This window comes from Acomys minous, assembly GCF_964271855.1.
Source record: "Acomys minous genome assembly, chromosome: 12".
In the NCBI taxonomy this organism is placed as follows: Eukaryota; Metazoa; Chordata; class Mammalia; order Rodentia; family Muridae; genus Acomys; species Acomys minous.
The window spans coordinates 70,909,874-71,183,499 of NC_140493.1; the positions used below are offsets into that span (position 1 = coordinate 70,909,874).

The following is a 273,626-nucleotide window of genomic DNA, read 5'->3' on the forward strand; positions in this document are numbered from 1 at the left end:
TCGTGAGGCCGAGGCAGGGGGATTGATGTGATTTTGAGTACAGCCTGGTCTACAGAGCCAGTCCAGGACAGGTAAAGCTACACAGAGAAACCCTGTCTTGTTAAAAAATAAAAATAAAGGGCTGGAGAGATAGCTCAGAGGTTAAGAGCACTAACTGCTCTTTCAGAGGACCCGAGTTCAATTCCCAGCAACCACATGGTGGCTCACAACCACCTATAATGAAATCTGGTGCCCTTTTCTAGTTGTACATGCAGACACAACATTGTATACATAATAAATAAATCTTTTTTAAAAAACCTAATAGACAAAGAAGGTGTCCCTGTCGCAGGAACACTTAGAGACCCCAAAAGAAAATAGTGCCAAGCAGCTGAGGGAAGGCCATGCAGAGCAGAGGTAGTGCCCATGCCTGTTCACGCTGGCTCACGCCGGTTCCTCAGCAGGAGACAGAGGCCTCTAGAGAACCAGAAGGTTAGATGTCTCCAGGAGGGGCCCCCGGGCGCCCCCTCCCCCCCCCCCCCCCCGCCCTCTCCCCCTATACTAGTGTAGTTTGCACCTGCAAAGGAGGAAACAGACCCGGTTGTCTAGGATAAGAGAGGGGCGGAACATCCCCCTAGGACGAGGGTCTAAATAGCAGAGGCTCAGCCGCAGGGAGTGTCTTGCCAGAAGTCTCCCCCGTAGGGAGAGACCCAAACTGCCAGGCTGTCACTGTAAGCGTCCTAAGCTCTGAAGCAATGACTCCCTAAGCCCTTACACAGCTCTCACAGGGGCTGGGGCCTCAGGTGCTCCTCCGTCTCCCAGCGGAGTTCCAGGCACCCAGGGGGCCTTGCCAGAATTGCAGGCAGGCAAGCTTTGACTCTGCCCATCTGGTTCTAGCTTCTTGGGCTCGACACAAATATAGTCAAAGGCGGCTAGGAGTGGAAATCAGGTGGACGGCTCCAATGAGCTTGCTCCCAGGTAGATTCAATACAGATCCAGCTGCCAGGACCCTTCCTGTCCTACGCAGGTTCAGCTAACATTTCTAACCATCAGCCACAACCAAACAAGTGGGGCTCCAACAACTAAGGCTTGAATGATGGGGTGAGGGCCTTTCCCAGGCCAGTGGGGTAGTAACCTGCTTCATGGGGTGGGAGTGAAAGGTCAATCTCGCCATAACAAATCACCCATTTAAAAGACAGGAGGCATAGTTGCAGTGATAGGGTGCTTGGCCAGCACGCATTAGGCCCTAAGTTTCAAGCCCAGCACAAAAAAACTAAATAGAAAACAAACGAAAAAGGAGCCAGTGACTTGTTTTATGAAGCCAGCAGGGGAAGAGTTAACAAGCAGGGACTTCTAGAACCCGGGAAAAGTACTCCACCCAGGGGAGGGGCCAGAGGGTTAAAAGCCAAGCGGTCTGAGTGTGAAGAGGCAAGGCTGGCTCTCCCTGCCTAAAGGCTTCCCAGGACTGCAGCTCCAGGTCCAGGTAAGCACTCCGTGGAGTGGCTGTCAGCCTGCTGAGAGGTATGGCCAGAGGGAAGCTCTAAGTCTGGGTCCCTAAGAGAGCTGAACAGACCTTAGCTTCCTCCTCCGCACCACCGGGGTTACCCCTAGCACAGAATCTGGGCGGGAGTGGAAGAGCAGGGAGGAAGGGAGGTGGGTGTCCAGCCTTGACTGACCCTGCCCCATCCCCGATCCCCTGGCTCCCCAGGCCTGCGGCTCTCCGGGCCTTGGCTGGGATATCATCATATACTGTAAGTTTGTGATGAGACACTACAGTATAGATGATGTACTAGTCTGGGTGCCCCAGCTCTAGAGCCTGCCTGGGATGGCAACAGAGATGCGGAAACCCTATCACGCCTACTGACTGCTGTGGCACTTGGGAATGGCGAGGAAACCGTTACCATTACTGAGTTTAGTAATGGTAACGGTTCTCTTGCTGCTCCCAGAGACTGTGCCAAGAAGAGCACGAGACACGGCAGCGGACTCCCGGAAGAAAGAGACCCCAGGCTAACAAGAGAATGGGGGTGGGGGGTGGGGGGTGGGGGGTGGGAGGGCCCTTGGGTGCATTTTTCTCATCCCTGTTCCAAAGAAATAAAGACAAAATCAAGAACACTTGTCTTCCAACTTTATTAGCATCCACGGCTGGGTAGCAGGATGGGGTGGGGAGATCAGGACTTGGGAGAACAGGTGGCTGGCACTGTTGTTTAAGAAACAGGTTGAGCTGGATGGGTGGTGCACACCTTGAATCCCAGCACTCAAAGAGACAGACAGGCAGATCTCTGTGAGTTCAAAGCTAGCCTGCTCTATCTAGGGATAGCCAGCCAGAGTTGCATGGTGTGAACTCTGTCTCAAAAAAATAAAAAATAAAAAAAATAAAAAAGCCAGGTGTGGTGGCACATGCCTTTAATTCCAGCACTTGGTTTCTTTTCTTTTCTTTTCTTTTCTTTTTTTCTTTCTTCTTCTTCTATTATTTTCCTTCGAGACACGGTTTCTCTGTATAGCCTTGGCTGTCTTGGACTCACCTTATAGACCAGGCTGGCCTTGAATAATTCCAGCACTTGGGAGGCAGAGGCAAGCAGATCACTGTGAGTTCGAGGCCAGCCTGGTCTATAAGCGAGTCCAGGACAGCCATAGTTACAGAGAAACCTTGTCTCAAAAAAACCAACCAAACAAACAAAAAGACCAAACAAAAGAAAAAGGAAAGAAAGAAAGAAAAAAGGAAAACACAGGTCCTTATGCAACTTCAAGGTACAAGGTGAGGAACTTGGGGTAGAGGAGAAAAAAATTTCTTCCTACCAATAGCTGGAAACTCAGGCTGGAGTCTGGGTCCAACACCAGCAGCAGTGGATGACAAGATTCACACCACAGGGACAGACTTCTCACATTTTTGCTTGTTAGCTTAGCCTTTAATGGCTGAGCCATCTCTCCAGCCTGGAGACAGACTTCTAAGACCTATATAGCTGACACCCTAGGTAGAAGAACTGAGCTAAGGCCTGTGTGGAAAACACGGCAGGGCAGGCACTGTGCACTCAGCAGGGCCAGGCCAGCTAGCAGCCAGTCAGTGTCCTGCAGGCCCCTGGGACAGGGGTCATTCTAGTCACTGGCTCTGTCAGCAGCTCCCGCAGGGAGTAGCGGCAGTGAGCGGTCATTTGAGAAGTTTCACAGAGAGGTGGATGTGAACGTCACAGAGGAAGATGTCCATAAGGTCTCGGCTCACCTCCTGTGCAATCTGGGAGATCAAGAGGCCCTTCTGACCAATCAGGATCCGCTGCAGGTGGGGAAAAGAGAGGCACAAGGTTCTGCTCTCTGACCTCACAGACAGGAAGCAAGCCCTGGTTAACCCTGCTGCCCCTCTTCTGAGCCTGCCCTCACTTACCACGTGAGATTCTTTGGGCACCAGAAGGTTCTGATGGATCACTAGCTCCCCACTTGGTCCTTCCTCCCAGATCACTGTCTTCTGCAGAAGGAGACATCATGACTAGTCAGGCAGGCTCATCTCTGGGTCTCTTGGTACCCACCTGTTCCAAGTGTGTACTGGAATACAGGCCCTGGGTCCTTTCGCTCTGGCCACACCTGCTGTACATAGTAGGGCACCTCTTCAGGCAGGTGCTCTAGGAGCTTCTCTCGGATTGTATTAGCACAGATCTCTTCAGGGGTCTGGCTCGTGAGGACCCCACTGTGGAACTCCCAGGGTCCTGGCCGAGCCTGTGCCAGAAGGTACTGCTGCGGGTACAAAGGAAGAGTGGGCACATTTATGCACGCATGCTTCTAGGAGAAAACACGGACTGTCCTGTTAGCTGACCTTAAAATTGCTAAGGCTGGCAAACTCTTGATCCTACTTTAGCCTGACAAGCCCTGGCCTGTGTCAGTGAGCTACTACAGCATACTGTAATGCCCCCTGCCCCCTTTTTTTCTGTTTTTTCCAGACAGGGTTTCTCTGTGTAGCCTTGGTTGGTCTGGACTCTGTAGACCAGGCTGGCCTTGAACTCACAGGGATCCACCTGCCTCTGCCTCCCTGAGTGCTGGGATCAAAGGTGTGCGCCACCACACCTGGCCCCTCGAACTTCCAATTTTAAATGCTAGAAATACACGTGTGCACCCCCATGTCCAGTTTATGTTACACACTACTCAAGCATTCTACCAACTGAGATACAGCCCTAACTTTAGTTTTGGTCTCTCTATGCAGGTTGGCTGGCCTAGAACTCACAATGGAGATCAGGATGGCCTCATACTGAGTACTGCTTCTGCCTCTGCCTCCTGAGTGCTAGGATAACAGGGGTGTTGTGCCACCACACCTGGCTGTTTTAGGTTTCATGACAGGGTCTACTGTAACTGACGCTCCTCTTGGATTCACTCTGTAGTTGAAGATGACCTTGAACTCCTGACCCTCCTGCCTTGACCTTCTGAGTGCTGGGGTTACAAACACAAATTTCCATAACCACATTTTTGTTTGTCTTTTAAAAGACAGAATCTTAGTCTATAGTCAGGCTGGTGTGGGTGAGGCCTGTCTTAACATGGCAGAAGTGATGGAGTACAGGGTAGGCTAACTGACCTTTAATGTGTTCACATCCTTGGTGTTTAGTGCGGATAACATGAAGATCTCCTGGAAGTGGGGCCATCCAATTCTCTGAGGGTTTCTCACTGTGTGTGTATTCGGGTCCTGAGTGGCAGGGCTGGGGGAGTGGGTGCCAGGGCGTGAGTGCAAGGCTGGCTGGATATTGAGCTTCTTGCCATTGACTACGCCTTCTGTGAGGGCTGCTGTCAGCTCTAGAAGAACTGACTTCTGCTTCAAGCAATCCACCTGGATTGTGGAATGAACAAAGCACACGGCGAGGTGAGAGACGGAACCCTGGAAGGAAAACTTCCTCAGGTGGGCAGGACTTACCTTGTTTAAGACAAGGATGCTCGGGACCTGGGAGAACTGGGTCAAGCAGCGCAGCACCTGGGGGTTTAGCTGGCTCCTGGTCCACTTGTCTGACACGTCCACAAGAACCACAACTAGAAGGTGTCAGGGCAGACAAAAGAGGAGACTGTGACCTTCTTCCTGACCCACAGCAAATTCCTGACTTTCGGTCTTGGCCAGACCCCAGTTCCCAAACTCCCAGGAATGAAAGGTTCTGTGAACAGGGCTTCAGGACTTTAGTCTGAGTCTAACCAAAGTCAGCAGATTCCATGCTCTTCCATGGATCTTCCAACAAAGAGAGTTCCAGGTGGTGCCTAAAGGACAAACGTGTCAGTCAGGAAGGGTCCAGGGACTGATCTTTTTTTGTTTTGTTTTGTTTTTCAAGACAGGGTTTCTCTGTGTAGCCTTGGCTGTCCTGGACTAACTTTGTAGACCAGGCTGGCCTCGAACTCACAGAGATCCAGTTGTCCCTGCCTCACAAGTACTGGGATTATAAGCGTACGCCACCACACCCGGCTCCCCTTTCCTTTTTTTAATCACCGCACCCAACATCTGTTCCCACAGGCAATACCTCTTCTGTTTAACAGGACTGATGATGCCAGGTGTGTCAAGCAGAATCTAGAATTGGGAAAATACCAAAAGAAAAGACTTAGTGGGTACAAAGGCCACACACACACACTCACTTTAGACTCTAGGATTCAACCTGGGGCTCTATTCATATTAGGTAAGTTTTTTTGTTTTGTTTTTGGTTTTTCGAGACAGACTTTCTCTGTGTAACCTTGGCTGTCCTGGACTCACTTTGTAGCCCAGGCTGGCCTCGAACTCACAGTGATCCACCTGCCTCTGCCTCTCGAGTGCTGGGGTCACAGGCGTGCGCCACCATGCTCGGCTTAGGTAAGTATTTTAACATTAAATTTGCAGAGTCACAAGAAGCCTCCCCGCCCCTCTCCATTTTATCAGGTCTCACTTGTAGTCCTGCCTATACTGGAATTCACTATGTGGAACATACCAGCCTTGAACTCAGAGATTCACCTGCTTCTGCCTCCCATGTGCTGGGGTTAAAGATGTGTGCCACCACACATAGCTAGGAAAAGGCCATCTTTGATATTACTATCCTGCCTGTCCTTCACGGACAAGCTGTTACCAACATAAGATTTCTTACCCTTTAGCACTGTTTTAATGAGACCCCAAAGGAAGAGGATGACTATGGGTAGATGAAGGATTAATGCTGGAGATGTGGCTAAATGCTCGGGTAGCTCTCAAGAGCCCCTGGGTTAGCTGGGAGTTGTGGCGCACACCTTTAATCCCAGCACTTGGGAGGCAGAGGCTGGTGGATCGCTGTAAGTTCGAGGCCAGCCTGGTCTACAAAGCGAGTCTAGGACAGCCAAGGCTACACAGAGAAACCTCGTCTCAAAAAACCAAAAGAGGCCCTGGGTTAGATCCTCAGCACTGCACAAAATAACAATCAGAAAACCAGCTAGCCGTGGTGGCGCACGCCTTTAATCCCAGCACTCGGGAGGCAGAGGCAGGCAGATCTCTGTGAGTTCGAGGCCAGCCTGGTCTACAAAGTGACTCCAGAACAGCCAGAATTACAAGAGAAACCCTGTCTTAAAAAAAAAAAAAAAAAAAAAAAAAAACCACAAACAAACAAAAAAAGAAACAGAAAATGATAGCAAGCACAGAGTACAATGTTGAATTCAATTCAGCTTTATTTATATGACAGATGTGTCATATCTGGTGTCACATACCTATAATCCCAGCATTTACAAGGCAGAGACAAGAGGATCATTTCAAGTTCAAGGAAAGATTGACCCTACAAATTGAGTTCAGTGTTAGGCAGGGCTACATGGTAAAACTGTCTCTAAATGGGAAAATACAAAAAAAATTCAGAGCTGGGCATGTGGTAGCTCTTCTATCCACCACTGGAGAAACTCAAGCCATCTCTGGTTATATAGGGAGACCCGCCTGGGTTACATGAGACTGTCTCAAATCAAAGGATGGGATGGCTCAGGGGTAAACATGTGTGCTGTCAAGCCTGACAAACTGATTTTGGTGCCCAGGACCCACAGGGTGACAAAAGAGAAGTGAATCCTAAAAGTTGCCCTCTGACCGCCACAAAGCACATGGCACAAGAGCACCCACACACATAACCTCAGAACAGAGGGCAAAGGTAGAGAAAGAACTCCATGGAGCCTTACGCCCTCATCCACTAACCTACAAAATTCTTTTCTTTGTCATGTGTATAGGTTTGAGGGGAGGTGGTTTGTTTGATTTTTGTTTTGTTGGTTTTTCCTTTTTTGTTTTTTTTTTGAGACAAGGTTTTTCTGTGTAGCCCTGGCTGTCCTGGACTCCCTTTATAGACCAGGCTGACTTCAAACTCACAGAGATCCGCCTGCCTCTGCCTCCCAAGTGCTGGGATTAAAAGCATGCACCATCATGCCCAGCCTTGTTGGTTTTTCAAGACAGTTTCTCAGTATAGCTCCCCTGGAACTTGGTGTAGACCAGGCTGTCCTCAAACTCAGAGATTCTGCTGCCTCTGCCTCCCAATGCTGGGATTAAAGGTGTGTGCCACTATACTGCCCAGCAGGGTCTTGTTTTTTGTTGTTGTCATTGCGACAGGGTGTCTCCGTGTAGCCCTTGGCTGTTCTGGAACTCACTCTGTAGACCAAGTCAGCTTGGAACTCACAGCTCCGCCTGCCTCTGTCTCCCAATGCTGGGATTAAAGGTGTGCATCACCACACCTGGCAGCAGGGTTTTTTTCCCCTTTAAGGCTAGGTAAGAGGGAAATGCTTAGCTTCACATTCTGTCTTGTTTGCAAACCTTCTGCAGGTACCTACCAGCTGGGTCTCCTTCTCTGTGACGACCCCCAGAGCTTGACATCGAGTGGTGTGAACCTTCTTCGAGACAGGAAACACCTTCCAGGAAGAAAGAAGTCCCAGTGAGATCTCATCTCTCTCCCAGGCCATCCATGAAAAAAAAACAAGTGACAGAAAAACAAACATGTTCTTCCAGAGGACCTAGATTCCTAGTACCCAAGTGGTGGCTCACAGCTGTCTCTTTTTTTTTTTTCTTTCTTCCTTTACTTTTTTTTTAAGGTTTATTTATTATTATGTATATAGTGCTCTGCTTGCATGCAGGCAAGAAGAGGGTATCAGATCACACTATCGGTGGTTGTGAGCTATCATGTGGTTGCTTAGGACCTCTGGAAGAGCAGACAGTGCTATTAACCACTGAGCCGTCTCTCTAGCCCCCTCTAACTACAGTTTCCAACATCTTTTTCTGGCCTCTGTAGGCACCAGGCACATAAGCAGTACACAGACATACATGTAGGCAAAACAGCCACACACACAAAAATAATGTTTAGAAATGGAGGTGTAGGGTTGGGATGAAGTGTGGCATACTTTACGGCCCAGCAGCTGATTGGAGAGTGTTGACTTCCCTGCATTTGGGGCTCCCAGGAGGACCACTCGGAGGACCCGTGGATTCTCAGGCATGTCGGGAGTATGGACCAAGAGCACATTCTGCTCATCTGTGTTAAGATGGAAACAGGAGTGATATATTGGAACCTAGACTGCACTAGACCCTCAGCTCCGACACCCAAGGAAGAAATGACAATGAAAGATTAGTAGCCGGGCAGTGGTGGCATACACCTTTAATCCCAGCACTTGGGAGGCAGAGGCAGGCAGATCTCTGTGAGTTCGAGGCCAGCCTGGTCTACAAAGTGAGTCCAGGACAGCCAAGTACTACACAGAGAAACCCAGTTTAGAAAAACCACAAAAGAAGAAAAAGAAGAAGAAGAAGAAGAAGAAGAAAAAGAAAAAGAAGAAGAGGAGAAAGATAGATAGATAGATAGATAGATAGATAGATAGATTATTACACCATGCTGAAGCCACCCATTCCCAACTCTGAGACTAGCTTGGCATTTAATTTTGTATTTTTAATTCATCAGGTTACCTAACCTATCTTTAAGCCCTTTGGTTTTCTCATCTGTAATGTGGAATCCCATTAGCATTATCGACAAATAACTTTTTTTTCACAATGACAACTGTGTGGGAAAAAAAAATTGCTCAACATAGGCTGGGCATTGTGATATACTTGTAAACATAGCTCTTTAGAGGCTTAAGCAAGAGTGGATTGCTTTTGAGTCCCAGGCCAGCCTGGGCTGTATAACTAGACCCTGTCTCAAAAAGCAAAATCACCACACTAAATTATACCAGAAAAACACCGCTTTAGAAAATGGATGTAGTGGCTTGAACTTGAACTCCCAGCGTGCAGGAGGCTGGGGATAGTGCGCACCCTGAGACAGAGTGAAACTCTGTCTCAACATCACATCCTGAGGAAAACAGCATGGACTAGAGTCTGGCAGGTCACTAGACAATGTTAGCTGCAATACAGCATCATCAGGAGAGACTGAGAATGTTTGCAGGACCTTCATAGCAGCATTAGCAGGGTACCACAGTCAGAGTTGAAGAGAGATTTCTGGAGCTGGAGATCCTGCTGCCTCCACCTCCCCAGTGGGGGGGACTACAGGCATGCACCATGAGGTCGGGCTTAATTTAGACTCTTGACAAGTAGATGGGGCTCAGTGTTTCACCGACACTGCTTGGTATGTGAGGACAGAGGGAGACAACTTTGCCTTGCCTAATGATCTTCTGTTAATTTCTTCCAAGGCAGGGTTTTTATGTGGATAGTCCTGGCTGTCTTGGACTCACTTTGTAGACCAGGCTCCAAAACTCACAAAGATCCACCCGCCTCTGCCTCCAGACTGCTGGGATTAAAGGTGTGTGCTACCACAGCCCAGCTTGCCTAAAGATTTTTGATGAGCATTACTGATTGTGAGCAACATAGGTTTCGTCACTTTTTTTTTTTTTTGTTTTTCGAGACAGGGTTTCTCTGTGTAACCTTGGCTGTCCTGGACTCACTTTGTAGACCAGGCTGGCCTCGAACTCACAGAGATCCAGTTGTCCCTGCCTCACGAGTACTGGGATTAAGGGCCTGAGCCACCATGCTCGGCTTTCTTCACATTCTTAAACTCTTTGCTTATTTATATATTTGAGGTGTTTGTTTGTTTTTTTTGAGAAAGGGTTTCTCAGTGTAGCCTTGGCTGTCCTGGACTCACTTTGTAGACCAAGCTGGCCTTGAACTCACAGCAATCCACCTGTCTCTGCCTCCCAAGTGCTGAGATTAAAGGCGTGCACCACCACGCCCAGCTATTATTTGGTTTTTTCAATACATGGTTTCTTTGGCCATCCTGGACTCACTTTGTAGACCAGGCTGGCCTTGAACTCACTGTGATTCGCCTGCCTCTGCCTCACAGAGTGCTAGGATTACAGGCGTGCACCATCGCGCCTGGCTCCAACTCTTTATGTTGTTGTTTTTATATTTGTGTGTGTCGGGGCGACCTTATGGAAGCCATAGTAAAACTTTCTGGAGTTGCTTCTCTCTTTCCACCATATGGGCCCCCAGGATTGAACTCAGGCTGCCAAGCAACAAGCGCCTTTATCTGCTAGGCTATTTCACAGACCCTCGGTCTCAAACTCTTTAACAGCCTTCACTACTTGTCTCACGTTGGGCTCAGATTAATTTTCTATTAAATGAGAGATGCTAAACTGATACGCCCCGAGACAGGGGGATTTCACCACAGATACATGATTTCCACTGTTAAAACCATCAGAGGCCGGCCATGGCGAACACCTGGTAATCCCAACACTCCAGAGGCTGCCGCTGGTAAGATCCAAACCCCAAGCCAAGTTTGGGCTACACAGGAAGCCCTGTCATAAAACAGAACACCTGCAACTCACACAGCTGGGCCCTTTACCTCTGTGCACCGACACCGCGGGGATGCTCGGAGCCAACGACCTGTCAGGCTGAGGGAATCCAAGGATACGGTCCAAGGCGGAGTCTTGACCGTAACGACTTGATGCCGAGGCCAGGAGGGGACCAGAGGAAGCGGCGCCCACGACACGGGACACGCACCTCACCTGGCTACCGAGGAGCGAGCCGGGCGGAGCAACCCACCCCGTCCCTGCACGCGGGGCCACCTGCCAGGCCCCCAACAAAACCCGAACGAGCCCAGCGCACTGCCGCCTGGGGGTAGCCATTTTGCCGCAATGCACTCTGGTACCGACCAGAAGCGCGCTACGATTGGACGGAGAGGCTCGCAGACCAACGAGTAGAAACCTAGATGGGCCCAAACAGAAGCGAGGCACACGGGATTTCCTGGGAGGCGTAGGTAGACACTCTCTCCAGAGGCTAGGGAAAGGCAAAGTGGTGTTGTCTTTACTGTCTCTGTGAGTATAACGAGCGTCTTGGACTCCCCTATATATAATTTTTCCCTCTGAAACTTTTGTAAAACAGCCTTTTAGCCTTGTCTTCTGGATGACAACATTTCTTGTCGACATTCCAAGTGGCGGACACCTCCTGGTGCCTGAAGAGGAGAAGAAACTCTCATGATTCTGGGAGTGGACGTGGGAAAGAGCACTAGGGCACATTTCACAGGGAAGATTTTTTTTTTTTAAGTGCAACCCTGCAGGATTCTTTCTTATTTCCTCTTTGGCTGTGTTTTAGTTCTATGTGGCAGCCTTAGTTAGGCTTACTATAGCTGTGAATGAAACACCAAAACCAAAAGTGACTTGGGGTGGAAAGGATTTATTTGGCTTACATATCTTGAATCAGAATCCACTGAGGGAACCCAAGGAAAGAACTCAAACCTGGCAGGAGCCTGGAGGCAGGAGCAGATGCAGAGGCCGTGGATAGCTACTACTTACTGGCTTGCTCAACCTGCTTTTTTTTTATTTTTTAACTTTTAGTTTTCGAGAAGGGCTTCTCTGTGTAACAGCCCTGGCTGTCCTGAAACTCTCTTTGTAGACCAGGCTAGCCTTGAACTCACAGAGATCCACCTGCCTCTGCCTCAAGGCATGTGCCACCACACCCAGCTTCAGCTCGCTTGCTTTTTTTTTTTTTTTTTAATTTAATATGTATAGTGTTCTGCCTGCAAGCACACCTGCAGGCCAGAAGCAGACATCAGATCCCAGTATAGATGGTTGTGAGCCACTATGTGGTTGCTGGGAATTGAACTCAGGACCTCTGGAAGAGCAGTCAGTGCTCTTAACCTCTAAGCCCTGACTCTCCAACCCCTAGCCTGCTTTCTTTTCTTTCTTTCTTTCTTTTTTTTTTCCAGCCTGCTTTCTTAAAACACCCAGGACCACCAGGCCAGGGATGGCAGCACACACAATGGTCATGAGCCTACTGTCCGAGGTGAAGACAGTTGGCTCCTGAAAGTTGTCCTCACATTTCATACACATGGCAGAGAGAGAGAGAGACCCGGAGCTTTCAAATTAGGGGACTGGTGATGTAACTCAGTTGGTAGAGTCCTTTCCAGCATACAGGAAGCCCTGGGAAGGAAGGAGAGAAGAGAGAAATGGTGAAGCCATTCAGCCACCCAGGACCTCCCAGGGTGCCATAGCAGCCAGGGGAACTTGGCTTTCCTTGGGTTTTGTGGCTTTAAGCGTTCCTTGTCCTTTCAAGCCCCTGAAACTCCCCCACCCCCTCCACCCCTCTGCACCTTTTGTGGAGATTAGTCAAAGTCTTGAAACATGTAGAGGTGCTGAGTCCCTCCCCGCTGCTTCCCTCCCTCCCTCCCTCTGTGTATGTGTGGCACATTAGTAATCTGACAGGAAGTTGCAGTAAAGTGCCTTGGTGAAAGCATAAATGAAGTGAGTTTAAGAGACAATGCAGAGGTTGGTTGTGGTGGCGCACGCCTTTTATCCCAGCACTCGGGAGGCAGAGGCAGAAGGATCTCTGAGTTCGAGGCCAGCCTGGTCTACAGAGTGAGTCCAGGACAGCCAGGGCTACACAGAGAGACCCTGTCTGGAAAAACAAAAAACAGGGAGAGAGAGAGAGAGAGAGACAGAGACAGAGAGAGAGAGAGAGAGAGAGGGAGGGAGAGAGAATGCAATTGGAGCTGGGGTAGAGTTAGTTAAGGTAGCTGGTTCATACATGTAATTCCAGCACTTGGGAATCTGACACAGGAGGATTTCTCTGAGTTCAAGGGCACCTTGGGCTACATAGTGAGTGGAACCTATGTAACAAAAAGAGAGCAAAACAGCCCCTCCCTGAACACCCATAAAACGACAGACTGGGGATGTGGCTCAGCTGCTAGAGTATTTACCTAAAAAGCACAAAACTCTCAGCTAGATCCTGCCACCACAAAAGGGTGCGGTGGAACAAACCTCTAACCCAGCACCCAAGAGGTGCAGGTGGGCTGGGTGTGGTGGCGTACGATTTTAGTCCCAGCACTCGGGAGGCAGAGACAGTCAGATTGCTGTGAGTTCGAGGCCAGCTTGGTCTACAAAGTCAGTCCAGGACAGCCAAGGCTACACAGAAAAACTCCGTCTCAGAAAAGTAAAAAAATAAAAATAAAAAGAGAGAAGCTGGGCGTGGTGGCGCACACCTTTAATCCCAGCACTTGGGAGGCAGAGACAGATGGATCGCTGTGAGTTCGAGTCCAGCCTAGTTTACAAAGCGAGTCCAGGACAGCCAAGGCTACGCAGAGAGACCCTGACTTGAAGAGAGAGAGAGAGAGGGAGAGAAAGAGAGAGCGTGCTATGGAGGTGGGAGATTCAGAATGTCAAGGTCATGTTTAACTACAAAACAAGTTCAAGGCAGGCCTGGGATACCTGAGACTTATCTTTTATTTTATTTATTCATTCATTCATTCATTCATTTGGTCTTTTGAGACAGGTCATCTCTGTGTAACCCTGGCTGCCCTGGAATTCACTCTTTCTAAGTCAGGCTGGCCAGAGGCAGAGGCAGGCAAATTTCTGTGAGTTCGAGGACAGCCTGGTCTACAAAGCAAGTCCAGGACAGGACAGCCCAGTTTACACAGAGAGACCCTGTAATGAAAACCCAAAACCAAACCAAAAATATTTTTTTTATTTGCTAATGGTAGTGACTCAGTATATAGGGGGAAAAACTGAATTTTTAAAAAACTATTTATTTATTATGTATATAGTATGCATCAGGTCACATTATAGATGGTTGTGAGCCACCATGTGGTTGCTGGGAATTGAACTCAGGACCTCTGGAAGAGCAGTCAGTGCTCTTAACCTCTGAGCCATCTCTCCAGCCCCCCAAAACTTGAATTTTTATCCAGGACAGAACTTGACAAGTAGAGAACGAACTGCCCGCCTGTTGTTAAAGGAATGGTGTCCAGAGACTTCTGACTGACACAGAGTTAACAGAGCTGGAAAAGCCAGCGTAACTGACAGTTTGCAAAGGGAACAGAGTTCCAGCTTTTTTCTGTTCATGGAAGAAACAGGCTTCTTTGGAACATTCGATTCTGCGTGTTCTCTGGGCATATGGGTGCCCAGACAACAAGATGGTACTAAACACAGGAGACAACCAGCAATTAGAAAAACTAGCCTGGCACAGTAACAGGCACCTTTAATCTCAATACTTGGAGGCAGAGGTAGTTGGATCCCTGAGTTTGAGACTAGCCTGGTCTACAAAGTAAGTTCCAGAACAGTCTGGGCTATACTGAGAAACCCTGTCTCAAAAAAAAAAAAAAAAGAAAAGAAAAGAAAAGAAAAGAAAAAAAGAAAGTGAGTCTGGTGGTGTATTCCTTCTATACCAGAAATCTGTTTTCTGTTTTGTTTTGTTTGTTTGTTTGTTTGTTTGCTTTTTCGAGATAGTGTTTCTTTGTGTAAGCATTGGCTGTCCTGGACTTACTTTGTAGATGAGGCTGGCCTCGAATTCATAGTGATCCACCTGCCTCTGCCTCCGAGTGCTGGGATTAAAGGCGTGTGCCACCATGCCTGTCTTATATTTTTTAAGATATATAGGTGTGTGTGTGTATATATATATATTTACAGATATATGGTTTATTATTTTTTCCCAGACATGTTCTCACCATGTAGTCCTAGCTGGCCTGGAACTAACTTTGCCTCCTGGATGCTGGGACTAAAGGCATGGCCCAGTATGCCCAGCTGGGATTTATTCTAGTTTTAAACATGTGTACATATGCCACAAGCGTGTGGGTACCTGGAGGCCAGAGGTGTCCAATTTCCTGACGCTGAGGTTACAGGCAGTTGTCAGCTAACTGATGTAGGTACTGGGATTTGAACTCTGTTCCTTCTGAAAGAGTAATGCATGCTCATAAACGCCGGGCCACATCCTTCTAATCTGTGATGTGTTATTGTTTGCACTTTTGGGCACTCAACACAGGGTTTCTCAATACATTATGAAAATATTCTCCCACTGAGTTACAACTCCAAACATTTCCTTTCTTTCCTAAGGTTCTGTTATATAGTCCAGGCTGAGCTGGAACTGAATGTGTAGCCCAGGCTGACCTCAAATTTGCATAGATTCTTCTGTCTCTGTCCCCCAAGTGTTGGAATTATAGACAGATGCCACTGTTAGCCAGGGCCAGACCATTTTGTACAGCTCCTCCATTTTGGTTGTGCTGAGTCAACCCCAGTAACTACAGTAAGTTGGTTCCTAGAAGTAAATTAACTTCTTGCTAGTTTCTTGACTGCCCTGCCCATGGATACCAAGTAATGGCCAGGCAGGAGATTTGTTTGTTTGTTTATTTATTTATTTATCTGGTTGGTTGGTTGTGGTTTTTCTTTTTTCTTTTTCTTTCTTTTGGTTTTTCCAGACAGGGTCTCTCTGTATGTAGCCTTGACTGTCCTGGATTCACTTTGTAGACCAGGCTGGCCTTGAACTCACAGCAATCCACCTGCCTCTGCCTCCTGAGTGCTGGGATTAAAGACATGCTTCACCACCACTTTTGGCTAGGAAAGATATTTACTGATGACCTAATACTCTTTAAGTGACTACCCCGCCCCCCCCACCAGGCATTGTGCTACATGCCTTGCATATAAGACAGGGGGTTCAAGGCCAGCCTGGTCTACATAGCTAGTTCTAGGCCAGCCAAGGCTTCATGGTGAGACCCTCCTCATTGGTTACCCCTAGCAATGGACAATTGAACCCACCCCCTCTTTCCCACCCGCCCGCTTCCTTTCTGCTGCAGAGAACACCCCAGCTTGTAAGTGGGAGGCAGGCTCAGGCTCTGGTTCCTTCAGAGATGGCCCTCTGCCTATTTGTTTCCCCCAGTAAAGGCCTGCAGTGTCTTTAGTTCCTCAGTTCCTCGTCTGTTTTTCCTTCTCTCTGCCCTTTCGGCCACCACACCAGCTTATGTATTTGAGATGTTGTCTTGCGGCCTGTGCTGGCTTATAATTTCATGTGTAGCCAAACAGGCAGAGACTCACTTCAATTCTTCTTCCTTCTGATTTTACTGAGTGGGATTTATTGAGCACAAATAGTTTTTGCTGTTTTTCAATTACATCGATGGATGAGATTGCACCTAGGGGCTCCTGGATCCTAGCCAAATGCCTGATTGCCGAGCTACATCCCCAGCTCTCACCACCACCACCACACACACACACACACACACACACACACACACATACACACACACACACACACACACACACACACACACACACTGTAGTTAAAGGCGTAATCCACCAACTCCAGCTATTGCTTTTGAGCCAGCATCTTTGGTACCTACAGATGTCCTTACTGTCACTGTCCTGCTAAAGCTGACTTTGAACTGCTGACTCTTGCTTCTGCTTACAAGTACTGGATTTACAGTCATACACTACTGTATCTGTTCTATCTGCTGTTCAGAACTGAACCCAGGACTTTATGCAGGCTAGGCAAATGGTTTACCAGCAGAGTTATACTCTTAGGGACTAAGTCTTTTGTTGTTGTCATTATTATTATTATTATTGTTATTGTTATTATTTAATTATTATTGAAAATATTTGCTTTCAAGCTGAGGCGTAGTGGCACATGCCTTTAATCCCAGTACTTGGGAGGCAGAGGCAGGCAGGCGGATCTCTGTGAGTTTGAGGCCAGCCTGGTCTATGAAATGAGTTCCAGGACTGCCAGGGCAACACAGAGAAACCTTGTCTCAAAAAAATCCAATTAAAAAAAATAGATATATATATATCCCTTATATTTTAGTTGACCTGTATACTGTGTATAAAACCAGAAATCCTAGGTTTAATTTTTAGCTTGTTTATTGCATATTTATTTATAGATGGGTCAAAAATAGCTTGTAGTGGCCTTGACCTTGATATGTATTTATGGATGACCTTGAAATGTGGCTATTCCAGCTTCCACCTCAGGCTCTATTTTTTACTGTATGACCTTGAGCAAGAAATATCACCTACCTTTAGTTTCCGCCTCTCTAAGATGAAGGTAATGATAGCACTGTAGTGGGGTCATTATGATTATGAGAACTGGCACATAGCCTGAGTGCTCCTGCATCCCTGTAATTCCAGCATCCAGGAGGCAGAGGGGGTGGACCTCTCATACCATGCAGGCTGTTGCCGGTGTGTGTTCCCTATTAGCCTGTGAGTTCTGTTTTTGTTTTTGTTTGGTTTGGTTTTTCTGTTTTTTTGTTTGTTTTGTTTTTTCGAGACAGTGTTTCTCTGTGTAGCACTTGACTGTCCTGGACTCTGTAGACCAGGCTGGCCTCGAACTCACAAAGATCCACCTGCCTCTGTCTCCCAAGTGCTGGGATTAAAGGTGTGCGCCGCCATCACCCAGTTTAGACTTTTCTTATAAAGAAAGACAATCTCAAAGCTTGAGCCGGGCATGGTGGTGTATGCCTTTAATCCAGGACTCAGGAGGCAGAGGCAGGGGGATCTCTGTGAGTTCAAGACCAAAACAACAACAGCAAAAAAAGAGAAAAGTCTAGACCACCCAGGGATACCCCATCTTGAAAAAGAAAAGGAAGGGGGGAATAAGGATGTAGTTCACTTGGCGCTGTTTGCCTAGCATACATGAAGCTTCGTGTTCAAACCCAGCACCAATCAGCCGTGTATGGTGGTCCGAGGCTTAGTCTCAGCGCTGAGGAAGTGAAAGTGGGAGGATTAGAAGTTCAAGATCGTCCTGGCATGCACATAGAAGCCAGCTGGGTCTACACGCAGCCCTAGCATAGAAAACACTAATTCAAGTGTAACATTGTCTTGGGAGGGTACGGTCCTCATGTAGCATCTGACAGTCCTCCCAGGAAGCCACGTGTGGCCAGGGTCCAGCAGATGGAGACACTGATGATGTAGCACAGAGAGGCAGCCGAGAAGCAAGGCACTGTTCCCAGAAGCTGCAAGGTCAGGTCAGGCCTTCCTTTCAGCCATCCATTCATCCGGAAGTAATGTCAATATTAATTCTCGGTCACCCTTGGCTGTGTAATTCTCTTTTGGTGCCAAGCGTGCAATAATTTTGCGATTGAAACAAGCTCTTTTGTTTCGTTTGCTTGTTGTTGAGACAGGGTTATGCTATGTGGCCCTGGGTGGCCTGGTTCTTGGTGGTCTCACTTTGATGCCACCCTCCTGTCAGTCCCGTAAGTGCAGAGATGACACACTGTCACCTTGAATAAACAGTGCCACCTCCTTCAAGCTAGGAGCCAGCTCACAGCATGTCCTGGTTACTGGCCACTACCTGGCTCTGCCAGCTGTTACCTTGTACTCTACACACACTAAGATGACCTTATGCTGGGAACTCTGGTGTATGGCTATAACTCCAGCAGTTGGAAGGTAGAGGCAGGAGGAGCAGGAAGACGTTCAAGGCCAGACTGGGGCTATATGGGATCTTGTATCAAAAACAATAACAAAAAAGGGTATGGTGCCTCATGTCTTTTATTTTTTTTAAGATTTCATGTATGAGTGCTCTATCTGCATGTACACCTGCATACCAGAAGAGGGCACCAAAGCCGGGCGTGGTGGTGCACGCCTTTAATCCCAGCACTTGGGAGGCATAGGCAAGTGGATCTCTTTGAGTTCGAGGCCAGCCTGGTCTACAAAGCAAGTCTAGAACAGTCATGGCTACACAGAGAAACCCTATCTCGAAAAACAAACCAAACCAACCAACCAACAACAACAACAACAACAACAACAACAACAACAAAACACATGCTGCCTGTTCTTCCAAAGTGAGTTCAATTCCCAGCAACCACATGGTGGCTCACAACAATCTATACTGAGATCTGGTGCCCTCTCTGGCCTGCAGGTGTACATGCAGATTGAGCACTATACATAATAAATAGCATGGTGGCGCACGCCTTTAATCCCAGCACTCGGGAGGCAGAGGCAGGCGGATCGCTGTGAGTTCGAGGCCAGCCTGGACTACAAAGTGAGTCCAGGACAGTCAAGGCTACACAGAGAAACCTTGTCTTGAAAAAAAAAAACAACCCAAATAAATAAATAAATACATCTTTAAAAAAATAAAGGAAAGGAAAGGAAAACAGAAGGAGGTGGCGGCAGGCTGAGAGGGCAGCACTCCACTATGGCCTCTGTATCAGCTCCCGCCTCCAGGTTCCTGATTGAGTTCCTGCCTTGACTTCCTTTGATAATGGACTGTGATGTGAAAGTGTACACAAAACAACCCTTTTTCTCTCCTGCTTGCATTTGGCCATGGTGTTTCATCACAGCCATATAAGCCCTCAGACAGCTGCTCTTGCGGAGGACATAGGCTTGATTCCCAGCACACACATAGTGGCTCACAACTGCATATAACCCCAGTTCAAGGGGTGAGACACAGTCTTCTGGCTTTCAAGGACATCAGGCATTCATGTGGTGCGCGCGGGCACACACACGCACACACACACGCACACACGCACACACGCACACACGCACACTCACCCAAAATGTTAATGCATAGTGAATGAAAAAAAAGAAAGAGAGAAAGGAAGGAAAAGATGGCCGCTCCCGGGTATGGTGGAGAAGGATTATTGTAGATAAGAGGAGAGCATGGTCAGTGGAGGGACATCTGGGAGAGCCCAGAGTGGACATGACCAGACTGAGCTGGGCCATGTGGGGAAAGGGGGAGGGGAGAGGGGAGGGATACCTGGTGCAGTAGCCAGGAAGCTCAAAGGTATGAGGAGAGCAGATAGAGCTTGAGAGGTGGCTCAGAGGTTAAGAGCACTGTCTGCTCTTCCAGAGGTCCTGAGTTCAATTCCCAGCAACCACATGGTGGCTCACAACCATCTATAATGAGATCTGGTGCCCCCTTCTGGCCTGCAGCATACATGCAGGCAGAGCACTGTATACAAAATAAACAAACAAACAAAACATTTCATTGTTTAGGAAAGGGCAGCCCAGCTCCATGGGCTGGAGAGTTCCCGATAGGGGGCATGGTATGCCAAGAGGGCCCTGTGACATGTAGGGACTGAGGGATGAAAATAAGAACCTGGCAGCCACTGTCTGCTTTGATATGTTAAATAGGCACCTCATCCACTTGTCCAGGGTTTAAAACCTACCACATATAAAACATTTATTTATTCGTTTGTTTATTTATTTATTTATTATTTATACAGAATCCTGCCATCATATGTACCTGCATGCCAGATATCATGATAAATGGTTGTGAGCAACCGTGAGGGTCCTGGGAATTGAACTCAGGACCTTTGGAAGAAACAGTGTTCTTAACCTCAGAGCCATCTCTATAGCCCTATTTATTTATTTATTTTGGTTTTTCGAGACAGGGTTTCTCTGTGTAGGCTTGACTGTCCTGGACTCTTGTAGATCAGGCTGGTCTTGAACTCACAGCGATCTGCCTGCCTCTGCCTCCTAAGTGCTGGGCTTACATTTTTTATTTTTATTTATTTATTTTGCTTTGTTTTTGTTTTTTGAGACAGGGTCTCTTTGTGTAGCCTTGGCTGTCCAGGACTCACTTTGTAAACCAGGCTGGCCTCGAACTCACAGTGATCCGCCTGCCTCTGCCTTCTGAGTGCTGGGATTAAAGGCGTGCGCCACCATGCCCAGCCCATTTTTTAACTTTTCAAAAATATTTATTATGTATACAGTGTTCTGCTTGCATGTATACCTGCACACCAGAAGCGGGCACCAGATCTCACTATAGATGGTTGTGAGCTACCAGGTGGTTGCTGAGAACTGAACTCAGGACCTTAGGAAGAGCAGCCAGTGCTCTTAACCTTTGAGCCATCTCTCTAACCCAAGTTTGTTTTTTTTTTTTAAGTATCATGCAGAAAATAGTTGAGAAATGTTCATACTTAATGTGGAAGATACTTTCAGACTCATTTATTTTATTCTATATGCATGAGTGTTTTGCCTGCGTGTCTGTATGTGTTCCATGTGTGTGCCTGGTGCTTGAGAAGGCCGGAAGTGGACATCTGGAGCTGGAGTTATGGACAGTTGTGTCCCACCGTGCAGGTGCGAGGAGTAGAATTCAGGTTCTCTGCAAGAGCAACAAGCACTCTAAAGCACTGAGCCAGTTCTCCAGGCCTTAGAAGGCTTAAAAATCAACAATAACAACAACAACAACAAGGGCTGGAGAGATGGCTCAGCGGTTAAGGGCACTGACTGCTCTTCCAGAGGCCCTGAGTTCAATTCCCAGCAACCACATGGTGGCTCACAGCCATCTATAATGTGATCTGATGATGTCCTTTTCTGGCCTGCAAGTGTATATGCAGCCAGAGCACTGTATACATAATAATAAATAAACAAATCTTAAAAAAAAAAAAAACAGGGGCTGGAGAGATGGCTCAGCGGTTAAGAGCACTGCCTGCTCTTCCAAAGGACCCAGGTTCAATTCCCAGCACCCACATGGCAGCTCACAACTGTCTGTAACTCCAAGATCTAACACCCTCAAACCAACACACATAAATTAAATAAAAAAAAATATATAAAAAGAGTGTGGATATGACAGCTCTAAAAATAAAAAACCAACAACAAAAGAAAGAAAGAAAAGAAAAAACGAGAGTGAGAGAGAGAGAGAGAGAGAGAGAGAGAGAGGAGAGATCTTGTCCAGTGCTGTAGCCACTGGTTAAGTAAACAGCAAGTCACCCATGCTTATGTAAGCCTAGTTAAATTTGGTTCCCTCCATCCCAGACCAGGTAGAAGGCAGCTTGTTCATTAAGTCTGTACCTGTGTATACTATATTAGACACCTATTAGGATTTATCAACTTGTAGCAACATAGAGTTAATATTTGTAAGTCATAAGCATGTGACAGGCATGGTAGTGCATGATTATAATGTTATTTAGGAGGCTGAGGCAGGATCACAAATGTGAGGCCACCATGGACTAGATAGGCAGGTCAGGACCAGCTTGGGCTACATACTGAGTGAGACCCTGTCTTACATAGCCAAAGTTATCGTCATCATCACAATAATGATACAGCTATAAGCAGCTGATGAAAATCCTCCGGTTCTTAGCTACGTCTTTGACAAGAAGGCAGAAGGAAGTAACACCTGATTTTTTTTTTTTTCCTCTTCTGGTTTTTCAAGACAGGTATTAGCTTTTGGCTGTCCTGGATTTGCTTTGTAGATCAGGCTGGCCTCGAACTCACATTGATCCGCCTGCCTCTTCCTCCCGAGTGCTGGGATTAAAGGCGTGCTCCTGGCTTCTGATATCTTTCTTTTTTCTTTTTAATTATTTATTTTTATTTTATGTGCATTGTATGTGTATGGGTGTCAGATTTTGGAGTTACATACAGTTGTGAGCTGCCATGTGGGTGCTGGGAATTGAACCCGGGTCCTCTGGAAGAACAGTCAGTGCTCCCAACCGCTGAGCCATCTCTCCAGTCCCTGATATCTTTCTTTTTTAAATATTTATTCTTATTTTTTATGTGCTTTGGTATTTTGCCTGCACATATGTCTATGTGAGGGTGTCAGATCTTGGAGTTACAGTTGTGAGCTGCCATGTGGGTGCTGGGAATTGAATCTGGGTCCTCTGGAAGAGCAGTTAGTACTCTAACCGCTGAGGCATCTATCCAGCCTCTGATTTCTCTCTTGAAAACAGTTTCTCAGTGTATTTCTGACTGTCCTAGAACTCGCCCTGTAGACTAGGCTAGACTCAAATTTACAGAGATCCTCCTGCCTCTGCAAAGATTCATGGAATGCTCCACCTGGCTCGGCTGTTAGTTTATTAAATACTTCATTAAAAAGATAGGGGCAAGCCGGGCGTGATGGCGCACGCCTTTAATCCCAGCACTCGGGAGGCAGAGGTGGGCGGATCGCTGTGAGTTTGAGGCCAGCCTGGTCTACACAGTGAGCCCAGGACAGCCAAGGCTAACACAGAGAGACCCTGTCTCGAAAAACCAAAAAAAAAAAAAAAAGATAGGGGCTGGAGAGATGCTCAGGGATTAAGAGAGCACATACTACTCACGCGGAGGACTGGAGTTTGGTTTTTAGGACCAATGTCCAGCCGCTCATAATTGTCTATATTAATCTTCCAAGTGCTGTTAGTTCAACAAGCTTGTGCTACTACCACACAGGGCTAAAGGTCTTCTTTCTCAGTTTGTAAAAAGATCTGACTCCACAGTCGGAAATGAACAGTAGGGAACTATTCTCCAATTTCCTCGATGCCTAAAAGATTTCATCTTCAGAGTGCAGGCAGGATCCAGAATTCTGGTGGAGTCCCTAAATGTATGACCTCTTAGATAAATCGTAATTCAAGACTTTAGCGATCTAGTACAGATATTCTAGAAGCCTAAAAGTAAGGCTCAGCGGCCACATTCGCTAAGACCTTGAGCACCCAAGGATAACCAGCTACCATGGCCACTTGGGAGCCAGAGAAGCGGGGCTATCAGGCACTGAGAAAGACGCCCCCGTTACGAGATGCGCAGGCGCTGGGTGCCCGAGAGGGCCCCGGGCGCTCCGGGTTGCGCAGGCGCAGGAGTGCCTCCCGGCCAGTCCGGACGGCGGCTGTGATTGAGAGGCTGGGGCGTGGAGCAGTAGTGGCGGCGACAGGCGACAACGGAGCAGCCATGAGGGCCGGACCCAGTCACAGACAGTGAGTGGTGGTTTAAGGGTAATGGACACCGAGGAGTGCCGCTGTGGCGTGGTGGAAGGAGACCCCGGCTAGCGGGGCGGCTTCTGCTGGTCGGGCACCGAGGTCGTGGGGGGAGGGATAGTTGGATGTGATGGTGGGAGAATTTGGAGCGTGGATGATTAGGTCTTAAGACTCAGAGCTGGACAGGTTGGCGGAGGGAAGGGCTTGCGTTTCGTGGAGTGAAGGAGCTCCCGGCAGGACCAGTGTCTCTCGCGCTGCCTGGTTTGTCATCATCCCTTCCCCCAGGAGCTTTGGGTCGCCTCTCCCTTTCCGCTTCTTTCAGAGAGTGATTGCTGGGGGAAGGGTGGCGGAAAATAAAATCCGCGCTGGAGCTTCAGAAGCCAACTCTGAACCAGGCGGAGAAGGGCCGGTCACCGGAGTTACGGTGTGCCCTGGGAGTCGGAAGCTGTGTTTAAATTGAGGAGAAATCTAGGTTAAAGAGCTAACTAAGCGCCTCAAGTCAGGTTTGGAACCAGGTCCATCACAGATAAACCTGACTGATAACCTTGGATAGGACCCACTTAACCTCTCTCAGTCACTGGAAGATGCAGTGCTAAATTCGAGGCTTTTGTAAGCTTCATGTATGTGGTCGAGAGTGCTTATGAAACCTATAGATTTTAAGTACTGTATGGATGTTAGTGATGCTATTAGATTTTAGACTCAATGATTATCAATAGAGTGACTGATTTCTACATCAAAGCGAAGCATATTTGTAACACCTCAGTAGACAAAAATAACGCGTTTTCTGCGTAAGCACAGCACATCATCTGTAGAAGCTGTCATGTTGTATAGGAAAAGTATCTTATTCCTGCACTTTTACAAACGGGTCTGCAGCTTCCCACAAATACAGACGGAAGCCCTGAGCTACATCCTCAGCCTTCCTTTCGCTTTTACCTTTGAGACGGGCTTTCACTGACTTGCTCGTGCTGGTCTTGATTCAAGCACAAGTTGGGTTAGAATTAACAATCTTGCCTCTGTTTCCCCAGTAGCTGGGGCCACAGGGGTACCTGGCTGAGGTTCTGAAGAGGTCATTAATGCTTGTGTGCCAAGTGATGTATTACTTACCCATCTCCCTAGCCTCTACTTAACGGGAACCTGAATCTGGGTTTTGAGTGTGCCAAAGAAGTGCCTTACCACCCGCCCCTTTTGTATGTATGTTTGTTTGTTTTTAAAAACTGAGACAGTCTCACTAAGTTACCTCGGCTGGCAGTCCCTACCCCCCCCACCCCCCAGCCTCCCAAATAGCTGGGATTACAGTTTCTCATCATTAAGCCCAGAACAGGCTCCTCTTGTTTTTATTTTTTTAAAGGTGTGTTTCTTTAGAGATGGCTCGATGGTTTAGAGCACTTGCTGCTCTTAAAGAGGGCCCAGGTTCCGTTTCTCGCACTTAACCTGGTGCCTCACAACCATCCATACATAACTCCAGTTCTAGGGGACCCACCTTCTTTATTTTGTAGGAAAAAGAACAAGTTTATTTAGCATGATGCAAAGAAAGCAAAAGGGTATGACAATAATGGAAGCCTGGCCTACCAGCCTCTGACATTTTTTAACTGTAAAAGCTTTCTTTGTAAGAGTCTGCTTGCCCCAGGGCGTTCTCTGTCTTGGAGCTCAGATTGGTGTACAGAGGCTTTTCAACTCATTTCGTAGTTGTTAATCTGCTATGTGGAGTCTCTTCTGTAGAGCCAAAGAGACAAGTAAGCAGTTGTGCAAGGGTCTAAGAGATGGCTGCTTTCTGTGGGCCTGGAGGAGCACTCTTGAGTCTTTGTTGTTGAGGTAGATAAAGCAAAGGACAGAGTTAAGCCGCTCTTCTGTAGAAAGTGCCTTTCTAGGCACGGCTTTCGGAAGATAAGTGCGGGTGCCTTTCAAGTGGACAGAAAGGCAGAGATTTCAGCTCTCCTGGCCCTGGGGACTGAGAGCTTGAAATGGTGAGGCCTTTTGAAAATGGGGCAGTGATTTCTTTTAGCTGAATAAAGGTGGGGAGTGGCTGTACCAGATCCATGGAGATCCACAGATAAGAGGGATGCGTTATTTTAGAGGAAATGGGGGGGGGGTGAATCCAACCTGTCTTTAAGTTGTCTGGTAACATGTTGTTTTTATCTTTCTCTCCTGGAACTATACGGTGACATATAGTTTAACCTTTCTGTTCTAGCTACTTACTTGACTCTGTCTGATTATTCTGTAGCAGGTGGGAGGGGATGGTTTTAAAGGAGATTTGACGGATGGGCACGGGTGAGGCAGAAGCAGAGGCAGGCAAATCCCTTGAGTTTGAGGCCAGTCTAGTCTACATAGTCCAAGCCAGCCAGGACTACCTGGTGGAATTCTGTCTCAAAAACACCAGAGAGCTGAGTTCGAGGCCAGCCTGGTCTACGAAGCGAGTCCAGGACTGCCAGGGTGTTACACAGAAACCTTGTCTTGGAAAAACAAAACAAAACAAACAGACAAACATAAGAGGGCATTGCGCGCTTGGAGCTAGACCTGGTGCTGGCCCAGGTCTGTAACTGGGTGCTAGGGAATGTGAAAGTGAGAGGTAGCATTTCTAGTTCAAGACTTGCTTGGATTACAGAATGACTTCAAGGCTAGTGGGCCAGCATGGGTCTAGTGAGACCCGCCCCTTCCAACACACACACACACACACACACACACACACACACACACACACACACACTATAGCTCAGTGAAGAATGTTAACTTAGCGTATCCAAAGCCTTGGTTTTGATCGCCAGTATTTCAAAATTAAAGACAGAAAAGAAAGGAGGGGGTGGTGAGGGAGGAGCGGGCTGGGATGCAGTTCACCGTAGGGCACTTACTTACTTAGCATGCGTGGGTCCCTGGCCTCCATCTCCAGCACCTCAGATGAAAGCATTTGTTGCTGTTACAGGTTTTTCCAGAAGCCAGCTTTATTCTGTTTTTATACATGGTAAATGAAATAGAGGGTAGAAAATGTTCAAACTTGCCCAGCCATCTTATTTTTAATAATTGGACATCTATTTTTAATGTTGATGATGCATTTCCCCCTATTGGAGATTTCCATCAGTTCAAACAAGTCCATAAATGCCATCCATTTTATGCTAAAGTAAATTTGCTGAGCTCCTATGAAAACTATCCTTCTCTTTTTCAATTCTTTAACTATTTGTAGTTACTTTTATGTAGCAAGTGATAGTTGCCAGGTAAAGATTAACCTTTGCTGGGGAGAAAATAGGGGGTGGCCAGGCCCCTGTTGTCCCTATGTGAGCGGTCTGACTAAAGAGAGTTGTGAAGATAAAAAGGTTTGCCCTTACTGCTCACCCCCTTTCTCACCTCTAACCTCTTTCTTCCTCTGCTGCTGTCTCTGGGGTACCCCTTCCCCTTCCTTCTCTCCCCATGTTCATTTAATAAAAAAAAAACAATTGGCCAGTTCATGACACTGCAAGGACTAAGTTCTTTTTTTTTTTTTTTTTTTGACTAAGGTTTAATGATTTATTTTGTATTCTGATAGGGAATCTTTTTTACTTAAAAAAAAAGAAAAAAGAAAACATCATGTGCCTCAGGGGGAACTTAAAAACATTCTATTTAAAAACAAGATTATGGTGTTTACAATTGTGAAAATAATTGCTCCAAAACACAGTCTTTGTTTCCTAAGAATCCTTTTGATCTTTGATCTTTTGATCTCCAAGCCATTTCGCAACAGCGATGGCTTATCAGGTAAAGGCTGGCCACCTACCAAGCCCAACTGCCTAAGTTTGATCTTTGGAATCTGCATGCAGAAGGAAGGAACCAACTCCTGACAGTTATCTTCCGACCTTCACACTGACCTCCAGCTGGGGCACCCCCCCATAAACACAAATGTAATAATAAACACAAATAAAAAGAAACAATCTCTTGTGATATTTTGCAGCAATTAGCTAATAATGGAAGTAAGGCATAAACAATTGCTTTTTTTTTTTAAATACTGCTCAATATGAGAAGATGTAAGGGAAACAAAACAAAGACAGCAGCAAAGAACAACAGCAAGTAAGTAAAGGGTGGATTCAGCTTACTACAGCTGTAAGTCCAGATGGTACTGTACTTGAGTTGGTAGGATGCTTGCATGCATCAGGCCTGGGTTCCATCTCCAGCACTGATAAAACCAGGCGTGGATGTATGTGCCTGAAATCTAAGCCCATGGGAGATGGGAGGATCAGAAGGCCAAGGCTGTCAGCCTGGACTATGGAGTGAGAGGTTCAGTCTGTGTTATAGAACTAGAATGGGGAGGAAGGGGCAGGAAAGGGTTAAAAAGGGGGGAGGGGCAGAAGGAGCTAGAGAGATGGCTCAGAGGTTAAGGGCACTGTCTGCTCTTCCAAAGGTCCTGAGTTCAATTCCCAGCAACCACACGATGGCTCACAACCTGCATGTATACCTGTGCGCCATCTTCTGGTGTGCAGGTGTACATGCAGACAGAGCATTATATATATAATAAATTAAATTTTTTAAAAAAAGAACTAAAAATGATGAAGCCGGGTGTGGTGGCTCATGACTTTAATCCCAGCTGTGAGTTCGAGGCCAGCCTAGTCTATAAAGCGAGTCTAGGACAGTCAAGGCAGTACAGAGAAACCCTGTCTCCAAAAACTAAAATGGGCTGATGGCGCAGAACAGTGTCCTTGAATGCCAGAGTTTGCTTTTAGTGTTTATACATTTGGCATAGAATTTGGCTCAATATTTACTGAATCAAAAAGATAACCAAGCCGGGCACAACACCCGGGAGGCAGAGGCAGGCAGAGCTCTGTGAGTTCGAGGCCAGCCTGATCTGCAGAGCGAGTTCCAGGACAGCCAAGGCTACACAGAGAAACCCTGTCTCAAAAAAGAAAATGATAACCAAGTATGGATCATAATCAGCAAACCTGGGTTCAGAGATCTACAGCTTCTTACTCTTTTTTTTTGGGTTTTCGAGACAGGGTTTCTTTGTTACACAGAGTCCTGGATGTCCTGGACTCACTTTGTAGACCAGGCTGGCCTCGAACTCACAGCGATCCGTCTGCCTCTGCCTCCCAAGTGCTGGGAGGCATAGGCCACCACCACCTGGCCAGATACGCAGTTTTATTGTGTGCTTTAAACAAGTTGACATGATGCACTATTGCCTTAGATTCCTCATGAAATAAATGAGGCCTAATGAGGTCTTGTCCAGCAACTGGGAGCTTGAAACGTCTGTAGGTTCTCCCTGAGCTTGAGGATAAGCTGGGCTACACAAGACCTGTCTCAAAAACAAGTTCAGAAACAAACAAATAGCAAAGCAAAGCAAAACAAACAAACAAAAAACCCAACTATGAGTCTGGAGTGGTGGGTCAATCAGTAAAGTGCTTGCTCTGCAGCCCTGAGGAGGATTGAGTTTGAGCCAGATCTCCAGAAAACGTGCTGAAAAGCCTGGACTCCTGGTGGACACTCTCAAGTCCAGCTTTAGAGAGACAGGTCTTTGCCAGCCTGCTTAGCCTGCATGGCGAGTTCCAGACAATGAAAAACCCTTAAAAAAAAGTGGCAAGGAAGAATCTTAGCACTGGGAAGATGGAGGAAGGAAGCCCAGGAGTAGTTGGACAGGCCTCCTTCGCAGGCCTCAGGCATGCCCATGTGCAGAGATGTACCTGCCCACACACATGTACAGTCCACACATGAACAGTCGCTGAAGTATTTGTAATAGAATATAATACCATATAATCAAATTTGTGGTGCCAGGGATCATAAAAATCACTTTTACAAAAAGCAGTAGTAGCCAAGCAGGGGTGTAACGCGCCTTTAATCCCAGCGCTTGGGGGGCAGAGGCAGGCGATCTCTGTGAGTTCAAGGCCAGCCTGGTCCCTATCTTGAAAAATCCAGAAGAAGTATAGATTACAGAGGAATACACTAGCAGGATTGAGAGGACTCAGAGGGCTGTGGTGGCGCACACCAGTAGCATTCGCTCAGGCAGGAGGAGCACGAGACTGTGTGTGTGTGTGTGTGTGTGTGTGTGTCTGTCTGTCTGTCTGTCTGTCTGCCTGCCTGCCTGCCTGCCTGCCTGTCTGCCTGTCTCTCCCTGGGTAGACTAAGCTTGTCACTGCCTCCCAAATGCTGGCAATAAAGGTGTGCTCTACCACACCTGGCCCTCAGGTTACTCTGCTGCTGAAGACCGCCCTCAGGGCTTTTCACGAGTTAATAATGCCAAATACTGTGCTGTCCCACAGAACTGCACCCACAGTCTTGGTCACAGTTACCCACCACCGAGAAAGGGTACTGCTTATCAGACCAGCGTGCTATCGATTGTTAAGATGCATCCTGTTTCCAGTGCCGAATGTTGGGGGGAAATTGAGAAAGGACTGTTAACGCAGAGTAAATGACGTCTTAGGAGAATCAGTGCACGGCCGAGCACAGGCACTGTCAGCAGACGTCCTACGTTGAACCTGCAGGACAGGTCCTTAAGTGGAGCAAGGCAAGCATTCCAAATTACAGTAAGTTCTGAAGATGAAGTACTTGACTTGACCGTGCAGAGGTTACAGGTTCAAAGCTCGGCCACTGCACTGTCCCTACCTTTGGGACACTCAGCCGCTTACTTTGTGGTAGTGGTGGGGGGTGGCGGGTCTGTGTGCATAGGCTCCCCCACAGAAAGAGTGAAGGTTAAGGATAAAGAGAAGCGTGGAAAGCCAGGAGGCCCCACTGCTGCGGCGCACGGCTCTGACAGGACAGGAAGGGGAGGAAGTGAGCTCAGACTCTGGCAGAGTGACATTGAATAATGCGGCAGAGCGGGGCAGGAAGTGTGGAAGGCTTTCAGAAGAGACGTGTGCCCAATACTTAATTTTAAACTCTAGAATCACGTAGCAACATTTGGACGATGATTGAGGATAATAAATTCTGAAGTCAGAGTCACTGTGCGAAGCGGAGTGAGTGGCGGGGGCAGGGCGGGCGCTCCAGCTGAGCAGAGCGAGCAGCGAGGAGTGTGAAGTCACTGGACTCCGTGAGAGGCGAGTGTTTCCTTAGAGAAGTGTTTAGTGTCTATTCCTGGTCCTTCACCACCTGCAAAGATTTGTTTGCGCAGCCGGGCCTTTAAGCCCACCAGTCCTTGCAAAGATAGATAGGAAAGGTAATATTAAAGAGTCCTTGGCCGGGCGTGGTGGCGCACGCCTTTAGTTCCAGTGCTTGGGAGGCAGAGGCAGGTGGATCTCTGTGAGTTCGAGGCCAGCCTGGTCTACAAAGCAAGTCCAGGACAGCCAAGGCTACACAGAGAGACCCTGTCTCGAAACAACAACAACAAAACAAACAAACAAAAGAAAAAAGAAAAAGATTTCTTTGCCCTCTGTTCAGCTCTGATATAGGGTGAAGGGAATACAGCATAAAATGAAAATTACTACTGCGCCCCCCACCCCGCCTTTTAAAAAATGTTTGTTTTATGCGCATGTGGCTAAGTGTATGCATTTTTTGATTTTTCTGAAAGCTTTATGCATGTTTTGCCTGCATTTATGCCTATACTACATACGTGCCTGAAACCTGTAGAGGCCAAACGAGGGCATCAGGTTCCCTGAAACCAAAGTTACAGACAGCTGTGAGCTGAAGTGTGTGTGTTGGGAATCGAGCCCAGGTGCTCTGGAAGAGCAAAGTGCTTTTAACTGCTGTGCCATCCCTCCAGCCCCATGTGTGAGCGTTTGTGTGCATCCATGTGGGTCTCAGGGATTGGATTTAGGTCACCACGCTGATGAAGCAAGCATTTTACCTATTGAACCATCCTGCTGGTCCCTATTTTATGTGGTTTTTAAATTTTTAATTATTATTTTTAAACAAAGCTTTATGTGTTCCAGGCAGGCATTAAACTTGGGATAGTTTTGAATGACCTGAGACTTTGCATTCTCTTGCCTCCATTTACCAAGTGCTGGGACTGCAGGTACACACCAACACACCCAGTTTTATTGGGTGCCGAGAATTGAACTAAAGACCTGGAGCATGCTGGGTAACCAACCCTATCAGCTGAGCTTCATCTCCAGCCCTTTAAGATCCAGTTAATGAAAGAAAGTAAAAAAAAAAAAAAAATCAGATTTTGATAGCTCATTATACAATGGTGATTTGTTCTGGTCGCACATGCAGGAAACCTTGGTTTCATTTTCTTTTTCTTTTTCTCTTCTTTTTTTTTTTTTTTTTCCAACTTGGTTTCATTTTCAAGCACCGTACAACTGACCGTGACGGTTCCCACCTTTAATCCCAGTACTTGGGAGGAGGCAGAGGCGGGCAGATCTCTTTGAGTTCGAAGCTAGTCTGGTCTACAGAGAGACCCTGTCTCGAAAAACATTGAGGAATTATGCTCAAGGTTTTAGCACTTAGGAGGTAAGGCAGGAAGATGAGAAGTTCTAGGCTAGGGGCTGGAGAGATGGCTCAGTGGTTAAGAGCACTGCCTGCTCTTCCAAAGGACCTGGGTTCAATTCCCAGCAACCACATGGCAGCTCACAACTGTCTGTAACTGCAAGATCTGACACCCTCACACCAGTGCACATAAATTAAAATTAAATAAAATATTAAAAAAAAAGAAGTTCCAGGCTAGCCTTGGCAACATCATGAGATTGTCTCTCAAAACAAGAAGGAAACAAGTGGTGATGGAAGACCTTAAAGTGCATGAAAACTGTTAACTAACCCTTAACCCACACTGAGCACGTCAAGAAAGATGGGGACTGTCCAGGGAAAATCGCTGGCGGCAAAAGCACCATTGTTTCAAATGACATAAAGATTAATGTATTTTCACAAAGTGTAGTATGCGGTTTAGAAGAATTGGTGTTTTGTTTCTTTGTTTGTTTGTTTGTTTGTTTGTTTTTTCCCCAGATAGGGTCTCTCTGTGTAGCCTTGGCTGTCCTGGACTCACTTTGTAGACCAGGCTGGCCTCGAATTCACAGCGATCCACCTGCCTCTGCCTCCCGAGTGCTGGGATTAAAGGCGTGCGCCACCATGCCCGGCTGTTTCTTTGTATTTTTGAGATAGGGTCTTTCTGTGTAGCTCTGGCTGTCCTAGAACTTGCTCTGTAGATAAGGCTGGCTTTGAACTCAGAGATCAGCCTGCCTCTGGTTCTGAGTGCTGGGTGGTGGTGCACACCTTTAATCCTAGCACTTGGGAGGCAGAGGCAGGCAGATCTCTGAGTTCAAGACCAGCCAGCCAGGGCTATACAGAAAAACCCTGTCTCGAAAAACAACAGGCTGGAGCAATGGCTCAGAGGTTAAGAGTACTGGCTGTTCTTCCAAAGGTCCTGAGTTTAATTCCCAGCACCCACCCAGCACCCAGATGGTGGCTCACAGCCATCTGTAATGAGATCTGGTGTGTAGGCAGAATACTGTGTAAATAATAAATAAATAGGGACTGGAGAGATGGCTCAGTGGTTAAGAGCACTGTCTGCTCTTCCAGAGGTCCTAAGTTCAATTCCCAGCAACAACATGGTGGCTCACAACCATCTATAAAGTGATCTGATGCCCTCTTCTGGTGTGCAGGTATACATGTAGATAGAGCACTCATATTACATAAATAAATAAATGTAAAAAAAATCTTAAAAAAAGAAAAACAAACAAAAAAAAGGCACCACCCACAACCACAAAACTGCATATTTTTATTTTTAAGGTTTTTGTTGTTGTTCTGTTTTGAAACAAGGTCTCACTATGTAGACTTAATCTTGCCTGTAACTCACTGTCACTGTATAGACCAGGCTGGCTTTCAACTCACAGAGATCCATCCACCTGCCTCTGCTTCCCAGAAACCAGGGGCTAAAGAAGTTGCACACTTGGCTAGCAATAATGCTTATTTTTGTGGGAACACTTTCCCCTTCTGCACCACTGCAAAACCCACCCGAGCATCTGTACAGGTGAAATATCAACCTTGCAAAGAGTTGTAAGATTTCCAACCATCCCACTGTCTCTTTGTCCTTCTCCCCACCCTATTATTTTTAGTTTTTACTTAAAAACCTTTTTTTTTCCCGAGACAGGGTGTGTCTGTGTAGCCTTGGCTGTCCTAGACTCACTTAGTAGACCAAGCTGGCCTCGAACTCACAGCAATCCACCTTCCTCTGCCTCCCGAATGCTGGGATTAAAGGTGTGTGCCACCACGCCCATCTCTAGTTTTTGGTTTTTCTGAAATAGGATTTCTCTGTGTAGCAGAGTCTACCTGTCTCCAGAGTGCTGGAACTAACATCATGCAACAGCACTATTTGGCTTAAAAAATTTTTTTTTAAACTATATTTTACCAAAAAAAAAAAAAGTATGCTTTACTAGAGCCAGGTGTGATAGACACCGGTAATCCCAGCACTTGGCAGCTGAAGCGGGATGGTGAGTTGAAGGCCAGCGATACACAGTAAGACTCTATTTCAAAACTTTGGCCGGCCAGTGGTGGCTGCGGTGACTTTAATCCCAGCGCCTGGGAGGCAGAGGCAGGCCGATCTCTGGGTCTGAGGCCAGCCTGCTCTCCATAGTGAGTTCCATCCAGGATAGCTAGGGCCACACAGTGAGACACTGTCTTGAAAAACAGATAACAAAAAAACAAAAACAAGCAAAACAAACAAAAACCGTCCACAGTTCTTTTCTGCTTGTTAGATTCACTTATTAACTGCTGTTTATTTATTTTGAGTCAGAGTCTCGTGTAACCCACCCACATTGGTCTTGCTGTAATTGCAAAGGCTGACCTTGAACTCCCAATCTTCCTGTCACCTTCAACGCGCTGGGATCACAGGCTTGTGCCAAACGTGATTCAATTAGCTTCCTTTATTCCAGTCTCCCCTTCCTGTCTGTCCTAGGACACTGTGTCACTTAAAAACATGTTTTCTGCTGAGCACATGAGAAGTTTCCAGCCGTGTGACATTTATCAAGTTAATTGCTGATCACTACGTGAATCTCATGCGAGGTCCTTATCCTCTCCAGCATTGCCCTATAGATTGACGCTTAGGTGCTTAGCACACTGCGGCAGGAGCCAGGGTCTCAGGGGTGGCCTGGCTTTGTGGCTGTTTTCTCTCCTGAGGACGGGGCTACAGGCTTGCCCCAGCACTTCTGATTTGTGTGGCTTGTGGGTGGAACTCAGGGCTTCCTGAGTGTAGGGAAGCACTCAGTTAACACTGCTACATTCTAGGCCCCTTACTTTTTATTTTGAGTCCAGGATATTCTTAAAAAAAAAACAAAAAAACAAACAAACAGGGTTTCTCTGTGTAGCCTTGGCTGTCCTGGACTCCCTTTGTAGACCAGGCTGGCCTCCAACTCACAGTGGAGCACCTTACTCTGCCTCCTGAGTGCTGGGATTAAAGGTGTGCACCACCACGCCCAGTAACATTTTCTTTTTAATTAAAAAGTGTTTTTCTGCCTGTATGTTCGTGCATCATGAGAGTGCAGTGCCCTCAGAGGCCAGAAGAGGGTCTCTGATACCCTGGGACTGGAGTTATTGATGGTGGTGAGCCACCATACGGATGCTGGGAATTGAACCTTGGTTCACTGGAAGATCAGCCTGTGGGGTTCTTAATTGCTGAGTCACCTCTGAGGCCCACCAGATGGCACTTTTCATTCATTAGTTTCATTACCAATCTACTATGTTTTTCTTCTTCTTGAGACAGGGTTTCTCTGTGTATCCTTAGTTGTCCTGGACTCACTTTATAGACCATGCTGGCCTTGAACTCACAGTGATCTGCCTGCCTCTGCCTTCCAAGTGCAGCCTGCTTTTTTTTTATTTTTTTATTTTTTTATTTTTTTAATTTTTATTTTATGTGCATTGGTGTTTTGCCTGCGTGACTATCTGTGTGAGGGTGTCAGATCTTGGAGTTACAGACAGTTGTGAGCTGCCATGTGGGTGCTGGGAATTGAACCTGGGTCCTTTGGAAGAGCAGCCAATGCTCTCAAAGGCTGAGCCATCTCTCCAGCCTCGCAGCCTGCTTCTTTAAACTGACATTGTCCATTCTTTTTCATTTTGAGACATTGTCTCTCTGTATAGTCCCCGCTGGCCTGAACTCAAAGAGACTGTCCTTTCTCTGCCTTCAAGTGCTGGAAATAAAGGCCTGCACCAAGTCCAGTCCAAGATTGATTTATTGATTTATGTATGTGTGCATCAGAGTGTGTATATATTCACTACCTTTATGTAGGTGGCTGATGAGGCCAAAAGAGAGCATCGTATCCCTTGGAACTGGAGTTAGAAACAGCTGTGAGGGTGTCGGGACCTGAGCCTGGATCATTGCAAGAGTAGTAAGTGCTTTTAATGTATTAGTCATCTTCCCAGCTCTCCACTTGAATATGCGATAGGAAGTCTTAGACATGATTAGCTAAGTCTTTTAGCCAGGCATAGTGGTGCTCATCTGTAATCTTCACACTGGAGAGGTAAAGACAGGAGGAGTTCAAGGCCAGCCTCATCTAGTTTGAGGCTAGCCTGGGCTATATTCGTCTCTGTCTCAAAAATGGGTTGGGGGATGCCGACAGAAATTATTTTAGAGGATTTTGAAGTCATATTATTATTTTCCAAGAAAATCAGTGAGAACAAACTGAAAAGCTATTAAAACTAGTAGGTGTTATAACCATTGAGATGTAATAAGAATAAATTAATAAAAAATTTAAAAAAAAAGTAAAAAAAACCTAGTAGGTGTCTACTCCTGTGACAGCATACAAGAGTCACTGGGCCTTGAGTCTTCAGAAACCTATGCCGTTTCCCAATTTAGCTCTCTCTCTCTGCTTCCTGCTGTGGATCAGATGTGAGCTCCTGCTCCAGCACCGTGCTGGCAGCCATGATGGTCACAGATGCACCCTCTCAAACTGTGAGCCCCCAAACCCTTTTCTTCTGTAAGTTGCCTTGGTTATGGTGTCTCATCACAACATAGACAGCTAGGGCATGTGTTTCTTTGGAGGTAGGAAGTGATGTGAATTGACTTATGGTTAGAAAGAATATTGCTGATGTATGAAAATGAATTGTAGAGGCGCTCAAGACTAGTGGCTGGGAGAAGGTACAAGCCTCCTGTGCTAATTGAGATTAGAGTTGAGTTGATGGTGAAGTGGGCGGAGTGCTGGTGGAAACGCTGTGGGGATGCAGACAGACTCTGTGTGTCTTTGGGAATGAAGCTGACAAAGCCTGATTGGGTGGGCATTATCATAGCTGAGGCAAAAGAGGAGCAGCGGGTAGCATCTAAATTATTACCGGAACTAGGTGAGTAAGTGGTGCTGCTCTTCATTGACAAGGAGAAGAAGAGCAGAACATATTTTGTTAAGGATTTGGCTTTAGGCATGCCAGATTTAAGATGCTTGAAATAGTTGAATGGAAAAACCTGGCATTTCCAGGGAGGAATAGGAGCTGGGATTTCAGACTTGGAAGTTCTCAGCATGCGCATGAATTTGAAGTTACAGAATTAAATCAGGAGGGCACCTAAGGGTGGCCTGTGGCCAGAGCAGAGACGCTTGAGAAGGTAAAAGCTAGCGAGGGAGGTAGAAACCCAGGGAAGTTATGAATACAAGTCAGGCAAAGATGAGCTGCGGAGTTAAGCACCTGACTGCTCTTCAAGAGGACCCGGGTTCAATTCCCAGCACGCACATGGCAGGTCATAATAACTGTTCTGTTCCAGGGGATCTGACACCCTCACACAGATATACGTGCAGTCAAAACACCAATGTACATAACATAAAAAAATTTTATTTATTTATTTATTTATTTAGGGTTTTTGAGACAAGGTTTCTCTGTGTAGCCTTGGCTGTCCTGGACTCGCTTTGTACACCAGGCTGGCCTCGAACTCAGAGATCTGCCTGCCTCTGCCTCCCAAATGCTGGGATTAAAGGCATGCACCACCACACCCAGCAAAAATAAATATATTTTTAAAAAAAAAGAAAGGAAAAAAAGATGAGCTTCAAAGCTGTGTGGCCACATCTAGGATCCCAGCGCAGAGCGGCTGAGGCAGGACAGTCGTGAATTGAGGCCAGCCTGAAACATGGCTGACAGGGAAGGCATAGCCAGCCGTGGGGGATGCTGTTGAGGGTCAGGTAAGAACTCGAGGGATTTGGTAGCCTGGAGATTACTGTGACTTTGTCTAAAGCTGTTCACTGGAGGAATGAAAATAGAAATTTGAGTGCAGTGGATTTAGGTGGAAAGTGAAACATGCGTTTAACTTTCTTCTCCCCATTTTTCATTTAAAAAACAAAACAAAACAAATTTGCTTATCAGTGCTTGGGATTAAAAGCTGAACCCGTGCCATCCGAGGCAGCACTCTTAGCACTGAGTTAGCTCTGCTGTCCCCGCCCTACCTCTTTTACATGTGTTTACTGTTTACTGTTTGCATGTTCATTCTTGTGTGTGGGCACCCCTATGTATGGGTGTACATACTTTGGGGTGTGTGTGTGTGTGTGTGTGTGTGTGTGTGTGTGTAGGCCTGAGGTTGATGTTGGGTATGTTTCCTGTTCTCCATCGACCTCCACACAGCCGCCCAGCAGGGTCTGGCTGACATCAGGAAGTCACCATGTAGACCAGGCTGGCCTTAGATGTACAGAGATCTGCCTGCCTTTGCTTCCCGAGTGCTGGGATCAAAGACATATCACTCTCCACTTTAATTTGAGGAAAAGTCTCCTGCTGAACCCGGCGTCTCTGCCTCCTGGGTGCTGGCACTGTAGCTGTCCACTGTGCTTGCCCACATTTTACATGGGCTTCTGCCGGTCTGGACTCTGGCCATCACACTTGCTGGACAAGTGTGTTATCTACGGAGCCAGCTCCCGGATCCTCACCCTGCCCCATTCTTTGCTTTGTTTTTGGACAGGGTCTTATGTAGGCCAGGTTCAGCCGTGTAGCTGAGGGAGGCCTTAACTACTGTCCCGCTGCCTGCAGCTCCCGAGGGCCAGTGCCCCCTGTCTTCTTTTTAAAAACCCTGGCTGTGTGCACCAACTAGCCAGAGCTGGCGCTCCTCCTGCCCTCACCTCCTAATGCTAGGACTCCAGTTATGTGACACCAGGTCTAGGTCGACGTCGTTCCCCCCCCCCCTTTGACACAGGGTCTTATTGTGTAGCTCAAGCAAGCTCAGTGTACAACAATCCTCCTGCCTCAGCCTCTTGGGTGTGCTGGGATTACCAGCATGAACAGCCATGCCTGGCTCAGTGTTTTGGGTTTTTTTGTGTTTTTTAAACTCTGTGTCATTGTTACTAAATCCTTACCTGTTTGTATTTCAGATGGTTCTGTTTTTACTGAAGTATTATTATTTCACAATATTTCATGCTAGTGTTTTAAAAAATAATCTGCTTTCTAAAAGCCTGCTGTCACTGGGGCTGTGGACAATACAAATAATGGGAAAGTGACTCAGACCTTAAGGGTTAGATCCCTGGCCTTGGGGAAGTAGACAGGTTTGACCTTGGCCTTAGGATGCATCGGTTTTCTCAGCTGTCAAATAAGGATAACAAGACCAGTTTAGCTCACGGTGGGTGGTTGTGAGGTATGACTATTAATGAAAATAATTGTAAAACACTTTTGCAAGTTCAAGTGTGATATAAATGTTAAATAATAGTTCTTTATTGGGATGTTGTGAAAATTAGCAACATGATGTCTGCTAGAGGCTTAAGTTCCTTTTGAGAAAGGTGATATGTTTTTTTAAAATACTATTTGAGGAAAAAATAGTTCAGAATTTGTGAAACGATATCGTTACCCTAATTTCTAGAATGTATCAATTATGACACCATAATGAAGCAACTTCTTATTAAAGACATATTTCCCTAGAGATTTATTACAGTATTACTTTATTGGGTTCTTATTACAGATTTTTTCCCCCTGCAACATGGCTTCTCTGTGTGATAGCCCTGGCTGTCCTGGACTTGCTTTGTAGACCAGTCTGGTCTCGAACTCCCAGAGATCTGTTTGCCTCTGCCTCCCGAGTGCTAGGATTAAAGGCATGCGCCACCACACTGGTTGTTAGAATTTTTATTTTATTTTTTTGGTTTTTCGAGACAGGGTTTCCCTGTGTAGCCTTGGCTGTCCTGGACTCACTTTGTAGACCAGGCTGGCCTCGAACTCACAGTGATCCACCCACCTCTGCCTCCCGAGTTCTGGGATTAAAAGCGTGCACCACCATGCCCGACTCTGAATTTTTTTTTTTTAAATTTAGGGGAAAAAACTAAGCATCATTATTGTGTGTGTAATTGAGTGTGTGCATGTGGAGATCAGAGAACAACTCTGTAGGCTCACTTCTCTCCATCTGTATGTGGGTTCTGGGGATTGGACTCCAGGTGGCCACGTCTGCGGGGCAAGCACCTTTAACCACTGAGTCATTCTGCCAGCGCTGTTTATATGATTTTCATCCTTTTGGTGTTTGGTTTAAGTAGAGGGGTGGATACCACTCAGGTACTTACAATGTGCAGTGTGTCCTAGTCTTTTTTTTGGTGTCTTCCTATGTATATTTAAAGCTTCACAGCCAGTGGATAGAAACACTAAAAAGCACCGAGAAAAGATTTGATTAGTAGCAAACACAGACACGTTAGTGCAGTTAGGTCCATGGTTCTCAACCTGTGGGTCGCAGCCCCTTTGTCAAACCTGTCTCAAAATACTCACATTATGATTCGTAACATCATAATTCGTAACAACAGCAAAATTACAGTTATGAAGCAGCAATGAAATAATTTTATGGTTGGGGTCACCACAACATGAGGAACTGTATTAGAGTCACAGCAATAGGAAGGTTGAAACCACTGAGTTAGGTGGTGGCTTCAGTTAGGATTTGAAGAAGGGCACGGTACCATTTCAGGCAAAATTAGCACTGTGTTCTACACCTGAGCCTAAATATAGACCCAGTTCCATCATTATCTATCATGTACTTGAGACATGCTTGAAATTTGAATCCGTTAGATTTTTTCTTACCCTCTAAAGTGACATTAACAATAGGGAAAAATGCTGTTTGTAGCCTTGGCTGCCTTTGATTTACTTTGTAGACCAGGCTGCCCTCGAACTCAGAGATCTGCCTGCCTCTGCCTCCCTGAGCGCTGGGATCACAGGTGTGCGCCACAGTGCCCCGCTCCCTTCCTCTTAAGTGGAGCCTCTTCCCTCTTCCCAAGTGTAAGGATTACACCTGGTGTCTGTTAACTCCCCCCCCCCCCCCCCAGACAGGGTTTCACTGTGCAGCCTTGGCTGTCCTGGACTCGCTTTATAAACCAGGCTGGCCTCGAACTCAGAGCGATTCGCCTGCCTCTGCCTCCCGAGTGCTGGGATTATAGGCGTGTGCCACCACTGCCCGGCTGACAAGTAAAATCTTAAGGTTCTTTTCATTTTTGATGGGAAGATCGCTTGCTTTTAGTGTACACACACGTGTGTGTGTGTGTGTGTGTGTGTGTGTGTGTGTGCGCGTGCGCACGCGTACATGCGCGGTTGGTGAGTAAACAACAAGACCACCTGGCCTGGTGGCACGAAACAAACCCATAAACTGCTTGGGAAGCTAAGGCAGGAGCATCCCAACTCTAAGGCCTGACTTGGCACAGCCAGCTTGGGTGTCTCAAAATAAAAGGTGAGCAGCGCTGGGCATGAGGCTCCGTGTAGAGCGTGTCTAGCATGCACAGAAGCCCACGGCAGTCAGGCACGCTCACTGGCTTGCTTGCCTCTTTAGATTCAGTGTATTTTACTTCATGTGTATGAGTGTTTTGCTGGCTTGTCAGACACTGGATTTTCAGATTGTTTGTTTTTGCTTTTTCGAGACAGGGTTTCTCTGTGTAGCTTTAGCTGTCCTGGACTTGCATTGTAGACCAGGCTGTCCTCGAACTCACAGTGATCCACCTGCCTCTGCCTCCTGAGTGCTGGGATTAAAGGCGTGCGCCACTACTGACCGGCAGCTCAGCCCCTTTTAAAAAGAGTCTCTGGCCTAGGCTGGCTTCGGACCCCCTTTGTAGTTCAAGATGACCTTGAAGTTCAGATCTTCCTGTTTCATCAAGTGCTAGGAATCTAGGCCTGTGGCTCTGTACTCAGCCTTTGGCCTGTATAAAAAATGTGTGCATTTCTTACATGACTTAATAGTTCATGCTCAGGTTGGGCATGGTGGCGCACACTTTTAATTCCAGGGAGGCAGAGGCAGGTGGATCGCTGTGAGTTCGAGGCCAGCCTGGTCTACAAAGTGAGTCCAGGACAGCCAAGGCTACACAGAGAAACCCTCTCTCAAAAAAACCAAACAAAAACAAAAAACAGTTCATGCTCGCTCTTTGAATACTTTCTCCTTTGCTTTTATTCTTTTTCTTACTGGCATGTAAAACTCCTTGTATATTGTTGGCATCAATTCTTCTTAATAAGCATTGCAAATACCCTTTTCAGCTATGAATAGGAAGTGAGAAGGCAGCCTCTTGCAGCAAATGCTAATTCATTCAACATGGTGTTTGGTTAAATCAGTCGCTTGCCCTTGGTTATTGGAGCAGTGGTGAGCTCCTTTTGTTTCCCCTCCCTCAGAGACACATGGAACAGCTCCTTCCGTCTGAAATAAAGTCTGGCTCCGTGTTGGTTATAATTTGCTTTTTCTGGCTGGCACAGGCCTCTTTTTGTTTTCTGTCTTCTGACAGATTATAGGATTGTGGGGAAACAGCGTCCAGGGCTTTTTCAGGAACTGTGCCATTTTATCTACAGGAGAAGCCATTGGCTTTGGCACTAAAGAAAATTGGCTCTGTATTTAAAGATGCCAAATCATGCTTGATTCGCAAGTTTGCTGTCTCATTTTGTGTATGTGTGTGAAACTTTTTCAAGATGTTGGCTTTTTTTTTTTCCTACCATGTGCTACCCCAGCAGCATCCTAAGCCACAAATGCAGGCGCCCCCTGAGGATTAGGGAGTGGGAGCCACAGTGCTCCTCTGAATACCTTGTGGACTTCAAGCTTTTATTCTGGATTATCAGCTAATGACTGTTCTGTGGAGTCTTGAGTTACTTAGTTGTAGAAATGATTTGCCAGCTAAGGTGTCCTTTTTATTCTGTTTTTGAGCTAAGGTTTCACTTTGTTGCCCATGCTGGCCTGGAACTCTCAGTTAACCCAGGCTTTCCTTGAACTGAAATACCTCCTCAGTTGACGAATTAGAGACTTAAGCCACCATGCTCAGCTCAAAGATCTCTCTGACATAGGTCTGTCTCTCTGTCTGTCTTTCTTTTTTACTTTTTATTTTTTTATTTTTGAGACAGGGTTTCTCTGTGTAGCCCTGACTGTCCTGGACTCCCTTTTCTAGACCAGGCTGGCCTTGAACTCATGGAGATCTGCTTGCCTCTGCCTCCCAAGTGCTGGGATTAAAGGTGTGCACCACCACCGCCCGGCCCAGAGCTGTTTTTTAAAGGGTCTTTAGGTTTGAAGGTAATTTCACTTCCGTGTGGGGAGATGTCTCAGCTGGTAAGTTGCCTACCCAGCAGGCATGAGGATTTGAGTTAGAATTCCTAGACTCCACCTAAAAAGTGGTGTCTGCAACCGTAGAGCCTGGGGAATGGGGCATAGGCAGGTAGGTTCTAAAGCTTGTTGGCTAGCAAGAGTTAGCTGATCAGTGAGCTTCAGGCTCAGTGAGAAACCCTGTTTCAAAAAATAAAGGAACGGCCGGAGAGATGGGTCAGCAGTTAAGACCACTTACTGCTCCTGCAGAGATCCCAGGTCACACTTGCAGAGGAACACTTGGGTGGCTCCAGGGGATCTGATGCCTTTTTGTGGCCTCCAAGGGCACTTGTGTTTAGGTGGTGTTCATACATACAGGCAGACACAGACACAAAATAAAGGCACCAGAGGGGCGTACTTCTTGTTTTGTTACCTTGTAACTAACTTGTAGTGTCTACTGAACACAGTGTGTATAAGGCTATATATGTGTAAATATAGGTTTGCATACTAGGCAGATTCTCTACCACCAAGCAGCATTCCTAGACATCGCTATTTATATATTTATTTATTTAACTTTGAGACATAGAGTCTGTTTTGTAGCTCAGGCTGGCCTCGAACTCAGAGATCCACCTGCTTCTGCCTCCCGAGTGCTGAGATTATAGGTGTGCACCACTGCAGACATTGAAAAATTGTTTTACCTTTTCTGTATATATGTATTTTGCCTGTATATATGTATGTCTCTGCATCATGTGTATGCCTGGAGCCCTTGTAGGCCAAAGGAGGGCTTTGGGTCCCTTGGAACTGCATTACAGATACTTGTGAGCCAACATGTAGGTTTGGGAATTGAACCTTACTAGTCTTGAAGAGCAGTCAGTGCTCTTAGCAACTGAGCCAACTGCTCAGCCCTTTTCTTCTCCTTTTGAGAAAGATTTCTCTATGTGAAGTCCTGCCTCACCTGGAATTGGCTATCTAGACCAGACCAGAGTGCACTCTGCCTGCATGTACACCTGCAGGCCAGAAGAGGGCGTCAGATCACATTACAGATGGTTGTAAGCCACCATGTGGGTGCTGGGAATTGAACTCAGGACCTCTGGAAGAGCAGTCAGTGCTCTTAACCTCTGAGCCATCTCTCCAGCCCTCCCTGGCTCCCTTTCTTTTGTTATTATTTACTTAATTTGTGGTGAAGGTGCTAAGCTTAGTGCTCTATCACTGAGCTACGCCTCTAGCTCTTGCTTTGTTTTACATTGTATCTGTGCATAGAGAAGTAAAGGGGTTATAGAATGTGATGCAGTTAACAGTTTGCAATTAATTACAAGAACTTTGGTCAAAAATGACAGCATACATACTTATTTTCTTCACTTTCCAGCCTTTCCCACCTCTCCACTCTCCTCTCCTCTTTTCTTACCTCTCCTTGTGTTGGCGATGGAACCCAGGGCCTTAAATTAGCTAATATCACAGCTCTCTCACTGGCCCATGCACACCCCTTCCCAGGTCTCAGCCTGTGCTTGCCTCCAACTTCTGATGTTACCTCGTCTATTCTTCCTGGTTTTGTTTTTTAATGGAATTCTAGGGACTGAACCTAGGTCTTAATGCATACTAGGCAAACAGCTACATCCGCAGGACACCCCCTCTTTGTTTTTGTTAAATGAAGCCCATATGTTGCTCTACCACTACACCCTGAGGAACTATACATCACACCACTTTTTCCGCATAGTCCATCCCAGCCACAGTTAGGTTTGGGTATAGACATCCAAGCATGCAGCATCAGTGTTGCTGTTTTTAACAAATATTTGGATATGTCGTTTTATTTATTTATTTACTTATTTATTGTTTTTCGAGACAAGGTTTCTCTGTGTAGCACTGGCTGTCCTGGACTTGCATTGTAGACCAGGTTGGCCTCCCTGAGTGCTGGGATCACAGGTGAGTGCCATAGCGCCTGGCTTTGGAAATGTAAGGAGACCTATTTTTTCTGCATCTGAATTATACTGAAATCTGATAAGTGGTAGATTGTACTTGGATGGTACAGGTTGAGGCCAACTTTGTGATCTTCGTTTGTTTTTATTTATTTTTGCAGGAGATTTGATGTGTTCCCCTCCTCCCTAACTCCACCAACTTCCAGATATGTACTTTCTCACTTTTCTCCTTCCCCCCAGTTTCCCTCAGGGGGAAAGCAAGGATTTCCAAGAGGTAAAACTGGTGCAGTTGATTAATACCTAAATCCACCGTTTTGACAGAATGCAGTTAAGATTATCTGAGAAAAAAAGGAAGGTAACGCAGAAAGGCCTGGGGAGCATCCTTTTTGTGGTTGGGTGTCTTCCGGTGGTTAATTGGTTTGGAAGTCTGAAGCGTTCTGGCAGGAAACACCGGAGGGCTGGTCACTCTTAGGACCAGGACGAGAGTGGGTGGAGGAGCTGGAGAGGCGACGGGCGCGGCACCACTTGGTCCGGCGGCTGGATGCTAAGCTCCCAGCTTCCGGGTGGGCACCAGGAGAGATGGGGGCAGCGCTAACAAAGAGGAGCCGTGCAGGGGCCGGGGCCGTGGGTAGCTGGCCTATCCCCGGCGGCTGACCTCCCAATGGGCCTCCTCAGTTGGCTGTGTGGCAAGTCGCTCTGCTGGTTCCTTGGCTCACGATTGGCTGTATAGACAGGAGGGAGCTTGCAAAGAGCAGGGATGGAGTTGAGGGGGCGGGGCTGGCTTCCGGCGGCGGAGGGGAGCGAGCTGGAGCAGGCTGGGGGAGGGGGTGTCGGCGCACCACGGAGTGCAGCGCTCTTGGTGAGCCTGGCACCCGGAGTAGCCGTCTCCCCCTCCCCCTGGCAGAGCCGCTAGAAGCCCCCTCTCTTCTGTCCTTCCGGGACTGGGGTGAGCAGGGCTGCACTGTCCCAGGCCGGCGGGGCGGAGCCCGGAGCCCCACTGAGCGCTGCAGAGCCAACCTCACCTCCTGCCCAGGGCGCAAGGTGTGTGTGTTTTTTCTAACGCCTCCCGGACTTTAGCCGACTTAACCTTGTAAGAAAGGGGAAATGGAATGGGAAATAACGATCTTTGCGTCTCATCACCTTATTTTTATTTTCCAGTTCTACCTTTCAGCCTTCTTTCTGTCTCTTCATCTCACCCCTGCAGCTGGTTAAGGAGATTCAGGACACTTATCTCTTTTTACCGACGTATAGATGTCGGCCGCGTAGTAAATTGCACAGATGGAAAAAAGAGGAGCCCTGTTCATGTGGCATCTGATGCGGTAAACCGGAGGGGGAAAGACAGGACCCAGGATAAGGGGTTTTGACCTGCAGCATCTGCGTTCATTAAGGCTGCCCTTATTCTCGTTCGGTCTGTCTTAATCAGCAGCGGTAATCTTAAAGAGGCGGAGGTTTGGGTGGAAAGAAGGAGCAGCCCTCAGGCCGTGGTAGTTAAAAGCAATCCTGATAATTGTTAGCGATTAACTCTGGTGAAGTCCCTTCCCAGAGAACCCTGTCACAGGCTTTGTGTATTGGCTCAGCCCTATAGGAGAAAGAGCTGGCGCGGGGAAACTTGCCTTCTTACAGAACTTGAAGGCTTTATCAGCGTCTCCATTGCTGTGTGTCTTGTATTCATAGTTAGTGATGTTCACGGGTTCGTGAAGGGATTCGGTTCTGTCACGGAACAGCAAAGCTGCATCTTTAAAAAATACAGATAACTTTAATTTGTCTTTTAAGAGTTCTCATCCTCAGTCTTTATTGATTTGGGTGGGCGAAGCATTATTATTTAGACGATGTTTTATTTGGAGTTCTTTGCCTTTGTAACTTACAATTAAAAAAAAAAAAGAGGAACTCTATAGTTGAGGTTCAGGCTGGAATGGAATTCCTATCCTGCTTTAGTGCCCCTAAACTGTGGGGAACTAACAGGTGTGCACCACTGCACTCGATTTGGATCCTTTCTGAAGCACACAGAGTCTCTACAGCTCAGATTAATGAATTTCTTTTACGTATTTTAAATAGAAGGAAAGTTACCAGTTGAAGGTAAAATGCCCAGAAATTACAATGTCAGGAACAAAGGGTGTGCGTACTGGGTAGCAACGTTCATGTTGGTTTAGTTTTTTGTTTTGTTTTGTTATTATTTTTCTACAGGGTCTCCTTGTGTAGTCTTGCTTGGCCTGGTAGCCAGGACTGGCTAGGATTTACAGCAATCTAACCTGCTTCCGTCTCCTCAGTGCTGGGCTAACAGCCACCATCTCTGGCTTGGTCTTTGCTTTAATTGTGCCTTTTCAATCAAAGGTGTTTGGGACTAGTTTTATCTTTATGTTGATTAGCAAAGACCTATGTCAGAAGAGAGGAATACCAATTTCATGACAATATTTTATATAAATATTAACTAAAGTGATTCATTAATTTTCGTAATCCAGGCTGTTTCATAATTTCCAGTGGTTGTTGTAACTGGAGTTCAATTTTGAAGATGTAATTGATGTTATGCAGCTGTGTTACAGTTTTAGCTGGATGAGTAATTTTTCTTGATTTATTTTATCCCTAGGCAGCCAGGAACAATTGGGATGAGAGTCAAGTATTACGGAAGATAGGGCTCGGGATGTAGCTTAGTCAGAGTAGGGTGCATGTCTAGCATCTAAGAGGCTCTAGGGAGACGGAGGAAGAAAGATTGGAACTTTAAAGCCAACCTGGGCTACACTGTCTCAAGACAAAACAATACACAGGAGGAAAATAGAAATGATGGGAAATGATGGGACACGAAATCACCTCAGTTTATGGAAAAATAGATGAGGAAATGAACTTTCTGTTTCCACATATGTATATGTACATACAAACACAAATATTTTATGCATGTGACATTTCAAGTAGGCTTAGTATATATAGAATTATTTACAAAAAGGAAGTTCACAGTAATCCCCTGTTGGCTTTAGAGCTTTCATTTCGTATGCTTTTATTCCTAAAGGCTCTGAATTATGTTTAAATTGGGAAGAGGATCGAGCCTTCAGATGTGTCTTACCTAACTCATTACTTAATGAGAACAGAGTGTTAAAAATTACTGATTCAAGCTTTGGACAACTAGGGTATGGAATAAAATGTAATGTATTTATTTTTCTTCTTTGTTTGAGACAGGGTCTCTTATAGTTCTGGCTAGCCTGGAATTCAATACATTGATTAGGCTGTAGATCCGCCTGTGTGCCTTCTCGGTGCTGGGGTAGAGGTGTGACCCATAACACCTATGAAGTTTGCTCTGCTCTCCAGCAAGGTGGGGAAGCCACAGGAAATGCCCTTGGATGCTGTGGTGCTGTAGATTGGTTGCCCTCCTGTTTGCTACCCTAGAGTTTTCTTTTTTCCTTTCCAGTTGTGAACACTTAATAGGGCTTTTATAAAGTTATGCTATACTTTGCTCCCTGTTTTTGTTTTTGAGATAGGGTCTTACTCTGCAGCTCAGCCTGGTCTTAAGGTGTATGTGTCTTGTGTGCACATTAGTGTGCAGGTTATGTGTCTGTGTGTATGTGCAGGTGTATGTGTGAGCATGTGTCTATGTGCAGGTATGTGTGTGCATGTGCAGTGTCTGTGTGCACGTGCATGTGCAGGTTATGTGCGAGCATGTGTCTATGTGCATGTGCGGGCATATGTGTGTGCAGCACAGGTGTTTGTATCTGTGTGTACGTGCATGTACAGGTGTCTGTGCCTGTGCAGGTGTATGTGTATGTGGGCATGTGTAGGTGTATGTGTGTGCATGTGCAGGTATATGTGTCTGTGTACATATGTCGGTGTGCATGTGCAGGTGTATGTGTCTGTGTGTACATGCATGTACAGGTGTCTATGCATGTGTCTGCGTGTGCGTGGTTACGTTTACTGGTCCTGGTGGCCTCATGTGGAGGCCAGAGGGTGACATGAAGAAGCTTTCTTCACCTGGGCACAGTGGCACACACCTGGGCACGGTGGCACATGCCTAGGCTCGCCTGTAGTCACATCTAGGATAGCCAAGGCTACACAGAGAAACCCTGTTTTGAAAAACAAAGACTTTTTAAAAGTTTTCTTCAAATGGCTGCTTTACTTTAAAAATAAAAGGTTTAAAACTTCTCATTTTATGCGTATAGGTGTTTGGCCTATATATATGCCTGTGGACCATGTGTGTGTCTCATGTCCTTGAAGACCAGAAGAGAGCTTGGCATCCTCTGGAATTTGTGTTATAGGCAAATAGTTGTAAGCTTCTGTAAGGGTGCTTGGAAGTGAAACCAGGAAGAGCAGCCAGCGCTTTTTGTTAGTCTCGTGGCTCCAGCCTTTGTAAACCTTATTTTTTAGGTCAGGATTTCTTATTGGCCACAGCCCTTGTTGACTTGAACAGAGCAAGCTCCCTCCTCCCCCTAGATCTGTCACCTAGCACTGTAGTTACAGACATGGCCTGCTCCACCTAGCTTTATGTAGATGTTGGGGACCCAAATTTGGGATTTTTTTTGTTTTGTTTTTTTTGTCTGGTTGGTTGGTTGGTTTTGGTTTTAGTTTAGTTTAGTTTTGTTTTTTTAAACAGGGTCTCTTATGTGGTTCTGACTGGCCTGGAACTCACAGAGATCCTTCTGCCTCTGCCTCCCAAGTGCTGGGATCAAAGATATGTGTCACCACGCCTGGCCCCCACATTCAGGTCTTTATAAAGCTTGTGCAGTAAGGAACTCACCCAGGGAGCCATTTCCTCACTGTGAACTCTTGATCCTCCAGCCTCAGACTTCCAAGGGCTGGAATTACAATTTTCTCTTACTGTATTAATTTTTGCAGTGTAGAGGGCTTTGTGCATGTAGGCAAAGCACTCTACCACCTGAGTTATCTACCTCCAGGTCTAACATATCTATTTTCTTGTCTGGTTGTGCAGTCAATAATTTGCATGGTGCTGTAGTTGGGGTTCCCCAAAGAATTTTTCCCACGAGGCAAAAGGCTATGTATAGAACTGTTGATGGGTGTGTCTGCATTCGTCTCCAGGAATCATTTAAAGGGCTTGGAAACTCAGATTTATCTACTGCAAGGAAACAATTATACAAAGCTCTGACTTGCAGTTTATTAGATTATGGAGACAGTGCTGCTGAAGTTAAAGTAACTCACTGAATTTCCTTTAGTAATGTGTTGTATCCATTATCTTAGCTCTGTGAGCTGCACTTTTTATTTATTTATTTTTGTGAGCTGCACTTTATTCATTTATTTATTTTTTGTTTGTTTGTTTGTTTTTTGAGACAGAGTCTCTCTGTGTAGCCTTGGCTGTCCTGGACTCGCTTTGTAGACCAGGCTGGCCTCGAACTCCACCTGCCTCTGCCTCCCAAGTGCTGGGATTAAAGGCGTGCGCCACCACGCCCGGCTGAGTTGCACTTTAGAATGTAAGAAAATGGCCCTAAGTTCTCTTTAAGAGGGACTCTCGTCTCATCATGTCTGAAGTATTGGATCCTTGGCTTTGCTTAATTCCTGTAATAATCTGCTCAGGTGTGGTAAGGTTTGTAACCAGGAAAAACTTACTCAAGGTGAGAAAATACTGGAGGTAAAAAAAGATCTGAAAACACTGAGCGGTAAATAGTGCATTCATATGGAGATGTGTCTGATGACAGAGTTTAGTGTTATCAGCCATATGCCACAGCCAGTGTCCCCCCCCCACCCCGCAGGGGTTCCCGTGAACTGGCATTGTAGACCAGGCTGGCCTCCAACCCAGAGATCTGCTTGCCTCTGCCTCCCAAGTTCACAACCAGTATCTTGTGCTTGTTCTAGCTTCCTTCCTTTATTATTTATTTTTTAAAAATATTTTTTAAAAGATTTATTATTTATTTATTATGTATACAGTATCTTGCCTGCATATATACCTGTACTCCACACCAGATCTCATTATAGATGGTGTGAGCCACCTTGTGGTTGCTGGGAATTGAACTCAGGACCTTTGGAAGAGCAGCCAGTGCTCTTAACCACTGAGCCATCTCTCCAGCCCCTCTTTATTTTTTTATTGTGTGTACACACATGCACAGGGCTCACCAGGAGTATATGGAGGTCAGAGGGCACCTTGTGGGAGTTGGTTCTCTGTTTGTGTGGTCCCTGGAGATTGAACTCAGGTAGTCAGAGTAGCCAACAAACTTCTCTACCTGCCGAGCCACCCAGGAGCTCCGGGGCTGGACTCTTGAGTCAAGCTCAGTCTTTTGAGGGAGTTCTTTGCTATGAGTTTGATCCTGAGGGCTGTGGACTGTTTACCACGCCTTTAATCCCAGTACTCAGGAGGCAGAGGCAGGCAGATCACTGTGAGTTCAAGGCCAGCCTGGTCTACAAAGTGGGTACAGGACAGCCAGGGCTGTTACAGAGAAACTCTTTCTCAAAAAACCTAAGAAAAATTCTTGTGTTGAGTCACCAGCCGTTCATCCAAAGGATCTGGGTTCAACTCCCAACACTCATGAGGCAGTTCACAACTATGTGTCATTGTAGCTAGCTCCAGGGGATCTGACACCTTCACACAGACACACATGCAGGCAAAGTACCTATTCATATAAAATTCAATAAATTATTGAGGGGGAGCTTGTTGAATGTGTAGATATGTAGTTCAGTGCCTCAAAATAAAGGCTGAGGTAGGATTTTAAATTTGAGACTAGCCTGTGCTATATAGGGAGACCATAAGGCAACAAATAAATTAGTCAAATAAACAGCTGACTGATAAATAGATTTAATTTTACACAGTAAATTTTGCTTTTGGATCAGGCGGTGGATGAGGTTGCTCTGTGGATCACTCTGTTTGAATCTCTGATTTTATAACTAGTGGGACAGTGAGCTAACATGTCCATTTTGGAAGCAGGCCAGTGATAACACTGCCCCTGGGCCTGGACGGATTGAAAATAGGGCAGAGTAAACAATCGAGGGCATAAATAATGAATCTTCCTGCTGAGTCTTGGGGGAGTGAGAGAGATTATCAGCAAAGCTGTTCAGTCCCTCAGTGAAAGAGGAAGAGCCCGCTGAATTAATTACCTGGGCTGTGCTTGTTACCTGAGTGCATTATGGGATTGCTGGAGCCATTCAAACAAAGCTACCTTTCAATTAAAAAATTTTGTATTATTTTGTATGTATGGGTGTTTGGCTGTGTGTGTCTGTGTACCGTGTCATGACTAGTGTCCTCAGAAGCTGGAAGAGAGTGTTGGCTCTCCCAGAACTGAACTTACCGAGGGTTGTGAGTTGCCACCTGGGTGCTGTGAATCAAACCCCAGGTCCTCTGAGAGAGCAGCCTGTACTCGCACTACTGAGCTGTCTCTCCAGCCTCCAAAGCTACCTTTGCATTACAGACTTACCTTTTTTTTCAACCTAATAAATCAAGTTTTTTTTGTTTTTGTTTTTAATCTACTCTTTAGAATGCAGCAGGCCTTTTCATCCTTCCCAGATTTGGTTCTCTGTGAACAATGAGCGGTTTTTTTGTATGGCAAAATCTTAGACCTCTGCTTAATGAGAAGTTTCATTATTTGTGAATTTATGAGGCAAATGAAAAGTCTGGCCTGCTTTAAAGGAGCTCTTTGGTGACTTGAGTGCGTGTCATACTTCAAAATTAACAATTCAAAGTAGGTTAAGCCAGGAATTTCTTTCTTTCTTTCTTTCTTTCTTTCTTTCTTTCTTTTTTTTTTTTTTTGGTTTTTTGAGACAGGGTTTCTCTGTGTAGTCTTGGCTGTCCTGCACTCACTTTGTAGACCAGGCTGGCTTCGAACTCAGCGATCTGCCTGCCTCTGCCTCCCGAGTGCTGGGATTAAAGGCGTGCGCCACCACCGCCCGGCTTAAGCCAGGAGTTTCTTTAGCTCAAAAACTGTTTCTGGTTTGTTTGTTTGTTTTTAAACGTTTTCAAGAGAGGAATTCTCTGGGCAACAGCCCTGACAGTCTTAGACTCGCTTTGTAGAACAGGCCGCTTGGGACTCACGGAGATCCACTTACCTCTGCCTCCCGAGTGCTGGGATTAAAGGCATGCACCACCATGCCTGGCCCATTTCTAGTATTACGGTAAATATTTTTACTTTGAGATGTCTTTTCGTCTGATGGTTCAATAATTATTTTCTCAGTATTTTTCCAGAGGAGAATTAAAGCTTAAAAAAAAAAAAATCCAGATTATGTAGTGATTTGGTGGTAAGGTCAGGCCCAGAACCATGATTTCTGAGTTAGAATCTTCCCTTCTCTGAGTTTCAGGGAGGTGTGGAGTTCGCAGTCCTGCCTGGGTCTCAGCCGCTGAGCTTACAGAGCTGTAACAGGAGCCCTTGAACTCTGCACCTTCCTCCTTCTGTTGCTAGAATTACAAGCATTGTCCTATTTTGATTTCTTTTTCTGGATTTCTAACTGTATTTAGTAGTTTTCTCCTCTAATGTACAAGCTCCTTCTTTTAAATTATTTAAAGATAGGGATAGAACTCAGTGGAAGAGCATATGCTTAGCATTCCCCAAAGCTCTGGGCTCCATCCCCAGCGCTGAAAAAATAATCTCCTGTCTTCCCCTTGAGATGCTGTTTTTGTTTCTCTGGTTGCCAAGGGAATGCAAAGATCAGGACACTATTAGCAATCAAAAGAAGAAAGGAAAAAAGGTTCACTGTAAGGTGTTATATTTAGTTCTCTTTTATTTCTTAATAAAGAGAAGAAAAGCCATGAATTTTAGGAAGGGAACATTGGGCTGATTAAAACACTCCACAACAGACCAAGTTTGTTACACTTCAGCCTATCCATAGGGGGCAGAGGCTGTCCTTACCAACAGGCGGCCAGGGCTAAAGGTAAAGCTGCCTTTCTGATCAGTGAAACAATCAATTCTTGATTATTCATTTATTTGTACAGAAAATCAAACAAGCAAAACATAGGCAAAAGTATCCCAAGATGTTTCCAGAGCCATATTTTTATTTTATTACTTTACATGTTTGGATGTTTTGCCTATGAATGTCTATACACTTTGTGTGTACCAGGACCGACAGAGCCAGAAGAGTTGCAGGTGGTTGCAAGGCACCTTTTTGGGATGAGGGTCTCGGTATGTAGCCCTGGCTGGCCTGGAACTAGTGTAAATCAGGCTGAGTTCAAAATCACAGAGATCTACCAACATCTGACTCCAAACACCAGGATTAAAGGATCCAGCCCCTGCTGTTTTTGAGACAGAGGCACTGTACCAGGCACTTACAGATAAGGTCTGACTTAGCCCTTTCAGTTAAGGTGCTAGGTCTACTTTACATTAACTTTCTCTCTCTCTCTCTCTCTGTGTGTGTGTGTGTGTGTGTGTGTGTGTGTGTGTGTGTGTGTGTGTGTGTGTGTCTCGGGGGCAGTATTGAGACAGGGGCCATGTAGGTCATTATGATGTCTTGCCGGGGTGGTCTGTGACCATGGCCAGCAAGAGACAATAAAGCATAAGACATAGCTGGTGTGCTGATGCACTCAGGAGGTGGAGGCAGGTGGATCTCTGCAGCCAGCCTGGTCTACAGAGCAGAGGTCTGTGACTGCCAGGGCTACAAGGAGAAACCCTGTCTCAACAAACAAAAAGCAACAACAAAAAGGGGAGGTGGGTGGGGAGGGTTAGGGTTAGGGTTAGGGTTAGGCTTAAGACATGACTACATGAAAACTCTTTGTAAAGCACATGAAACATCTTCCACAATGACAGGTTCTTTTTTTTTTTTTTTTTTTTTTAAGATTTTATTTATTATTTATACAGTATTCTGCTCCCGTGTGTGCCTGCAGGCCAGAAGAGGGCACCAGATCTTACTGTAGATGGTTGTGAGCCACCATGTGGTTGCTGGGACTTGAACTCAGGGTCTTTGGAAGAGCAGGCAGTGCTCTTAACCTCTGAGCCATCTCTCCAGCCCCACCCCGACCCCCTCATTCTTTTACTTCTTTCTACCTTCCACCTTCCATGTGTGGGGATAACCATGCTTAGCTGTCTGTGATTTTTGTATGTATGTGTGTGTGTGTTTTGTTGTTTTGAGTCTGTCTTTGTAGCCCTGGCTGTCCTGTGACTTCTAGGTAGACCAGGCTGGCTTCTAACTCAGATCTGTCTGCCCCTTTAACAACCTTATTCACATTTTCACCAGGGATTTTGTTCTTCTTTTTGTATTCTCAATATACAGTCTTGCACAGAGTCTGATGCATGATAGATGCTTAGTGAGTGAGTGTGAGTGAACATTTACTAAATGTGTTGGTTTCAGGCTGTTTGTCTTCTGTCTATATTACAATGTCTAGGTCTCTCACTTGTAATAATTTTTTTTAATATTGCAGATGCAATTACACTTTTTCATATCTGACAATCTCCCCTCCTTTAATGGGGAATTGTGTGTGAATGCGCTATAGCTGATGAATGTTACAAATTATATATATATATATATATTTTTTTTTTTTTCTTTTTCCTAGACAAGGTCTCTCTGTGTAGCCTTGGCTGTCCTGGACTCACTTTGTAGACCAGGCTGGCCTCAAACTCACAGCCATCCACCTGCCTCTGCCTCCTGAGTGCTGGAATTAAAGACGTGCACCACCACGCCTGGCTTATATATTTAAAATTTAAAAGTAGAAAAGGGGTGTTTATTCAATGCTGCTAACACACTGGGAAAAGACACAAAAAAGATCCAGTGGGGGGCTGGAGGGATGCCTCAGAGGTTAAGAGTACTGCCTGTTTTTCCAAAGGTCCTGAGTTCAATCCCGAGCAACCACATGGTGACTCACCACCATCTATAATGAGATCTGGTACCCTCTTCTGTCTTTTGGTATGCATGCAGGCAAAACACTGTATACTTAATAAATAAATAAGTCTTAAAAAAAAAAAAAAGATCCAGTGACCCCACCCCCCACCCCCTAGTCTTGGGCCCTGAAATGAGATTCAGGTTTGTTTTACTTACTTACTTACTATTTATTTTTGAGATTCAAGTTTAAGTAGAAGACCAGGTGAGTAGGTCCGTTGGCTCATCATTGGCTCTCTGATCTGCAACCTCACTCCTGGAGAGAGGTCTCTGCCCGTTGTTTTAGGGTCTTTGCTTTAGTAGTCTGAGACCAGAAGTATGTTTGGAATATATTCATCTCTACCAGATGGTTAAATCTACCTTTCTTCCTCTCTTTCTCCCTTCCTTCCTTCCTTTCTTTCTCTTTTGTAAAGAGCAGTTTTATTGCTAGGAAAATAAAGATGACACAGGACTCCAAATAATCAAAATTGCAGGAGAATCAGCTCTTTGCTGGGTGTCCCATTCACACACACACCTCATGCTCTCCTCAGATCCGGAAAAAACATGAACCACCTTACGTGTTCTCATCAAGGGGCAGTCCTTCCTTTCTTGTGTACAAGAAGGGTTTAAACCTCAGTTTTGAGATGGACCATGCTTGTGTCTGACACAAATACAGTTAACTGCATATAAGCAGGAGCTAAGGCTAGACCACAGTAGCTGTGTGTAACATCATTTTCCCCGCAACCTCTTGGCTTTAGTTTCTTTTGAAGGGCCGGCACAGTCAACTCCATCTTGAGACGGGGCCTTGCCCTGGAGCCTAGGCTGGTCTTGAACTCAGGATCCCCCTGTTCGAGCTTCCTGAGTGCGAGAGAATTCCAGGCAAGGGCTGCCATGCAGAGCATGGCTTCGTTTAAATTCCACCAGCTCCCTGTCTCCTCTGTGAACAGTGAGTGATCTCTAAAGACATTGCTGATTAACCATCTGCCAGGGTGTTCTCCATTTCCCCATGGCGCCAGGATAAGATCTGTCCCGGTTGGTTTCCAGCTCATTCTGTCTGTCCTGTGGGCAGCGTCCTAGCTTCTCACAAGGCGTTTGTTCAAGATGCCTTTCCAGAAGCTGTACTTGCATTAATTTTTAGAAGGCTTATGTAGCACAAGAGGCGTGTCTAGCTTTCTCAGCGCTCTCATGCTTCTGAACTGTTATGGAGTTAATGGAGGACTAGAAAAGAAAAACCAAATTTTAAATGTATTTTGGGAATCTGTTATCTAATTTTAACTTGGGAGTATTTTTATTTTATCTTATTTTTAAACAAAGACAAAAAGCTTTAAAAAAAAATGGCCAGCCCTAGTGGCACATGCCTTTAAATCTCAGAATTAATATGGGGGGCAGAAGCAGGCAGATCACTGTGTCCAGGCCAGGCCAGGCCAGCTAGAACTATACACCCAGTCTCAGGAAAAAAAAAAAATCCTATTTTTATAACAATGACAAGTTGGTGTTCTGTTTATAAATATCTTTTATCTATTCCTTGACAGTTTCTTACATATGAATAAAGTATTTTGATCATATCTACCCTCAAATCCTGCCTTTTAAAAAAATATATTTTATTTAGTTTTAACCTATGTGCATTGGTGTGAAAGTGTCAGATCTTGGAGTTACGGACAGTTGTGAGCTGCCATGTGGGTGCTGGGAATTGAACCCGGGTCCTTTGGAAGAACAGGTAGTACTCTTAACCACTGAGCCATCTCTCCAGCCCCCCCAACTCTGCTTTTTACGCCACCATCTTACTCCTCTCAGGTATCCCCAACAGGTCGCTCTCCGCTCTTCATGTTTTCTTCTTTTTAAAGCCCCCTGAGTCTATTTAGTGCCGCCTGTTGGAATGTTTCCTGATCTTGTTGGCTTGGTCTTCGGCAGTCACCGTAGCTGCAGTGAACTCCTGAGTGCAGGGAACCTGAGTGTCCAGAACCACACCACACCTCCCTATCTTCTGGCTCTTACATCTTTATAGGACCTTCCTCTGTCACGGTCCTTAAGCCTTCAGGCCTGGGGGTAGGCTGGGGGCGATGATATAGATGTGCCTGAGACTCAGCACACCTGCTCTAAGCATTTTGACTCATTGTGAATCCCTCAGTACCGGCTGCCCACTGCAGAAGAGCAGCCTTTCCTGACCGAGGTTGAAGGCCAGTAAGCATAAACGTACACAGAAGGCAGTGTGACCTGTCAGTTTAGCAAACTACTGTTATTGTTAGGAGGTCACCTGCTAGGGCCCATGACTTCCTCAAGCCTGAGATCAGGGTTACGATTCCGTCTTACTCCCCCCCCCCCCCCCCCCCCCGTGGAACAAGCCCCAAATCCAGTCCAGAAGCACTGACCCGTAGCCTTCGTGCCTCCGTTGAGCAGCGAGCACATGCTGTTTGGCTGGTGGGTATTGTAGAACGTATGGCCACCATAGATGGCTTTTCTCCCTTGGGGACATGCACAGCACCTTCCAGCAGAGTGCAGCAAGCCCTAGCCAGCAGGGAGGACGTTTTCAGGTAGTTCCAGTTTGATTTTTCTGTGCTGTATTCAAAATGTGTTTGAGAGTAATACAGTCTTGCTATCTAGCCCGGACACACTACAGAGAACAACAGCAGCCTGTGTCTCAGCCCTGCACAGGAGCGCAGCGGGAGGCATCTCACACCTGGCACTGGGATCTTCAGCTTTTGAGACAGGGTTTCTCTGTGTAGCCCTGGCTGTCCTGGAACTTGCTGTGTACACCAGAGTGGCCTCGAACTCACAGAATTTATGAAGGGGGAGAAAAGTAATAGTGAGCATTTGGGACATGTCTAATCCCAGTACTCAAAAGACAAACCTGGGAGAGTTGCTTTGACTTTGAGGCCAGCCTGGACCGGGAAACAAGATCCTGTCTCAGTAAACAACCACAACACGGTCAGGTGAGATGCTCAGTGAGTAGAGGGCACTGCTGCCAAGCCTGAGGATTGGATGGTTTTAGTTCAGTCTCTGGGACCCACAGGGTGGAAGGAAAAACTATCTCTTGAGTTGTTCTCTGACTCCAGCATTCATGTGTACATACACACACAGAGATCGTTCTGTGTGTAACCAAAACATGTTTTGTCAGCAATAAATATAAAAATACAAAATTAATTAAAAGGGGAAAAAAGAGGTAGCACCACCAAGGGCCAGTTGTGATGGCCACACCTTTAATTCTAGCTCTCAGAAAGTAGAGACAACAGGCAGATCTTTGAGTTTTAGGCCAGCCTGGTCTGCAGAGCAAGTTTCAGGATAGTCAGAGCAACATAGCAAGACCATGTCTCCTTTTTTTAAAAAAAAAAAAAAAAAAAAAAAAAAAGTAAAAAATAATCTGAGGGGCTGGAGGCTCAGAGGTTAAGGGCACTGACTGCTTCTCCAGAGGTCCTGAGTTCAATCCCCTGCAACCACATGGCAGCTCACAGCCATCTGTAATGTGATCTGCTGCCCTCTTCCGGCCACAGGTGTACATTCAAACAGAGCATTGTATACATAATAATGAATAAATAAATCTTTAAAAAAAACAAACAAACTGAGCCGGGTGTGGTAGCACATGCCTTTGATCATAGCGCTCAGGGAGGCAGAGGCAGGTGGATCTCTCTGAGTTCGAGGCCAGCCTAGTTTACAAAGTGAGTCCAGGACAGCCAAGGCTACACAGCAGAACCCTGTTTGTGTGTGTTGGGGGGGTGGGGTATCTGTACCTGAATAGGGTCAGCCTAATGGGCCACATGCTCACTGAAAGTTCAAGGCCAGCTTGGGCTACATAGTGCATTTGATGCCAGCAGAGCTTTATAGTAAGACTATTTTAAAAAGAGAGCCAGGCATGGTGGTACTTTAATCTCAGTACTCAGAGGTAGACCCCTGGTTCCTATGGAAAAAACCCAAGTTGTCCTCTGTGTATACAGTGGCACATACATACTCACAAACAAATAAATAAAATATAAAAATAGGAATGAGTTTATGTTGGGTTCTCTCTTTTTTAAATTTATTTTTTATTTATGTGTATGTGTGAGAGCCTGCATAAGTGTGTGTGCACTGTGTGCATGCTGGAGCCCAAGGAGACAAGACGAAAACATTAGTTCCCCTGGAACTGAGAGTCCTGTGTAGTTGTGAGCTGCCGTGTGGGTGCTGGGAATTGACCTCAGGTCCTCTGCAGGAGCAGTGAGCACTTTGAAGTGCTGAGCCATCTCTCCAGCCCCCCCCCCCCCAGTGTAATCTCTTAGTAGAACATACTGGTGGCAGAGAATGCACACAGCCCAGAGCTTCAGAGCACAGAGGGGAGGCCGAGTGCTTTGCTCAGGTTGTGCAGAGGAAACTTACCGCTTCTTAGCAATCGGCAGCTGTACTGGCCTTGGCTATGGTTAAAATTCATCTTTATCAGAAGCACTGGTTAATGATTTTTCTCCTGGCTCAACACGCCAGGCGTTAGCTGGGATTGCTGAGTGATTTGCAGTGGGGGAACCATGAGAGCAATTTCGTGTTTGTCCACAAATTACCATTACTGTTTCATTTGCTATCAGATAGAAGGCGCGGGAGAAATGGGCTTTTTGCCAATTGCATCTTTCCTCCGATTAGGGTGTTAGTTCAATTATGTCCAATTAACTTTTATTGCAGATAGCGGTGATAATTACCATCGAGTCAGTTTTGGCTGCAGTTATCCCAAGGCCGAGGTATGAACTTGACGGATTGTAATGACCACCATGACACGGTTCATCCCCGCCTGCGCGGCTGTTTCTTTTTCCAGACCTCTTTTAGAGGAGAGGTCAGAATGTTCGAGAAACCGGGCTTACAATTAAAACATTGTCCTTCTTTTGAAGAGCATGTAGGATTATATTTCAAAAGAACCTGTTAGGAGCAGGCCTTATATTTTTTTAATATCCTAAGATCACACCCTTGAGTTCACTTGTGCTTGTCATAGGAGACTAGGCCAAGATAGAGCTGTCATTCCCAGCAGTGTGTGCTAATTGTGACATTATAGTAATTTGCAAGAGCAGGCTGGTCTCTAGCTGTGTTAAGTGCTGTCCTAAGTGCAAAGGAAAACCTTGTGATTTTAAGTCAGTAGGATGCTGAGGATATGCTTTCTCAGCTTCATCGGAATATTATCTGCTTATTGACAGTCTCACGTGCCCAGGCTGGCCTCCCACTTGCGAAGTAGCTGAGAATGATCTTCTTGTCTTCACTTCCTAAGTGCTGATACTAGATGTCCAAAACACCATGCTGAGTTTCTGGTGCTGGTCCCCTTGCATGCTAGCCAAGCACCCAACCAAGCGAGCCATACCCCCAGCTCACTTTGTTTTTTGTTGTTTGGTTTGGTTTGATGGTTTTGGTTTTTTTGTTTGTTTGTTTGCTTTTTTTTTTTTTTTTTTTTTTTTTTTTTGGTTTTGTTTTGGGTTTTCGAAGCAGTGTTTCTCTGTGTAGCTTTGTCTGTCCTGGACTCGCTTTGTAGACCAGGCTGGCCTCGAACTCACAGAGATCCGCCTGCCTCCCAGCTTGCTTTGTAATGTTCATTCAGCAGTTATCTGTGCATGAGCATTTGTGTTCTCCTGAAAGTGTAGACATATCAGCCACACCAGTGTGAGTCATGGTCAAGGACAACTCAGCTCTCTGCTTTTTTTGTTTTTGTTTTTTGTTTTTTTCAAGACAAGGTTTCTCTATGTTGCCTTGGCTGTCTTGGGCTCACTTTATAACCCAGGCTAGCCTCTGCCTCTTGAGTGCTGGGATTAAAGGCGTGTGCCACCACGCCTGGCTCAGTTCTCTTCTCTACCAAGTGAGCTCCAGGGATCAAACTCATGCTGTCAAATTTGGTAGCTACTTTTACCCTCCCAGTCATCTTGCCCATCCCTAGAATATTCTTTTGTTTTTGTTTTTGTTTTTTTTTTGAGACAGGATTTCTCTATGTAGCCTTGGCTGTCCTAGACTTGATTTGTAGACCGTGGTGGCCTCGAATTTACAGTGATCTGCCTGCTCTGCCTCCTGAGTGCTGGGATTACAGGTGTGCACCACCACGCCTGGGTGAGGATCAGCCTCTTAAGTTATTTCCAGCTACCCATTCATTTCAAAGCCTTCTTGGGCTGCGTGAGGCACTGTCACAAACAAGAACGAGAATCCTCACTAACAGACCAGTCTTTCCTGGTCCTCTGATTTCAGCCCCACCTTTTCTACACTTCAACGTTGCTATTTTGTTTTGTTGGGGTGGGTAGCCCAGGCTGTCGTCAAACTCACAGACACTCTCCTGCCTGTGCCTCCCTGAGTGCTGGAATTGAAGGTGAGCACCACCACGCCTGGCTTGTCCTAGGAATTTTAGAGTTCTGGGATCACAGATGGGCCGCCACACCTACATGGTCTTATGTGTGGGCTGGGGATCCAAACTCCAGTCCTCCTGGCATGGAGCAGGTACTTATGGTAATCCACAGAGCTGTTTCTCCGGCCTGTATATGAATATTTATGCAGTATAATTAGTTAATATGTAAAGTAGAAGTTTGGTTTTGTTGGCAAGAATGAAGTGATCTGGGCTGGAGAGATGGCTCAGTGGGTAAGAGCACTGCTCTTCCTGAAGACTCCTGTTTGAGCCGGCACCCACATAGTAGCTCAGAGCCAGGGCATGCAAAGCTCTCTCTTCTGTCCCTTAGGGGGAACCAGGCACACACTTTACTGTAATATCACTGTGATGGTCACTGTTTCCTTGACTCAATGAGGTTTGGGATTTTGTTTTTTGGGGCTTTTTTGTTTTGTTTTGTTTTTAGACAGGGTCTCTGTGTATTTCTGACTATCCTAGAATTCTCTGTGTAGACTAGGCTGGCCTCAAACTCACAGAGATCCACCTGCCTCTGCCTCTGCCTCCCAGGTATTTAAAGGAATGTGCCACCATGCCTAGCTATTTGTCAGTTTTTTAATAATAATAATAATAATAATAGTAGTAGTAGTAGTAGTAGTAGTAGTAGTAATAATAACAACAACAACAACAACTCCATCCTGTTCTACTTAATTTACTTCTTTATTTTGGGAGGAGAGGTGGTAGAGTCTCGTTCTGTGTTCGGTCCTCCTGCCTCACAGTCTCCCACATGCTGGAATCCAGGCATGTGTCACCATACCTGGTTCACTCTTACCCTTCGCCTTAGTTAGGGTTTCTGTTGCTGTGATGCTGCACCACCACCAGAACAACTGGGAGAGGAAGAGGTTTATTTCATCTTAGTAGTTCTCAGGTCACGGCCCATCACTGAGGGCAGTCAGGGCAGGGGCCTGGAGGCAGGAGCTGACGCAGAGGCTGTAGAGACATGTGGCTTCCTTGCCATGGCTTGCTAGGCCTGCATTCTTTTGCAATCCAGGACCACCTGCCCAGGGTGATAGCATACTCCAGCCATTAATCAAGAACATGCCCATAGACTCGCCTACAGGCCAGTCTTGTGGAAACCCTTTTCTCGGCTAAGATTCCCTCTTCCAGATAAGTCTGGGTTTGTATCAAGTGGACAAAACCCAGTAAATCAAGCCCCCCTCCCCCCTCCCGTCCATCCCCCTTTCCCCTCCTCTCTCCCCTCCCCCTCCCCCCTGTTCTTCCCTGGTTGCTGACCTTTAACTCAGTATGTAGCTGAAGCAGGCATGAATTCCTTATCTTCCTGCCTCCACGTCCTAAGCCTCGGGTCTACAGGACTGTGTCACTAAAGTTGGTAGTTTTTTTTTTTTTTTTAATTACTAGATGATGATACTATTTCTTTATACATTTCGTAACTGCTTGTATTTCTCTGACAGTGTCTCTAGTAGGAGTCGTGTCCTTACCCTCTGGCATGCCCTCAGTGTTTTGATGGATTCCTTCTCTTGCTTCTAGTCATAAATCTTCTGCTTCCGTTTAATTTAAGTCATTCACTGCAATTTGATAAACAGTGAGAATCGGCGTTACTAAGTAGCAAAAATAAGTTTATAAATGCCTCTGGAAAAATTCATAAACCCAGCAGTATGCTTTGAGGAAACACTTTCAGCACAATAAGGAAGCTGCCCGTGCACTGGAACTTATCAAAGTGTATGATGAGGCAGTGTGCTCAGATACATGGCTGAGCACAACCCCAAACTGCCATCTAGACTTGTTTCTGAGTAGCACCTTGTGATCTGGGTACTTAGAATAGAACAAGCTTTCTGGGTGGCCTTAACTTTCTGTCACCCTTCACACTTGAAAGTCACGTTCTAGACTGATTAGAAGCTGTCCTTTCTGGTGAAGTGACTCTGCCGCAAGAGGCTGTCCTAGGGAATTCTGGGCTTTTGTACTTTTATGCCATTGTGAGGAGGAGGAAGTGATAGAGTTGTGCAGTGTGTGTAGTAGCTGCTTTCCAACAGCTTTGCCAGAGCCTGCTGCTGCTAAGGGCGGAAAGCTCCTTTACCTGCTAGGACTACAGTCTGTAAGGTTGCCTTCACTACCTGGACGGAGTAACTTTTTTTTCTTTTTTAAAGATAGTGTCTTGGGGGCTGGAGAGGCGGCCCCTATATCTTTTTTGATGTTAATTTGTTTTAACTTATTCAGATTACATCCAGATTGTTATCCCCTCGCTTGTATCTTTCTGTTCCCACCTTCCAATACTAGATTTTTGTTTTCGTGTTTTTGTTTTTCGAGACAAGGTTTCTCTGTGTAACAACAGCTCTGGCTGTCTTAGAACTCATTCTGTAGACCAGGCTGGCCTCGAACTCACGGAGATCTGCCTGCCTCTGCTACTCAAGTGCTGAGATTAAAGGCGTGCGCCACCACCGCCTGGCCAATACTAGATATCTTTTTTTCCCCCCAGTACTAAATATCTTAAAGCCTAGAAATCTTTTTTCCTTCCTCTTGAGACAGGGTTCCTCTGTATAACAGCCCTGGCTATCCTAGACTTGTTTTGTAGACCAGGAAAGCCTTGAACTCACAGAGTGCTGGGATTAAAGGCATGTGCCACCACAACCAGCCTTTAGAAATCTTTTACTTGGTATCATTTCTACAGGCCAGTGGAAGTTAGTACAGTCAGGTAAGGGGTAGGAGCTTGTAGGTGAGCTCTCCAGCATTACAAAACTGAAGAGACAGGCAAGCTGTCCAACCTCAGTTTCCCCAGAAGATAATTTTTCTGTCATCTGGCAGTTTTTTTTTGCAGCGTCCTGTGACACAGGAGTCTTGGGGGTGGGGTGGGGAAAGTGCTTCGTAATTGTACCCTTAGTTACATTTCATCTGAATAATTTGACATTTGTGAGTCTCTGCACCACAGTTCTGAAGGAGACTGTGAAAGATGGTAAGAATCCAGCCTCTGTCTTGTCTTTAGGAAGTACTTTCTCCTAGTGTCTGCTTCCCACTTTCTCTGGGAAAAACCAACAGATTTTAAATTCAATCATAAATAAACCTTGTTTTTGCCTTTACTAGCTAGAAGACTGGTCTGCAGTCTTTCTCAACTGTCTGCAGACCCTTTTTTGTTGTTCGTCTCTCTGTGTAGCCTTGGCTGTCCTGGACTCACTTTGTAGACCAGGCTGGCCTCGAACTCAGCGATCCACCTGCCTCTGCCTCCCAAGTGCTAGGACTAAAGGCGTGCGCCACCACGGCCGGGCCGAGGACTCTTTAATATTATCTTGATGTACTCCTCTTCATAGCGTACATAAGACCCTGGGGTAGCCGCCTCCAACCAGTGTAGCTTGCTCATTTAAGTTCTTTAGGGACACTCATTTTTATCCAATGAGATGGCAGTCCGTTCTAGCCTGATTCAAAACCCTTCTTCTGCCTTTACCCCTGTAGTGCTGGGCTCATAGGCATGTGCTGCCATGTGCAGCTGTATAGATGGCCTTTTAAAAATGTGAGGTATGTTTCCCCTATACCTGAACTGTGTTCTTTTGAGACAAGGTCACATTCATGATTTCCTGTGTCAGGCTCTTTATGGTGTGTGCCACCATCTATGGGGAGGTTTGTTGGTTGGTTGGTTGGTTGGTTTTACAAGACAGGGTTTCTCTGTGTAGTCTTGGCTGTTCTAGACTCACTTTGTAGACCAAGTTGCTCTTGAACTTAAAGAGATTCACCTGCCTCTGTCTCCAAGTGCTGGCATTAAAGGCGTGCGCCACCACCGCCCAGTGGACCTTTTTTTTTTTTTTTAAATCATAGAAGGATGTTGAGATTTGTGAAATAATAATTTGCTTTTCTTTTTATTAATGTGGCTCATCATATCTCCAGGTTTACATATGTTAAATCACTTTTGTATCCTTGATATACATCCCACTTGGTTATGGGGGGTTTTTTCAATGTTTTTTTCCCCTTTTTTTTCCTTTTGAGACAGGGTTTCTCTGTGTAGCCTTAGCTGACCTGGATTTGCAGACCAGGCTGGCCTCGAACGCACAGAGATCTGCCAGCTTCTGCCTCCCAGAGTGCTGGGATTATAGGCGTGTGCCGCTGTGCCCGGCTCTCTTTGTTTTTAAAGATTTATTTATTTATTATTTATTGTATATAAGTGTTTTATCTGCAGAAGAGGGCATCAGATCACATTACAGATGGTTGTGAGCCACCATGTGGTTGCCGGGAATCTCAGGATCTCTGGAAGAGCAGGTGGTGCTCTAAACCACTGAGCCATCTCTCCGGCCCCCTCTTTGTTTGTAAAGCATTTATTTGTGTGATGTGTATAGGTTGGGTGCTTGGCATGCCACAGTGTCAGTTGTCTTCTTCCAGCATGTGGGGTGTGGGACTGAGCTCGGGTTGTCAGGCTTGGCAGGGCGTGCCTTTACCTGCCGAGCCGGCCATCGTCCTGGCCCCACCTGAGATTTTCTTACAGTGTTATTGTCTTGCTGCGTGCCAGGGCAGTGCTGGCCTTGTGGAATGACTTTTGTTTGTTTGATTTTCGAGACAGGGTTTCTCTTGTTGTCCTGTAGTCCTGCCTGCCCTGGACTCCTTTTAGACCATGCTTGCCTCAATCCACCATGCCCAGCTGTGGCATGAGCTCTCTCTTCCGGCTTGGAGAAGAGTTTGAAAAGATTGGCTCCAGTCGTTCCGTTGTTTAGTAGGGTTCTCCTGGACTCTTGTTCTCACTGTCCTGCTCTAGGCACAGACTTGTGAGCAGAGTCCTGCCCAGTCTGGCAGCTCAGCCTTTGATGAATGTGATTGAATCCAGAGGTCACTCTGCTCCTCTTATGTAGCTGAGCTCAAGTTGCACTGACCATTCCTGACAGGATTTCAGAACGTCCATAACACAAGTCATAATGGACACAAACAAAGTCTGGGTTATCTGCTTGCAACTGTAGCTTGCTTATGATGTTACGGCACTCGTTTTATCCAGTGGAGATTAAAATATAGAAGCAAATGATACTACCAACATAGTGTGTAAAACCAGCGCATATATACACCATGGCAGAGTGCCCTCTCTCATAGCCCATCCAAGTCATAGTAATGATGCAGACAGTCAAACCGGGGAAGTGCCTGCCTGGCAAAACTGATGCCCAGAGTTGAGTAATCAGAGTGGAAGGAGAGAACACCACCCTTCAGATCTGTTCCCTGATTTCCACAGTGCACTTTATAGTGGGTGTGCAGCCTCACATCACACACACATACATGCACATGCGCGTGCGCCTTTTTCTTTTGGGGGACACCCATGTACATGTACACTACACAATTGTGGTTTTGAAGTAAGTTCCAGGGCTAGAGACTTAGCTGAGTTTTTTTTTAATGTCCCCCTCCTTTTTTTTTTTTTTTTTTTTTGAGACTTCCATGCATAGCACAGTGATTTATTTTTTGTTTTATTTATATGGGTATCTAGCCTGCATGTATGTCTGTGCATCACATGCTTACAGTGCTGTGGGGGCTAGAAAGGGGCATCAAATCCTCTAAGTTGACGTTAGAAACGGTTGTGAGCTGCCATGTGAGTGCTGGGAACCAAACTTAGGTCCTCAGTACCAGCAGCCAGTGCTGTCGACAGCTGAGCCACCTCCCACTTAGGACATCATTAAACCATGTGATCCTCTGCAATACCAGTATCGCCCCCAGGATGCCCTAAGCCCCGAGGTTAAAGAATTGCTGTCATTCAGAAAGGAGCCATCAATCTTTATTAGCCATCTTTTGTGTGACTAGTCTTGTCCCTGACTCTGTAATTTGAAAGGATAATTAAGTGTTTTCTTAGGAACCTCACCCCAGATTAAAATTTTGGCCTAGAGAGAGAGCTCCATACTTAAAAGCATTTATTGCTCTTGCAGAAGACCCAAATTGAGTTCCTAGCATCCAAATCAGGGCTCACAACAGCCTATAGCTCCAGTTCAAGAGGACCTAACAGCCCTGTCTCGCCCCCTCAGGCGCAGGCGCACACAAATAAATTTAAAACAATGACTACAATGTCTAGACATAGAGAATGGACTTTCTTGGTACCTGAATGATAAATAAATCAGTTCATAGTACTGGACAAAGAAAAGTAGAAACCATTGATCTGGGACAAGGCGTTGTCCTTGCCAGAGATACCAGTGATGATAGAGTTGAGCAGAGGGCGATAGTGAAAGGCTGACCGGAGGATCTGTTGTGAGGGGTCTGAGAGTGTCTCTGAGGAGTGGGTTTCCAGGGCAGGATGGTCATTGCCTGTCATCCCCACAGGAAGCTGAGACAGGAGACCCTTAAATTCTAGCCTGTCCCCCACCCCCACTCCCACGCACGTGTGCTCATGGCTTCCAAGCCTCTCATGCTTCATGTGTTTAGCCCCAGCATGCGCATGGTTTGTAGCAGTCTACACTCTCAACGAAAGCATTCAGTGTGAACATTGCTAAAAGAAAATATAGCTCTTCCACAGGCAACAAGATGATTTGTTCTGATTCCAGCAAGGGAGAATGTGGACAGGGGCCTCGATGGTTCTGAACGCACGCTCCGCAGTAGGAGTGATCACATAAACTTTATAGTCACTCAACAAAAGACAGCCACAGCGAGTGCCTTCATGGAGCGCATCGGTGAGGGGAGCAGGTTGATAATGTTTACTAGCGGGACTAAAGGTCGCCCAGCATTGTTGGGGCCCTGGAGCTGCAGCGTTCCGACTCCACAGTGAGGAAGTCAGTCAGTCTGTCATATGCAGAATCTTCGGTGTAGATGCACAGTGTAGGTGATGTCTCTTTTTCAGAGGCAATACTATAATCACAGCCCTTGGAGAAAGCCTGAGGCAGGAGGACCAGGAATTCCGAGGCAACTTTGGCTGCATGAAAAGCCTCAGCAACAACAATAACAATAAGCAGAGGCCGGGGTGGGGAGGCTGCGATGTCACAGTTAAAATCTAAGCTGAAGAAAGCTGGTGCTGAGTCCATGCTCCTGCACCAGCCTGTCTGTGTTCAGCCTCGTGTGCTTAGGTCTACGCTCGACTCTACCTAATGATTAATTCTGCTAAACCAACAACAACAACAGTCAAAAAACCACATAGAAACACCAAAACTAGTGCACTGGGGAAGCAAGTAGCTCTAGAGATGGCACTATTTATATTTAAACTTAGTCAACAGGTACAATTGTGAGTGCCCTACAAATTGCACTTATTATCTTCCAAACATGAGTAATATTCTGCCTCATGTTGCTAACAGCCCCTTACTTCTCTATCCTGAACCCAAAAGGAAATCTAAAAGTCACCTTCTGACTCCAGGCTGCACGGAAATGAATGTTGTGAACGGAAGTGCCTCATTGTGGAGAGTCAGAATGTTGCAGGACCAGGGCCGCAATGAAGCTGGGCTGTCTTTTAGTTCTTTGATAACCACTTTGGCCCAACATCTTTTGTGACTAAAAGAGCAAAACGGATGGAAGGCGTTCTTAGTGGACCACTAGTTTGCACAAGCTAGAAGCTAAGGATATTATCTGGCAAGCCTCCAGCAGAGACCCCGAGTTTCTGTGAACTTGCCCACCTGCTTTCCCCACCAAAGGCTCCCCCAAATTAAATTCTTTGTTAATACTTCCTTTCCATCATAAAACATGAGATGGGGTGGCGGTGGTTCGTGACTTTAACCCAGCACTCAGGATCTCTGAGTTCCAGGACAGCCAGGGCTATACCAAGAAACCCTGTCTTAAAAGGGGGAAAAAGTGTCACCAGGCGTGGTGGCGCACGCCTTTAATCCCTTCACTTGGGAGGCAGAGGCAGGTGGATTACTGTGAGTTCGAGCCCAGCCTGGTCTGCAAAGCAAGTCTAGGACAGCCAAGACTACACAGAAAGGCCTGTCTCGAAAAACAAACAAACAAAAAAAGGGGGGAGGGGCGTAAGATGTTCCCTTTTACCTACATCAGTGGAAGCACTGCACATTAACAGAAGCTTCCCTGAGCGGCCCAGACCTCCCTGTAGCGGACATCTGCCTGCAATAATAGCACCTAAGAGCCAGAGGCAAGAGAATTCCCACAAGTTCGAGGCCAGCCAGAGCAGTCAGAGCTACAGTGCAAGACCCGGCTCAAGGCACCACAGGAGGAGGGTGGGGGAAAGCAGTTTCCTTTACACGCTCGTGGGGCTCACTGCTTGTTGGTCAGATGCCGTGTGCATACGACTCTTCCTCTCCTTGGCATTTCTGCCATAGGGAAAGGTTCTTAAACAAGAGCCCAGCATTCAGCAGGGAAAGGGATATAAACAGCACCTCAGTCCTTTGACTCCAGCAGGAGACTTAGAGTTCTCGAAGCGCTACAGTCAGCAACCTTTCGTCGTTCTTTTGTGCCCCGCCCCCCCACCATGGGGAGGGAGTCCTGAGCCCGTGCCTGAACTCCGGGACAGCTTTTACTTCACTGAACTATTCTGACTCAGCTCTTTCCGCAGCTGCTGTCTCAGACACAGGTTAAGCAGCCTCTTCCAGGTCAGCCTGGGAACCCTCGGCAGTGCAGAGGGGTGTGGTCTGTCTCTGTTGGCGTTTGAGCTGGCCCTCTTGTCGCCCGAAGCTGTAGTGTGCTATCATGGCTAAGGATGCTCATGTGTCTTGTCATAGTCTGCTTACTTGAGAAAACTTCACTCCTGGTGCACAGTTGGCAGGACTCCTTGACCACAGCAGGCCTGTTGGGCTGTCAGATGCGTCATGTTGATGAGCATCACTGAGTAAATCCATGCCATCCTGACGCTGTGCAGATCATCTGGTCTGCTGCTTCCTCGCTTCACTGTAGCAGCAGTGCTCCCCCGACTAGGATCAGTAAGTTTAACTGTAGATAGGAGGAAAGGAGGCTTCTTCAGAAATCAAATAGGATTTGCTGCCAAGCATGATAGAGAGCACACATCTTTAATTCTGGCCCTCAGAGTCAGGCAAGTCTCTGAGTCCGAGGCCAGTCTGGTCTACAGAATGAGTTCCAGGACAGCCAGGGTTACACAGGGAAACTGGGAGAGAGATGGGGTTTGCTTTAGAGGTTGTCAGTTGTGTTTCCTAGAATGCTTTGCATATGACACGGGTCTTGACTGCCCTGGCCCCCATAAGGACTGCACACTGAGCTAAGCCCTGCACATCCTTGAGGGCTGAGGAGCACAAGTATGACTGTGTTGTCTAATTATTGATGTGAGTCGCTGTTTTCCACTTTTTATTTCTCCCACGCACACATGTACTAGCTGCAGTATCATTTTTGCTATATTAATAGTTGAGACTGCAGTGCCACCACAGACAGAAATTTAGATAAGTTTTTAACCTGCATGGTGCTATGAAGTTGCTTGTCTGTCCATACTTGGCCCTGTGCCACTCATATGGAAGGATTTTTCCCATGTTCCATGACCTTGTTTTGTTCTGTTGTTCATTACAGTGTGAGCCGCTGCCCCGTGTTGTGTTGATGCTGGTCTGCCATGCTAGCCTGTCTACCAGGACCAGCTGACCTGTCCTTTCAGCTTCTCTCTCACACGCAGATGAACACTGGACTTCAGAAATGTAAGTAATCTGGGTTCCCAGGGACGGGTGTGTGATCCTCTGTTCTGTCACATCTGTGTGCATGGCCCAGGACTCGGGGACATCCAAGGTATTCATGAGCTGAGGTGCGGGGCAGCAGCTCCAAAGGCCTTGTCTGTCAGCATTGCAATCAGAGAAATCCTCTCAGGTGCTGTGGGCCCCAGCTCCTGTGAACCGACCTTGTTGCTGGCAGCCTTGTGTTGCACAGCAAAGCAACAAGGAGCTTCAGAGATGTATAGCTTAGACCCTTAAAAGAGGTGTTGCTCTTTGAGCCCTGTGAAGGGATGAGTGAAACCCATTGTCCCGCTCACTTCTGTGTCCTTGAAATAACTATTTACACTGTTGGCCATGTTTTGATCTCTGAATACACTCTGCCATGGAAACACAGTCCTGGGCTTTGCCGTCTGCTCTCAGGGCAGCATGACTTTTGCTCCCTCGCGTCAGGAGCCTGCTTGCTCAGGCTCTCTGGGTGTTTGTTCATCGGTGTACTTCCCACCCGCGTGAGCCTCCGAGAACTGCCTGTTAGATTTCTGTCCTAATTTTTACATTAAACTCAAGCATGAGAGTTCATACTTTGATCAGGTTCCTATTTCTGTCCCTGCCACTACATGACATGCAAGGAAAATACTCTATTTCTGACTTAGCATGTCGGGTATAGAGTCTAAGTGTAGAAACAGTCCTGAATTTGGAATCAACCTTTTTAGATCAAAAAGAGGCACTGGGGCTTCCCTTTAACAGTGAGCACCTCACTGGAGCCCTTTAACAGTGAGCACCTCACTGGAGCCCTTTAACAGTGAGCACCTCACTGAGCCCTTTAACAGTGAACACCTCACTGCAGCCCTTTAACAGTGAGCACCTCACTGAGCCTGTGTGGTAGCCGTTAAGGACCAGACAGCCATTGGTTTTAGTTTAGTGGGCAGCAGCCTCGTGCATCGCTCAGCTCTTCCGTTGTTGATCAATGGCAACCCAGACAACTTGGGAACTAACTAGTGTGGTTTCATTTCAGTGGAATTTTCTACAGTAGCATACTGCAGCTAAACTTAGTCAGGAGTATACATACAGATCAGGAGTAGTTTGCTTGAGAGTATCAACAGTTAAAAATAATCTAGTCAGCCGGGTGTGGTAGTGTACTCCTTTATTCCCAGCACTCAGGAGGCAGAGGCCAGCCGGTTCCACAGAGTGAGTTCCAGGACAGCCAGAGGTACACAGAAACTCTGTCTCAAAATATAAACAAGCAAACAACAACAACAGTGGGCCTGAAGAGATGGTGCGTGGCTAAGAACATGGCTGTTCCTGAGAGGACCCAGGTTGGATTCTCGGCACTCTCGTGGGAGCTCACATTCTTTATAAAATTATGTATATAAAGAATCAACAAGAACAAACAGCCACCTGACTGCACTTCTTTGAAGGAGCACAAAACTCACCTCTGGTATCTAATGAAAGTGACAAACTTTGACTGTAAGCAGACTCTGTTGTGTGAGCTTTCTTTCTTTTTTAAAATTAATTAATTTATTTGTTTATGTGTATGAGAGCTCTATCCGTATGTACACCTGCAGGCCAAAAGAGGTCATCAGATCATATGGTGGTTGTGAGCCACCATGTGGTTGCTGGGAATTGAACTCAGGACCTTTAGAAGAGTAGACAGTGCTCTTAACCAGTGAGCCATCTCTCCAGCCCCTGTGCCAGCTTCCTTAAAGCTGCTTCTGTCTCTCCCATTCTCCCTGTCTCTTTGTGTTGGAAGTCCAACCTAAGGCCACAACTATACCCCAGCCCTAGCCTTTGTCAAAGTGAGGATTGGGCGGTTGTAATCATGCAAGCAAGCACACTGGGCTGTGCCCTAGTCCTGGCTTCTCAGAACACAGCTGAGAGGAAATACACTTGGAGGGGAGCTCAGTGATGGGAAAAGAAGTGTTGCCCAGTGCTTGGCAGGCTTGAGCAGGACAATTTCCAGCTCAAGACCATCCTGGACAACATAACAAGACCCTGTCTCAAAACCCAAACAAACTCAGGACATCTTAGCTTTGAGAAGGTCTGTAGCTGCATCAGGTGAGTGTCCTTTTAGTACCCTGCCATGGTGGCCATTGCTGTGAGAGTTCCCAGCTATTTAGGAAATATATATATAAATTTTAAAAAAGATTTATTATTTAATATTATGTATACAGAGCTCTGCCTGCATGTATATCCTGCAGGCCAGAGGAGGGTATCAGATCACATTATAGATGGTTGTGAGCCACCATGTGGTTGCTGGGAATTGAACTCATGACCTCTGGAAGAACAGTCAGTGCTCTTAACTGCTGAGCCATCTTTCCAGCCCCAGCCCCCCGCTTTTTTTATTTTTATTTAATATTATTATTATTATTATTATTTTTTTTTTTTGGTTTTTTTGTTTTTGTTTTTGTTTTTGTTTTTTTTTGGTTTTTCAAGACAGGGTTTCTCTGTGTGGCTGGCTGTCCTGGACTCTCTCTGTAGACCAGGCTGGCCTCGAACTCACAGCAATCCACCTGCCTCTGCCTCCTGAGTGCTGGGATTAAAGGCATGCGCCTCCATGCCCAGCTTACATTTTTTTTTTAAAGATTTATTTATTTATCACATATACAGTGTTCTGCTTGCATGTACACCAGCACACCAGAAGAGGGCACTAGATCACATTATAGATGTTGTGAGCCACCATGTGGTTGCTGGAAACTGAACTCAGGACCTCTGGAAGAGCAGCCAGTGCTGTTAACTTCTAAGCCAACTCTCCAGCCCCCTCCTTATAAACTTGATCTTCTCCTAGCCCATCTTTTACCAGAAAATGTAATTTGGAATTTTCTTCTTTCTTTCTTAACCCCAAGGCCCTGCTAACTTTCCTAGCTCAGCATCAGGGGTGAGGTAGTGACTCTCAAAGTACTCACTGTGCAGTGCCTGAAATAATCAGGTCTTGGAGGCCAGGTGCTGGTGGAGGCGTTGCACGCCTTTAATCCTAGCACTTGGGAGGCCGAGGCAGGTGGAGCTCTGTGAGTGCCAGTACAGCCAAGAATACACAGAGAAACCCTGATCGGAAAAAAAAAACAGCTATGTTGCAGCTTTGTTTTCTGTGTTGGGGGTGGGGTAGGGCAAAGGCTGGTTTGTTTGAGATAGTCTTTTGGTTTTTCAAGACAGAGTTTCTCTGTGTAGCCTTGACTGTTCTGGACTCGATTTTGTAGACCAGGCTGGCCTCGAACTCACAGCGACCTACCTCCCTCTGCCTCCCGAGTGCTGGGATTAAAGGCGTGCGCCACTATCGCCCGGCCTGAGATAGTCTTATGTGCCCCAAACTGTCCGTGAACCCCAGATTCTCCTGCTTCTGCCTCCCCAGCTGTTGCCAGCTGTTGATAATATACAAGTGCACATTACCACACCAGCTAACATACTGGGGTGTTTTTGTTTGTTTATTTTTTTGTTTTTTCCAGATAGGGTTTCTCTGTGTAACAGCCCTGGCTGTCCTGGACTCCCTCTGTAGACCAGGCTCTCCTCAAACTCAGAGATCCGCCTGCCTCTGCCTCCCGAGTGCTGGGATTAAAGGTGTGCGCCACCACGCCCCGTTGCGCACTGTATTTTTTTAAAGCTGATGTGAGGGTGTTTTGTCTATGTGCTGCTTGCATGCCTGATGCCCACAGAGGCCAGATTCCTGGGAACAAGAGTAACACAGTTGTGAGCTGCCATGTGGGTGCTGGGAATCAAACCAAAGTCCTCTGCAAGAAAGTTGGTCCTCTTAACCCCTGAGCCAGCCATCTTTCCTAACATATCTTTTTATTTTTAAGTTTTGTTTATTATGTGCACATCCTGCCTGCGTGTCTACCTGCCCTCCAGAAGAGGGCACAGGATCTCACTGTAGATGGCTGTGAGCCATCACGTGGTTGCTGGGAATTGAACTCAGGACCTCTGGAAGAGCAGCCCTAACCTCTGAGCCGTCTCTCCAGCCCCCTAATATATCACCTTTTAGTTGACAGTTTTTACCTCCCTCATGCAGAGCGTAGGGAGAGCCTGGAACAACTATTGGTTACTTTTCGTGTTTTGAGATATTGGCAGGCCCCCTAGTGGAAAGGTTTGGCAATTGCGAATTGACCCAGAGACTTGGATAAATTCAGTAACTGCTCAGGCGTTGGGTATTTACAGTGTTAGGTACTAATTACAATTTTTATATGCATTATATTTGTTTGTTTTGTTGAGTTCCAGTATAATTATATTACCTAGGATGGTCTTAAACCCCTGGGCCCAAGTGATCTTTCTTCATGTGTGTGCGTGCGCACGTGCATGCTTTCCCTTAATTGGGTATGTGCACAGGCACTTACATGCTGCAATATTCATTTATGAAGTTTGCAGGCGTTGATGCTTTCCTTCCACCCTGGGTTCCCAGAATCAAAATTAGGTCTCAGGCTTAGACACAGTAAGAGCTTTACCTGCCGGTCCTCACTGTCCCTACTCAGTAATTCTACATGGGAGACTCTTACTTTGTTGTCTTTTTTTTCTTTAGTTTTCATAGACAGGACATCATCTTACGTATTAGTATACGTAACCCTCCCTCAGCTGCTGGAGTGCAGAGTGAGTGCAGTGTGGGTCACAGTACCCCACTCCTTGCTTTCTTTTCCACACGAAGCTTGCATATGTCACATGACTGTCCATTGCTGGGCCAGAACTCAACTCCGGTCAGACTTCCAAGCTGTCTGCCTCTAGAGTCCAAGTTTCCACCACAACTTAACAAAAGGATAACCAAGGAGCCCTTTGGAGAGAGCTGGATTTCGGAACGGCACCCCACCCCAGTCCCCAGCTAGACAACAGTGCTTTCTGTCACATTCAGGTCTCAGGCTTGAGGGCAAGGGTCCTAAGTTTGCTGCTTCCGCGATCAGTGTCTTTGATCTGATTGGGCAGGCTCTGTTAAACCTGCTTTTCTTGAAAAACTATAAACAGCTGTGATTCATGGGCATCCCACGTGTTGCTGTTCCTGTCTCTGTGTCTCTGTGTCTCTGTCTGTGTGTACACCCCAGTCCCCAAATAGGGTTTCTCTGTCTAACAACCCTTTTTTAGTAGAGGCTAACCTGGAACTCACAGAGATCCACCTGCCTCTGCCTTTACCTCCTGAGTGCTGGGATCAAAGGAACGTGCCACCATTCCTGGCTTCAAGTTTCTTTATATAATTTTGTAACATTAAAGTAAGTTTCATTTCTGGGGCTAGAGATTTAGCTCAGAGGTAGAGCGCTTGCCTAGCAAGTACAAGGCCCTGGGTTCAGTCCTCAACTCTGAAAAAAATAAGTAGGTTTCCTTTCTATTGACAAATTAGGAATTCCACTGAGTCTTCAGTTGTTGAGTGATGGAGCCATAGTGTGACTCTAGATAGAAACTTTCTTTTCTAGCCACAGATTCCCAATTCTTTTTTTTTTTTTTTAAAGATTTATTTATTTATTATTATGTATACAGTGCTCTGCCTACACATAGGCCTGCAGGCCAGAAAAGGGCATCAGATCACATTAGAGATGGTTATGAGTCACCATGTGGTTGCTGGGAATTGAACTCAGGACCTCTGGAAGAGCAGTCAGTGCTCTTAACCTCTGAGCCATCTCTCTAGCCCGATTCCCAATTCTTTACACTGCCTGTGTCCATATTAAGTATTTAATTAAACGTTTTCTTCTTAGACAAAACTGAAAGATCTGTTGTCTGTGGTTAGAGGAACTTGTTACGAATGTAAGGCTCCAGTAAGCCTGTATATATATGGGAGAGCACACTAGCCGGTGCTGGTGCTGCACGCCTTTAATCCCAGTACTCAGGAGGCCGAAGCAGGTGGATCTCTGTGATTTGGAGGCTAACCTGGTCTACACAGAGAAACTCTGTCTTGAAAAACCTTTTTTTAAAAAAATTAACAAAAAGCTGAGCATGATGACACTCGGCCCTGAACTAGGAAGGTCATGTAGGAGTTTCAGGCCATCCAGAACTCCAGGGTGAGACCCCCTCTCCACAAACCAAACAGGAAGCTGAGCGTGGTAGCAGGCCTCTGAAACCTAAGCCCTTGGAAGGCCGTGGCAAGAGAAGCAGATGTTCAAAACCAACCTCATCTGTATTGTAGGACCCTGTTTCAAAACTTCAGATAAGTGTGATCATGTTGGCGTAGGAGGTAAAAGCAGAGGATTAGGTACATCAGACTCAGAAAAAGAGGGAAGGAGAAGGTTTTAGTTGGGGCTTGCTGGTTTTTTTTTTTTTTGGTTTTAGGGTGTGTCCGTCCCCCCCCCAGGACAGGGTTTCTCTGTGTAGCCCTGGCTGTCCTGGACTCACTTTGTAGACCAGGCTGGCCTCGAACTCACAGCAGTCAAAGGCGTGCACCACCACACCGTGCTGGAATTTTTTTGTTTTGTTTATTTAAGGGCTAAGCTTAATCTAGCATGGGGAGCGAGAGGTGGTGCATTCCAGAGTGAGAGGGCGCTCTTGCTCTGTGTGCTCATCACTCTGAGGCCCTTCCCCAGCAGCAGCTCCCAGGCTGCAGCGCACTCTCTAGTTCATCTTTCTTCTAACCGGCTGTTCTCTTAACTGTCAGCATCAGCAGACACATCCTTCAGCCTGTCTCTGCCGTGCCAGGAAACCCTGAGAGCGGACACTCAGCTTCGAACAGAGCACTTCTGTTCAACACGCCACTTCCCACACCAGCTCTTCCACGTGGGTCTCGGCAGAGACTTGGCCTGGGGATGGGTCTGGATGGAGAAGAACTCAGGCACACATCTGCATTTTCCGTCTGAACTAAGGAGAGCCCAGCCGAGCCCTAGCTGTCCGTTTGGGCAGGGCCGCACTAAGCTCTCCAGATGTGGGTGTCTTGTAAGTAAAGCAGTGTGCCTCTGCTGCAGCAGCCTGGTGACTAGGCAGGCCAAGCCAGGGTTGTTTTGTTTGCCTTGGGCTTTTTGTTTTTAAGACAAGATCTCACTCTCGGCCGGGCTGGCCTGGAAATCAAGGCTATCCTTTGCCCCCCAACTGGTAGCACAGATAGGAACTACCACAACCCAGCAGTTTGAACCTAGGACTCTTTTTCTTTTTTTCTTTTTTCTTTTTCTTTTTCTTTTTTATTTTATTTTATTTTATTTATTTATTTTTTTTAGTTTTTCGAGACAGGGTCTCTCTGTGTCGCCTTGGCTGTCCTGGACTCGCTTTGTAGACCAGGCTGGCCTCGAATTCACAGCGATCCGCCTGCCTCTGCCTCCTGAGTGCTGGGATTAAAGGTGTGCGCCACCATGCCCGGCTTCTTTTTCTTTTTCAAGACAGGGTTTTTCTGTGTAGACTTGGCTGTCCTGGAACTCGCTCTGTAGACCAGGCTGGCCTCGAATTCAGAGATCCACCGGCCGCTGCCTCCCAAGTGAGGGATTAAAGGCGTGCGCCCGGCTGCCCTTAGCTTTTGTAGTTTAGGATGAGCTTGAACTGCCGATCCTTGTACTTCCTGTGTGCTGGGATTACGGCTGCATACAGTCATGCCCAGTTAACTAACGCACCGCTGGGGGTCCTAACCAGAAGCCTGTTAACTAAGCCTAGCCTAGACCAATAAAGGCTTAAATTAGATATGAGTGAACATTAAGAGAGGAGAGAGACGGTATCTACGCTAGCGTGAGTGTGGACTTGTCTAGAGAGTTGGGGTAGGTTGGGAGTTGAGCACAGCTGGCTTACACCTGTAAGGCTACGGCAAGAACAGCCGTGCTACAGAGCGAAGACTTGACTCCAAAATACTAAGGGGGCGCCACGCCCTGCTGAGATGGCTGAGTAGGTAAGGTGCTTGCCTTGCAAGCCTGACTACCTAAGTTCAATCCCCAGAACCGACATAAAGGTAGAAGGAGCGCTGATTGCACACGGTCACACCACTGACACCCCACACCATTCACATGCAAGGACGCAAAAGCATGGAGGAAAAGTCTCTGTAAGTTGTTGGGATTTTTGTTTTTTTGAGACAGGCTTTCTCTGTGTAGCTTTGGCTGCCCTGGACTCACTTTGTGGACCAGGCCGGCCTTGAACTCACAGAGATCCACCCGCCTCTGCCTCCTGAGTGCTGGATTACAAGCGTGTGCCACTGCGCTTGGCTCCTCTATAAGTTTTTGTTTGTTTTTTAGAATATGAAGTTTATTAAGTGAGGAGAGAAGGAAAGGGGGAACGGGTACGAGGACAGAGACAGAGGAAGCTCCTCTGTAAGTTTTAATGAGGCAGAATGGAATGTGGCTAGAGGCAGGAAGAGAAAGAAGCCTTTCACCTAGGATCCTGGTCTGTCTTTTCCACTGTCTCCACTGCTAAAACTTAAGACTGCCTAGTAAGGCAACAAACGTTTTCCTAAAGACATCTCATTTGGAGCTGGAGAGATGGCTCAGCAGTTAAGAGCGCCACCTGCTCTTCAGAGGTCCTGAGTTCAATTCCCAGCAACCACATGGTGGCTCACAACCATCTATAATGTGATCTGATGCCCTCTTCTGGCCTGCAGGTGTACATGCAGATGAACCACTCATACATTAAATAAATAAAACTTGTGCTGGAGAGATGGCTCAGTGGTTAACAGCACTGGCTGCTCTTCCAAAGGACCTGGGTTCAATTCCCAGTACCCTACATGGGAGCTCACAATTGTCTATAATTCAAGTTCCAAGGAATCTGATACCCTCACACCAATGCACATAAAGCAAAATTAAATAAATTATTAAATAAATAAATCTTTTATTTAAAAAAGACACCTCATTTAAAGGTAATAAATAATTTGTGTATTATCATAAGACCAAAATATGCTATGCAACATTAAGTTTTTTGGTTTGGTTATTTTTTATTTTTTTAAGATGTTTTTATTTATTATGTACACAGTGCTCTGCTTACATGTACACCTTTAGGCCAGAAGAGGACATTATATCACATTATAGATGGTTGTGAGTCACCATGTGGTTGCTGGGAATTGCACTCAGGACCTTTGGAAGAGAAGACAGTGTCCTTAACCTCTGAGCCATCTCTCCAGCCCTGGTTTGGATTTTCAAGACAGAGTTTCTTTGTGTAGCCTTGGCTGTCCTGGACTCACGGTGATCCACCTGCCTCTGCCTCCTGAGTGCTGGGATTACAGGCATGCACCACCAAGCCTGGCTACAGTATTAAGTTTTTTTATACTCTTCCAGGTGTTAAAAAAAAAAAAAAAACTCAAAAACCTATCTTATATCTTTATTTGCAAAAGAAAATTCTTCAAAAACAAGCACATACACAACCCAACAACTTACCTATATTCATAGAGCTAGAGAGAAGGATCATCAGGTAGGAGCACTGGGTCCCAACACACACACACACACACACACACACACACACACACACACACACACTGGCAAAGCACTTATACACAAAATACAATTTTTTAGTTTTTTGGCTTTTTTCAGACCAGTATGTAGTTTGTATGTTTGTTTCTGAGACAGGGTTTCTCTGTATCCTTGGCTGTCCTGGACTCGCTTTGTAGACCAGGCTGGCCTCGAACTCACAGAGATCCACCTGCCTCTGCCTCCCGAGTGCTGGGATTAAAGGTGTACACTACCACCACCTGGCCAGAGCAGTATGTAGTATTGCTTGTCTTAAAATTTACTCTGTAGAGCAGGCAGGCCTTGAACTCACAGAGATCTGCCTTCTGAGTGCTGGGATTAAAAGCATGTCCCACCACTGGTCAAAGTGATAGATATTTTTTAAATCTACATTTAGAGATAAGACAAAATTCTTTAACTTTTAAGCCTTGTAGTAAGTTAGCCACTTTAAATAATGTGACTTAGGATGGTGTGTGTATATGCCCATTGTAAGTAGATCTTGGGGTAATTTGCCCATTCTTTGAAAAACCTGTTCTTATGCTCAGCTATTTCTTACCTTTCCTGGGTGCCCTTTTCCCGCTCTGGCCCTTATGCTTAAATTTTATATTGTAATCTTTTAATAAACCTGGTAACTCTGCTTCATACTCACTTGTCCTGAAATTCTTTTCTGTGGTGAAGCCAGGAATTCTGGCTTTGCCTTAGTAAAGATCTGTAAGGAGAAGGGAAATTCTCTAGCCCACGGCCAGTGATGTCGTAGAACTGGGCCTCCGCCCCTGCTGCTGTTAACGTGGCATTTCAGGTTGTGTTGTTCAAGGGTTTCTGGGAGTCTTGTTTTCTAAATGAGTTGATGTTTGGTGTTGAGGTACGCTGGACAGTTTTATCGCTGATAAAATGAGAGTATAGTTGGGGCTGCTCCATCTCTAGCTCCGGTCTGCTTTTTGGGACATGGGGCCACATACTCGTTTCTTCTAGACTTGAACTTTTTTTTTTCCCTGCTTCAGAGAACAGCCATTTCTACCCAGCTCTTCTAACGTGCTCCCCAAGTCTGCTTCTGCTCCAGTTGATGCCCTCTTACATGACTTTGAATGGAGTCTCCTTTGGGCCAGGGCCAGCCAGAGCTACCAGCTGGGCACTCAACAAACCAGCCTTTGGTCCTTCCTGGCTTCTTTCTGCCAAGGGAGGAAGCAGGGAGGAGCCGGCCAGCTGAGCCCAGGCTCTGAGCCAAAGCCGTTTTCCTCTGCTCTGGGCAGTGTGTATACTTACTCATTCAGTACTCATTAAGAACTTTTTGTGTGCGCTCAGGGTAGACCCCCTTCTCTGAGAGAAGAAAGCAGAGATCCCTCGTAGGAGGGAGCCTGGCATCCTTAAAGAGCTCTTGTTATGGGAAGTTTTTCTTTGCATTGGAAACCCAGCATCCGCTGGAGTCCCAATGGGAGGCCCCCCCCAACACCCCCCCCCCCAGAGATGAGAACAAGGCGTCTGTTGGCATTCTGAGCAGGCGGCCTGAGTGGGCACTCCTGCGCTTTCCAAGGGATGGCAAGTTCCCTCCTCCTTTTTGGAAGTGGCAGCTGACATGGACCAAATGCAGACTGTTTTTGGCACCTAGGATGTAAGAGATGGGCCCCTCCCTGCTGCTCTGTCATTTGGTATCATCCTCCCTCCACAGGCAAATAAATAAAGCCTTTTGATCTTCAGCCAGTCAGGGACCCAGAAAACTGTAAACAAAAGTGAACTTGTGAGTGGGAGATGGTGTTAGCTTCCTCCTCCTCCTCTCCTGAAAAAGCGTCTTGTTCTCTGTGCCAGATGGGCCTGTCCACCCATGGGCATGGCACCCCAGCTGCCTCGCTGGCCGCTGTAGGCCAAAGCATAGGGACTAAGAATGGCCCCCTTTACCAGTGTCCCGATGACTGAGGAGGGTGCTGCTGACAGGCAGCTCTGCCTGAAGCTTCTAGCCCCGAGCCACCACGGCGGGTAGGAGCTTGGAGCCTCGTGTTCTGAAGAGCTTTTGGTGGTGCCCGTGAAAACTGGCTCTGGATTTCCAACCTGGAGACTTGCAAAGTTGCTTTTCCATCCTGATCTTTAGAAACGTCTAACACAGGCCCCCAGTGCACCTGCCCCCTGTAGTAGCCGGGGCCGTGAGGATCGCTGAGGAAGCCTGCCCCTCACTCCCAGGCCTGGCCTGCTGTACGTACCCAGCGAGTGTCAGCCATGCTGCGCTTGTGGGAACTGCGGCTGCATCTAAAGGCCACAGCCTCCCCTCCCTGTGGCTTCAGCAGGGCTTCTAGAAAGGCTGGTTGGCTTGCCACTGATGAGCTCCCTCCTCTCTGCTCTCCTTCCCTCTCTCTCTCTCTCTCTCTTTCTCTCTCTCTCTTTCTCTCTCTCTCTCTAGGGGACACTCCACAGAAAATGAGAACTGCTCACTACCCTACCCCAGCCGAATTGGACGCGTATGCTAAGAAGGTCGCAAACAACCCACTGACTATAAAAATCTTCCCCAACAGTGTGAAGGTCCCCCAGCGGAAACACGTTCGTCGTACTGTGAACGGCCTCGACACATCAGCCCAGCGCTACAGCCCCTACCCGACTCAGGCTGCCACCAAGGCAGGCCTGCTTGCCATTGTCAAAGTGCCAGCCAAAAGCATACTCAAGGACTTTGACGGCACCCGAGCCCGGTTCCTCCCTGAGGCCATCATGAACCCCCCAGTGGCACCCTATGCTACTGTGGCACCCAGCACTTTAGCCCACCCCCAGGCCCAGGCTCTGGCCCGCCAGCAGGCCCTGCAGCATGCACAGACCCTGGCCCATGCCCCTCCGCAGACACTGCAACACCCTCAGGGTATACCACCACCACAGGCACTGTCTCACCCTCAGAGCCTCCAGCAGCCTCAGGGCCTGGGCCACCCTCAGCCGATGGCCCAAACCCAGGGCTTGGTCCACCCACAGGCCCTGACTCACCAGGGTCTCCAGCACCCCCCTAATCCCTTGCTGCACGGAGGCCGGAAGATGCCAGACTCAGATGCCCCCCCGAATGTGACCGTGTCTACCTCAACTATCCCCCTCTCAATGGCTGCCACCCTGCAACACAGCCAGCCCCCGGACCTGAGCAGCATCGTTCACCAGATAAACCAGTTTTGCCAGACGAGGGCAGGCATCAGCACTACCTCAGTGTGTGAGGGCCAGATCGCCAACCCCAGCCCTATTAGTCGCAGTCTGCTCATCAATGCAAGCACCCGGGTGTCGACCCACAGCGTCCCCACACCAATGCCTTCATGTGTGGTCAATCCCATGGAGCACACCCATGCGGTCACAGCCGCACTGCCTGCTGCAGGTCCTGTCAACCTGCCCACAGGCATCTCTCGAGCCCCCACTGGCTACCCTAGCGACCTCAAGCCAGTTACCTGGAACCAGCACCAGCTGGCCCACCTACAACAGATGTGCAGCGAGGCTGGTGGGACACCAGCCCCTGGCCTGACGGGCAAACATACAGCAGGACGCGAGTTGGCAGGGCCTGGTTTTGTGGGCAAGGCCCCTGTCTACCCGCAGGAACTCTGCCTGGCACAGTCCTTCCATCTGAAGCCACCCTTGGAGAAGCCAACTCCATCCCCACCAGTCAACGGCCTACCAGCCCCACTGGCCTACCCCAACGGTCACTACTTCCAACCCCTGTGGAACAACATTCTACCAACTCCCAATAGCGACAGCTCGGGGTCTCAGGACCTCGCCATGCCGTTCCATGCTGGGCAGCCCACAGGTACACCCCTCGACTGTGCGGCAGCTCCCGGGGCTCACTACCGAGCAGGGACTGGGGGTGGTCCGGTGGCAAGTCAGAACAGCCTGGTGCAGACGGTGGATTACCTGAGTGGAGATTTCCAGCAGGCCTGCTTCCGGGAACAGAGCCTGGCCATGTTGAGCAAGGCCCACCGAGCCCCGGGCACCCGAGCCCCCGAGCCCACAGATAGCCGAAGTCTTCATATTCAGCACCCAGGGTATAGATAGGGAGCCGTGACGCCCGCCTCAGGCAGCACGCCATACATTGCCCTTCTAGGTTTAGTCTTTCTTTTAAGTAACTGGATAGTCTCACGGTTTCACTGCTCCAGTGTGATCGTCCTTAGATGGCTAAGGAAGGGAACTTGGCAGGGTGGGTTTGGGGGCAGAAGGCCCTTTATCCTTCACTCGAGCAACTCATGGCTTTCTGTTAGCACCTACCCCTGTCCCCTCAGCCAGCTGCCCACCAGGCAGTCTCCACCCTGACCACTTTTGACTCTCACCATCTTTTGTTGAGCTTCTGTTTGTTTTGGGACTGGGGTACGGCTGAGGGGAGTGGCCTAGGCCTTTAAGTTAGGCTTCTCTGTCTGGGACTAAGAAACCAGACTTCGTCAGTGCTCGGGAAGCTAATTCTGTATTCCCCCAAAGATGTCCACCAAGATAAACACAACCGCCAGCTTCCCCCAGCTGCTCCCATCCTGCAAGGCTTGGATTGGCATTTCTGTTGCTCCCAAGCCACTGCACTTGTCCTTGCCAAAGCCTTGAGACTCAGAACCTTTGCATTGGCGTCTTGGTTTTTGACTCCCCTTCCAGAGAAATGCAGTGGCCATCTGGCATCTCTGCCGGCCTCCCGTCACTGTTGCCTCTGTCCAAACTCAACACTGTTCTCATCCCTGCCTCCCTCCCTCTTAAGAGAAAAAGAAAAAAAAAGAAAAAAAGAAAAAAAAAGAAAAACTACCGTACTTGAATTAGTTATAGGTAAAGGATGATCACATTAGAGTTTGGAATTTAAAACACCAAAAAAGTTTAAGATAAAGAAAAGTTAACTACATTTGGTTCTCTACACTGGCTAAGAATTCTTGGTCCACACTGTAAGTTTTAATGTCATGTTTCTGTATGAATGAGTGGGTTTGAGGAGCATTGTGTATGAGTGGCCCCACAGGTACATCCACCCTCACATTTTGCCGCCCTTCAGTTTAATGAAGAACAAAAGGAGAAACACAAAGCCTTAAGCTCTTTGAATTCCTCCCTTACCAAATGAGCGTGGTTCTGACCAATGCAGAGGGGCGTCCGTTGGGAACAGCCCCTTTGCCCCTCGCCCATTCTTAGAGCACCTTCCACCTGTTCCAGGACCAGCGTGACTCATTCCCAAGTGACAATTAGTTGTCTAGAAATTCAACACTTCTCTGTAACTTTAGATTGTTTTGTTGTAAAATTTTGCACCTGTCTTCTGTTGCACAGTTGGGCTTTAAAAGTACTAAGCTCTTGCCTTCCCTCTTCGTTGGGGAATGTGAGCTGATAACTGAAGGGTTTGGGTTTATTCTCACTGTTCCTTAGCCAGAAATTCGGTAGTGATCTGAAGCAATGTGGCTGAAGACCAGTTTTGAAATTATGTGTTGGCAAGTTGCCTTATATTTAAAAGAAGGAAAAAAAAAGAAAAGAAAAAAATTGCCTGAGTGTGTTATGCCAAATGATGCCAACATGGAGTCCTGATTCACCGTCTCTCTGCCACCTGGGAACACAGCTACTGTCCTGTCTGCAAGCCCCTCGACTTCCGGTGCAGTGCCTCCTCCAGGGTGTTAGCCCCTCCACTAGCCCCTTACCTGAGTCAGACTTAAAGAGCCCCCTCCCTCCTGTGACCTCCCACCTGATATTGTAGGAGATTGTAACCCCCTCCCCAAGCTCTTCCTGAGAGGGGGCTACCACAGTAGGAAACTGGACCAAACAGCAGTTTGGGGGCTTTCACACCTCACTCCCACCTCTTGTCTGCATGGAAAATGTACCGATCCCTCACCCTACAAATGACTGCCCTCAACTTTGGTGTCAAATGTTTCCTAGTTCAGCCTGATGGTCCCCCCCACCCCACCCCAGTCAGTCCCCAGCCAGCAATAAGGGTCCCAGCCAGGGCCTCATCTCCACACCTTGCCTCCAAGACCCCATGCCACCCCAAGGGAAAGCCTGGATGCTCCACTCTTATCCACACACTGTAGCATTCCTTCTCCAGCTCACCTTGCCTGTGGGTATGGGCGTGGTGGGCTTTTTTTTTTTTTTAAAGATTATTATAAAGCAGTAAACAAAAACCTCACCTTCTGACCTTGTCCTATTCGTTGACCGTGAACGCCTGAGGTGTTTGAGCTTTTCTTGTTTTTGACAGTGTTTGCCATGTCACTCAGTAGAGGGGGAATAGTTTGTCTTTGGTGGCAGCAGCATCCTAGTCGTCCAACACCCTCCCCCTCCCCCCACCCGCCCCAACTTACCATCCCAGTCGGATTGATACATACAATTTAGCCAAGCCCCAGGTGGGGCCCAGTTGGGGATTGCTGCCTCAGTGGAGGCCCAGAGGCCTTACTTCACTCCAAAGGCCAACAGTCCTAAGTGGCGCGTGTTTTGCCAATAAGCCCTCCAACAAATATAAACCCTCTCTTGCTAGCATCAGTGGAGTTAATTAGGAGCGATAGGTGCTGCCCTTGCCTCACAGTGGCACACATTGCTTCTAAGTGCGATGTTAGAGTTCTTTCATGGGGGTGGGGAGCGGAGCTTTCAGTTAGGGGATTGGCTCTTACCTACAGTCTGGTGGGGGGGGTCACCAGGAAAAGCCCTTTAAAAGTGCTTTGCCTGCCTCCCTCATGTCTAGGCAAGCACTCTGCATGTGGAGCCTGCAGTGTCCACCCACTGTCAGCGGCAATGTGGTAGGCAGGTGAGCCCAGCTGTCTGCAGTATTCCTGGACAGAAGTCCACTTCGTGGCCTGGCCTGAACTCCACAAGGCCTGTGTGGATGTGTCAATTACAAGATATTAAGCCAAAGTTTTCTCTGCTACTTTCCAGGTTGTGTCTACCATGCTGCTCTGTAGAAGGGACCATTTTGGCCTTCTTAGCTAAGGTTCCAACCAAGATAGCTTTAACCCCAGCACTGAGGAGGCAGGCAGACCACTGTGGGTTCAAGGCCAGCCTGGTCTACAAAGTGAGTCTAGGACAGCCAAGGCTACACAGAGAAACCCTGTCTCAAAAAAACAAAGCCTTGGGTTAGTGAAGAGCTAAGCCGGTTAGTCTCTCTTCACAATGGCCCCGTTCCCTCTTCAGGAGGGGACTCAAAGGCTTTCCAGACACAGGTCTTAGTGCTAAGCCATAAGAGAAAGGCACTTCATGTTAATTAGGGCTTGTCGTGATCACATTCCAAGACAGTGGTTGAGCAAGATTCATTTTACCGTTAAGTGTAGTTAACCCCACGTAGCTAAGTAACTTGCGAAAAGCAAGCCCAAATTTATTGCCAAAATTAGAGGGGGCTCCCAGGGGTTGAACATGTGGTCGAGTAGCTCATGGCATGCACTGGGGGCCACAGAATTCCAGGCCCTGCCCCAAAACTAGCTGAAGGAGTCAGTTTGTTTCTGTTCTTAGTTGCAATGTGTGTAGTCAGAGGCAAACAAGCAGAACAGTATTAGAAGTAAATGAAATTAACGGGTGAGAAAATCCAAGGCCCCTCTTATTCCTGGAGTACAGACTACTATTAAGTCCTCAATCTGGCAGGCACATGCAGCCTCATTAACTCTTCATGAAGGCCCATTTATCCTAATGGTAAAAAAAACTACTTCACTTTACTCTCAGCCACAAGGCCTCAGGTTGGAAAGGTGGCCTCCACCTAAAAAACTGGACCCTGCAGCGTGCGTCTGTTCTAACACCCATGCTGTTGGATCAGTCCAGAGAAGATGTTTGGAGCTCAGTGGAATCAGTAAGCTCCAGGATTTTTAATCCTGTCTCAAGGAGGCAGAGTAACCGAAGAAGACAGGACATTGACCTTTGGCCTGCAGAGACCTGCCTAAGCAGCACACTAGACTTCGGTGAGCCGTGGACTAGAAACGCCAGCTTCCCAAGCAGCAGCCCTGCACTTACTCACTGAACCACCAGAGGGCAGCTGCACGTGGCGCTCCCAAAGTTCGCTGCAACCCCCACTGTGTCCGCCAGAGGTGCAGCTGCAAAGCACAGTAGCAGTGTCGTCCCCCGCCCCCCTTTTTTTTCTGTTGGGCTCAGCCTCCCAGAGCCCTAACCAACCGGGAGAAGACAGGCTGGAATCAAGTTAATAAATACAATTCAAGATTTATTAAAAATTAAGAGTTCCCCTGCTGTGCCCTCCTAGCACTAAAGAAATAAATAACCAGAGAGGGCATCACTGGGTCAATGAAAAGAGAGGTTCTCTCAAGGCAGATTCTTGTAACTACCCCTCCCTTTTCCTGTATCTCCCACCCCTACTATGGCTCTTGGGACACAGCACCTGAGCAGGCACCTCAGTCCAGGTAGAATGTGGCTGGCACCAAGGCATGTCTGCCCTGCCCAGGAGGGGAGACAGGCCCTGGGATCACTTGTTTCCAGCCCTTGATAACCCCAGACCTGCTCCCCCCAGGGGCCAGGGCTGCAGCACCAATTGGAGGCACCTAAGGGTTAGGGGTGGTGGTGGTGGCTGTGGTAGGGAGCGAGTGGGATAGCAATTAGGCAAAAGAAGCCGGAAGGGGGTCCGGCCCCCAAAACAGTTTCAGCCAGTGTCTTAGATCCTGTCCTGCCTCCCCCCCTTCCCACGTGAGCCCAAAAGGCTCTACTCTCAGCTGAGGATCTTCCGGGGCAGTTCCACAGAGGCACGGATGAAGACTGCGTCATCCCGCACGTAATTCCGCTTCCGGATGTCCTGGTGGGAGATGAATTTGGGGTAGCCAAAGCCCAGAGAGCTCTCATCCAGGGAGCCTCGCCAAGTGCCGGGCTTCTGGAAGTTCTTCCAGTTTGGATCGGGGTGGAAGGTCTCAGTGACATGCTGCGGCTTAGCTAGGCCTGGGTCGCTCTGATCCAGCAGGGAGAAGGTGACCCGACGGGCAAAGGGCCACTCGAGGAGATTGTCAAAGGCGCCCGGCAACACACGGATGTAAATGGAGAGATGGGTGCCCTCACCGCTGCCGTTGCCGTTGAGGAACGCGGACACCTGCAGCTTGTAGCCGTACTTGTGTGTGTAGAAGGCCGGGCTGAAGCACTCCAGGTTAGGCTTGGCCTTGGCCTCCTGCAGACGCCGCCCATAGCTGCCAATCTTCCAGATGAGCACGCCATCACTGCCTATGGACAGCTCCTCCAGCTCCCTGCGCAGCTCCTGAAGCTCTTGCCGTTGCCGGCTCACCAGGGCACACATCATAGCCAGGTGTGGCTTGACACTCTCCTCCACGTGACGCGCCATCGCCAGTTTAGGGCACTGTGTTGGCAAAACCCAAGGCAACGGGGGAAGGAAAAAGTTACCAAAGGAGGAAGGGTCTAAGGGAGAAGCGAGGGAGGCAGGGGAAGCAGGTGCCCAATTCCACTGGACGGCGGCAGAGAGAGTGCTGGGAAGAAGCGGAAGTTGGCTAGTGGGACCCACCGAGGCCTCGGCTGTGGCAGCAAACTGATCTAGGACCTCAAGGGCTAAAGAGAAGGGGCATCTCACCCTATGCTTGCAGCCAGACTCTTTAAAGGGGCAGAGCACCAAGGCAGTGCTGCAGCTGTCCTTCAGGTGGCTGGGCAGGTCCTCCCGAGCCACAGTGCCCACACCACACTGGTTGGGGCAGGGAACGGGCAGCCGTGGGCACTGGTACTGGTGGCTCTAGGACCAGAGACAGAAGAGGAGTGGTCAGTAACCTGACTCCCTGCAAGCCAGTCCCACAGCCTTCTGGTCAACAAGGGCCTCACCTGGATGGTGTCAAAAACAAACTCCTTGGTGCAGTAGGCACAAGGCTGGGTGCGCTTGGGACACTCAGAAGTGGCGTGCTGGGCCAACAGGCGCCTCATCATGCGGGCGCCACACTTGTTCTCACAGTACACACTCTCTTGGGGGCACATGCCCTCGTGACTCTGAAAACACCATAGGGGGGAAAAAATGAAGAGATGCCCGGGCTCCCAGGTCACTCATCCTCCCTTCACTGTCAGCCTGGACCCACCTACCTCATAGGCCTCCCCACTGAAGTCACAGCCACAGAATTCACACTTGAGGCGGCGCTTAGGGCAGTCGTGCTGCAAGTGGGCAGGCAGATCGCGCCGGCTCAGCTTGGCTGGGCAGCGATTCGGGCAGGGGACTACATTGAAGCTGCAAGTGTTCAAGTGGCCCTGGTGGGAGACACCGCAAATCAGCACCCGCCAAGTGGGGCTAGTCCCAGCTCGCCAGCCCAGAGTCTCTCACCTGCAGATGGCGAAGCGGCCCGCTCCAGCGGCAGCCCTCCTCACTGTGGATGCAGCGTATAGGCAACCCTAACACCTGGACCTCCAGCTCTGGGTCTGGGTAGATCTGTGGGCAGGGAATGGGAGAATCAGCAAGGGCCACAGCCTGCCGTACTCACCATTCACCCCCGCTTTCACCGGAGCTGGCCGTGCCTATAAGCCAGTAAGCAGCATAGCTTCTAGAGCCAAGACCTCCCCCTCAGACGACGTCTCTGGGCCCTAGGATGAAGGACACAGTAGGTGGCATCTACTTTGACTTGGAACCAGCGCCGCCGACATGTCTGCACAGAACATGCTCCCCTCAGGGAGGCGGTCCATCAGCCTTCTCAGTCTGTCCCCCGTGCCTTGCTTCCTTCCTTAGTGGAGGGGTCCTGGCCCCTAGCCACAGATCTAACTTGCTACAGGAAGAGGAGGGAGCACTTTCTGCAGGCACAGAGCAGCTCTGTGCACCCCTACAGGCTGGGCATTATGCGTGTCCCCCAGGGCAAACACAGCCTTCGTTTGCAAACTGGCCTGGTGGACAAAGAACAGGCTACCTTTGTGGGGGCACCATGGGTTCCTGAGGCTTGGGGGTTGACACTGGCCCTGTGCCTGCTGGCTGCCAAGAGCTCCAGCTTCCAAAGGCAACAGTCCATATACTATGGATCTGGCCTTCCAACCTAGCAGTGTGGACTCACCTTGGCATAGTCCAGAGGAAGCTGGTCCTCGGGGCATTTGAAGACTCCTTCACTGAAAGGGAAAAGGGCAAGGGTCAAGGCTTCTCAAGCCCTGGGCCTCACCCCCTCAACCAGGACAGCCCCTTCCTAACCTGCCATTGCGGAGACAACGGGATGAGCGGAGGTCAGAGGCATCCCACTTTTCAAGGGTGCTAGACTACCCACAAAGGGTATTCTAGGTCCAGTGCAGACAGGCACAGCTGCCTTAGGAAACACTTTGCCCAACAGGTGGCAGCTGGCATCCCCTCCCCCCAGGACAGCAGCTGGACTTGAAAGAAACAGGCAGCCTGCCACCCGTTTTCATTGGCTATGCTGAAAGCTGATGGGAGGGTATACAGGGACGGGCTAAGAATAAGTGCCAGGGCTACCCAGCCTCCATGACAGTGCCAGGCTGAGAAGGGAGGCTGAGGTCATCTTGAGGCCACTTTATGCTATTCCTTCTCTTCCTTGAGGGTGTGTCTCCTAAGGAGTGGAAAGGAAACACAAGGCCACTCAGCCTTCACATTCCCACCTGGCCCTCACCACTTGCCTCTGAGAAGGGGTTGGAATCTCCCTACTCAGAGATTGGGGCGGGGGGGGGGGGGGGACGGGGACGACGACAAAACACAGGCTCCCCAGTGAGGCAGCACCTGGGCATGTCTGTCTGGGGTAATTCCACAGCCCAGGCTTTAACCACAGACAAAACTTCTGAAACTTGGTGACCCTAACCCCTGCTGCTGTCCTGGTGGCATGCTTTTTCCTGCCAGTATGCCCTAGCTGACCCCAACAAGACCTGTCACACACGACTGCCATGGCCCAGGCAAGGCAAGGGCTCACCCAGCGGGACTGAAGGCCCCTAGGCACGACATTCCTGGCAGGTCTGAGTCAGGTGGGCGGGAGGCAGGCAGGCCTCAAGGCGGAAGCAGAGGCTAGGCAGCAGACCTGTTGTGAACGCACTTTCAAGAGGCTGGGCAGTCCATACCCCAGGTGCCCAGTCCACTCCCTAGCACCTCCTCTTGGCCCCACTACTGCTGGCCAAGTCCCCAATGCCAAGAACAGTACATGGTCGGGCACTGAAGAGGCATGCCTGCACCCACGGGGCAAGCAGCCTTCCTGGCTCAACCTGAGTAACAGCCACAGCGAGTGGGGAAAGAGGGGTGGGCCATGGGGGAGGGGGGTCCACTTAGCTGCTTCAGGAATGTGCTGACCCAGTGGTTTTGAAGACAGCAAGGGGACTAAGGCATGTCCCTAGGCTTCAGGCATGGGAGGCTAACTCTGCAGCTTGGGGCCCAGCCAGGACAAAGGTTTGGCCAAGGCTATGGACAGCCTAACTTGTAGGGTAGGGGTGATAGTGGGGGGCAGAGCCTGCTCAACCACCTCTCCCCTCCAGAGGCCACTAAACACCACTCGGCCGATGGGGGAGGGGAGAAGACAGAGGCAACCCCAGGCTGAGCTGTGGAGGCCCAAGCCCAGGGGAGAAGACAGGATGGGGGGAGGGGGCAGAAGGAAAGGAAGAGGGGCATTTCCGGGCGGAGGATGGGTTGGGCAGAAGCAGCCTCGAGGGGGCTGAGGAGGTGAGGGAGGAGGGAAACGGCCTCCTTCCCCGCGGCAGTTAAGGGTGGGTCAGCTGGAGGAGGGGGCTGGCTCAGCTGGCCTCATCTGGAAAGCAGAGGGCCGGGGAAGGGAGCTGAGGAAGACAATGGGCCCGTGTGTCAGCAGAGGAGTTAAGTGTGTACATTGCAGGGAGGAGGAGGGAGGAGGGGGGGGGGACAGCCGGAGCATATGTGAGAGCAGGAGCCCGCGGCTGCTAGGAACAAAAAAAAAAAAAAAACAAAAAACAAAGGGCCTGCTGAGATTTCCGCCAGGCAGGAGCTTCGGAAGGCAGTGGGGACGGAGCACTGAGAGAGAAGTCCCACATCGCTCTCCCTGCCTGTTCCCCTCGAGGGACCGCGGCTGATCTGGCCTTTCCTTGTGCTCTTAGGGCACAACCCTCCACAGGCCGTCGGGGCTCCCCTATCTTCCCTCCTTACACGGCAGCCCTCAGTAGCTGGACACTCGAGACCGCACAGGGTGCCCAAAAATGTGACGGATGCCCGAAGCGGCAAGGCAGGACCTGGGTCTTGGCAGGGCACGGTACATTAGTACCAGCCCAGGGCACGGGTGTACTCGAGACCCCAGGGAGAGTTCCCACTTAGGAGGCGGGGAGGGCTGCAGGTCACAGTCCAACCTCTGCTGCATGACTGCACGCAGCCCCGGCTGGACTCCCAGCTACCACTTGAATCCTGTGACCCTGGGCAAATCGCAGCCTTTCTTTGAATCTCTGTAAAATGCGAGAACAATAACGGCCGATCTCTCAACGTCAGAGAGATGAAGAGGTTGGACGAGTGAAAACTCCAGAGAGGCTTGGAGTGCCGCGCGGGAGAGGCTTTGTCCTTCCCTCCCCTGAAGGATTCAAAGTTCAAGGCTGCGGCCGCCCGGGCTCCCAGGTAGCGGGAGGGGGAAGGGCCGGCCACGGGTTGGGAAGGGCGTCTTTCCCTTCGCCGCCGGGCGCGGAGGCAGTTTCTGTCACCTGGAACTGGGCAGGTAGGACCCGAGACCTTACGCCTGGGTGCGTGGGGTCCTCCCCAGAGCCCTGACGTCACTGCCGCCCCTTGACATCATGGTGGGCGCTCCTGAGGTCACCGGGCGGCCGCGCAGACAAAGGCCCGACGTGTGTGTGTGTGTGTCTCCGACCCGAGCCCTTTCCCCATGCAGTGCCCTCGCCCCCTGCACCCCAGGCCGAGGCCCACCCCCCGCGCCCCCCACCCGGGGTCGCACCTGAGGAACTCCTGCAGGCAGGTGTCGCAGAAGCGGTGGCCGCAAGTAGACACCTGCACAGGCTCGCGCATGGGCTTCCCGCACAGCGGGCACAGCAGCCGCCGCTTGGGCTTCTCCAGGAACTTGTAGTCGAAGCCGGGCATGGCGGGCTGGCGGCCGGCACGGGCAGGCGGGGCCGGGCACGCGGCGGCCCCCCACAGCCCGCGCCTCACTCCGGCCGCGTTCCCCGGCTGCGGGCGGCGCCGACTGGCGGCCGCGACCGGCCCGGGTCCGCAACCCCGCCCGCCGGAAGAGGGGGCGGAGCCGCGTCCCCGTGGTCCTAGAGTCCGCCCGCGTGCCCCGCCCACTCTACAACCTCTGAAAGGCGCTTAGGACTCTTCTCTGCCCAGCCTTCGAAAGTTTTAAGTCAGGCTCACCCCCACCCCTACTACCCCCCCCCAAAAAAAAAAAACTCCGGAAGCCAGGGCTTCTCTTTCCCGCTGGAACTGAGAACGTGGCTGAGATTCTTCCAGAAGTGGGGGGCCCCCTTGCGCTATGATGGTGCCTTTGGGTCGCACCCAAAGACTTGACTCTTCAGAGGCCAACTTAAGGTCTCCTGCGACACGCGCCGCCCAGGGACCCGTGGCCCTAGCTTCCAGGTGCTAGGCAGCAGAGCCAGGCAACAGGATCCGAGAAAGCCCGGCTGGTGCAAGGAAACTGGGCTGGGCTCTGGGCCAGTGGAACTTCGGTCCCAGCCTTGGGCCTCTGGCTGCGCCTACATTCCTCCAGGCCACTGCCCTGCAACCACAGTCGGGCCCAGCCCAGTCTTGGGGTGTCTAGCTGCCACCTCCACCCCTGAAGAGACATATGCCAAGCAGGCATTTGATATTTTTATTGGCGCTACTTTTCAAACCGTTGAGAAACTGGTCGGGTCTGGCCTGATACCTTTCCCCCCCACTCTGCCCCCCCCCCCCCCCCCAGTCTCTAGGTCTGGGGAATGGCGAGGGCTGAGGGCAGCTTTCAGCAGGATCTCCTCAGTAACCATTCGACAGCTCCAGCATTCCTCTCCTCAGAGGTTGTGCAAACCCTACCTCAGGATAAGCCAGAAAAAAGGGACTGCCTCCGACCTATCAGCCACAAGCTAAGCAGAGATTAGGCCGGCCCACTGGCCAGTCCAAACAAGCCCTGGCTTGCCCTACTCAAAAGCATGGCACCTGTCTCTACCAGGACACCAGCGGGGACTTGCTTTCCAATTGCCCTGCAGGGGGGGAAAAAGGTGCTTTCTTAGCAAAGGCTTTGAAGGCCACCCTTCGTTGATTCCTGCCAGACTGGAGCCTGGGGACACTAAGATAAGGCGTATGGGGGCGGGGGGAGGGCGCTTGGGGGGAACAGAGTAGCCTTCACCGGCCTTTCCACCCCAGTGATGACACTAGCCAGGACGCGGCAAACTGTAGTTCCTCAGGCACTTGTGCGTTTGCTCCCCCAGAACCCTCAGAGGTGGCCTCTTGGATAATCCTGTTGTCTCAGGGGGGAACTGGTTCATCTGTGACTGCTGAGGAGGATCAGAGAAAAGCTTTCTGGAGGCACTGCCTACAGCGAGCACCGCCCACCTTTGATCTCATTGGGCCCCCGGAGCCAGGACCCTCCTGCCAGCCCAGAAATGGAGTTTTAATATAATATCAACTGGATCCAGGAATTATTAGAAGAATTCAAGTGAGGCCTGGAGAGCGGTAGGGGCAGCTGTTGCTCAGGCAGGCAGGAGGCACGGTACTTTACACATCGCCCCCCTCGCTCTCCCCCCTCTTTCCCCCTCCCCCACAGGTTCTACTTTCACTTGTCTGGGGGACGGAGATTGTTTTGGGTAATCTGCGTTGTAACTACTGAGGACAGAATAAAAGAGTAAATGTGGGCTGGAGAGATGGCTCAGAGGTTAGGAGCACTGACTGCTCTTCCAAAGGTCCTGAGTTCAATTCCCAGCGACCACATGATGGCTCACAACCATCTATAATGACTTTCTGGCATGCAGGTGTACATGCAGGCAGAAGATCGTATAAATAATAAATAAATCTCTTTTTTTAAAAAAAAAAGTCAATGGGAATGGAGGAGAAGTCGGGTTAGCCCCAGTGGTGTGGGTGAGACAGGAAAAGAAAACTCACATCGGACAGCCAGGAGAGTGTTCCCATGGCAACAGGACACTGAAGTCACCATGTAAGGATGAGTTTCCTCGAGCTGCACTGGCCTAGGGAGCCCAGCATCCTCATCCCTTCTTCCCAGTCGGCCTCGGGCTCCTTTACCCCAAGAATACACTTCCCCCTCTGCCAAGAATTCGAAAGAGTAGGGCACAACCTAAGCATGTGGCCAAACACCAGACAGCAAGCAAGACTCCAAAAGGACGGGACTGAGCATAACCCACCACATGCTTGCCCTGGCCCCCCCCCCCCTCACCTGCCCCAATGGCTACCGTGAAGGCATCCCCACAGGCCACCATCACCATCCTGATGCCCTCTAGGCCTTGGACCCGACAGGGTGCTCTGCTGACCCGGCGGGAACTGGTGCCCAGCTGCCCATGTTGATTGCTGCCAAAAGTATAGCAGTCACCAGAGGCTGTAGGGATGGGAAGGCGAGAAAGGAAAGGGCAGCACTTGAACCGAAGTGTGGAGGAAGCCTGGTAAATCCCCCTCAGGCCTCCCGTCCTGTGTCCCGCTCACCAGTCACTGCAGCCGAGTGAGCAGTGCCCAGGTCCACACACAGGAGGGGCTCCTGGTCCAGGGGTGCAGAGGCCAGTGGGGTGAAGCTCAAGGCCTCCTCCACTTGCTGGTGGGGAGCAGGCTCCTCCTCTAAGGATAAGCGGTCCAAGCCTAGCTTGTTGAACCTAAGGATGGAGCCCGAAGCTTGTATAGCCCACCTTTTCTCCCCCTCCCCACTAGTCTCTGCGGGGATCCCGCCCTGAGCTGAACCAAATAGTAGTTCCATCGCTTTAGTTCTGAACCACGGAAGGAGGGAGGCGCTAAGGTTTGAAAGCCTTTGCATCCCAGCACAGCAGGGAGCCAGGCCCATCACTTTGATTCACCTGTTACTTCCACAGGCCAGGGCCTTGCCAGGCAAGGTGAGAATCATGGAAGTGTCAATGCCACAGGTTACTCTTTGAGCTTCCTGTCCTGGGGGCACAGGCACCTGCTGGGGGCAGTTATGAGACTCCCTGGTGCCTAGGCCCAGCCTACCTACAAGAAAAACAAAACAAAGAACAGGGTTAGTTGGAGCCTTAGGGATGGTAATACCAGAATAAAAAGTGGATGGATCACTCGGGGAGGCAGAGGCAGGTGGATCTCTGGGAGTTCGAGGCCAGCATGGTCTACAAAGCGAGTCCAGGACAGCCAAGGCTACACAGAGAAACCCTGTCTTGGAAAAACAAACACAAACAAAGAAAAGAAAAGTGGCCAGGTCTCAGCCAGCATGCTTCTCCTGGGCCTCACTGCTGGTCAGTCATTTAGACACGCCTCATCCCAGCTGCAGCTGGGTGTGTGATGAAGCGCGCCTCTAGTCAGTTAACCACAGCACCCGGTGCTGACACGCGAGGATGCCATGAATAGGAGGCAAGCCTGGGCTACAGAGTGAATCCCAGGCTAGCAGAAGCCATAAAGCAGGGTTGTGTCTCACAAAAACAAAAAAAAAAAAAACAAAACAAAGCTGGGTATGGTGGCACACACCTTTAATCCCAGCACTCAGGAGGCTGAGGCAGGTGGATCGCTGTGAGTTTGACGCCAGCCTGATCTACAAAGCGAGTTCAGGATAGCCAAGGCTACACAGAGAAACCCTGCCTCGAAAAACCAAAACCAACCAACCTGGACTACAAAGTGAGTCCAGGACAGCCAAGGCTACACAGAGAAACCCTGTCTCAAAAAACCAAAAAAAGAAAGAAAGAAAGAAAGAAAAACCACCAGTTTCCCCAGGTGGACAGTGTCCCCTTTAATTGCAGTGTTAACCTTTGCTCTACCCCCGGCGTCCTCTAGCGTCCCTCCTATAACACACATGCTTAACACTTGAGTCCTCCAGGACAGGAACCCATCTATGACATCGCCTGTGTCAACACCTAGCCGGGTGGGCTGAGGGTATAGGTCACAGCTCACTGGCAGAGCCCATCCTTAGTACTGTGTGCAATGTCTTGGTTCCTAGGATTGCAATAAACAGTAAGTACTGTTAGAACAAAATCTCCCTGGTGCCACAAGCCTGAGTGAATCTACCTTTTGCCCGTTTGTTTTTGCTTTGCTTTGCTTTGCTTTGCTTTTGAAGCAGGGTTTCACTAGGTCCCCCTGGCTACCCTGAAACTTACTCTGTAGACCAGGCTAGGCCTTGAGTGCTGGGTTTAAAAGCTCTATTTCCATCTAAGCACCTAACCAAGGATGAGCACATGGTTAAGTATGAAATAATGGTTTGTCCAATGAGTGGACAGAATTCGAGAAAAAAAGAGGAAGGAGACAACGGGCTGCGGAGAGGCGGGTGGGCATGACAAGGAACAGAGCATGACGGACACAGCTGGGAGAGGGACCCTAAAGGCTGGAGCTGGGTGGTGGCCTTACCACCGTCTCCCCGGCCCCAGGCAAACAGTTCTCCATCTGTAGACAGGGCCAGCACATGAGAGGCCCCACAGGCCACCTGTACCATCTCGTAGCCTAGCAGGGCTTCTACAATGGTGGGCTAGAGACAGGGAGAAAAGCAAAGCATAAGTGAAGGTCCCGACCATGGTCCCAGCCCCCTCTCTTGCAAGACAAGCTGAAATTTCTCAGAAGGTAACTGTCTCTTTAACTCCAACCACACCCATGCACAGCACGAAGACACAGCAACAGGTGGGACGCCATTGGGGGGGGACGCTTCCTGGACTTCCCCCTATCTGACCCAGAGCAGGTGCAGCCTGGGAACGAATGGGACTTGTGGCTTCTGGGAAGTCCCCTACCCCCAATCTGCTCTCAGCTCTCAGAAGAGGGCTCCCTGCCATCCTCTCACTTCCTCTCCCCGGGGCACATGTAACACCCACCTGGCTGATGTCAGTGAAGTTGCCATGGCCTAAACAGCCGTTGCTGCCACTGCCAAAGGTCATGATGATGCCTCGGTCTGGGAAGGAGGGCGGTGAAAGGCAGGAGAGGTAAGCAGGCGTGAGGCTGCATTTCAGGCAGGTGGCTCGCTTAGAGGTTGGAGGAAGAAGATCGACCCGGAGCTAATGCTGATCTGGCAGCAAGCACCAGGGCTGCTGAAGCCACTCAAGTTGAGGGAGGACTTGGGAGCCTGGCTGGTCAAACTTAGTGAGATGCCGCCTCAAAACAAACGGACCTCAAAAAAGTCAAACGCCTGTGTGGGGGGGCATGCTTTTAATCCCAGCACTCAGGAGCAGGGGGATCTCTAAGAGTTCCAGGCCAGCTAAGACTACATGGCACGGCCTTGCCTCAAAAATAAATGAATGAATGAATGAATGAATAAATAAATAAATAAATAAATAGGGGAGCTGGAGCGGTAGCTCAGAGGTTAAGAACACTGGCTGCTCTTCCAAAGGTCCTGAGTTCAATTCCCAGCAACCACATGGTGGCTCACAACCATCTATAACGAGATCTGGTGCCCTCTTGTGGTGTGCAGGTGTACATGCAGGCAGAATACTGTATATGTGATAAATAAATAGGACTTTTAAAAAATGCCCTGGGTTGTAACTCAGTAGACTGCTTGTCCATCGTGTACAAGGCCCTAGGTTCAAGCACTAGTCCTGAGGGAAGGGGGGGGGGGTGGAGGGGGGTATTGAAGTATTGAAAAGGGCCTGGAAGGGCAGGCAGGATGGGGGGCAGTCATAGGTGGTCTCCTTACAGTCCGTGATTCTGAAGTAGTCAGAGCCTTGCTTTCTCTGTCTACCAAATGAGGATAACACATTCACTGCTAGGCCTACTGTGCCAGGGAAAGGCGTTCAGCCTCTACTAAACAGAAACCAGTAACCCTTTAGGCATTGACCGATTTGGGATGTCTGTCTTCCTCCCGTCCCCCCATAGCACTCCCCTGACAAGCTCACCAGTCAGGCAAGCCGTGAACAGGTCCCCGCAGGCCACATGCTTGATGGTCACACCCGACTGGCCCTCCAGGAAACGTGAGACAAACTGGGGCTGAGGCAGCTCTACTGCCCCCGGGAGGAGTGTGCCTCCTCCAGCGCCCAGGGGTGGAGCCTGCAGAGGAGTGGGTGACGCCTGAGGGTCTGAACTCCACTTCTGGGGTCGCACCCTGACCCGGCCAAGCCCACTGCCAACATGCTCACCTCCCACAGGATGAGGCGGCCAGAGCGTGTGACGCCAGCCTTCTGCGTGCGCCCTGCAGCCACCTGGACCACCTCAGTGTTGAGCATCGGCAGCCTCAGCGGAACGCTAAGGCCACCACCCCACGTGTACACGGAAGACAGTGGAGGTGGGATGGCCGGTCTCACAGGTCCCCGGGGGATGCCTGCGAGAACAGAGTTGGAGGCTAGTTAGACTAGTGAAAAAGGTAGGGTGTCCCCAGAGCTCCAGCCGCAGGTCCCAACCAACTCACCCCTGCACCGAGCACTGGTGGCCCTGCTCCCTGTTCCGCCAGGGGCCATGGGTGGTCCTGCGGTCAGGGACTTCTCTGCCCTGTGGGATAGAGAGAGAGGCCTTAGCACAATCCTGTGTCAGAACTATACACAAGGAAGGCTTAGCCCTAGATCTCTCGTGCTCCCACTGGGTGCCCACCCCTGCTGCCCAAGGCCCAGCTCCCTTCACAAGCCTCCTCATGCAGACGCTGCCCACATCGGTGTGGAGGTTGAGGAGGGCCCGGATGCAGAGGGGTTGCGCCATGATGTGGCTGAGGGGTGGCCTCTGCGCAGGCTCCAGGCTGAGCAGACTCAGGACGAGCTGGCGCAGCTCAGGGCTGTACCGGTCAGAGATGGGTGCAAACGTACCACTCATGATCTTCAGCACCAGGGCCGGCAAGTTCTGTGGAACACATGTGGGGATGGCCAGGTGCTGGCTCTTAGTGTAAGGTAGCTCCCCCACTGACGTCTACCCTCAGGACAGGATGCTGCAGGTTCATTAGAGATGGTAGGAGAGCCTAACACTGCTTTCAGAACTTCCTAGTCTGAAACAGAAGTTTCTGCTTCGTCCTTGAACCTCCCCACCCCCACCCCACGCCAACTGGGGGAGGAGAGGGAGGGGTTGGCTTTGGGAGACTCCAGGCTTGCTCCTGGGAATGTCTCTAATCTGATGGGAGAATCCAGGATCCCATTTATACCTTCAGGAATTCTCAAACTAAAACAGGACTCCAGCCCTCCCCAGGCTGAGCTGAGCAAGGGAGAGAGGCCCAGTCCTGCCCTGGGTAACCCACCAGCAGGTGTAGCGACTGATGATGACTCAGCCAGCCACAAGAGAAGAAACACAGAAGTGGCCAGAGCTAACTGGAGCTCTGGGTCCCTTTGTGGTGTCTGTACTCACCTAGCGGTGTCTGTACTCACCGCAGCCTCAAAGGCTCTCTTGAGGCTGGCTAGCTCATATAAGACACAACCCAGAGCCCAGATGTCACTCTTCTGGTTGTAGGGCTTGCCCTCACACAGCTCAGGGGAGATGTAGCATGGGGTACCCACCACCTGCAGGAGGGGAACCCATGTCACAGCCCTGGGAAGAAACAGGCTCTAGCTGGAGACTCTCATCTGTGGACAGCTTCTGAAAGCAGGCCGAGCAGCCAGGGACTAAGGGAAGGGAAGAGGCAGGGATGTAGAATAGGGCGCAGCTATGAAGACCCGCGGGTGTCCCGAGCCCTCCGCTCCCCCCCCACCCCCCCACCCCCCCCCACCCCGCCCATCCAGGCACCGTGTAGGCCTTGCTCTTGCTGCTGAGGATCTTAGAGATGCCAAAGTCACCGATCTTGACAACCATACGGTGCTTGTCGAGAAGGATGTTCTGCGTCTTGAGGTCCCGATGCAGAATGAGGTGCGTGTGCACGTGGTGCAGCGCCAGCAGGATCTGCACGAAGAAGTGGAGGATGGTCTCCTCCTCCAGCAGAGAATTGCAGCGCTTCTGGATGAACTCAGCCAGGGTGCCACCTGCAGCCCAGAGAACAAAGCAAGACCTGGACCTTTCCCACACTGCGGGTGGTGGGGGGGGGGAGCGACAACCCATCGCTTTTATGGAACAGGACACTGGGACCAGAGAGGGCAAGTAATGGCATCCAGCTACCCTGGAGGGGAAAGGGCCCTCTCGGCTGAGGAAAAGACATCTGGTCTACCTGGGGCGTATTCCATGGCAATCATGAGTGCCTTGTCCTCCAGAAAGTTCTCGTAATACTCGATGACGTTGGGGTGGTTGAGCAGTTTGAGCACCTGGCACTCGTTCTGGGCCGCCTGCCGCTCTTCTTTGGTCATCTGTTCCACCGGGATCTGCTTGATGATCACCAGCTTCTGGTCAGCCTTTCGAAGGCACAAGTGCACGATTCTAGGGACACAGAGCACACACCCAGAGCAGGCACCAGCTAAGCTTCCGGCCACACGCTAGGGCAGCCCAGAGCCCACATAGTCTTCAGATGATTCACAAACAGAAGGAGCTCTGGGGGCTGGAGAGGTGGCTCAGAGGTTAAGAGCCCTGTCTGCTCTTCCAGAGGTCCTGAGTTCAATTCCCAGCAACCACATGATGGCTCACAACCATCTACAAGGAGATCTAGTGCCCTCTTCTGGCCTGTAGATGTTACATTCAGCCTGAACACTGTATACATAATAAATAAATATATCTTTTTTTAAAAAAAAAGGGCTGGAGAGATGGCTCAGTGGTTAACAGAGCCACCTGCTCTTCCAAAGGTCCTGAGTTCAATTCCCAGCAACCACATGGTGGCTCATAACCATCTGTAATGTCATATGGCGCCCTCTTCTGGCTTGCAGGAGTACATGCAAGCAGAGCACTGTATACATAATAATAAATAAATTAAAAGAAAGAAAGAAAGAAAGTGCTCTGGAGAGATGGCTTAGCACCCACTTCAATAAGCTCAAAGCCACCTAGAACTGCAGCTTCCAAGGACCTGATGGCCTCTTCTGGCCGCCACAGGGGGCACTCGCTCACACACAAAAGTAAAATAATAAAAAGTAAATCATGGGCTGGAGAGATGGCTCGGTAGTTAAGAGCACTGACCGGCTGCTCTTCCAGAGGGTCCAGGTTTGGTTCCCAGAACCCACATGGCAGCTCACAACTATCTGTAATTCCAGCTCCATCTTCCGGCCTCCACCGACACCGCATAAACATGGTACATATGCATATATTCTATGCAAAAGACCCAGACATATGATAGAAAGTACAGGGCCGGGCGTGGTGGCGCACGCCTTTAATCCCAGCACTCGGGAGGCAGAGGCAGGTGGATCACTGTGAGTTCGAGGCCAGCCTGGTCTACAGAGCGAGTCCAGGACAGCCAAGGCTACAGAGAAACCCTGTCTCAAAAACAAAACAAAAACAAAAACAAAAACAAAAAAAAAAAGAAAGTACACACACACACACATACACACACACACACACAATGTAAATAACAGTGGTGGTGCATGTCTGTAATCCTAGCACTCTGGGAGGCAGAGACAAGAAGAAATGTATTTCAGGATTTCAAGATCATTCTTAGCTACACGGTGAGCCTGAGGCAGTCTAAGGTCCAAGAGACCCTGTTTCAAAAACAGCAAGCAGGGTGCTGGAGAGATGGCTCAGAGGTTAAGGGCACAGCCTGCTCTCCCAAAGGTCCTGAGTTCAGTTCCCAGCAACCACATGGTGGCTCACAGCCATCTGTAACGTGATCTGATGCCCTCTTCTGGCCTACAGGTGTACATACAGGCAGAATACTGCATACATTAAATAAATATATAAATCTTTAAAAAAAAAATAACAAAAACATCAAGCAGGTCAGCAAGATGGCTCAGTGGGTGAAAAGATGCTTACTGACAAGCCTGGGAACGCAGACCTGCCCATGGGTAAGAAGGAGGGTCTTCTGACCTTTACAAGTCTATGAAAGACCACACCAGCCAAGTGGTGGTACCACACACCTTTAATCCCAGCACTTGGGAGGCAGAGGCAGGCAGATCTCCATGAAGGAGCCGAGGCCTCACAAAGTAAACACTCCCTTGAATGCCCCCCCCAAAAGGAAAGAAAAACTGTTTTTAACCTACGTAAAGCTAGGAATTTTACTTTTTTTTTTTACTTTATTTTATGTGCATTGATATTTTGACTACATGTATGTCTGTGTGAGGGTATTGGATCCCCTGAAACTGAAGTGACAGTTGTGAGCTGCCATGTGGTTGCTGAGAATTGAACCCAAGTTCTCTGGAAGAGCAGCCAGTGCTCTTAACTGCTGAGCCATCTCCCCAGCCCTGAATTTTACTTTTTAAATGCCTTCCTCATATGTAAATCTGTAAAATGCATTCATAAGCAGTTTGTAATCTCATTTACAATAGAAATTCCTTGTTTTTGTTTTGTTTAAGGTTTGGCATTTAAAAATACATATTTTTGCCGGGTGGTGGTGGCGCACGCCTTTAATCCCAGCACTCGGGAGGCAGAGGCAGGCGAATCACTGTAAGTTCGAGGCCAGCCTGGTCTACAAAGCGAGTCCAGGACAGCCAAGGCTACACAGAGAAACCCTGTCTCGAAAAAGCAAAAAAAAAAAAAAATAAAAAAAAAAAAAATAAAAATACATATTTTCAGCCAGGAGGCATGGTGTCACATGTCTTTTTGTGTGTGTGTGTGTGTGTGTGTGTGTGTGTGTGTGTGTGTGTGTCACATGTCTTTAACCCCAGCACTCAGGAGGCAGAGGCAGGTGGATCACTGTGAGTTCAAGGCCAGCCTGGTCTACAAAGTGTGTCTAGGACAGGCAAAGATACACAGAGAAACTCTGTCTTGAAATCCCAAAAAATTATTAAGCCGGGCATGGTGGTGCACACCTTTAAATCCCAGCACTCGGGAGGCAGAGGCAGGTGGATTGCAGTGAGTTCTAGGCCAGCCAGGTCTACAAAGCGAGTCCAGGACAGCCAAGGCTAACACAGAGAGACCTTGTATCGAAAAACCAAAAATAGCCGGGCGTGGTGGCGCACGCCTTTAATCCCAGCACTCGGGAGGCAGAGGCAGGCGGATCGCTGTGAGTTCAAGGCCAGCCTGGTCTACAAAGTGAGTCCAGGACAGTTAAGGCTTCACAGAGAAACCCTGTCTCGAAAAACCAAAAAAAAAAAAAAAAAAAAAAAAAAAAAAAAAAAAAAAAAAAAAAAAAAGAAAAACCAAAAATAAATAAATAAATAAATGAAATTGAAAATTAAATAAAAGCACATATTTTATATGCATAAATGTTTTGCTTGCGTATATTTTTGTGCCCATAAAGGTCAGAACAGGGTGTTGGATCCTCTGGACCTGCAGCTTCATATGGTTGGGCCACCATGTGGATACTTGGAATAGAGCCCTGTCATCTGCAAAAATAAGTGCTCTAACCACTGAACCATCTTCCCAGCTCCTGGTTTCAGGATTCTGAAAACACAGGATGGGAGGCAGAGGCAGGCGGATCGCTGTGAGTTCGAGGCCAGCCTAGTCTACAAAGAGAGTCCAGGACAGCCGAGGCTATACAGAGAGACCCTGTCTGGAAAAACAAAACAAAACCACAACAAAAACATAAACCAACCAAACAAACAAACAAACAGCCTGTCCCTTGGCCTTCTGAAGCCATCCCTGTCGCTCCCGTCACTCTGAGATCTAAACTCCACATAGCAGCCATAATGACACTTAGCTGTGTTTCCTTTTCAGTACTGCAGATCAAATCTCTCTACCACTGAGCTACAGCCCCAACCGAAAATGTCCTTGAAAACCCCACATGGGTCAGATTAGCTCACTCCTTTGCTTTGTTTTGTTTTCAGAGACACACTCCCACAGAGCCCGGGCTGACCTTGAACTTGCTATGAAGTCCGTCTGTCTATTCAGCGGAAGACCCCGGGCTTCCTATCCTCACGCACTTCTCTCTACCTCCACTACCAGTGCTGAGAGTCCTGGCATGGGCCACCACACCCCATCCCAGAGTTTTAAAACTCTTCCCTGGGGTGTAGCTCTGTGATACTGTGAATTCAACCTCTGTTACAAACACAAACAAAACCCTCCTAGCCTTCATACCTTAAATCAGCTTAACCTCTTACTTCATTTTTTCAAGATCATAATCTGGTCCCCACCCTCCAGGACAGGCACATTCTCCAGCCTCTTGAATGCTGTACAACTCTGCCCAAGGGAGGCTCTTCGCAAATGTGACTTTACCTGCCAGAAGGACTCTGCCTGACCCTCGTTTCTTCAAGTCTTTTGTTTCTGTTGTTGTTTTTTTCTTTCTTTCTTTTTTTCTGTTGTTTTTCTTTTTTTAAAAAAATATATACTTATTTATTATTTATACAGTATTGTGCACAACAGAAGAGGGCACTAGGCCGGGTGGTGGTGGCGCACGCCTTTAGTCCCAGCACTCCGGAGGCAGAGGCAGGTGGATCGCTTTGAGTTCGAGGCCAGCCTGGTCTACAAAGTGAGTCCAGGACAGCCAAGGCTACACAGAGAAACCCTGTCTCAAAAAAAAAAAAAAAGAAGAAGAAGAAGAAGAAGAAGAAGAAGAAGAAGAAGAAGAAGAAGAAGAAGGCGGCGGCACTGGATCTCATTACAAATGGTTATGAGTCACCATGTGGTTGCTGGGAATTGAACTCAGGACCTTTGGAAGAGCAGCCAGTGCTCTTAACCTCTGAGCCATCTCTCCAGCCCTTTCTTTCTTTCTTTCTTTCTTTTTTTTCAAGACAAGGTTTCTCTATGTAGCCCTGGCTATCCTGGAACTGGCTCTGTAGACCAGGATGGCCTCGAACTCACAGCGATCTGCCTACCTCTGCCTCCCAAGTGCTGGGATTAAAGGTGTGGGCCACCCCCACCCAGCTTGCCTATGCTTTTTTAAGATTTATTTATTATTATGTATACAGTCTTCTGCCTGCTTGAACATCTGCACACCAGAAGAGGACACATGTCATTATCTGCCTATGCTTTTAATGTTAGTTATATTTAAAAATTTTTTAGATGTATTTATTTTATGTGTATCAGTGTTTTGCTGGCTTATATGCCTGTGGACTAGGTAGATACCTGGTGCCTGCTGAGGGCAGGAGGGGCCCAGCCTCTTGGTGGACTCCTTAAGTTGCCTTTTGGTACTAAGAAATGAAACCTCAAGCATGTTAGGCAGGAGCTCTACCACTAACCTACATCCTCAGTCCCTCGTTTTCTTTCTTTTTCTAAAATGTGAGATGGGTAGCACTAAGTTGCTCAGGCTGGCCCTGAGCTAGTTACATTGTTCAGGCCTGCCAGGCATGTACCATAAAAATTGGCTTCCTGGCTTTTCTTTTGGAGACATTTCTGTGTAGGCCAGGTTGGCCTCGAATTCACAATAATCCTACTCCATCTGTTCCCAAGTACTGGAACTACAGGTTTGTACCACCCACCCCACGTGGTGCAAGGACTCTTAATAACCGTCCATACCTGCTCAAACTAAAGTAACTGCTTTACAATATTGTTTATTTGCACCAGTTTCCTATGGGCTAAGTTCGTAAAGGGGATGGTACCTCGCCTGTTTTGGTCATAACTGTACACTCCAGGCGTCTGACCGGTGCCACCGACGCTCATTATCAGCTGTAGCAAAGAAAAAGTAATCTCAGAAAACTATCTTCCAAGGGCACAGGCTGGCCTGGTGGGCGTGGTCTCTCCGGGGGCGGAGCCTCCCGCCTAGACCTAAGGACCGGATGCCTAGGCGGGGCATCCCATAGTGGTGCTCTGGCTTCCAGGCGGGGCCAGCAGGACCATGATTTCTCGCTCGGAATTGGGACCTATTTTGTTTCTCCCTTAGCATTTCCTCCCCAGCGCCCTGGCTCACCCGAAGGCACCTCTTCCCACCACTCGGATCCGCTCGTACTTCTCCATCTCTTTTTCTCAGTTACGCTTCTGGAATTCCCCATGGTGCGCGTGCGCGGACCCTCCCACCCGGGGAGCTCCTCCTCCTAGCTGTAAGACTTTTTTTTTTGCAGGGCGGAGCTGACGGAACAGGGGCGCCAGTTCAGCCCCCCCCCCCGCCCCCGCGCCTTTTCTCTGACTGTAAACCCAACCCGGACGCTAAATCGCGTTCCTCTAACGGTCTTGCCCCGAAAGAGGGATCGAAAGATAGCCATTCACGGTTTCTTGACGAGCCCCTTAGTGCTCAGCACGGTACCGGGGACTTTGCACAGGGTCTAGGTAGTTTAACTGGAGGAATGAGGCGCCCACTATTCTGCCCCGCGCAAACAAGATTGTCTCCCAAAGATCAAATACGAGTGGGAAGCGCCGAGTCCCCGCTGCGCAGGAGTGACACTTCAGAAAGATAAAGGGATTCCCTAGTGACACCTGCCACGTAAAGGATAAACCACCAAAACGGAAGCCAGAGCGCGCTCTGTGCAGGGTTAGTTAGGTGTTTGCCTAGGGAGGGACGGGGAAAACCCCAGTTGGACAAACTGATTCACGCGGAGAGTAGGTGACGTGGTCCCCAGGTTGTCACAACTACTGAACCAGCGCTCTCGGCCTTTCAGACATCCCCACCCCCACCCCGCACAAAAATGCTGCTTTAGGGGGACTCAATCCCTGATGTTCATCTCGAACCTCCTTGGGGGTGAGATGGAAGTGGAAGTAAACCTCTACCCGAAAGAAAGCATCAGGTTGTGGGAAAACCTGAGAAGGTTCTACGCGTCTGTCCAGAAATAGTGGGCTGTTCAGTATCACTGTGAGGGTTTCGACCAGGGTGAACGTAATCCTGATCTCTTCATGAAGCCTGCTGTTCTAAGTGAGTTATAAAACTTCAGTATCCGGTCGTTAGCTAAGGGTTAAGGTTCCTATTTTTGAATGGGTGAGGGAGGCGAGGGAAGAGATGTTTATCTTTTGTCCCTGCCTCACCCCAAACTAGCCTACGTGGTGGAATGACCAGAGAAAACCTGTGGTCACTGGCTCAGGCCGGAAGCGCCCAGTGGACAACGAGGTAAGAGGGAATGCAGGAGGTAAACTGCTCACTCAACAGATCACACCGTGCTGTCACTTAGTAACCCACTGGGGCTTTGAGTGACCCTGGAGCCCCAAGGGGGTTAATGTGTAACCCTAGAACCATCAGGGAAAACAGCAAACACCCCACCCCACCCCAAAAAAGGCATTGGTCCCTGGGTCTCTACACATGGGTTTCGAGTCTGTTTGTTTTCTTTTTCCTATTGAAGAAACACCGTTCTCCTAGTCTCCACTTTGTGGTCGCGTCCCTAAATACACACGCCCCTTCATTTTCCCTCCTCGGCTCCCGGCTGCTCCTTTTCCTCCGGAACCCTTGTGGACCCCGTACCACAGTGAGGACAGGCTGACACCTAGTGGCCAGAGGCCGCAATTACTCTAGGCCATTGCCCTGGAGAGGGTCACCCCAGCTGTCTGGGCAAATCCGCAGCCTTCCCCGCCCCAGCCTCCAAGGAGCCAGAAGAGAGTTGGGACTGTCTGAGGGAGGATTGTGACAGCCGCTGTGCTCCAGGAGCCCAAGAGTGGTGGGGGCGAGAGGTGATGGTGAGTGACTCAACAGTTCCCAAGCACCACTCTTACGGGGCGCGGTAGACACAGGTAAACACGTCGGTCTCCTTCCCCGCAGAAGAATCGAGTCTGGGAGGAGCCGTGGTCCAAGGCGGCGCTCCGGATCTCAGGACCAGGGTTTGGCCGCCCCGTTTGTGTGATGGTTCCGCCCAGCTCTGTCCTGAAGAAAGTTGAGAGCGGAGGGTTCTCGCGGTACCCACTCAGAGTGTGGGAGCCGGTGGCGGCGGAGAAAGTGGGGACGTGAGCTAGTGGGGCAGTAGGCATGTGGGCACCCCAGGGCGCCTTCGGCTGTCGGGAGGCGCCAGACAGGGGTGCTCCGGCGGCGATGGCGGGGACAGCCCCTTCGCGCTCGAAGTCGGCGGGATCCGGGCGGGGCCCCGGGGGACACAGGGCTCGCGCCCTACTCGCGGCAGAGGCGCCCGAGGGGGCGGGGGCAGGCGGCGGGGCGGGGCGGGGGCGCAGGCGGCAGGGGCGGGCAGAGGCCTCGCCGGGAGCGCGGGGAGGAGCGAAGGGGCCTTGAGGGCTCCGCGAAACTGTGGGGCTGGCGGCCCGAGGCAGAGACGGTCGTGGTTCGCTGGCCGGAGACGGAGCGGTGTTCCCAGAACTGCCGGAGGAGACGGCTTAAAGGGCGGACAGACGGACGGCAAAGAGGGCCAGCATGCCCCTACTGTTGCACCCCGCCTGGCCGCTGCTCCTGGGCGCCACTCTGACCTTCCGAGCACTCCGGCGCGTGCTCTGTCGCCTGCCCCTGCCTGCACACGTGCACACCGACCCCCTGCGCACCTGGCGTTGGCACAACCTACTTGTCTCCTTCACCCACTCCATTGTATCAGGGATCTGGGCACTGCTGTGGTGAGTGAACAACCAAGGGTAGTGAGGTGGCCGTGGGATCTTTCGCGGGGTGCTCGGGCTGGTCTCCCTGTTGCTATTCCCATCACTCACGAGTGAGCAGACGCCAAGGAGCTCACCTGATTGCGTTTGGAAAACTACCCAACCAAGAGCGGCTGTGGGAAACCCGAGGTACCTGGGCTTAGGCCAAGCCCCTCCTCACCCTCCAGCCAGCCAATAGCAGGCACCTAAAAGCCCTGGGACTAGCTAGAGAGTTGGGGGAGGCAAGGGTCCTCGGGGAGGCTGCAGGCACAAGGTCCCTTTTCTGTTCCAGCATATGGCAAACCCCTGAAATGCTGGTGGAGATTGAGACGGCGTGGTCGCTTTCTGGCTACTTGCTTGTTTGCTTCTCTACAGGTAGGCTATGCGCAAAAAGGCGGGGATTAGGAGATTGTTAGACCACTGAGCCTGTTCAGTGATTTCCTCTTTTCCTGCCCCTCCACTAGGATACTTCATCCACGACACTGTAGACATCATTGTTAGCAGACAGACTGGAGCCTCTTGGGAATACCTTGTCCATCATGTCATGGTAAGTGAGAAACTGGTGAAGTGAATACAGGCAACATGGTCACAACTCTGAGGTTACCTAAGATTCTGTTTTCGCTCCCTCTGGAGCCAGCAGACTGCCTGGGCTCACCTACTACCTAGGTAAACAGACTAGGAATGTCACTCAGAGCTAGACCTTACTGGACAAAATCCACCTTTAATTCCAGCATTTGGGGAGGTAGAGGCAGGTGGATCTCTGTGACTTTGAGGCCAGCCTGGTTTACAAACAAGTCCAGGACAGCGAGAGACAGAGAACCCGTCTTGAAGGAGGGGAGAAAAAGTGCCTAGGAGTGCATGGCACCTGTTTTCAAACGCCCTTCTCCTGTCACTTTGCCCCTTAGGCTTTGGGCGCCTTCTTCTCTGGCATCTTTTGGAAAAGGTTCGTTGGTGGTGGCGTCTTAACACTACTGGTGGAGGTCAGCAACATCTTCCTCACCTTAAGGATGATGATGAAGATAAACAACGCCCAGGATCTCCTCCTCTACAGGGTCAACAAGTATGTGAACCTGGTCATGTACTTCCTCTTCCGCCTGGCCCCCCAGGCCTACCTCACCAAGCTCTTCCTCCAGTATGCTGACCAGAGGACCCTGGGGACCTTCTTGCTGGCCATCCTGCTCATGCTGGACTTGATGATCCTCATCTACTTTTCTCGCCTCCTCCGCTCTGATTTCTGCCCTGAACGAGCTCCCAGGCGCCAGAAAGACAAATTCTTGACTGAGTGAGAAACAACCCAGGATGTGTGGCAGGGACAGCAAGCACAGCCAACAACTTTGCAACATAAACCAGGGCTTTGCCCGCCCCAAGCCTGGGTGTACTCTGGAGCCAGCCTTTCCACCTTTAGCCTACACCCACACTGTTGAAACACTAATGAAAGCTCTCCTCTGAAGTCCTCTTCTTGGGCAAGGGGTGAGGGAAGCAGACCAACCGGTTGGGCACGGTTAGGGCGAGGACAAGACACTGTCAAGGGCCAGCCAACCCACACCACCCTGAAATGGATGCTGACTACTCTAAAATAACCCCTCTGGTCTTCCAGACTCTGGCATTTGGTTTCACAACCGCCTCTTCCAGGGATAAAGGAAGGAAGTCTTGTAAAGCTTGTCCTCTGAACTTGTGATGGAGGCATGTCCCAGGACAACTAACACCTGCCTGAGTAATAAACACCTGTCTTGAGCTCTAGCACGGCGCAGTAACAGTGGCATCTTAGTAGATGACGTCTTTTCTGCTCAGAGCTGGGAAAGCACTGGGACCCAGCACCCACCTTACTTTAGTATGGCCTTGTCCCCAGCCCAATCAGAAAGCGACAAAAAGACAAGCAGCCTTATTTATGGTGAAAAAAGTGTGTATTTAGAATTAGCCAGCTGGACTCAGTTTAGATGATCCCAATCTGAAAAACAAGAAAGGGAGTGAAGTTAATGGAGTTAATGTTTAAAGTGAGCTGGGAGGGCAGCAAGGGGGAAAGTAGTCAGACGCTGATGTGAAGTGCTGACTGTGCAGGGCCCTTACCTTGTTGGCAACATCCAGAGCATCATAATCAGGAGCCAGTCGAACATATGCCTTCTTCTCTCCATCAGGCCTGAGTGGAGAAGGAAGGCTCAGAGCGGGATGCTCTCATAGCTCCAGTCCTCCCACATGCCTCCCCTAGGTCTCTGCTACATCAGTGGTTCCTTTGTTGGTGTCATTCTTTTCCAAACAGCAAGTTTTCCATCATTTGCACAGAGGGGCTAAGAGTCACTTTGAAGCCGTGCGATATTTAAATAAACCCACCCGAGCCCTTTGGTTCCTGCCTGGTCCCACTCACCTTATCAGGGTATTGACTTTGGCCACATCAATGTCGTAGAGTTTCTTCACGGCCTGTTTGATCTGGTGCTTGTTAGCCTTGACGTCCACAATGAACACGAGTGTGTTGTTGTCCTCTATCTTCTTCATGGCTGACTCGGTGGTCAGGGGGAATTTGATGATGGCATAGTGGTCAAGCCTAGAGGGGATGGGAGATGGAGTCAACTGCCCTGGGCCAGTATTCAATAAGGCGGGCTTTACTTTGGAACCCAAGGCTAGGAAAGAGTAGGTGCATCAGACAATAGGATAGCAATCACCATTGTCAGACTTTGGTCGCTACATGGTGTCATCACATGCACCTGAACCCCAGGAAGCAGAAATCTCCATTTAGAAACAAAACTTGTATAGTGGCCCACAGCTTAAATCCCAGCACTCAGGAGGCAGAGGCAGGGGGATCGCTGTGAGTTCAAGGCCAGCCTGGTCTACAAAGCGAGTCCAGAACAGCCAAGGCTACACATAGAGACCCTGTTTTGGGCGGGGGAGATATGGCCTTACAATACAGCACAAGCTGGCCTAACACCCAACAGCTACCAATTTCATATACACCCCCTTCTTGTCTGAGGAAGGGCCCCATATATCCAAGACCAGCCCACCAAAGATGACCTTGGACTTCAGATTTTCTTGCCCTGACCTTCTAGCGTTACAGGTTAACCACCACACATAATTTATACAGTGCTGGAGACTGAACCCAGGCCTCCAAGAGCTTTAGTGAGTAAATACATTCCGAGCCCCAGGGCCTACTGCAACTCTGTTGGCTTGAGCGGTCAGTAAACAACTTTTCTTTAAATTCTGAAAAGCTAACCGTATCCAACTATTTTCCCCAGTGAACACTTCTTACCCAAACGTCACTGGTAGTTTAAAAAGTTTTGTTTCATTACACCATTAGCAAGGCATCACGCCCAATGCAGATAACCCACACCACTCAACTTTCACGTGTTGCTTCCAGTAAGTGCCATGACGTTTGGAGCCAAGCAGCTTCCCTTTGAAGTCAACTTTCCAACAGAGATGGGACAATTAACTTACGAAGACCTCACATCTTCACCAGAGCAGCACACTGGACCATTAGGACAAGCTACGGGTGATAAAGGACAGACGCTAACGCCTTACTTGTTCCTCCTGGGTGCGCTCTTTCGAGGGTATTTGGGCTGCCTCCGGAGCCGCAGGGTCTTGGGCCGCCGGAAGGTGGGTGACGTGCGGATCTTCTTCTTCTTGTGGCTGTGGACGCCTTTCAGCACTGCCTTCTTAGCCTTCAAGGCCTTCGCTTTGGCTTCGGCTTTGGGAGGGGCAGGAGCTGAGAGAGAAGGAAATAAACCTAGCGCGCAAGACACATAAATCGATCCCTTCCGGCGGCCCGGCCAGCACGCGCGCATCAGTGGTTCCTTTGAAGACATCATAGGTCTCAGGAGACGTTAGCTTTTTTTTCCATCATATGCACGACATTGCAGGCGAAGATAAAACGGTGTAACGTAAACCCCATTAAACGTGGATAAAGGGCGAAGGGTAAGGATTACCCTTATTCTCTTCTAAGTGGGGAGACACGGGGCGCCACCCTGTGGATGTTAAGTAGCTTCCCAACGCCACCGGGCTGGCTATCGGTGGTGGGCGATGCCAGGCGGGTTGCCTCTTCAACCCCGTTCACCGTCACCGGCTCATGAGGCTTGGCCCACGCGGTCCTCCTACACCGCAGTGTGTGCCTAACTGCAATACGGAGCGACACAGTAAGTAGCCTACGGCTTAGCCCGGCAGCCGTCTTCCCCGTGAGTTCGCTCTGCGAATATCCCCAAGCCAACCCCGCCACAGCCCCATGCCGCAACACACCTTCCTTCTTCGCTTTCGGCGCCATCTTGGCGAAAAGGATTACCCATCCTCGTTCCCATGAGCTTATAGAATGAAGTCTCATCCAAGTCTCGCGATAGTTTGTACGTAGCGCTGATTGGATGATTCATAGTTCTTGGGCTTCCTGGGAACTGCAGTTCCATTTCATTTCCTAGTGAGTGTGATCAAGCCTGCGCCGCTCCTCCCTTCGTAACGCCCTACGGCTTCTTGGGAGTTGTAGTTATTTTGCTTTGGTTTGTTTTGCTTTGGTTTTTCAAGAAAAGGTTTTTCTTTCCTTTCTTTATTCTTCGTTTCTTTGTTTCTTTCCTTCCTTCCTTCTCCCCCTCCCTCTCTCTGTCTTTCTCTGTCTCTCTCTCTTGTTAATTTGTTTGTTTGGTTGGTTTTTCGAGATCCACTTGCCTCTGCCTCCCGAGTACTGGTATCAAAGGCGTTCGCCACCACGCCCTTACTGTTAAAGTTTTCCTATGGAGTTGTAGTTTTTAAAGATACATGTTTAAAAAATAAAAATAAAAAAAATTTAAAGATACACGTTTAAACTGGGCGTGATAGCCGGGCGTGGTGGCGCACGCCTTTAATCCTAGCACTCGGGAGGCAGAGGCAGGCGGATCACTGTGAGTTCGAGGCCAGCCTGGTCTACAAAGTGAGTCCAGGACAGCCAGGGATACACAGAGAAACCCTGTCTCAAAAAACCAAAAAAAATAATAAATAAATAAATAAATAAATAAACTGGGCGTGATGGTATACACCTATAGTCCCAGTATTCGGGGAGGCTGGCAGATCTCTGTGAGTTCGAGGCCAGACTGGTCTACAAATGACAGGACAGCCAGGGCTATTATTACACAAAGAAACTGCCTCAGTCAGGCACATTGGAGCACACCTTTAATCCCAGCACTCAGGGCGGCAGAGGCAGGCAGATGGCTGCAAATTCAAGGCCAGCCTGATCCTCAAATTGAGTCTAGGACAGCCAAGGATACACAAAGACATCCTGCCTCGAAAAGAAACAAGCTGAGCGTGGTGGTGCATGCCTTTAATCCTATCACTCGGGAGGCAGAGGCAGGTGGATCGCTGTGAGTTTGAGGCCAACCTGGTCTACAAAGCGAGTCCTGGAAACCCAGCTAGGACTACAAGAGAAACCCTATCTCGATAAACTAATAAATAAATAAATAAATAAATATTAAAAAAAATAAAAGTAAGAAACCATGTTTCCAAGAAAAAAATAGATAGATAGATAGATAGATAGATAGATAGATAGATATGTAGGTAGATACACTGCCTGGTATAAATAGAGAGACAGTCTGAAGTACTTTTTAGTCCAAATCTGTTATCCCAGCACACAGAAGATAGGAAGATTGAAACAAAGAAAAGGCCAGCCTGCTTTACACAGTAAATTCCAGACCAGCCAGCACTACATAGTGAGAATGTCACAAACAAATAAATTAAAAGCAGAATGCAGGGGCTGAAGAGATGGCTCAGAGGTTAAGAGCGCCATCTGTTCTTCCGAAGGTCCCGCGTTCAATTCCCAGCAACCACATGTGGCTCACAACCACTTGTAATGAGATCTGGTGCCTTCTTGTGGTGGGCAGGCACAGGTGTGGGCAGAATCCTGTATACATAATAAATAAATCTTTAAAAAACAAACAAACAAACAGAATGCAGTTTGGCTAGTAGAGGTGAAGCAAAGATTTGCAATGGTAGAACAGGATTTCCCATCACTTCTTCATATAACATCTGTGGAAAATTAAGGTGCCAGAGCTGAACATGACTGCCGCAGTGATTTGGTGGCAGGGAGAAAAAAAAAATCAAAGGGAGCGCACACCTGTTATCTCAGCACTCAGGAAGGCAGAGGCAGGTGTATCTCTATGACTTTGAGGCCAGCCTGATCTCCAAATAGAGTCTAGGACAGAGAAATACTGTCTCAAGAACAAAAACAAAAAATAAGGGCTGGAGGCATGGCTCAGCCGTTAAGAGCACAGTCTGCGGCCAAGCGTGGTGGAACATGCTTTTAATCCCATCACTTTGGAGGCAGAGGTAGGCAAATCACTGTGAGTTCGAGGCCAGCCTGGTCTACAAAGCAAGTCCAGGGCAGCCAAGGCTATACAGAGAGACCCTGTCTCAAAAAATAAATAAATAAAAATAAAAGCTGGAAAGTCTGGTAGGGACTGAGGGATTCTAGCAAAATCTGGAGGCCAGGTCCGCTTTGGTATGGTATAAGTAGGTGCCACTGCCTGGCCTATATAATAAGTAATAAAATTTAAAAATTTTAATTTAGCCAGGTATGGTGACCCATGCCTGTAATCCCAGCACTTGTGAGGCAGAGGCAGGTGGATCTCTCTGAGTTCCAGACCAGCCTGGTCTACAGACTGAGTCCAGGACAGCCAGGGCTACACAGAGAAAAATCCTGTTTCAGAAAAACAACTACAAAAAGATTTTATTTTATTTTATTTACTTATTTTTTATTTGTTTTTTTTTTTTTTTTTTTTTTTTGAGACAGAGTTTCTTTGTATAGACTTGACTTGCTTTGTAGACCAGGCTGGTCTCGAACTCACAGTGATCCACTTGCCTCTGCCTCCCGAGCGCTGGAATTAAAGGCCTGCGCCATCACGCCCGCCTTTATTATCACTTTGTGTGTGTGTAGTTAGTTGTGGTCCACTAGATGTGAATGCTGTGAGCTAAACTCAGGTCCTCGGCAAGAACAGCACACACTGTATTATCTGTTGAACCAGCCCCTAATATTTAAAACAATTTCATGTGTATCAGTGTTTCACCTACATGTAAGTTTGTGCACCACATCCATGCCTGGTGCTGGTGCCAGTCTGTGGAGCCCAGAGGAGGGTGTTGGATCCCCTGGAACTGCAGTTGCAGACTCAATTGTGAGTTCCCAGCCGGAAGCAGAACCCCTGGCCTCTCCAAGAGCAGCAAGTCGTGGTCTTTTTTTTTTTTTTCTGGGACAGGGTTTCACTATGTAGCCTTGGCTGTCCTGGACTTACTTTGTGGATCAGGCTGGCCTTAATCTCAGAGCGATCCGACTGCCTCTGCCTCCGGAATGCTGGGATTTAATGAGAGCCCACCATGCCCGGCATGTTTTTAATTCTTGATCTTTCTCCTGACATAATCTGGAGACAGGACCTTGCTATACAACTCTGGATTGCCTGGAGCTCTCTATATCTCTTTGTAAACAAGGCAAGGTCATGCCTATGCCTCCAAGTGTGTAGACGATCACCATACCCATTTGTTTGTTTTGTGTTTTCAAGGCAGGGTTTCTCTGTGTAGCCTTGGCTGTCCGAGACTCACTTTGTAGGCCAGGCTGGCCTAGAATTCACAGCGATCCACTTGCAAGAGCCACCACACCCAGCTGGATTTTTTTTCTTTTTTTTTTTAAGGCAAAGTCTCACTCTGTAGCCCAGGCTGGCTTTAAACGAGTCCTACCTTGGCCTCATGAGCGCTGGAATCACAGATGTGAGCCAACAGGCGAGACTTCAGTAATATTCCTTCCTTTAAGTGGTTCTAACCACAGCTGAAACAACTTATGGTTTATCTAGGATAACCTGGTTTTTGCTGTAAGTCCTCAACCCTGAACTAGCCCTCCTCTCCTAGTACTGTGTTCTACTCGTTTTCACTTTTGTGTTTTTTGGGACAGGTTTTCTCTGTTTAGCCCTGGCTGTCCTGGACTCGCTTTATAGACCAGGCTGGCCTCGAACTCACAGAGATCCACCTGCCTCTGCCTCCCAAGTGCTGGGATTAAAGGCCTTTCGAATATCTTTTTTTTTTTAAGATTTATTTATTATTTACACAGTAGTCTGCCCACAGGTGTGCCTGCCCACCACAAGAAGGCACCAGGTCTCATTACAGGTGGTTGTGAGCCACCATGTGGTTGCTGGGAATTGAACTCGGGACCTTCAGAAGAGCAGACGGTGCTCTTAACCTCTAAGCCATCTCTCCAGCCCCCAGGCCTTTTGAATCTTTAACTTTAGCTCCAGACACAGTTTTTTCCTCCTCTTTCTCCTCCTCCTCTTGTGTGTGTGTGTGTGTGTGTGTGTGTGTGTGTGTGTGTGTCTGTCTGTGAATGTGTGCACACACAAAATGGAAAAAGTGTTCTGGTTTAAACTTCTATTTGGGGAAGAAAAATGAACACCCATATTAGAAGGGAGTTCTAGAGTTCCAAAGTGGTGACCACACGAAAAGATGAAGTTTCAGTGTACGTAACCTTATTTTTTTTTTTTCTTTCTGAGACAGGGTTTTTCTGTGTAGCGCTTTGACTGTCCTGAACTCGTTTTGTAAACCAAGCTGGCCTCGGACTCATGGAGATCCACCTGCCTCTGCCTCCCAAGTGCTGGGATAAAAGGCCTGAACCGCCGCCGCCACCACCGCCACCAGGCTACCTAAAACTTCTCTATACTCCACGGGAGGAGGCTGGACCGGGAAAACTACAGATCTGGGACGTCTGGTCCTTGGTGGATACTTCGTTCCGATCTTGGCACCCCCTTTAGGAGCTTCCTTCCACCTCTCGGGGCAGAAGGGCGAGCAGGGGCAGACTCTATGAGTCATGTGCCAGGCCTGAAGTCTTGGAGGGAAGCACCGCCTCTCCTTGGTCCCCTTCTCTCCCCCCCTTTCCCCTTCGGCGTCACCGGGTCTTGCCAGATGCTGCGCTACAGTCATCGGTTCCCCATCACCAGTTCCGTTGGGTAAGGGGTCCCGGGGAAAATGCAGCCCCGACAGGGAGATGAAAGGGAGAGAGACTTAGGGCATCTCAATCTGGAAATGCTCCAGCCTGGGTTGAGGCGGTGCTGGAGTAGGGTAAGGCAGCTGGCGGGCGAGCTGGAGCCCGGGAAGCGCGCGGGGAGGAGAGGAGGGGGTTGGCGAGGGCCCCGGCGAGGGCGGCTGCAAACCCGGGAGCGACGGGGTGCGGGGCAGGGGGCGGCCCTTTTCCAGGAATTTCCGGGGATCGTGTTACAGCGTTCGCAGAGTGGGAACGGAGTGGGACCGCAGGCCTCGCCGCGCGTCCAGGGTCCTCGCCCCCTCCTCCCAGCGCTCGCTGGCGTCGGCAGTGCCGCCCCTGCGCGCACTGACCCCGTGTAGCGGGGCGGCCCAGCGCCCCAAGGCCTCTCTGTTATGGTAGGGCCATCCCAGCCCCGAGTTGTCGTCGGGTCTCCGCGGCCCCGGGTTATCGTAGGAGCTATCCGACCCCGTGTCATTGTAGGGTCCGCGAGGGCCCGGGCTCCCCGGGACGGGACTGCCTGCCCACAGCTAGCGGCCGGGGCATCTCCCCGCCCCCGGGTGGTCTTCGGGACGCCCCGAGCTCGGGTGATCGTGGGCTCTCCTAGACCCGGGGTGATCGTCCCATCCCCTTGGCCGGCGGTGGTCGTAGCGTCTCCGAGGCCGAGGGCTCCCGCAGGCTCCCCGTGGCCTCGGGTGATTGTAGGTACCCCACGGCCGCGAGTAATCGTCGGGTCCCCACGGGCCCGGGCCGCCGGGGCGGATCAGGCCTCCGCGCCTTCCCGGGGAGCCCCGCAAAGTCGCAGACAAGATGAACATTCTGGCGCCCGTGCGGAGGGACCGCGTCCTGGCGGAGTTGCCCCAGGTAGGCACTAAGCGCCACGTCGGGCCTCTGGCTGTAGTGGAATGTGGGCGGGGAGAAGGTGGCACCGGAGCAGCAGGATTGGGCGCTGCCCTGCCGCCCTGCAAGACCCGCTGCTCCTGGGTGGTCCGCTTCCCACCCCAACCCCCACCCGGAGCTGCTTGGCTGCGGGACAAAAGCTCCATTCTCACAATGTCCCTCTCAGTGCCTGAGGAAGGAGGCCGCTTTGCACGTGCGCAAAGACTTCCACCCCCGCGTCACTTGCGCCTGCCAGGAGCACCGGACAGGCACCGTGGGGTGAGTTAGGGACACCCCTAAGTAAAAACAAAAAAACAAACAACAACTCAAGAAACTTTGTGAAGTCATGACCTCTTTGAGGCTACACGGTTATGCCTCAGTTCTGACGGCTCTTCGCCCCTTTCCTCCCTGCGAGGTTGTTGTAAGCCTATAGAGAAGAAATCCAACATGAGGGGGGTCAAGGTCATACACACACCATCCATAGCTGGGGCCGGGGGTGTGCGGCTGGAGAGAGAAAGAGAGAGGGCCCTCGGGCCATCCCCAGCACTACAGGACCTCCCGAGCTCCCCCCTCTCAACACACACACCCCAGAGAAGGTGAGAGAAGTCTGAAAGTCCCTCCTGTTGAACACTGCCCCGCATCCCCGCCCCCGGCTTCCCCACTTCCCCCCTCGCCCCCCTCCCCCAGCGCATCTGTGCAGGACCTTCCAGGCTCCAGGGAAGCCTGCCTGTACATCTCTACCTCTCTGCTTAGGTGCAGCGAAGACTAGGCAAGGGTATCAACACCGCCTTAGAATGAAAAGTTGACACCTTCTGTCCATCTGTTCTTCTGCCCAGCAGATTTAAGATATCCAAGGTCATCGTTGTGGGGGACCTGTCTGTGGGGAAGACCTGTCTCATTAATAGGTAAACTGGGTGCCGGACCTTGGCTGGGCAAGGGCTCGGCCCGATCCGTCTTTACAAGGTGGGCTGTGCTGCAGGTTCTGCAAAGACACCTTTGATAAGAATTACAAGGCCACCATCGGAGTGGATTTTGAGATGGAACGATTTGAAGTCTTAGGTGTCCCCTTCAGTCTCCAGCTGTGAGTGTCTCTTCCAGCCCTCCCAGCTAGCCTTGTCACCCGTTCTGCACACCTTCTTAGCTCAGCTTCTCCTCTCCTTTCTTTCAGTTGGGACACCGCTGGGCAGGAGCGGTTCAAATGCATCGCCTCCACCTACTACCGAGGAGCTCAAGGTAGCGATGCAGGCAGCCTGAGAGCCCACCAAGCTTCCAAGTAGAGCTAGTGGGGGTGGGGGCGGGGGTGGGGGGGGTGGGGGGGAGACTAGCCAAAGGCATCTTTCTATGAACCTGCTGCTGTTTCACTCTTTCAGCCATCATCATTGTCTTCAACCTGAATGATGTGGCATCCCTGGAGCATACCAAGTATGTGGGGATGTCAGGACACAGTGGGGAAGGTTCAGAAAAAGAGGGTTTAATCTAAGGGCGGCTGCCTCTGGAGCTCAGTGGTGGAGACTTGTCAGCAGCAACGCATAAGGAACTCCGGTTGGGCTGGAGAGATGGTTCAAGAGGTTAAAGCCCATTGGCTGCTCTTCCCAGAGGTCATGAGTTCAATTCCCAGCCACCGCATGGAGGCTCACAATCATCTATATTGAGATCTGGTGCCCTCTTCTGGCCTTCGGGTGTACATGCAGTCAGAATGCTGTATGCAAAATGAATAAAATCAGTATTTTAAGAAAAAAGAAAACAAACAACAACAACAAACTGGGATCAATCCTCTGGAGTAACGTAGGTGGGTGGGGGTGGGGGTGGGGACCAGGAAAACAAACCAGAGCTAGTAACTGGATATGGGAAAGCTGGTGGCTGGGGCCTGTCCGGCTCACTCAGTCCTTATGTCTGTCCACCATCCGTGGCAGGCAGTGGCTCGCTGATGCACTCAAGGAGAATGACCCGTCCAACGTGCTTCTCTTCCTTGTGGGTTCCAAGAAGGACCTGAGTGTGAGTGTGCCAGTGGAGGGATTCCCCAGCTCGATGAGGGGACCCACCCCCAGCCTGACTCTGGTTTTCCTCACAGACTCCTGCTCAGTACTCCCTGATGGAGAAGGATGCCCTCAAGGTGGCCCAAGACATTAAGGCTGAATATTGGGCCGTGTCCTCCCTTACTGGTGAGTCGGGGACCCTAGATGCCTGCGGTGTGCACCTGCCCATCTCTCCGACGTCATAGCTGGTTGGTCCAGTGTTCTCGGCATACTGCTCCCCCTTCCCCTGAGCACCCATTTCTGCTCCTCATGTCAGGTGAGAACGTCCGAGAATTCTTCTTCCGTGTGGCGGCATTGACCTTTGAGGCCAATGTCCTGGCTGAGCTGGAGAAATCTGGGGCTCGGCGCATTGGGGATGTTGTCCGTAAGTGCTCACCTGGTTGGAGGTGGCAGAGAGCAAGGGTAGTGAATACACCCTTAATCCTAGGTTCATATGTTTCCCCACCCTTTTTCAGGCATCAACAGTGATGACAAAAACCTGTACCTAACTGCCAGCAAGAAAAAGCCCACATGCTGTCCGTGAAGAGTGAGGACTATCCAGAGACTTCCCATTCCTGGGGTACATGCCACCCCAACTGCTCCGGAACTCAACCCCTGGACATTTGCGCTGACGATTTCCTGACCAAAGAGCTGCCCCTTGGTGTCAGTGCCCCCAGAGGGTAACTAAGTCCATGCTAGTCACGTCCTGCCCCTAGGCACCATGCCAAAGACTGGGTGACGCTCTGCTCCTCTGGGGGCTCTCCAGGGTGCCTGGTGGGGGTCAGTGCTATCGCTGCTTTTGTTCAGCCTGCTGGGCCCTTTATACATGAGGATGCTTGGTGAGTCTAGCCCTATACTGTGCCTTATGCATTAAAATCTGTTATTAGAATTTTCTGGGCTGGAGTTCTTGACTGCGGATAGAGACATGTAGTGATTTGGGGACAGGAGCCCGTTTGGGGGTCTCTCCATTTCTGGCCCTGTGACAGGGCTCATACTGGCTGATATCTCAGAGAGCAAGTTTTAGAAGACTAAATGTATCCTCTTTGGGCTGAAATCTGAATTAACTACCTTTTTATTCCTTACTGTTGTTTTTCCTCTCTGTCTTCGTCTCCCTCTGAGGCAGGGTCTCTTGTAGGCCAGCTTGGCCTCAAAATGACTATATGAGTATTGTGTGACAGTGTCCCTAGAGAGACAAGAACAAACATCTGTTTGCCCCAGATAGGGAGTTGATGACAGACCAAAGTTAAGTCCAACTTAGTGAACCAATGGGTTTAATCAGGTTACTTACAGGTGTATGGGTAAGGAGCTGCTTACAGAAGCAAAAATGACTCAGATACAGCTGCATCACCACAAGCCACCCTAGTCTGAGTGACAGCTTTTGAAAACAGGAAACACCTGTTTGCTTGATGCACGGCCTACAGACAGATGGACAGGTCGGAGGAACCTTTCTCCAGCCAGCTCCATTTGAGGATGTCTCTCAGGTAGTCCTGGCTGTGTAAATATGCTTGGGTAAGGAAGAGCCTAGTATACCTGCCCGGTGTCAGGGGCATCCTGAGGCTTCTGAATTGTTTACATCCTGAGCTTAAGGAGCTTTCCTGAAGGATGGAATGTTTGTTCTCTCTGTAAAACATCTTTTGTCTTTGAAGGGGCTTCCCTCTAAGATGGAAAGTTTTTGGTTTGGTTTGGTTTTTGATTTTTAGAGACAGGGTTTCTCTGTGTAGCCCTGACTGTTCTGGAACTCACTCTGTAGACCAGGCTGGCCTCAAACTCAGAGATTCCCCTGCCTCTGTCTCCCAAGTGCTGGGCATGATTAAAGGCATGTGCCACCATGCCTGACTTAAGATGGAAAGTTTTTTTTGTTTTGTTCTTTTGTTTTAGTTTTTATTTATTTATTATGTATACAATGCTCTATGTATACACCTGCATGCCAGAAGAGGGCACCAGATCCATTATAGATGGTTGTGAGCCACCATGTGGTTGCTGGGAATTGAACTCAGGACCTCTGGAAGAGCAGCCGGCTCTACCCATTGAGCAATCTCTCCAGCCCAAGATGGAAGGCTTTATATCAGAGGAGATTGCTACATGACACTCCTCCCCTTCCTCCTAAAGCTTTCCAGCCCTGCCTTGCTCTCTTTTGTAATGGCCACTGATCCTTGGAGGAGGTTACATAGAAGTCTGACTATGAGCCAGGCACGGTGGCTCACGCCTTTAATCCCAGCACTTGGGAGGCAGAGGCAGGTGGACTCGCTGTGAGTTTGAGACCAGCCTAGTCTACAAAGGGAGTCCAGGACAGCCAAGGCTACATAGTGAAAGCTTGTCTCAAAATAAATAAACAAATAAATAAATTAAAAAAAAAAAAGGCTGGAGAGATGGCTCAGAGGTTAAGAACACTGGAACACTGGCTGTTCTTCGAAAGGTCCTGAGTTTAATTCCCAGCAACCATATGGTGGCTCACAGCCATCTATAATGTGATCTAGTGCCCTCTTCTGGCCTGCAGGCAAAACACTGTATACTTAATAAACAAATCTTTGTTTAAACAAACAAACAAATAAACAAAGAGGGCTGGGCGTGGTGGCACAGGCCTTTAATCCCAGCACTCAGGAGGCAGAGGCAGGTGGATCGCTGTGAGTTCGAGGCCAGCCTGGTCTACAAAGTGAGTTCAAGACAGCCAAGGCTACACAGAGAAACCCTGTCTCGAAAAACCAAAAATATAAAAAATAAAAAAATAAACAAAGAAGTCTGACTATGGTCATCTCACTCTGGTGGAATATTGATGTCTTTATTTATCGCCATTTTTTCAGAGCATAGCTGTGGTGAGTCTTGGCAGTATTTCTTTTGCTATAAAACACAACTGAGGAAAAGGCAGAAAATGACCTATGGTCGTAAGTGGGATGCTGGGAAAAAGCTGGTGCATCATATTTGTTTACCAAACCAATAGCTGTTGTCTTTCCACCAGGTCCTATGACTTCTCTGGCCACAGGGTTTTTTTCTAAAGCTCATATTAGATGTGAATTTTCCTTTTTGGAGGAGGCTATATGTACCATCAGAAAGTCTGTTTTATTCCTAACGGCGTGTTTTATTCCTACTGCACCAGCTGGCACACCTTGTCCAGCCCTTCCATCGTGAAGCATGCAGATTCCCCAGCTGAATAGCAGCACACTAAGCCATGAGTCTCGCCAGAAGCCTGCATTTTTCTGGTGCTACAAAAGCCAGGCCACTGATGGGGACACTTTTGACTCAGTCCTGTGACCCACACGCATGACATCATTAACAACAGGGTCTTACCATTCAGTTTTGGAATGTCCCTGACAGCGATGGTGAATAGCCTTTGCTGTTCTAGAAGCTGCTCTGGCCAGCAGCTCCTAAGGAGCTGATCCACCCCAGCACTAGGCTTATATTAATTTAAAAAAAAAAAGATTTATGTATATGAGTACACTGTCTTCATGCACACCAAAAGAGGGCAGCAGATCGTATTACAGATGGTTGTGAGCCACCATGTGGTTGCTGGGAATTGAACTCAGGACCTCTGGAAGAGCAGCAAGTGCTCTTAACTGCTGAGCCATCTCTCCAGCCCCATATTGGTTTAACTTTTGAGACAGTGTTTCATGGTCCGCCCCAGGATTTGCCTGCCTCTGCCTCCTGACTAAAGGCATGTGCCATCACACCTGGATTTCTCCCAGCCTTTTGTTTTTTTGTTTTTCTTTTTTTTTTTCCTTTTATTTTACATATCCCTGGCTGTCATGGAGCTCATAATGAAGAACAGGCTGGCCTTGAGTTTGAGTGCCTGCAAATGCTTGGATTAAAGGCGAGCACCACCATGTCTGGGCTGGCCTCTGCTTTTTTTTTTTTTTTTTTTCCTTGACAGGGTCTCTCTGTGTAGCCTTGGCTGTCCTGGACTCACTTTGTAGACCAGGCTGGCCTCGAACTCACAGCGGTCCACCTGTCTCTGACTCCAGAGTGCTGGGATTACAGGTGTGCGCCATCACCACCTGGCTTTAGCCTCTGCTTTTTGAGGCACACATATTCTGGCTTTGGAAGCTGCTTGGAGGGAAACTGAGAGGTGCGCTGTGTGGAATATCTGCAAAGCAGTTTTCATTCACACTGTTCTGTAACTGTTTTCCATCTCTGTTCCCATAGCTCCGGATTCCGGCTTGTACAGAGCTGGCTAATTCAGTGTGCATGTGACCTCAGTCCTGAGGTGCTCCCAGGGAGCTGCATGTGTAGAGGGGCACAGGTCCATGTGTACTTATATTAGGTCTGCGTGCTGTCTGGAGACTTTTGGCATCACCGTGTGTGATATACAAGTGACGTGTGGCCGGGCGGTGGTGGCGCACGCCTGTAATCCCAGCACTTGGGAGGCAGAGGAAGGCGCATCTCTGTGAGTTTGAGGCCAGCCTGATCTACAAAGTGAGTCCAGGACAGCCAAGGCTACACAGGAAAACAGTGTCTTGAAAAACCAACCAACCAAAAAACAAACAAACAAACAAACAAACAAAAAACCAAGTGAAGTGTGGACGCCATGTTTGAGGATGTGAAGGGTTTGTGCTGGGACGAAATTACCACGAGTATAGGCCACCTTACTCTCTGGACAGGAAAGCTAACAGTGTGGGATCTAGGACCAAGTGGCCTATGAGACCGGGAGGAAATCTGAAGGGTGGAGCTAGGAAAAGATGGGTCTAGGGGTCCAGGGTTGGGGGTTGGAGGGGTGTACCATACATAGTGGAGGAAAGCCATCTTATCATCAAGGCCAGGATCAGAAGCCAGGATACCGGCAGTGCCACGTTCATGGAGAGTGCTCAGGGAACTGTCAGGGACGGACCTCTGAAGGCAGAGGGGCGGGGCCAGTACCTGCCGGGATCAGGGCTTAGTCTGGGGTTTTCCTAGAAGGACCAGCTAAGTGCGGGACTGAGTACCGGGGTCCGTAAAGTAAAGGCAAAAGTAGGTACTGGCGTTAAGGGTGTGACGAAGGAGCCCCGGAGCTCCCGGATGAAGAACACGACTGACGTTTAGACCCTGGCTGGAAGACCGGAAAGGGGGGGGAGGAGGGCGGGGGGGTTGGGCAAGCATGAGGCGGCTCTAGGGGCTGGACTGGAGTCTACAGCTGGGCGGAGGGCTCCACCTAGCTGAGGTTCAACGTTGAACTCTGCGAGGTAGAGTCCTGTGGAAGAACTGGACTGACGGCGATGTGGGTCAGGACGACACTAACGATTAAAAGATGGACTGAGGAAAAGAACGGCTACAAAACTGAAATTTGGGACGAGAGCGAGATCACAGGTAAAGGGGCGGGGCAGAGGCCCGGGGGCGTGGCCGGGCGTGGCTCTGGAAGATTGCCTGCCTTGACTTAGAGCAGGCTGCCCCAGAGGCACTAGACTCGCCTAGAATCCCTGGCCCGCCGGGGGCTGGGCGGTCAGTTCCATTGACCCTGAGCGTGGGAAACAGTCTGAGGATTCCACAAGTGACATCATAATCACCTCCAAGATGGGGCTGTGCCGGGAGACACCTCCCAGGAGAGGACTCACTGCCCCTCTCTTGCACCTTCTTCTCTGTTTCCTTTTTCTCCCTCACACTTTCTCCTTCTTGCTGCTCCTGTGCCCATGCTCGGAGGGCCTCAGAGGAGGGGAGGGGCTTCGCAGGACAAGGAGGCTCTTCTACAAATGAGCATGACCAGTGCGAAGTGAGTTTTGAGTTAGGTCCCTGCTACCTGTCCCAAGGAAGAGACCACAAGCTTTTCTCTTCCTTTCAAGCCATTGCGCGTAGTCATTCTGCTGCAGGGGCCTCTGGATGCACTTCTCTGTCCTCTGTGCCTTTTATTTTTATTTATTTATATTTATTTTTAAATATTTACTTATTATGTATACATTGTTTTGCCTGCATGTACCCCTGCATGCCAGAAGAGGGCAGCAGATCTCATTATAGATGGTTGTGGTTGCTGGGAATTGAACTCAGGACCTTGGGAAAGAGCAGGTGGCGCCCTTAACCTCTGAGCCATCTCTCCAGCTCCCTCTGTGCCTCTTAAATCCCACTCCTCTTTGATCCTTCCTGCTTTCCCTCCTAAACAGCTGCTGCTGTCAATATCTATTAAGGGTATTGGTGGAAAAGGGACAGGTTTCAACACACAGCAACAGGAGGAACCATAACCAGCGCAGTTTGATCCTGACCTAGGCATTGGCCCTTACTGGAATAACTTTAGGATTCAAGCTGAATTGGGGAGGCTATGGATCGGGGCTAAAGAAAATCAGATGTGAGGGATTAGCACCATTGGGGATTAAAAGCAAGTGTTTTGGGGGATGACAACTGGTTAGGGAGCCGAATCTAGTTTCAAAACCTGGCTTTGGAGCGTATGGCATAGGGTGACCCTTAGCTTCTGTGTGTCTCCTTAACCAGCAAAGCACACAGGTTCCCGGCTTTTAGCTCTGCCTCTGCTACTGCCTCTCATCTTGAGTTACTGAGTCTCTCTGGGGCTGGGTCCCTCCATATACAATTTAGAATCAAAGGCTTACTTTATTTATTTATTTTATTTTTTATTTTTGTCTTTTTGAGACATGGTTCCTCTGTGTAGCCTTGGCTGTCCTGGACTTACTTTGTAGACCAGGCTGGCCTCAAACTCACAGCGATCCGCCTGCCTCTGCCTCCCAAGTGCTGGGATTAAAGGCGTGCGCCACCATGCCCAGCCTCAAAGTTTTACTTTAAAAGCCCACCCTAGGGTCTAGCACTGTGAAAATGTACATCCTGTGTGATTATCTCCCTAGCAAAAGTTCTCAGGGGGTCTGGGGTCTGGGGTTATAGTTACAGGTAAGAAAGCATGCTCAATGTGCCTGAGGTCCTGGATCTGACCTCCGGAGACTTCCTGCAAAACATCCCCAGTCAAAAGCATAAAAGTGAGCAGCAGGGCCCATGTTGGTCATTTTAGTATTTGGCAGGTTAAGGCAGGAGAATTACTATAAATTCAAGGCCAGCCTGGGCTACATGAGGAATTCTAGGCCAGCCTGTGGCTATGTGAAACAGTCTCAGAAGTAAATATATAAAAAGATAAAAACACAGTACCCAGGTTTGAACCTGAGATTTATGTATTAAAATAGGACACTGGATGTATACAGTCACCCAATAATGACTGGGAAATTTCCATAGCTCTGTGCATACAGAGGCAATGAAATACAGGCATTCTTTTTTCTTTAATTTTAAAAAAAGATTTATTTATTATTTATATAGTATTCTGCCTGCATGTGAGCCAGCAGGCCAGAAGAGGGCATCAGTTCTTGTTATAGATGGTTATGAGCCACCATGTGGTTCCTGGGAATTGAACTCAGAACCTTTGGGAGAACTTAACCTCTGAGCCATCTCTCCAGCACCCACAGGTATTATTCTTAAGGGACTATGGAGTAAATACAGTCATGTCACAGGCAGCAGAGCCGCAGGCACACAAGGCACACAGTTTCACTTGCACAGCGCCAAGTTTGCCTGAGACAGGGTCTTGCTGTGTAGCCCAGGCTAGTCCTCTGTTTCTTTCTTTCTTTTCTTTATTTTTTTCTTTTATTTTTTTTTGTTTTTTTGTTTTTCGAGACAGGGTTTCTCTGTGTAGTCTTGGCTGTCCTAGACTTGCTTTGTAGTCCAGGCTGGCCTCGAACTCACAGCAATTCACCTGCCTCTGCCTCCCAAGTGCTGGGATTAAGGGTGTGTGCCACCACGCCCAGCTATTTTTTATTTTTTTGAGACAAAGTTTCTCACTTTTGTAGACCAGGCTGGCCTCGAACTCATAGCAATCGCCTGCCTCTGCCTCCCGAGTGCTGGGATTAAGGGCGTGTGCCACCACGCCCGGCCTCAGGCTAGTCTTTACTTCAGCCTACCAAGGTCTGGGATAACAGATGTGTGCCATATGAACAACAGCATTTTCCCACTGTGTTGAGTGGGTACCGCTCTGGGAGAGAGTGTCACGGGGAGAAAGAATGGTGAGGTGAGGGGTAGAAAGAGCTATCAGTGAGGAAAGAACCGGGTCCTGACTCCTGAGGGACACTTCATTCTAAGGAAGGATGTAAGCGAGGCCTGGTGGTGCATGCCTGCAATCCCAGTGCATGGCAGGCAGGAGGAGAAGTATAGAAGGCCACTTGGAATCCTACAAAACTCAACTCAACTGTATGGTGAGGACTGAAGAAAGCTAGGACCAGAGGCAGGCAGATCAGGCAGGAAGTTACAGCAGCATCCTAGGTCAGAGAGAATGGAGGTTTAGCTTGGCATATGGCACAGACCTTTAATCCTAGTACCCAGGAGCCAGAAGCAAGCAGTCCGGGCCAGCCAGGGCTATACAGTGAGCATCTACCTCAAAAGCAACCAACAAACAAATGACAATAGGGTCTAAACCAAAGTACAGGAAGGCACAGGGGGAGATAGGGCAAGAAACGGCCTGGAAGTCAGGGAGGATGGTCCCTTGGTTGCTATCTGACATATCTGCTGTCTGAAAAGGACCAGCAGGTGGCAGGAAGATGGCAGATGTGTATGGGGAAGCCAGCTAGACGGTGGTGGTGCACACCTTTAGTCCCAACACTCTGGAGTTAGAGGCAGGCAGAGTCTGAGGTTATCCTGGTCTATAGAGTGAGTTCCAGGACAGTCAGAACTACACAGAGACACCCTGTCTTGAAAAACCAAAGACGTGCCAGGGGATGGTGGCACATGCCTTTAATCCCAGCACTCGGGAGGCAGAGGCAGGTGGATTGCTGTGAGTTCAAGGCCAGCCTGGTCTACAGAGTGAGTCCAGGACAACCAAGACTACACAGAGAGACCCTGTCTCCAAAACAAAACAAAACACAACAAAAACGAAAAACCAAAGACAGAGAGACAGACAGACAGATAGAGGATGTTGTTGGCTGTGCATACTCAGGAAATGAGTCTGCAGTTGAGCATGTGGCTCAGTGACAGTTTTCCTAGCATGTGTGAGGTCTAGCCCCAGCACTGTGGAACATCAGGAAAGCAGCAGAGGTTATTAGACTCAGGTTGAGACTTAGTCTATTGTTTTGTTCTTTGGGTTTTTGTTATTGTTGTTTGCTTTGAGTCTTGGTTTTGCCATGTAGTCCAGGCAGGCCTTGAATGTCCTGTGTATCCCAGGTTGGCCTTAAGCTTGTTGATTCTCCTGCCGCAACCTCCCCAGTTTTGGGATTACAGTTATGTACCACCACACTTAAGCAGATTTATGTCACTGAATTGATGAAATGTTGACACCACAGGGATACACAGTATTATCCAAAGCCTGTAGAGTTTTTTTTGAGTAGATGACCAAAACCCAAACCCTAGTGACCACCAGTTTAAGAGGTCTAGTGGAGACAAAAAAAGCCAGAGCCAGGTGGAGTGGGCCACACTGGTGGACTTTGTCATAGCTACTCAAAGCTGAGAGGAGTGACAATATAGAGCAAACATACAGCCATCATTGTGCTGAATAGAGAAAATCTTCAAGGCATTTCACAAAGGCCAAGAATAAGACAAAAGGGAGTCTCTTTTGAGACAGGTTCTCTCTACATAGCCCTGGAACTAACTATGGAGAGCAGGCTGGCCTTGAACTCATAGAGATCTGCCTGCTTCCTGAGTGCTGGGATTAAAGGTGTGCACTACCACCCAGCACCCAACTCATAATAGAGCTTGAAATCTTAGCTAGAGCAATAAGAGAAGAAAATAAAAGGGACAATAATACGTATTGTTATTTGGGGAATGACCCTAAACATAAGAGACAAGCAAGACCCCACCTGAAACCGTGTAGTACAACTGATACTTTCAACAAAGTAGCTGGGTCAAATTAGTATACAAATATTAGTATCAAATAGTAAGATGCACAGCAGGTAAAGGCACTTGCCACCAAGCCTGATGGCTGGAGGTTTTTTGTTTTGTTTTTCAAGACAGGGTTTCTCTGTGTAGCCTTGGCTGTCCTGGACTCCATTTGTAGACCAGGCTGGCTTCGAATTCACAGCGATCCGCCTGCCTCTGCCTCCCGAGTGCTGGGATTAAAGGCGTGCGCCACCACCGCCTGGCTCTGCTGGAGGTTTTTGTTTTATGTTTTGTTTTGTTTTGTTTTGTTTCGGAGGCAGGGTTTCTTTGTGTAACAACCCTGGCTATCCTGTACTCTTTGTAGACCAGGCTGGCCTTAAACTCGTAGAGATCCACCTGCCTCTGCCTCCTGAGTGCTGGGGTTACTCTCCCTAGGACCCACATTGGTGAAGGAGAGAGCTGACTCCTCCATATGCACACCAAACATAGACTCACAAATAAATGTTGTGGGGGAGGGAGATAAACCCATTCATAATGACCTGAAACAGCAACAAGAAATCCTTGGAATAAGCCTGATGCATTAAGTGAAAAACCTTAACCGTTTTATTTATTTATTTATTTATTTATGGTTTTTCAAGATAGGGTTTCTCTGTGTAGCCTTGGCTTTCCTAGACTCACTTTACAGTGATCCACCTGCCTCTGCCTCCCAAGTGCTGGGATTAAAGGCATGCGCCACCACCGCCCGGTGTCATTTGAAAACTTTAAAACACTGACTAAAGAAACTAAAGATGGCTGGAGAGATGGCTCAATGGTTAAGAGCACTGTCTGCTCTAGACGTCCTGAGTTCAACTCCCAGCAACCACATGGTGGCTCATAACCATCTATAATGAGACCTGGTGCTCTCTTCTGGCATGTGGGCAGAATAGTGTATAAATAATAAGCAAATAAATAATAAATCTTTAAAAAAAAATCAAGACTGGCATGGTGGTACATACTTTCAACCCCAGCACTCTTGAGTTCAAGGCCAGCCTGGTCTACATAATGAGTTATAGGACAGCCAGAGCTACATACAGAGACCCTGTCTAAAAACAAAGATGAGGGCTTTCATGGAAGTCCAAGGAACAGTTTGCAAGTGAGTAACTGGCTAACACTTAAGAGGAAAAGGCTGTGGCTGTGACTGGCTACCGGAAGTTGCTGGCAGCCTTGCAGACCATTGAGAAGAGGTGAGTCTGAGCACACTGAAGGCGGGGCTCTTGTTCCTTTCACTAATGCCTAGTGGAGTTGACCAGTGAATGGATAAACCTGACTTGAAAGGGCAGGGGGCATGCATGTGGTAGAAAGTCTTGAAGGAGTTTTCCATTGGAAAATGTTCATAGTGGGCTTAGAGAGATGGCTCAGCTGGGAAGAACACCAGCTGGTCTCTCAGAGGACCTGGGGTCGATGCACAGCGCCCACATGACAGCTCAGTACTCTTTATAACTCTACTTCTAATGCCTTCTTCTGGCATTCACAGGCAGTGCACACATCTGGTGCACACAACCATACACATAAAAAGAAAATGAGCCGGGTGTGGTGGCACATGCCTGTAATCCCGGCACTCAGGGAGGCAGAGGGTGGTGGATCTCTGAGTTCAAGGCCAGCCTCAACAGGACAGCCAGGGCTACACAGAGAAACCCTGTCTCAAAAACAAAACAACAATAAGAAACCCAAAAAGTTTGTAGTCTGTCATAGAGAAAAAACAGTAAAGAGGGAGGTTATATACAGGAGACAGGCTTAGGCAATATGACATGGGGTGCCTCTCCCCAGGCTGGAGATGCAGGTAGAGGCAGCCAGAGGAAGTGACTGACATTATCTGCACAGGGGGGTTAACTTTTGGGGGGTTTTGTTTTGTTTTCTTGAGACAGTGCCTTACAATATGGCCCTGTCTGGCTTGGAATTTGGTATGTTATAGACCAGGCTGGCCTTGAATTTAGAGATCCATCTGACTTTGCCTTCCTGTGTGCTGGGAAGCACCATGCCCGGTGTTATTTGATGAATTTTAAGGACTTAGTGTGAAGTGTGGGCCACCACACCTGGCTTTGTGTGTGTGTGTGTGTGTGTGTGTGACAAGGTTCTCATATAACTCAGACTGTCCTCAAACTGATGTGTAGCCCAGGATAAGCTGTGACCACCTGACACTACCTCTAGGTGCTGGGAGGACAGAAAGGCTTCATTTTCTAAGGAGGGTGTCCTGTAACCCTATGGTAAGAGCTCAGTGGCAGAGCCACTGGTTTAGCATGCCTGAGGCCATGGGTTCCACCCTCACTCCTACAAAAAGGAGGTCGGCTGAGGTCCACGCACTCTCTGAGCAGGCTCTAGACACCTGGGACAAGTCCTGGCACTGCCTCGCTGCCTAATTACCCCACTACTGCTGCGCTTCCTCTACATGGGCCACAGGCTTCAACTCTCCAGTCTTGGCAGATGGCCCTTGTTCTGCAGCCTACCTGCTTCCATCATTTTATTATGTATCCTGTATTCTGCCTGCATGTACACCTGCAGGCCAGAAGAGGGCACCAGATCTCATTACAGATGGTTGTGAGCCACCATGTGGTTGCTGGGAATTGAACCCATGACCTTTGGAAGAGCAGTCAGTGCTCTTAACTTCTGAGCCAACTCTCCAGCCCTCTTCCATCATTTTCATCACGCTGCTGCAATGATCCTCTTTTTTGCCCCTCCCTCAGCCTCTGGAGGACAGTGACTTGGCTTTTCAATTCCTGCATCACCAGGATAGAGCTGTGCCCAACCCCAAGGTTGTTTTTTTTTTTTTAAGGAAATGTTCGGTGAATGAATGATACAGGGAGGTGGCTGTTGTCACTGTTGCCATTTTGTACCCTCTCAGATATAAGCAGGTTTCCCAGCTGGGAGAGAGGAGGAAGTATGGAGTCCATCAGCGAGGTGTCTTCCTTCTCTGAAGGTGAGTCCAGGGTACCTGTGCTCCCCAGGGGTCAATGTAGACCCCTTATCTGTAAAAGCTGACACCTTGGTGGAGGGGAGGGATTTTTGATGGGATTACCCAGATGCCCCAGCGTGCAGTGAAATGGCTCAGTGGGTAAGGGTGCTTGCTGATAAGCCTGCCAACCTGAGTTTGATTCCCAGGACCCATGTGGTGGAGAGAACCCAGATGCCCCTTTGTCTTCTACAATGCCAGAGAAGGCTTTTCTTTGAGGCCATGATCCCCCTTTCCTTTGTAGAATATTTTATGGTACACAATTATCTTTGAAACATGAACTGAGTTCTCCTATCACTGTGGGTAAGGGAGGCTCAGAAAATGAAAATTGCCTTAGGTTACTCTAGTTAAGTGACAGTCATGCCTCAGGCCCCAGTGACTCCTGGTTCAGAGCATAAGCCTCTATGCTGCCCTTTGCCTTCATTTAAGAGTGAAAAACAAAAACCAAAAACCACCACCACCACCAAGCAGGGGTGAAAGTCCAAGGTCCTGCTGCACACACCTCCCCTATTTCCCCTGGGAAGAAAAGGCACAGAGAAAGTAGGTGAGGGGTCTTATGGGAATGTGAGTCTGTCTTGTGAGTGAAAAAGAAGGAATGCAGAATAGAGCCTCAGCCTCACCACTGTTGTCTCTCTCATGCACTTTAGTGGACCCTCGGGCTTCCATACCCTCTGCCTGGGTTAAATCTTGCTGCCTGATGTCCTGCCCAGTTCTACCACTCCCAGGAGCTGGATAAAGGCACGATCATCATGGCCTCTTGGGGGGTAGCCAACCACAGCATTCACCCTGGTTGTGGAACTCACCACTTTCTCCTACAGCAGAGCTGTCCCTGATACCCAGGAACCTTCAGTAGGGTCCCTCCGTGAGACTGGGGGGCTTGTTGAGAGGCATGTCTACCTTTAGGATGGGAGTGGAGAGGAATCAGGTTGCCTGGAGCTCTAGGCAGAGTCAGAGGAGAAGCACTGGGGGCCCTGTGAGAAACCCATACAGTTCAGGAAGAAGTGGGAACCTTTGCAGCTCCACCCTGCAGCATTTCCCATGCCTGGGAAAAGGGACACAGTACTGTGCTGCCCAATTTGTAAATGGATACAGGTGGGGGCAGGTTGTTAAGCATTCTGTGGTTCTGGGAGTTGAGAATGTGATGATTAAAGCAAATTTTTAAAAGGCTTACACTTGGGGCTGGAGAGATCGCTCAGCGGTTAAGAGCATGGACTGCTCTTCAAGAGGTCATGAGTTCAATTCCCAGCAACCACATAGTAGCTCACAACTGTCTATAATGTGATCTGATGCCCTCCTGTGGCCTGCAAGTGTACATGCAGGCAGAGCTCTGTATACATAATGATAAATAATAAATCTTTAAAAATAATAAAAATAAAAAGGCTTATTTGCGTGAGTTGTGGACTCATGGCGTGCATGTGGAGGTCAGAGGACAGCTTGCAGGAGCCGGTTCTCTCTCTGTACCGTTACCCGCTGAGCCATCTTCCAGCCTGAGCCTGGGAGGCAGAAAGGGTTTTGAAGAAAAAGCAGACACAAGAGCCAGCACGCATGTGCCATCCAAGTACAGTAGAGGCCGCCAGGGCCTGTGCAGGGGCACATGCTGGCACTGAGGCTGCAGTGTGGGCTTGTCTGCCAGACAAGAGGGCGCTCCCTACCTGGCACACTGTGGAGTGTGGTGGCTGGCGAGGGCAGTAGGCAATGGATTCCACAGGAAAGCATAAGTGACAAGTATTATGGGACGGCATGGGAAGCGTGGGGGTGTGTTCTGTACCCCCATGTGGCATGCAGCAGCACTGTGTAGTGGATAAGGGGACAGCGCAGTGCAGGGACCTGAAGTGACTACTTACTGGACTAAGTCATCACCTCTGAGGACAGTTGTTGTTGGCGGGGGACCAGGTGGCGGATGAATTTGATGAAGCTTTCAGACTGAGGTGTGCTCGGCTGCCTTCATGTGACCCAGACCCCTCTTCCCTCAGGTGAGTGCAAGGAGGCTGACAGATGGTGCTGGGCACACCAGCAGTGTGCTGGGCATATCATCCACCCCTGCTCGGACTGTGGCCATCACAACCTGCACATGTATGCTGTCAACCACTGCGACTGTGAATCTAGGTGAGGGCCCCCTTCATGGGGACCCATTCCCTTCAGGTTTCCCTCTGGCCTGGTGCTGCGAGCCTAGCCCCAGCTTTTAACCCCTGCTCTGCTCCAAGAACAATGGATGGGCAGCCTGGGCCAAGCCCAGAAGCAGCTGGCTGTCCCCTCTGGGCCCCTGGGGAGTCGTGTAGGTACGGGGGCCAAGCTTAGAGTCTAGTGTGTGGCAGGCTGAAGAACTGCTCAGAGAAGACATAGTAGCAACTCCCAAGACGTAGGCCCAACCTGCTCCAGAGATGGGGGCTCAGCCTGCTTCAACATCATCCATGCCCCTTGCTCTGAACTCATCCCAGAGGACGAGTGTGTGGAGCAGATCTGGTATAGCTGGTGAGTGGCAGCTGGCCAGCGGGACAACTTCAGCATGTCCTGTTTCAGCTCCATTAATTTCTCCCTGTTCCTTCCTCCCAGGTACAAAAGCTACAGGCCTATCTCTGTGGCCATCGTCCATCATCCCTCGCACCACAAGTGTTGGACAGATGACCTAAATGCGGATGAGGGTGATGATGAGCAAGACAGCCCGTCTCCCATTCCAACTCCGCGGAGCCCCCCTGCCATCCCTCCTGAGCCCGACACCGAGTCAGCACCCATCACCATCTGGCGTTCTGAGAGCCCTGTAGACAAGAGTCAAGAGGACAAGGCCACCAAGATAAAGAAGAAAAAGGAGGAGAAAGAGAAAGACGAGGATGAGGTGGCGGATGAAAAGGCAAAGGTGAAGAAAAAAGCCAAGCACTGCGGCAAGCTGACGAAGAAGAAAAGCCCAGTGAAGTCAGAGGCTTCCCCTCCAGACGTAAGCCGGTCACTGAGCCCAAGAGAACTAGTCAGGACATCAGGGTCCAGCCCAGAAAGCCGCGAAGAGCTGGAGAGTGAAGGCAGTTATGCACGAGGTAAGGAGAGGCCCTCCAGTGGACAGACTGTAGAGTCATCATCACCCAGGAAGAGAGAGAAGAGCACTGCCCAGGCCAAAAAGAATGGGATAAAGACCTTACAAACACGGAAAACGACCAAGAGAAAATGTCCCCCAGTGCCCAACCCCAATCTCAGTTGAGGCCTGGGCAACCAGAGTAAATAAATCAAGCCTGTAACTGACCCCTACTGCTATTCTCTCTCCCTCCAACAGGGCCTCTTCTGGGAGGTGGCTGGCTCTGGGCCTACTACAGCCAAGGGGTCAGGTGCTACTGGAATTCTCAAAGGGCAATCCTGCTTTCAAGGAGGAAGTCTATGTCTATGGGAAGTTAGGTAGGAGGGAGAGGGAACGCCTCCTAGGATCAGGTGGAGGAATCCATGTGGGGAGCGGGTGGGAGGGGGGAGATTAGTGTTGTCAGCCATTCTGTGGTGGGCAGCACTACCTTCAATAAACTGAACCCGCCACTCGCTAGGTCTGCCTCTCCCTTCTCCCAAGGGAAGGGCTGTGGCCCCATGGAGGATTTGGTCCTCCCAGCTGGTGGAGTCCCAGTCCTCCCCCTGTGCAGCAAGACTTGTTATGCTGGAGAAAATAGAGTCCAGTACAAGGCCCTTTCCCACCAATGCTTTCAAATAAAGAAGTGGCTCAAATGCAGGCAGCAGTGGCAGCCCAAGCAAAACTCAAGTTCCCAATGCCCATGTCCAGCCTCAATGCCACCTCTCTTTCCAGTTTCAAGGGTCAAAGTTCTCTTTTGGTCTTGTGTGCACACATCCACATGTGCACTTACCGAACTGAAAACAAGCCCAAGCCTGGTGGCCTTTAATCCCTGCACTAGGGAGGCAGAGGCAGGTGGATCTCTGTGAGTTCGAGGCCAGCCTGGTGTACAAGGTGAGTGCAGGACAAGGAGGGCTACGCAGAGAAACCCTGTCTGGAAAAGCAAAAACAAAACAAAACATTATTTTTTAGTTTTTTGAGACAGGGTTTCTCTGTGCCGCTTTGGCTGTCCTGCACTCACTTTGTAGACCAGGCTGGCCTTGAACTCAAAGAGATCCACCCACCACCGCCCGGCCCAACAATAACGCTCTTTAAGTGCAGGTGTGTGGCATTCAGGAGAGCGGGAGTGCTCTAAGTCCAAGGGAAGCCTGGGCTAAAAGCCTCCACCTCAACACAGCCAACAAAAGACGTAAGAAGCCATGGAGCATCCTGGCCCCTCTGGTGGATTATGAGAGGAAGTGTTTGGAGTTCTGAACTGCTTTGAAGCAGCCTGTGAGAGCAGGGAGCTGGACAGAGGCCCTGGCAAGTGCTCTGTAGAAACACTGTTTATTCAAATGACAGGTGAGAAGCAGGTGGCGCACGGTGGATGAGGGCAGGCAGGCAGGGGCTGGCAGGTCAGCACTGCTCCATATGTCCCCCCCCACCCCGCGTCCTGCTTGACAGCCACCAAGGTGTTGACATTAGGACTAGAAACACTTTCCCTCCTGTCTCAAACTGAATAAATAGCATCATTCTCCCCACAAGGGCTGGGGACATGTACAAGCCGAGCTTCATGCCTCATTAGAGCCTTGTTAGGTGAGGGTAGAAACTCAAAATGGCATCCAGGGAGATTACAGACAGCCCCGCTTCCATCCGCCTTCCTTCTGCTACGCTCCTCTCCCCGCCTGCTCTCAGGACAGTGGTTGGCACAGGTCTGGAGGGGGAGAACTGCTGCTTGGTACACACCAGCTCACAAGGCTATCCATCCTGCCACCCATCCAGGCTGACCACTAAAGACAATGTCATTTCACGCCACTTTATGGACAAAAAAAGAGGGGCAGGGAGTGAGGCTGAGCATGGCCGGGCCTCTTGGAGCCTCAGGGGTAACCAGAGTCCGAGGAATTGACCCCCTACCGATCCATCTCATCCAGGAGTGGGGTCGCATCGCCAGCAATGGACATGGGGGTGCTTTCGATCATGGGGCTGGGAGAGGGTCGAGGGGTCAGCCGCTGTTTCTGTTTTCGTCGTTCTGCCTCTTTCTCCTGTAGCCACTGCTCGGCCATCTTGCCCCAATCGATGGCCGCGTGGCTGTTGGACCTGGAGCGGGAAAGGCAGGCCTTAGAGACTAAGAGACTAGGATTCTTCTGGGATTTATGAGAAGGAAGCCTTCCCACCAGTCACTGGTGAGAGATCACCTTTCCAGAAAGGATCTTGTCAGTTACCCCTCATACAGAACGCAGGCTCACATTAGGTCTTCAGGCCACACAACAACCCACTCCTATTAGTAACCACTGTCCATGTACTTACTTTGGCTGCTGTTGCCGTTGTCGGGAACTGGAGGAAGGCTGTGGCTGGGCCTGGGTAGACTGGGGGGTAGTGCTGGCCTGGAGCTGGTGGTATTGTGGGGTGGTAATGGGCTGGCTCGGGGTTGTGTAGGAGTAGCTGGGGGTCATTAGTGGTGTGGCCACTGGCTGCTGGGCTGGTGTTGGGAACACCTGAAGAGGGGTGGACAGAGAAACAGGTTATGCTGTGGATGACCCTAACTTCATTGTGAATCTGACAGGCTGTGGGAGCTGGCTCTGAACAGTGCTTTTTAGCTGACCCAGCTGGAAGCATCATTTTAGACAGCGGAGGGAACCCAGCCTACAAAGCTGCCCACCTATCTCCAATACCCCAGGTAGCTTGAGTGTTCCAAATATCCCACAAGGCTCTGTGCAAAGGCTCACGCCAATCCCCCCCCCCCTTTTCTTTTTGAGACAGGGTTTCTCTGTGTAGCCCTGGTTGTTCTGGAACTCGCTCTGTAGACCAGGCTGGCCTGGAACTCAGGGATCCACCTGCCTCTGCCTCCCGAGTGCTGGGATTAAAGGCGTGCGCCACCACTGCTAGAGACAAGGGGCGTCTGTTAGAGACGGTTGCTAGGCTCGAGCACATGAAGCTCTTGGTGGTGGTCATGGCCAGAGGTCTCTAGGACCTGGGTCTGTATATCGGTGTCTATAGGGTTGCTCCTTCTCCTCCCCAAAACATACATGGTAGGCGCTGCTGCCTCCTCCACTACCACCATAGCCATACTGGCTGGATGCCCACTGGGCTGGGGTAGCATTGGGGTTCTGTCCTTGTCCTGTCACAGCAGCAATGGCACTGAACATCTGCGAAGTCATGTTCTGAGGCAAGGCATTCACAGCTCGGGTCAGATCTGTTAACACAGATGTCCATGTCAGAGGAGTAAATCCCTTTAGTTCCCTCTGCACTACAAGTCTCAGCCCTAAGCATCCTACCTGCAAGGTTGATATTGGCTGGAGTAGCATTGATAGATGCAGGGGTCCGTGTCCTGCTGCTGCTGCTGGGAGTGATGCCTGTAAAAAAGTTATGTTCCTCAAGAAAGCTACTTCTGGCTTCCTAGTTTAGAGTCAGAAGAAGAAAGGAAGAGAGAAGCTGCACAGGCCATGGATGGAGAACCTCCGTACTGCTGTTGGACAAGGGGTGAGGACCTGGTCCTCAGCACAGCCTGAGGTCAGGGGACGGCAGAGCTCACCTGGTACAGGATCCTGATAGTGATCCTTAAACCACCGGAAGAGTCCATTCACCGTTGGGAAGATCTGGCCCCGGTACCGGAATCCTTCAGGAGTCACCGTTACATACTCTATCCTGAGATTTTATAAGTAAACAAGGATTAAACGTCGCTGGCTGTGTGCCGGCTAGTTTATGTCAATGTGACAGAAGCTATAGTCACCAGAGAGTGACTCAACAGATAAAATGCCTCCATAAGATCAGGCGGTAGCCAAGCCTACAAGACATTTTTTTTTTTAGTGGGGAAGAGCCATCCCTGGGCTGGTGGTCCAGGGTTCTGTAAGAAAACATACTGAACAAGCCACAAGGAGCAAGCGGTTAAGCAGCACCCCTCTATGGCCTCTGCATCAGCTCTTGCCTTCAGGTTCCTGCCCTGCCAGAGTTCCTGCCCTGCCTGCCTTCAGTGATGAATTATGATGTGGAAGTGTAGCCAAATAAATCCTTTCCTCCCCAACTGCTTTTGGTCATGCTGTTTCATCACAGCAATTGCTACCCTGATTAAGACACACTTGGGGCCACTGTGAGAAAGTGACCAAACAAATAGGAACCATGTACATTATTAGCCAATGGGTGCTGGAGGAGGAGAGAACATGGAGAGGCTGCAGGTGACAGGGCAGTCAAGGCTAAGGAGGCTGTGGCCTTGGGTGCTGAGTACAGGCTGCCAGAGGAAGCCGGCTGGAGGCTGACTGGAGGTGGGATGCCGTCACTGAAGATAGCAAGCTGCAGGTGAGAGTGAGTCCAAGGCTACAGCACATAAGATGGGAAGAGGCCTCCCTGGGCAGCTCCAGATAAGCAAGGAGAATTCTTGGCACTCTAGAAGGTGGTTAGTCTGCCCTCATTCAATATTTCAGAGAGTAGCAGAGGGGCTAAAAGGATGGGCCTAGCTTTATACTTGGTTCTCGTTCTAGTCAAGTGAGCTCTGCACTTACCACCTATGTGGTACCAAGCACCAAGCACAAGAGCCTTTAAGGCCAAAGGGCAGTCACAAGGAATGACGGAGCACGATCACACCTAACAGAGTGCTGTGCTCATTTGGGGAGAGCCAACAACAGCTGAGAGACACTGTGAAGCATGGGGAAGTCCTCACTTATACTCAGTCAAGACTTGCTTCCTAAATCTCCACACGAGGATGCCAGTCAGGAAGTCGGTGCTCCTTTCTGTGGGAAGGCACTGTGTTGAGTCTATTGTTTCAGTCCCTGCCTTTCTAGGGTAGCCTTCATAAGACATTGCCAGTCTCACAGGGCACGGGCTGCCACTCATTGGAAGGTACTGATGTGGCAGGGAGGGCATCTCAGAAAGATCATGATGGTCCAGGTGACAAGTGTGGCACAAGGGCCCCAAGGCCCCCAAGCCCCACTCAATGGTCCTAGCTATGCATCATATGTGGCCAATACAGAGCTAGACACACATGCATCTCTCTGCTGGGGAGGATGGCTGGTGGGACCACTGGAGTGTGCAGCAGACCTAAGCAGATCAGCCTAAGGAAACTGGCCACTGCCCTAGGCTCAGGGTGAGCTATAGGGGTGTAGCCTCAGAGGCTACCATGTGTGGCAGCCTGCCAGTCATACACGGAAGGGAACAGAGTAGGAGAAACCTCTACCTTAGCCACCACTCAGTAGGGCACAAGAGATATACACTGTGGCATCGGTGAGCCACCATGTGCTGGAAGCTCTGGAAAGGTGGAAGACGGAAGCAGAAAGGCAAGACCAGCACGGCACTGTTGCCTTAGCCCACCCTGCAGCGCCTGGGAGAGGCGGTGAAGGAGACTCCTTTTCTAGAGCTGATGAAGGAACCTTTCTAGGCGACTCTGCTTTTTGTCTCTACCACGAATGTCCAACCTTCTGACACTGTGACACAACACCATCATTTACAAAGTTCACACTGGAGAACAACACAATCGACAAGAAAAAAAAAAAAAAAAGCAAAAGCAAACCAGATTCTGGTGAAGCCCATGATTCTGTGCGGCCACAGCCTGGCCGCGCATGCATCATGACCCTCTTTCCCACCGCCAACCACCACTGCTGTTCTGAACAGGCAAGAGAGCAAAGGAGGTAGAAGCAGGGTGGCGGGGCCTCTTCAGGCCTGTGTGTGGACCCCAGGAGCAGCTGCGGCTCAGCACTAGTGCTCACCTGGGTTTACCCCGGGGCTGGTATCCCAGGAGGAACTTGCCAGGCAGCTCCTTGCAGGCACAGATGAAGTAAGGGATGAAGGTGGGCTTCTCCTTCTTAGTTTTGATAAGCAGCTCCTCTAATTTCTGGGGGTAGAATGAGGGGAAGAGGGCGGGATGGCGGCATGCTTCGTGTACAACGCCCGGTGCGCACACATATACAATTCCTTTACCACTGAGTCCTCAACACTCAATGCAAAGTGTTCACCCTTCAGAGCCTGGAAGGTTCCAGAGGGTCCCAGGCTTACCTTTCGGTCCCCACCACTACAGTCCTGGTAATACTTGTGGTTCAGAAGATCTCGAGCAAAGGAAGCCATGGGCTGGACATAGCGGGCAACAATCTCATCCAAGTCTTCAAATTCCTACAGGAAGAACATTAAGGCCTCACACGGCACATCCTGCACTGAGACTGTAGCCCTTTATCAAGCCTACCCTGAAGAGACGAGACAGCAGGGCTGCTGTCCTGATCCTCCTGACCTCACTGCACCACAAAGGCCCCTCAACTATCCACTGGCTTGGTTAAACCCCAGACCCTGGCATGCCTTTAAGTAGTGACTGTGCTGCTTCCCTGGTGTTTAGGAACAGCAGGGACCTTCAGATTTCTCCATCCGGAACAGAGAGACCTTATGTGTATATATTTTCTCCCCTTCCTCTTTAGGCCATTTTAAAAATTGAAATATAGAGAAAATAAAGCCAGTAATTTATTCTACAAACTACTCCACTCTGTTGCTCTGCACAACAAAAATATGAATAACTTGTCCAAGTTACTGTGAGGTGAAAGCAAGCAGAAAGAACGTGTGTAGGCATGGCTCCCACCTCACTGTTGATCCAGAGAGTGGCTCCCAGGCTGAAGGCATTTTCCTTGCCCTCCTCGCGCACATCCACATGCTGGTAGATGCCATCGCTGACTTTCCAGGTGACTGTCAGATGGTTCTCGCCCTTGCTGCTGGGTCGAATGATAACATCCCCTTGGTCCATGGTTTCCATCATCTTTTCTGCTTGCTTGAAATTTATGTTATGGAAAGACGGGTGCGCAATCACTCGCTTGATGTATGCTGAAGAGGGTGGGAGAGATAGACCATGTGACAGGTTAGGGCTGATGGCAATAGGACAGACAGGGATAGGTTCTGACCCATGGCGGGCCTCTGAGACTCTGTCACATTTTCTGGGCTTGGATTCTCTGGTGTGAATGAGATGTTAGCCTCAGTTCTTCAGTTGTTTAAGGAAATGAAGTTTAGCAAAATGTAGGACTAGGAGACCTTGGGTTCAGTGCTGCTCATGCCTGCCTTTCTTGCCTTTAGGCCTCAGTGCCTTCAAACTGGGCACCCACCCTCTGGGAAACTGATGCACAGCAACTGTGCAGCCTAGGCCCCTGAGTGTAAGCTGTATTCAGGTGCAAGGCCCACTGCTGGGCACTCACTGGTCCGCTGCTGCTTTCGTTTCATGTCCTCTTCCTGCTTGTGGTCGGCGGCTTCGGCATCAAAGTCGTAGTAGGTGTCCTTGGGCAGTTTCCACTCGTTGTTCCTGTCCATGAGGTCTGAGGTCCGGCAGGTCAGGTCTGCACTGAACTTTTCGATGTCGATCTTCATGATACGGCAGTGAACGGTCATTCCCACCTACATCCACAGAACATGTGAGCTAGAAGGGACAAAAACCATCTATCTAGCCCAGTGCTTTATTTCACACAACAAAAGACCAAGTCCAGACAGAAAGGTAGGACTTGTCCAAGGCCAGCCACCAAATGGCAGAGGAGGAGTGTGGGGTGGGCGGGTGTGCCCTGTACCAATGTCTCCTGCTCTTAGGTGGGAAACAGGAGTATTATCACAGGAACGCCCCCCCATGTTGCTATCTAAAGCTCATGCCCTTTAGGTCGCAAGGTAACAGCAGTTTTTGGAATCTTTTCTGATGAGCCCTTTCCTGTAAACATTCACTGAAGGCAGTCTGTTTGGATCCTGTTGAAAAGTCTGGCTTCATTATTAATAATGCCGTTTTTGGGGCTGGGCATGGTGGTGCACACCTTTAATCCTAGTACTCAGGAGGCAAAGGCAGGTGGATCACTGTGAGTTCGAGGCTAGCCTGGTCTACAAAGTGAGTCCAGGACAGCCAAGGCTACACAGAGAAACCCTGTCTCGAAAAACAAATAACAAAAAAAATAAAACAAAAAAGGATCCCACAGGCTGATATATTTATATGCTTAGTCCTCAGCTGATGGACTGTGTGGAAGGACTGGGAAGTATGGCCTTATTGGAGGAGGTTTGTTAGCTTTAAGGCTTCAAAAGCCCAGGCCAGGCCACTATCGTCTTCTGCCCGTTGCCTGCGGATCAGGATGTAAAGCTCTCAGCTCCTGCTCTGGAGCCACGCCTGTCTGCTTCCCACCACGGTGCTCACGGACTCACCTAAAACTGAAGTGTGTTTCCAATGAAATGCTTTCTTTTTTTGTTTTGTTTTGTTTTTGTTTTTTTTTCTGAGACAGGGTTTCTCTGTGTAGCCTTGGCTGTCCTAGACTCGATATGCAGACCAGGCTGGCCTCGAACTCACAGAGATCCGCCTGCCTCTGCCTCCCGAGTGCTGGGATTACAGACGTGCGCCACCACGCCCGGCCCGGAGATCTGAATTTGATTCTTGAAACCCACATAAAAAGCCAGATGAGGTACCATTGCAACTGCGGTAGAACTGGATATAGTAGTGTACGCCTTTAATGCCAGTACTTGGGAGACAGAGGCAGGTGGATCTCTATATGGTCTACACATCAAGTTACAGCTAGGACTACAAAACTAAACACGTCCCCCCACCCCTGCCCAAAAAAATCCAAACCAAAAACCTAGGTGGAAACAAAGAACCAACTCTAGAAAAATTATTCTCTGCCTGAAATACTGACACAGACACAACACGCGCCGTGGGGCTAGAATATGGACACACACTCACTGTCTTAGTGCAGCCCAGTACATGGCATCCTCAGAAGATAGGACAGAAGGGAGCTGGGAGATTGCACTGCCAACCTTTCTTTTAGAGGTTCCTTCTGTTCAGCAGTGAAGCCCAGAGGTAGTCTATAGACAGCGCTGGGCCACACAGCCATTGAAATCTCCTGAGCAACACTGACCGATGGGGAGAACAGGCAGAGCTTTCTTGTTTGTGATGTTGGGCCTCACTTCCTGACATGTGCTGGAACCACAGCTTCCCACACAGGAAGAAACCCTCTCCCAAGGGGCTGGCAAGCAGCAGAAACTGCTCTACAAAGGCAGCAGACAAAAGCCCCCACTCATTCAGATGCTCTCCTGCATCTTCCAGTTATAAACCCTCCTCCTCCTCTCACCACCAGCAGTCGCTGGGAACAGAGCCTAACTCTGGAGGGGGCAGCTCGGAGCTAGGAAGCCCAACTAGGGCAGCGGGAAAGCACAGCCCTCCTGAGGCTGCTCATCCATCTACCTTCACTCGCTCCTCTGGCCTCTTCACCACCTTGTCACTGAGGAATTTGGTGGGGATGAAGCCGGTGACACCGTTGTCTAGCCGTGTTTTCACACCAATGGCCTGGCCAGGACACGAACCGCTGTCAAAGTGGTTCCAGACCTAAGAACAGAGAGGAAGGTGACTGTGAAGATTCTGGAGCTTGTATGTTCAGAAAAGAGTAACCAGGGCATCTGGAGAGATGGCTCAGTGGCTAAGAGTATTTATTACTCTTACAGAGGACTTGGGCTCAACTCCCAGAACACAGTAGCTACAACCAACTGTTACAAGAGTTGCTCTCTTCTGACCTCTGAAGGCACTAAGTACAGCACATAGTGTACATAGACACATACAGGCAAAATATTCACGCCTAAAATAAAGTATCTTTATATTTTTTTCCTCCTCCTCTTTCTTCTTTTTGAGACAGGGTCTCTCTGTGCTATCCTTGGCTGTCCTGGACTCACTTTGTAGACCAGGCTGGCCTTAAACTCACAGCGATCCGCCTGCCTCTACTTCCTGAGTGCTGGGATTAAAAGCTGCACCACCACGCCCAGCTAAAATGAAGTATCTTTAAAAAGGGAAAAGTAGCCAGGGAGTCAGCAAGATGGGCCATTGGGGAAAGGCTCCTGCCTTTGATGATCTGATCTTGATTCCTAGGATGTACAGGGTAGGAGGAGAGAACACGCACGGTATCCTCTAGCTCCCCACTCTCTCTGCTGTATGTTCACACATAAAATAAACGAGGAGCTTTAAAAACAAACAAACCAACAGAAAAGACTACCCAAGGCTGCTGTAATTTACTCTACCACTGGTGCCTGGCACTGGTGTGAATGTGACAGCCAGAGCTTCTGACCCGACGCTGGCCCTGAAGCCACTAGACAGCCTTTCCTGCCTAACTGACTTACTTTCTAACCTACTATGGCCCTTTTTGGTCTGTCGTAGTAATGTAACAAGTATCTATGTAGGAATTTGCTACAACAGGCCTAATGAGCAGAAAAATGCTAGGTAGCTTTAGAAAAGAACCTGAGAGTCAGGTGAGGTGGTGTACGCCTTTAGTCTCAGCAATAAGGAGGCAGAGGCAGACACATCTCTATCACTCAAGGCCAGCCTGGTCTACACAGTTCCAGGCCAGCCAAGGCTAAGAAAGAAAGAAAGAAAGAAAGAAAGAAAGAAAGAAAGAAAGAAAGAAAGAAAGAAAGAAAGAAAGAAAAAAAGAAAGAACGGACGGACGGACGGACGGACGGACAGGCACATCATACAGAGCCTACACATTTCTTCAAACAAGTGTAAGCAAGGACACTGCTGGCCTGTGGTGAAAATGTACATTCTCATGCTTGCTGTAGTGACAGGCAGAAGGTGGCGCAAGGGTTAAAGGTTAATGGAACACACAGGTAACTTCTGTGGCACCTGAAGGGACTTCATGTTGACGACCCCCTCCTCCTCTGTGCACCAGACTTTTGAGCTAAAGTAACTACAGGACCCTGCAGCACATACCTCACTTAGTTCAGGGAAGTTGTCCTGTTGGCAGAAGGGGCACTGCCACAGGCCTGTCTCATCGTTCCGGATGGCCTGGTCATAGCTCTCACCCTGTGGGCGTCTGTGAGCAATGCCAGTAACGTTACAGATGATGAGCTTTCCTGGAGGAAAGAAAGCAGGTTAACAGGAAGCAGGGCTGACTCCTTCCCACTACTCTTTGCTGACATGTCTTATGGCATCTCCGCTGATTTCTTTCTCATCCCAGAAGATGAGTACCAGGGAAATGATGCCGGTAAGAGGGCTTCATAAAGATCTCAAAGCAAGCTAGAAGCAGAACTTTTATTTGTATTTTGGTAGTGTTGAAGATTGAACTCAGGGCCTGACAATAGGGAAGTGATCCAACAATGAGCTACAACATGAGTCCTCATTTTCCTTTTAATTTGAGACCCATTCTCACCAAATTACTGTGAATTGACATTCACTCTGTACCTCAGGTTAACCTTAAATTTACAATCTTCCTAGCTGGCTGTGGCGGCACATGCCTTTAATCCCAGCACTCAGGAGGCAGAGGCAGGCAGATCTTTGAGTTTGAGTCCAGCCTGGTCTATAAAGGTAGTTCCAGGACAGCCAGGGCTATACAGAGAAACCCTGTCTCGGGAAAAAAAAACAATCACAATCTTCCTGCTTCAGGCTTCAAGTTGGTGAGATTAAGGTCTGCACCAACAGTCACGGAGACTCTCACTTCCAGTCTAGACCCCATATTCTTTTTCAAGAGCAACACTGGTTACTTTCTGCCAACTTGACACAAACTAGAGACACTGAGAAGCAGCAGCTTCAAATGAGGAATTAACTCAATCGGATTGGCATGTGGCCAAGTCTTTAGGGGCATCTTTTTGGCTGCCACTCGATCCTACTGTGGGCAGTTCCACCCTGGACAAGTAGTCCTGGGGCGTGAAGTAAGGCTGTTGCCCTAGAGCAAGCCAGGGAAAGACTTTAACTTGTAAGCGTAATAAGCCCTTTCCTCCTCAAAAGTTGCTTTTTGTCAGTGTTTTATCACAGCAACAGAAAAGCAAACTAGGTCAAAAGATCTCTTGGTCTTCCTTACCTGCGGTGTAAACCTGTCTTTGTTTTCCAAGAGAGGGTTTCTCTGTGTAGCTCTGGCTGTCCTGGATCGCCCTCTGTAGACCAGGCTGGCCTCGGAACTCACAGAGATCCACCTGCCTCTACTTCCCCAGTGCTGGGAGTAAAGGCTTGTGTCACCATGCCCTGTAAACCTGTCTTAATTCCATTGGAATCACTTTTCAGTTTATGTGCACATAGTAAACATCCTCGGTTCCCCAACATAGCATTCCCTGAGAATAAATACAGCCTTACAACTTACCAATGTAGAAGGTCTCTGGCGTCTCTTTGGTTAGCATATTGAAGATCTCCTCTGTGTTAGGAGAGCGGTAGGCTGTCCGAAGGTCCTTATACCGACAACTGAGCTCTGCACGGATGTCATACAGTGTGATGTGCTTGTCACCATAGCCCTGGGGAGAAGGTCCATCAGGAAAAGCCTTACAGCCCTCAACCTGACTCACTGGGCGTTTCAGTGGCAGGAGGCCGCAGTCACTGTCTGTGCTTTCCTTACTGCCGACAGTTACTAACGGAAATTCTCCCTCCATGGTGTCTACGTTGTCCAAGTTGCCCCTGGATGTGTGAGTAGCTGGGATTTCTTACTATAGGTGTGTGCTACTGCTGCTACCTCAATGAAGGAGGCTCTGAAATCACCCACGGGACCACGGTCTGTCAAGAGCATGCTTTAGGAGACCCCATCTACAAAGGAGATGAAGCAAAGCCGCACTGCTGGAAAGGAGGAATTGGGCCTCCCTCTGTCCTGCCCCTGACACTGTTCCTGGATTACTAATGAGTGGCTAACACTTCCTTCAGAGACGGAGTACGGCATGGGCGGGGTAGGAGAGGAGCAAGGCTCCAATACAACAGCATCAGGGTTTTTCTGGACTTCTATTGTCCACGTCCCTTCCCACGCAGCTGCTCGAGAGGCATTCCTGTGTGCCAGGACGACCTACAGTCACCCACCTGTCTCTCTAGTTCTTCTGCAAAGGCATCAAGGTCTAGATCCTTCAGTCGCTCAGGGTTTTCCAAGATTTCCTCCAGGGCCCCTGCAGGATTGGCATCCTCTGCAGACTCATCGTATTCCAAGGCATCCACTGCCATCTTCCTGGCCCACTCATATGTTTCAGGGTGGACTCGAGAGCCATCAAGGACTTCAATGTATGAGTCAGTGCTGGAGGAAAGGCAGAATCAGAGCAAGATATAAAACCAGAAGCTTCAATTAACAACCCAAATGTCCACCAATGCGGAACTGGCTGGGTAAACCAGGGCACTCCATATGATGGAATACTACACAGCCATTAAAAAGAATGAAGTAAATTTATGCTTGCTGACATGGGGAGATGGCCATGACATATTGATACGTGAAAAATGCACTGCAAAACACTATGAACCATGTGATCTCATTTTTGAAGTAAATGAGTAGTTAGTAAATGCATAGCAAAAATAAAATTTAGAAAACTGTAGTATACATAAAAACTGTTATGGTAGTTTTCTCTGGGGGGTGGAATTATGGGGGACTTCCACTTTCTGTATAATAGTTCTTTCTGTTGAATTTTATATTGTGAACTTGTGAGTCATAATATAAAACAAGAAGGGGGGAAAAAACCTCTGAGAATTTGCTGGCAGCTGTTTTCCCCCATAAAGCCTTCCCAGGCTGGTCTTGCCCGTGCACTCACATGGGCCTATGTTATTCGTGGAGTGTTACAGCAAAGCTGAGTGGAAAATGAAGTTTTAGAACTTGAAGCCTATTTCCCCACTGACTTCCATTACTGAATGAGGAGCTATGTGCCCGTGGAAAAGATCCTCCAAAGACTGAGTTGATAACTTCTGGAGAGGAAGAGGTCAATAGTGAAGTCTCAGTACCATCCTAAAACAGAACAAAGCTCTCTCCCCGTCCTGAACCTCTTCACACCCATGCTCTTTTCCCATGGCCCTTTGCTGTTCCCAACCTCATCTGGCTGTGACATGACAAACCCTGAGCACAGCCTTCTGCTTTCTCCTTGAGAGACAACACTGGTGTTCCTGTGTCTCCCTCTCACAGCAAAGTGCCTCACGACTGATCTTTTCCATAGGTCAGGGGCAACCTCTTACCTCTTCTTTAAAACATTTCCACATTTCAATTGACTGGGACCTTACAAAGGCCTAATTCCCGGTGCCCACAATCAATTCCCAAGGCCTTGCCCCTGGCCTATCTAAGCAGAGGGCATCACCTGTCCCCCAGAGAGGCAGTGTCGATCTTGAGGAAGCCAGCACAATTCATGAAGACTTTGGGACCCATGTGACACATGGTGACCAGCTGAGTCCGGCTCTCAAGTCGAGTGTTGTTCTGTTTCAAGATCTAGGGAAGAGGACTGGAAGTGAGCAGGGCAGTAAATTGGGCCCTGCTTCCCTAGACTGCTTTGTGGTTTCTGGTAAACTCTCTATGGCACAAATTCTGTCACTTAGTATCTGGGACACCACCATGTTATCACATGTCTTTAATAAGCTACACCATACCTATCCAACTATGTATCCCTGGGCATGATGGCACACTCACGTAGCTAGGAGGGCAGAGACTGAAGCAGAAGGATGTGAGTTCAAGGTCAACCTCAGCTACAACATAAGCTTGAGGCCACCCTAGGCTACAGGAAACCCTGTCTCAAAGAACAAAATTACGGCCAGCCAGTGATGGCACAAGCCTTTAATCCCAGAGGCAAGTTGGTGGATTTTTGTGGGTCTGACGCCAGTCTGGTCTACAGAACAGACAAGGCTACACAGAGAAACCCTGTCTTGAAAAACCAACCAACCAACCAACCAAACAACCAAAACACAGAAATCCAAAACAAAAGACAATATCATGTAACTATGTATGGCTTCAAAGTGTGTCACAACATATCTAGAGTGAACATCTTTCACATTAGGAAAAACAGTATTATGAATGCTGGGGGAACTCTCTCTGAAATCCCTTTTTTTTCCCGTGGAATAAGAACTCCACTTTCCTGGTTTTTCCTGTTTTCCATCATGGCTTATGGCCACTGTAGTACAGTAGTGAAGAGCAGGGCCTGGCCCCTGGAGCCTGAGGCTGGACTCTGACACTCAAAGAAATGATGATTTCTAATCAATCCAAGCCTACCTTCAGCAGGTGGGTCCCTTTTCGAGGTCCCAGGCCACAGACATATTGGATCAAGGCCTGGCTGTAAGGATGGGCAATGGCACGGTTGACATCGACCCCAACCTCATTGACCCGGTTGATGAATTCACAGTACAAGGCATCGAGCAGCTCCTCTTTCACAACATGCTCCTACAATACAGTAGCACGTTAAGTTACTGGGCCTTTTTGTTGTTTGTTTGTTTGTTTGTTTGAAGAGACAGGATCTCTCTATGTAGCCTTGGCTGTCCTGGCCTCACTTTGTAGACCAAGCAGGCCTGGAATTTAGAGAGATCCGCCTGCGTCTGCCTCCTGTTACTGTGCCTTTTTACCCCCCTGGCCTGCTTGCCTATCCTACTCACCTGCAAGGGATGAAACTTGAGACACAGGATGTCTTCATCAGAGCTGCACACCTGGGCAAATTCTATCAGCGGGTCTTGGATGCGCCGGGCTAGAGAGACGGCTTGTCTCAGAACTGGTGGATAATCCCGGAACTCCGCCTAGAACCAAAGGAAGGTCACAGAACCTTAGGATGTCCTCAGTGACAAGAAAAAGAAATCCAAACCATTCTGGCTTGAAGGCACTTCCTTAACTCCTCTGGGGTCTACAGCAGTTGACAGGGCAAGCCTTGAGGTGAGGAATCACATTACCTCTGATTTCTTGCTGTTCATATACAGAATGGCCAACTCGTTGTCAACCAGCTCCACCCCAATAGAAGAGAGCTGCTGGCCTTGGTCCAGCTCATGCACTATGCGCTTCACATCCTCGATCAGCATCTGAGCATCCCTGGAAGGACGAGGAGTTCTGGTTAAAGGATGATTTCCTCAGGAATGGATAGTGTCTCGACTGAGGTGTTGTGGGGAGCTTTAAAGACAGAGAGGACCCTGGGGATTGTCAACATTACACCCAGACACAAAGCCTCTGCTCTGGGCATGTACCAGACTCAGCAACAAGACACGAGTGACCGGGGCACAGTCTCACACCAGCCCGTCCAGAGCCTCACGCCCCGCCCTACCTGTTCTCTCCTGCCACGGTCACCACATGAGGCTTCTTATTCACAAGAAACTTCTTTAAGGTTTCAATATCTTGAGCCTGAATTAAAAGGAAATTGAGGCTGAATAGCTCTGAGCATGGAAAGTTTTCAAGCAAACTGAGATTTTCTTTTTAAGCCTATTTTTTCTGGGTATGGCAGCATGTCTTTAATCCCAGCACTTAGGAGGCAGAGGCAGGTGGATCTCTATACATTTGAAGCCAGCCAGGGCTAAATATTAAGACCGTATCTCACAGTTTTTTGTTTCGTTTTAATTGAAACACAGAATTTCAAAAGGACACACAGACCTATCCTTGTGTTGTTGTTTTTCAAGATAGGGTTTCTTCGTGTGGCCCTGGCTGTCCTCAAACTCAGAGATCTGCCTGCCTCTGGCTCCTGAGTGCTAGGATTAAAAGGTGTGTATTGCCACCAACTGGCTAACTATTCTTTTAATAAATAGATTCCTACCAGATAATGGCTGGGTCCTCAGAGACATCCTGGCTTTTGAGGAGGAGCATAGGCTATGTGGCTGTCTATGGTAGTTTATTATGATGGTTGAACTTGACATAAGCGGGTATGTATGTTGTTCTATAAATTTACATTTCAGTTTTAAAAACTGAATGCAGATTTGCTGAGTTAAAACATTCTTTTTCTTTTCCAAGACAGGGTTTCTCTTGTAGTCCTGGCTGACCTGGACTCGCTTTGTAGAGCAAGCTGGCCCCAAACTCACAGAGATCCACCTGCCTCTGTCTCCTGAGTGCTGAGATTAAAGGTGTGCACCACCATTCCTGGTGGGTTAAACATTTTTATTGTTATTTTGTGTGTACTGTCTACATGTATGTGTATGCACCACATGTGTGCCTGAGGACAGAAGTGGGCATTGTAACTCTGATACTGGAGATACAGATGGTTGTGAGCTGCCAAGAGGGTGCTGGGATTTGAACCTGGGTTCTCTGTAAAAGCAGTCAGTGCCCTTAACTTCTGAGCTATGTCTTTAGCCCCAGTTCTTAAGATTTTATAAGCCTGGAGAAGACCTGTCCACACTGGTACCAAGGATTCATTATCACACCTGTTTCCTGAAAGACAGTTGCCGAGCCTGCTTTTGCTGTAATGGATGGACATAAAGGATTTCAGAGGATGGACAGTCAGAAAACTTCTCTTTTGTTGTGACCCAAAATTCTTACCTTCTGAGACTCGGGGAGGCAGAGGCAGGCAAATCATTGTGAGTTCAAGGCCAGCACGGTCTACAGAGTTTTCCAGGGCAGCTAGGGCTACACAAAGAAAGCCTGTCTCGAAAGGAAAAAAAGAAAGAAAAAAAGAAACTCTGTCTTGAAAAAAACAAAAACAAAAACCAAAAACCAAGCTGTGTGTGGTGATGCATGCATTTAGTCCCAGCACTTGGGAAGCAGAGGCAGGTGGATCACTGTGAGTTCGAGGCCAGCCTGGTCTACAAAGTGAGTCCAGGACAGGGCTCTGTTACACAAAGAAACCCTGTCAAAAAGAAAAAGAAAAAACCAAAACCAAATCCCAATGATAAAGACATTCAATATATTCAAATTCACCTTTCTTTAGAAAAGGGGTAACTGAAGGGCAGAAGCAGGGAAAGGTTGGCTCTATGCCCCAGTGGCTCTCAGCTCATGGGACAGTCTGACCCAGATGCTGGTAAAAACAGAAGCAGTCAAGGCAGATCCAGAAGAAACGAAGGCCTAGGTGCTGGCTGGATGCCAGAAGAAAACCACACCTAGTAACTCGAGTGCCACCTACTGCCTACAGAAGTGAGACTGCCTCCCAAAGGTGAGAGCATTTTAAAATAGTAAAATGGGGATCAGAGCTGGGCGCAGTGACACACGCCTTTGATCTCCACACTCTGGAGGCCGAGGCAGGCAGATCTCTGTGAGTTCCAGACCAACCTGGTCTACAGACAGAGTAGACAGGACAGCCTGTTTTTCAAGGTTTCAACCTTGAAAAACCACCCTTCCCCCAAACAAAAAGAAATGGCGGCCAGAATATGAGTGGAGTTTTATATAGTGTGGCTGATTTAAATTAAAGGGTTGCTTGTTTGTTTGTTCTTTTGGTTTCTCTAGACACGGTTTCTCTGTGTAGCCCTGGCTGTCCTGGAACTCTTTGTAGTCCAGGCTGGACTCGAACTCAGAGATCCACCTGTGTCTACCTCCCGAGTGCTGGGATTATAGGCATGCAGCCCCATGGTCAGCTGTTAATTAATCTTTTTATGTTTCTATGTCTGTTACTACTTCCTAAGGTATGACTCTTCTGACTTCTACGTAAGATGTGATGAGCTTATTTCTGGGGATTTTCTTGATGCTTGGCTTAGACTGCATCACTTGCTCTCCCCGACCGCAGAGTGTGCTCCAAGTACACACTTGGATTTACCTTCTTCTCCCGCTCTTCTTCTCTCCATGCAGTTCGTCGTTTGGTAAAATGGGGCAGGCGGAGGAAATCCGTCACTTCTCCTTCACCATTGACTAGGGCACAGAACACAGGGTGATCCCTGCCACCCAGGTACAGAAAGAAGAGAGCAACAGTTAGCAATCTGAACCGTGAATGGGAAAAAGCAAGTGTGAAAGAAAGACAGGTGAGAGGTGGTGCGGGGCAGGCAGGTACCTGGCAGAGGAGAAGGCAATGCCTAGGACGCGAATGCCCTTCCCCTGGTTCTCATCCATGAAGTCGTCATCTTCTTCTACCTGCTGATCTGGTCGGTAGGGCGCCACCCTCAACCAGTTGTAGAGCTTTCGGCTACAGGCCTAAAGTAGAGAGAGACACAGCAGATACCACGGTCACCGGGGCTTCAAGTGTGCAAGTGCAAGTGTAAGCGTACGTATTTGTGGGAGGCACATGTCCTTGGCCAGCTGGCATGCTTGCAATACAAAAGCATACTTGCATTTTGGAAAGGGAAGCAACACAAGCAAGAAATACTTGGATGAACAGAGGGAGGGAAGAGGCCTGGAGAAAACTTGGACATAAACCCTGTGCCCAGTCTGTGCTGTTCCTCACTTCTGCTCTGCATGCCCTCATTCTTTCTCTAGCTATAAGGCAACCACGGGGTCTCTTCCCTCTCAGCTCTCCTACGGAGAATGAAAGCTAGGGCATGGTGCCATAAGCACTCAGGAGGATCAGAAGGTCAGCCTGGGCTATCTCAGTCTGTCTCACAGGCAAAGGCACCTGCAGCCAGTCCTGACAACCTGAATTCAAGCCATGGGACCCATACAGTGGAAGGGGAGGATCAACTTCTGAAAGGCATCCTCTGGCCACCATATGTATGTCTTCATGCAAACACCCACACATGTAATTAATGAATAAATATAATCAAGAAAACAATGAGTGTAGGGCTGGGGTGTGTGGCTCAGTGGTGGAATACTTGCCTACTTGTGCAAGGCCTCGGGCTAACACCTGGCTCCACCCTCCGAAGACAGAGGCAGCACGCCGTGGGCCTCACCTTTACAACACTCTCCCTGGCCTCGGCCAGCAGCTTGTGTTTGAGTTCTTTGGCCATCTGCACATACAGGAACTGCTGGAGAGCTCGCTCAATGGCCATAGTGCGCTGCCGGTTCCACTCCTGCACCTGGTGGCTGAACTCATCCCGGTAGTAAAACTGCTTGATCTCCTCAAAGTATGTCTGGTCGTTGCCATACCTGAGGAGAGGCACAAGGAGCTGCTGTCTTCTCTTTGGAAGTAGTAACAGACGTATACACATAAAAAACACTACGTAAATAACCCACACTGTAAAGTACTCCACTGATATTCTAGTCCCGATTTTTTTGTTTTGTTTTGTTTGGGGGGCAGTTTCGAGAGAACATGACACTCAGACATTCATACGTGAACCAACAAGGCTCACTTAACTCAGAAATGGGTTCCTGCTGCTGAGGGCTACGCTCCCTGCAGCCCCAGGCTCAGCTTACCCTTCCACGCCCTTCATATCTATGCTGATGTCAATGGTGAGCAGCCCTTCGTCTTCAGCCAGGCCTATCTTGAGGAACTGGTCATCTCTTAACTCTTTAACAGGCTTGTTCTTTAAGTACTTAAAAGAATAAGCATAGTGGGCCTCATCCACATCCTGTACACACAGAGAAGGCAATCATTAGCAGGAAGGCAGGGCTTGGCCCCAGGGAAAAGACTGCCTTTGGGTTCGAAGCAGACACAGTTTAGAGTGTGGCCCTTTCCCCAGCTTACCTTTCTGCCTTTCTTGGTTGGGCTTATGTTTAGCTTGGCTCTCTCCTGGAAGGTTTGTCTCAGCACCTGCCTGACAAGGGGCTCCCGGGCAATCTGTAGTGCAACCATGTACCGGGCACCTTCCAGCACGGCTTCTGGTGTGGGGAACTGGCTGTGGGGACAACAGTGGAGCTGCAGGATGAGGGTGTCTCGGCCTCCGGGTCACCCCTCCTGCTGGCCGTCTGCTGCATGCCCACCTGCAAACATAATCTTTGGCCAGCTCCAAGGGCTCTGCAGGGAACTGCTCTGTCTCATGCCGCTGGTAGCTGTCACGAAGGTTCTCCCCAAATTGTTCAGGTGTCAGTCCAAACTTTTTGGCCAGGCCATCTACAGAAACAGAAGGGTGACAGGTGAGGCAGTACCCAGCCACCAGACTGCTCAGTGGTCAGAGGGACAGCACCTGTTTTGGGCACCAGAGCTTAAAGAGACAATGAACAGGCAGGATAGGTCATCAAAGAACAACAAATAAAACCTGACTTTAATCCCCCAGAAGACTTCTAACTACCTTAGAAATGTAAGAGACATCAGCTAACCACAGGGAAGTGAATATAAAGATGATTGGGGGAGCAAGTGTTTATGAGGACCACGGAGTTCAGCGCCAGATGAGCACTAATACATTCCTTCCTGGTCCTGTGCACTAGGGCACACCTGGAAATGTTTCCTTATTCAAAGCTACAATGCCTGGGTGACAAAGAAGATGGCTTTTACCCAAGCCTGCACTCTGGCAGATGGTGTACATGTCTCGGCGGGAGGCTTGCTTGAGCTCTGGTCCCCTTTGCTCTTCATCTTCAGCTTCCTCACCTTCTCCTGGGAACAAAATTTGAGGGCAGTCAGCTCTTGTTTCTGATTGCTTCCATGGATCTGAGAAGGCCCCAAAGGGCACCTACCATGGCCATCAAGACTAGAGCTTTCTTTCTCAGCACTCACCTTCCTCATCCCCGTCTTCCTTTATGCGTTTCAGCTTCTTACGGCTAGCCTTGGCAGCATTCTGCATCTTGGGGATGTCACGACCATAGTAAAGTAAGAAATGGTTGTAGACGTCTTTCAGTTCATCCATCGACTGTACATCTTTGAGCCTGCAGGGGCGAGATGCAAGATGCCATTACTGCGGAGAAGCTTTGCCACATGTCTAATTCCCAGGAAGCAAGATCAAGTAGGATGAGCAAACAAAGGGACGCAGCCGTCCCAGACTACTGCTTAAGCACAGCCAAGGTATCTTAAAGGAATATATGCTGCTGTGTAAATTTAAAGACTGAAGTAAGAGGCTTGCTGCAAGTCTGAGGTCAGCCTGGCACATTCAGCAATATCCTGCTTCAAAAACAAACAAGAAAGCTGGATGTGGTATCCCGGAACTTGAGAGCTGGAGTGTTAGGAGCTTGAGGCCAGGCTGCACAATACGAGATCCTATAATATATATATACACACACTTATAGGAAGTATGTCCAACTGAAATAGCCAATGGCAACTATTACAAGACAAAGTATAAAGGCCAGGTGTGGCAGCACACACCTGTAATCACACACTAGAGAAATAGACTAGATTAGGAGTCTAAGTGTGGACTGCAAAGTAAGACTGTCTCAAGAGAAAAGAGCAATACAAAAAAGCAGCAGACAGGGCAGCATGTGATTAGTGAAGCTCGCAGTCCCTGAAAGCACATGTCAGCTTGTGGGTACTGCCCTCCGTTATCACATGACTGAGGGTCCCAAAGTATGTTCCAGTTATAAATTGTTTCTTTTTCTTTTTTGTTTTTGTTTTTTTCAAGACAGGGTTTCTCTGTGTAGCCTTGGCTGTCCTGGACTAACTTTGTAGACTAGGCTGGCCTTGAATTCACAGCAATCCACCTGCCTCTGCCTCCCGACCTCTGGGATTAAAGGTGTGCGCCACTACCGCCTGGCTTATATAAGCTGTTTCTTATGTAGCACTCTCTACATGGGATAAATGCACATATATGCAATCTGAAAACCTGGTGCTGGGGCTGGTGAGATGGCTCAGAGGTACAGCACTTGCCACTGGGTCACAGGTGTGTGGCGCCATGCCTGACCTGACTTTTGCTGCACTCACAGTCCGCTCAGCCCTGCCTCCTGAGCCCTGGGATTACAGAAGTGGACCACCACTCGGTGACAAGCTCATTTGTAGCCAGATGTGGTGGCACATGCCTTTAGTCCCATCGCTTAAGAGGCAGGGGCAGGAGGATCTCTGAGTTTAAAGGCCAGTCTGGTCTACACAGTGAGTTCTAGGACAGAACAACTTAGAGAGAAATCCTGGGGATGGGGTGGGGGTCACAATAAACAAATAGGTAAATAGCAAAGCTTTAAAAAAAAAGATTTATTTATTTATGTATATGAGTTCTCTATCTGCATGTACACCTGCAGGCTAGGAGAGGGAACCAGATCTCATTACAGATGGTTGTGAACTACCATATGGTTGCTGGGAATTGAACTCATGACCTCTGGAAGAGCAGACAGAGCTCTTAACCTCTGAGCCATCTCTCCAGTCCAGGAAAGTTATTACTTATTTATCTTTTATCTTTTGATTTTCCAAGACAGGGTTTTTCTATGTAGCCTTGGCTGTCCTGGACTTGCTTTGCCTCTGCTGCCCTGAATACTGGGATTAAAAGTGTGCGCCACCACACCTAGCTCAGAAAGTTCAGTGTTGATGTACTGACCATTTGGATTCTAAGGGCTGGGGGCCCATGCTACAAATTCTGCAAAGCAACAGCACTCCTGAGGACCTGCCTGAGGCTCCCTACACATCCTACCTCTCCATATCAGTAGTATCTAAAGCCCGGATGCCATCAGCGAGTGGTTTGTCAGGGTCAGCAGAGATCTGCTCGTACTGATAAGCCTGCATCTTCTCAAACAGCCTCGTCAGGTTCTCCTTGCGGATTCTCAGCTGTGTCCACTAGAGCAGAGGAAGGGAGGAGTGAGGACTGGGGTTCAGTCCTGGAGACCCAAGTCTGCCGTTCCCCTTAGCAGAAGCCCTAGTTGGGGGGGGGTGGGGGGGGGCGGGGTTGGCAGTTCTGGAAGTCACAGCCGTAGCACCCTGATGCAGGCTTTTCTGTGCCCAGTTCTCAGCGCCCTGTGGCCTTCTGTCCGAGTTACCTTCTCATCCCACTGCCACACCCTCCACAGGTCATTGATGTGCAACTCAGGCTCCACGTACTCCTTTCGGTAGAAGGCGATAAAAGGCACCTAAAGTAGCAAGGGTACTGCTGTCACCCAGAAGAAAGGCCTGCAGGCTGTCCTCTCTGCTACAGGACAGCCATTTCCTAACTAATAGCTCCACTACAGCTCAAGGAGCTACCTCAAAATGCTGATTTCGCATGAAGCCCAGGGCCTCTTTGATCTTCTGAATTGTGCTGGGCCCTTTCCGACTGAAGCTACTGGATGGCTGCCCACGGTCTAGGTAATCACAGCTGTCCTACAATAAGAGCAAAACAAAACAAAAAGAGTAACTCATGTTACCTGCTGTCTTATCACACAAGAGCTTCACAACATCACATTTTTCTTACATATACAATACTCTTTCCTGAGGCATACAGAAGATTCAAGCAGGGAATGAGTGGCTTTTCATTTTCATCAACTGGCTTCTGGTTCATGTCAGAACTTTTTAAACACTTAACTTATGTGTACAAATGCTTTGCCTGCATGTGTACATGTGTACTATGTGAGTGTCTGGTGCCCACACAAGTCAGGGGAGGAGCCACAGAACTACAGTGATGGGCAGTTGGGAACGTGCTGTGGATGGTGGAAGGCAAGCCCAGGCTCTCTGCAAGGATGATGAGAGCGCCTAGCTACCTGGAGGGAGATGGTGGGTGTCGCAAAGGCGTTTCTGTAGATCCAGTCAGCCTCCTCTTCTAGCTCATCATCTTCAGCAGCCTTGACTGGGATGGAGCGGAGCTGCAGCAGAGAAGACAGTGAGACACCGTCATCTTATGTCCTGCTTAGAAAAGAGCATTCCAGCCGGGCAGTGGTGGCGCACGCCTTTAATCCCAGCACTCGGGAGGCAGAGGCAGGCGGATCGCTGTGAGTTCGAGGCCAGCCTGGTCTACAAAGCGAGTCCAGAACAGCCAAGGCTACACAGAGAAACCCTGTCTCAAAAAAAAAACCAAAAAAAAAAAAAAAAAAAAAAAAAAAAAGAAAAAAAGAAAAAGAAAAGAGCATTCCTCTTCTGGACAGAGGTGTGTGGCCCTCACGCACACATTTCTAATGTCACCTGACATGAAATGAACACATTTCAGATCTGCTAAGAATACCCTTTTAGGGCTAGGGGTATAGCTTAGTTTGTAGAGTGACTGCCTAGCATGCATACGACCTCAGCACCACAGAACCTGGCGTGATGCTGTATGCCTGTAACCCCAGCCCTCAAGACAAGGTCGAAGCCAGAACAGCAGAAAAAGAACAATGTATTTCCCCTGAAACATGGTTTCTCTGTATACCCCTGGCTGTCGTAGATTCACTTTGTAGACCAGGCTGGCCTTGAACTCATAGCAATCCACTTGCTTCTGCCTCCTCCCAAGTGATGGGATTAAAGGCACGTGCCACCATGCCTGGCCTGAGCACCAGAAATTTAAGGTCATCCTTGGCTACTTACTGAGTTTGAGGCCACTCTGGGCTACATGAGAGCCTGTCTCAAAAACAAATGAAACAAAATAATAATAATAATAATAATAATAATAATAATAATAATAACAACAACAACAACAACAACAACAACAACAACAACACCCAAAATAGAATGCCATTTCAAAGTTAGTCCTGTAATTCTGGCTACTCAGGAAGCAGGGAAGGGAGAAGCACAAGCTTAAGCCCTGCTTGAGCTACAGTCAGCTGAAGGCCAGCCTAAGTTAGTGAGGCTCTGCTTCAAAATACAAAGTAAAAAGAGGACGAGGGCATCGCTCAACAGTAGTACTCTTTTTTTTTTTTTTTTAAAAGATTTACTTATTATGTATACAGTGTTCTGCCTGCACACCAGAAGAGGGCATCAGATCTCATTATAGATGGTTGTGAGCCACCATGTGGTTGCTGGGAATTGAACTCAGGATCTTTGGAGGAGCAGCCAGGGCTCTCAACCTCTGAGCCATCTCTCCTGCCCCCAACAGTAGCACTCTTACCCATATGTATATGAGGCTCAAAGCTTCCTTCTCAGGACTGCTAGAATAAATAAGTAGGCTAAGCTGGGCATAATCCCTGCACTGGAGGAGACAGAGGCAGAGGCAGGCAAATCTCTGTGAGTCTGAGGCCAGCCCAGTGTACAGAGCAAGTCCAGGACAGACAAGGATACACAGAGAAACCCTGTCTTGAAAAACAGAAAACAAACAAACAAACAAACAAACAAAGGCCCCCTGGACCTGGGTCACATGAGTTTCCAAGCCCATGATGGGGACTGCTCACGGTGTCTCCTACCTGGAATCTCTCAGGCAAGTCAGTGGCACGGATCTCATTGTCCTGGTCTGTGAGGTGGCTGCTCTCCAGTTCACTCGGCTCATACATCTCAAAGATACTCCTGCGGCTCACACGCTTCTTGGTCGTCTTCTTGGGGCGCACTCGCATCTCACCTTCAGCCTCATCGTCCTCATACTCATAGTCTTCCTCCAGCTCTTCATCATATTCATTGTATTTCTCAAATTCATCATAGTCAAAGTCCACCCCGAAGATCTCCTGGGCTTCCTGCAGGGCTCTGTGTGTGAGAGTAAGAGGGGGTGGGCTCAGGGCTAAGAGGAGAAATGCAGGCCCTGCCCAAAGACTTTGCATGCCCCAGGGGAATAAGGAAGCAAAGAGAAAAAGCCAATTGCAAAGTCACATTCAGTACAGAATAAATAGGTGCCTGGAGGTTTCAAGACAAACTATTAGCAGAAAACAAAAAGCCTATCTTTGAGACCTGCCACAGATAGAAACCAAAACCAAACATCACAGGAATGGATCCTTACTCTGCTTGGTGAACCATCTACTGCCAAGACACTACAGTGTCCCCTTAGAACAAAACCTGTCAACACAGGGTGGTAGGCCATCCACAGGGCAGAGGAGGGATGCTGGACTATCCTAATCTTCTGAGGACTGACGTACATGAGAGCGCTCAGTGACTGTAGGAGTTGGAAATCACTGCCTAGCAGAGGTGATTTGAGGCACAGAAGAAAATAGACAAGAGTGGGGGACATTCTAATTGGCAGAAGTCTCTAGACTCCTTCCTGACCACATGCCCACTCAATGTCATCATCACCACATAGTAACAGGCTGCACTTACGCATCTGTATATCCGGGAAGCTTTTTCCGCCATTTGGGTTTTTTCAGAGGCTGTCCATCATCATCCACAATGAAATCGTCAACATCTGGGTGGAGAAGGAACAGGTTAGTACTCAGTCAGCAGATAAGCCTGGTTCTGCCCGGGGGAAAAATTAGGGAGGCTCCTAGGAAAGGCCAACAGCCACGCAGCGTTGGCTTCCCTGCCCAGCATCTGCCCTGTACCTGACTCTTCATCATCTTCCTCCTCCTCCTCTGGAGGAGCGATGGGGGCCTCTACAGCCTCCTGTCCTTCTTCCCCTTCTTCATCTTGGAAGATTTCCACTGCAATGGCTTCCTTTTCATGTTCTTCCTTGCCATATTCTTCATCATCATCTTCATCATCAGACATTTTTTTGACACGTCGGTATTTTTGCTAGTGTTGAGGAAAATGTGTCTTTCAGGATTGGGTTTGTGTGTCTGGTGTAAGGATGTCTGCTATCCAGGCTCATTTCTGTATTCCCACCACAGTTACATATATCAAGTGAGATGGGCAAGAACACACTGAGTGATGTTTACTCAGCCCCAAGGCCCATCCTACAAACTGACAAATCTTTTTCTTTCTTTTTTTTTTTTTTTTTTTTGGTTTTTCGAGACAGAGTCTCTCTGTGTTAGCCTTGGCTGTCCTGGACTCACTTTGTAGACCAGGCTGGCCTCGAGCTCAGCGATCCGCCTGCCTCTGCCTCCCGAGTGCTGGGATTAAAGGCGTGCGCCACCATGCCCGGCCCGACAAATCTTTTTCTAATAGACTTCAGATCTGGGCTTCACAGCATTATGTGACTGGGCATCTTTCTCTTTTCCATGGTGACCCCATACTACTCAGGAAAAAGGATAAGGAAAGTACTTACTCCTCGTTTGACTTTAACCCCCAAATTCTCCTCAATGAGGTCAAAATCATCATCTTCCAGGCGGTCATCAAAAGATGCTAAAGAGAACAAAGTGCACCCATGGTGAGAGGCGGCTCTTCTCCGCTGCAACTTCTACCCCAGGCTCAGCCGACACAGGGACATGCTACTCACGGCGTTTCCTCTTCTTGTGGCCAACATCATCTTCTGAATCAGCAGAGTCACTGCCCTCATCGTCTTCCCCTTCATCTTCATCATTGATGAAGCCTTTCAGGTTGCCTCGCTCATCCTGGTCATCCAGGTTCTCCTCTTCCTCCTCCTCATCTGAAAACATGTGTGTTTGAGGCATGGAGAGTGGGACCAGGGGGTGGCGCAGACTACCCACTTAACGTCAGCTGTCCACCTGCCCTGAGCCCAGTGACCAGTGCCATGTGAAGTCTCTACCCTGTGTAACGGGCGCAGTTTAGGACCTGGAGCAGCAACACCTGCAAAGGTTACCATCTGCCTTTAGGAAAAACGATCTTCCCAATTACTTTGCCTCCTCAAATCACTACTAGAAGCTTTATAGCTACCGGTAACCTATTTTCCTCACACTACAAACTACATTCCTTCTTTCATCCCTTTGCTGAAAGCTATACCTTCCTTTGCCCGTTTAATTCTACTCTATTGATGATCCTAAAGGCCTGACAATGGGGTACATAAACATTTATAGGGGGGGAGCATTACCTAGAGACTTATCTATCAGTTCACTGTCCCACAGACTAATGTAACCTCACACTAGCATAAACAACAGCTGCATCTTATGCTGTCATCCTAATCTTCTAAGCACTGTGCCCGGGACACAGCAGAGCGGTGCACTACGATGCATTTCTAAGAAGGACTGAACGTTCTCGAGCTGGTACCTCATGTGTGAGAACTTCTGCGCTCAGCCTGAGCCTTTCATCAGCAAGAATCCAACTATCCAAAGCTTAGGAATAGTGGGGAGAAGCTTGAGGCTGGGGGCTCCTCACCATCATCCTCCTCTTCCACAAACTTCTTGGTGCCTCTAGGTACCACCTCGCCTTCATTATTGTATTCTTCCTCGGACTCTTCAGCCTCACTTTCCACAAAATCAGACATTGCTGCTGCTTCTCACAGCCTCCTTGAAGACTACAAAAGGAAAGGAAGTGGGGGAGAGGCACAAAAATAAGACACAAGAGCCAGGTGCAGTGATGCACACCTTAATCCCAGCACTTGGGAGGCAGGGGCAGGGAGACCTTTGTGAGTTCCAAGGCCAGCCCTGTCTAAAGAGTAAGTTCTAGGACAGCCAGGGCTACACAGTAAGAGACTGTCTATCTTACAACAAACAGACAAACAAAGACACATGGTTTAATTTTATTTATTTTGGTTTTTTTTCAAGACAGGGCTTCTCTGTGTAGCCTCAGCTGTCCTGAACTTGCTTTGTAGACCAGGCTGTCCTCGAACTCACAGAGATCCACCTGCCTTTGCCTCCCGAGTGCTGGGAGTACAGGTGTGCACCACTGTGCTTGGCTAGGACACACGATTTTTTTTTTTTTTTTTTTTTGGTTTTTCGAGACAGGGTTTCTGTGTGTAGCCTTGGCCATCCTGGACTCACTTTGTAGACCAGGCTGGCCTCAAACTCACAGCGATCCGCCTGCCTCTGCCTCCCGAGTGCTGGGATTAAAGGCATGCGCCACCATGCCCAGCTAAGACACATGATTTTAAAGAGAGCTCTTAAACCTCCCCATAGAATCCTTGTAGCTATCTACCACAGCTCTGCTCACACCATTTCTGCTTAGTAAGAATCAGGAGGCTCAACCTGGGAGTGATGCTCAATGTAAGGGGTCACCCAGCATGCAAGAGGCCAAAATCTGATTCCCAGAGCCAGAAAACCTTCAGATGGCTCCACATCTCCCATTTCCCATGCTTCCTGCGGTTCCTTCTCGAGTGTATTTTAAGAAATGGCAACTATACAACACTTGCATCAGTATCATTTTTTCTCTTTCCCACTGTTTTTACTGAGAAAGGGTTTCACTCTGCAGTCCAAGCTGACCTAGAATTCACAGCAACCCACCTGCTTCTGCCTGCCCAGTGCTAGGATTATTGGAACCACTACATCTGTTCCCCCCCCCCTCCTTAATTTATTTATTTTATTTGCATTGGTGTCTCAACCGCTGAGCATCTCTCAGCCCCTGCTGTTTTTCTTAACATATATGTTTTACTTCACAATTTCCAGGTAGAATTGGGCAGATGAAGAAAGCAACTAACGTAGAGATTGTTATAGTCTATGATGACAGAGTGAAGAAGTTTGGGAAGCAGTAACTGCCAAGTCTTCACAGAAGGTGCTTTTATACATCAGAGTCAAAAGAGAAATGCCTGTCTCTGAGAATCTGAGGCCAGTCTGGTCTACGTATTGAGTTCCAGGTCAGCCAGGGATACACATAAGACTTTGTCCCAAAAAAGGGAAGGGCGGGGAGACTAGAGGAACGGCTTGGTGGTTAAGAGCACTGGCTACTCTTCCAGAGGACTTAGGTTTGATTCCCAGCACCTACATGGTCTCTCACAACCACCTGTGACTCCAGTTCCAGGGCATCCAATATCCTCTTCTGGCCTCTTTAGGCACCAGGTACATATGTGGTACAGACATACACGGAAGCAAAACATCCATACACATAAAATTGTTGTTTTGTTTGGTTGGTTGGTTTTGTTCTGTTTGATTTTTTTTTTTAACTTTTAAAAAAAATTAATTTATTCATATTACATCTCAATTGTTATCCCATCCCTTATTTCCTCCCATTCCTCCCTCCCTCCTATTTTCTCCTTACTCCCCTCCCCTATGTCTGTGACTGAAGGGGACCTCCTCCCCCTCTATATGATAACAGGGTATCAAGTCTCTTGTTGATAGCCTGTTATCCTTCTTCTGAATGCCACCGGGCCTCCCCATCAAGGGGACGTGGTTAAATATGGGTCATCAGAGCTCGTGTGACAGTCAGTCCCCGCTCTCCAATCAACTGTGGAGAATGTCCTGTCCATTGGCTAGATCTGGGTAGGGGTTCGATGTTTACTGCACGTATTGTCCTTGGTTGGTGCCATAGTTTGAGCAGGACCCCTGGTGGTTTTTGGTTTTTTTGAGATAGGGTTTCTCTGTATAGCCTTGGCTGTCCTGGACTTGCTTGTAGAGCAGGCTGGCCTCGATTAAAGGCATTGAGTTTTTGGTTTTTTTTTTTTAAAGAAAGAAAAAAAAATCCCTTTTAATAGATTAAACAACACTCTATGAAGTTATGCCTACTTGTATTGAATGCTGGTTTGGAGAATTTGGCTGAAAAAGAGCCTCTTCAGAAACATCAGAGCCACGATGAAGCCATTTGTATCATTGACCTTCTAGTTTCATTTCTGTTGCTATGATAAAACATTAACCAAAAGCAATCTAGAGGAGGAGTTTATTCACCTTACGATTCTAGGTCACAGTCCATCCCTGAAGGAAGTAAAGGCAAGAACTTGAAGAAAGGCTTGCTTGCTATTCCACACAGTATCACCTGTGACCCATGTACTCACTTCACCGGCAAGATACAGTAGGAACCATGGAGAATGCTGCTTTCTAGCTGGCCTGCTTACATTTAGCTTTCCTACATGGTCCAGGACCACTTGCCTAGCGATGGTACTGCCAGAGTGGACTGAGCCCTCCTACATTAATTAACAATCAAGACAACCCCACAGGCCAATCTGATACAGGCAATTCTCCAACTTACTCCTCTCAGATGCCTCTAAGTTTTGTCTAGTTGACAGTTAAACTAAGCAGGGCTTCTGCCTTGCAAAAAAAAAAATCTTTCTAAGTCTTCCATGTCCTACAGAAAAAAAATGCAAAGATTGATGAACTTAGATCAAATTCTAGCCATGTGGTGGTGGCACATGTCTTTAATCCCAGGCAAGATAGATCTCTGTGGGTTTGTGGCCAGCTTGGTCTACAAAGCAAGTCCAGGACAGCCAGGGCTAAACAGAGAAACCCTGTCTTAATAAATAAATAAATAAATAAATAAATAAATAAATAAAAAGAAAGAAAGAAAGAAAGAAAGAAAAGAAAAAAGGCTAAGTTCTTGAGAATTCAAAGATAGCCCAAGCTACCTGAGGTCCTCTGGAAAGCAAGCAAGCAAGCCAACAAACAACAACAAAAATGCAAACAAAGACCCACTAAGACTCCATACACCAAACAATCAAGTAATAACCCCAAGATCCTACCTCAGAACCCGGAAGCAAAACCCCTCAGCTATCCTGTACTCTCTATGCATCCCTTTCTCACACTCCAGGTTAAAAGTTTCTTAAAGACAGAGAACATATACCCACCTAGAGTGCTAATAAAAACTGTGACAACAAATGACTATACAAGAGGCATTTTAAGGTCCTTCGTGATTCTGTCTCAGAAAAGCTATATCCTTTTTAGGTAGGTATTCTGCACAAATTACAGCTGCTTAGTATCTGCTACATAAATGCAGCGGCAGTAGTTCTCCTGAAAGTCACCTGAACTGGTATCAACTCATACCATATCTAATTAAGACAAACTGAGTTAAAAATATCAACAATCAGGGGTTGGAGAGATGGCTCAGCGGTTAAGAGCACCATCTGCTCTTCCAGAGGTCCTGAGTTCAATTCCTAGCAACCATATGGTGGCTCACAACCACCTATAATGAGATCTGGTGCCTCTTCTGGTGTGCAGGTGTACATGCAGGCAGAACATTGTATAATAAACAAATAAATAAATCTTTTAAAAAAATCAACAACTGTGGGGTGTGGTGGTGCCTTTAATCCCAGCACTCAGGAGGCGGAGGTCGGTGGATCTCTGAGCTTGAGGCCAACCTGCTCTACAAAGTGAGTTCCAGGACTATTACACAGACAAATCTGGACTCCAAAACCCAAAAGAGAAAATGAAATTAAACCACCCAACCAAATAAAAACCATCAAGAGCATGGACCAGCTGGCTGGGGATGTACTGCAACTGGTGAGTAGCTAGCATGCAGGAGCCTTCCCTTCTATCCTTAGCAGGGTAGAAGCTGAGCGTTGTGGCTTCAGCCTATATCTTAGAGCTTCAGAGGTAGAGGGAGATCAGACATTCAAGGTCATCCTCCAATGCATAGTGAGTTTGAGGTTAGTCATCTCAAAACAAAAGAATAAAAGATAACCCAAGAGGAAGTCTGGCATTAAGAGGAGAAAGAAATCAAAGGCTGAGATTTCATTGTTTTTTTATAAACTCTTTTAGGTGCCTGCCATGCAAGCCATGTAAAAGCTGTTGTCAAGGAGTTGTCAAGTCATGGGAGCGATGTGAAAACAAACCATTCTAATTTTTAAGCTTTCTTTCTTTTCTTTTTTCTTTTCTTCTTCTTCTTTTTTTTTTTTTTATTTTTTCTGAGACAGGGTTTCTCTGGTAACCTTGGCTGTCCTGAACTTGCTTTGTAGACTAGGCTGGCCTCAAACTCACAGTGATCACCCTGCCTCTGCCTCCCAAGTGCTTGGTTTCTAATTACTAAGCTTTCTTTCTTTTGTTGTTGTTGTTTTTTGAGACAGGGTTTCTCTGTGTGACAGCTCTGGCTGTCCTAGAACTCGCTGTGTAGACCAGGCTGGCCTTGAACTCACAAAGATCCACCTGCCTCTGCCTCCCAAGTGCTGAGATTAAAGGCGTACGCCACCACTGCCCAGCTCTAATTACTAAGCTTTCTATCTTGATTTTTTTCATAAAAATATTATGTTCAAAGGTAATGTATTTACTACTTCAAAATGAACTATAATTTAAAGAAATACTTAGAGCAGTCACCAGAAGAGAAATGGAAAACAACCAACCAAACAACAATATATGCAAAACCCAGGCAAAGCGATATAGGTCTCCCCCAGTATGTAAGTATACATATACATACACACACAGAGACGCACACACTTATGTATATATGTATACATTAGTTCGTGTGCATGCACACACATATGTGCTATGTTCTATGTGTGTGTGTGTGTGTGGGCATTGGCTCTCTTCCACTTTTACATGGGTTTCAGGCATCAGCTCAGGTTGCCAGGCTTGTGCAGCAAGTGCCTAAGGCCACTGAACCATCTCCCTGGTCCCACCTTGGTACTTTAACTAAAAACACAGTTTACACTCACCTATCAAATGTGAAACACTTGTGGGACGTGGTGGGGCACACCTTTAATCCCAGCAGTTGGGAGGCAGGGGCAAGTGGATCATTGTGAGTTAAGAGGTCAGCCTGGTCTACAAAGTGAGTTCCAGGACAGCCAGAGTTATTACACAGAGAAAATCTGTCTACAAAAGACAAACCAACAACAGCAACAACAACAACAACAACAACAACAAAACGCCAGATACTTAGCAAACAGCCTATTAATCCCTACTTGTCCTATAAGCTATAAAACATTAAAATATCTTTCTATTCATTTAGCACAGATGGAAGTAAAATAAAAAAGGGAGGAGACACACTCAGAGGTAGTCTCTTGTTCAAAGTGATACTGGTCTGATTTCAACATCACCTTGGTCAGATTGTATCAATAACTCCCAAAGTGTGGTCCAGGGATCACCTCTTCTGTGTTTTAGTATTTTCCACATCCTATCATATGACATGTGACAGCACAACAGATTTATTGCAGAAAAAATTATGAGAATCTAGTTGTATTCTGTAGGTAGACATCACATTGTCAAAAACAAAGATTTTTTTTCAAAAACAAAGATTTTATTTTTAGTGTATGGATATTCTATGTTCGTGTGCACCATGTGCATACAGTGCCTGAGGAAGTGAGAAGAGGGCATCCGATGCCTTGGAACTCAAGTTAGGGGTGCCTGTGAGCCACCATGTGCGTGCTGGGAATGGAACCAGAGTCTTCTGCCAAACCAAAAAGTGTTCTTAACCACTGAGCCATCTTTCCAGCTCCTTGAATAATTTTTTGGTTTTGGAGACAAGATTTGTCTGTGTAGCCCTGGCTGTCCTAGAACCTGTTCTGTAGACCAGGCTGGCCTCTGAACCCACAGAAATATGCCTGCCTCTGCCTCCTGAGTGCTGGAATTCAAGGCGCGTGCCACCACTGCCTGACACCCTTCAATGATTTTTTAAGATTTTATTTGCATTGGTATTCTGCCTTCATGTATGTCTGTGTGAGGGTGTCAGATCCATTGGAACTACAGTTACAAAACAATTGTAAGCTGCCATGTGGGTGCTGGGAATTGAATCTGGGTCCTTTCGAAGAGCAGCCAGTGCTCCTAACTGATGAACCATTCTCCAGCTTCCCTTGAATAATCTGTAAGATTATAAATTGGTCCGGGTGTGGTGGAGCATGCCTTTAATCCCAGCACTCCGGAGGCAGAGGCAGGCAGATCGCTGTGAGTTCAAGGCCAGCCTGGTCTACAAAGTGAGTCTAGGACAGCCAAGGCTAACAAAGAGAGACCCTATCTTGAAAAACCAAAACCAAACCAAACCAAAACATCATGAATTGGTTCTGAAAAGCCTGATGATTACTGTAAAGATTCTGCAGAACTGTGACAGGGAAGTCTTTGGATTAGGCAGATGTCCTCCTCTTTTTCTTTCCCAAGATCTGTATCCTTAAGGCCATTTAGCTTGAATAATGCCAAGTAAGTGCCTTTAAAATTCTGCCCGGTCTCAAAAACAAAACAAAAAAACCAAAAACAAACAAACAAACAAACAAAAAACCTGCCACTGCGTGGTGTGGTGGCACACATGTTTAATCCCAGCCCTCTGGAGGCAGAGGCAGGTGACTCGCTGTGAGTTCGAGGCCAGCCTGGTCTACAAAGCGAGTTCAGGACAGCCAAGTCTACACAGAGAGACCCTGTCTCAAAAAACAAAACAAAACAAAACCAAAACAAAAAATTCTGCCATCTAAATCTGAAGCTCTGGGCTGGATGTGGTGGCTCATGTCTTTATTTCCAGGACTTAGAAGGTAGAGGCAGGGGGATCTCTGTGAATTGGGGGCCAGCCTGGTTTATATAGAGTTCTAGACCAGGGCTACACAGTGAGACCACATCTCAAAAAACCAAAGCAAAAACCAAAAACCCATCTGGACAGAAGGCCAGAGAGAGTTAGGACCCCATCTCTATACTTGGTGTTTTGAGGCAGGGTCTTACTCTGGGCTGTGTAACCTGAAACTTAACTCTGTAGGACTCAGCAATTTTCCAACATTGGCCTCCTGAGTGCTGTGATTTAAAAAGTGAGCCATCATGCCTGCTAATTTTAATATTACTTCTCCCAAGCCCTGAACTGAGACATTAAAAATAGATTTGGATACAAGTCTTCACACACAGTTAGCTTTAATTAGGTTATCATACCATGAATTTAGTCTTTTAAGTGGTCAACGTCTTCAAAGTAAATGCTCTTACAGATTAGATGTCCCCAGTCAGAGCGAAATAAACAATTTACCTGAGAAAACAACAGCATTTTCTTTTGTAAGGGGGGAGGGGACTCAAGGAGGCAGCTGGTGTTCCCGGCTGCACGCAGCTTGGGAAGACAGCTGTATCCCTTCCCTCCAGCCCCCAGCCTAGGTTAGAGATAGAGCACACACTGTGCTATTGCGTGGACTGTTTCCAAACTAGCTCAATGCTAAAACTTCCAGCTAAAAGAGGTGTGCCAGGAGCCATCATGACTTTCCACTTTCCTTAGCTGGATGTGGATAGTGCTGCATCACACTGCAGGCTGAGGGTGCCAAGCAGCAGCGACTCCAGAATACAGAAAACATCACTTGTGCATATTATTATAGGTGGTATAGAGAGAGGATGAGTTGACCGTAGTTACAAAACTACATTTGGTACCATATTCTTCACATTAGCGATCGTAAGTTTAATCTGCATCTGGAACAGGCCTTGCAGTGTTCATAGAGCAGCAGAGGGAGGTTTCTCCAGGCAGAAGAACTGCCTGATGGGGCTCAAAGGGAGGGCGGTAGTTCCCATGACACTCTCTGGAAGGGACTAGAAGATGGATCAGGTTGCCACTGGGGAGGACTCAGCACACCCTCTTTTCTAACAATAACTTGTAGGAGACGATTAGGAGGCGACCAAGCTAAAGAGAGATCTAGCCTACTAACTCCATTTGTTTTGATGCTTTGAGGAATATTTAGATTTTTGTTTGGTTTAGGGTCACTCTCTGTTCTGGGTAGTGGTAGGTAAAACTGAAAACATGTTTCTTCCCTAGTAGAGTTCATACTTTTCATCAACTATGTTATGGTAAACCACAAATAGGGGTGAGGCTCATCTCAGTGGTAGATGGAGCATTTGCATATCAGGTACAAGGCTCTTTGAAACAAAGGATGAGAACAGCATTCTGACAGAAGCCACGGCCTAGTTCAGAAAAGGTGTAAGAACTGACTCCACAAAGCTATCCTTAGGCTTCTACATACAGGCATGCTCACACCTACAAAACAATTCACATGGGCTGAAGAGATGGCTCAGAGGTTAAGAGCACTGTCTGTTCTTCCAAAGGTTCTGAGTTCAATTCCCAGCAACCACATGGTGGCTCACAACCATCTATAATGAGATCTGGTGCCGTCTTCTGGTGTGCAGGCAAATATGGGGTCAGGATACTGTATAAATAATAAATAAATTCTTTAAAAAGATAAAATACAGGATATGTTGGCACACCTGAGTCTTCAGCACTTGGTGGGGTGAGGCAGAACCGGAAGTTAGAGGAAAGCATGGGCAACATACTGAGACCCTGTCACAAGCTGATGGATCTTCTAATAGAGAACCGAACCTAGTTTAAATAAAGACCTAGTCAGGGGCCAAGAATGGCAACACATGTCTTTAATCCCAGCATTCAGGAGGCAGAGGCAGGCAGATCTTTTGAGTTCAAGTGTTGGCAGGATATTTTTTGTTTGTTTTCTGAGACAAAGTTTCACTGTGCAGCCTTGGCATCTCTTTGTAGAGCAGACTGGCCTCGAACTCACATCACACCCGGCTGTGCTTCAGTATATTTGATCACACTATGAACCCCAAGATTATGTTGTTTACTGGAAAAACCTGTTTCTAGTTGTGGTGTGGCTCAGCCCTAGCACACACCTTTAGTCCAAGGGCTTTTCTGCTTGAGCATTGTAAACAGGATTAAATAAAGTTAACCCCAGATCAAGAAGAGGCAGAGAAAGCATCCAACTGACCTTCCTCAGTGGACGAGGTCCCAAGAGGAAAAGAGGCATACTCCTCCACACCGGCTCAAAACCCTCTCAAACTGAATGTCCCTCCCTTCTGTTTTCTGTGCATTTCTGTAGCTGTCCTCCTAACTTCCACTTACTGTCTATGGTGATGATGTAGAGGAATTTTAATTTAGAACATGGCTGTTCTTGTAAGAGATCACATCCAAAGATCTTTTAGGTCTGTGTGATCTGGCTGGAATACAGACACAACCTTAGTACACACTTTTAATCCCAAAAAATAAAGGTAAAGTTGGTAGAAGGAAGCAGCAATGTTTGCAAGTGATGTCTAATTGAGGAGCAGACAAAGTGACAAACCAGAGAAAGATTTGACAAACTAGGATATGCCCAACTCTCACGAGAAGAGAGAGGAAAGAGAGGTTACTTAAAAGCAGAGCAGTGCAGAGGGAGATGGAGAGGACACACTTTTTACCAGGACAGCTGTACAGAGACAGGTTGCAGAGAGAGAACAAGCTGGACACAGGTGAAGACAGAACGAGCCAGAGAATGAGAAGGAGCCAGAAGATTAGAATACATTGCCAAAGTTAGTGTGAGGCCAAGTCAAGCAATTCAGAGGCTGAGAGAGAGAGGCCCGATTAAATCAGTCAGTTAGGAGAGGAGTTTGACCAAAACAGCTGAGTTGAACCAGCCAGCAGGAGTTCAGAAAGAACTGGAAAGGCTGAGCTTATTTAATAGTTAAGTCTCAGAGGCTGAAAATATTCTAGGCCTAGATTAGACTGTACAGAGACTGAAGTTTCCAGGGTTAGGCCTAGGTTAGCAGGAGGCAGTAAGCCTCCAAGACGACAATTACATCCCACAAATAAAAGATACTTTACATTCTAGGCCTGCCTGGTTCACAGAGTGAGTCCCAGGACAGCCAAGGCTACACAAGGAAACCTTGAGACAAGTGGGGGGTGGGGGTGGGGGGGTCGGGGAGAGGGGAGGTGGATGGACAAAACACTCGGCTGGGCATGGTAATCAATGTCTTTACTCCCAAAGAGACAAAAGCTGGCAAGTCTGGTCTACACTTCAAGTTCCTGACCAGCAGTGAGACCTCTCAAAGTAGGTCAATAAAGCAAAAAACACCTAAAGAGTGAGGAGTTGGGAGGAGCAAGGAATAGGAACTGACGACTTGGGCAGGCGGTGCGGGAGAAGAGCCTCCTCTGCAGCATGACCTGTGGCAGCAACAGAGAAGGTCCGTCCCACCAGCGAGAGGAAGGGGCGGTGAAGACTGCACAGCATCTTTACAGGTAAATTAAAGGCTTCAGAGACCGAAGCGGAATTTGAGTGGAAATGGAAAACTAGGGGAACAATCTCATTGCCCAGGCAGAAAACGACAGTGGCTTACAACACAGAACACAGAGAAGGGATCTAAACAATTAGATGACTCAAGATTAAACTCCAAGAGGAATCTAACATTTAGACATTAGCAAGAAGGGAAAAGTGTTGCTGGGCATGGTGGTGCACACCTTTAATCCCAGCACTCAGGAGGCAGAGGCAGGGGGATCTCTATGAGTTTGAGGCCATCCTGGTCTACAAAGAGTCTAGGACAGCCAAGGCTACCATAGAAACCCTGTCTGGGGGTGTGGGGGTGGGGTGGGGGAAGAGAAGGAAAGTGTCTAGTAAAGAAGACTGAAGCATTCAGGAGGTGACAGTAGGAGAACAAAAGATGGAGACCATTTATACTACACGGAAAGACAGACCCTGGCTCCCAAAACCACAACAAAATAAATCAAGAAAAAACAAACAAACCAAAACCCTCAAACCCTATCAGGGCGCAGTGATAGACACCTGCAGTTCCAGCTTCTTGGGTGGCTAGGAAAAGGGGGTTGCTTGGACCCAGGCGTTCCAGGCAGGAGTGTGCTATGCTGACTGGCTTCAGCATCAGTTTGATCCGTAGGATTACATTTTTAACTTTAACCTCTGGGGAGTGGGAACTACCAGTACACCTAAGGAGGGGAAAGGTAGCCAGGACTAGCAAAGAAAATTGACGACCATGGACCCTTCCCCAAAACACCAGCGGGATGACTCAGCCAGCAACCTGTCACACAACCATGCACACAGACTGATTACAGAAAAATGCAGTAAAAAGTATTTTTGAAGACTAAAAATGGAGCAGCTAGCTCAACAGAGAAAATCCAACAGCAAAGTATTAGCATCAGCCAAGGGGACAAAGCTTCAACAGTAGCTAGCTGTATTGACTAGTCCAGAGACTCAGGAATGCAAACAGAGTCGCCACTGGATTTGGCAACATAGTAGCCACGGGTGACCTTATAACTTTTCATGGCAGGGAGAAGAAAAGCCAGATTGGTACTGACTACAGTGTCAGTAAGAGATAAGGAAATTGAACTGGTATAAACTGAAACCTGACTTGAAGTGAAAATTTGATAATTAGGGTGATGACACTATCTATGCCCCGAAGCACTGGGGAGGCCAAGGGCAGAATGACGAAGAATCCTAGGTCAGCCTGGGCTACATGTCAAGAAAGATGATGGCAGGAGTGACCTTTGGAGACACCAGGACCTAATTCTGTATGCTGATGGGATGAGGTTTTTGGTTTTGTTTGTCTGGTTTTTGAAATATAGGATTTGATGACTGATGCTGGGAAATAATGGTGAGGAAGCCATGATCACACCCAACTTAGATGACCATGACGTTTATTAGGAACAAAATTATTGCTGGACAGTGGTGGCGCACGCTGTTAATCCCAGCATTAGAGAAGCAGAGGCAGGCACTTCTCTGTGAGTCAGAGGCCAGCCTTGGTCTACAGAGTTTGTTCCGGGACAGCCGGGGTCACAAAGAGAAACTTTGTCTTGACACCCCCTCCCAATTTATTTGCTTCCAAGAATATTTCTACCACAATATAGTGTGCTTTCCTATGAAGAAGACCAGGAGGGAGAATTATAAATAAGAGTGAATTTCAGCACTGGACCCCTTTCTGCTGTCATTAATCACTTTGGTAAGATTAAAACCTTTTGGAGAGCACTAATACTTTGCCAATCTAATCTAATCTCAATTGTTGCTATCACACTTGTTTTGTAGTTAAAACACTGAAGACTCACAAGCTGTTAACTTCAGTGTTCAACAGTGGAACTGAACTTTTTCCCAAACAAACAAACAAAAATGAATTGAACTCAGTACTTTCCACACATTGTAGCATAATGTTCCCTTGCTGGGGAGGGGGCCAGGCCCCTCCCCTTCCTGAAGCTTTATAGACAGTTAACGGTTGCTAGGGAACAAGAGCTCATATAGCAGCAATTCAAGGTTGCTGGGGGAAGGGCACATCTCCTTTAGGGTTGTAGCCCAGGCTTTTCTGTATAATCCCTTGCCCATGGTCCTGTAAGTAACCTTAAATTCACTAACTGAAGCACACATATAGACACAAAAATAAATGAAAAGTAATGGGGTATTGTGAAAAAGGCAATCTGCAGGAATGGAGCCTGTGCGGGGGGGGGGGGGGGCGGGGAATGAGAAAAAAAATTACCCTACTACTTTTGATATTATAGTGACTTTTCATATAAGTACTATAGGAGACCTAAGTAAAGCGGGGAAAACTACTTTACTTAGATACTTAAATTGAGTACCTGGTGTAAAACTAGAATTTCCGTTTCTGATATAACAACCCATTCTGATATTTATGGCCAGTCTTTGGCAAGTGTTTGAGGGAATGAATTGCGCAGGATGTGCTTCTATACAAACTCTCATCTTTAGAAAGGGTTAAGGGACTCGGCCATCCACGGGGCGGGGGCGGGGGGGAAGGTCAATTATTCACCAATATGACAAGCTCTAACATTCAGCACAGCACACCAGCCTCACGGCTGAACCATCGAAAGCCGGGTAGGATCCAAATGCCAGAAATAATTAATCCGACCACTCGATGCCAAGTAAGAAACCTACTCCCAATTTTAAGCGTAGCCCAGATACTAGAAGCCGCGGAGAGGATGGGGGTCCCAGAAAGCCTGTTGATTCAACTGGCAACCCCAGGTCACAGGTTCCGGATGGTACAGCGTGGGGAGAAGCCTGGAGATTCTGAGCAACCACTGCGCATTCCTGTCCTTCTCCCCTGGCAGATGGGCGAAGGCCAGGGCCCCCTCCTTCCCGCAGTGGGCACCCCAAAGCCTCTTTCCTTACGGGACCAGGCCCCGGGAGTCTGGCTCACCACCTGCCGCACGCCGGAAACACACTCTCCAAGCTGAGGTTTACCTGTTCGAAGGCCGCTGTTTCTCCGCAGCGCTAAGCCCCCACGGAAGAAAATGGAGTCGCCGAACCGAGACTGCGAATGGGTAGTCCGGACCCACCGCAAGGGCCCTCCCCGGCCGCGGCCGCCGCCACCACCGTCGCCGCTGCTGCGTAAACGTGATACGTCACCTCCGGCTCTCTGTCACTGGAGTGGGCGGGTCGTTTCTTGGGGTCTTTTCCCCCTCCAGTGTCTAGGGCTTTCTTCCCGAGTGCGCGAACGCTGACTGAAGGCACATAAAGAACGCAGCCACCACCCAGCACCCAGAACAAAGCGGGGTCCCGAAGGCCACCCGGACCGGCATGTTCCTTAAACCGCTCTAGCCAAAGGAACCATAAAGATTTCAGGTTAAGGTGTCTTCACTTCCTCCTTGTGGTCGTTCCGCCCTCGGCTTCCGGTTCCGGGGACGGGCCTAATTTTCTTGGCTGATTAGGGCTTACGGATCTAGGATGGCTGCCTTGTCGCTTCTGTTGTTGGGTGGTTTGTGGAGCGCTGTGGGAGCGTCCAATATGGCTGTCGTTACTTGCGGCTCTGTGGTGAAGCTACTCAATACGCGCCACAATGTCCGACTGCACTCTCACGACGTTCGCTATGGGTCAGGTACTGAGGGGGACCAACCGGGGTTGGGTGGGCTGCCTAAAACCTCAGTGAGCCCAGAAGGGGCGGAGCCTCAAATTCTGAGGGCGTGGCCTTGGAAAGTTAAAGGTACCTTAGGGAGGTTCTTGAAGAGGACGACTGAGTTACTAAGAAAACTTGGTCGTAATGTCAGTTTCTGTTTGATGAGCTATGTGCCAAACGCGTTATGTAAATATTTTTGCAATTTTAACATTGTATTGAGAATAGATGTAGAGTTATTTTCATAGGCGAATAAATAGACCCAGAGATATTGCTCGGAGCTTTACAGCTGGTGAATAAGGAAGACAGGGCTTAACCCAAATCTGTCTAAGATGAAAAATTTTCAATTCAATGGGCTGCCGCTGCTGTGTGCTGGAGATAGACATTCAGGGCACGACAATATATGCTGCATCTCAGATTTTAAACTTCAAGAGCGCACTCTTCAGACAGGCTCGGTGGCGCAGATCTGTAATCACAGCATTCGAGGAAGCAGGGGCAGGTGGATCTCTGTGAGTTCGAGGCCAGCCTGGTCTGCAAAGCGAGTCCAGGCCAGCCAAGGGTACACAGAGAATAACCTGTCTTGAAAAACAAAAACACAAGCCGGGCGGTGGTGGCACACGCCTTTAATCCCAGCACTCAGAGGCAGAGGCAGAGGCAGGCGGATCGCTGTGAGTTCGAGGCCAGCCTGGTCTACAAAGTGAGTCCTGGACAGTCAAGGCTGCACAGAGGGGGAAAAAAACACATCACAACAACAGCAAAAAACTTACTCCTTGATAACAACTTTTTCTCTTTTTTTTTTTTTTTTTTTAGCTCATACCTTTTGGTACTTTCTGACTTAACAGTAACTTCCTTGTAAAGAACTTAAGTGTTGAAAGGCATTGCAGAGCAAAGTCTGCTTTATATCCTATGGGATTAACTTATTTGTGGGCTCATTCATTCGGCAGAGATTTTTTCCCCCATTCGGCAGAGATTTAAGGAGCTCCTTTTGTGTGTCTAGTATTGGTCTAGGCACAGGAAATACAGTGGTGAGTCAAACAACAGAACAAGACTAATGGCAGGTGTGGTGGCCTAGGCCTGTAATCCTAAGCAGGCAAAAGGCTGAGGCAGAAAGATTGTGACTTCAAGTTCAGCCTGGACTACATAGTGGGAGCTATCTCAGAACAATAAAGCATTCCGAAGGCTGGGTGACTAGCTTACTGTTTGAGTATTTACCAAGCATACTGAAAGGCCCTGGGTCATGTCCCCATACTGGGGACCAGGGGGAGGGAGTAAAAGTAATGTTCAACATGAGGTGTATTTGAGATAATTTGCATGACTGATGATGCTATTTGCTAGTGGGGAAGTAGCTCTACGATGGGTTAGCCTGTGGCTCACACCTCTCAGAACCTGTCTGGCCGGTGCAGTCCAGGAAATGTATAGTCATCATTGGGATGTCTTTATATTCTGAGTCACTTTTTTTCAGTAAACGCCTGCATATGTCAGGCTTGTTACATTTTAATTTACTGTCTCCTGCTTTGGGTCTACTGAATTAAAACGGAGTTACAGGGAGGCCTAGTAGGCTTCAAGTCTCTACAGGCAGGCCCTATGGGTGGGACTGTGTTCATCTGAACTATAGGAGAGGAATCTGTGATGCACAGATAGAATATTATTTTTAAACTTTTGTTGTTTGTTTTTCAGACAATCTCACTAGCCTTGGCTATCCTTTTTCCTGGAACTCAATATGTAGACCAGACTGGCCTTGAACTCACCTCTGCTTACTAATTGCTGAGATTAAAAGCTTTTTAAAATTACATTTATCCAGTGTGTGTGTGTGTGTTTAGATTCATGCTTGCCACAGAACAAATATGGAGATCAAGAAAAACATTGCTCTCTCTCCTTCTGTCTGGGGATTGAACTCATGTTGTCAGGCTTGGTGGCAGGTGCCTTTACCAGCTGATCCATTTTACTACCCAGATGCAACATTCTCCCCCCAACCCCCACCCCTAGACAAGGTTTCTCTGTGGAACCCTGGCTGTGAGTGGTGGAACTCACTCTGCAGACTGGGCTGGCCTCGAAGTCAGAGATTTGCCTGCCTCTCTGGAGTGATGCTCGTGCCTTTAATCCCAGCACTCAGGAGGCAGAGGCAGGCAGATCTCTGAATTTGAGGCCAGCCTGATCTACAGAGTTGGAGGACAGCCATGGCTACAAAGAGAAACCCTGTCTTAAAACAAAACAATGCCGGGCTTGGTAGCACACATCTTTAATCCCAGCACTCAGAGGCAGAGGCAGGCAGATTGTTGTGAGTTCGAAGCCAGCCTGGTCACAAAATGAATCCAGGACAGCCAAGGCTACACAGAGAAACCCTGTCTCAAAAAACCAGAGAGAGAGAGAGAGAGAGAGAGAGAGAGAGAGAGAGAGAGAGAAGACTGAGCGGGAAGGGGAGCTGAGCCAGGTGCCACAGAGACAGGTGGATCTTAATGAGTTATAGGCCAGTCTACATAGGGAGTTCCAGGCCTGCCAAGGATACCCAGGTCAGACTCTGTCTCAAAAAAAGAAAAAAAAAAAAAGGTAAGGTGTAAAAGATGTAACAAAGGGGCTGGATAGTTGGCTCAGCAGTTAAGAGCATTGTCTGCTCTTCCAGAGGTCCCGAGTTCAATTCCCAGCAACCACATGGTGGCTCACAGCCATCTATAATGTGATCTGATGCCCTCTTCTGGGCTAAGGTACATATGCAGACAGAGCACTGTATACATAATAATAAATCTTTAAAAAAGGAAAAAGACGTAACAAAGACATGGGCTGAGTAGAATAAGTCAGGGAGAGGGGCAGATGGTTTGTTCCATTCACCAGGTAATTAGTTCAAGGCCTGAAGTTTTGTTACTTGTGAGGTCAGGTAGGGCATTGGAACTGAAAGGCTATCTCGGAGGAAAAGTATCTCTGGAGTTTGAGAGTAAGTAAGCTAGAAGAATTTGACAGAAAATAGAATGGAGAAGATGCCCTTGGGACACAATATGTTGGAATAGGCGAATGTTATAGAATCAGGTGACCTAGGGTCAGCTCCTGCCTAGTCATAGCCGCACAACTTTGGGTATATTGCTCACCCTTCCTAGCACGCCAGTGTAAAATGGGGACACTAACAGTACCTGTCTCAGAGTAAAGTACATCAGTTATGTAAGAATGAACACTCAAGTAGTGCAGGAGGCCTTTAGTCCTACCAGGCAGGAGGCAGAGAGAGGCGAATCTCTGAGGACAGACGGTTTACCTAGTGAATTTCAGGCCAGCCAGTGCTACATAGTGAGGCCAATGGTGGTGGTGTATGTCTTTAATCCCAGGACTTGGGAGGTAGAGGCAGGCAGATCTCTGTGAGTTCGAAGCCAGCCTGGTCTACGGAGTGAGTTCCAGGACAACCAAGGCTATACAGAGAAACTCTCAAAACCACCCCCGCCCAAAGAAAAAAGAAAAAACACAAATTACTCAAATGAAGAACTTGGATTAGCCCAATATCTGGTACATTTTTCCTTTAAGACCTATAGCTATATGTTTCACTCAACATTTTCAACATGCAAAGTTGTATTAGGTAAGGTATGGCTACAAATGTGCATGATCTAAGGATATTTTATTTAGTTTTGGCTTTTGGAGATAGGTTTTACTTTTTTATGTGGGTTCTGAAGATGGAACTCAGGTAGTCTGGACCTGCCAGAGGACAACTTGGGGCATGCTAGGGGTCAGAAGTGTAGATTTGTGTGTGTGCCGGGCATGGTGACACACATCTTTACCCCTAGCGCTCAGGAGGGAGAAGTAGGCAGATCTCTGAATTCAAGGCTAGCCTGGTCTACATGTGGTGCTCCAGTACAGCTGGGACTACCTAGACCCTGTTTCAAAAAAAAACAAAAAACAAAAAACAAAACCTGTTTGTGTGAGAGGTGCAGGCATGCGCTGAGTATAGGTGCCCGTGGAGGCTGGAAGTGCTGGGTCCCCTAGAACTGGAGTTGCGGGTGGTTATGAGCTCATCTAGGCCGCTGCTGGGGACTGAACTCTGGCCCTCTGTAAGAGCAGTGCTCACCCCTGTCTCCCCCACCCTTTACACTTTACCTGGGCTCTGGAAGTTGGTGTTTGGTTGTTAGGCTTGGGTGATGAGTCCTTTTCCACACTGAACCATCTCCCTGGCTCCACTTTGTGTTTTGGGGCATGACCTCTCATTGGGACCTGGGATTCACCACTTTGGCTAGGCCGGCTACTCAGTGACCTCGAGGCTGGCTGGCTCCACCTCCCCCGTGGGTTGCAAATGCAGGCACAACACCCAGCTTTTTTATGTGGGTTCTGAAGATGGAACTCAGGTAGTCAGGCCTGGTAGCAAATGTCTTTCCCCCACAAACCATCTTGCTAGCCCCACTCCCATGGAGTTTTCTGATATGACACGTTGAAGCCAATCCATGTCACATTTGTTTTGTATGGGAGGGGGTCTGTGGGTGTCACTGAGTGCATCGGTAACCAACAGCGTGCAGGAGTCAGTCCTGCTGCTGCCCTATGGCGCTGGGGATGGCCCAGGCTGTCAGGCCGAGGCAGCAGGTGCCTTTTCCTGCTGGGGAGCTATCTTACTGGCTCTTTCACACTCTCCCACCCCCACCCCGAGAGAGGGTTTCTCTGTAGCATTAGCTGTCCTGTACTCGCTTTGTAGACCAGGCTGCCCTTGAACTCATAGAGATCCACCTGTGGTGGGATTACAGCATGCACCACCACGCCTGGCTGTCCTTTCACACACTTTAAGTGTCTCTCATCTACAGTACATAGACAGATGTAGTAGGTTTTAAAACTTAATGTTGTGGAAGTAAAATATTCCCAAATGCAGTGTATTCTCCCCAGCATACCACTTTTGTGACACAGGGCACTTTCTTGGCCCTGGAAGAGGAAGGGGTTAGGTTGGACTCCCTTGTCTTTCTTTCATTTTAATTGGTTGTATTTATTGTTAGCTATGATTAGTGCAGAAAGGGGACAGAAAGCTCACAGGCCACTCAGTTTCCCAAGACACACTTCAGGGAAAGGAGAGTATAATATTTGCTAACCATTTCCAGGGTCTCGGACACATTCTTGAGATGGGGGTCTCATTTTTAGAGAGGACATGCCTATCGTAGGGACCCCTCAATCACAGGAAGGCCACCTGGTGGGCCCACATGTCACAGATCATGGTGGTAGGGTCCCCTGTCTTGGTAGGACTTTGGTGGGAGCTCAGGTAGTCCCGGCAGGCAAAGCCTTGGTTGCTACAGTCCCTCCACATCCTACCACGATGGGCCTCCAACTACTCCGTCACAGCCTTCTGGGGTTAGGCTCATTAGCTGGTGCTCCTCTCTCTGCTCACTGTCCCCCCAAACCCAGGATCTCCAGCAGGGGGAGCAAGTGGCAGCCAACCAATGCCAGTGTCTTTAGAAGGTAGCTTTTCACAGCCAATCATACCACACTCTCTGCACACAACAACACTAAGCCGAAAACCTGTTTTTCTTCATACTCTTGTTTAGCATCCTGTCTCGTGATTTTTGCTGAACTCATCACAGCCTTAAAGGTGCAGTGAAGATTCAACAAATGGCCGTCTCATTCTGTGGTCAGCATGCTGCCACATGGTGTCCTTATGTCCTTAGTCCAGTCATGGCTGCTGTTCCACAGTAGCCAGTGTTTGAGAATGAAATGTCACAGTATCTAGGGAGGATGTAAGTGAAGGTGCAGTGCAGCTTTGCTTAGAGACAATGCAAGCTCGGCAGAGGCTTCACACTGGATGAGCCCTTGCTTGCTCCCATCGGATTGAGAGTGGCGCATCAGGACCAGGTGTCAGGCAGCTCCAAACTGCCTCTTCTCTGCCTTGCCTTTGTTTCCTGCCTGCAGGTAGTGGGCAGCAGTCAGTGACAGGGGTAACCTCTGTGGATGACAGCAACAGTTACTGGAGGATACGGGGGAAGACTGCCACAGTGTGTGAGAGGGGAACCCCCATCAAATGTGGCCAGCCTATCCGGCTGACACACATCAACACGGGTCGAAACCTCCACAGCCACCATTTCACTTCTCCTCTTTCTGGAAACCAGGTGAGGTAGCATGCAATGGGTCACCTCTGCTCTGCCCGTCAGCTGACTTGCCTGAGGCCTTGCTTCTTAACTCCTTCCCTCCTTCCCTTTTTTTTTTTTTTTGAGGCAGGGTTTCTCTGTGTAGCCCTGGCTGTCCTGGACTGACTCGTAGACTGGGCTGGCCTTGAACTCACAGAGATCCGCCTGCCTCTGCCTCCCGAGTGCTGGGATTAAAGGCGTGCGCCACTATACCCAGCTCCTTCCTTCCTTTTTAAATAAGGGGCACTCCCAAATCATCGTAAATGGATTAACTGCATGAATAAGGTTACAAAGATGGTGAAATAAATAACTAAGAGGCACTTAACAAATTTGTGTGTCCTCTCTGGGCAGGGGCCGTGCTGACTCTTTCATTCCCATTTCAGCATATGTGCCGCTCTAAGGAGCACATTAACCCTTTTCTTTTTAGGTATAGATGTTTTCTTTTCTGCAGACTTGGAGAAATGACTCTGTCTCATAAGTATGAAGAAAATTGTTCCTGATCAGAGTAGAGACTTTACATCTAGACCAAAGCAAGAAATGGGAGGAAAGGCAGGACAGGGTGCATCCACACACCAGGAAGTTTAGACACATACTACAGTATAACTAGTGTTTCCAGATCTACAATAAAGAGGCATCTTGTTTGTTTGTTTTAGGTTTTTTTGAGACAGAGTTTCTCTGTGTAACAGCCCTGGCTGTCCTGGACTCTCTTTGTAGACCAGGCTGGCCTTAGTCTACTCACAGAGATCTGCTTGCCTCTGCCTCTCGACTGCTGGGATTAAAGGTGTGCGCCATAGTGCCCGGTAACAATAAAGAGTTTTGCAGGGCTGGAGAGATGGCGCAGCAGGTAGGAGCACTGGCTGCTCTTGCAGGGATCCAGCTGAATTCCCACATGGTAGCTAATATGGAACTCTAGTACCAGAGGCTCAATCACTTCTGACCTTTTTGGACACCAGGCACTCAAGTGATGCATCAACATTACTTGCAGGCAAATACTTGTCTGCATAAAAACAAAAAATAAGAATACTGTGTTTTGTTTTGTCCCAGATGTCCTAGACCAGTGGTTCTCAACCAATGGGTTGTGACCTCTTTGGAGTATCAAGTGACCCTTTCATGGGCCACCTAAGACCATCAGAAACCACAGATACTTACATTGCAATTCACAATAGCAAAATTACATCAATGAAAATAATGTGGTGGTCAGCACAGTGTGAGGAACTGTATTAAACGGTCACGACAGGAGGAGGGTTGAAAAGCACCAGCCCAGATCTTGCTGTGAAGACCAGGCTGGTCTAGAACTCAGGTAGAGTCTCTGCCTCTTGACTGCTAGGATTAAAGCCATTGGCCACCACACCTGCCAGACTGGGTTATTTTTATTTGAGACAAGGTCTTCTCTAGCCAGGACCGGCCTCACACTCTTCCTAACAAGGCTGGCGTCCTGATCCTCCTGACTGTACCTCCCAAGTTCTGGGTCATAGGCATGTGTCACCATGCCGGGGTTTAGTGCTAGGGACCAAACCCAGGGCTTCACGAATGCTAAACAAGCACTGTATCCCAGCCCCTGATTACTGTGTGTATACATGTATTTCTTTGTTTGAGGCAGGATTTTGCTATGGTAGCCTTATATTCACCATGTAGCCCAGGTTGACCTTAAGCTCAGAGCATTCCTCCTGCCTCAGCCTGCTAAGTTTTGGAATTACAGGCATACCTTATGATGCCTGACTAGAACTATTACTTTTTTTTTTATTATTTTAGGTGTTTGTGTGTTCTGTCTGCAATGTGTTGTGTGTGCAGTGCCTTTAGAGGCGAGAAGTGGGTGTCAGGTCCCCTGGAGCTGGGGTTAAATGGCCATAAATGCCATATGGGTGCTGGGAACCAGACCTGGGTCCTCTGCAAGAGCAGCATGTGCTTTGTTTTGTTGTTGTTTGGGCTTTATTTATTTATTTATATTTCATGTGCATTAGTGTTTTGCCTGTTCTGTGTTGGATCTTCTGGAACTGGAGTTACAGACAGTTGTGAGCTGCCATGTGGGTGCCGGGAAATGAGTCAGGTGTCCTCTGGAAGCAAAGCCAGAGCTCTTTACTGCTGAGCCATCTCTCCAGCCTAGCATATGCTCTTAATAAGCACTGTGCAGAGGGCTAGAGAAATGACTCAGCCAGTAAGAGCACTGGCTGCTCTTCCAGAGGCCCTGAGTTCAATTCCCAGCAACCACATAGCCACTTACAACCATTTATAATGTGATCTGATACCCTGTTTTGGCATGCAAGCATACAATGGAGACAAAGCATTTAAACATTTAAAAATAATAGTAATAAATTAAACCACCGAACCATCCCTCAAGCTCCATCTCTATGTTCTTTTTGTTGTTTTTGGGTTTTTGGTTTTTGGTTTCTTTTTTTTTTTTTTTTTTTTTTTTTGGTTTTTCAAGACAGGGTCTCTATGTAGCCTTGGCTGTCCTGGACCCGCTTTGTAGACCAGGTTGGCCTCGAACTCACAGCGATCCGCCTGAGTGCTGGGATTATAGGAGTGAGCCACCACACCTGACTTGGTTTTTGTTTTCTTTTTTTTTTTTTTTTTTTTTGGTTTTTCGAGACAGGGTTTCTCTGTGTTGCCTTGGCTGTCCTGGACTTGCTTTGTAGACCAGGCTGGCCTCGAACTCACAGCAATCCACCTGCCTCTGCCTCCCGAGTGCTGGGATTAAAGGCGTGCGCCACCACACCCGGCGGTTTTTGTTTTCTTAAGACGGGTTTCTCTGTATAGCCCTGGCTATCCTGGAACTCGCTCTGTAGACCAGGCTGATCTTGAACTCACGAAGATCTGCCTTCCTCTACCTCCCCAGTTCTGGGATTAAAGTTGTGTGCCATTGCACCGGCTTGATCTTCTGGTCCCTTATTCAGATACATGCATTTTTAAAATTGTTCTCTGTGTGTGTGTGTGTGTGTGTGTGTGTGTGTGTGTGTATGTGCTCGTGCGCGCGCGCGTGCACGCGCGTACACACAGCTTGCAGGAGTTGCTTTTCTCCTTCCACTATGTGGATCCCAGAGACCAAGCTTAAGTAATGAGTACCTTCCCTACTAAGCCATCTCTCTGGCCCTATTTCCTTTTTAACTCAACGGCATTTACCTTTACTGTCTGGGAGGAGGACTTGACGTGGGGTCAGTGTTGATTGGCTGGTTTCTCTGGGGCCTCACTTTGCATTTGCAGACCGTCTGCCCTAGTTCCCCTGTAAATTAATGGAGCAAACGTGCTACAGTAATTAACAGTGTTGACACACTTCCCTAGCTGGAGTCCACAGGGCATTCTTGTTCTTCAGTGTTTTAAGTGAGTGCTCTGCCTGCAGGTGTGTGTGCACCTCATGTGCATACCTGGTGCCCTCAGAGGTCAGAAGAAGGTGTTGGGTCCCCTGGAGCCGGAGTTACAGCTGGTTATGAGCTGTTGTGTGGGTCCTAGGAATCCAACCTGGTCCTCTCAAAGTACACAGAGTGCCCTTAATTGCAGAGCCATCTCTGCAGCCCCCGTTTCTTGGTCCTTTTCTGTTACAGGCTACACATTTAGTTGTCATGACTCCCGAGGCTCCTCTAGCTGGTAGTTTCCAGGTCTTCCTGGTTGTCCCTGCTTTAAAAGTCTTGATCATGCCCACCTCTGGAATTTAATGTTTTTCTCATGATGAAAGCTGTGAAGAAGAACACTGGGGTAAAGTACATTTTTATCACATCCTACCGAGGGTGCAGTCTGTCGGCATGATTCATGATGGTAATTGTGACCTCGCTCACGTGTCAAGTCATGCTTCTCATTCTGCACCTGTTTTGTCCTCTGAAGTCACAGTCTCCAGGCCACACTTTGGTCATTATGGGATTGTGTGCCTTTTTCCTTGGGGGGAATAGCTACATAAACTGTTTGGATTGGGTGGGTGACGTGTCTTTTCTCCTCCATTCATTTATTCATTCATACCAGTATGATTTCATGGATATATTTTTTTAAATTTTATTATTATTTATTTTTTTTGGTTTTTCAAGACAGGGTCTCTCTGTGTAGCCTTGGCTGTCCTGGACTCACTTTGTAGACCAGGCTGGCCTCGAACTCACAGCGATCCACCTGCCTCTGCCTCCCAAGTGCTGGGATTAAAGGCGTGCACCACCACCGCCCGACTGGATATATTTTTTATATATTGAATTGTAACCCAATATTAACTGTCTTCATTTTGTTGCTCAGATTGTTCCAACTTTGCCTTTGGGAATTTTTTCAGTTGACGTATATATCATCCATTTGATGAAATCCTGCCGTGTGTATGTGTGCACATACACACATGCATTTTAAAGCAGTTGCTTATTTTCTGGCACTAAAAGATGCTCAAGGCTCATCTTGTGTATATCTTGCCCCACTTCTGAAACCCTCTATTCGCCAGTGAACCTGATTCTGTTTACTGGAGGGGGGTAATAGAACCAAGATGTAGGTTCTTCCCAAGCTTGGTGTTGCTGGATTGTTACTTCTTTTATGTCCTCTCACCCGACAGAACAACCAAATATATACTAATACTATCCCCTCCCCAAAATATAATATTTAGAATGTTAAAAGACCAGATGCAATAGTGTGCGCCCTTAGTCTGAGCTGTTTAAAGGAAGAAGAACTTGAGCCCACATGGGCTCGCAGCCATCTTGGACAACTGAGCAAGACCCTGTCTCTACAACAGAAAAATCAAGGACCACCAGCAAGGTGGCTTAGTTGGTAAAGCCCCTGATGACCTGAGTTTGATCTGGTACCTACCTTGTTAGTTCTCTGTAAATTGTCATTTGACCTCCACATGCATTCCGTGTCATGTGTGCACCGATACATAACATTTAAAAGGTAAACAGGAAAAAACTTAATAGAACATGGCAGAAATAGTATTAATTTAAAAATTAGTGTTTGGGTCATAATCTAAAACAACTAATTTTCTCTTGTGCCTTTTGTGTCTTTTTATTCCCCCACAGTTTATTTCATTTTAAAATTATGTTCAACAAGCCGGGCGGTGGTAGTGCACACCTTTAATTCCAGCACTCAGGAGGCAGAGGCAGGCGGATCGCTGTGAGTTCAAGGCCAGCCTGGTCTACAAAGTTAGTCCAGGACAGGCAAGGCTACACAGAGAAACCTTGTCTCGAAAAACCAAAAAAAAAAAAAAATTATGTTCAACAAACTGGGTTTGTTTGAAGGTGGCACACACCTTTAATCCCAGCACTGGGGAGGCAGAGGCAGGTGGATCTCTGTGAGTTCAAGTCCAGCCTAGGCTACAGAGTGAGTTCCAGGACAGCCAACGCTATAACAGAGAAACCCTGCCTCTAAAAACCAAAACAAAGCCGGGTGTGGTGGTGCACTCCTTTAATCCCAGCACTCAGGAGGCAGAGGCAGGTGCATCTCTGTGAGGCCAACCAGGGCTACACAGAGAGACCCTGTCTCCAAAAAAACCAACAAAAAACAATTGAGTTGCAATCTGAATAAATTAAATAAAAAAAGAAAAAACCAAACCAAACTAAAACCAAAAATAACAACAACAAAAAACCAAATTTGTTCAACAACACTAGAAAGTCCCAGTTTTGTTTCTTTTTTGAATAATTTTATTTTTCTTCTCACTGACTCCTTATTTACCTAATTTATTTGGAGTCAGGGGCTCCTGTAGCCTAGGCTAGCCTCCTCACACTGCCTGTGTCGCTGGATGATCTTTTACCCTTGGTGCTCCTACCTACTTCCCAGATGTTAGGACTGTGTGCTCCACCATTCTCAGCCCCGTCCCTCCACTCCTGAGACCTGACTGTTGACCTTGCCATTTCTCTGTTTTAGGAAGTGAGTGCCTTTGGTGAAGAAGGAGAAGGCGACTATCTGGATGACTGGACTGTGCTCTGTAATGGACCTTACTGGGTGCGAGATGGTGAAGTGAGGTTCAAACACTCTTCCACCGACGTACTCCTGTCTGTCACAGGAGAACAGTATGGTCGGCCCATAAGTGGACAGAAAGAGGTACATGGTATGGCCCAGCCAAGTCAGAACAACTACTGGAAGGCCATGGAAGGCATCTTCATGAAGCCCAGTGAGCTGCTCAAGGCAGAAATCCATCATGCCGAGCTGTGACTCTGAATGCTCTGAGCCACTGTCACCACACAGTGTTTGCAGACGTGTGCTGCTGCTTCCCCCTGCGACCCCCGCTCCAGGCCCTCTGAGCAGGGGCTGCATTTGGACCTGCTGCCCTTCACACTTGAATTGGCTGCTCTCCCAGATGTGGTCAGTTCTCAGGAGAGGGCTGTTAGTGAAGGCAGACATGCTGTCCATTCGTACTGGTAAAAGAAAGTTGAGGAACTTGCCTCTTAGCTAGGAAGTTTTACTCCACAGGAGTTTGACATCATGGATTGTTGATGTGTGATATCCCCTATTTGTCTTTCTCCAAAATGAGAAATAAAAAGATAAAAGGAACTTTAGTCCCTGTGCGGTCATTTATTAGTGGGTTACTTCAGGGCCTGTCTGCTTAATCCTCAAGTCCTAAAAATTTAAGATTCTGCGAGTTTTCACTGTGGGCCATTTAAGAGGTTTATCTGCATACAAACCTTTTCTCTCTGTACCTCCACTACTTCCCTGAGCACATCTTTACTAAGATCGTCACAAAGAAGCCGGGCGTGGTGGCACACGCCTTTAATCCCAGCACTCGGGAGGCAGAAGCTGGCGGATCACTGTGAATTTGAGGCCAGCCTGGTCTACAAAGTGAGTCCAGGATAGCCAAAGCTACACAGAGAAAGCCTGTCTCAAAAAACCAAAAAAAAAAAAAAAAAAGATCATCACAAAGGTGGGTGCTATGGTGCATGCCTGTAATCCCAGCACTTGGGAGGCAGAGGCAGGCAGATCTCTGTGAATTCCAGGCCAGCCTGGCCTCCAGAGCTAGTCCAGGACATCCATGGCTACACAGAGAAATCAAAATTAAAAAATAAAAATACCTTCACAGATTTCAGCATAATACATAGCTAATGGGGCTGGAGAGATGGCTCAGCAGGTTACAACACTCTGTTCTTTCAGAGGTCCTGAGTTCAATTCCTAGCAACCACACAGTGGCTCACAACCATCTATACCTTCTAATGCCCTCTTCTGGCATGTAGGCGTACATGCAGATAGTGCACTCATATACATAAAATAAATTTAAAAAATCTTTGAATATGTAGCTAATGACGTGTCTTCCTGTGGATCTGTTATGCAGATGAGAAAAGGACCAAGGGTTACCAAAACCAACACTAATTCACTGCTAATCTAGGCATCCGAGGTCTAACAGACCTTCAATTAGTCTTCACAGCCTTGGTACAGGTTAGACACAACACTTTTAGCAATGTAGAACAGAAAAGCTGAGTGCCTGCACTCTACTTTTATTTATTTATATTTTGGGGGGGAGGGTTTTGTTTTTGTTTTTGACACAGGGTTTCTCTGTGTAGCCTTGGCTGTCCTGGACTCGATTTGTAGACCAGGCTGGCCTTGAACTCACAGCGATCTGCCTGCCTCTGCCTCCCGAGTGCTGGGATTAAAGGTGTGCGCCGCCACCTTGCCTGGCTTTGCCTGCACTCTTTAAAGCAGTAAATACTTTGGGAAAGGAACTATGTGTGACTTGCTCTTCTGAACTGCACTATAGTTGTGTTTAGCTCTTGGAAGCCAGCTTCTTTCTTCCTGACTTTCTTTTATTCTACCTTCTTCCTCCCCCCACCCGACCCCAACTGTAATCTTTTTTCAAGGTTTAGTTTGTCCTCCCTCTGCCACCTCACTTCCTCCTTTACTGTTCTAGTTCCTTCTAGAGTTTACTCCTTAAACTTGGCAGTGGTGAACAAAGGTGACTGCCATCTGGTGGAATTTCAGTGACTACAAGCTTTTTTTTTTTTTTTTTGCTTTTTTTTTTTTTTTTGGTTTTTTGAGACAGGGTTTCTCTGTGTATCCCTGGCTGTCCTGGACTCACTCTGTAGACCAGGCTGGCCTCAAACTCACAGCGATCCGCCTGCCTCTGCCTCCCAGGTGCTGGGATAAAAGGAGTGTGCCACCTCGCTCGGCTCAGATACCATGTCTTAAAGAAACAAAAACTAATATTATTGCCCGGTGTGGTGGCGCACACCTTTAATCCCAGCACTCAGGAGGCAGAGGCAGGCAGATCTCTGTGAGTTCAAGGCCAGCCTGGTCTACAGAGCAAGTTCCAGGGCAGTCAAGACTACAAAAGACAAACCCTGTCTCCAAAAACCAAACCAAAACAATACGAATTAGTTTGGTTAGAAACATTTTAGTTACACAGAAGTACAATTCAGCTGAAGAAGCACTGCTTTGCTGGGCAGTGAAAACAACCCAGCTCCTTACAGCTGCCCAGTTAGGTTTCATTCCCATTATCTGAAGGAGCTTGCCTTGCCAGGTGGTGGCTCAAGCCTTTAAAGGGGGTAGGGGAGCAGGGACGGAGGAGGCAACGGGATCTCTTGGTTTCCTTGAGTTCCAGACCTCCCTGGTCTAAACCCTGTCTAAGGTGGGGGGGGGGGGGGCGAAGCTTGCCATTGCTAGGCAGTTCAGAAGAGATGACCCTTCCTAACAGGGCTCACTAAGCCCTGTGCCTCTTCTCAGGGAGAGCATAAATCTGTCAGGGCAAATTCAGCTCCGGTCTGGAGGTAGCTGTGCTAATATCTTTGAATTGTAAATCTCCCTAATGGTTCAAAACAGCCAGACATGGTGGTTTCTGTCTCTGTAAAACGTGTTTAGTTGCTCAGTGTCTGGAACTAAAAGATTTACAGATGAAAGCATCTCTAAAATGCAGTGTTGTAGCTCAGACCTACATAGGCACTGTAAGGAGTCCCTGCCCAAGGCTGGCCCTCCAGCTGTTACTAATCTCTGACTTCTTGCTGGGAGAAATTAATCAGTTATTTCAGAGGCAATCCTACTACTTAAAAGTGGCTGAGACTGGAGGATTATGAGTTCCAGGCCAGTTTGAGTTGCATAGGAAGACCCTGTCTCAAAAATAATGGGGTCGCCGGGTGTGGTGGCGCACGCCTTTAATCCCAGCACTCAGGAGGCAGAGGCAGGTGGATCGCTGTGAGTTTGAAGCTCAGCCTGGTCTACAATGTGAGTCCGGGACAGCCAAGGCTACACAGAGAAACCCTGTCTCGAAAAACCAAAAATAAATAAAATAAAATAAATTAAAAATAAATAAATAAAATGGGGTCAGGATGGAACATGCCTATAATCCCAGCACCCAGAAAGCAGTGGTACAAATTTGAAGCCAGCCTGGTTTGCATACCAAGTTCTTCCCGCCAGGACTGCATATAAGCTTAACTATGCCTAAAATAAACTGCCCAGTGTCAAGAGTCCAGACTCTAGAAGTTTGTACCGACACCAGCTACTAAGTTATGTTGAACCCGATTTGGATTGCTACTCTGCCAAGTCTGGTGTGTGAGTACGGAGATGCGTTGTGATGTGCCTCTCTTCAACTTGGGCTGAGTTCTCAGGCCATCCCTGAGCAAGGAGAACCCATACTTAGATGGAAGACTGCAGATTTTAGAGATGACAGTTGTGTGTTAAGTCAGAGGACAACTTGTGGGGGTTTGTGCCTTCTTTCTGTCACCTGGCTTTGTGTGTGTGGGGGGTGTGCATCTCAAGTCCCCAGGCCTGTCAGCAAGTGCTTTTACACTGAGCTATCTCAGGGGCCCTGAAGTTGTTATCTGAAGGGGCCAAAAGAGAAATTCTGAATAAAATCTGGAAGAATCATATGGAGATTAGGACCTGAGAGCTAGGAACCAGCAGGGTTTCTCTTAGTGACTCATGAGACTAACCAAACAGACCTTGTCTCGTCCTTCATTTTTCAATGCAGAACGCAAAATTCACTCTGGTTCTGATTTGACCTTGAAGTCTCTACTTCATGGAATTAAAATTGCTTTGCAGATAATCTATGAAGGGCAGAACAATATTCACTGCTTTTGTTATATCCCACGCTGCCCCAGGTCCAGTTCTTTTTTCTTATTGTTTTGTTGTTGTTGTTGTTTCTAGACAGAGTTTCTCTGTGTAACAGCCCTGGCTGTCCTGGACTCTCTTTGTAGACCAGGCTGGCCTTGAACTCAGAGATCCACCTGCCTCTGCCTCTTGAGTGCTGGGATTAAAGGCGTGCGCCACCACGCGCGGCCTCAAGGTTGGTGGTGCGATACACATCGCACACACCTGAAACTTCAATAAATTGTACAGGATGGCTCTTTGCGCGCGGGTGCGCGCAGCATTTTAAAAGACACTAATTGACCAGAACAGTATTCAGACAGTAAACGAAGTGGACTCTGCTGGTTTCCTTGTGAGATAAGGCGATATCTGAGGTCTTTCCAATTACCTCTTGGTTTTCCTCTTCCATCATTTGCAGACAGGATCACGTCTAAATTACAGACGCACAACTTTAGCGGGCTCCCATAACAAGCTCTAAGAAGCCAGGCGAGCTCCTGATGGCCTGCCTTAGGGAATGCGTTTGGGAAGTGGAACTCCCGGAGGCGGAAATGAGCCACAGAGCTCGCTCACTGCCAAGTGCAGACTCCGACCCCCGCCCCCTGCGCGAACTCCCAGCTCCGCGGCGGACTGCGCAGGCTGCGCCCTGGGCGCGGCGCCGAGCCGAAGCCAGCGGGTCCGCGCCCCGCCCCGCCCCGCCCCGCCCCGCCCCGCCCTTTCCCGAGCCACGCCTCCTCCACTGAGCGCAAGCAAGGGGGTCGGCCCTCAGGGCTCGTGGACGCGCGCGCGCGGGACGGGGCGCGGACGGAGACAGCTGGCTGGTCGGCGAGCAGCCCGGGCGGAGGCGAGAGCGCGCGCGCGCGCGCGCGTACCAACGCTTCCTCGCCCTGCGTGAGCGTGCGCGGCCGAGGCCCGCCGCGGCGCTGTGCGGTTCCGGCGTCCGGGCCCGGCATGGCGGGGGTCGGGGCCAGGCCGGGCCGGACCCGGACCTAAATGCCTCTATTTCTCTCCGCGCTGTTGGTCTTGCTGCTGGCTGCGCTTAGCGCACTCTTCCTAGGCCGGTGAGGGGCTTCCAGCCACAGCGGTGGGTGGGTGGGTGGGGGGCGGGCGGACGGACGAACGAGGAAGAGGGGCCGGAGGAGGCGCGGGCTGTTCGGGCGCGGTAGGCGGAGGGGAGTAGGGGCGGGAGGGGGCGCTCAGCCAGGGTTGAGGTGAGGGAAAGGCGAGGTGGGGGCGGGGGCGCTGAAGCTTCGGGCGGGCCCAAAGCAATAGCAGAGTCCAGGAACTCTGTGTGTGTGTGTGTGTGTGTGTGTGTGTGTGTAAGGGGCCTCAGCAATAGCAGAGTCCAGGAACTGTGTGTGTGTGTGTGTGTGTGTGTGTGTGTGTGTGTGTGTGTGTAAGGGGCCTCAGCAATAGCAGAGTCCAGGAACTGAGTGTGTGTGTGTAAGGGGCCTCCCTCGGTGGTCTCCCTTTCCCGCTCCATTCACCCTAAAGTCCTCTTAGATTGCGAAGGGCACCTGCCGCCCCGCCCTGGGGAGAGGTCAGGAGTACTTACTTGGCTGTCTAGGGCAGAGCCGTATTTTGAGCCGTCCGGAGGGTGACCTCTGCCTTCTTGCAAATGTCTGCAGGGTGGGGACGCAGACAGGGACCCTCTAGGGAGTGTAGGAGGACGTGTTTAACACGGCTGCCTTCACTTTGACTGCTTTTTAGGACTTATTTTACTTTTGGGTTCCTAATGATTTGAGGATTGGGTTTCCTTTCTCGTTATTGCGCCTAGATGTTTGTGACAGAAGCGATTTAGGAAAAGCAGAAAAGTTCCCAAGAGAGATCCAGCTTGAGGATACACACACACACACACACACACACACACACACACGTTGCAAGGCCTTTTCTTGCACCGAATAGTGGAGGGGTCTTATAATTGAAACGATTTTTTTATGTAGGTGGCTTGTGGTCCGGTTGGCCACCAGGTGGTGTCAGCGGAAGTTGCAGGCAGAGCTAAAGATCGGCTCCTTCCGATTCTTTTGGATCCAAAATGTCAGTCTTAAGTTTCAGCAGCACCAGCAGACGGTGGTGAGTTCTGGCTGGTGGGCCGTGGGTGGGAAGAGCTGTTGGGAGGGGCAAGTGGTAGATTTAGTTGAATTTTAAACTTTAGCTTCTTTCTTTCTTTCTTTTTTAAATTTATTTATGATGTACACAGTGTACATGCTAGAAGTGGGCACCAGATCTCATTATAGATGGTTGTGAGCCACCATATGGTTGGTGGGAATTGAACTCAAGACCTTTGAAAGAGCAGCTAGTGCTCTTAACCTCCGAGCCATCGCTCCAGCCCTACGTTAGCTTCTTTCATGGGTTTTCTTAGATGATTCGACCACTGTTATTTCTTTGTCGAGGATCTTGGGAGCTACTTGGTAGAAGCTGTTGAAAGTGTTTGTAGGATTAGACCTGGTGGAATACACCCGAAGCCCTTGCTACTCAAGAGGCTGAGGCAAGAGGATTATAATATAGTCAAGGCCTGCCCGGGCAACTTAGTGATGGCCTGTCTCAAAATTAAAATGCGTTGGAGTAGTGGTTCAGTGGTAGGGCCTGGAATACGCTGAGTCCTGCCTGGTATCTAGTAACAAGAGTATCCAGGGTATGGGAGAAAGATAGAGAGGAAACAGAAGAAAGATAACAGGAAACAGCAAGCTTACTGTTGTAATTTAAGAGAGGAAATAGGGTGGCAACATATCCATAAAAAGAGAACTACTAAGCAAATTCAGCTAACATCATCCCAAGGAGCAAGACACCCAGTGTGCTCCGACACGCCAGTGAAAGGGGGCTGATTGCACGAAGTGGGGAATAGAACTTCCTTCTCCTGTGACTCAGGATCTCTTCTGGTACATAAATCTGCCAGTAGTTGCCATCCTACCAACACAGCCTTCTTTCATATTGTTTTTAGGAAATTGACAACTTGTGGATTTCTAGCAAACTCCTTAGCCATGACCTGCCGTGAGTACTGTGTGTCCTCACTCTGCCCTTGGGGAATGTTTTGAGGTTGCGTTGTAAGACTGAAATTCTTCTACAGAGACCGTTTAGTCAAGGTGGGAGGAGCGTTCTTGCTGGAGGCTCCTTTTAGTCCAAGTGCTGTTCTGTGAGACACATTGAAAACAACTTCCTCTGTTATTTGAGCTATTAAGGGACTGAGAGAGAGAATGTGAGGGAGGAAAGCAGACCGCTCTGAAAGGGGCGCACCCGATGATAAGGAGGCTTCTCTTCTGGGCAGACACTATGTGGCACTGTGCTTTGGAGAAGTCCGCATCCGAACAGACCTACAGAAGGTTTCTAGCCTGTCTGCCCCATTCCCTCAGAAGACGGAGGCGGAGCCAAAGGAGCTGTCCCTTAGCCCATCCTTATTGAAGATCTTCTGCCAAGTGAGACAGCTTCTACTGTTGTGTTTTGGTTTGGTTGGTTGGTTTTTCAAGACAGGGTTTCTCTGTGTAGCACTGGCTGTCCTGGAACTCACTCTGTAGACCAGGCTGGCTTTGAACTCATAAGAGATTCACCTGCCTCTGCTTCCCAAGTGCTGGGATTAAAGGCGTGTGTTCCCCACTGCCTGGCGCTACTATTCTTTTTAAAATTAAATGTTTTTTTTTTGTGTGTGTGTGTTTTCACACATGTGCAATGACCAGAGAGGCTAGCAAAGAGTGCTGGCTCCCCTGGAGCTGGAGTTACAGGCAGTTGTGAGCTGCTACGTGGGGTTTTGGGAATTGAACCCGAGTTCTGAACAAGAGCAGCCAGTGCTCCTACTCAGTGAGCCATCTTGCCGGCCCCATTTGAGCTGTTCTCAACTGTACTTAAGGGGTGGTTGGCTGGCCTCAGACTGGGGTTCAGGGTTTTGTTTTTTGTTTTTTTTTTGTTTTGTTTTGTTTTGTTTTGTTTTGTTTCACTATCTGGGTGGATAAGTGCTAACATCTTCCTTTCTCAGCTGGAAGGGAAGGGCGGTGCATTTCTGTTGATTATTGCTTGTTCTTATTCCTTGCAGCTTTTCTCCATTCACGTAGATGCCATAAACATCATGGTTCTTAAGGTGGCCACCTCTGAGTCCTTGTGGCACGTCCAAATCAGTAGAAGCCGACTTCTTTTGGACAGTGACGGGAAGAGGTAAGTGGTGGGTAACGGAGGGTCTGGTAGTATCCCCGTTTGGAGTTGCTTTAGGGAAACTAAGTGTGGATGCGTCCTTAATGCAGATGTCAGGTTCTCTCTCTGCGCAGTCTTGAGAAGCCAAGACTGGGTGTTCTGCTTTGCCGTGTCCTTCTAGCCAACAGATTAATTAGAGATAAGTAGTGAGGAAGGGGCTCAAGACTTTTTTTGGTTTTGGTTTTGGTTTTGGTATTTGAAACAGGACCCATTATACAGCCCTGGGTGTCTTAGAACTCTCTATGTAGATCAGGCTGTCCCGGAACACACAGAAATCTAGCTGCCGTTGCTTCTGGTATGCCGAGATTAATGAGGTGTGCCACCACCCTTGGATTAAATGCTTTTGATATGTATCTTTCCCAGTCTCATCTGTGAAGTGAACCTATCAAAGATCAACAGCAAAGTTCTGAAGAGTGGTCAGCTGGTGAGTATTCATGGTTGTTCTTTTTGTTTGTTTGTTTGTTTGTTTTCGAGACAGGGTTTCTCTGTGTAGCCTTGGCTGTCCTGGTCTTGCTTTGTGGACCAGGCTGGCCTCGAACTCACACGGATCCCCATGCCTCTGTCTCTTGAGTGCTGGGATTAAAGGCGTGCGCCTCTTCACTCTGCTGTCATGGTTATTCTTGAGCATAGATATGAAAGAGCTTAGGGAATTTACTTTCTAGACTCTGTGCCTTGAAGGGATTTTTTTTCCCCCAAGGAAATGCCCAGCCAGTGTTCCTAACCATTGTAGCTTTGTTTGTTTTGGGAGGAGACTGTTTGTCATGTATAGCTATGGCTGGCTTTGAACTCGTGGTGGGCCTTCTTAGTCTGAGTACTAGGAATATAGGAATGTACCACCGTACTGGTTCCAGACCGCTCCAGTTTGACCTAAAACTTTAACATGCCCTACATAGGAGGACACGTGCCTGGTAGAGCTCTCGCTGGCCCTGGCCCTGTGTCTCCAGGTGAGCATCAGCACTTGGCATCTGAAGGCTGTCACTGTGGATGTGTGGACACTCCATGCTGAGCTACATGAGGGTCTCTTCCACAATCAGCTGCTCTGTCAGGGCCCAGCCCGGATATCCAAGTCTGTTTCTTGTTCAGGTAAAGCCTCAGTTTTTGAGCTTCTGGTCTACCTTAGTCTCAGGGATTGCCTTGGAAGTAGAAAAACCAGTGGTTTCGCCACTGTTCAGGTGTGAGTCATTAGACACCATGACCTTTGGCTGGGTAGTTAGAGGAAATAATAGGCATTTCCTTGTTCTGGGTGAAAGAACTAATGTTCAGTGGTTGCTTACCGTGAGTTAGACCTGCACTGTGTGTTGTATGTATTTTTCACTGCATTTTCTTCATTTTACAAATAAGGAAACAAGCCTAGAAAGTTAGCTAGCTAACTTGGTTGGGGTCTTATAGTTAGTGAAAACAAGTGTAAATTGTTTGACACTCAAGTCCGTATTCTCTCCATTACCCCTAACCAACTGTTCACCATCCTGGTGATGCTTTTACAGTCTGAGGAGAGAAGCACGTCTGCGGCTCTACTTACCTTGTGCCCTCTTAGGCATTTGTTTAGCTCATCTTTGTTTGTTTTCAAGACAGGGTTTCTCTGTGTAACCTTGGCTGTCCTTGACTCACTTTGTAGACCAGGCTGGCCTCGAACTAACATCGATCTCCCTGCCTCTGCCTCCCAAATACTGGGATTCAAGGCCTGCGCCACCACTCCCGACTTAGCTTATGTTTGAGGATTTGGCTAAAGAGAACAGGGCTGGGAGGATTTGAGAGTGTTAAGGATTGATGGTTATCATGTGTATTATTCATTCTTGTTTCCAGATTTGACAGAGGACTTTGCTGAACCAACTCTGCCTGGCCTATACCTCCTGCAGCAGCTGCCAGACCAGGTCAGGGTGAAGATGGAGACCACAAGTGTGGTGCTGTCGATGAATAGTCAGAAACGGTGAGGTCTCACCTATGTCCGTCTGGTAGATCTCCGTAGCTGGCCTTGGTGTCTTCGCTGAGTGTATCTGTGGAAAGGAGGGAGGAATGGTGTTCTGGGTCTTCCTGATATAGACTCTCTCTGGTCCAGGCACCTGACTTGGACACTGAAGCTGCTACATTTCTGGTACCACCGTGATGAGGATCAGCTGCCCCTTCGGAGCTTCACAGCCAACTATGATATGGCACAGATGAGCACTGAGCTCCTTCTAGAAGGTACATGGAAGGGGCTACTGGTGCTAAGAGAAGAGAGGACTACATGTTCCATGATTCAGTATAACTAACTAGTAGGGTGGGAGAGAACATAAAGGGAAAATAACCCCAAATCACAGTGTTGACAGCAATTTATTCATCTTCTTGGCCTGCACTTGCCCATCTCATAGTTTTACTTTGTGTCTTTCCCTCATCTGTTCTTCCGCCTTTTTTTTTTCTTTTTAATGTTTGATTGTATTTTATGTGCATTGGTGTTTTTTGCTTGAATGTATGTTTGTGTGAGGGTGTCGGATCCCCTGGAACTGGAGTTACAGCTGTGAGCAGCCATGTGGGTGCTGGGAATTGAACCCGGGTCCTCTGGAAGAACAGGCGGCGCTCTTAATCACTGAGCCATCTCTCCAGGCCCCTGTTCTTTGGCTTCTTACAGATGGGTTGTTGCTGTCCCAGAGTCGCCAGAGGATTGTCTGCCTGAACTCCCTGAAGGCCAGTGTGCAGGTGTGCTGCCAGGATAGCCTCCTCTGCCCTCCCCATAGCGTTGCCTTATGCGATACGGGAGTAAAGCCCACACTTGGGGGTGCTCTCCTTTGCAGGTGACCACCATTGACCTCTCAGCTTCTGTCGTTTTGAACACTTGTATCATTCACTACCGACACCAGGAGTTCTCTCACTGGCTGCTTATGTTAGCACTGGAGACTCAGGGAACAAGTTCATCTGATATTAAGCAAAGGAAAAAAAGGTGAGTTTTAAGTCACCATCCTGTCGGGTGTATTCTTTTGACTGGGTTTGTCCTTTTTGTTTTTTCTTTTCTTTTTTTGAGACAGGGTTTCTCTGTGTAGCCTTGGCTATCCTGGACTCACTTTGTAGACCAGGCTGGCCTCGAACTCACAGCGATCTGCCTGCCTCTGCCTCTGCCTCCCGAGTGCTGGGATTAAAGGCTTGCGCCACCACCCCCTGGCTTTGACTGGGTTTGTCTTATTTCATGTCTTTCTGGAGTTCCTTCAGATTTCCATTGGGGGTGACAGCAGTCTGACAAACCTAGCCTTTTACTTTGTAGCTGTGGCCAGTCCTAAGAGTCACAACAAAACTAATTGTCAACAACTTTGAGGACTCTGTTCCCTGACAGGAAGCTCAGCTATAGTGATGTCATTCTTATCCCCGTGTAGAACCTTCCCTCAGATCCTGGCTCCCATTATCTTCAGCACCTCAGTCTCCAATGTCAGCATTTCCATTCAGCTTGGAGATACACCACCTTTTGCTTTGGGGTTCAATTCCATCTCCCTAGGTAAGGCTCAGGAATGGGAAGGGAACAACCATTTGCCCTTTGGTTACAGCTGTCCTGTGTCGTAGCCACAGCGGCCTAATAGACCACCTCTTTGTTACCTGTTTCAGATTACCAGCACCTCCGGCCACAAAGTATCCATCAGCGGGCTGTGCTAACTGTGGATCATCTCTGCTGGCGAGTGGGCAGTGACTCCCACATTCAGCGGGCACCACATCCGCCTAATATGCATGTTTGGGGTGAGGCGCTTGTCCTGGACTCCTTCACACTACAGGTAGGTAGGTGGCTGCTGTGTGGTGAGTGGGAGCCCACAGAGCTCCCCCTGTACTCACATTGCTTCTGAGCATCTAGTGTGCTCTTGCTGGGCTGTTGCATCGAGGCATTCTAACTTTGCATCTGATTAGCTTCAGTAGGTTTCCTCTCTTTTCTAGGGTAGCTATAACCAGCCCCTGGGCTTGTCCAGCACCCAATCCAATACTCTCTTTCTTGACTGTACTATTCGAGGACTTCAGGTAGAAATATCAGACATCTGTGCCCAGTGTCTGTCTCGAATCCTATCCTTGGTGATTCCACAATCTGAAAAGCCAGCTGTCTCTAGGAAATCTTCCCTTGGGGAATCTGTGACCTTACTGTGGAAGGTGGACTTGAAGGTGGAAGACGTGAACCTCTTCACTCTCTCTGCACTGGTTGGTAAGTGGAACCGGAGGCCTGCTAAAGTGGGTGTGTGTAAACTCAGCGGATTAGGCTGATCCACTTGGCTTCTTCTCATTAAGGAAGTTGAGTAACTGGAAAGTTTCCGTCTTAGAGGCACGAAACATTAGAAAGGCTTGGGAGACAGGCTTTGTGCTACTCCTTAATATCTATTGAAGGAAAACGTTAAAAAAGACACAGGTGGGGAAGACTTAGTCTTGATCTGGTCAAGAGAATGAGATCCTTGTAGGGTTTCTCTTGGTTTCCCTCCCACCCCTCTCCTGAGGTATGATCTTGCTAAGTAGCCCAGGGAGCCCTCTAGCTGGAGTCCTCCAGTTCAACGTAAGAAATGATGGCATTATAGGTGTATCTGGCTCTTGCATAGCTTTGTCCCTTCCTTCTTTCCTTCCTTTTGGTTTTGGTTTTTTGAGACAGGGTTCTCTGTGTATACCTGGCTGTCCTGGACTCACTCTGTGGACCAGGCTAGCCTTGAACTCACAGATCTTCCTGCCTCTGCTTCACAAGTGCTGAGATTGAAAGTGTGCGCCAAGGGCTGGAGAGAGATAGCTCCATGGTTAAGAGCACTGGCTGCTCCTCTGGAGATCCTGAGTTCAGTTCCTGGCAACCACATGGTGGCTCACAACCATCTGTAGTAGAATCTAATGCCCTCTTCTGGTGTGCATGCAAACAGAGCACTTGTATAAATAAAGAAATCTTTAAAAAGAAGAAGAGGAGGAGAAGGAAGAAGGGGCTAGGATGCAGTGGTTAAAAAAAAGAAAAATGAGGGGGCTGGAGAGATGGCTCAGTGGTTAAGAGCACCGTCTGCTCTTCTAAAGGTCCTGAGTTCAATTCCCAGCAACCGCATGGTGGCTCACAACCATCTATCATGAGATCTGATTCCCTCTTCTGGTGTGCAGGTGTACATGCAGGCAGAGCACTGTATACATAATAAATAAGTAAATCTTAAAAAAAAAAAAAAAGAAAGAAAAGAAGAAAAAGGAAAGTGTGCACCAAGCTGGGCGTGGTGGCGCACACCTTCAATCCCAGCACTCAGGAGGCAGAGGCAGGCAGAATGCTGTGAGTTTGAGGCCAGCCTGGTCCACAAAGCAGTCCAGGACAGCCAAGGTTACACAGAAACCCTGTTTTAAAAAATAAAACAAAGAGAAATGTGTGCACCAGCCTTTTATTTTCTTGTGTGCAGTTCTGGAAGTAAGTGATAGATGGTTAGTTTCTAGCCATTAGGAAAGTTCTTTGACCTTGCCAGATCCAGGTAAGTAAAAAGAAGGGGGAAGTTTCTACAGTATTAGGAATCTCTTAGGGGAAGACGGTAAAGGGGTAAGAAAGAAGAAAGGACAGGTTGTCATTTCTGAACTTGGAATGTCTTGGTTTCCTGATGCTAGGTGCTTCAGAGATTCGACTGGATACACTGACTGTCTTGGGCAGTGCTGAGACTTCCACTGTGGGGATTCAAGGGCTTGTGCTTGCCTTAGTAAAGTCAGTCACAGAGAAGATGCAGCCCTGTTGCAAGGCTCCTGACATCCCCACACCAGTGCTCGGCCTCTCCATGCTCTCCCTCACGTATCACAGCAGCATCCGCTCTCTGGAGGTAATGCTTGGAGCCAGGGGGCCAGACTAGATTCTCCTTTCACTTAGAGCATTTTTTGGTCTTTTTGATTAATGTTCTGAAACTTAAGAGAAAAATGACAGCTGGTGTCCATATTTCCTTCCTTCTTAGATTTTTAAAAAATATTTTTTAAATTTAATTTTATGTTATGTACATTGGTGTTTTGACTGCATGTATGTCTGTTTGAGAGTGTCAGATCTCCTGGAACAGGAGTTGTAGACAGTTGTGAGCTGCCATGTGAGTGCTGGGAATTGCACCCAGGTACTCTGGGAAAGCAGTCTGTGCTCTTAATCGCTGAGCCCATCTCTCCAGCCTCTCCTTAGATTTTTAACATTTTACTATATTATTATAAACACGTGCAAGTAGAGAAAGGTATCTGAACTTCATATCTTCAGCTTCAGCACTTACCATTTGTAAGTGTCTTCTTGCAGCTGTACTAGTTCCAGCCTCCCCTGCCCCAAGCTCTGGGGTCTTTTGAAAGGAGATAATAGATAAATCATTATACAAAACCAAAAATAACTGGGGCTGGGGAAGGTGGCTCAGTGATTAAGAGCACTTACCTTCATTCTTGTAGAGGAGTTGTAGGTTCAGTTCCCAGCACCCACTTGGTGGTTTATAATCACCCATAGCTCCAGTAATGGGGGATCTGACTCTCACTTGAGCAGGCATGTGATGTACATACATAAATACAGGCAGAACATTCATAAACATAAATCTGAAGGAAAAAAGAGCCTGAGAGATGGGTCTTTGAGTAAACATGTTTGCTGTCAGGCCTGATATTCCCCAGGACTTTGGAAAGAACCAGCTCTGGAAAGTTACCTCTATTATCCGTGCATGCATTGTGATGCCTGTGTGTGCCAGCATGTACACGCACACGCACACACATAGTATCCAGAAGCACTCAGCTCCTTAGAAGGCTAGGTGGGATCTGAAGATGGAGGCTTTCCACTGTCTTTCTCTATAGGCTATTGGGTGGACATGGGGTCTTCCCAGGAGGAGACAGGCTTTGAGCTCACTTTCCTTTGGAAACTGAGGAGGTTGTTTTTCAGAGACTGGACTAGAGGGAGCTTTTTCATCTTGGTGTTTCAATTACTCATCCCTTGGGCTATTCAGAATTGTCTCTGTCTTTCGGGGTGACAAGGACTTTCATTCATAAGTCAGTTGCTGTGTTATACTGTGTGGCCAGGACTTTACGTTGTGTTTTAGGAACCAAGTCTTTTAATCCGTTGATGAAATATTTCAAGTTGTACTTGTTTCTAGACAGTGCTCATTGAACAGTAACTTGTGAGTGGAAACATAAAGCCAAATAAATGATTGTTAGGTACCTTCTGTGTATGCTAAGCAGAATGTTGTAAATAACCAAAGAATCCACTAGAGGGCAACTCAAAAGCATAAGTGTGAGGTCAGTGACAACTGTTAATTTAGCATTAGTGCTAAGGGGAGCCAAGCAAGGCAGTGATTAATGTGGTTTCTTAGGAAAGAATTATGGGTGGAAAAAATTCTTAAGTCAGGTAGGCATGTGTAATAGTTGTTCTGAGGCATAGTGGTTGACAGATTCTTTTCTTACATCCTAAAGGTTCAGTGTGGTGCGGGGCTGACTTTACTCTGGAGCCCCCCAGATCACATGTACCTGTACCAGCATGTCTTGGCCACTCTCCAGTGCCGAGACATGTTACGAGCTATTGTGTTTCCTGAGAGTGTCCAGTCCCGTGCACTAGAGACTCCACAGTCCACTTCTGAGCCAGAAGACCATCTCCCTGAGCCATCCCTACCTAGGCGGCTGCTAAACCTGACACTGGAGGTCAGCACTGCCAAACTGACAGCCTTCGTAGCTGAGGACAAGTTTATTACCCTGGCTACAGAGAGTGTGTCACTGAACCGGCATGGAGGTTCGCTGCAGGCTTACTGCCCAGAGCTGGCTGCCGGCTTTGATGGCAATAGCATCTTCAACTTCAAGGAGGTGGAGGTGCAGCTTCTGCCTGAGCTAGAAGAGATGATCCTCCACAGGAACCCCTTCCCTGTGCTGCAGACCCTCCGAAATCGGGTTTGGCTCCTTTCTCTTGGATCAGTCTCCGTGGAATTTCCTTATCAGTATGACTTCTCGAGAACTTTGGATGAGGCTGTGGGAGTTCAGAAATGGCTAAAGGGGCTGCATCGAGGGACTCCTGCTCTGGCCTCTCCAGGCCCTGCCCCTCTCCCACCCGATCTACTCCTCAAGGTTCAGCACTTCTCTTGGGTTTTCCTGGATGACATCTTTGAGGTGAAACTTCATGATAACTATGAGCTGATGAAGGATGAAAGTAAGGAGAGTGCCAAAAGGCTGCAGCTGCTGGATGCCAAGGTGGCCGCCCTGCGGAAGCAGCACGGGGAGTTGTTGCCAGCTCGAAAAATTGAGGAGCTGTATGCCTCTTTGGAACGCAAAAACATTGAAATCTACATCCAGCGCTCTCGTCGTCTCTATGGCAACACACCCATGCGCCGTGCACTGCTCACTTGGAGCCTGGCAGGGCTAGAGCTGGTGGCTCTGGCAGATGCATCCTTCCATGGGCCTGAGCATGTGCTAGAGCAGGTTCGAGAGCTCGATCCTGGCAGCCCTTTCCCTGCTGAGGGAATAGATCTTGCCATTCAGTGGTGTCGTATGCTCAAGTGCAGTGTCAAAACTTTCCTGGGTGAGTGCATCTCCTATTTGTGGAGCCTGGTGTTTGCCCTGTGAGCACCAGGGAGCTCTGGGTGATTGCAGAGGAGCTAGGCTGAAGTGGGAGCTCTGGTTGGTTTGGGTGGATAGGCTCTGCTTCCCTTTCCTTGTTCCTGATTTCACCCTGAAACTGCTTGGCTGATGTGATGTCTGTGAGCACAGCAGTCTCTAATGGTATTGCAGCTCTTGAATTTCATGCTCCCTTTGCCCCTCGAATCTGCTTTATGGCTGTCTTAGCTTTGCTAAATTGCCAGCCTTGTTCTCTTGATTGGTTATAGATGGGTAAAAAGGACAGCAAGGGGAAAAAAACCATGTGTGAAACTGAGTAACCAGTGTGTATCTGCTGTCCAATAATAGTTCGCATCAGAGACTATCCACGGTACCTGTTTGAGATCCGTGACTGGCGGCTAATGGGACGACTTGCAGGCACTGAACAGAGTGGCCAGCCTTGCTCCCGTCGACGTCAAATCCTGCAATTGGGGCTTCCCTGGGGTAACGTGGCAGTAGAGAGGAACATGCCCCCACTCAAGTTCTACCATGACTTCCACTGTGAGTAAAGGAGGAGCTTGGTTTGGCTCAGGGGTATTTGTGGGCCTTGGTAGAAATTAAGCTGAGACCCTTTTGGAGAAAAGGAGGAACAGAGGTTTTTTGTAGTAAGCTGAAGCCTGCATTCCTTTACCCTAGCGGAAATCTTCCAGTACACAGTGGTGTGGGGCCCATGCTGGGATCCAGCCTGGACACTGATTGGTCAGTGTGTGGACCTCTTAACCAAGCCCTCAGCTGATCCCAGCCCACCTTTGCCCTGGTGGGATAAGAGCCGTCTTCTGTTCCATGGGGACTGGCACATGGATATTGAACAAGCAAACCTGCATCAGCTGGCCACTGAGGTGAGGGGCTCCACAGAGTCATTTCCTTGTTAGGACAGTGTAGTTGGGACCTGTACAGCATGCGGGACACAGAGAGAAAGGTACTGGGAGACTGTTCTCTTATTCGTAACTCACTTTGTTCTTTGGGATGGGGGGGTCATTATAGGATCCGTACAATACAACTGAAAACATGCACTGGGAATGGAGCCACCTTTCTTTTCATTGGAAACCTGGTCAGTTTGTGTTCAAAGGGGACCTGGATGTCAACGTAAGAACAGCTTCTAAGTGAGTGGAGTGAAGGATGGGGGCCTTACCTAGAGGGGGGAGTCTGGGTGGAGGGAGAGGGGGAGAGCCCAGGGAAGCCAGCGACCAAGTCACCGAGGGCCGGGGCCCCGTTGTGAGGCAGGTATGACGACTGCTGCTTCCTTCACCTGCCTGAGCTCTGCATGACACTGGACCTGCAGTGGCTGTGCCACGGGAACCCTCATGATCATCACAGTGTCACTCTGAGGGCCCCAGAGTTCCTGCCTGAGGTGCCCTTGGGCCAGCTCCATGACTCCTACCGGGCCTTCCGCTCTGAGAACCTCAATCTCTCCATCAAGATGGATTTGACTCGCCATAGTGGGAGTGAGACTTGGGCCTGGGACAACGGGGAGGGCATGGGATACTGATCACTTTAGAGTGAAAGATGGGTGGGGTAGAGGGACAGGCAGGATGCAGGCTGGGCCTTTGTTGGTAGGAGGGTTAGTGTCTTGGGACTGCTGTTAACAGTCATACCATAAGTTGTGTAGCTCACATGGGTAATGGATAGTCTCAGAGTTGTATAGTCTAGGAAGGTAAAGACGGAAGTACTGTCAGATTCAGTGTCTGGCGGAGACCCATTCCTCACGTCGTTGCCTTCTTGCTATGTCCTCAAGTGGTGGAAAGAGTCAATAAACTCCTTTGGGTCTTTTTGTTTTGTTTTTTGTTTTTTGAGACAGGGTCTCTCTGTGTAGCCGTGGCTGTCCTGGACTCACTTTGTAGACCAGGCTGGCCTACAGCCAGTGATCCACCTGCCTCTGCCTCTGGAGTGCTGGGATTAAAAGCATACGCTGCCACCACACCCAGCATCCTTTGGGTCTTTTGACCCAGTTTTCAGCTAACTCAGCCCACCTTTGTCATTAATCTCATTCATTAGGCCTCTGTCCTCGTTATCAGTCAGTTTCCCTCATCAATTCCATTACCTTCGTGTTGACGACCATAACCTAAAAGTCTGGCTGGTGTAGTGAGGAAGGGGGTGAACACAAACATTTAGACCATAGCAGGAGGTGAAAGCAAAGAGCATAGATCCTTGAGATATGCTGGGGACACTGAATATGAGGATGATATTTGGGTTTTTCAGTCTCTAAAAATGAAGCTAGGAAAGCACTTTCTCCCCTCTGTTTAAAGCACAGCTTGGACATGTCTGTCCTTCCTTTCCTTTGCAGCAATGTCCCAGCCCCGAATTCTGTTGTATAGTAGTACCCTACGCTGGATGCAAAATTTCTGGGCCACTTGGACTAGCGTCACGAGGCCTATCTGTAGAGGGAAGCTCTTTAATAACCTGAAGCCCAGCAAGAAGAAGCTTGGCCAGCACTACAAGCAGCTTTCCTACACCGCACTCTTTCCCCAGCTGCAGGTGAGACTTGCCATCTGGTGCCTGCCGCTCCCAGGTTCTTCACTGCCTGTATATTGAATCTCGCACTCATCCCGTCTGCCATCCCGTCTTAGGCTTTTGCCCTCGTTCCAGGTCCATTATTGGGCTTCGTTTGCCCAACAGCGGGGCATCCAGACTGAGTGCAGTCAAGGCCATGTCTTCACTCGGGGCACTCAGCGGCTCATACCTCAAGGTCAGGCCAAAGTTCCTCCTTCTCCTAGTCTGCTCTGGGGGGTTTTTCCTAGTTCCGTTCTCTTCTCTAATGACTCACACACTTTCACACTGCTCTGCATGGACTTGTGTGCTCCTTTCCTCAGCTGGCACAGTGATGCGGCGCCTTATTTCTGAGTGGAGTGTGACACAGATGGTGAGTGACTTAAGTCAGGTGACTGTCCACCTGATGGCTTCACCCACTGAAGAGAATGCTGACCACTGCCTTGATCCCATCATAACAAAGACTCACCTTCTGAGCCTGTCTTCCCTCACTTACCAACGGCACAGTACTCGCACCATTGAAGAGGTACTGTTTGACGTGGGCTCTGGTGTGTTAGTAGGCATCTAAGTGTACGTGGGCAAAAGAGACTACTGGGGTCTAAAGAACAGACATCTCTAGTAATTTAGGAGACTTGAGAAGTCTAACAGTGAAGTGCCAGACCCAGTTGCTGTCATGTGTGCCCTACCCTCCTGTCCTCCTCCACACCTGCTATCTCCTGTGTGCTATCACATTAGGGGTGAGAGTTTAGTTCTGGTAAGGTTCCTAACTGTATCTATAGCGTGTATGTCATTACTTTATGATATACTCACTTGCTGTACTTGTGCTAGCTGCTCCTCTTTTTCAAAATGCGTTTATCGGGTGGGTGGTTGTGCATGTGCATAGGGATGTACACAGGCCAGAGGACAGCTGTGGGAGTCAGTGGTTCTTCCTCCGTGTTAGTCTAGAAGAGCCAGCTCAAGCCATTAGGCTTGGTGGCAAGTACTGAGCCATCTCACCAGCTTGTTTGTTTGTTTGTTTGTTTTTCAAGACAGGGTTTCTCTGTGTAGCCCTGGCTGTCCTGGACTCATTTTGTAGATAGGTCTGACCTCGAATTTACAGAGATCCACTTGCCTCTGCCTCCTGAGTGCTGGGATTAAAGGCGTGCGACTCCATGCCTGGCTCACCAGCTTCTTTTTTATAATTTATTTTCATTACATTAGTAATGTTTTTTAAAAAATGTGTTTGAGTGTCTGTGTGTGTACACAGGAATACAACTAAAGTCTCAGCTTGGCAGCAAGTACCTTTAAGCGGCTAAATCATATCACTGGCCCCTAGCTGCTGCTGCTATTTCTTCTTTTTTCTGTTTGTTTTTTATTTTGTTTTGTTTTGTTTTTCTTTTTGAGAGATAGCCTCGATATGTAGCCCAAACTTGACTTGACTTTTCTGTCCTGTTGCCACTGCCTTGCAAGCTGGGGTTGTGGGTGTGTGCTACCATATGCAGATAATCGTCCTCTTGGAAATTCCTGAGCTGGGTGTGCAGTTCAGTGGCAGGGTGTTAGAGTTTACCACCATGCTCCACAAAAAAGAAAGTTCCTTTTCTTCTTCCACCTCTCTAACAAGGCTTTTGGTCTTCAGGAACTAGAATAAAAGTTCTTTTTTTTTTTTTTTTTTTTCCTTTTCTTTCTTTCTTTCTTTTTGGTTTTTCAAGACAGGGTTTCTTTGTGTAGCCTTGCCTGGATCTCACTCTCTAGACCAGGCTGGCCTCGGACTCAGAGAGATCCACTCGCTTCTGCTTCCCGAAGTGCTGGGATTACAGGCATGTGCCACTGCACTAGGTGTTATATTTTATTTGTTTACTTTCATTTTTTTGTACATAGGTGTTTTGACTACATGTATTTCTTTTTTTTTTTTTTTTTTTTTTTTTTTTTTTTTTTTTTTTTTTTGGTTTTTCGAGACAGGGTCTCTCTGTGTAGCCTTGGCCGTCCTGGACTCACTTTGTAGACCAGGCTGGCCTCGAACTCACAGCGATCCGCCTACCTCTGCCTCCCGAGTGCTGGGATTAAAGGCGTGCGCCACCACGCCCGGCTGACTACATGTATTTCTATGTGAGGGTGTCCATCCCCTGGAACAGGAGCTACATACAGACAGTTGTGAGCTGCCATATGGGTGCTGGGAATTGAACCCAGGTCCTGTGGAAGATCAGTTAATGCTCTTTAACTGCTGAGCCATCTCTCCAGCCCTGAGTAAAAGTTCTTAACACTTCATTAGTTAGTGCTGGCTTTCTCCCTCTCTCCTAATTATGGGTAGCTTTTGATATTACCTGACTCATTCAAGTGCGTTAGGTATAAGTTAAGGTGTGTAAAGTAATGGGCAGACTAAGACCTCTTAGTATTTCTTTCTTCAGGGTCCTCACATCTCTCCTCTAGAGCCGCTTTCTTGTTTAGTAAGTGACTGTGTGGCCCTGGTTTCCTTTTCCTGTTGCTCAGGAGCTCTCTGCTCGAGACAGTGACCCTGCCTTTCATACACACCGGCTGTACTTGGTGGATCTACGGATCTCCTGGACAACCACCAACAGAGACATCGCCTTTGGCTTATACGATGGCTACAAAAAGGCAGCTGTACTCAAACGGAATCTCTCTACTGAGGCGCTGAAAGGTTTAAAGATTGATCCTCAGATGTCAGCCAAAAAGCCAAAGCGGGGTATCCCACCCAGTGCCCAGGTCCCACCTCACGTCAGCACCCCTAGCTTCAGTGGACGGCCGGATAAGGGGTCATCAGGAGGTAGGCTGGGGCAGATGAGACGGTGGGTTAGGGTTAGAGCGTGAAGGTGGGCTTGGACACCAGGCCCACAGCCTTGTATTGTTCTGATAAATGACTTTGTTCAGACAACAAAGACTTAAGTACTTGGATGGCATAAAATTAAAACACTACCAAGTTCTTGATTTGCCTAGCCATCTCTATAGCACCTTCGGAAAAATCTTGAAAGAAAAGTAAGACTTGGGCAGAGAAGGAGCATGTATTTTAGGAAATAACAAATGTAAGGGAATGCATGTTTATGGTGTGTATGAGAAGGTGAAAAGTGGTAAATTCCACAGGCAGGAATTGAAAGGCCCGGGAAAGAATGTAATCAGGCAGGGATGAATTGAGTAAGTAACATTTGAGTTGGCTTTTAAGGTATGGTATTGCTGAATGTGTGGAAATGGGAGAAAAGGGCAGTCAGTGCAAGGAGATAACCTGAATAGGAGTAGTGTTTGGAAAGGGTGGTGAGTTCAAAGGAGGGTGAACCATTTGTTTTCCTTAACACAGTAACAAAGAGAGAGTGAGAAATGGGCTAGAAGCTGGGTGTGGTGGCCCACACCTTTAATCCTAGCACTCAGGAGGCAGAGGCGGGTGGATCTTTTTGAGTTTGAGAGTTCTAGGATGCCAGGGCTACAAAGAAAAACCCTGTCTCAGGAAACTAAAAAACTTAAAAAAAAAAAAGGGGGGGGGCTCAGAGGTTAAGAGCACTGGCTGTTCTTCCAGAGGTCCTGAGTTCAATTCCCAGCACCCACATGGTGGCTCACAGCCATCTATAATGAGATCTGGTGCCCTCTTCCGGCGGGCAGGCACATAAGCCAGCAGAATACTGTACAAATAAAATAAATAAATTTAAAAGAAAAAGAAAACGAGATCATTGGAAACCTTCCACATAGGTCCTTTTTCATTAGGGATGAAGAACCGCTGAAGTCTTTGAATAGACTACTGTCATAATTAGATTTTGACAGGAAAATAACTGGAGGTAGAGAGACAGATGAGGAAAATATCGCTGTATCAACAGGCAGCAAGGACCACAGAGAGGTGGAGCAGCTAGGATGGTGAGATAGAGGGAATGCTACTGTACACAGAGGAAACTGGGAGGAGTTTAACGGGGAAAATATAAGCCTGGTGTACAGCACTGTGAAGGCAGAGACAAGCAAACCTCTTGAGTTCAAGGCCTGCCTGGTCTACATAGCATATGTATATATACTATAGAACACATGTATGTTCTAAATGTATTCCAGGATAGCCTAGGCTACATAATGAGAAACTGGTCCCTCCCCACAACAAAGAGAGGCTAAAACAATGACGCAGTGGTTAAGAGTACTGGCTGCTCTTTTAGAGGATTCAGGTTCAATTCCCAGCACCTAGATGGTGGCTCACAACCCAGTTCCTGGAAATCCAACACCGCCTTCTTCACCTTTGGATGCTGCACACTTCGTGTACAGGCAAAACACCATACACTTAAAACTCTGATGCTGTCCAAAGTCTTGTGCCTGGTGACTTGCTGGCATACCGTTAACAGTAGTGTCAGGAACAGAAGAGCCATAGGCTGCAGGTTTGGACATGGTGAGCCTGTGGCAATGGCAGAATAGGTAAGGCTGACAGCATCTAGAAATTAGTCTAGCTTTACACTTGAGATGCGAATTTCAGACACTTCTTCACAGAGCTAAAAAATTTTTTAAAAAAAGATTTGTTTATTTATTTAATGTATATGAGTGCTCTATCTGCATGTACACCTGCATGGCAGAAGAGGGCACCAGACCATGTTACAGATGGTTGTGAGCCACCATGTGGTTGCTGGGAATTGAACTCAGGACCTCTTGAAAGAGCAGACTGCTCTTAACCTTATGTCTCCAGCCCCTTGATGTTTCAATTTCTATTGGAAATCTTTTACTAACATTGAGGGGTAAACTCAGTAGCTTTTATTTTATCCTTTTGGGTCAAGAGTGGGGTAGAGTGAACTGGACCAGTGTTACAGGTTGAAGATGTATCTCAGCCTTTACCTAGACAGGAACTATGTAAGATCAGTGTGGCCCTGAGTGCGTGCTCCCTTTCTCTTTGGGATGGTGACCTTTCTCCCACTTCTTATTTCCTTGACAGGTGCTTACATGCTGCAGAAACTGATTGAAGAAACAGATAGATTTGTAGTATTCACAGAGGAGGAGTCGGGTATGAGTGACCAATTGTGTGGCATTGCTGCCTGCCAGACGGATGACATATACAACCGAAATTGCCTTATTGAGCTAGTTAACTGCCAGGTATCTTTTCTGTACGGAACACTCGTATTACGCCAGATCCCAGTCATATAATGCTTATTTTCCTCCAGTTTTTAAAAGAATTAAAGATAGGGTTCCACAAGCTGGGCATAGTGTCATATACCTTTAACCCCAGCACTTGGGAGGCAGAGGCAGGTGGGTTTCTAAATTTAAAGACAATAGCCAGGCATAGTGTCGCACGCCTGTAATCCAGCACTCAGGAGGCAGAGGCAGGTGGATCTCTTGAGTTCGAGGCCAGCCTGGCCTACAAAGTGAGTCTAGGACAGCCAAGGCTACACAGAGAAACCCTGTATTGGGGGTGAAAAAAGACAATATAGTAAGACTCTGTCTTGGACAAAGGTGTGGGGGGGGGGAGGCTGGTGCTCTCCCACTGTGGCTCTAACCTTGGCTGTCTTGTCTTGGTTTCTTTGTTTTTTGTTTTGTTTTTGTTGTTTGGTTTGTTTTGTTGTTTGTTTTTTGTTGTTTTTTTTTTGTTTTTTTGAGACAGGGTTTCTCTGTGTAGCCTCGGCTGTCCTGGACTTGCTTTGCAGACCAGGCTGGCCTTGAACTCACAGCGATCCGCCTGCCTCTGCCTCCCGAGTGCTGGGACTAAAGGCATGCGCCACCATGCCCGGCACAATTTCTTTCTGTTTGTTGTTGTTGTTTTGAGACAGGGTTTCTCTGTGTAGCCTTGGCTGTTCTAGACTTGCTTTATAGACCAGGCTGGCCTCGAACTCAGCAATCCGCCTGCCTCTGCCTTCTGAGTGCTGGGTTTAAAGGCGTGAGCCACCACGTCTGGCGTCTGGGTTTCTTGAATGCTGAGGCTATGGGCATGTGTCACCGACCTTAGTACTTCACATAGGACTGAAGAATGGGCAGCTGGAGCTGTGTGCGTTTCTACCATCATCCAAGAGTCCCTCCATGTGTAAAACCCTGTGAAGCGCCCTCTGGTCTCAAGGCCCTTCTTAGCCTCCTTCACGTTTAGAACTCTGCATTTCTTTTTCACCTAGATGGTTCTTCGTGGAGCAGAGACAGAAGGCTGTGTCATTGTGTCAGCCGCCAAAGCCCAGTTGCTGCAGTGCCAGCACCATCCCGCTTGGTATGGTGACACACTGAAACAAAAGACTTCCTGGACCTGCCTGTTGGATGGCATGCAGTATTTTGCCACCACTGAAAGCAGCCCTACTGAGCAGGATGGCCGACAGCTCTGGCTGGAGGTTAGTCAGCATGGGTGAGAAGCCCGTTATGTCTAGCTTTCTGTAGTCAGCCCCTTCAACTGGAACCACGGGGAGAGTCTTCATAATACCTGCCTTCTGCTGGTGGAAAAGGAAGCTGCGGACCCTGAATGTGTGCAGCCTGTGGGCTGTTGGAACATGGTGCTGTTCTCTCCCACAGGGCTGTTTTATTTACCAGGACTAGAGTAAATGGGCAGGAACTTCTAAGTTTGTAGTCCCTCAATAAATGGCACACCAACAGGAAACTAAGAAAACAAGAGAGTGGGTCGGAAACCTTTGTTTTGTTTGTTTGAGACAAGTCTTTGTATGTCGTCTGGTCTTAAGCTCTGTGTAGCCAAGTGGTCTAGAACTGGGAGTCCTTCTGCCTTAGTGTCTGTAGTGTGGGGAACGCGTGCCACGTGGCTAGCCAAGTCTTTCCATGGCCTTTCATGAAGATGATTGTTGCCCCAGCACTTGGGAGGCAGAGATTAAAGGCGTGCACCATTGCTGCCTGGCTAAGGTAGACATTTAAACTGTAATTTCTAGGATATGCCCTCAGACTTACTGGAGGGTTGACGGTCATGAGTTATATCTGATTAGTATTGTACATTATCATTTGCATATTTGACAGGTGGTTAAGTGTTGACACTGTACTGCACACTTAGTTGTATGACTCAGCTACAGCTACGTCTGATAAGAACCAAAATAAAAAGCATGAAAAAGATAAAACAACCAAAGTGATAGCCTTTTTGCGGATCTCCTTGTCCCTCACAGTACTTCTGCAAGGGACCATCTGGTTCAGTCAAGGGAGCCTCAAGTGTAATGATGCAGGTACAGATGAACATTTAGGTCAGGTGTCAAGAGGCCAGGTGTGGTGGCGCCAGCCTTTCATCCCAGCGCTTGGGAGGCAGGGGCAGGCAGATCTCCATGAGTTCAAGGCCAGCCTGGTCTACAGAGAAAGTTCCAGGACAGCCAAGGCTACACAAAGAAACCCTGTCTCAAAAAACAAACAAACAAAAACAGATGTCAAGCCAAGTAAGGCCAGGTTCCTGGTAACACAAGAGGTTAGCAAACAGTGTTTGTTACCAGTTGTCTTGGGAATAGTCACAGAAGATACTTTAGCTGGAGTTCTGTCTCAGTGGGCACACCTAGCTAAGGTTCACAAGGCCCTGGGTTTGATCCCCACAACCACCAAAAGAAATAGGGATGTAGGACGTAGGAGTGGAAATTATCCATGTAAAGGTGGGCCTATCATTTTTAGGCATGCCACCTTTTACAGTTGAAGGCTCTTTTTTCTTCCTTAAGTTGCATTAGCATTAAAATGGAAATCCTTGGAGTTAAAAAGAATAACATTTTTTTTCTTTCCTATATGACTTTGTGGTTCATATTAATGAATATTGTCATCTGAAGCCTTGGTCTTGGAGAGAGAGAGAGCGAGAGCTCAAGAGCGCGAGCACACGTGCATATAGAGAGATTAGATAGGTGATAGAGAGATCAATCTCTAAAATATATAGAGATAGATAGAGATTTGTCTTGTTTTTAACTGTTGTGTTTATGGGTCTGCCATGTATGTATGGGTACCCTCAAAGACCAAAAGAGGGTATCGGGTATGGAACTGGAATTAAGGTGATTGTGAGAGCTGCCATGTGCATGCCGAGGACTGAACCTGGGTCCTCTGCAAGGACAGCAAGTGCTCCTAACTGCTGAGCCACCTCCAGCCCCTGAAGCCTCGGTCTTTTTCTTTCTTTCTTTCTTTTTTAAACATGTATGGGTGCTTTGCCTGCATGTATGTCTACATCAGGTGTGTGCTTGGTGCCCGCAGAGGCTAAAAGAGGATTGGATCCCCTAAGACTGGTCCCTCAATTTGTTTTCAGGTGAAGAATATTGAGGAGCACCGGGAACGCAGTCTGGACTCTGTGCAGGAGCTGATGGAGAGTGGGCAGGCAGTGGGAGGCATGGTCACCACGACCACAGGTCAGCGCTCTCCCTCTCCCAGAGAAAATATGCACCTCAAAGGGCCTTGTGGACTTAGCTAACCTACTTTGCATTTGTTTTTCATGTGCATTGGTGATTTGCTTTCATATATGTCTGTGAGGGTGTCCAATTCTATGAAGGTGGAGTTACTGAAAGCTGTGGGCTGCCACGTGGGTGCGGGGAATTGAAGCCCAGCTCCACTGGAAGAGCAGCCAGTGCTCCCAACATTGAGCCATTCTCCAGCCCCAATTTGTCTATTCTTAACGTCAGTGTATATCGAAGTAGTAGTATTTTTTTGCTATCTAGACTGAAAGCAACATTTCTGGAGTTCCTTAGACACAATATACAGGTAGGAGCTCTCACCCTCACCTTTATGCAGAATCTCTTTTTGCTCCTTCCCAGATTGGAACCAGCCAGCTGAAGCCCAGCAAGCCCAGCAAGTCCAGCGCATCATCTCGCGCTGCAGCTGCCGAATGTACTATATTAGCTATAGTCATGACATCGATCCTGAGCTAGCAACTCAGATCAAGCCACCGGAGGTGCATGAGAACCAGGAAAAGGAGGATCTCCTAAAGAAGCAGGAAGGTATCCAGGCTTTACGTGTTTGAGCCATTAAAGGGACTCCTGTTCACTATTGGTACTAACATTTATTTGGCTCTGAATTTTGTAATTCCAGCCATTAGAACAACCTGTACTCTCAGAGGAAACTGGGACCATGATATTACTTACAATTCCGAAATAAGCATGTTCCTATTCCTGGGTGTGTCTCTTTCTCCTTTTCTGTTGGATTGACCAACAGGGGTGGTTCCAGATATTTGTTAGGATGGTTGTGGTGGCGCACAACTTTAATCTCCACATCCAGAAGGCAGAGGCAGTTGGAACTCTGAGTTCCAGGCCACCCAGGGCTATGTAGTGAAACCTTATCTGAAAAAACGAAACAACCTGGGTTAAGAGACTGACTAGGGAGCCACTTGAGCCTTTTAACTGCTCACCATATCTAGGGGCTGTGGACACCTTCACTCTCATCCACCACGAACTGGAAATCTCCACCAATCCAGCTCAGTATGCTATGATTCTGGACATTGTCAACAACTTGCTGCTCCACGTGGAACCTAAGCGGAAGGTGAGCGCATGAGCCCCTCTGGAATTCAGCATAGCCTCACCTGAACTTTAACCTTGCCCACACTGGCTGGAGAGATGGCTCAGTAGATAAGAAAAAAAGAAGCTAATACCACACCCTGACAAGGGGACTTGTGCTCAGTATATCTACTTGATCAGTTACAGCTATTATATCTCTAAGGCTGTAAAGCTTGTTCTAGTTAGGTCTCCACTCAGTCATCTAAACATCTCTAACAATGATAAGTACACTTTTGCCTCCATCTGTGCCTTGTGGACCTGCCTTATGAAATCCACACTGCAGATCTTTTGTTCTGACCTACCCCTTAATGCTTGCTACTGATCATGACCATAAAGGTCAGCTTTCCAGAAGAGAGCACTGTTCACTTTCCTACAAGACTTAACCTTTTTAAAACATGTTAATTCAGCGAGGTGTAGTAGTGCATGCCTTTAACCCCAGCACATAGGGAGGCAGAGGCAGGTCGATCTCTTAAGTTTGAGGCCAGCCTGGTCTATGAAGCAAGTCCAGGACAGCCAAGGCTACACAGAGAAACCCTGTCTCAAAAAACAAAACACAAACATTAGCAAAGCATGGATTTAACATGTAGGAAGCTGTGCGTTTTATTCACAGCACCATACAAAACAAAAAAAGTGCACTTGTCCTTTTTCCCTCTTAGGAGCACAGTGAAAAGAAACAGCGTGTCAGGTTCCAGCTGGAGATCTCCAGCCACCCTGAGGAGCAGCGGAGCAGCATCCTGCACCTGCAGGAGGCCGTGCGGCAACACGTGGCCCAGATCCGGCACCTGGAGAAGCAGATGTACTCCATCATGAAGGTAGTCACCCAGGTAGTCTGAGGACAGAGAGCTCCACAATAAATATGCGCGGTCTCTTAAACTCTCCTTTCCTGGCTCCCTAGTCTTTACAGGACGACAGCAAGAACGAGAACTTGCTTGACCTGAACCAAAAACTTCAGTTACAGCTAAATCAGGAAAAGGCCAACTTGCAGCTGGAAAGTGAAGAACTCAACATCCTCATCAGGTACCCAGCAGCCTTTCCCAGCCTCAGTTGAGAGCTGGTTCCCATTGTTGCTGGTGCCTGACAGACTTTAGATTAGTGTGTAGACTGTGTTAGCAGTCTAGGTTTTCTGAGCAAGCCGTGCTGAGGTTGGCCAGAAAGCTGAGTGACAATGGTACAGTCCCTCCTTTGGGTTCTCACTGCTGAATTTCCTGGAAAAGGCTCTGCTGCAAAATTGGGTAGTTGAGGAATACCACTCTTGTGGCCTTAGCAGTGTGTATCTGAACTACAGATACGTTAAAATTGATCAGTAGCTGGGCATGGTGGCGCACACCTTTAATCCCAAAACAGGAGGCAGAGGCAGGCGGATCGCTGTGAGTTCGAGGGCAACCTGGTCTACAAAGTGAGTCCAGGACAGCCAAGGCTACATAGAGAAACCCTGTCTTGAAAAAACAAACAACAAAACAAAACTGATTAGTAAAGAAAAAAATTGAAGATATAGTGGGAAGTCAGTGCTTTATTAAGAAGCTATAGAGCTAAAATATAGCTTGAGGTATCAGAAACAGTACATCAGTAAAAAGAAGTAGGCATTGGCTAAGCAGAGTAAGCCAGGCTCTGGGCCTACTGCTGCAGCACTGTGGGGCACTGCAGCCGTGTTCTTTCCCTCACTCCTTTGGCTCTCCTGTTCATGCGTAGATGCTTTAAGGATTTCCAACTGCAACGAGCCAACAAAATGGAGCTGCGAAAACAACAGGAAGATGTGAGTGTGGTCCGTCGCACTGAGTTTTACTTTGCTCAGGCACGTTGGCGTCTGACAGAGGAAGATGGACAGCTGGGGATCGCTGAGCTGGAGCTACAGAGGTTCCTCTACAGCAAGGTATTGAGGTGCACAGTCGCACAGCAACAGCTGAATCTAAGGCATAACCTATTCCAAGAGTTGGATCCGAGCCATAGTGGCGCACGCCTTTAGTCCCAGCACTCTGGAGGCAGAAGCAGGCAGAGCTCTGTGAGTTCGAGGCCAGCCTGGTCTACAGAGTGAGTCTAAGACAGCCAGGGCTACACAGAGAAACCCTGTCTCCAAAAACAAACAAAAAAGTATTTGATCCACAGAGGAAAAAAGGGCTAATTGTTTGATAATTAATGATGGTCACAATTAGAGACACATCAGCTTGTAATAAGTGATGTTGGTGTGTAGATAAGATGAACCAAATGCTCTTTCATTAAGGAAATTATTCTTAGCTGGGCATAGTGGCACACACCTGTAATCCCACCATTTGGGGAGGCAGAGGTAAGGGGATCACTGTGAGTTCAAGGCCAGCCTGGTCCTCAAAGGGAGTCCAGGACAGCCAAGGCTACAAAAAAAGAGAAAATTGTTCTATTATTATTATTTATTAATACAGTGGTCTGAGAGAAGCCCTGTCTCGGAAAAAAACAAAGAACAAAAAAGTGATCTGTTGCATGTACACCCGCAAGCCAGAAGAGGGCATCAGATCACATTACAGATGAACTCAGGACCTCTGGAAGAGCAGCAGTGCTCTTAACCTCTGAGCCATCTCTCCAGCCCGAAAATTATTCTTAAAACTAAGGCCCATAGTGACGTAATCTTCCAAATCAAGTTGGAATAGTGCCATTCTGATACTGGCAGCATTTCTACAGTTATTCTATAAGGGGAAGGGATATTACAAGGGCTGTTTGGAAATGAATGGGAAATTTAACTACCACAGTAATTAGGAAGTACCAGTGTTTAGTGGTTTAGCTAGTATTACCAGAAACACTGGGTTAGAGGGTTTGTTGATTACATATAAGATTGAAAGAAGCTGGGTGTGGTAGAGTATGTCTATAATTCCAGCACTAGGGGAGGCGGAGGCAGGTGGATTTCTGTGAGTTCGAGGCCAGCCTGGTCTACAAAGTGAGCCCAGGACAGCCAAGACTACACACAGAAAACCCTGTCTTGAAAAACCAAAAAAAAATCAAAGATTGGCAGGGTGTGACGGTGCATGTATATTACCCCAACACCCAAGATGTACAGGTAAGGAGGGTGAGGAGCGCAAAGCTAGCAACTGGCATAGCTTGAGGCTAATCTGAGCTTTATGAAATCCTGACTTACAGAGGAAAGAGAAAAGTGAAACCAGAGGCTTCGATTAGTTTATAGTGAACCAGGCAAACTATTTCTTGCAGGTGAATAAGTCTGATGACACAGCAGAACATCTCCTGGAATTAGGCTGGTTCACTATGAACAACCTTCTCCCCAATGCTATCTATAAGGCAAGTCTTTTTTGGGGTGGTGGAAGGCATGGGTTTAAGCAGGGCCTTATACATGGCAAACACTTTCTGCTAATTTACATCCCACATCTATGCAGCAAGTCTTAATCCCCCATTCCTTGACCACTTGTGTAATCTTCAGTGCAAAGGACATTTGTGATGGTTGTTTCATACCAACCTTGAGTAGGAAGTAGTGTGATCTGAGATGGGTACAGCCTGTCCAGCTTAGCAAGATCATCACTTCAGTTCTCCTACAGAAGATTTGGGCATTGAGTTTTAAGTCAAGTTTTAGGACAATTAGAGTTTTATTTGCTCTGTCCTGTAGGTGGTTCTGCGGCCCCAGAGTTCCTGCCAGTCGGGGAGACAGCTAGCCCTCCGCCTCTTCAGTAAAGTCCGGCCACCTGTTGGGGGTATCTCTGTTAAGGAACACTTTGAGGTTAGTAAACAGTTGTTTGGGAACCCAGGATCAAAGGGCAGCTCAAAACTAAGCAGTTAGACTAGTTAGTAATAAAAGGTAAGGGTAGTACCTGAGCGCAGTTGCTTCCTCACCTCTTTCCCTCTTAGGTAAATGTGGTGCCTCTCACCATCCAGCTGTCCCACCAGTTCTTCCATAGAATGATGGGCTTTTTCTTTCCTGGTCGAAATGTGGATGATGATGAAGTTGGCGATGAAGAGGATAAGTCCAAACTTGTGACTACTGGTAAGAGTTGCTGTGCTCGAATGCCGGAAGAGTGGAGTGGCAGCCCAAAGCAGCTTCACAGAAGGGTCATTGTTGGTGTGCTTGCGTTGTCATAGGAATACCTGTCGTGAAGCCCCGGCAGCTGATAGCAACAGATGACGCAGTGCCACTAGGCCCTGGGAAGGGCGTGGCTCAGGGCTTGACCCGCAGCTCTGGAGTCAGAAGATCATTTCGAAAATTACCCGAGGTATGGCGCATGTCCCTAAGGATGGAAAACTCAGAGACGCTGAATTTGGTAGTCCACTCTATAGTCTCAGCACTGCGGACAGGTGCAGGCAGGACTGTTGTGAGATCCTGTCTCAATTAAGCAAAAGAAATCCTCCAAAACGGGCTGGAGAGATGGCCCTGGTGGTTAAGAGCACTGCCTGCTCTTCCTAAAGGACCCAGGTTCAATTCCCAGCACCCACATGGCAGCTCACAGTTGTCTGTAACTCTGAGATTGGACACCCTCACACCAATGCACATAAAATTAAATAAAATATTTTTTTAATCCTCCAAAACTAAAATATTTTTAAATGGTTATTTAATTTTTAAAACATCCCTCTTTATAGCCAGGCATGGTGGTGCACACCTTTAGTCCCAGCACTAAGGAGGCAGAGGGAGGCAGATCTCTGAATTCGAGGCCAGCCTGGTCTACGAAAGTGAGTTTAGGACAGCCAGGACTATTACACAGAAAAACCCTGTCTCAAAAAACAAACAAAGCCAAGCGTGGTGGCACACACCTTTAATCCCAGCTCAGGAGGCAGAGGCAGGTGGATCGACCTGAGTTCGAGGCCAGCCTGGTCTACAAAGGGAGTCCAGGACAGCCAAGGCTACACAGAGAAACCCTGTCTCGAAAAAACAAAAATAAAACAAAAAACAAACAAACAAAATTTTTATATGTATATATATTGGCTGGAAGTGGTGGCACATGCCTTTAATCCCAGTACTCGGGAGGCAAAGGCAGGTGGATTACTGTGAGTTCAAGGCCAGCCTGGTCTACAAAGTGAGTCTAGGACAGCCAAGACTACACAGAGAGACCCTGTCTCAAAAAACAAACAAAACAAACAAAAATCTCTGTATATCTTTATCTTAAAGATTTTTGGTTTTGGTGGGGGTTTTTGTTTTTTTGTTTTCAAGATATCCCTGTCTCCCTCCCCCCACCCCACCCTACCCACCCCCACAAGACAGGGTTTCTCTGTAGCCTTGGCTGTCCTAGATTCACTTTGTAGACCAAGTTGGGCTCGAACTCACAGCGATCTGCCTGCCTCTGCCTCCCAGAGTGCTGGGATTAAAGGCATGCGCCACCATGCCTGGCAAGGCAGGGTTTTGGTTTTTGTTCTTTTAAGATTTATTTATGTTCTGTCTTCCTATACATCTGCATTACAGAAGAGGGCACCAGATCTCATTATAGATGGTTGTGAGCTACCATGTGGTTGCTGGGAATTGAACTCAGGACCTCTGTTAGAGCAACCAGTGTTCTTAACCACTGAGCCATCTCTCCAGCCCAAGACAGGGTATTTTTATGTAGCCTTGGCTGTCCAGGACTTTGTAGACCAGACTTGCCTTGAACCACACCCAGTTTAAAGGATTTTTTAAAAAATGGGTATTAATAGTCCAATTGGGGAGCTCAAGAGATAGCTCAGAGGTTAAGAGCCCTGTCTGCTCTTCCAAAGGTCCTAAGTTCAACTCCCAGCAACCACATGGTGGCTCACAACCATCTATAATGAGATCTGGTGTCCTCTTTTAGAGTACAGAATATGTATAAATCTTTTTTAAAAAATAGTCCAATTGGAGGCCGGGCATGGTGGTGCGTGCATGCCTTTAATTTGAGCAACTCGGGGAGGCAAAGGTAGGTGGATCTCTCTGAGTTCGAGGCCAGCCTGGTCTACCTAGCAAGTTCCAGGACAGCCAGAGCTGTTACACAGAGAAACCCTGTCTCCAAAACAAAAAAAGTCTGCTTGGGTCTCTCCTTTTTCCTTTAGTCTGCTCCAAGATTGAGTTATGCTTAGGATCTTGGGTTTCTCCTGGTGGCTCTAGGGCTTATGATCTTTTCCTGTCTTTCCTAGCACCCAGTTGATGATATTGACAAGATGAAAGAGCGAGCTGCCATGAACAACTCCTTCATATATATAAAAATCCCACAAGTTCCACTGTGTGTCAGTTATAAGGTATGTCCCGTCTTAGCACTTTGTGTAGGAATGGAACCAAATATTAGAGACAGGGTGACAGTCAGGCCACCCTGTTTGGACCATGGTGACATGCCTGTTCCTTCTGCTTCCTGCAGGAGTCAGTGCCATTACCAGACAGAGATAGGAGGAAACCAAATCTGTATCTGTAGGTTGCTATTGTGGGAATGCAATAAGCCAAGTACTAGCTTAGATTCAAAATGGCAGCTGGTGTAATTTTTCCTCCTCTTTTCCTCTTTTTCAGGGTGAGAAGAACAGTGTGGACTGGGGTGACCTTAACTTGGTGCTACCCTGTCTGGAATACCACAACAACACGTGGACATGGCTGGACTTTGCCATGGCTGTCAAAAGGGACAGCCGGAAAGCTCTGGTTGCCCAGGTATCCCGCCAGGGCTCGTGGCTGTTCCGTCAGCAGGGACTAGCAAGCAAATCGCCTTCTTAGGAGCCGTTAGCTCTATGCTATATTAAGAGATCTTCAAGGACGGCACAGATAATAAAGTGACTAGCTTGAGGGCATTCGGGCTTCTTGATGAGCTCTGTGATGGGTTCTGGTTAGACTGTAAGCTTCTTGGAAGCAGAGACCATTATCCTAATACTTCAAGCTGCCCATTGTGCTTTGCATGTAAGCTTAATAAATCTGAGTTTGTTCACTTTGAATTGTGCAGCCTGTTCCACTAATATTTTTGCCTTATATTTCTTTCCACTTGCCAGGTAATCAAAGAAAAGCTAAGGCTGAAACCTGCAACAGCATATGAAGTCCGGGGAAAGCTAGAAACCAAGTCTGAGCTGAACATGCAACAGCAGGAAGAAGAGAAAGCTCGCCTCCTGATAGGTTTAAGTGTGGGTGACAAGAACCCTGGCAAGAAGTCCATCTTCGGCAGGCGCAAGTGATACGGAGATCCAACTGTGCAGGATACAGTCTGACTCGGGCTCAGGGTCTGGGGACTTAAGGGTGGGCAGAGCTTCCCTTCATCCCGCAGGATTTGTGGGGCTTATGGGAACTGAGAGAGATGCTGGTCTTCAACAGCTGGCCTGTCCCTGCAGGGCATGGTGGACAAAAGTGCCGAATTCCCTCTCATGCTTGTTAGGCCCAGGGCCAGAGGGGCAAGAGAACCAGAAGACCCAGGGATCCTGCCCCTCGGGGGTAGCAGAAAGGGTGGGGGGATAGTTTTGATCAAGTATGATAAATTTTATAAAGACATATATATATATAAAGTATATATATATATTTCTAAGTGTAATTGCTCTCCCTTTGTGCCAGTGAGCTGAGGGGAAGGGTCTGATCCTCTGTGCCTCACTCCACTGCCTTGTTGTAAAAGAGGTGTTAGTGTTGGGGGTCAGCTTCCCAATCTGTGCTCCACCTGGGAGGATGGCATCAGGAGCCAGGGCTGGGTACCTTACTTTCCCCCCGGGGCATGCCCTGGAGAATGGAGGGAAAAAATGAATTAAAGAAAAATATTTTAAATTTGATGCTGGTCTTTTTTAGTAATTGTATTAAGAGCTATCAAGTTGTCTTGTGTCCTTCCCTCAGTAACCCAGCACAGTTAACTGCCACTGTAATGACTCTGGCCTCTCTCCTCACAACCCGGGTGTGATGCTGACCTAACGCTGCTGATGCGGCTGTGTACACTGGAGGAGGCGGGGCTCATGGGTACTACAGCAGCAGAGGCAGGAACTGCTTATGTAACTGGGACAGCAGATTGAGCAGAGGCTGGGGATGGGAGCAGTGAGCTGTCGGCAGGGGCAACACACCGGGGTGTCTGCTCCTCAAAAGGTAGGGTTTGGGGCTCTGGCTGCCTTTAGAAGGGAAATGAAGGAAATTAGGCCTGAGGCTAGGAAGTGCTTGTTAGGGGCCTGTCGCTATCACCCAGTACGGGGGTGGGTTCAGAGGCTACGATGTGAATAGCCCCACTCCTGCTCAGGTTATATTTCTGTTTTCTCCTGAAAAAAACCAACACAACTGTTATTGACATAATTTGAATTATGTCAAGGAAATCTAGGTCACATCACAAAGCCTGGGAATTCTCCTTTTCTCTCGAGCAGTGGCCCCTCAACTTGTGGGCTGCAACCCTTTTGGAGGTGGAATGACCTTTTCACAGGGGTTGCATATCAGATACTTACATTATGATTCATAAAAGCAAAATTGTAGTTATGAAATAGCACTGAAAATAATTGTATGGTTGGGGGTTCCACCACATGAACTGTACTGAAGGATCACAGCAGGAGGAAGGTTGGTTGCTGTAAAGGTTAAGACTTCAGAGGAAAGTGCCGGGCATGGTGGTGCATGCCTTTAATCCCAGCACTCGGCGGGAGGCAGAGGCAGGCGTATTGCTGTGAGTTCGAGGCCAGCCTGGTCTACAAAGCGAGTCCAGGACAGCCAAGGCTACACAGAGAAACCCTGTCTCAAAAAACTAAAAAAAAAAAACTTCAGAGGAAGGAGTCCCTGTGAACATGGACAGAACCTGAAAAACAAACAAAAAACCCACCAGATGGATAGGCAGAACCTGCAGCACTGCAGGAGTAGGCTGAGAATGGCTTCCCTTCTCAGCAGGGTGCCAACATCCAGGGGCCCTGGGCCCGAGGCTGGAAGAGCCTCTGGTGTGGCATGGGGACCATCAGGTCAGGTGTGGGAGAGCCATGGGAGCTACAGCGGCATCAGCGCCCACATCAGGAGCCCCTCCAGCCAGCCCCGCGGCCACTAGAGAAGCCTCTGTCTGAGTGGCCGGTGCCTCAGTTCATGAGCGTCTTTCTGCCAGAGTTTCCCATGAGGCCTGTCGCGGGGCAACAGGAGCTGAAGGTAGGCCACTGCAGAGTGTCTGTCTTTGGGGGGAATCTAGAAAGAACCACTTCCAGTTGCCTTCTTCATTTCTTTGTTCAGATTTTAGGCCTTGTGGCTAAAGGCTCTTTTGGAACTGTCCTGAAAGTGCTAGATTGTGCCCAGAAAGCTGTATTTGCAGTGAAGGTAGGAGTCTAGGTATTTCACTCACTCAGTAGTTACTGCTTACAATCTTAGTTCCAGAGATTAAGGAGAATAAATTAAACAGCATTAGTTTCCATTAGTTACCATGCCTCTCCACTTGTAGGTGGTGCCCAAAGTCAAAGTCCTCCAGCGGGAGACCCTGAGGCAGTGCAAAGAGGAGGTTAGCATTCAGGTACGAAGAGTTCTGAAGGCACGGCTGGAAGAACTGAACTGTCGGAGAAAGTACTTCTCCTTGTCCAACCTCCCTGCTTTCTTGATTCTACCTTCCCGTATGTTTTTTCTTGGTGTAGTGTAGCACCAAAGTAAATCCTAGGAAACGTAGTTACTACATACCCCACCTTCTGCCAGGGAACTCTCACCACCATCCTGTGTGCTCCGAAGCAGTGTGCTGGCCCCATGGCTCTCAGGGAGGTAGTCCCAAATGAGCTCCGAGTCTGAGAGGGAAGCAGCAGTTCATGTGCGCATAAGGCAACACCTGATTTCTTGGCTACCTTTATCAATAAAGCTGTCCTTTCCTAACTTGCTGTTTTTGTCCCTAGCGGCAGATCAGCCATCCTTTCGTACACAGCTTGGGGGACAGCTGGCAAGGGAAGCGACACCTCTTCATTAGTGAGTGGCTGGGTTTTGTTTTTACCCCCAAAGGTCCAAATACTATTCTCCCCGCCCCCCGACATTATTCTGCCTTTGCTTGGCTCCACTCCTCATAGCATCTCTGTATTCCGAAAGAGGGAAGCAGCTGATGGCACTGGTTTGGGCAGGAGGTCTATGATGCTTTGAGGCCAGGCATTATAGACCCCAAGTATTGCCCAATTGCCCAGACTCGTGGTGCTTTGCAGTGTGTAGCTACTGCAGCATGGATCTCTACTCCCTGTGGTCTGCTGTTGGTTGTTTTCCAGAGGCTTCTATCCGTCTCTTTGCAGCCGAACTGGTCCTTGTGCTGTGTAAGTGAAAGAGCCGTAAAGGAAATGGGAAAGGGAGAATTAAGTTAGTGGGGAGGAGAAAACAGAAGTGATATTTACTTCTGTAAGTCAGGGCAGAGATGGGATAGAATCTACCAAGAAGCTGGCATGGCCACACCCGTGCTCACTGTCCTCCACAGGCTATCTCCATGACTTGGGCATCGTCCATCGGGATGTAAAGGTAGAGTGAAGTCTTTTTTTCTTAGTTTGAGGAAGGATCCGAAGACGTTCCAACATGTCTGAGAAGGCAATAAGGAGGAGAGACAGTTGATTTGGGCCTGGGTCCTCCAAGGATAGGTTTGAATGCTGAGTGAACTACCTATCTTCTGGTGTGGTCGTACATGTCTGTACTCCAGAACTGTTGGGGGTGGGGGCAGAAGGGACGCCACAAATTTGAGGCTAGCCTGGTATACATAATAAGACCCTATGTCAAAAAGTAACGATGAAAAACCAAATCAGAACCGGGCAGTGGTGGCGCACATGTGCCTTTAATCCCAGCCCTGCGGAGGCAGAGGCAGGCGGATCGCTGTGAGTTCGAGGCCAGCCTGGTCTACAAAGTGAATCCAGGACAGCCAGGGCTACATAGAGAAACCTTGTCTCAAAAAACCAAAAAGAAAATAAAAAACAGCCGGGCGTGGTGGCGCACGCCTTTAATCCCAGCACTTGGGAGGCAGAGGCAGGTGGATCGATGTGAGTTCGAGGCCAGCCTGGTCTACAAAGCAAGTCCAGGACAGCCAAGGTTAACACAGAGAGACCCTGTCTCGGAAAAAAAAAAGAAAGAAAGAAAGAAAAAACAAAACAAAACAAAAAACAAATCAGAGCCAAGGGAAGAGTAAGGTAATGTCCTCTCGCTTGCCCATGGTTTCAGATGGAGAATATTCTTCTGGATGAACGAGGTATGTCTAGCCTTCCCCAGCCTCAGCATGACTGGTGGGGTGGGGGTGGGCAAGACACGGGTTGAAACACAGTTTCCGTACTTCATAGGCCATCTGAAACTGACAGACTTTGGTCTGTCTCGACGCCTCGCCCAGGGAGCACGGGCCTATACTATCTGTGGCACTCTTCAGTACATGGGTGAGAGAGAAGCTAAAGGTGCTGGGGAGGATGGCTTAGGGGTGTGACTGACCAGCACCTTTCATGTCATAGCCCCAGAGGTCCTGAGCGGGGGGCCTTACAACCACACTGCTGACTGGTGGTCCCTAGGAGTATTGCTTTTCTCCCTGGCAACTGGTAAGGTGAGAAGATGGTTGACTGGTGGTGTCAAGGGAAGAGCTTTGCTTTGCAGTGGAAAAGACCTTAGAAAGTCATCTTCCCACTCCCTGCCTCTTTAACTCAGTTCCCAGTGGCTGCAGAGAGAGACCATCTGACCATGCTGGCAAGTGTGACCCACTGTGAAGCTGAGACCCCAGCTTCTCTCAGTCAGGAGCTCTCACTCCTGCTCCATGAGGTAAGGGTGGACACTGCTCTCCTTTTTCACTCCTAAGCTATTCATCTTTTCACTCAAGTGCTATTTCCCACCCCCCCCCCTCTTTTTGATAGGGGTTGAGCTATTTTAACTACTCATTTCCCCTCTCACTGGTACTGCAGTTTGCATTCCTGAGTATCTGCCTCCCTAAATCCCTCCTAATCCAGGATAGCATGGGCCATTTGTTACCTTATTGTCTGCAAATCCAGATCCATTTCCTGTGTCTTCACTGGTCCTCCCAGTCTCCCCAGTCACCATGTTTCTCTTTCACAAATCCATGCTGTAGGATTTTCCTGCTTTCCACAGCTCCATCAACTATTTACTCCCCTCTCATCGGCTCTGTTCAGTCGCTTTGGTTTTTTGTTTGTTTGTTTGTTTTTGTTTTGTTGTTGTTGTTGTTGCTTTGTTTTTCCAGACAGGGTCTCTCTGTGTTTTAGGCTTGGCTGTCCTGGACTCACCTTATAGACTAGGCTGGCCTCCAACTCACAGAGATCCCTGCCTCCCTTGCCTCCCCGAGTGCTGGGATTAGAGGCTCACACCACAGTGTCCAGCTTCAGTCTCTTTCTTTTTCTCTTTTTTCTTTTCTTTTTCTTTTTTTTCTTTTTTTTCCAAGACAGGGTCTCTCTGTTATCTTGGCTGTCCTAGACTCGCTTTGTAGACCTGGCTGGCCTCGAACTCACAGCAATCTGCCTGCCTCTGCCTCCCGAATGCTGGGGTTAAGGGTGTGCGTCACCACGTCCGGCTCAGTCTCTTTCTTATCCTGGTCTCATACTGTTTTCCTTCAGCTCTTATGCCAGAACCCTCTGCACCGGCTACGATATCTGCATCACTTCCAGGCCCACCCCTTCTTTCGGGGTGTGGCCTTTGACCCTGAGCTCCTACAGAAGCAGCCAGTGAAGTTTGTCATGGAGACACAAGATACCTGGCCCAGTCCATTGGAGTCCACGCCCTTCAATGACTTTGACTGTGATCTGGAGTCCTTGGGCCAACCCATCTCTGCAGATTCTCTATTGTAGATAGGTGCCCAGCTGGAAACTACCAACTCAGTATGACCACTCTGATGATCCAATGTTTACTTTGTTGTTCCTTGCTAGTCTCTTTGTAGGTATTGGTCCAGAGTTTAAATATTTGGCATTCTGCAGTTGATAGTCAAAACTGCCCCTAATGCTTTCCTACAACCCACCTCTCAATTGTAGGCCACTTCTCCAGTACTTTCACTTAAGATGCCAACCAAAGGCTTCTTGAACTTCATCTTCTCCATATTTTTCTACCATAATTCCTTTCTTGGGCAATAATAACACTCTGTGGGCTCCCAAGTGCTATTATATGTTTAACAAGCTAGTCAGAGGCCAATGGCAGTGGTAGTGTTGGCTAAGGCGGCTCACGCCTTTAATCCCAGCACTGGGGAGGCAGAGGCAGGCAGATCTCTTGTTTGAGGCCAACCTGGTCTACAGAGTGAGTTCCAGAACAGCCAGGGCTAACAGAGAAACCCTGTACCAAAACAAACAAACAAAAAACAAAACAACAACAAAAACCCAAGCAAGTCAGAAGCAATGTAAATGTTTAAAGGTTGCAAAAGCCGGCATTTCAATACCTACATAAATATGACCTAAATCAGGCATACTGCTTTACAGCTTTAATCTCAGCCAGTGCTTGAGAGGCAGGGGAATCTCTAGTGCGTTCAAGGCCATCACAAGTTGCAAGGTGAGCTCCACAGCAGCAAGCCTGCATAGTGAGATACTGTTTCAAAAAAAAAAAAAAGATCCTAGCACTCGGGAGGTAGAGGCAGGTCCATCCCTGTGAGTTCAAGGCCAGCCTGGTCTACAAAGTGAGTCCAGGACAGCCAAGGCTACACAGAGAAACCCTGTCTCGAAAAAACAAAACAGCCGAATGTGGTGGTTCATGCCTATAATCCCAGCACACGGGAGGCAGAGGCAGGTGGATCGCTGTGAGTTCGAGGCCAACCTGGTCTACAAAGCGGGTCCAGGACAGCCAAGGCTACAAAGAGAGACCCTGTCTCAAAAAACAAAAAAATAAAAATAAAAAAATTTTAAGAAAGAAAGAAAGAAAAAACAAAACAAAGGCCAGGCGTGGTGGCACATGCCTTTAATCCCAACACTCAGGAGGCAGAGGCAGGCAGATCACTATGAGTTTGAGGCCAGCCTGGTCTACAAAGTGAGTCCAGGACAGCCAAGGATACACAGAGAAACCTTGTCTCAGAAAAAACAAAACAAAAAATGACTTAGGAGTTGGAGAGGCGGTTCAGTGGTTAAGAGCGATCATTGCTTGCAGAGGACTCAGACTGGGATTTTAGCACCCACAAAGGCACATCACAAGTGCCTGTAAATCCAGCTCCAAGGAGATCCCACACCTCTGCCTTCATCAGATATGCATAGCCACATACATGTGCTTATCCATATAGACACACATAGAAATAATTTAATTTTTTAAATGCCAGGCATGATGACACATGCCTTTCTTTAATTCCAGTCCCAGTGAGGCAGGTGAATCTCTGTGACTTTAGCCTGGTCTACATAGTGACTTCCAGGCCAGCCAGAGCCATATACTGAAACCCTGTCTCAAAGAAAATATAGAACAAAATGGTCCAGCAGGTAAGGAGACCCAGAGCAGGTAAAGTTACCTAGAGAAGACATACTCCACCCATGTTGAAGTTTCTATTTTCTTCCTCACATCAGGCAATTATTAGATTCACTTTCACCTTTTTATTTTTTTATTTTGGTTGTTTTCAAGACAGGGTTTCTCTGTGTGGCCTTGGCTCTCTTAGACTCACTTTGTAGACCAGGCTGGCCTTGAACTCACAGGGATCGACTGGCCTCTGCCTCCCGAGTGCTGGGATTAAAGGTGTGCACCAACACGCCTGGCTCACTTTCAATTTTTAAAAATTAAATTTATTGAAAATTATCTTTGGCTGTATGTGGTGGCACACACCTTTAATCTCAGCACTTGGAAGGCAGAGAGAGGCAGGCAGATCTCTATGAGTTGAAAGCCATTTTGGTCTACAGAGTGAGTTCCAGGACAGTCAGGGCTACACAGAGAAACCCTGTCTCAAAAACCTAAAAAAAATTAAAGAAATAAAACAAAAACAAGAAACCCCACAAGGATTATTAAACTAATAATTTTCTCTCACATAGATTCAGAATTGTTTTTGTTTGTTTTCCCTTTTGACCTGAACAAGTAGAGGACCAGGGGGATCAGAGAATAAAGAAGGAAAATTTGGGGCTGGAGAGATGGCTCAGTGGTTAAGAGCACTGCCTGCTCTTCCAAAGGACCTGGATTCAATTCCCAGCACCCAAATGGCAGCTCACAACTGTTCACAACTCCAAGATCTGACACTTTCACACCAATGCACATAGATTTAAAAAAAAAAAAGGAAATTTTGGGATCCTGTCTTATACATGCACACCAAGCAAGCTTACTAAGTATAGCATCTTGCTGGGCATGGTGGCACACACTTTTAATGCCAGCACTCAAGAGACAGAAGCAGGCAGATCTCTGTTAGTTCAAGGCCAGCCTGGTCTACAAAGTGAGTCCAGGACAGCCAAGGCTACACAGAGAACCCTGTCTTGAAAAACAACAACAACAACAACAACAACAAAAAGATTCAGGGATCTTGGCTGGGCTGTGGTGGTGTAATTTTAGCACTCAGGAGGCAGAGGCAGGCTGATCTCTCTGAGTTCCAGACCAACCTGGTCTACAGAGTGAGTTCCAGGCCAGCCAAGGCTACACAGAGAAGCCCTGTCTCAAAAACTAAAAAAAAGAAAAAAGAAAAAAAAAAGCTAACTGTATTGGTTGGTGCATGCCTGTAATTCCAGCACTCTGGGAGGCAAAGGCAGGCAGATCTCTGTAAATTGGAGGCCAAAGGGAATCCAGGACAGCCAAGGCTACATTTGTCTGGGGCACTTAAAAAAAGATTCAGGGGTGGGGACTGGAGAGATGGCTCAGAGGTTAAGAACACTGCCTGTTCTTCCAGGGGTCCTGAGTTCAATTCCCAGCAACCACATGGAGGCTCACAACCATCTACAGTGAAATCTTGTGCCCTCTTCTGGCCTGCGGGTGTACATGCAGGCAGAACACTGTATACATAAGTAAATAAATCTTAAAAAAAAAATTCAGTGATGTTGTGTTGTTATTGTTTTATTTGGGGATCCTACAGATCAAACCTAGAGCCCTGTGTGTGCAAGGCTAGTATCTATTAACTTTCATTCTCAGTGTCATTCATTCAGGGTTTCCCAGTCCCCGGAAACCATCTCTTTAAATTGCAAAAGCTGGTGCATTAAATTCACTTAGGCCGACCTTGAATTTGTGATCTTCCAATTTTCCAAATGGCTGAGATTATAAGCCTACACTACTAGACCTATGCTAAGGTTAGGTTTTGATGGATAAATGAAAGGATTGAGAACTATAGCATCAACTTTAGGATTTCAAGTTATGGATGTATCTCAAGAACATTTACCTGTTGTAAAGAAAATCATCTAGGACAGCCGGGCGTGGTGGCCCACGCCTTTAATCCCAGCACTCGGAGGCAGAGGCAGGCGGATCGCTGTGAGTTCGAGGCCAGCCTGGTCTACAAAGTGAGTCCAGGATTGCCAAGGCTACACAGAGAAACCCTGTCTTGAAAAACGAAAAAAAAAAATCATCTAGGGCTGGAGAGATGGCTCAGAGGTTCAGAGGTTAAGAACACTGCCTGCTCTTCCAAAGGTCCTGAGTTCAAGTCCCAGAAACAACATGGTGGCTCACAACCATCTATAATGAGATCTTAGTCCTCTTCCGGTGTGCAGGCAGAACACTGTATAAATAAATAATTAATAAAAATCATCTAGCCCTTTTATGTACATTTCTGGCCTTTGACTTCATTTTCTTTTTTCTTTCTTTCTTTTTCTTTTTTTTTCCCCGTTTTTCGAAACAGGGTTTCTCTGTGTAGGCTTGACTGTTCTGGACTCACTTTTGTAGACCAGGCTGGCCTTGAACTCACAGGGATCCACCTGCTTCTGTCTCGCAAGTGCAGGGATTAAAGGCGTGTGCCACCACTGCCTGGCTGACTTCATTTTCTTCAACTTCTTGAAAGTCCCATTTTTATTGTTTTTTTAAAATTTAAAATCTCAATGAGTATTTTGCCTGTAGGTATGTTTCTCCAGCCCCTTTATTCTGATGTTTAAGGGAAAATCTGCTTTAACCCAGGTTATTATTTTATAGTTATGTCTGATCTCTTTTCAGGACCAAAAAACCTGAAGAGTATTCTGTATGCTCGTGCTTATTAATCTCTCTGGATTAGGCCAGGTTTCCTTTTTTTTTTTTTTTTTAAGATTTATTTATTCATTACATATACAATCTTCTGCCTGTGTGTATGCCTGACCGCCAGAAGAGGGCACCAGATCTCAATACAGATGGTTGTGAGCCACCATGTGGTTGCTGGGAATTGAACTCAGGAACTTTTGTAAAACAGACAGTGATCTTAACCTCTGAGCCATCTCCCCAGCCCCGAGGTTTCCATTTTTATTAGCCTCTGTAAAATTGTCTTTTCTGATTTGTGCTTTGGCAGTCCCTATGACTCTCCATGAGTTTGATGCTCTAATTGTGTGTTATTGGGCTAGCGGGATGGCTCAGTGGTGAAGAGCACTGGCTGCTCTTGTAGAGGACCAGTATTTGGTTCCCAGCATCCACATGGTAGTGCACAACCATCTATACCTCCAGTTCCAGGGGACCTGATGCCCTCTTCTGACCTCTGCGTGCAGGCACACAACTAGTGCATGTAGACATATGCAGACAAGACACTCACACATAAGATAATAAAAGTGTTAAGGGGTCCTATGACTAGAGGTCATAATGTTCCGTGTAAGCATGCTCAGGGCATTCCTGACAGACCGTGTTATGTGCAAAGAGGGAAACTGGCTTCACAAGGCCCGAGGATGCTGGCTTTTGTCTAACCGCCAGATTTTGGCAATATGGAATTTCCTTTGGACCTGAAAGAACCCATGTGTTGAAGGAGAGAATCAAGCCCTGCAAGCTGTTCTCTTATCTCCACATACACACACGTGTGTAGTGTGTACATGTATAGCGCACACTTAATGAAAAACAAATAAGCTATTAGTGACATATACATGGGGATATATATATAGTTCAGTTGGTAGAGTACTTACTTAGCATTCATGAACCCTGAGTTTGATCCAAGCATGATGTCAAAATTCTGTAATCCCAATATTGTGGAGGTGTGCCTGTGCGTGCGCATGTGTGTGTGTGTGTCAGAAATTCAAAGTCATCCTTAGCTACATAGTTTGAGGCCAGCTTCAACTTGAACTCACAGTGAAGCCCTATCACTCACACACACAAAGTAAAAACAAATAAGGACGAAGGTATCGATTTCATGATACCATGTTAATATTAATTCATCGGATCACAGCAGTGCAGTCAAAGTCCTGAGGCAATGGTGAGTGTGTCACCGGGTCCCTTTTGTAGGTCAATATTAATATAGCTTGGAGACAATTATCATGTAAGTGTTGTCTGGATTCTCTCTTAGAAAATGAGAGGCAGGTGTGCTGCCTCACTCCTGGTAGCCCTTGGGAGATAAAGGCAGAAGGATAACGGAGGTTTTTGAGGCCAGACTATGCTGCCTCGTGTGTTCCAGTGCAAAACTCAAGAAACGGAGAAAGAAGTATGGCACGGCGGCGCACACTTTTAAATCCCAGCCCTCAAGAGGCAGACACAGGTGGATCTCTGTGAGGCCAGCCTGGTCTACATATCAGTTCCAGGACAGTAGAAAAAGATCCAGTGTCAAAAACCAGAAGAAGAAAGAAACAATAACTAAAAAGAAAGGAAAGCTAAAAGGCCAGCTATGGTGGCACACGGCCAGTAACTCCAGCATATAGGGTTTGGAGGCAGGAGGCACACTTGGAGGTCAAGGCCAGCCCAGGGCAACATAGTGGATTTGAGGCCATTTTTTTCCCCCTGAGACTTCGGGAGGCAGAGGCAGGTGGATCACTGTGAGTTCGAGGCCAACCTGGTCTACAAAGTGAGTCTAGGACAGCCAAGGCTACACAGAGAAACCCTGTCTCGAAAAACCAAAAACCAAAACCAAACAAAAAAAATATTTAGTATTTATTTCTTTTATGTACATGAGTGTTCTATCTTCATGTACACACCCGCAGGCCAGAAGAGGGCATCAGATCACATTATAGATGGTTGTGAGTCACCATGTGGTTGCTGGGAATTGAACTCAGGACCCCTCCAACAGCAGACAGTGCTGAGCCATCTCTCCAACTCACCCTGGACCTTTCTTTCTGGTGCTGGTGAGCCTCTCTGTCTCTGTCTCTGTCTCTCTCTGTCTCTCTCTCTCCCAGCACCCACCCCCCTCTCTGCCCAAGAAAGGGTTTCTCTGTGTAGCCTTGGCTGTCTTGGGCTCACTTTGTAGACCAGGCTGGCCATAGAGATTCACCTGCCTCTGCCTCCCAGATTGCTGGGATTACAGGTGTGTGCCACCTTGCCTGGCAAATCTGGGTATCTTTTTTTATTGTTGTTGTTTTGCTTTCTAGATAGGGTTTCTCTTGCAGTCCTGGCTGTCCTAGAACTGCTCTGTAGACCAGGCTGCCCTTGAACTCATAGAGATCCATTTGCCTCTGCTGCCTGAGAGCTGGGATTAAAGGTGTTCGCCACCACGCCCAGGTCTTTCCTTTTTTCTTTAATGTATACTAGTGTTTTGCCTGCATGTATGTCTCTGCGCCATCTGTGTGCCTGCCTGGTGCCCACATACGCCAAAAGAAAGCACTAGAGCTGGGGTTATAGGTGTGAGCTGCCATGTGGACACTGGGAATATGAACCTGGGTCTTCTGGAAACGCATCAAGTACTCTTAACCACTGAGCCATCTCTCGAGCCCAAACCTGGAACACACTCTCTCTCTCTTATTTTTTTTTTTATTATTTTTGCCCATCCTGGACTCACTCTGTAGACTAGGCTGGCCTCGAACTCACAGAGATCTGCCTGACTCTGCCTCCTGAGCGCTGGGATTACAGGCATGCACCACCTCACCTGTAATGGAGAATGTTTTTATAAGTTTGAAGTTAGTTTCAACTCCTTAGCAAGAGCCTGTCACAGTAAAAAGAAGAAGGAATGAAGAAAGAAAGAACTAATCCTAGACACCTATGTCATGCATCAAACTATCTGTAAGAAAAAAAAATCTACATATGTATAAACAAAACCAGTATGCATGTTCATACATGTGTTTACACAAAAAAGGACATATAATTGGTCATTACATGAGGGTGGTAGACTTATGAGAGAGCCTGCCTTTAATTCATCTTTACATTTTATTGTTTTACTTATTTTTTAAAGATATTTATTTATTATGTATATGACTATGCTGTCTTTGTGTACACCAGAAGAGGGCATCAGATCACATTATAGATGAGCCACCATCTGGATGCTGGGAATTGAACTCAGGACCTCAGGAAGAGCAGCCAGTGCTCTTAACCACTGAGCCATCTCTCCAGTCCCTGTTTTATTTATAACTACAATTTTGATACCAAGCTGTTAATGTTCTTTCCCTTTTATCTGCCCCTTCCTATCCATAATTGCTACTGGGAGCACCCTATCTTTGTATGAATATATCTGGGGTCTGATCTACCAAATGCCACAAGTACTGAGCATCCCACACACATTTGTGTAACACAAGCTTTTGCTAACAGTTACCTGCCTGGATTTTCCTGCCACCGCCTACTAGTTATTTCCTGGATCTTTTTTTGATGGACTATAAGTACTCCTTGAGATATACCTTCTGCTAAACCTAGGTCAATTCCAAGCTCAAAAGCATTCTCATAACTCAAGAACATGAGGCAGAAGAATTGCTGGAAAAAGTGCTTTCTCCATGTAGCCTTGGCTGTCTTGGAACCAGCTCTGTAGATCAGGCTGGCTTTGAGCTCTGAGATTTGCCTGCCTCTGCTTCCCAAATTCTAGGATTAAAGGTCTGTGCCACCACAGGCCCTCAAAAGGTTTTAAAACATGAGATTTTAACATATTTTATGTAACCTAGCATATCTAAAATGTTTCAATATGTAATATTAATCTTTCTCCATGAGGTCTGAAATGTGGTGTGCATTTTACACCTGTATTGCATTCCCATGTGAAGAATTCAAAGCTATGTGTAGCCAGTAAGAAGGTACTAAGCAGTACAAGGAACGCACATGCTTACGGCTCTAATCCCAGCACTCGGGAGGCAGGAGGATCTCAGTGTGTTCGAGGCCAGCCTGGTCTACAAAGCGAGTCCAGGACAGCTAAGGCTACACAGAGAAACCCTGTCAAGAAAAACCAAAACAAAAAACAAAAACAAAATCAAGAGAGAATGAGTTAATAAGGCTCATCATAAATGTGCAGTACAGTACATGTCAGCCGTTACTTTAGTCATCTTACTGCAGGATCTGAGGTTAGACACAAGAAAGGTCAGAAATTCTGAAGGGGCATTTACCTGAAGGCCTAAGTTGGGAATTTAGGGACTCTCTCAGACCGTTATGAAACTGGCACCTGCGCCTGGAGAGCCCAACCCTGGGTGAAGTGCGGCTCACTCGGGTACTGAGGGAAAGGAACCACTGAAACAGGACTCCTTACTTCCCCGTTTCCCGGCAGAGTCCATGGAGATGGATTTGTCTGCTGAAACCCCAAACCGAGGCGTTAGGCTTAGCGCTCAGAGGCCGGCGGGGGCGTGGCGGACGCAGGGCCCGCCCACCACTACGTACTCTGGCCCCGCAGCCAATCAGGAGGCGCGTATTGGGTTCAAATAGAGGCGGCGGGTGAATGTGGCAATTTCGACTTGGTCTGAAAAGTGATTGAAGATGTGGAGGGTGAAAACACTGAATCTCGGCTTGTCGCCTTCGCCCCAACCGGTGAGGAGAGAACTCCTGCGGACAGGACGTTACTAGGGCCGGGCGCCAGCTGTGCCGAGGCCGATGACGTCCGGGTTCCGCCCCCCGAACGGGGCCACGGGAGGCTTTGTTGGCCTCGCGGCCTGGTCGTTTTCAGGAAAACACTCCCGGAGGGAGGACGGGTGCACTTTGACTGAGCCCAGGTTTCCTCACACTCGCTTTCTCTCTCAGGAAAAACCAGCCATGGGAACTTCTCTCCGAGAACGAGCTATGAGAACTCCTCTCCGAGAGCTTAAACTGCAGCCCGAGGTCCTCACCGATTCAGGGAAAGGACCTCCCATGTTCTCCTCGCTGACCCCATCCCTACGCAAGCTGGAGCTGAAGGTGAGATGCGCCGGGGCAGCTTCCCAACTGGGCTATTTGCCCAGGCAGAGTGCTCAGGGGAACAAAAGGCCAGGGCTGGAACGTAATTAATAACGATAATGAAGCCTTCTACTTGTGTGACATCCATTTACAGCTATTCAGGCCAACAGAGAGATGCCCTGGGGTGGTTAAAAACGAATCCACTGAGAACCCGAGCCTCTATTTAGCTGTTGGTTTTTATTACCTCTTTTCCCGTTTGACCTTTACCAAATTCCGGAGAAATACTTAAACTGACTCATTTATGGAGAGAGATCTGTTTGACAGAAGTCTAAGACAGTGTCCATGCAGCCTAGAAGGTAGTTAGAATTTTCCTGTAGCCAGTACTTTAAAATATTACCTTGCAGAATTGCCTGTACAGAGCTGTAAACTATTACTTTGTAGAATTGACTATGTGGAGCTATACGTTATTTTTATTTATTTATTTATTTATTTATTTATTTATTTATTATTATGTATACCGTGCTCTGCTTACATGTACTCCTGCAAGCCAGAAGAGGGCGCCATATCACGTTACAGATGGTTATGAGCCACCATGTGGTTGCTCGGAATTGAACTCTGGAAGAGTAGGTGGGGCTCTTAACCACTGAGCCATCTCTCCAGCCCCCGGAGCTATACTTTAGTCAGAAGTATTTTCTATTATTATTGTTGTTGTTGTTGTTGGCCTTTCTGCTTGGATGGAAGGGTATCCTGGGACATGGAAGCCCAGGAACTGCACAGCTCTGAGCGGAAGCTTCCTCAGCAGAGGTGTTGCAGCTCCCACGGGAGGGTGTCCCCCAGCTGAGCTGCGCAGCTCAGGAGTCGCAGCCTCCACTCCACTTCTTCTCTACTCCTCGTTGCTTCTTGGCGTCTTCTGACGAAGCAGTCATACCAGGCAGCCGATCTCTTTAAAGAGAATTATTAGAGGCATGACCCCAGGCCTGGCTGCCTCTGCTCCCAGGAGAAGACAGGAGGGATCTGAGCAGACATAGCTTTTATCTAGGGTTTGGTGGGGGAGGGACTTCCATGGGCAGAGATTTCCAGATCTAGGATTGGTGGCATTTCAGGGATTTGTGGGTTTTGGGGGAAGCTCAAGGGATTGGTGGGGTTTGGTTTGGAGTTTTCACGTAAAGTTAGGATAATCTGGTATGGGTCCCATTGAGGGGCTGGAGATGACCTTTGTGACAGAGAGGTCTGTTGGAGGGGCCTGGCCTCTGGAGCGCCTCAGGCAGGTGCCTGGCCACTTTACTGCCTTGAGAGTTTACAAAGTATGCAAAGTGTATAAAGGGAGTCCAGGGCAGCTTGAGTCAGCCAACAGCGACAAGAGAGGAGGTGCTGCCACCACTGACAGCTCCTGCTGAGGAGGCATCACCTCTTTGACAGGAGCCACCATTTTGACTTCGCCTGTGCAGTGTAGACTGGGGCAGGAAGGAGGGACTCTTGACAGCTCTTGGGTGGGAGGGTGGGATTGCTTTGGCCACTCAGGAACTATAAGAATTATTTTGGGGGGCTGGAGAGATGGCTCAGTGGTTAGGAGCCCCATCTGCTCTTCCAGAGGTCCTGAGTTCAATTCCCAGCAACCACATGGTGGCTCACAACCATCTATCATATGATCTGGTTCCTTCTTCTGGTGTGCAGGAATACATGCAGGTAGAACACTGTATATGTAATAAATAAATCTTAAAAAAAAAAAAAGAAAAGAAAAAGAATTATTTTGGTTTTTTGAGACAGCCCTGGCTGTCCTGGAACTCACTCTGTAGACCATGCTGGTTTGAAACCCAGAGTTCCACCTGCCTCTGCTGGGATTAAATATGTGCCACTACCCGCTGGCACTCCTGAGCATTCCCTGAGTTACCCTGTCATAACTCTGGATTCTGACAGCACTTGAAACATCCCCCATCATCTATTTGGTCTCTCCTACCATATCTCTTAGATGCAGGTTGGAAGTAGAAAAAGACATGGCAAGGTCATATTCAAGCTAAGGTCTCCCAGTGACATGAATAGATATGCTCAGTCTGTTGATAGTGTGGTCTGCATCACCATATGTGTATGGGATGCATAAGGATCTGAAGTGGCTTCCTAGCTTTCTTTTCCTACTGGTTGTTCTATGTAGTAACCAAAAAGTAATTTCTTACTTCAGAAAAGATAATAAGGACCCTTTTGGTTTTTTTTTTCTTTTTTCTTTTTCTGAGTTTAGATATTACGATGTAACCACAATTAATATGTTGAGGATTGAATTGACTGCCTTAGTCAATTCCTTTTGTTTCTTTTGGCAGGAAAGGTCATCTCCAGTGGCTTTTATCAACCCCGAGAACTCACCTTCAGTGGATTTTATCAATACTGAGAACAGCTTCCTTTCAGAACAGTTCAGCCATCCTTCAAAGCACATAGACACTTGTCAGCATGAATCAGATCCAATTCCTGAAAGCAACTCTCCTCTCAGTACATCTGAGAAGGCGGTGGAAGCAATGGATGACTTTGTAGGAGAACCGGTTGATGAAAGTGTAGTTAATACCATGGTTCTTTTACCCTTCCCGTTCGAGCAGCAGCAAGACCTGATGCTTGAGGCTCCCTTAGATGCCGTAGGAGAGGCGGCACCTTGTACGGAAGACAGCTCCACAGGAGTTGTTGCTGTTAGGCCTGAGCAACCTATATCTCAGGACCTTCCGTTAAGAAACAGTAACACTGAAGGACCTGAGGACCTAGAACCTTCTGAAAATGTGATGAATTCCTCTGTGGCTTGGCTTTCTCCTTCAGCTGTCTTGAGCAAAAACCTCCCCGTTGATCATGTAGATCCAGGGGAGGAAACTGTAGAGAGCAGAGTTATACAGGAAACAGAAGAGAGCTTTCCCACACTCCCTGAAGAGGTTGGATTGGGAGAGCAAGCACTTGGTGCAAGTGCAGAAGATGTCCCATCCTTCTCTCTGGCATCAAGTCTGGTAGAAATGGTACCCCAGGGAGCTCCAGGACCCGCAATAGAAGATGCTGGTAGGACTCCTGGCTTAGATGCAGAGGCTTGGATGTCCCCATTGGCCTGGCTAGAAAAAGGTGTGACTATGTCGGTCATGCTGCAAAATCTGCGCCAGAGATTATCCTTTCCTCCTGTGGTTCAGGATGCTGCTGTTGGCAACACACCCCTCTCCACTTGTTCTGTGGGAACTTCCTTTACTCCTCCAGTACCGCCAGATGTCTGCTCCAAAGACAGTACTTCAGAGGCAGAGCGCCTCCTCTTGGGGTAAGTGTCAACCTCCAGGCTTGTGCCTCCAGAGCTCCAACACTCTGGACCTGCCACTCGCATCTCTTCCCCTTGCTGTTGCCTTTTCTTCTTTTCCTGCGGTAGCTGTGGTCCTCCGGATCTGACTGCCTTGTCCCGGCACGACTTAGAAGCGAACCTGTTGAACTCCATTGTCTTGCTGGAAGCTCTTTCTCACCAGCTACAAACCTGGAAGAGCCAGCTGACCGCCCCTTCCCGGGAAGCTCAAGACAGCAGCACTCAGACTGACAGCTCTCCTTGCAGGGTAAGACTCTTCTCCACAGAGCCTGGAGGATCCCAGTGGATCTTCTGCCTCAGAAATTAAACTGGGAAGCTTCCAGAGGGAAGAGAGGGTGCCTTAAGCAGAGTCTCAGTCATAGAATATCTGTAAAAACTGGCCTTGAGCACCTGCCTGTAATCCCAGGACTTAGAAGGCTGAGGCAGGATGACCTTTTAAATTGAAGGCCACTCTGACCTACAGAGAGAATTTGAGGGTAGCCTGTCTTTTTAAAACTAAAGATTGCTGGGCAGTGGTGGCACATGCCTTTAACTGTAAAAGTAACTTTTTTCCCTCCCAAGACAAGGTTTCTCTGTGTAATAGCCCTGGCTGTCCTGCAACTCACTTTTTAGACCTGGTTGGCCTCACAGAGGTCTACCTGCCTCTGCCTCCTGAGGGCTGGCATTAAAGGCGTCTACAAAGCGAGTCCAGGACAGCCAATGCTACACAGAGAACGAAAAACCAAACCAACCAACCAACCAACCAAATTAATTCTGGCAGTGGTGGTGGTGGTGCAGGTGTTCCCAGCACTCCAGAGGCAGAGGCAGGCAGATCTTTTGTTTTGGTTTTTGCTGTTGTAAAATAGTGATAAAGAGCACTGTCCTAGAGTTCGCAAGCTGTGGCATCACAGGTGTAGGAAGGAAGAGGGTAGTGTTGGGGAAAGGATGGAACGTCTCAGCACGTGGCTGCAGTAACTAGTGACTGTATTGGAAGCGATGGAGCCCAAACCCTCTCTTCAGCTGCAAGGACTGTCGGCATAACTTTGCCTCCCTCTCCTCCCGCCCCAATCTGGAAACCACGGGCTCCTTGTTTCTCTAGCTGGCCAGTTTCTCTCCTGAAATTTCTTTGTATCTTTTTTCTTGTCCTTGGCCTCATTTCATGTCCCCAGATCTGCCCTCTATCCTTTTCCTCTGAAGCTGCCAGGTCCTTTGGGAGGCCACTGAAGCAGAAGCAGAGAAAGGAAATGACATCCCTTCAGCCATTTGCCATCACAGTGCATATCCTTACCACTTGGCTGCCTCTTCACAGTAATCTCGTCACCTGCCTGACTGCCCAGCTCTGAGCAGGGTGTGTGGCCTACGCAGGGCTTGTGGGGTACTCTGTGCTTTCCGCACAGTGCCCTAAGTAGTGATTACTTTGCTGAAGAAGACAGCTGGAGCTGTGAACTCCAAGAAACCTGACCTGAGGGTGGCTGGGCATGGCGGCACATGTCTTTAATCTCAGCACTTGGAGGCGGATCGCTGTGAGTTCGAGGCCAGCCTGGTCTACAGAGTGAGTCCAGGACAGCCAAGGCTCCACAGAGAAACCCTGTCTCGAAAAACAAAGCAAAACAAACAAACAAAAAACCCAAAAGAGGGCCGGGCGTGGTGGCGCACGCCTTTAATCCCAGCACTTGGGAGGCAGAGGCAGGCGGATCGCTGTGAGTTCGAGGCCAGCCTGGTCTACAAAGTGAGTCCAGGACAGCCAAGGCTACACAGAGAGACTCTGTCTCAAAAAACCAAAAAAAAAAAAAAAAAAAAAAAACAAAAAACAAAAAAAAAACAAAAACAAAAAACAAAAAACCCCAAAAGAGACCTGAGGGTGATATGGCTGCCTACTAAAATCTGAATGCCATTCAGTGCTTGGTGATTCAGCATTGCTGTTTCTGCGATAACCCTGTTCTAATGTCTTCCTTTCTGTTGTAATGAAAGTTCCCAGCTGGGCGGTGGTGGCGCACGCCTTTTATCCCAGCACTAGGGAGGCAGAGGCAGGTGGATCATTGTTGAATTCGAGGCCAGCCTGCATCCATTTTTTTTTTTAAAGATTTATTATTTATACAGTGTTCTGCCTGCATGTATACCTGCAGGCCAGAAGAGGGCACCAGATCATTATAGGTGGGTGTGAGCCACTGTGTGGTTGCTGGGAATTGAACTCAGGTCCTTTGGAAGAGCAGACAATGCTCTTAACCTCTGAGCCATCTCTCTAGCCCTTTATCCAGCTTTTTTAAAAAAAGATTATTTTACGTGTGTGTGTGTGTGTGTGTGTGTGTGTGTGTGTGTGTGTGTGTGTGTTACACCATATATATGCAAGTGCCTGCAGAGGCCAGAAGAAAGCATTTGATCAAGTGGAACCGGAGTTACAGATGGTTGTGAGCCACCTGATTTCAGTGTTGGGTACCAAACCTAGAGAGACTGAACCTGTGTCTTCCGGAAGGCAACAAGTGCTCTCAGCCACTGAGCCATCTCTCTAGCTTCACACCCAGGGTTTTTTTTGTTCTTTTTTTTTTTTTAAGGCTTATTTATTGGGTTGGAGAGATTAAGAACACTGTCTGTTCTTCCAAAGGTCCTGAGTTCAGTTCCCAGCAATCACATGGTGGCTCACAACCATTTATAATGAGATTTGGTGCCCAAGAAGAAGGCATCAGATTACATTATAGATGGTTGTGAGCCACCATGTGGTTGCTGGGAACTGACTGAGGACCTCTGGAAGAGCAGTTACTGCTCTAAACGTCTGAGCCATCTCTCCAGCCCTCCCTACCCCGTAGTTTTTACATGGGTTCTGAGGAGCCACACTCAGGTCCTTGTGTTTGTAAGGTATTTGGCCCCCTCTAGGGTCTCCTTTCCCACTTGGCTTTATCTGGTTGTGAGGTAATTTTCCCATCTCATGTGAATGGTTCTTGTAACTCATTGGCTTCAAGGGACATGAGAAGCTGCTGGAGTATGTTATCCATCTAAAAGGAGGCTTTATTCTTTGGCTAGGTCACTAAGACACCTCAACATCTTCAGGACAGCAAGGAGGTTAAACAGGCCCTGCTGCAAGCCAGGAATGTCATGGCAAGTATTGATTGAACTTATACTACTGCTGGGGGCCCTTGTGAAGATAAAAATTGGAGGATCCTGGGTGGTTAGGAGGTTAGTGGTACACAGCTGTGGCTGTGAAGGGAACATCCCAAACGTTTACAAGAACATCTCACTATTAGAAACTTGGAATTTGGGGCGTGGAGTGGTCAATGACTTTTCCCTGTAGTGTTCTTTCATCTTGCTTGATGAGTCTGTTTGATCTAGCCTTGCTACCTTCCCTCCCTCTCCAGCACTCATGGGTGCTAGTCTCTAGAGAACTGCTATCCTTGCTTCACCTGTCCCTGGCACACATGAAAGAAGACAGAATGACAGTGAGTCGAGAGGTAAAGCATGGTGACAATGGGACCGTAAGCCAGGAAGAAGGCACAAACATAACCTCTCGTTCTTCCCTTGCAGTCTCAGCGTGCAGAAACCCTGGTTTCCTCCTGTTCTCATGTACTGAAGAGACTGAAGGCAAAGCTCCAGAGCCTCAGAACAGAAAGGGAGGAGGCAAGACACCAAGAGGAAATGGCCCTGAAAGGGAAAGATGCGGTAAGGTGGCCAGCTGTTCCGGAATGTTCTATAGCAATGGCTTGAACTGTAAAACTGCCTGCCTTGGGGAACTCAGAGCTACCCAGGTCTCTAAGGTTATGGCTTTCTGTGCCATTTCTTCTGTTACATACCATGTCCTTGCAACCTTTTCCCTACACAGGCAGAGGCAGTCCTGGAGGCTTTCCGTGCACATGCTAGCCAGCGCATCAACCGACTGGAACAGGATTTGACATCTATGCAGGAGTTCAGACGCCTTCTACAGGAGGCCCAGACCCAACTGGTAATTGTGTTTTCCTTTTTTGAGACAGGATCTCACTGTATAGTTGAGAAGCTGCTATGTAGACCAGTCTGGCATTAAACTCACAGAGATCTACCTATCTCTGCTTCCTGAGCACTGGGATTAAAGGTGTGTGCTACCACTCCCAACTCAACTTGTAATTTTAAGGGTATTTTTGCTCCTGGGGCTCATGATGGCACTAAGAAGATGGTTACATATTTGCACTTAGCTGCCTCTGTAACTCTTCCCTTCCAGAGAGGGCTTCACACAGAGCAAGAAGAGCTGGCTCAGCAGGCAGTGAGTCTGACTTCTGCCTTGCAGCAGGACAGGACATCCGTCCAGCTGGATGTGAGTATTTGGGGTCATCACCACCACTCCCTTAGAGGCAGGTTCCTGTCCCTGAGTGTGCACTACTGATCTGATTACTTCCGCAGTATGGGACATGGGCAGCTTTGCTGGGTCGGTCTCAAGAACTCACCAAGAAACTCACAGCCAAGAGCCGGCAGGCCCTTCAGGATCGGGATGCTGCAGTTGAGGGGAAGAAGCAGGTGACTTGCAGTGGGTGGTGCTTAGGCCTGCTTTCTCTCACTTCGCTTAGCTGTAAGATGGTGAGAACCCAGTTGTTTCCTTTGAGCCCAGCACCTTCACTTCAATAATTTGTCTTGTCCCCAGCTGTTCCTGGGGATCAGCTTCATTTTCTGCAGTGTTGCTGTTCTGGAAGTTTGCTTTATTATCCATAGTAAATGCTGCACTGAGTCCTGGGGTTCTTGACTCAGGAGGAAGTGTAGCAAGGAAACTGTCTTTTCTAGGTTTCAAAGGAACTGGAACAAGTCTCTGCCTGTTTAGAGGACTGTAAAGGCCAAATAGAACAACTGAAGATGGAAAATAGTCGCCTTGTTGCAGGTGTGTGTGTGTGTGTGTGTGTGTGTGTGTGTTTAGGTGCATACAGTTAACCTGCTTGGTGTGTGTGTGGCAGGAGAGTAAGGAGGTGCTATAAAACACTTAATTTGGGGCAAAATTGTAAGTGTGTGTGTGTGTGTGTGTATGTGTGTGTGTTGGGTCCTGGCTTAGTGATCACCAGGTGTCATTAGGATATTTTTGATCTAGATCTCTCGGCTCAGCTGCAGATCCTGACTAGCACAGACAGCCAACTAAAGGAACTACAGAGTCAGCATTCCCATTGTGTCCAGGACCTGGCTTTGAAGGAAGAGTTGCTGTGTCAACTTACCCAGAGCAACAAGGAGCAGGCTGCTCAGTGAGTTCCTGTCGGGTAATTATGGCAGTAGAGACCCAGCACGAAGGCCTGAGTGGGATCTAATAGATGGTCTTTGGCAGATGGCAAAAGGAAGAAATGGAACTGAAACACACGCAAGCAGAGCTGCAGCATCAGCAGGCTGTGCTGGCTAAGGAGGTACAGGACCTAAAGGAGACCCTGGAGGTAAGCAAGCCAGCCTGGAGCTGAGCTCAGGGCGAGACCCTCGCCTGCTGGGGTGAGCCTGCACTGGAGAAAACCTCTGTCCCAGTCGCTAAAGTTCCCTCTCCTTTCCCTCCCTCCCTCCCTCCCTCCTTCTCTCTCTCCCTCCCTCCTTCCCTTCCTCCCTCCCTCCCTCCTTCCCTCTCTCCCTCCCTCCCTCCATCTTTCCTCCTTCCTTCTCCATCTTTCCAGTTTGCAGATCAAGAGAGTCAAGTTGTTCACCTAGAGCTGGGCCAGATGGAGTGTCAGTTGAAAAGCACACTACAAGTGCTGCGGGAACGCAGCCTGCAGTGCGAGACCCTCAAGGACACTGTGGAGAGCCTCAAGTAAGAGTGCTGCCTCAGCTGGGCATGGTGGCGCACGCCTTTAATCCCAGCACTCGGGAGGCAGAGGCAGGTGGATCATTGTGAGTTTGAGGCCAGCCTGGTTTACAAAGCGGGTCCAGGACAGCCAAGGCTACACAGAGAAACCCTGTCTCGGAAAACCAAAAAAAAAAAAAAAAAAAAAAAAAAAAAGAGTGCTGCCTCTCTCTCTGTGCTTCCCACAGTGCTGCTTTCCCCCACTAACCCTTCTAGAATCATGGGAGTGTTGAGCCTCTTTCCTAGAACATGGGGGGCCTGGGAGGAGTGTTCCAAGGACGTACCTCATCTTTGTTCACCTTCGGGATCCCAAATTTCAGGGCCGAGCTGGCCAGCACCGTCGCAGAGCATGAGAAACAGGCCCTGGCGAAGACACACAAGCAGTCTCAAGAGCTGCAGCTGCTGACTAAGCAGCTGCGGAGTCTCGCCCTCTTCTTAAAGGCAGAACTAAAGGACAGCAGGGTAGGACACTGGGTTTCCTTCCCATACCATTCTCTCTTGTTTCCTTTTTCTTTTCCTTTTCCTTTTTAATTCTGCAAATTGAACTTAGGGCCTCACACATTCAGGCAGGCACTCTATTGCTGAGCCTTATTTTTTCTTTTTTAAGATTTTGTTGTCTTTTTATTCGTGGTTATGTGTATGTCCCGGCGAGTGTATGCTGCATGAGTGCAGGTGTCTGTGGGCACTGGATGCCCTGGAACTGGAGTCACTGGCCCTTGTGAAGTGTGCATGTGGGTGCTGGTGACTGTGTGAGTAGGGTCCCCTGGGAGAGCAGAAAAACATTCCTTTTTTTTTTTTTTCCAGACAGAGTTTCTCTGTGTAGACTTGGCCATGGACTCACTTTGTAGACCAGGCTGGCCTCGAACTTACAGAGATCCGCCTGCCTCTGCCTCCCTACTCCCAGGATTAAAGGCGTGCACCATCACTGCCAGGCTTACCCTCAGGAACCCTTAGCCTTACCCTTAGCCTGTCACTTAAACCTCCTTCTGCCTTCTAATAATAAGCCTATTTCTCTAGTTATGCTACTTATGTTGGGGTGTACTTTCTGATCTATTTTATTTGGGTTCTTTTACCCATCACCCTTCTAACCCCCAGCACTAGGTAGGGAGAGAAAGAAGGTTGGGAGGGAAAGGGGGTGCAGACTTCAAAGCAGCCTATTTCCTGCTGATTTGAAGCATAGAGTTCCTTGAGGTAATATCCAGCGGTCCAGCAAACCAGCAATCCAGCAATAGCAAACACAGCAGCAGGAGAGACCAGCAGCAGCAGGGGCAGCAGCAGGGGCAGCAGCAGGGGAAGTAGCAGCTGCCACAGGCTCTCTGGGGCTCTCCAATTTATCCCTCTCCAGGATCCCCAGCATTAATAAACTGCCTGCAGCTGGCGGCAAAGATCACCCCCTGCTAATACATGAGGCAAATCATAATCACCTGCTGTGGAGCAGCCTCTTATCCCTCACCTGGGATTAAAACAAAAACTTAGTCACATGACATAACTGGATTTTTAAAGAAACCTAAATTCCCACTATTCAGATCTAGCCAATGGTCAGCACATTCTCCACAGTCGTGTGGAGCGCAGGGACTGACTCTGACATGAACTCTGGTCTCTGGTGCCCCCTATTTGACCACTTCTCCTTGGTGGGGAGGCCTGGTGGCACTCAGAGGAAAGGGAAGCAGGCTACCAGGATGAGACCTGATAAGCTGTGATCATATGGTGGGGGAGGAGGTCCCCTTCTGTCACAGAACCTAGGGGAGGGGAATAGGGTAAGAGAGAGGGAGGAACGGGAAGATAAAAGTGAGGGGACAACAACTGAGATATAATCTAAATAAATTACTTAAATTATTAAAAAAAAAAAATTTCACTACATGCTTTTAGATGTAACACACATCTCATTTCCATTCACTCCTGGCCTCTGGGTGTTTCTATATCTATTCTCTTCTTTTTTTAATTGGAAATCCTTTCTTCTTTTCTATGAAAATCCTCCCAAGTTCACCTACTAGAGAACACCTGAGATCATGTGGACTCCATGGTTTCTTCCTATGTTCCTGGCACACTTCTCTCTTTAGGCACTTGTATTAACTTTCCTTCGGTATCAGTGTTTAAAGAAAGAAATTTAGCCTTGCTTTCTTTGGCTTCTCCATGGTATACACTAAACAATAAGTCGTTGATACTGTTCAGTATTTAGAGTTAATTAGTTTATTCAATAGTTAGAGGTACAACCAAGATCATCTTCTCCAGCTGGGGGCTGAGCACAGAAAATGCTCAAAGTCCTGCAGTGTTCCGGGAAAGACAGAGTTGTAAAGTTGTCATTGTGACTTACGATCTGCATGGACTACTGTGGGAACTTAAAAGGAGGGCCATTATTACCTTTGAGAATTAGGGTGTCTCCTCAAAGCAAGTGGCTGACCCTGGCAGTCAAAGTTTAGAAGGGTGGGCACGTAAGAAAACCCACCACCCAGAGGTACCATAAAAACTATATGTAGAAAGTTATGCACAAAGTTATGTGTCCTTTTTTTTTTTTTTTTTTTTTGGTAGGGTCTAACTCAGCAAGACTTGGTTGAGTTCTGAGATTATAGGGTGAACAAGGCCTTCTTTATAGAGACTGTGGCTGTTTTGGGGCATGGGTAGTCAGTTTTTATGACTGAGTGTAGGAAGTAAATGGGGCAAGGCTGGAGATAAGTCTGGAAAAGTAGATGGGCCACATTTTGAAGGCTTGAACTAATAATGCTAGGCATGGCAGGGTGTAGAGGAGGCAGTGAATTGCATGAGTGCAGACAATGCTTAAGGACTTGGAGTTGGAGAGATGGCTCTGTTGGTAAAATGTCTGCCATGCAAACAAGAGGATGGGAGCTTGGCTCAGCAGACATAGCTGTGTTTATGAACTCGTTGTTGTCGTTGTTGTTTTGATGAGACAGCCTTGAACTCATGTCGATCCACCTGCTTCTGCCTCCCAAGTGCTGAGATTAAAGGCGTGCGCCACCATGCCTGGCTTATTTATGAACACTTAATTAAGAGAGCTTGCCTCAGCCACATGGGATGGTGTACTCCTTTAATTGCAGCGCTTGGGAGGCAGAGCTAGGTAGGTGGGTCTCTGAGACCAGGCCAGCCTGGTCCACAAATGGAGTCCAAGATTGCCAAAGCCACACAGAGAAACCCTGCCCCAAAAAACAAAAAACAAACAAAAACAACCCTCCCCTGCCCCCCCCAACCCCCCAACCCCGCAAAAAAAGGAAAGTGGGGGAAAGGATGTAGAAGAAACTGAATTGGTGACTGATGTAGAAGCAGAAGCGTGACTGACTGAAGGTCATAAAATTATTAGAAAGTAACTCTGGCATCTAGAAGTGGCCTGGCAAACTTTTCCAGTATCATAAATGTTTCACCTTTGTGGGCATATGGCTCTGTCTCAACTACTCAGCTCTGCCATGCAGCTTAAGAGCACACTAAAGGAATGAGTCCTCCTGAAACATTGCAGAAGCCATTGGCAGGCGACAGTCTGCTGCCTGCAATGATCCAGAACAGTAAATACTGAACTGGAAACAAGTTTTCAAGAGAGTAAAACAGAAAATGTTGAATTTAACTTTATACATGCTAGGATTTTTGTTTTTGTTTTTTTGAGACAGGGTTTCACTGTATAGCCTTGGTTGTCCTGGATTCTCTTTGTAGACTAAGATGTATACACTAGTTTTTAATGTAGAACATTCTGGTGCGTTTCTGTTTTCTTTGGGCCTAGAGACTGGGAAGAAGTCCAGTTGAGTGAAAGGGATTGAAGAGTCATTCATGTGGAAATGATGGTCTGAAGGGAATGTTTTTGTAGAGTTCTAGAAGCAAAGCAGTCTGGGTGGAGATAGAGGCTTTGTTTTGTTTTTTATTTTTATTTTTTTAAAAAGGGCCGAGGACTGAACCCTAAGTGGTGTGTGAAATTCAAGAGTTAAGGGAAGACCTGTGAGTTGAGAAGAGAAACATTTCTAACGGCCTGTCCCTGGAGGAAGGTCATGATCCAAGGTCATGATTCAGAAGGAAAAGTTTCCAGAAGTGCCTGATGATCAGTATCAAACAGGCCCAGTAGAGTAAGAACTAGGGAATCCCTGTTGCAATTGACAGTAAGGACGCCAGGCCTGGAGAGATGGTTCCGTGGTTAAGAGCACAACTGTTCTTGCAAAGGACCTGAGCTGATTGATTCTGAACACCCACATCTGACAGCTTACAATTGCCTGTAATCCAGCTTCAGGCGATCTGACATCCCTCTGTCCTCACTCATATGCACAGATACACATACACATAAATTAGTAATAATAATAAAAAATGTTTTGCACCTGGTCATGGTGGCGCGCCCCTTTAATCCCAGCACTCGAGAGGCAGAGGCAGGAGGATCGCTGTGATTTGAGGACAGCCTGGTCTATAAAGCGAGTCCAGGACAGCCTGGTCTACACAGAGAGACCCTGTCTCGAAAAACCAAAAAAACCCAAACAAACAAATAAAAATGTTTTAGGGCTGGGTGTGGTGGCGCACGCCTTTAATCCCAGCACTCAGGAGATAGAGGCAGGCAGATTGCTGTGAGTTTGAGGCCAGCCTGGTCTACAAATCGAGTCTAGGACAGCCAAGGCTACTACACAGAGAGACCTTATCTCGAAAAACCAAACAAACAAAAAAAGAGAATGTTTTAAAAAAGAAAGTAAGGATGCCAGTGGTGAGCTACTGACAAGAACTTTGGCTGCCAAGTCATAGGTAGTTAGGAAAGGATTACAAGCCTTTTCCTTCCTTCCTCCCTCTGCATTAAATATAAGAGAAAGGACAATAATTATAGCTAAAAGACTTAAAGGTCTGGTTCTTTTATTTTCAAATTATTGCTGTTTTGGTGGGAGCATGTTCACGGAAAGGCTGGAGACTTGTAAGGTAGAGTGAAAGCTCTCCCAGCTCACCCTGTGAGAGTCGGGGCACCTAAGGGACAGCCAGACAGTTGATTATTTTTTTTTTCTCCTTTGTTCTTAGGCTGAATCAGAGATTGTTCTGCCCAGCACAGCCTGTGCTCCAACCCAGGAACACCCTCTGCTTGATGACAGCGCCATTTCAGAACAGGTCCTGACAGCAGCAGCAGACAAAGGTTAATGACCTTGGGGTCTAAGAGAAGGGAAAATGACCCTGATGCTGATCTCAGCTGGCTCAGATGTACACTGCTGACATGTCTGTCTGACCCCATTCTGATGTGGCAGACCCCTGATTGAGTCACCAGAGAGACCCTTCCTGCGGTTGTGGTTGTGGTTTTGGTTTTTTTAGAGGTGGGGTGTCACGTAGCTCAGGACGGCCTTGAATTTCTGTGTGGCTGAACATACCTGGTTTGTCTTTGCTTCAGCACCAGAACCAGCTCCTGTGCCGCTGCTTGGAAGTGCTAAGAGTGCTTTCACCCGGGTAGCCTCGGCAGCTTCCCTTCAGCCTGCAGGTTAGGATGGGCCCCAGGGACCATGCCTCATTTCTCAGAGATCTGGTAGTGATGATCAGAGACAAAGGCAGTGAGGAGCGCTTTGCTCTAAAAACCTCAATTCCACTTGGGCTCATTTTATTTCTGTCTTTTGGGATCTGCAATGTTCCGGATATTTCAACTTTGTGGGTGGGGAAGATAAAGTTGTGGAAATGGTGGTTGCCTACCCTGTCCTTCTAGGCAGAAAGGCTGGTACTTCTATCGAGGACTCTGTTTCAGAGACCCCAGACCTGGAGACCAGCCTGGCAGAAATGAGGGCTATGCTACAGGACCTTCGGAGCCTGTGCTCCCTGCTGCAAGAGTCTAAAGAAGAAGCCGTCGGGGTCCTGCAGAGAAAGATGTGAGTGGTGCACGGTGTTCATGGCGGTGGTGATGAGACAGCCCCTCATGCCAAGGGTGGACAGCGTACAGGAATGATGCCAGATCCTTCCCTCCCACAGCTGTGAACTGCAGACTAGACTACAGGCCCAAGAAGAAGAGCATCAGGAAGCCCAGAAGGCAAAGGATGCGGACATGGAGAAGCTGAACCAGGCCTTGTGCTTGTGCTACAAGGTGAAGGAGGGATCTAAAAGTGGGGCGATAAAGAACTGGGGCAGCTCCCGGCCCACTGGGACCCACTGTCTAGGAATCTAGGTAGTGGGGGGGTTTCCAACTTCTGCCCTAGTTTTGCCCTTTTGGGGTCAGACATTTCATATCTGAGAGTTAGCTCTGGGTTGACCTGTCTTCTCTAAGCAGACCCAGAAGAAAAGCCCAGAACTGAAACCAAGATGTGCCATGCTTGACTTGGTCCTGAATAAGGATAGGAGCTAGTCCCCAGGGCTGAGCGTGGCTCAGGCATCTGTCGTGCCTTCTGACAAGAGCTGAAAACCGGTTAGCCCTTCTTCAGTGCGCCTCTCTTTTCTTCACAGAACGAAAAGGAGCTCCAGGAAGTGATTCAGAAGCAGAATGAGAAAATCCTGGGGCAGATAGACAAGAGTGGCGAACTCATAGTATGTTGCTCGTGATGTTATGATGGGGCCTCTGCTTCTCCCACGTGATGGGGGAAGGAGAGAAAGGATCCCCCGGTGGTGCTGTTGGGTTACCTTTGCTCTCGTTCCCAGAGTCTCAGGGAGGAGGTGACCCAGCTCACACGTTTACTTCGGCATGCGGAGACAGAGACTAAAGTGCTCCAGGAAGCCCTGGAAGGCCAGCTGGATGGCAGCTGTCAGCCAATGGCCACTAGCTGGATCCAGGAAAAAGTGTCTCTCTCACAGGAGGTAAGTCAGAGTTATAACAAAGGATGTGTGCAAATAAAGGGGACCCCAGGCCATGACCCTATTAATGTGGACATATTTATAGGTGGACAAGCTGAGGGCCATGTTTCTGGAGATGAAAAATGAGAACGCAAAGCTGGTAGCCAAGTATCAGAGCCATGTAAGGAACTGAGTTTTCTTCCACCACAAGCAAGCACCTTGCCTGTCGGCTTTAGCTATGTGCTTTTAAGTTGAGGTTTATGAAGCCTATTTGCATTTTAGAGAAACATCCTGGAGGAGAACCTTCGGCGATCTGACACAGAGCTCAAGAAACTCGACGACACTATTCAGCATATCTACAAGGTAAGAGTGAGGGAGGCACCAGGGCCCAGGCGCAGGAGGAGCAGGAGGAGCCGAGGGCCACAGCTCTGGTCCTCCTCAGCCTGTGGGACTTCTTACAGCAGCTTCTGTTCTTCTCTCCTCCAGGCCTGTAACTCAGAACTGTTTTCTCTGTCTCTTCCCAGATTCTACTGTCTGTCCCAGAGGTAGTGAAGAGCTGCAAGGAGCTACATGGATTGCTAGACTTTCTGAGCTAAGAAACTGAGTGGAATGTAGTGGTGTGAACCTGTAGCTGCAGCTACTGAGACCAAGACAGGAGGACTGTGTAATCCCAGGGGTTCAAGACTGATGTGGACAACACAGCGACCCCCCTGAAAGCTGAATTCCATTTTACTCCTGTTTCCTTCAGGATCCCTCACTCCCAATAACAGGACCAATTGGCATATGTTTTATGCTATTTAAATAAAGTGCATTTCATGTAGTGTTTCCAGTCCACTGAATCTTGTTTTCGGGGTAGAAGTGGGCAGATGAACTCAGAGAGGCAGCTCAGCCCTGCAGTTTGGGCACCCTTCACCACCTCCTGCTGTAACTAGAGCCAGGGCTGTCTGCTTTTTCTTTGCTTGATTCTCTTGCTTCCACAAAAAATGCGCAGTGGACTGCCTGTTCCCTGGATCACTGCCTGGGGGTAACAGAAAAGACTCCATTCACTTACTTTTCCCATCCCCCTAGGGCCTGGCACTGGTAAATGTGGGGCAGAGAACAGAAACTCACTTCCGTTATTCCATGCCTTAAACTAGAGCACACTGTCAGGAGGGTCTCTGTCACCCCTCCCACCTGCTGGTCGGTTAGACGTCTCCTCTCTAGACCAAGCTTAATGCCCAACATTCCACAGACCGCCTTTCACAGCAAAGGACTGATCATGGGTTCTTGTGGGAGGGGCATCAATTCTAATAACCTTGGGGACCCTGGCAGAGGAGTCACTCCACCTCACTGCTCCACCTCTGAGGGCGTGGCCTTTCCCTAGGCCAGTCCTGGGGAGAGGGCGGGACCAGGATGGGAGGTGTCTGTCCCGCCCCCAGGGAGTCACGTAGTTCTGCGGCAACCGCTGCCTTATTTACTCCGGCTTGGACTGAGCTGGTGTCTGTTGCTAACCAGACCGAAAGTGAGCTGTGCCTGTGGCTCCTGCCACCGACTGGCTGAGTACAGGTAAGGTCTCAGGCGAGTCGGGGATGCTCAGCATCTCTGGTTCCTCTCACTGGCTCTTCCTCTGCTTGCTGTCTTTGCCTTGCTCTCGGGGACCTGGTGTACCTTTCCAACTCTAGTCTCATACTCTGCTTTCTGTGCACTTGAAACCCCGTGGCTCAGGAACACCCTGCTGCTCTCCTTCCTCCTAGCCCTCCCAACTGGAACTCAGCATTTCCAGTTCCAAGTCTTCCTCAGTCTCCGGGATTTTTCACTGGGGCATCCAGAATCGCAGTCGGCGACTGCTCCTTCTGGGCTGGTCCCCAGGTCTAGACTATAGGCCCAGGAAGAAGAGCATCGGGACCGTTAGCCTGCGTCACCATGGCCTGTCCCACCTACCCCTAAGTCCTTTCCTGCTTTTCCTGCATCTCTCCCTGTTTTCCATACTCCACTCACTCAACCTTAATCCCATGCCTCTGGATGCCCCTCTAGGAGCTCCCCACTGAACTGTGGGCAGCCAAGCCTATTTCCTGTGCCTCCTTGCATGGGGGAGGGGGCGGGAATACTTCTGGGTAGTGGAAATGATCTGGTGGTGGCCCTTTCCTGTGTATATTAATGTACATAAATATAGCTAGCTTGTTTGCCCTTTTTCCTACTATACCTGCAGCTCCTACGGCTAATGTCCAACATACATAAGCAGTCAGGTTGTCATTATGTCTGGGCTGTTGTCTGCACCACTATTAGTCTTTAACCTGCCCCCTGCCTTCCACTAGAAATGGGAAAGGATGCTAGGGTTAAATGTCTCATTCACAAATCTTGGGGAAAAGTGTTATTGTTTTTAGGGGCCCTTTTAAAGAAAAGGGAAGCAAGAAAAGGCAGGTCCCTTTTTTTGTTTGCTTGCTTGCTTGCTTGCTTTTCAAGACAGGGTTTCTCTGTGTAGCCTTGGCTGTCCTGGACTCACTTTGTAGACCAGGCTGGCCTAGAACTCACAGTGATCCACTTGCTTCTGCCTCCTGAGTGCTGGGATGACAGGTGTGTGCCACCAGAAAGCGGGTCTTATGTCTGCCTCGAGAAGGGACCAGAGTCAGTGAAAGAGGAGTTGGCATTCTCAGCTGGGCAGCAGTTTCCAGGAAGACCTGTAGCTTCAGGGCTGCTATCTCCCATCCCCCATCCTGCATCGCTCATGGAGCTTGGAAGGGTGCCCACTAGGGACAAAAGGAGATGTGGGAACTAGGCCCCTAACCCTGTTAGCTGTCAAAGAGATTGGTGCCACTTTGATGCCCAGGACCCAGGCCAAGGACTGCTGTTCAGCTCCTGGCCCTGTGTTGGGAAGGGTATTTGGCATATTCGGTCAGGAGAGAAGCAGGGGAGTTAGAAGTTGTCTTTTTTTTTTTTTTTTTAGTTTTTGGAGACAGGGTTTCTCTGTAGCCTTGGCTGTCCGGGACTAACTCTGTAGACCAGACTGGCCTCGAACTCACAGAGATCCACCTGCCTCTGCCTCCCGAGTGCTGGGATTAAAAGCGTGCGCCACCACGCCCGGCAGAAGTTGGACTCATATCCGTCTTGTCTCCATTCCGGACAGCTGTCACCATGCCCCACGCGTACCCAGCTCTTTCTGCTGAGCAGAAAAAGGAGTTGTCTGATATTGCCCTACGGATCGTGGCCCCAGGCAAAGGGATTCTGGCTGCAGATGAGTCCGTAGGTAAGTTAGGAGCTTGTGGTCAGGGTTTAGGAGAAGTTGCCAGTGAGTTCCAGCTGAGGAACAAGGCTGTCTTCCCTTTATTTGCTTCCAGGCAGCATGGCCAAAAGGCTGAGCCAGATCGGGGTAGAAAACACCGAGGAGAATCGCCGGCTATACCGTCAGGTCCTATTCAGCGCTGATGACCGCGTGAAAAAGTGCATTGGCGGTGTCATCTTTTTCCATGAGACACTCTACCAGAAAGATGATAATGGTGTCCCCTTTGTCCGGACCATCCAGGATAAGGGCATCCTCGTAGGCATCAAGGTATACAGCCCCCGGCCCTGCCTGGAGTCTAGGTGTGGAAATCGGTGTATGTAGGAGCGGATAGCAAGGCCAGCCCTCTCTATCTGTGTCTCCTTTGCAGGTTGACAAGGGTGTAGTGCCTCTAGCTGGAACTGATGGGGAAACCACCACTCAAGGTACACGGTGGGTGGGCTTCAAGTCCCGAGGAGCCGTGAGTGACAACGGCTGATGCTGGGCAAGATAAGGGCAGGGCAGTGCGGTGAGGTTGGTACTGCATTTTCAGGGCTGGATGGACTCTTGGAACGCTGTGCTCAGTATAAGAAGGACGGTGCCGATTTTGCCAAATGGCGCTGCGTCCTGAAAATCAGTGACCGTACACCCTCGGCGCTGGCCATTCTGGAGAATGCTAATGTGCTGGCCCGCTATGCCAGCATCTGCCAGCAGGTGTGCTGGGGCTCGGGTGGTTGGCTGGGTGCCCCGTGCCTGGTGGAGGTGTGCCTTCGGTAGCTTTCTCCCTCCTGTCATCCTGTCTTCTGCTTCTCTCAGTTAACCCTGCCTTTGCCTGCAGAACGGTATTGTGCCGATTGTGGAGCCTGAAATCCTGCCTGATGGAGACCATGACCTCAAACGCTGCCAGTATGTTACAGAGAAGGTAAAGCCACAGATGAGCTCAAACCTGTCAGGGACAGCCTAGCAGGGGGTGCCTGTACCCCACCCCTGCATCTTAGATCCAGGCACACTGCCACTTAAGGATCTTTGCTGACTCCAAAACAAGCTTCAGAGAATGGTCCTATATGGAACCCTCACATTCCCGTACCCACCCGCCCACCCCTGGATGGGGAGCACCCCACACTAAAGCAGTGGTCCCGGCCCAACATAAACCATCTCTGATCACCAGGTCCTGGCTGCTGTGTACAAGGCCCTGAGCGATCATCATGTCTACCTGGAAGGGACGCTGCTCAAGCCCAACATGGTGACCCCTGGCCATGCCTGTCCCATCAAATATAGCCCAGAAGAGATCGCCATGGCGACTGTCACCGCCCTGCGTCGTACTGTGCCCCCAGCTGTCCCAGGTACTAAATTGCTCCTGTCCCTTCCGGTTCCGACTTCCGGTTCCGACTTCCGGTTCTTCTATGGCACTGGGATCCTTTACTGTGGAAAGAACAGAGAATGACCAGTCGGTTTGTCTTCTCCCTCCACTCCAGGGGTGACTTTCCTGTCTGGGGGGCAGAGCGAAGAGGAGGCATCACTCAACCTCAATGCCATCAACCGCTGCCCACTTCCCCGGCCCTGGGCCCTCACCTTCTCCTATGGACGTGCCCTGCAGGCATCTGCACTCAATGCGTGGAGAGGGCAAAGGGACAATGCTGGGGCTGCTACTGAGGAGTTTATCAAGCGGGCAGAGGTACAGGGGTGGGGGGAACTGTGTGTACCAGCCAGAGGCCCCAAACTGGCCAGGGGTCCACACCTGTGGCCTGGCTCAGCCGTGCCCTCACTTACCCTCATTCCCTTTTGCAGATCAATGGACTTGCAGCGCAGGGCAGATATGAAGGCAGTGGAGATGGTGGAACAGCAGCACAGTCCCTCTACATCGCCAACCACGCCTACTGAGGCGTGCCTACTCGACCTGCAGCCCCCGGCCTAGCAATGTATACCCTATTTTGCCTGTAGTCACAGCCAGGGCCAAATAGCCACGTACAACAGAGGTGTCTTCATGCGGCACTTTTTTCCCCCACCTCTTCTCCTCTTTCTGTCTCACATTGCTGTACCCGAGACCACAGGATGGGAGGGTAGGGAGCCCCCAACCCCCAATGTCTGAGGCAGGGGAACTTTCTAGAAGCCAGAACAGAACACGTAGGTTTTTCTCCCAGCCCTACCAGCCCTACCAGCCCTTACAGTTTCCCCATGAGAGTGTCGCTTGTCCTCGGGCCCTGCTTGCTACCCTTCTCTCTTGGGGCCAGGGGGAAGCGCACCAGTTCCTGATGCACGCTCTGAGGACCTAGCAAATAAATGGAAGCAAAACACACTACTCCTCTGTCTGTCTGTCTGTCTGTTGCACTCATTCAAAGTCCTGCCTCCCTGTGTGTGATCTCTTGCTGGTCCTATCTTGGAACCCCTCTGACTATGTGGGGGGGGTGAGAGCTGAGTTTTCCTGGGCTTCAAGTATGTGGAGGAGGGGTTCACCTGGCTCACCATCCCCAGGTCAGGCTCCCACCTGCTGATCTCCAAAGCTGGAGTTGTAGGGGGAGTGGGGGGGGGGGTGGCGGGGCAGGAGGCGGGGCCACAAGTCTTCCAGGGCCTGACACATCAAAGGATACTGGACTGCAAGGCTCAAAGCTGGGAGGGAGTCAACAGGGCGAGCAGGGATCCTAGTGGGCCAGTTCTCTCTCAGCATTGCTTTTTTTTTTTTTTTTTTTTTTTTTTTTTTTTTTTTTGGTTTTTCGAGACAGGGTTTCTCTGTGTAGCCTTGGCTGTCCTGGACTCACTTTGTAGACCAGGCTGGCCTCGAACTCACAGCGATCCGCCTGCCTCCGCCTCCCGAGTGCTGGGATTAAAGGCGTGCGCCACCACGCCTGGTTTCTCTCAGCATTGTTAATCCCTGCTGGCGCCTAACACATTTAGGGAAGACCGTGTACTCACGCCCTTTCCCATAAGGAAATCTTCCAAGACTCTGGGCCACCAGAGCTAAGTAAGGTGTCAAGGAGCTTGCTAAGGGCTCTGCTCCACTTCCAGGCCAGAGAAGGGATCCGTTCGAGGGTCTGGGCAGTGTTAGAACCGGTAGGGATTTGTGCTGAGCTAGGGTGTAGAGTAACACCAGACTGGTGTGAACTGGAGAGATCATTGATGCTCTGTTCTGCGTGGCCTGACCTTATAACAAACGCAGCTAACTCAGCAGTTTCTCTGCGCTCCTGCCAATAGCGTTCTTCTAATCGCTATTATATGCAGTAACACAGCTTTGTAAAGTAGTTACTGTTGTCCTTTTCATTCGAGGAAACAGGTTCAGAGAGAGAGGCTGGGAGGCTGTTCAGGTAATAAGTGAAACCAGGATTTGAACCGGAGTCATTACGATACAGAGTCTGTGCTCAGGAAATTTCAGTTAAGCATCCTGCCTTGTTCAAATTGGAACCGGTTTTTAAATCCTAGAAGCTTGGATGTGGTGACCTGGACCTATAGTCTCAGCTACTTGGGAGGCTGAAGACATTGGAGGCACGATCACTTTAGCCCTCTGGGTCATATAGGGAGATTGTCTCAAAAGCAACTGAAATAAAATTAATCCCAGAATAGCCAATCATGCTAAAACGTTACGGTTTTACGGTTGTCAATCTGTCTTTAAGCTTTGAAGAGTTGGTGCCCCGAAGAGAAGCCCTATGTTAGGGATGACATTAAAAGGCTTTTCGGAGTCAGGCTCTTGCTTTCATTGAAGTAAATATTCCCCTTGCGCTGAGCGTGGTGGTGCATGCCTGTGATCCTCTGCAGTGGGGAGGGTGAGGCAGGTGGTTCGCCCCGAGTCCGAGGGCCAATCTGGGCTATGCAGCCAGCGAGTCGCGCCTTCTCTGTGACCTGGCGCTGTGGAGCTAAACTGTGCCGGGTGCGTTCTCAGGAAAGCAAGGCTCAGATTGGCCGTCTTGCCCAGCAAGATACCCGCTCACAGGCTCCGCCTGCGCACTCGCGTGCGTCGGCTGTCTCGCTCGCGATTGGCAGTGGTCGCTCGCTGGGGTCCCGCCCCTTCACGCTGGGGCTTCCAATTGGAGGAAACTCACGAAGACCCGCCCCTCGGCGACCTGGGCAGCCGGAAGGGAGCATGGCGGCCGCGGGGGCCGCGGCTACGGACCTAGGTGGGTTGGGTTTCGGGTGGAGGGCGCGGTGGGAAGGTCTCGCGGGCGGAATGTGTGGGTGGCGGGGGTGGGGTGGGGCGCGAGGGAAGCCTGACAGGTCCCTGCAGCCTGGGGTCGGGGGCACGCCACGCGGGAGCGGCTCGCGCGGGGAATCCCTGCTGCCTGTGCTCCTCCGGGATCGCGGTGTGGCGGGCATCGCACCCTGGGTCCCGCGCCTTAGTCCGCCCTCTGTGCCCTCAGAGGTGATCCGGGGCAAGCGTGCCGCGCTGTTCTTCGCCGCGGTGGCCATCCTCCTGGGACTGCCGCTCTGGTGGAAGACCACGGAGACCTACCGTGCCCCGTTGCCTTACTCTGAGATCAGTGGGCTGAACGCCCTGCAGGTGAGACTTGGGTTGGGAGCACCCGGGCGGGTGTGTGTGTGTGGGGGGGGGGGACAGCCCGCTCAACAACGTGCAGACGCTGCTAAAGGCCCCATGTCCCCTTAACCCCCGCGCAGCTCCGGCTCATGGTGCCAGTCACAGTTGTGTTTACTCGGGACTCTGTGCCCCTGGACGACCAAGAGAAGCTACCCTTCACCGTTGTCCACGAGAGAGAGATCCCTCTGAAATGTGAGTTCCCTTGAGAAGGTGTTAGGGCTGTTTTTTTTTTCCATCTGAGCCAGACCCAAAACCCAGAGTTGGATTGCATAGGAGGAGCATGGGCGCCTCATAACTTACTTTAAAATGTTTTATTATTGAATTGATTTAGTGTATATGTGCGTATGTGAGCACACGCATGCATGCGTGGACGCGCTTGTGCTATGGAGCATCGTGTGGAGGTCAGAGGACCACTTATGGGGAGCCTTTACGCCTTACACTATTTGAGCCTTGGTCTTGATCCAACTTAGGCCATCAGGCTTGGTAACAAGTGCCTTTACTTATGGAGCAGCCATCTCCCTGTGCCCCGCCCCACCCAGTGTGTTTATTTAGGGAGGGGGCAGCTAGCCTTAAGTTTAGTGTCTGTCGTTTTGATGGTAATTTAATTCATAAGGTAAATTATGCTACCTTATCAGTAGCGATGGATTCCCATATAAAGGATGTTCCTGAAAGAAAACAGGAATTTGAAGTTACACTGGATGTGTGTGTATTCGGATCCTTGTCATTTTAACATCACACACTTTGTTGTTAGGTGCCAAGAACTTGAGAGTGAATAATAAATTGGTAAATTTTTAAAGTTGTTTATAGTTGTATTAGGGAGAGGAGACAGGCAAAGTACTGTAAGGCTGGAGGTTTGATTTAGTGGTAGAGTCACAGGAGAGCCCGGGTTCTGTCCTTATCTGCCACTGGCCTAGAACTTACTCTGTAGACTAGGCTGGCCTTAAACTCACAAAGATCTGCCCGCCTCTGCCTCCCAAGCGCTGAGATTAAAGGTGTGTGCACCACTACCTGGCTTTTTGTTTTTGCTTTTTGGTTGTCCCTCCCCCTCCCCCGAGACAGGGTTTCTCTGTGTAGCCTTGACTGTCCTGGATTTGCTTTGTAGACCAGGCTGGCCTCGAACTCACAGAGATCCACCTGCCTCTGCCTTCCAAGTGCTGGGATTAAAGGTGTGTGCCACTATTGGCTTTTTTTGGAGACAGGGTTTCTTTGAATAGCCTTGGCTATCCTGGAACTCTGTAGATCAGGCTGGCCTGTGGTAGCCCTGGCTACGGTGGCTGCCCTGGAGTTGCTATGTAGACTAGACATGCTCCACCATGTCTGGCAAGGATTCTGATCTTCACTGTATAATCTCATGTTCAGGTTTTTTACCCCCCATCAGCCAGTATTTTCTTTGATACTAGAGTCTGATCTTCGGTTCTAGAATTGAGATAATGATTTGAGAGTCACCAGGGACCTTTCATAATTCCTTTGCTTGTTTCTCAGCGACAGCTTCTGACAGAGGACTCGCCTTTCCCTGAGCTCCTTCAAACACGCTTCATTTTTAAGCAGCAGCCTCTGCTGTTTAGTACTGTCACTTCCTATTTTACTCTGTAATTTACTTTCCCCGTCTTTGTGGTGGGGTGTGGTGGTGCATTCCTTCAGAAGACAGGCAGGTGGGTCTCTGAGTTTCAGGCCAACATGGTCTACATTGCAGGCTAGCCAGCACTCGTAGCGAAGCCCTGTCTCAACATGAAATAAAATGAAGTGAGATGTTAACGACATCTGAATTATTTTAGTATTCCTTAAATGTCCAGGCTTCACTCAAATAGCCCTGCCCACATTTCCATACCAAATGCATTTATAGTAGTTAGTTATAACTATTTCTTCTGGCTCACTTTTCATTTATGTGTTTATGGAGACAGTATCTTGCTTTGTATCTCTAGCGGGCCTCAGACTTGTGTCCATTCCCCTGCCTCAGCCTCTTGAGTGTAGGGATTACAAGTCTGTGCTGCTGTGGCTGGCTTTAGCTCCTTGCTCATAGTGTTCAGAGGCCATCACCTGGTGCAGCGGTGGGCTCTTGGGTCATTTGCTGTGTGGTCATCTTGCTGGACTGTTCCTAGCTCTAGCAGTTTTTCAGTTGGTTGGTCCTCTTTAAAAAGGGGGGGCACAAAAATGGGGGCACTGGAGAGATGGCTTAGGCCTTAAGAGCACTGACTGCTTTTCCAGAGGACCCGGGTTCAAGCCCCAACACCCACATGGCAGTTCATAACTGTCTGTAAGATCTGATATCCTTGTACAGACATACATGCAAGCAAAACACCAATGCATATAAAATAAGAATAAATACAAAGAAATTTGTTTTCACTTTTTTTTTTTTTTGAGATAGAGTCTCTCTGTGTAGCCTTGCCTGTCCTAGACTCACTTTGTAAACTAAGCTGGCTTCAAACTCACAGTGATCCGTCTGCCTCTGCCTCCCAAGTGCTGAGATTAAAGGTGCGCGCACCATCTGGGGCTGGAGAGATGGCTCAGAGGTTAAGGGCACTGACTGCTCTTCCAGAGGTCTTGAGTTCAATTCCCAGCAACCACATGGTGCCTCACAACCATCCATAATGTGATCTGGTGCCCTCCTCTGGCCTACAGGTGTACATGCAGGCAGAGCACTGTATACATAATTTAAAAAAAAAAAAGGCGTGCACCATTACACCCAGGCTTAATTTTTATTTTATGTGTATGTATGAGTGTTTGCCTGACTGTACGTCTGTGTACCGTGTGTGTGGAGGCCAGAAGAGGGAAGCAGATCCTCTGGGACTGGAGTAAATGCTATGTGGGTGCTGGGGACCGAATCGCGAGCCCCTGTTCTTGTGTGTGTGTGTGTGCGCGCGCGCGCGTGCGTGTGTAATAATTATAGCATGTCAAAAATAGTTATTTTGTTTCTCTCCTCCCTCCCTCCCCTCTCCTTCTCTCTTTCTCTCTCTGTGTGTGTGTAAGCATGGATGTGATATCGTGTTCATACAAATATGAAAACCTAAGGCCAATGTTAGGTATCTTCCTTTATTGCTTTCCACCTTAGGTTTTCTTTTTTTTTTCCTTCCTGAGACAGAGTCCCTCTGTGTAGCCCTGGCTGTTCTGGACTCACTTTGTAGACCAGGCTGACCTCCAACTCACAGAGATCCACCTGCCTCTGCCTCCTGAGTGCTGGGATTAAAGGCGTGCGCCACCACGCCCTGCTCTTTGACTAGTTACTGGCGCAGCAGTTGGAATGACCATATCATCTTTTCTCCTCTCTCCAATTAACATGAGGCACTCTGAAATAAACTCCCCTGGTTTGAGGATTTCTGGCTAGAGGACCAGTGAGCTCACAGGTAGAGGCAGGAGCTGGGGCAAAGGGTGAAGTAAATGTCATATGTCTTGGGTCATCTTTGCCGAAATGATTGGAGTGGCTGTCACTGCCTGGAACGTGCTCTTTCTCTGAAAAGCCATCCTACTGTCCTTAGTGCTGGAGGTGCTCAGCTGGGCAGGTCAGTTAGGTCTAATGCCATTCATGTGTTCTTCCTTCCAGACAAAATGAAAATCAAGTGCCGATTCCAGAAGGCCTACCGGAGAGCCTTGGACCATGAGGAGCAGGCACTGTCGCTGGGCAGTGTGCATGGTATGACAGTTTTGATGAGGTGCCCTCTTTTCCTTCTGGTCTCCTGTGCTGGCTAGTTTTATGTCAACTTGACTCAAGCTAGACCATTGTGGGCGGTGCCATCCCTGGGCTGGTGGTCCTGGGTTTCTATAAGGAAGCAGGTTGAGCAAGCCATGAGGAGCAAGGAGTAAGCAGCACCCCTCCATGGCCTCTGCATCAGCTCCTTCCTCCAGGTTCCTGCCGGGTTCAGTTCCTGCCGACTTCCCTCAGTGATGACCCTGGAGGCGGAAGCTGAAATAACCCTGCCCCTCTCCCCGCCCCCCTCCCCACCCCCACCCCCAAGCTGCTTTCTTTCATCACAGCAGCAGTGACCTGACAAGGATGTGTCCTAAGTGTGGTTCCCATGCTGTGTCTTAACCTCAAATGCGTGTCTGAGAACGCTGGGGTTCAGCTACGTCCTCCTACGGTCAGAGAGGTGGACTGGCCTGCTCACGCCTGGCTACGCATTTGCTGAGTGGGAGTGGAGGCTTGCCTCAAGCACCCCGGGGACCTGGGAAAGCTGGAATAATGTTGCTTGTGGTGTATCACTACTGTGTCCCCAGAGGCAGAAGCCATGTTAGCTGAGCCGGAGAAGCAAGCGGAGGGCTCCCTGACTGTGTACGTGATCTCAGACCACTCCTCCCTTCTTCCCCAGGTAGGGTGCGCAGAGCCGCTGGTGACCTGCCTTTTCCTGTCGGCTCATCTTCTCCCAGGCCACCTTCTTGCCTGTAACTCCCACGTGCTACAGAAAATTCCACATTTTACCCCAAGCCTACCAGTGGGCTTTATTCACTTATAATGGATTTGGGTCTTTCTAAACCCAAGACTAGTGTGTGATTAAAGTGCTAGTGATTACTTGGGTTTTTTTTTTTCTTTCTTTTCTTTTCTTTTTCTTTTTCTTTTTTTTTTTTGGTTTTTTGAGACAGAGTTTCTCTGTGTAGCGTTGGCCATCCTGGACTCACTTTGTAGACCAGGCTGGCCTCGAACTCACAGCAATCCACCTGCCTCTGTCTCCTGAGCTCTGGGATTAAAGGTGTGCGCATAAAACAAAACAACTAATGAAAAAGGAGCTAGAGGACTCACGGTGAAGAGCACCTGCTGTTTTTGCAGAGGACCTAGGTTCAGTTCCCAGCACCCACGTGGTGGTCTCTGACTCCAGCTCCAGGGCATCCAATGCCCTTCCTCTTCAGGCCTCCATGAGCACCAGGCACCCAGACGGTGCGCGTCCACGTATGTATGGGCACACTCATACATACAAAATAAAAAGAAATGAGCCTTTGTTTCCTAAATTTCATTTTTACGATTTGCCCTTGTGTGTGTGTGTGTGTGTGTGTGTGTGTGTGTGTGTGTGCGCGCGCGTGCAGGTGAAGGTGTCAGATCCCTGGAGCTGGGGTTACTGATGAATGGTGGTGAGCGCCATGTGGGTGCTGGGAATGGAGCCTGGGCCCCCTGGACGCGCAGCCAGTGCTCCTAACCTTTGAATACATCTCCAGCCCAAACTCTATCTTAAAAAACACAGCAGACCTAACAAACAGAAAGAGAGAAAGGGAGAGAAGAAAAACACGACTGGGTAGCAGTGGCGTGCGCCTTTAATCCCTGCACCAAGGATGTTGAGGCAGGTGGATCTCTGTAAATTAAAGGCCAGCCTGATCTACAGAGCAAGTTCCAGGGCAGCCAGGACTACACAGAAGCCATGTCTCAAAAAATAAAAATAAAAATAAAACTGAAAAAACAGCTCAGTGTTGAGTGTGGTGGTGCACCCCTCTAATCCCAGCACTTGGGAAGCAAAGGCAGGTGGATCGCTGTGAGTTTGAGGGCCAGCCTGGTCTACAAAGTGAGTCCAGGACAGCCAAGGCTAATAATACAGAGAGAGCCTGTCTTGAAAAACCAAAAAAGAGAAAACAGCTCACCGTGAGTGTAGAGAGTGGTGCAACCTTTTGGCTGGTGGCAATAGGCCAAACTCTTTAAAACAGGAACCATTGGGTATAATTATGTATGCTTGCAATCCCAGCTTTGAAAAGCTGAGGCAGGAGAGTCTCAAATTGCAGGCCAGCCTGGGTTATGTAAGGAGGCTTTCTGGAAGGACGGAAGGAAGGAAGGAGACAGTGTTCTTCACTGATCATGGCGCCCCATCCCTCTTCCCTGCACAGGACATGATGAGCTACATTGGGCCTGAGAGGACCGCAGTTGTACGAGGCATAATGCACCGGGAAGCCTTCAACATCATTGGCCGACGCATAATCCAAGTAGCCCAGGCCATGTCTTTGACAGAGGATGTGCTTGCTGCTGCTCTGGCTGACCACCTCCCAGAGGACAAGTGGAGCTCTGATAAGAGGCGGCCTCTCAAGTCCAGCTTAGGTAGAGCTTTGGGCTTTGTTACGGGAAGGGAGAAGAAACGAGTCAGGTGGGATCCATGAAAACTGCTTATCCTTTCTTTTATCTCCATTTTTAAACAATGTCTTAGATTTCTTTATTTTATGCGTATGAGTGTGTTGTGTGTGTTGTCTGCATGCATGGATGTGTACAGTGTGCGTGCTTGGAGGTCAAGAGAGGGTGTCAGTTAAAATGGTTGTGAGCCACCACGTGGCTGCTGGGAATTGAACCTGAGTCCTCTGCCAGAGCAACACGCACTTTAAAGTTCTGAACCATCTCTCCTTCCTCTCTTTCTTTCTTTTTTTTGTTTTTGTTTTTTGAGACAATTTCTTTGTGTAACTTTGGCTGTCCTGGAACTTGCTCTGTCGACAGGCTGGGCTCAAACTTAGAGATCTGCCTGCCTCTGCCTCCAAGTGCTGAGATTGAAGGTGTGTACCACCACCACCAGTTTTTTGTTTGTTTGTTTTGTTTTGTTTTGAGACAGCTCTGTAGACTAGGGTGTCCTTGAGCTCACAGATCCTCCTGCCTCTGGAATGCTCCATTTTTTTCTTTCTTTTTATTTTTTTTATTTTTTTGTTGAGGTAGGGTTTCTCTGTAACCCTGGCTGTCCCAGAACTCACTCTGTAGATTAGGCTGGCCTGGAACTCATTCCTGGGGTCGATGATACCACCACAGTCTAGCTCCATTTTTTTCTCTTTCTTTTTCTTTTTCTTTTTTTTCTGAGACAGGGTTTCTCTGTGTAGCCTTGGCTGTCCTGGACTCACTTTGTAGAATAGGCTGTCCTCGAACTCACAGCGATCCACCTGCCTCTGCCGCCTGAGTACTGGGATTAAAGGCGTGCGCCACCATGCCTGGCTTCTGTAGCTTTCTTACTATCTTCTCTTCAGTTCCTCATGCCATCCCACCATACCCAGATGAGGTGAGGGTTAGGCTGCCT

The 273,626-nt window shown here is 48.4% G+C and overlaps 15 protein-coding genes and 1 long non-coding RNA gene across 39 annotated transcripts in view; 10 read left to right on the plus strand and 6 right to left on the minus strand.

The window, feature by feature from the left end:
• Window positions 1-2,084: 2,084 nt before the first annotated feature.
• Window positions 2,085-11,013, minus strand: ERAL1 (Era like 12S mitochondrial rRNA chaperone 1). The gene is made up of 10 exons (XM_084747975.1): window positions 10,698-11,013; window positions 8,281-8,408; window positions 7,717-7,794; window positions 5,451-5,497; window positions 5,132-5,193; window positions 4,862-4,974; window positions 4,529-4,777; window positions 3,550-3,699; window positions 3,353-3,433; window positions 2,085-3,244 (listed from the first exon to the last, which is right to left on the minus strand). Exons 1-10 carry the CDS (start codon window positions 10,978-10,980, stop codon window positions 3,122-3,124), a joined length of 1,314 nt encoding a protein of 437 aa, XP_084604101.1. The 5' UTR covers window positions 10,981-11,013; the 3' UTR covers window positions 2,085-3,121.
• Window positions 11,014-23,562: 12,549 nt separating this feature from the next.
• Window positions 23,563-86,116, plus strand: FAM222B (family with sequence similarity 222 member B). Of its 5 annotated transcripts, none has more exons than XM_084747968.1 (3): window positions 23,563-23,702; window positions 71,293-71,414; window positions 83,115-86,116. In XM_084747968.1, the coding sequence occupies exons 2-3, from the start codon at window positions 71,333-71,335 to the stop codon at window positions 84,719-84,721; spliced, it is 1,689 nt and encodes a 562-aa protein (XP_084604094.1). In that variant the 5' UTR covers window positions 23,563-23,702; window positions 71,293-71,332; the 3' UTR covers window positions 84,722-86,116. The 5 variants fall into 5 exon arrangements, with proteins under 5 accessions (XP_084604094.1, XP_084604096.1, XP_084604095.1 ...); XM_084747970.1 differs by lacking the exon at window positions 23,563-23,702 and adding an exon at window positions 27,678-27,731; XM_084747969.1 differs by lacking the exon at window positions 23,563-23,702 and adding an exon at window positions 45,652-45,929.
• Window positions 86,117-88,776: 2,660 nt separating this feature from the next.
• TRAF4 (TNF receptor associated factor 4) lies at window positions 88,777-94,707 on the minus strand. Of its 2 annotated transcripts, XM_084747974.1 has the most exons (8): window positions 94,441-94,572; window positions 92,461-92,565; window positions 91,606-91,657; window positions 90,891-90,995; window positions 90,656-90,817; window positions 90,404-90,565; window positions 90,162-90,317; window positions 88,777-89,933 (listed from the first exon to the last, which is right to left on the minus strand). In XM_084747974.1, exons 2-8 carry the CDS (start codon window positions 92,490-92,492, stop codon window positions 89,301-89,303), a joined length of 1,302 nt encoding a protein of 433 aa, XP_084604100.1. In that variant the 5' UTR covers window positions 92,493-92,565; window positions 94,441-94,572; the 3' UTR covers window positions 88,777-89,300. The 2 variants fall into 2 exon arrangements, with proteins under 2 accessions (XP_084604100.1, XP_084604099.1); XM_084747973.1 differs by lacking the exon at window positions 92,461-92,565 and having other exon boundaries at window positions 94,441-94,707.
• Window positions 94,708-95,296: 589 nt separating this feature from the next.
• On the minus strand, window positions 95,297-108,505 carry NEK8 (NIMA related kinase 8). 5 transcript variants are annotated; one of them, XM_084747965.1, is made up of 16 exons: window positions 108,331-108,486; window positions 108,023-108,089; window positions 102,682-102,887; window positions 102,267-102,499; window positions 101,912-102,043; window positions 101,188-101,396; window positions 100,975-101,054; window positions 100,706-100,887; window positions 100,466-100,616; window positions 99,452-99,528; window positions 98,997-99,114; window positions 97,490-97,640; window positions 97,128-97,291; window positions 96,865-97,023; window positions 96,576-96,734; window positions 95,297-95,971 (listed from the first exon to the last, which is right to left on the minus strand). In XM_084747965.1, the coding sequence occupies exons 3-16, from the start codon at window positions 102,815-102,817 to the stop codon at window positions 95,943-95,945; spliced, it is 1,980 nt and encodes a 659-aa protein (XP_084604091.1). In that variant the 5' UTR covers window positions 102,818-102,887; window positions 108,023-108,089; window positions 108,331-108,486; the 3' UTR covers window positions 95,297-95,942. The 5 variants fall into 5 exon arrangements, with proteins under 5 accessions (XP_084604091.1, XP_084604092.1, XP_084604090.1 ...); XM_084747966.1 differs by having other exon boundaries at window positions 108,341-108,361; XM_084747964.1 differs by lacking the exon at window positions 108,023-108,089 and having other exon boundaries at window positions 95,297-95,968; window positions 108,331-108,505.
• A 1,992-nt stretch (window positions 108,506-110,497) lies between these two features.
• TLCD1 (TLC domain containing 1) lies at window positions 110,498-112,652 on the plus strand. 2 transcript variants are annotated; one of them, XM_084747982.1, is made up of 4 exons: window positions 110,498-110,894; window positions 111,205-111,287; window positions 111,377-111,459; window positions 111,818-112,652. In XM_084747982.1, exons 1-4 carry the CDS (start codon window positions 110,701-110,703, stop codon window positions 112,196-112,198), a joined length of 741 nt encoding a protein of 246 aa, XP_084604108.1. In that variant the 5' UTR covers window positions 110,498-110,700; the 3' UTR covers window positions 112,199-112,652. The 2 variants fall into 2 exon arrangements, with proteins under 2 accessions (XP_084604108.1, XP_084604109.1); XM_084747983.1 differs by lacking the exon at window positions 110,498-110,894 and adding an exon at window positions 110,901-111,062.
• A 142-nt stretch (window positions 112,653-112,794) lies between these two features.
• Window positions 112,795-115,284, minus strand: RPL23A (ribosomal protein L23a). The gene is made up of 5 exons (XM_084747984.1): window positions 115,131-115,284; window positions 114,420-114,603; window positions 113,275-113,451; window positions 112,980-113,049; window positions 112,795-112,860 (listed from the first exon to the last, which is right to left on the minus strand). The coding sequence occupies exons 1-5, from the start codon at window positions 115,210-115,212 to the stop codon at window positions 112,846-112,848; spliced, it is 528 nt and encodes a 175-aa protein (XP_084604110.1). The 5' UTR covers window positions 115,213-115,284; the 3' UTR covers window positions 112,795-112,845.
• Window positions 115,285-119,577: 4,293 nt separating this feature from the next.
• Window positions 119,578-123,645, plus strand: RAB34 (RAB34, member RAS oncogene family). Of its 4 annotated transcripts, none has more exons than XM_084750405.1 (11): window positions 119,578-119,830; window positions 120,630-120,726; window positions 120,929-121,020; window positions 121,578-121,646; window positions 121,721-121,822; window positions 121,910-121,974; window positions 122,112-122,163; window positions 122,655-122,736; window positions 122,813-122,903; window positions 123,034-123,141; window positions 123,233-123,645. In XM_084750405.1, exons 1-11 carry the CDS (start codon window positions 119,685-119,687, stop codon window positions 123,298-123,300), a joined length of 972 nt encoding a protein of 323 aa, XP_084606531.1. In that variant the 5' UTR covers window positions 119,578-119,684; the 3' UTR covers window positions 123,301-123,645. The 4 variants fall into 4 exon arrangements, with proteins under 4 accessions (XP_084606531.1, XP_084606530.1, XP_084606528.1 ...); XM_084750404.1 differs by having other exon boundaries at window positions 119,593-119,830; window positions 121,581-121,646; XM_084750402.1 differs by lacking the exon at window positions 119,578-119,830 and having other exon boundaries at window positions 120,540-120,726.
• A 4,151-nt stretch (window positions 123,646-127,796) lies between these two features.
• PROCA1 (protein interacting with cyclin A1) lies at window positions 127,797-138,891 on the plus strand. Its single transcript, XM_084750399.1, has 4 exons — window positions 127,797-128,030; window positions 135,382-135,456; window positions 137,463-137,595; window positions 138,043-138,891. Exons 1-4 carry the CDS (start codon window positions 127,940-127,942, stop codon window positions 138,677-138,679), a joined length of 936 nt encoding a protein of 311 aa, XP_084606525.1. The 5' UTR covers window positions 127,797-127,939; the 3' UTR covers window positions 138,680-138,891.
• A 945-nt stretch (window positions 138,892-139,836) lies between these two features.
• On the minus strand, window positions 139,837-180,322 carry SUPT6H (SPT6 homolog, histone chaperone and transcription elongation factor). Its single transcript, XM_084750712.1, has 37 exons — window positions 180,165-180,322; window positions 166,796-166,934; window positions 165,960-166,109; window positions 165,789-165,865; window positions 165,127-165,316; window positions 164,906-164,990; window positions 164,068-164,341; window positions 162,460-162,561; window positions 161,966-162,082; window positions 161,764-161,853; window positions 161,421-161,563; window positions 159,590-159,738; window positions 159,371-159,469; window positions 158,860-158,989; window positions 158,624-158,774; window positions 158,353-158,507; window positions 157,890-158,085; window positions 157,058-157,197; window positions 156,827-156,944; window positions 154,421-154,497; window positions 154,056-154,191; window positions 153,768-153,905; window positions 153,391-153,558; window positions 152,489-152,616; window positions 151,242-151,449; window positions 150,544-150,691; window positions 149,181-149,323; window positions 147,669-147,809; window positions 145,663-145,858; window positions 145,059-145,297; window positions 144,491-144,604; window positions 144,205-144,329; window positions 142,041-142,153; window positions 141,784-141,861; window positions 141,535-141,701; window positions 140,816-141,003; window positions 139,837-140,605 (listed from the first exon to the last, which is right to left on the minus strand). The coding sequence occupies exons 2-37, from the start codon at window positions 166,902-166,904 to the stop codon at window positions 140,419-140,421; spliced, it is 5,169 nt and encodes a 1,722-aa protein (XP_084606838.1). The 5' UTR covers window positions 166,905-166,934; window positions 180,165-180,322; the 3' UTR covers window positions 139,837-140,418.
• A 185-nt stretch (window positions 180,323-180,507) lies between these two features.
• On the plus strand, window positions 180,508-193,319 carry SDF2 (stromal cell derived factor 2). The gene is made up of 3 exons (XM_084750740.1): window positions 180,508-180,798; window positions 186,667-186,863; window positions 192,693-193,319. Exons 1-3 carry the CDS (start codon window positions 180,648-180,650, stop codon window positions 192,978-192,980), a joined length of 636 nt encoding a protein of 211 aa, XP_084606866.1. The 5' UTR covers window positions 180,508-180,647; the 3' UTR covers window positions 192,981-193,319.
• A 4,307-nt stretch (window positions 193,320-197,626) lies between these two features.
• BLTP2 (bridge-like lipid transfer protein family member 2) lies at window positions 197,627-229,000 on the plus strand. Its single transcript, XM_084750711.1, has 39 exons — window positions 197,627-197,890; window positions 198,773-198,902; window positions 199,771-199,820; window positions 200,095-200,242; window positions 200,854-200,972; window positions 201,372-201,432; window positions 201,902-202,091; window positions 202,812-202,935; window positions 203,065-203,189; window positions 203,614-203,681; window positions 203,777-203,922; window positions 204,350-204,468; window positions 204,576-204,739; window positions 204,897-205,155; window positions 206,556-206,761; window positions 208,356-209,448; window positions 209,832-210,023; window positions 210,159-210,361; window positions 210,507-210,625; window positions 210,747-210,967; window positions 211,807-211,997; window positions 212,109-212,208; window positions 212,333-212,535; window positions 214,476-214,770; window positions 216,889-217,046; window positions 218,054-218,260; window positions 220,132-220,231; window positions 220,634-220,816; window positions 221,233-221,354; window positions 222,025-222,180; window positions 222,264-222,385; window positions 223,058-223,238; window positions 224,540-224,626; window positions 224,949-225,059; window positions 225,188-225,323; window positions 225,419-225,549; window positions 227,411-227,512; window positions 227,775-227,909; window positions 228,242-229,000. The coding sequence occupies exons 1-39, from the start codon at window positions 197,823-197,825 to the stop codon at window positions 228,419-228,421; spliced, it is 6,705 nt and encodes a 2,234-aa protein (XP_084606837.1). The 5' UTR covers window positions 197,627-197,822; the 3' UTR covers window positions 228,422-229,000.
• A 78-nt stretch (window positions 229,001-229,078) lies between these two features.
• On the plus strand, window positions 229,079-234,753 carry RSKR (ribosomal protein S6 kinase related). Of its 6 annotated transcripts, none has more exons than XM_084750731.1 (12): window positions 229,079-229,304; window positions 230,079-230,327; window positions 230,409-230,492; window positions 230,614-230,682; window positions 231,050-231,119; window positions 231,347-231,451; window positions 231,610-231,650; window positions 232,338-232,365; window positions 232,454-232,543; window positions 232,616-232,704; window positions 232,806-232,916; window positions 233,720-234,753. In XM_084750731.1, exons 1-12 carry the CDS (start codon window positions 229,248-229,250, stop codon window positions 233,948-233,950), a joined length of 1,224 nt encoding a protein of 407 aa, XP_084606857.1. In that variant the 5' UTR covers window positions 229,079-229,247; the 3' UTR covers window positions 233,951-234,753. The 6 variants fall into 6 exon arrangements, with proteins under 6 accessions (XP_084606857.1, XP_084606858.1, XP_084606859.1 ...); XM_084750732.1 differs by having other exon boundaries at window positions 230,082-230,327; XM_084750733.1 differs by lacking the exon at window positions 231,347-231,451.
• Window positions 231,316-242,638, minus strand: LOC311579850. Of its 3 annotated transcripts, XR_014773263.1 has the most exons (4): window positions 242,408-242,638; window positions 240,889-240,975; window positions 231,566-231,708; window positions 231,316-231,447 (listed from the first exon to the last, which is right to left on the minus strand). It is a non-coding gene; the product is annotated as an uncharacterized lncRNA (long non-coding RNA). The 3 variants fall into 3 exon arrangements; XR_014773262.1 differs by lacking the exon at window positions 240,889-240,975; XR_014773264.1 differs by lacking the exons at window positions 240,889-240,975; window positions 242,408-242,638 and adding an exon at window positions 233,124-233,460.
• A 68-nt stretch (window positions 242,639-242,706) lies between these two features.
• Window positions 242,707-259,733, plus strand: SPAG5 (sperm associated antigen 5). 4 transcript variants are annotated; one of them, XM_084750713.1, is made up of 24 exons: window positions 242,707-242,822; window positions 243,033-243,185; window positions 245,477-246,435; window positions 246,541-246,718; window positions 249,469-249,543; window positions 249,801-249,893; window positions 249,967-250,101; window positions 250,262-250,381; window positions 250,634-250,726; window positions 250,813-250,926; window positions 251,188-251,281; window positions 251,486-251,633; window positions 251,714-251,816; window positions 252,045-252,178; window positions 252,532-252,673; window positions 257,195-257,306; window positions 257,556-257,642; window positions 257,862-258,021; window positions 258,122-258,233; window positions 258,590-258,670; window positions 258,782-258,937; window positions 259,020-259,094; window positions 259,196-259,276; window positions 259,438-259,733. In XM_084750713.1, the coding sequence occupies exons 1-24, from the start codon at window positions 242,772-242,774 to the stop codon at window positions 259,507-259,509; spliced, it is 3,528 nt and encodes a 1,175-aa protein (XP_084606839.1). In that variant the 5' UTR covers window positions 242,707-242,771; the 3' UTR covers window positions 259,510-259,733. The 4 variants fall into 4 exon arrangements, with proteins under 4 accessions (XP_084606839.1, XP_084606841.1, XP_084606840.1 ...); XM_084750715.1 differs by having other exon boundaries at window positions 257,901-258,021; XM_084750714.1 differs by having other exon boundaries at window positions 249,801-249,881.
• A 569-nt stretch (window positions 259,734-260,302) lies between these two features.
• ALDOC (aldolase, fructose-bisphosphate C) lies at window positions 260,303-264,444 on the plus strand. Its single transcript, XM_084750738.1, has 9 exons — window positions 260,303-260,458; window positions 262,017-262,136; window positions 262,228-262,439; window positions 262,540-262,594; window positions 262,702-262,862; window positions 262,987-263,070; window positions 263,317-263,491; window positions 263,624-263,823; window positions 263,937-264,444. Exons 2-9 carry the CDS (start codon window positions 262,025-262,027, stop codon window positions 264,027-264,029), a joined length of 1,092 nt encoding a protein of 363 aa, XP_084606864.1. The 5' UTR covers window positions 260,303-260,458; window positions 262,017-262,024; the 3' UTR covers window positions 264,030-264,444.
• A 1,715-nt stretch (window positions 264,445-266,159) lies between these two features.
• PIGS (phosphatidylinositol glycan anchor biosynthesis class S) overlaps window positions 266,160-273,626 on the plus strand; it is a 13,732-nt gene continuing 6,265 nt past the window's right edge. Inside the window, exons 1-6 of the mRNA XM_084750728.1 lie at window positions 266,160-266,254; window positions 266,495-266,634; window positions 266,751-266,862; window positions 270,209-270,298; window positions 270,880-270,971; window positions 272,467-272,674. Coding sequence (XP_084606854.1) covers window positions 266,221-266,254; window positions 266,495-266,634; window positions 266,751-266,862; window positions 270,209-270,298; window positions 270,880-270,971; window positions 272,467-272,674 — 676 coding nt within the window. The 5' untranslated portion in view covers window positions 266,160-266,220. The remainder of the gene's footprint in view (window positions 266,255-266,494; window positions 266,635-266,750; window positions 266,863-270,208; window positions 270,299-270,879; window positions 270,972-272,466; window positions 272,675-273,626) is intronic.

Excerpts from the sequence above, each read along its gene's own strand:
- ERAL1 (XM_084747975.1), bottom strand. The coding sequence starts at position 10,980 with ATGGCTACCCCCAGGCGGCAGTGCGCTGGGCTCGTTCGGGTTTTGTTG. Across the intron at positions 8,409-10,697 it reads CGCGGTGTCGGTGCACAGAG|ATGAGCAGAATGTGCTCTTG; the intron begins GTAAAGGGCCCA and ends ATCTTAACACAG. Across the intron at positions 5,498-7,716 it reads CAGAGAAGGAGACCCAGCTG|ATTCTGCTTGACACACCTGG; the intron begins GTAGGTACCTGC and ends TCCCAATTCTAG.
- FAM222B (XM_084747968.1), top strand. The coding sequence starts at position 71,333 with ATGCTAGCCTGTCTACCAGGACCAGCTGACCTGTCCTTTCAGCTTCTC. Across the intron at positions 71,415-83,114 it reads GAACACTGGACTTCAGAAAT|GGGACACTCCACAGAAAATG; the intron begins GTAAGTAATCTG and ends CTCTCTCTCTAG.
- TRAF4 (XM_084747973.1), bottom strand. The coding sequence starts at position 94,583 with ATGCCCGGCTTCGACTACAAGTTCCTGGAGAAGCCCAAGCGGCGGCTG. Across the intron at positions 91,658-94,440 it reads TGCCTGCAGGAGTTCCTCAG|TGAAGGAGTCTTCAAATGCC; the intron begins GTGCGACCCCGG and ends TTTCCCTTTCAG. Across the intron at positions 90,566-90,655 it reads TCAGTGGGGAGGCCTATGAG|AGTCACGAGGGCATGTGCCC; the intron begins GTAGGTGGGTCC and ends TGGTGTTTTCAG.
- NEK8 (XM_084747963.1), bottom strand. The coding sequence starts at position 108,377 with ATGGAGAAGTACGAGCGGATCCGAGTGGTGGGAAGAGGTGCCTTCGG. Across the intron at positions 101,397-101,911 it reads AGAGAGCCTTTGAGGCTGCG|AACTTGCCGGCCCTGGTGCT; the intron begins GTGAGTACAGAC and ends TGTGTTCCACAG. Across the intron at positions 97,024-97,127 it reads TCACTCGGCTGCAGTGACTG|CCTCTGGTGACTGCTATACT; the intron begins GTGAGCGGGACA and ends CCATCCCTACAG.
- TLCD1 (XM_084747982.1), top strand. The coding sequence starts at position 110,701 with ATGCCCCTACTGTTGCACCCCGCCTGGCCGCTGCTCCTGGGCGCCACT. Across the intron at positions 110,895-111,204 it reads GGGATCTGGGCACTGCTGTG|CATATGGCAAACCCCTGAAA; the intron begins GTGAGTGAACAA and ends TTTCTGTTCCAG. Across the intron at positions 111,288-111,376 it reads GCTTGTTTGCTTCTCTACAG|GATACTTCATCCACGACACT; the intron begins GTAGGCTATGCG and ends CCCCTCCACTAG.
- RPL23A (XM_084747984.1), bottom strand. The coding sequence starts at position 115,212 with ATGAGACTTCATTCTATAAGCTCATGGGAACGAGGATGGGTAATCCTT. Across the intron at positions 114,604-115,130 it reads GCCGAAAGCGAAGAAGGAAG|CTCCTGCCCCTCCCAAAGCC; the intron begins GTGTGTTGCGGC and ends CTTCTCTCTCAG. Across the intron at positions 113,452-114,419 it reads AGCGCACCCAGGAGGAACAA|GCTTGACCACTATGCCATCA; the intron begins GTAAGGCGTTAG and ends CATCCCCTCTAG.
- RAB34 (XM_084750405.1), top strand. The coding sequence starts at position 119,685 with ATGAGTCATGTGCCAGGCCTGAAGTCTTGGAGGGAAGCACCGCCTCTC. Across the intron at positions 121,021-121,577 it reads CACCGGACAGGCACCGTGGG|CAGATTTAAGATATCCAAGG; the intron begins GTGAGTTAGGGA and ends TCTTCTGCCCAG. Across the intron at positions 122,737-122,812 it reads GTTCCAAGAAGGACCTGAGT|ACTCCTGCTCAGTACTCCCT; the intron begins GTGAGTGTGCCA and ends TTTTCCTCACAG.
- PROCA1 (XM_084750399.1), top strand. The coding sequence starts at position 127,940 with ATGTGGGTCAGGACGACACTAACGATTAAAAGATGGACTGAGGAAAAG. Across the intron at positions 128,031-135,381 it reads GGACGAGAGCGAGATCACAG|ATATAAGCAGGTTTCCCAGC; the intron begins GTAAAGGGGCGG and ends GTACCCTCTCAG. Across the intron at positions 135,457-137,462 it reads GGTGTCTTCCTTCTCTGAAG|GTGAGTGCAAGGAGGCTGAC; the intron begins GTGAGTCCAGGG and ends CTCTTCCCTCAG.
- SUPT6H (XM_084750712.1), bottom strand. The coding sequence starts at position 166,904 with ATGTCTGATTTTGTGGAAAGTGAGGCTGAAGAGTCCGAGGAAGAATAC. Across the intron at positions 158,086-158,352 it reads GATATGAAGGGCGTGGAAGG|GTATGGCAACGACCAGACAT; the intron begins GTAAGCTGAGCC and ends GCCTCTCCTCAG. Across the intron at positions 145,298-145,662 it reads ACGAAAGCAGCAGCGGACCA|CATACATCAAGCGAGTGATT; the intron begins GTGAGTGCCCAG and ends CACCCTCTTCAG.
- SDF2 (XM_084750740.1), top strand. The coding sequence starts at position 180,648 with ATGGCTGCCTTGTCGCTTCTGTTGTTGGGTGGTTTGTGGAGCGCTGTG. Across the intron at positions 180,799-186,666 it reads CGACGTTCGCTATGGGTCAG|GTAGTGGGCAGCAGTCAGTG; the intron begins GTACTGAGGGGG and ends TCCTGCCTGCAG. Across the intron at positions 186,864-192,692 it reads CTCCTCTTTCTGGAAACCAG|GAAGTGAGTGCCTTTGGTGA; the intron begins GTGAGGTAGCAT and ends TCTCTGTTTTAG.
- BLTP2 (XM_084750711.1), top strand. The coding sequence starts at position 197,823 with ATGCCTCTATTTCTCTCCGCGCTGTTGGTCTTGCTGCTGGCTGCGCTT. Across the intron at positions 212,536-214,475 it reads GTACTCGCACCATTGAAGAG|GAGCTCTCTGCTCGAGACAG; the intron begins GTACTGTTTGAC and ends CCTGTTGCTCAG. Across the intron at positions 227,513-227,774 it reads CACTGTGTGTCAGTTATAAG|GGTGAGAAGAACAGTGTGGA; the intron begins GTATGTCCCGTC and ends CCTCTTTTTCAG.
- RSKR (XM_084750731.1), top strand. The coding sequence starts at position 229,248 with ATGGGAGCAGTGAGCTGTCGGCAGGGGCAACACACCGGGGTGTCTGCT. Across the intron at positions 230,493-230,613 it reads AAGCTGTATTTGCAGTGAAG|GTGGTGCCCAAAGTCAAAGT; the intron begins GTAGGAGTCTAG and ends CTCCACTTGTAG. Across the intron at positions 231,651-232,337 it reads TCGTCCATCGGGATGTAAAG|ATGGAGAATATTCTTCTGGA; the intron begins GTAGAGTGAAGT and ends CCATGGTTTCAG.
- SPAG5 (XM_084750713.1), top strand. The coding sequence starts at position 242,772 with ATGTGGAGGGTGAAAACACTGAATCTCGGCTTGTCGCCTTCGCCCCAA. Across the intron at positions 243,186-245,476 it reads TACGCAAGCTGGAGCTGAAG|GAAAGGTCATCTCCAGTGGC; the intron begins GTGAGATGCGCC and ends TTCTTTTGGCAG. Across the intron at positions 259,095-259,195 it reads TAGCCAAGTATCAGAGCCAT|AGAAACATCCTGGAGGAGAA; the intron begins GTAAGGAACTGA and ends TTTGCATTTTAG.
- ALDOC (XM_084750738.1), top strand. The coding sequence starts at position 262,025 with ATGCCCCACGCGTACCCAGCTCTTTCTGCTGAGCAGAAAAAGGAGTTG. Across the intron at positions 262,863-262,986 it reads ATGCCAGCATCTGCCAGCAG|AACGGTATTGTGCCGATTGT; the intron begins GTGTGCTGGGGC and ends CTTTGCCTGCAG. Across the intron at positions 263,492-263,623 it reads TGTGCCCCCAGCTGTCCCAG|GGGTGACTTTCCTGTCTGGG; the intron begins GTACTAAATTGC and ends CCTCCACTCCAG.